Source organism: Serinus canaria, chromosome 19 (genome assembly GCF_022539315.1).
Source record: "Serinus canaria isolate serCan28SL12 chromosome 19, serCan2020, whole genome shotgun sequence".
Taxonomy (NCBI): Eukaryota; Metazoa; Chordata; class Aves; order Passeriformes; family Fringillidae; genus Serinus; species Serinus canaria.
In genome coordinates, this window is record NC_066332.1 from 2252331 (window position 1) to 2532495 (window position 280165).

The following is a 280165-nucleotide window of genomic DNA, read 5'->3' on the forward strand; positions in this document are numbered from 1 at the left end:
GCTCCTGTTCCTGCACAAAGCCCAGCCTGGACACAGGCTTGGAAATTGAATTCAGGTCCCTCCATTGGCTCAACTCCTTCTTGAGCTGGATTCTTGCAGGCAAAATCTTAATCCTAAGTGAAGCCTTTGCTGCACCTGATTTCTCACCAAGAATCCCCAGCCCAGCTCCCAGAGGTTGTATGAAATAGGGGGAATGTGCTTTGCAATGAAATTAAATACAGCTTGATTGGGTTGGAGGGAGGACAGCAGAAATGTTTCTGCTGAATAATTCAGTATTTAGAGATGGCCTCACATGCTTGTCCTGCTCAGCTCCTCAGAGCCTTGGGGCAGCCTGGCGTGCTGGGAGGTGCAATGAGGTGATCTTTGAGGTCCCTTCCAACCCAAACCCTTCTGGGATTTTGTGAAAGGAATGGTACAAAACCACACAGGAGCAGGAATGAGACTGAGCAGGCTCTGTGCTGTGAGAGTCCCACCTGCCAGGGGTGAGACCTGGGCAGGCTCCAAGTGTCCTTTGTCACTGCCTTGAGTGCAAGTGCACAGAAACCCTTCCTGCTTTGGCCTGCAATGAGCTCATGTGTTTCTTGAGGGTTTTGTGGATACTGGGATGGCAGGATCTGTCCAGAATATGTGTTAAAAATCAGCTTATCTTCCAAATCAACCCTCAAAAATTCCAGTATCTCCAAGATGTGCTTGGAAGTGATTAATTCTTTTTTACTCTTGGTGTTTCCCTGATGATTCTCAGCATTATTTTTAATGACACTGTGTTCCCAGAGATCACTTTTGGTGGATAACACAGTATTTATGGAGAAACCAACAGCTAAATCTGGTTATCATTGATGTTGCTTATAAAATACACATAGCAACCAAGACACTGACCATGGCAGTAAAGTGAAAATATATTGAAAACATAAAGCATTCTTCCCATTTATTAGTAATATAAAATATATATATATATATATTTGGGCAGGTTTTTTCCCCTTAGCCTTGATAAAAAGAAAGATATAAAAGCTGTTGTGAGGGAATCTGTGGTAGTGTTTGTCCAGAGGCTGGCAGGGTGAGAGGTGTGCTGGGGTTTGTGGGGTTTCAGAGAGCAAACAACCCACTCTGGACATGCCATGGGCAAAATTCCATTGCCCAAGGCCTTGTGGAGAAGGTTGTGCTGATCCCCCTGGTCCTGAGGGCTCCAGGGAGCAGCTTTAGGAGGGTTGGTGGCTTTGGAGTGGTGGCATTAAGGCAGGTGGCTGTCCCCTGCTGCATGCAGCCCCTGGTTCTCTGGAGGTCACCCCACTGGACTGCACAATTTGGGCACGTTGTGGAAGGGTTAACCCTGGCAACTGCTGGGTAAGTGTCAAAATATTAATAAGGCTGCTGCAGGTCGCCCTAAAATGGGAATTTATGGTGGCAGTCAAAGCTAATGTTTGGGATCAATGCAACATCCCTTCTGAGAATGAAAAAATAAATTAAACAGACCGTCATGCAGAGGGTATGTAACCAAATCAATCATGTTTATGGCATTTAATCAAAACTTGATTCAGTTAAATTTATTCCATATGATAGCCCTGTGCTCCCCAGGATGCACACCTTGTTGGGGAGGCTCAGCCCTGTGGCATTGCACATCCATGGGGTGAGGGACACTCATCTGTAGGGTGCTCTGAGCAGGGGCTGGGGGGTGTCTGTGCACCCAGAGAAATGATGACATGAAAATTAAATTGGGAAAATGAAAACCCACAGGGCTTTGCTGGGGATAAATAATGGGTGTTCAGTGGCAAATATCCCAGTGGGAAATATTCCTGCTGTCTGCTGGCTGTGTCTGGAGGGTGAGGTGGTGCACAGCCTCGTGGGCAGCTGTGGTGGGACAAAACCTGCCCCAAAGCCCAGGTGGGGCTGAGGGATGCAGCCCAGGCACTCTGGTTTCTGCCATGCTGAAATCACACTCGCTGAATCCACCCATCCATCCCTCAGGAAGGCTCCTGCCACCATCCCACAGGCTGCCTGCGCCACCAGGCACTGTGTGCCCACCCTGCAAGGAGGATTTGATCCCACAGAACTTCCTTCTCCTCCTGGAAGCTGAATATTAGAATTCTTCCTAGCTGCATATATAATTCACTACATTAATCTTCCCTTAAACCTGCTCCTTCCACAAAGCCCCTCTGTATTGATCCAACAAAGACAATTATATATTAAGGGGGGGATGGAGAAAGAGCTGAAATATTTGAGATTGGCCCTTCTGGGGGATTTATGACGTGTCTGAACTATAGTGTCTGCCTATTTTTTATTCTAAGCCTCCATGACAGGGGTCAAGTCTTCCTCCATACACTGTACAGGGCTGTGCACAGGGATGGGGCTCTGTGAAATGCTCAGGATGATTAATCACACCCTATCAACACACTTCTGGTGTGCCTGGAGTGTGCACACGTGTGTGCATCAGCAAACCCCAGCAACAGGTACTGCTGGTACCTGTCCAACCCCCCTGCAGGGTCCTGAGCAGCAGGGCCTGGCTGTGGGTGCCCCTTGGTGGGTGCAGGGTGTTCACCTGGAGATCTTTCTGAGCTGCATTTGTTCTGGTTCTCAGCCATTGGTTCTGTTTCTCCCAGCCCAGGTGGTTTCAGTGGTTTCCTGAGCAGGATGCAGACCTGGGACATGTCCCAAAGGTGATGCAGAGCACAGCTCTGGGGCATTTTCTGGAGACTCCCTGCATGGGAGCCCATCACCCTCTGGGCATGGAGATCCAGGCTGTGAGGACACAGGGGATGCCCTTTAGGACAGGGATTATATTCCCTCTCCATCCACACCCCAAAATCAGGAGGCAAAGCAGGCAAGCTGAGAACCTCGTGAGTCAGGGAATGAGAAAATAATGAATGAGCAGGATGGGCTGTTTGTAAATGTGTGTGAGATTAATGAGCAAAGGCTTCTCCATAGCACAGAAGGCATGAAATCAATCCCCACTCCCAGAATAATGAGGGAATCAATAGGATTACGAGGTTAAGGCTGGAGTAAACCTGAATGACAGATGCAAAATAAATTTTATTTGGAGGACGTGGCTGGGGTTAAATGAAATGTAATAAATAATGTAAAGCATTTAAGGGGTGGGGAAATGGCCCAGAGATGTAAGGAAGAACAGGAGGCCCTACAGTTGCTAAATTCTGCCCAGTTTATACCCACAGCACGTTTTTACAGGCCAGTGCTGAGTGTGACCCACACCCTGCAAGGTTGTGCCCTCTGCCCTCATTGTGCACGGCAGGGACAGGAGCAGAGGGGTGGCAGTGGTGCCACCAGGACCTGGGGCAGGGACACCAAAGCAGGACAGGGATGTGAGTGTGTGAGCTGCAGTCTGGGGTGCCTTTCGTGTCTGCCTTGTGTGAGCTGCAGGTTTGTGTGTCCCTTTTCCCAGCTCTAAAAAGCCAACACTGCCTCTGTCCCATTTCCCACAGATCCTGGGGCTGCTGCATGGCACAGAGAGTGCCCAAAGCAAGGCTCACACCCACCCCATGCCCAGATCCTCTGCTGTGTCACTGCAGGGATGCAAGAGCCTGAAGATTTCCCACTTTTGCCCCCGAGGTGTGAATGTCTCCTCCTGCTCCATGCTGCATCAGGCACTTGATGTCCTGCTGGCCTTGCCTTTGGGGATATAAACCTGTGCAGGTGGGTGCAGTGCTGTGATTTCAGGTGCTCACCACCTTCTCCTGGTGGATGCTTTGGAGCTTGACGCTTTTTGGGGATTGGTACCGAGCCTGCTGCTCCCTGAGGGCTCAGACACTTCAGTGCCTCAGTGAAAACTGAGCTGCCCTGAGCACCGGCCACAGGGGCGGGTGCCAAACCAGCGTGGAGCTGGAACTGCCTGCCCCGATTTCCCCAACATCATTAACTCCTGGTCCTGCTCCTCCCTGCTAGCTCCCAGGGATGGAGATTTGGGGTTCCTGGGATGTGCTCAGGGCTGCGGAGGCAGAGCCCAGCCCAGAGAGGTGTCAGCTGCCTCTGCCCCGGAGGGAACCGCATCCCACTGCAGCGGGAGCAGCTCCGAGTGGGGATGGACAGCAGAGATTGAATCACCACTTTAAACCCTTCTGCTTCCCTCTGGGGCTGCTTTTCCAGCCTCCCCAGGGCTGGTTCTCGGCTCGGGCGGTGCCTGTGAGGCTCAGCCCGCTGCTCACGGCTGCTCCAGGGCTTTTCCAGCCGCTCCGGGTGTGACTGGCATAGCTGTCCTGCAGAATGCACCTGGCAGCAGCCGCACAAAGGGAGGGATGGCAGAGAAATCGCTTCTGTTTGTCCCTGTGGAACATCCCTGCCGTGCTTGGGGGAGGCTGAGGAGCTGGACCTGCCTCCTGCCGCCTTCCCTGGAGCTCTGAGTGTCCGTCTGTCCATCCTGGGGCAGTCTGTGCAGCACGGGGTCACCCTGTGAGTCCTGACCATGTCACCGCTGGTGCCACCAGCACCAGAAGTGCCTGCCAGGCACAGGTGGGTCCCCAGCTGCCCTGTGTGTCCCTGCACTGTCCTGCAGCCCCACCTGCCTCCCACATGAGACCTTCTTTCAGCAGGATGCAGGAAAAAAGAAATAAAAGCCTTTGAGTTGCCTTTTAATAGCTCCTGTAAATCTTGTTTTATGCTAAAGACAAAGACACATTTATTGCTGTCAGAAAGGAGGAAGAGCTGGTGAATCCCTGACCGGCCCCAAAGCAGGTGACCTGGGAAGAGCAGAGGGAGAAGGTTGAGGGCCATGGTTATCCCTCATTATTTGGGGACACAGCAATGACACCAGGTAAAAACCATGGGATGCAGATCCCCGTGGCTGGGATGGGCTCAAGGATTCCTGCTGCAGCACCTGGAGCTTGGATCAGGCCCAGGAACCAGGCTGGGGATGTTCCTATCCAAGATCCCAGGTGCTCATTTTCCTCCAGCACCTTCCATGCCATAACAAACCATACAAGGTGTGTATATACTTTTTTTTTTTTTCATGTTTTTATTGAATATTTCTAAACCATTGCACAGGCAACCTCAATCCCAAATCCCAGCCCAGAGGTCAGTGGAGAATTGGCCCTGCACCTGCAACCTGAAACCAGCTCTGCCTGGCTGGAGAGCCTCACGCTGCGCCACTAATGAAGGGTTCAGGGGTTGTTTTTCTTTTCTATTTTATTTTGAGACTCTGTTTTGAAGCACACGGCCAAGAGTGGGAATTTCACAGGGTAAACAGAAAAGCTGCTCTGAAGTTATTTATTGGTTCTGTTTTCCAGCACGTGGACTAGTATTGATTTATTTTGCAGCGTCTCCAGAGGCTTCTTCAAGGTTAAAATGTAGACATTGCATGTTAGGCTGGACTAAATACTGGCAGGAAAACACATTTGGCTCTTTTAATTGGAAAAACATACTCCTTTTGTCACCCTGAGGCCAAGGCTCTGCCACAGCAGCACAAGGAGGGCAGGGGAATGCACACAAGTGTGAGATGCTCTGCTTCACACTTGCAGAGGGAGCACAAAGGTCCCCACAACCAGCTCTGGGGTCCCACCAGGCCCAGAAAGCAATTCCTCGAGGGAAGGTGGGGCCAGCAGCCATTCCAGGTGGGAATGCTGGGTCTGAGCCTCCTGCTGACTGAACTCAGGCTGTTCACAGGAGCCACCATGGCCAGGCTCCATCCCAACTTCAGTTTTGCCTCTTTGAGCTGCTCCCACACGGCACCAGGGGCTGAGCAGGCTGCCACAGCCCACTGGGGACAACGCTGGTCCCAGCAGCTGATGGCAGGGACTCATCCCAAGTGGAGATGCTCCACACCAAAAGCAGGAGAGACTCCCACATGCCAACCTCAGATCCCTGTTTTCTGTCCATACATTTACATCCATTATTCAGCTGGAAAATGAATTCTCCATCCCAAAGAAGTACTTACATCCTCAAAGTAATTTCCAGCCTCTGTGCTGCGTGTTCCCCTTTCTTTGGCAGGTTAAGGGCCACTGGAGGAGGCAGTGTCAGGGTGGCTGCTGCTGCCACAGGATCCCCCACCCCGTCACTCCCGGGCCGGTAGCAACTGCGTGCAGCCAGGATGGAGGTGGGGAGCTCTGCTGGGAAGGTACAAGCTGAGGTTTAGAAATCATGATGTGTGAATTGAAATGGGAAGCAACGGATCTCGGGAATCACCGCAACTGCTACAAGGTGTTCCTGAAGCTGTCAGCAAGCCATCTGCCCGCTCGCCCTGGGTAAACAGCGGCTCCAGCCAGCCCTCCCCGGCAAACCGGGAAGCACGGGGGTGCCATGGGGTGAAGCCCTGCAGGGCAGGGTGGCAGCGGGGGGAAAGGGAAAGGGGCTCCGGGGCTGCGGGAGGAGGGAGCGGCGCTGCCTCGCTGGCGCTGGGGCTCTGGAGCGGAGCCCTGGCCGCGCCGCTCGCTCCTCGTAACTCATCGCGGAGACACCGCCGTGGGGAGCCCGCCGAGGGCCCGGCCAGCAATTTATGGCTCCGGGGGAAACACGGCAGCCGCTCTGGGAGCGAGGAGGAGAGCGCCTGGGCTCAGGCGGCTGCCCCAGCATCTTTCGCTCCCGCCTTGCCTCCGCTCCCCGTGCGCGCAGGCGAGGGGCACGCGTGGAAAGCCTGCCGTGCTCCTGGCACAGCTCCTGGCACAGGTTGGGCAGCGGGGATGTCACCTCCTTCCCATGGGGACATCTAGGTGCCCGTGTGAGCTGGAACAGGGGCCACGTGGAAGCGGCCACGGGCTCCCAGCCCCGGCCCAGTGAGGCATGTGGCCCTGATTGGAACAAGCTGGGTGACCCGGGATGACACGGGTGCGTCAGTGCAGCACCAGAAACGCACCCGACGGGTCGGGACTGCAGCATCGCGACCAGCCCCGAGGGAGGGAGCAGGAGGAAGGGCCCGTGGCTGAGACAGACCATGGGAGAGGGTCTGAGGGGCTTCTCGTGGCTCCTCACGAGGTTGAAGTGCAGCTCTGGCCAGTGCTCCCAGCCCTGGGCTTGCTGCCTGCTCCAAAACTGTTAATCACACCGTGCCTCAGTTTCCCCTCTGTGCAGGGGACGGTGGTGCCCTTGTCCCCAGCTGCCCAGAGAAATGTGCTGAGCTTTAGTAAATTCTGGGGCTGAGTGAGCTAAAAAGAGCAAAATTTTTGCAAAACCAGCGCCAAGGTCCATCAGTGCCCTGCAGGGAGGAATGTGAAGGGTCCCAATTTCAGGGCTGAGCCCCCCTGTCAAGGATGCTTGGTCCATGTTAGCCTGTCTTCCTGCAGTGCCAGCCAGCACTCTCAGCCTTCCCCCTCACCCACAATTCAAAATAAATACAGAGAGTGAACATGACCTTGAATGTATAGTCTAAAGCTTTTAAAACTCTCCTCTAATTCTTTTAACTTCCCGCACATCTATCCTCTGCACCAGCCTCCTCATTTCTCTTTCTCTACAGTAAACTTATACCCTCTCTAAAGTGCCCAGAGAAGACGCTGCAGATGAAATGTTGCTTTAGCTTAATTTCCTATTCCTAACATCTGCTTTAATTAATGTCATTTGCTTTGATTTGCTGCCAGCATGCCAGTGCGGCACTTCCTTCGTTTCGCAACCTCGACCATAACCTTGTGGGAATGAGGATCAGGTGTTCCCGGCTGATCTCATCCGCTCCAGGGCATTTATCTCCAGCTCTGAGGCTTTTCTGCACTTTGTCGGTGGCACCAGCACAGGGGGCAAAACCGCAGAGTTCTCCTTGGCTGGAGGTGCTGAGAATGCACTCTAGATGAAGGATGCTGCTATGGAAAGCACTGACCAGCATTTCTTACCCAGATTTCTTACATCTCCTAGGTTCAACTCAGAGCAGGAACATGGCAAAGCAGGAGAGAGGGGATGGAGCCCTCCCCAGCTCCTGATTTCTGTGTCAGGACCATCCTGCTGCTGGCTCTGTGCCTGCTGTCCCCACAGTCCCTGAGGCTCTGTGGCCATTGCTGGACCCCACTGGCCAAGGTGCTTCCTCATGTTGATATTTCCAATCCAGGCAAGCATTTTCCAGCCATTTACCAGCATGGAAATGGATGAACATCATGTGGCAGAGGTGGGGAATGATCTTGAGGATGTCTCAAAGCAGCCAGGCCAGCCCCTTGGCCAGCTGGCAGACCTGCAGCAGCCTCATCACCTGGGGCAAGGTGAGAGATCCCAGCGTGGACCCCTCTTCTCTGGTGGTGGAGCAGGGGCTGGGGTTTGGGGCAGAGCCCATTTTGCTCTCTTGCCTGCCTGGCTGCCAGGTCAGAGCAGGGAATGGCAGGGGCAGAAGCACATGGACTCTCTGTAGCTGTGGCTGTGCTGAAGTTCAGTGGTGCAAACCTTCACCATGGGAACAGCTCCTGCTGTCCCCACTGCTCCTGCTTCTTCCCCAGTTTCACCCTGTTGGTTTATGACAGGTGCAGACTGAGCCTGAGGATCACGAAATCCCTTTTCCATCCCTCTCTCTGTTCCCACTGCATGGTGAGATGCTTATTCCCTTCCTCCAGCAGGAGCTCTTTGAGCCTCTCTGCACCACCAGGTCAGTGCTCTGAGCTGTTGTGTGAGAAAAAATTCCTAATTTGAGGGATCTTTTCCTTTCCCTTCTAATGGAGACATCAGAAAAACAGAACCCAAGCAGAAAAGCAGCAGCAAGTTCTCCACAACTTTCTGTAACTGCTTTGCTTGAGAGCAGCTCCTCACACAGCAGAGCCTGGAGGAAATTTTAGCAATTGTCTCTTCTGGCCCCAAATCACTGGCACTTGTATACAGCAGGCCTGAAATGGCCCCTTTCCCAGACAGCTCCTTAAGCAAGGTTTTCCTGTCTCTTTATTTAATGAATCTCAGCCATCCTTTCTCTCCTTGCTGGAGCCAGGGGCAGATGCTGCTCCAGTATTTCATCCCTCCCCTCTCGCCAGTTTTCCTCGTTCTACCTGCAGCAAATTTGGGGTCCCACAGCAAGTCATGTCCCAGGAGGAGGAAATTCCCAGCTTCTGGGCCCCATCCCAGTTGGCTGTCATTTCCCTTCCTGTTTGCTTCTGTTGAGAACCTTCCCCAGGAGTGGGAATTTGAGGCCTTTTTGCAGTTCTTGTCCCTTTACTGAGGGGGCAACAGCACCCCTAAGGTTGAGCCCTGTTTTCAGAGCAAACCCATTCCCTGGGCAGGGAGGAAAATCCCCAAAATGGAGAAGAACATTTGTCCCAGGCCTGGCCCTGCCCCACTGCAGCCCAAGGAATGTGTTTCACATCAGTGTCCCAGGAGTGGGACAGAGGCATGGCAGGGATGTGACAGAGCAGGGAGCAAGCTGCCACATCCCTCAGGCTGGCTGGTGATGTGTGCTGCCCTTGAAGCAAAACCCTTCCCCAGGGTGGCCCCTTTCCCCCAGCCTCCTGCTCCCCAGACCCCCATACTCCCTTCCTCTCTGCTCTCATCTGCCTCTCACCTCGCCTTCCTCCATCCCCTTGTGCCGCCCCCTCCCAGCAGCTCCACATCTGGATGAATGTTTGTGCCTCTGCTCCAGCCTCTACACTCCAGCTCCTGCTGCTCCCTGCTCCCCTCTGCCCTTTGAAATCCCGGCTGCCTTCCCATCTCTGAAAGCCTCACACCCCTGAACCTGCCCTGGGTGAATTAGCCAGGACTCAGGACAGGACTGATCCCTGGGAGGGTGATGCACAGCTCTCTGGCAAGGGTTTAATCCCCCAGGGCCCCTGTTTGCTCCTGCCTGAGTGTTTTCTGTTCCCTCCCCATAGCTGCAGTGCTGAGCCCTGTTTTGACTCCCTGCCATGCTGGGTCCAGCCCTGGATGAGGGAGAAAGAGGAAAGATTCCCCCTGGGCAGCTCCGTGGGGCAAAGGGAGCAGCAGGCTCTGGTGGCTGTGAGGGATTGCTGTGCTGCCTTGCTCAGGTTGGGGGTCAGGGGTTCTGGCCCCTGAGGGGGCTCTGATGTTTGACCAAGATTGTTTGGCCCCACTGGCCCTGGTTGCTCTGTCACTGTGCCACACTGGGGGCTTGGACAGCGTCTATGCCCAGCTCCAGGGCAGAGGCAGAGCTGGCAGCTGGCTGCCTTCATTCCTCAGGCTGGGAATTTCTCACCCAGACCAGCATTTCGCTCTGTTTACCCTGGAGGACAGCGATTTCCCAGAGCAATAACCTCTTCCTCATGCCCAGCACAAATGGAATAATCACTTTGGGCAGGACTCTGCTAGTCCCTCATCCTTCCACGGATGGATGGATGATGCCAAGGACTGTGCAGAACCACAGCATGTTGCTCTGCCAGTGCACTGGCCTGGATTTGCAATACCTAAAGGCAGTTTCTTGCTCTGATGCAGGGCTTAAGACAAGGCTCTCCTCTTTTCTTCCTGCCTGTGGCAAGTGACTCGCTGTGCTGTCCCTTGCTGGATTGCTGTGCCTCTCCTTTTTGCCCACAGCTCCAGAGCAGCTTCACCAGGAGGTTCCCCGTGTCCTCCTCCCACTGCACCAAGGTCCCTGCAGGACACTGAGCTGCCCTGGGACTGCTGCCCCCTCTCCATGCACACATCTGGCTGCCACCCTGACCCACAGCTGAGTCCCTTCTCTCCCAGGCTGCCCTCCAGGCCTGGGGATGGTGTGACCAGAGGCACTGACCTGCTCTAAGTGGCACAGCAGCAGTGGCAGCGCCTGCTTGGCCCCCATCCCGTGCCAATGGCAGGCCCTGCTCAGACCCCACCCCACAGCAGAGTTTGGTGGGTGCAGGAAGCAGAGCTGGGGCTGCTGTGGCACTGGAAGCCAGGTGCAGAGAAATCACCAGCTCTGAGCACTGGGCTTTGTTCTCCTTTTATTTTTTAAACCATCATTCCCATTCCAGCTCCATTTGCCTGCTCCCATCCTCCCATCCTCCAGAATGTTGTAGCTTTAGGGCTTTTTTCATTAAAATCAAAAAAGTTATTGCAAAATAGATGGAGCTTTTTAAATTTTTTTTTTAATGTATGTAAATCTTGAAGTTAAATCAGAGCTTTGGCTGGGAAATACCACTGGGGACTATCTCAGTCTGACGCTCAGCAGGGCAGTGATCTCTGGACTATTCATTCTTACAAAGACTTTGCCAAGCTCATGGTAAAATCTCTTCCTTCAAAAAATGTGCGATTGATTTGAAATGTTAGGTTTTTAGATGCTACTTCAAAAAATAGTGAGTATATTCAAAAATAAAAACATAGAGCATTTGGACAAAACTAAGGTTAGTTTTAAAAATTAAACCAATTCCACAATTGTTAGCTTTTATTTCTAAAATACTTAAGTTTTCAAAAAATATCTACATACAAGAATATTCGTTCATAGTTAATTATTTCTGGGTACAGGTTTAACATTTCCGGGCTGCATCTTGCAAAGCTTTGTTTGAAATTACGACGGGTGAGTACACTTGGTAGGCTGGGATAAAATTAACAAATACCCCCCCCAAAATATTTAAAAACAAATGGGAATATGGTTCTTCGTTTGATTTACCCGGTTCCAGCGGAGCTTGGTGCGAGACTGAGCAGCACATTCGTTTACAACGTTTTAAAACATTCGTTAAAATATTTATTTAACAGTTTAAAACAAAGCTTTAGAGCCTACAAACGTGCCCAGGTCAGGGAAATACATGTGGATAATTGGGCTGAACGATTTAGAAGCAGAGAATCACTCGCATTTCAAACCGTGCACATTTCCAATGCCCCCTTCGTGTATCTATTTTAGGCAGATGCTTAAGATTAAAGGGCTGCACGTCAGCCCATATCTTACCCACGCTTCCTTGTCATCGTTTCTTTGAGATTAAATTTTGTGTTTTCCTTTCAGCCTAGAAGTGTTTGGTACCAGTCTCTTGGCAAAAGAGCCTGAGGAATGGAAGGGTAAAGAAATATGACCCAGCTGCTATGCACAATGAGGTTTGTAAGTCCTTGTATGGTATAAATAAGCATATTACACAGTTATTAGAAATTTGGCACTGTCGCTGTTTAGAAGCAAGACTCTGATGCTCTGTAATTCCTCCCGAGTTCATGCATAACTCAGTATTAGCCTTCCATTCTTCCAGCCTTGTTACTGGCCAAATTCGGCAACTTTTTCTCAGTACTCATCCATTCAAACCCTTCTCAGCTGTGTAAACCGGTGAGTTTCCTCTCAAGTCAGTAAATCGATGCCAACCCACGCGGTCGAGGCTCGGTCCTAACTTTTCCCCCTCCTCGCACGGGCTCTGAGCCGCCGCCGTCGGGGCCGCGCTGTTCCGTCGGGTGCGGGCTCGGGGTTCGCTTCTCCACTCGTCTCCGTCCTGGCTGGCAGCTTTTCTTGGGGGAAGAGAAGTAGGTTATCTTCGGGGGACGAGGAGCCACTGAAAGGGGCAGCTGCTGGAAGAGCGTTGGAGCATCCCGCGGGACGGATCCCACTCGGGTTTCTCCGGCCCGCGGACTGAGTGTAACTTCGGAGAAAAGCGACAGTAAACTTTTATTAATCGCCGGTGTTTAGGGCCAAGGCATGAGCGAGCTCGGTGACAGCGATGAGTGGTTTGGAGCGCTGGTCCCTGAAAGCGGGGCTTATCCTCCCACTGCTCCCTTGGCTCGGCGTTGATGAGCCGTGAATAGGAGCCACCCTGCCGTCGGGGATCCGGCCGTTTATCTGCCGGGTGATGACAGTCGGGCTGGTTTCGCCTCGCCGTCAATTGCCGCAGCCTTCGGGAAGCGCACGGAGCTGCCGCAGCCGGGGGCTCCGTCCGACGAGGACGGTTCACCCCTCGGTGTCGGCCCCGTCCCCCTGCTCGGGGGATGAGGAAATCTGTGCAGTCCCGGAGGAACCGTGCCCGGAGCCCGCTACGGGCAGGTGCTGCCCGGGCTCAGGGCACGATGAGCCGAGAGCAGCCGGACTCAACCGGGGCCGCATGGCGGGGAATGGGCCCGACCCCTCCGCTCCTGCATCCCCGTACGCACCGACGGCGAAATCTCAGGCTGGAAGGAGGCCTGAGAGTCTTTGGATTTACTTTAATTACATTCTCCCCACCTGGGACTGCCCCTTCGCCCATTTTTTGTTGTTGTTCAAGGGGGGAAACACTGCGTTTAACGTCGGGAAGCTCAGGAAGCGGCCGGCATTTCCCCTTGCCGCGATTGCGGAGGAAGGGCTAAAGGGAGACCCATCCAGACAAAGCCGAGCCCTCGGTCCCGGCTGCAGAGTCACACCAAAATTCACCTTGCAGTGGAGCCGGCCCGGTCCCGCGGGTGGGAACCGGCGGCGGCACAGAGCGAGAGGCGGGCGCGGTGCCCGCGGGGCTGGGGCTCAGGCCGGGCCCGGAGCTCAGAGGCGGCTGAGGCCGCGGAACCGGCGGGGAACCGAGCGAGGCAGGTCAGAGGCGGCAGCGGCGCTCCCGGGAGCCCTGGCTGAGCCGGGCCTCTCGCTGCCGCCTCACCCTTCGCCCCCTCTCAGTCCCCGCTCGGTCCGTGCGGGGACGGGACAGTCGCGGATCCCTTCTCGCCCCGGCCCCGTCGGGGCCCGCCGCGGCCCGGTCTCACCTGCCCCATCCCGCTGGCTCCTGCCACTTCCGCTCGCCTCACATCTCCCGGCCCGCTCGGGTCCTTTCTTTTTTCCTTTCCTTTTTTCTTTTTTTTCTTTTTTTTTTTTCTTTTTTTTCTTTTTGGTAGGAGTGGGGGAAAGGTTCATTACGAGGTTGACCCCACTTTACTTTTTATTCTGCTCCTGTTCCCAATTTCGGCACCACGTGACGGTGGGAGTGAGTTTGGGTTTAAATTCACTTTCAAGAAAACCCCGATAAGACCCCTGCCCCTGCCGGCCCATGGCGGGGTCCCTGTGAGCCCGGCGCTGCGGGAGCGAGCGGCGCCTCGGCGCCCGCCCGGGACCCTCGGCTCGGGTAGGGGCGCGGAGGGGATGAGCAGGGACTCGGGGGACACGGTGAAGCGCAGAGCCTGGTGCTGTCGCGACATAGCGCGGGGCACAGAGATGGAGCTGTCGCGACAGGCCTGTGTGTACAGGGGGTAGCGCGCGGCGGCCTGGGCGCGGTTCGTGAGGGGCGGCTCGGCGCAGGGAGGGCAGCGCTGCGGGCCTCTGTGTGTGTGGGGCTTGGTAATCGCGACAGCCGAGCTGAAGTGGCCCTTTAAGTCGCGACAGCACTCGGGAGCTCTCCCGCAAGGGTTCTCTTCCTGATTTGGGGGTTTAGCGTGGCGGTGGGAGCCCCGAGCAGGCGCTGCCCGTGCCGCAGGGTGAGGGAGCTGCAGCGGGTGATGTGAGCGGCCTCTTCCCTTGCCGCCCTCACCTCGGGGCGACCCTGACGGCCTGGCCTGGCCCTCGCTTTGTTGTGGCCCCCAGGTCCAGCCTTCCTTGTGGAAGGGGATCTCTGTCGCGACATGGAGAGGAAGGGGAGCCCTGTCCTCGTCCCTGGGCTCGCAAAGGAGACCCGCAAACGAAGGCAGGCCGCAGGCCGGCGGAAATGGACGCTTTGGTTGCAGTGCAGGGTCAGGGAACCCCACGGGGGTTGTGGGCCCCTCCTGAGGCGGGACCCCTGCCCAGGAGTGATTTCGGCTCTTCCCCATCACCTCTCCCGGGCTATCCCGGCTCCCGCCGCCGGGTCCCGCCGAGCCGGGTGCCCTTCCAAGCGCGGCCTATGCCCTCCGCTGCAGCCCCGGCCTTGCCCGGCTCCACGGTGGGCAGTGGGGAGCCCCAGGACCGTCGGGGCTGTGAGGGGGCGGTAGTGCCGAGGATGTCCCCTCTCCCCGGACTCCTCCCGGAGCAACGAGCGGCTCCGCTCGCCGCCAGGCCCGGCGCAGCGCCGAGGCAGGCCGGGGAAGGCCGCGGCCGGGTCTGGTGTGCAGGAGCCGGGCGGCCGCTGCCCCCTCCGGTGCCCCCCGGTGCGGACCGTCGGGCGGGCGCGGGGCCGGGCCGGGCGGGCCGGGCCGGGCCGGGCGGAGCGGGCCAGAGTCGGTGTAAGGGGATGTGATTGACAGCGGCAACGTCAGCAACAGGAGGGGAAGGAAAAGGGAGGGGGGGGGAGACAAAGAGGGAGGGAGTCGAAAGGCCCCAAACTGGATCTTTATGGAACATTTTCCGCCGAGATCAAGGGAAAGTGAATCCGCGCAGCGGGGGATGCTCCGCACGCCGCTGCCATCGGGGGCCGCGGAGCCGCTCCCGGCCTGAGCACCCCGCGGATGCCCTTCATGCCGCAGCCGCCCCCAGGCCAAGCCCGGAGCCCCCCGCTGCGCCTCCTGTCCCTCGGCCGGCCGTGTGAGTTCCGGGGTGCGGGGGGAAGGACGGGAGGGAGCGGGGGATCCAAGGGTGCGGGGCTCCCCGCAGCCCGCCAAGCCCCGGCCTGGGGCGGGACACGGCCGCCAGCCTGCCCTGCTTCTCCCTGCTGCTCCCCACCAGCCAACCTGCTCCGTACCGGGAGCACCGGTCTCGGTCCGGGGCTGGAGCCTTGCCCTCGGGCTTCACCGCGAACACCTCCCTCCCACCTGTGCCCTCCCGGTCACCCGGCTCCGCTCTGCCGTTGGACAGCGGGAGACATCCGCGCCTTGGCTGGGGCCGTCCCGTTCCGACACCCCGAGCACCGGGCGGAGGGACCGGTGGAGTTCTCGGGGCATTGAGCCCCGTACCGTGCTCCCTCCTCGGTGCTCCCTGACCCCGGGATTGCTGCTGGTCGCTGGGGTATGTGTGTCCGCTCGCACACAGCCGGGCTGGCTGTCCGGCTCCTCGGCGGGACCTATCTCTGGAATTCTGGTGTGAATGGATTTGGGAGTCCCAGCCCCGCTCTCACCGAAGCTCTGCTGGAACTGGAGTTTGGGGTGCCAGTCCCGCTCTCCCTGGAGCTCTGCTGGAGCTGCAGTCTGGGGTCCCAGTCCCTCTCTTCCCCCTTCATAGCCGCTGTCCCGAAGAGCGGCTCGGCCTTTGCGGCTTCGGGCAGGGACCGGGGCTGCGGGCCGGTCTCAGGAGCGTTCCTTCGGGGGCCGCAGGTCCGCGGCCAGCACCGGTTCCGGTCCCCGGGACCGGCACCCCGCATCCCCTCGGAGCTGCTCCCCCTCCGCGCCGCCGCTGCCTGTCCGTCTGTCTGTCCGTCAAGCGGGGCGGGCGGCCGCGTCCCTCCGCGCTGTAAAAGTCGTAGTTGATGCGCGGCAGCCCCGGCGGAGCTGTCAGGCCTTATCTTTATTGGCTTTTCCCAGTCTCCGTCCAAGTTTAAGAGGGGCCCTTTTATCTCGGAGCCCAGCACTCCCCCTGTTTACACCGTCCGGCTCCGCCGCAGCGCTTCGTCGAGGAGTCCCCGCAGCCCCGACGGGACGGGGCAGAGAGACCAACCGGGCCGGGCTGCCCTCCCTGACGGGTACCGGAGGGGAGAAAGAATCGGGGCTGGGGGCCTGCGGCCGCATCAGACGTGAGCCGCCCTGGCCTCAAGCGGGAGCGCAGTCACGCGTGGGCAGCTCCCCCGCGGGGGCTGTGCCGGAGACAGCGGCTTCCCCCGGGGCCGACGGTGTCACATCCCAGTGTCGCTGAGTGCCGCCGCCCGAGGAGCGACCACGGGCCGGGCCGGGAGGGCCTGACCTCGCAGGTGGCTGTTCCCGGGGCTGGGCGAGGGGCACGGGTTGTTCGTGGCCCCCGGTGCCGCGAGCTAACATTGCGCCTCTCTCCCCCAAGGAAATGCTCCAGGAGAAAAGCCTGTCTGAAACCGAGGAAGGGTTTCCAACAGCCCCCGCACCCGGCCATGCGGACACCTCCGCTGGCTCCCCCGTCCTCGGCGTAGCCGGGGGGAGCAGCACGCCGCTCAGCAGCCCGCAGCTCCCCGACCCCGAGCAGGTACGCTCCGTCCGACCCCCCATCCTGCCCTGCTGTGCCTTCACCCCCGCCACCAGCCCGGCCCGCCGCCGAGCATCTACCCCGGCCACGACACGGGGAGGGATTGCGAAGAAAGCCCATTTATCTTCACTTTTGTTTGGTTTTATTTTTTATTGTTATAATTTTATTTTCCCTGTCCACACCAGGCCGCCCCCGGCCCGCCGTCGGTGCGTAAGTCGGTAAAGGGCGAATCCGAGCACCGAAAGCCACGGCCGGCAGGGCCCGACCCGTGGCGGAGCCGCCGCCGCTCTTCCCGGGGCTGCGGCCCGGCAGAAAATTCACTGGGGGTTTTCCATCCCCAAATAAAACGCGACTTCTGTGCCTTCGCTCCACGCACGGATGCGATGTCCCCAGCATCCCGCGGAACGCGCAAAACACGGCCCTGGACGAGGTTCCGTTGTCTCCGTGGCTGCTCCTGGCCCCGGTTTTTGGGAGGCTTAGGGAGAGTCTACCCCAACAGACTTTTTTTTTTTCCCTAGGAAAAAGAAAAAAAAAAAAAAGAAAAAAAAGAAAAAAATTTCCATTTAGCCGCAGTGTCCTGCCCGGTTGTGAAAGTCTACAATTAAAACCGGCCTCCGTTTGTTTCTTTTATTTTTGGCAAAGGACAGCGGAATTTTTGAGCCTCCATCCTCTTCCCGCACAGGCTGGTGGCTTTGCCCGGAGCCTCGGCTGCAGTGCGGGCCCCGAGTGTCCCCAGCCCCAGCCCTTCCCCGGCCCTTCCTGCCCCTCCTCACAGGTTTTCTCCATCGTTTCTTGCTGTTCTCATTATCTTAATTTTTTTTACAGACAATAGAAAATATCAAAGTCTATCTCCATGAGAAGGAGCTATGGAAGAAATTTCATGAAGCTGGCACGGAAATGATAATAACCAAAGCAGGCAGGTTAGTGAAAATTCCCTGCAAACATGTGTTGCTTCTGATCTCTATGAAATGTCCTGTTTGCCAAGACTGGGTTTTGCAGAGCTGGTACAATCAGTGGCATTTAAAAAATATTATTGTGATTGCAGATTTCAGTAAGATCATTTTTTTTCAGTGTAAATTGTATATATGTTTGAGTGTGGGAATTGGAATGTAGATGCAAGAAAATGTTGTGGAGTCGTTTGAAACATTTAGTCCTGATTCTCTCTGGTAATGTTTTTTTTTTAATTATTTTTTAATTAGGAAATTAGCATAATTATGGTGTTTTGGTTTTTTTTCCAAAACAAAGCAAACCCCCTTCTCTTTTCTGTGCTGTGCATTAAGACTTGTGCTGGGACACTCTGCACCAAAGTTTTAGCAGTACGAAGGTTCTTTTAATATCAAAACTGAAAGAGAAAAGACTGCCACTTCTAGGGAAAAAAAAAATCTGTTTTCACTTGGAAACAAATAATTATTTTTATCAAAACAAAGCCTCCTCAGTGTTCACACCCAGGAAGGGAGACCAGAGCTTCGCAGAGACTTCAGTTGCTCAGAGAACTCAGCCTTGCCTCTACTCAGGGCTCCTGTCCTGGCCGGGCTGTTCTGGTGCGAGATGGCAAAATAAATATCAGAAAATTAAGAATCAGAATTAAACCTCAGACCATCAGCAGCTCGGGAATCAGCTAATTCCCACGAAAATTAGCCGGGTGTCACTGTGGGCACCAAAGTATCTGCCCTTGGCTTCTGCGGCAGCGGCAGCGGGCTCACCTCGCTGCTGCTGCTGGGAGGGAGAAATTGAGGCATTAGCATTTAACTCCAGCACGGCTGAGTGCTTCTGCCGTGCCCTGACGTGCTAGCGAGCTGTGCAGCCAGACAGTCAAATAACGGGGAGAGAACAGAGAAACAAACCCCACAAATAATTTCTCTGCAGTATTTATTTCTCTGTGGTCTCTGATCCTTCGTGCAGAGCAGCCGTGGGTGCTCATGGAGTGTGTGTGTGACTTTTCTCCTTGTTTGCTGCTCCCACTGTGAGACCCAGAACCCAACCCTCGGCACTGGATTTTTGGGATTCATGAGTGCTTTCCCTCTGCTTTCCCCCTTCCCGGCAGTGCTGCTCTGTGTAGGGAATTTGGACTCTAATAAGCAAGAAATTCCCATTATTCCCCCTGGACAGGGGGTTTATGTGCCAGGAATCTTCCATTTATTTGCTATGTGGCTGTTTATGGAGTGATGGTGCAGGTAACTCTGTCCTTTTCACACCTTATTTTGGCGTTTAAAATCTCAGGGCTTGTTCTGCGGCGTCTGCTGATGGGAAGAGCCGGGTTCATTTGGATGGATCTGCTCCCTAAGTCAGCTCAGATGAGGGGATCAAGACCTCAGATATTTCACCCTTAATTTATAGTATCTGAGTGTGCCTGTGGGGATGTGTAATATCTGTACCAAATTCTAGACCCGAAGCATCCCAAACGTGCATGTTATCTCTCTGTAAGTCTGAACGTGGCTTGTTTAAACAGCTCCATATGGACAGGGCTCAGTCCCACATTCCTTGTCCGGTGGAGCTGGCAGTGCACCTTTCAGGAGGTGGGATGGGGGGGTAGACCACAAGATGTACAAAAATTTGGGTTTTTTACGTTATTGAGACAAACTTTCCATTAGCAAAATTCAGTGCAGCGCCACTGAACTAAAAGAATCTTACATTTTTTTATAAACAGTTTTGAATTAAAAAAAATAATGAAAGAAGTGCCTGAAATGCTGATGAATAACACGGAATAAAAGAACCTTTTTTTTCATTGGGTTCAGCTGCAAATGGTGTGAAAATACAGGACGAGGGCTTTTATCGGTGTTTTTAGCAGCGAGGCGCAGCCCCACAGCCCCAGCGCCGCCGGTGCCGGGACCCGGCTCGGTTCCACCGCCCGGGCTGGGCTCTGCCGCAGCACCGACAGCAAAAATACACAAAATAACGAGCGTGAAAAATCGAACAACCTAAATCCCGTGGTGCCTTGAGTCCCGCTTCATAGCGATGCCACGCGTGGCCGTGCTGAGGGCAGGGCAGCCCACGAGCTGCAATCTGCTGCTAATCCCCATGCAAAGGACAAAATGAAAATTATTACTTCATGCAGATTTTATTTTACCCAGGCTATTTAAATAGAGAGTCGCAATAATAAACCTCCTCTTGAGCCAATTAAAGAAACGATGGTTAATGGAGATTTGTGTGCACTTGCGTTTAGCATTGGGGGGGTGTGGAAAGAGGGAAAGCGGCTAATTGCAGGCACTAATCAGGACTCTAATCCCCCTCCCAGCAGGCACAGAGATGCCCCTGAATGCCGTTAGTTGAAATCACTTAAATGTAGGTCTGTCTGACCTCAAGGGGCACAAACGAAAAGAAATGGAAGCCTGATTTTTAAATTTCAAACAACAACAACAACAAAAAAGAGTGACTTTAATGACAAGTTCACTCAATGGAGAGGAAATGTAAAGCTCAGCGGAAGCGTTAATTCCATGGCAATGGTGTAAAATAGCTTTTTTTGTATAAACAAGGCAAATATTGATAACTTGGTTGGGGGGGAAAGGGGGAGTCATTTGTTTCGTTCTTTGTAGAGCTCCACAGAACAAGCCAACTATAAATTATCGAGAATTTAGGGCTGAGAATTACTTTAGGGGATTATTACTCCCTCTTAGGACTGATCTGTAGGAGATATTAGGAGAACACAGCAAGCTCAGCATCGAAATAGAAAATCATGTTGTTGCCAAGAAAGTTTGATTTATAAAGTGGAAACATCTTTAAAATGCACTCACTATCTTTTTAATGTCCGACTGCTTCATTGTGGGAGGGGAAAAAAAGAGATTATTTTATATTAAAAGGATCATCAAAAGATAAAAAGTTTATGTTAGGAAAGTTCCCTGAACTTTGGAGAGAAGTGCTCGGATCCCTCAGAGCGCCCGCGGCAGCGCCCGCAGGATGGGCGCCGGCTCCATCACTCAGAGCCTTCCTCTCCTTCCTCCTCTTGAGGTTTGCTCTCATTCCGGATTTCTCCTCTGGAAGATTATTCGGTGATGGTTTTAAAGGGCTGAATGTCCGCGGTGCAGAGATTGCCCCGTCCCCGGCGCTGCCCGGAGCGCTGGCTGCCCAAACCGGCGGGGAATGAGAGGAAAAGCGGCCACGGGTGATCCCTTCGGGCACTGCCCATCTCGCGGGGCGTTTTGCAGGGCAGGTTTTTCGGCAGGCAGAGGGAATCCCGTTGTTTGAGCAGCCCCGCTCCGCGGAGCCCCGGCGGGACGGCCGCTCCCGGTCCCCGCTCCCCGGTTCCCATCCCTGCTCACAGAGCGGCTGCGGCGCTTTCCAGGGATTGGGGGAATGAATCCAGCGCCCACAGCGAGCTGTGAGTGCTTGCTTTTGGAAATAATTGTTCACAAACCTTCCCGTGTGTATTTATATATGTGTCTGTGTGTGTTAAAACAAACAAAAACTGCTCCAAAACCAAACCAACCAACCAAAAAATGCCTTCCTCCAGAAAACATACTGAACCAAAAAATATCCTAAAATCCTCCACCGAAAAGTTCCAATCGGTGCGATCTATTAAATCAAATTAATCAAATCAATCTAGACACTAATAAATGGCACAGGGTGTATTAGAGGATGCAGATGCAGCTGCACATCTGGATTCCTCCCCTCTGGCCGCCCTGCTGTGGGGGCATCACTCTGTCCTAGCAGGGTGCACACCTTTCCTTCGGGATTTTAGGAATTCCACACTTGTGAAATTGTGAGAGGGGTGGGGAAAGCAGAAAGCAAATGAGGGACTACGTTATAAATCTGGCTTTCCAAATTTTTCCTCTCGCTTTTATGTGCTATTATTTGACTGAACAATTGTAGATTCTTTTGTAGCTCGTGGCAAACCATTCTTTGTGAAATCTCATCTTTCGGGCTTTATTTCTGCTGGAAGTTAATCTTTGCTTCCACAGCTTTCCTGACTCAGGATTTCTTCTTTCTGTTAGATTATTTATTGAGCTGTTCCCTAGGGCTTTTTCCCAAGGTGCCAGTTTTTGCAGCACTGTAATTTCTATCCAGGTATTGCCAAGGATAAACAATTTGATAAAGCTTTAGTTTCTTCAGTAAAAAATGCCAGTTCATAGGATGACTGGTCATATTTTTGTAAGCAGTTCCTGAAGAGAAAATAACGTGTCATTTCTCTGTGGTAGTAGAACTGCCCTGAGGCATAACAGGAGGCTCTAGATACTGAATTTGAGTTTTGGCTGGAGTGCAGGATGTGCACAGGTACAAAGCCAGCTTTGGTCTCCATGGTAGCAGGTTTTAAGAAGCATATGTAGGAAAAGGCTGCAGAGGAAAAAAATAGAATCGATAAAGCATCTTGCACGTGGGGAAAAGACACAAATCCCCTTTAGATGTTCGAGTTTCATTTTTAAAGTGGCTTGTTTCATTTTTTTTTTAAAAATCTGTTCCTAATCAACTTTAGTAAACCAAAATAAAACTAGTTTTTAGGACATCAAGGTCTGAAGAAGTATAAATGCTTTGGCTAAGCTGGTGCAGCTTTCCTGTGTGAATAATCCTTTAAAAGTTAAATTTTCCATGGCTCCATAGGGCATATGGATGCCCAGTTCTCATTACAATTAAAGGGAAATATTTGTCCAGAATCTTTTGAGGCAGTTACAAGAATTTCTGCTGATGGTTTTTGATCCAAAAGCAAACCTTAATATCCGAGATCAACGAAGGAATGTGAGCCGTCAATTTTAAACATAGAAATAAAATAGATATTCGAGGAATGTTTGATCTCCTTGCTCCTAAATTTGGGGTCCTGGAATTATCCTGTTCAGGCAAACTCCTGCTTTTAGAGAAAAAGCAGGAGTGAACTCCAATGGCTCTTGGCTGTGCTGCTAAAGTTGTCGACAGCTTTGGCAAGGGAGACAGAGCTTGTGCACGCCGAGGAGGGCAGGGATGGGAGTCTGGTTCCTGATACACTTCTCTCTTCAAGCAGCCATCCCTGCTTTTTAAAGACATGGGATGCTCACAGTTAAGGGTGTTCCCAAAGCTTTCCCTCCTTGTCCTGGTGCTGGAGCTGTGGCGAGGTGAGGGGGGGCTTTGGTCAAGCCCAGATCAGCTGGGGAAGGTTCCAACCATTGCTGGGCTCTGCTGCTGCCTCAAAGGCTCCTGGACACCGGGGCTGTGGCTCCAGCAGTGCCAAGGCTGCCTCGGCTCCTCCCTCAGCCCACTGCCAGGCAGCTGGGCTGGAGAGGGAGCAAACCTGCCCTGAAATGCTGTTGGTGACCATGCTCTTGCCCAGGTTCTCTCTGAGGCATCTTTGTGCTGTGCTGCTGGTGCTACTGGCACCACCTCTCCCATCCTCCTGCACGTTGGGACCTTCTCTGCTCAACTTCAGCTGCAGCAAAATAAAAGCCCAGAGAAGCAGCCCATGGCCAGGAGCCTGCCCATGCCTCGAGTCACCATGGGGCAAAGAAAGGAAATGTTTCTAGACCATGAAAGCAGCCATCCAGCTCACCAAGTTCTCAAGTATGTGAGAAACAATGTTTTATTTAAAAATTAGATGTGCTAGCCAGAAGGAAAAAATACAACCTCGCCATTCCAAAATATAAAAATTCCTTAACTGTCTGACCTTCTCATCACTAGGTCATGGTCCTGCCACCAGATAAATCTCTGCTATCTGCCCATAGACTGAGAGTTCAATGTTGCTTGTGTTAGTGACAGTGAATTTGGGGCTGAAAAATGAACTACTGATGAGAACTCCTGTTGAACCTGTATTGTTTGTTATTCTGAGGCAAGGATCTGGCATGGGCTAATCCAGCACTTCAAAGTTAACTGCTCTTACTTTGTATACAGAGCGTCATAACGGAGTGGCGTGGGTGATAAGAGAAATAAGGGACTGAGGGTTAGGATACACTGGGAAAATGGGACCCTGTTGAAAAACTCTTTGATCTCTTTAAAGTATTTTCTGAAAGCAAGAATCTATCAAAAAGGAAATGCCATTTAAAAGGCTAAAAGAAACAGCTGACATCCCCAAATTTGTTTTAATCTGCCCTGGAGAATATTATTTTTAAAGATGCTTTAAGTCAGTGGAAGAAATACTTGTCGAAAGAAGGGAAATTAAAAAAAAATGAAGAAAGGTCATCAGAATGGAGACGTAGTTCTTGGAGGCTCTGCACACCATTCTTTTCCTTCTAACAATGAAGACAAGGAGAAGCATCCTCAAGCAGCCATGGCCAAGTCTCAAGAAGAATTTGGGGCCACATTAGTTGTTATCAGGGATGCAGGTGTGTCACCTGCCTTGGTGTTCTGAAAGCATTGCTGGAGGCATCCCAGCATGCCCAGCAGGTTCTCAGGAGGTGTTTGCCCAGCCATGACATGGCTTGTTAGCCGAGATGTTGGGTGAGCAGCTGTCTTCTGATCCCTTCACAACCTGATCTGCCACAGGCAGCACCTTCCCAGGCAGCACAGCACGGGAGCTTCCAAAACTCCAGTCACTGCTTTACTTGACCATCCCAAAAGCAAGGATTGTAAAATCTCTGTCTGTCTTTTGAAATCTTTGTCTTGTTGTCTTAAAAAGTAGAATTTCAGCTGCTGAGCTGCTGAAATGCTTGAGGATGTTTTTACTCCCTTGAAAAGACAGAAGGAATCCCTCAGTAGTATCTGAAGGACCACTCACATCTCAGGGAAGTGCAGTGACTACCAATCCACATAAATCCATGGGCTTCAGGGGGCACTGGCAGCCTTTGGTGAGGGCATGGCTGGGGTTGCTCAGGTGTTCTGGTTCAGTTTTCTCTATGGAAATACTGTTTGAATTCCCTGCTTGCCCTGTGCTGGTCAGAGACATCCCCTCCCAGCTAATGCATCCACAGGGACACCAGGAATGGTGTTGGCATCTAAGTGAAGGTCAGATTCAGTCCTGGTGAGCAGGAGGGCAGTGAGGGTTTGTTGCTGATGTGCACAGCACAGTCATTGTTCAGATGAGTATCTGAGCTCCTCAATCAGCTCTGATTCTCTCCACTTCTCTGGTTTGCCATCCACAGCCCAAAAAATAAGATTTTGCTGGACATGGGAGCTTTGCAGCCACCCATCTCTCCAGGATCAACCAGACCTGCTCATCTGGGCATTAAAACACACGTGAGATGCCCACAGAGAGGCCAAGGCTGGAGAGCCTGAAAGGCTGGGAACTGCTGCCCCAAAGAAAAGCAAAGCTTTTTTCTTATCGCTCACTTCCAAATCCAACCAGCCAATTACACATCAATTAAACTTTGTTTGAACAATAATAGAAGCTTTGGCTCCATGTCAGCAACTGCTCCACAGTTAAGGGGATTGGATAGTAATAGTATAAATAAATAAACAAGAGATGCTTATTCTAACAGTTCATTTTAAAACAATTTGTGAATATCATGTAGAGATAAAATGTGCCTAGCATAAACTTAGCTAAGCAGTGACTGCTTCATTATCAGAACAAATAATTCACTAGCACATCATCTTTGAAGCTTGGGAGGCCTGTGGAATTGTGCTGCTTGTTTATTTTCCTGGCTTTTACTGTTTTTGCTACATTTCATCTGCAGGGAAGGGTTGAGCTGGGGCTGTGGCATTGTGGTGCCAAGCTCTGGTGATGCCGACCCTGCTCCCACTGCCCACGGTCCCCAGTGCCAGGCTCAGCCCCTCTGCCCTCCCCAGGGCATCACCCAGTGCCTGTGGGATTTTAATGCCACACAGGAGGCACCGTAGCCTTTTCCCCATGATTGCTTTCTTTGAGGGTGCCTTTCTTTTGTGAACATAAAATCTGATTGAAGTGTTGCCTTGTGAGGGGCAGTGGGAGCTGCTGCCATGGCACAGCAGCACTTTGTCCCTGCCAGTGCAGGGGTGGGACAGGAATGTGCCTGTCAGAGCACTTAACCCAGCAGAAAGCTTTGAGGGGCACATGAGACCCTCAGGACAAGGCTGAGGAGCCTGGATGGTGCCTTCTGCTCTGCCTGGAGCTGGAGGGAGGGAGAAATGGGTTTGAATGTGCCTCAAACTTGTGTCCTGTCAATTCTGGTGTTTTGCAGAAGAGGCTGTCGGGGCTGGTGCTCGGCTGCTTGTGCTGAGTCCCTTGTGCATGACACCGGTGCTCCCAGGGCTTGTGGCCGGTCCCTGGGTGGGCAGGGCAGCTGTGGGGCTGCTGGTGCCTGGTGGGCCCTGCTCCCTGAGTGGCCCTGCTGCCTCCACCCAAGGTGTGCTGCTGGGTTGGACACACACCTGGTGTGGCTTTCAAAAAAAGGAATGTAAATTGGAAGGAAATTGGTCCAGTGCTGGATATCCCCACTCCAGGGTTGGTGTTGTCATTGGCACATTCAGGGCATTTGCTGCAGCCCATGGACACTGTGTCCAAACAGATTTTGGGTCTGAACAAAAGGTGATGAGGCCAGGAATTGCTGCAATTAATCTCCTGAGTGCTGGTGGCTCAAACTTCACCAGAGACTTGAGTGTTGCTGTGCTGCACTTGTGCCCATCACTGAACCTCACCAAGCTGCCCCGTTTGCCCAGGCAGGGCTGCAGCTGCCCTTGGCACAGGAGGTGCCCTGAGGATCAGATGTCACCTGCTTGCACATACTCCCCAGGAGGCCCCAAATTCCCAGTTTTTGTCCCCAGTTTCTGTGCAGCAATGCTCTCCCCCGGTTTGGAGCCGTGTGGGAAGGAGGGTGGATAAAACAGGGCTCTTGCTTCAGACCTCCCACCAAAGCCAGGCTGAGCTTTCCCAGAGCTTGGCAAGACCTTGGCAAGTTTTATTGCAGCACTGGGTGATCCTTGTGCCTCTGCCGGTCCCCGAGCAATGGGTGATGAAGCAACCTATTGTCCAGGAGCTGGCCGAGCGGAGCATCCTCCGGGAGCCGCCCATCCGCCGGGCTCCTGCCTGCACCAGCCTGCCGAAGGGGCTGCTTGTGCAAAGCTGCTGCTGAGCTGCAGCTCCTCGTGCCTCTGAGTAGCTCCATTGACCTGTAGTAAATTTGGGGAAGCAGGCAGGTTTTTGGCCCCTTCCCAGGCCTGACAGGGAGCTCTATAGAGCCACTGTAGCACAGCCTCGCTCCCGGGCAGGGCTGGTGCAGCTCCACCGTGGCTTTCTGCTCCCTTCTTTCAAATGGGACATTTAATAAGGGCCAGGACATGATATTAGGTGCTGTCTCTTGCTTTTTTTTTCTTTTTAATTCAATCTCTATGACTGCATTTCCTTGGCCCCAGCTCTCGGGTTTGTCATGCCTTCCCATCAGAGATGCACAACCCATGTTTGTATCATATTGCAGAGATATTTACTAAACTAGCCTCTGCCAAGGGGTTGAGAAATATGTTTTCATTAAGAAAATTAAACTGACAAGTCCCTGGACAGCACATTAGTCGCATATTTTTTCTTTAAGGCCAAAATGCAGCAGCTAATAATAATGATGAAATGTCCATGCACAGCCAAATTACTAAAATCTACCCATGTTTTCCTGGAAAAGAATGTGGAGAGTTGGCAAACTTGGTTGTAGCTGGGTCTGTGGCCTGCTGAGTACAATGCTACCACTGCGAGATAGTGAGTGGTTTGCAAGTTAAGCAACACCTTCAATCAGATGTGAGTCCCCATTTGTTATCCTTAAAGAATTTCAGCTGTATATATTATAGTAGTACTTTGGCTCTTTGTATTTATTTTAGAGGGCTATACTAAAGAACATTATAAACTCAGGCATGTCCATGCTATATGAACTCCATATGCTGAAGCTTAATTTTAAATGCTATTAAAAAAGCACTTAACATTTACAATATATCAGTTCAGCTACTTTAGCAGCTTGGATGTTCTACAGTAAATGAAATGATTGAGGGAAAAAGAAATTCAGAAGCTCAATGTTATAAAAATCCCCAGTGCAGGTATGACACTGTCAAATTGTGTTAATTTCATTTACGTTTTTTAATATTTTATCCTCCTTTTTTAATTTTCTTTTTTTCCCTTTTTTGTTTCATTTTAAAATGCCATTTTAAGGCGCAATTAAAAGAAATCTTGGCATTTGGATTGGATTCCTTATACAATTTTTTTCAATGTGTGAATTGGGCTGTGTATTCACAAATTGAAATGTCCTACTGTATTTACCCAGGTGCTTACCTGTAGGAGGACAAGGTTAAGAGGAGTGCAGAGTTTATGAATGAAAATCAAAGAGGGACATTGCTAAACCACCCCTTTTTAGTCCAGACTAATTACATGGTAAACATCTGGAATTTATGCAGGGCAGTTAAAAGAGTCAATTGAAACGATTTTGAACAGGGCCCATTTTGTTGCCTTCTCCCCAAGCAGCGACAAAATGGTGCTGCAGACTTGGACCAGCTCAGGAAAAGAGGGATAAAGTGGGGGACAAAGTGGCCTTGATGTCTGATGGAGAAATGACATCAGGATTTGGGCCCATCTTTACTCACGGAATTCGAACGAGGCCAGGATGTGGCAATTCTCATCCTCCATCCCCTTGTGGAAGGAGAACTCTGTGTCCTGCCTGGAGGGCTGTGGTGAGCCAGTTTGCTCTATTGACTCGGGTGTTTTTACTGGATGAGGAGGAGGTGGGGAAGATGGAGCCAAGAAAATAGTTATTCTGAGGATGTGAAGTGCCTAATCCTGCAAATCCTGGCTGCTGCCGCGGCCTCCAGGGATTGGGAAGCCCATGGCAGTGTCAGTATCCATTAGGGCTCTCTCCTTTGGATTGCAGGGCTGGACTGTGAAGGAATCTGCTGTTTTCACAGCCACATAGCTTTGTAAAAAGGTATCATTTCATATCACAAACACTCCTTGGGCCTGTAGGGCCTGTAAATGTTCTCTGGTGAGGCACTGGTGTATGGGATGCTCTAGTTTGGTGTTGGCTGCTGGAGCCAGTGGGACAAGGCACATTTTGGTGGGAAGCTCTGCCATGCTCCAGGCTCCAGCAAGGTTTAAGGGGTGTGCTGTGGATTTGGGAAATCTGGGAAGGCCAGAAAAGCCTGTCTGCACTACAACAGGCTCTCCCAGGCTTTACTGATCCTCAGTTCTCAGTTTGTTGAAGGGAGGAGTGGTGGGAGCTGGTGGATATTGGGATTGTGTGGATGACAAAGCCTGTGCTCGGTTTCCTCTGAAATGTGGCCATGCCTCCAGACTTTTCAAAGACTTCCACAGCAGCAAGAGATCTGCAATTTTGGTCCTGCCATAAGCCAAGTAGAGCCTCCTGTAGAAGTGAGGGCTCCTTGTCCAGGCCTCCCACAAACAGGGGTGTGTTGACCCCCCTGTATCTCTCTCTGCACCCTGCTTTTACTGGCACTGGCCCAAAGCCCCTCTTCTTAAACCCTCATCAAAATTTGTGCCCACTTTTGCACTGGCACACGCTCTGGAAAGAGAGAGTTTAATTCAGGTATTAACAACAATGTCCTTGCATGAATCCCTCTGATGGTGGATCTGCTTTTTGGGCTGCTGCTCCAAGTTCCCATCAGTTCCCATGCTTCCACCCCTCACTAACGTGGTGACCCTCTGCTTTCCCTAAGGAGGATGTTTCCCAGTTACAAGGTCAAAGTGACTGGAATGAACCCCAAGACCAAGTACATTTTGTTGATCGACATCGTCCCGGCCGACGACCACCGCTACAAATTCTGTGACAACAAATGGTAAGACAGCACTTCTGTTTGCCTGCTTTTCCATAAGAAATTTGCAATTGGATCAACCATTTGTTGTGCAAACTTAGAAACCAACAGAAACACCTTCCCATGGGAGGGCTGCCAACATCCCAGAGCTCTCTTTGGAGCAGTGATGGACACAAGAGCCAGGGCTGGAAGTTTAAACCAGACAAATACAAAATGAAATACTATTAACAGGCTGGGTGGTTAACTGCTGGAAAAAAGTACTGCTGGGTGCTGGTGTTTTGTCCATCCAAAGGTGTTCTAGGCTGGGGAGTTTTCTTGGAGAAGATGCTTTAGGCCAAGCATGGGTTATATGGCCATGTGCAGTGTAGGAGGGTAAAGCCACAGCCTGCCTTGTACCAGAGGCTGGACAGGATGATCTAATGGTCCATTTTGGCCCTCAAAATTAGGTCTCTATGTGACTAAAGAAAAGTTTTAAATTCCTTTCTTCTATAGTAATATTTTGCTCTTAGGAGAGCAGCTATAAAACGAAATATGGGGTGGTTCACTCAGAGCCCTGATTCTCCCCTGTCATTCTTCCTTTCCCTGTGCCTTTCCCAGCAAAGTTACTTACCCAAGAGGCAGCTGGGATTTTTGCTCTCTGACAAAGGAAACGTGTTGTTTTCTCTTTTGATTTCCCCCCACAAAATGCCCAGCAGCCTCCCTCACTGCCACTATTCGCTGTGGTTTCCCCAAACCCTTCCCCTGGCTGCTGCCTGCTGAAAAGCAATGGAAAATTTCACAGGGAACAAGCCAGTGACATCCCAGAAAGCAGAAATTATTTACTTGCACATTAGAGCTGCTCCAGTTTAAAAAAAAAAAAAATCCCTTTTCCGTGTGCTTTTGTCCCGGAATGCCGCTGGGTAAGAGGAGTGGACTGAGGGTCTCTGCACCACGGTGGCCACTTTGTGTGTTTCAGACATTAAACACGAGATGATGGATGGTCCTTAACTCTGTTTAATTTAGTTTTTGCCAGCCCTAGAGCTGTTTCCCCTTTTCCTTTTATTGCTGCTGGAAAGTTTCTGTTGTTTTTGGTAATATTGCTTTTATTGGGGTTTTATAAGAGGAGAACAATGTGGAGTAATGAGGGCGTTGCCATTAAATGATGTCTCATGGCTGGGCCTTGTGTCCATGAGGGCTGCTGGTGGTGTGGGGCAAGGGGAGCTGCAGAAGGGTGTTGGGCCAGAGTGGGAAGCAGCCCCTTCCCACTGGGACAGGCTGTGGGAGCCCTGCCTGGCTGGGAGGGTGCAGCCACACCAGTTCTGCTCCTGCCCACAGGTACTTTCTGCTGTGCAGAGCCATCTCCCTTTGCAGAAGGCTCTTTGAAGATTTCCAAAATCCCAGACAAGTTTTTCTCCTTGCAAAGTGTCTTCACAATGCCCGTGTGAGGACACTGCCCCAAGGGAATCCCACGTGGGAGCAGGGATGGGGTTCCTCTGCCAGCCTGCAGTGCTGAAACAAGGCTCCCCAAACCCCCCGTGAGCAGCAGGAGCCTCCCTGAGTCCCCATGTCCCAGTGCACCCCCCCAGGGCTGGCAGGAGGGTTGCTGGGATGAGCCCAAGGATAAAAAGCTCTTCCATGCCCAGGCTGTGGCAGGGTGATGCTGTGTGTAAAGCCCCACTGCCACAACGTGTCCCCTCTGTTCTCAGGATGGTGGCCGGGAAGGCAGAGCCGGCCATGCCGGGCAGGCTGTACGTGCACCCCGACTCCCCGGCCACAGGAGCCCACTGGATGAGGCAGCTGGTGTCCTTCCAGAAGCTCAAACTCACCAACAACCACCTGGATCCCTTTGGACACGTAAGAGAGACATTCTGCAAGGGTTGGGTGGAGGTGGGCCCGTAGTGCTGGGTTTGTGTCTGGGATGCTGCATGGGGTATAACATTAATAATTGTTAATTTAATAATAAGGAACAACATTATTTTGTGCTTGGGGAGAGTGTTTAAAGCAAAGGGAGGGGATCTGTGTGCTTCCCCTACTCTTGGAAACACAGCCATGACTGGCTCAGTTGTGTCCTGCTAGATGCCACTGAGGTTTTCTTTTCTGCCCAGGATCTTTCCAGGCAGCACTGTGGGATTTTCAGCCTGGCACGTGGTACATGCAGCTCACAGAATCTGGTTGCATAAACTCCTGATTTTCCAAGCTGGCTTTGGCAGCCCTAAAAAAGATCAAGTGTTTTATTTGGAAAATTTTGATTCATGTGTATTGGGAATGCAGAGGTGGGGAGCACACAGTTATCTGCCCCAGTGCATTTAATAACTCAGACCAAGGGCCCTGGCAGCCTGTCAGGAGAGTGAGTGCTCAGATATTGCATATAAAAACACAGACCTGTCTGGTTTGCACAATTTGAGCTGAAAGTCATGTAAAAATAAACCATCCTTGGTGAGAGGAAGGGAAGAGAGAGTTTAAAATCCTTCTAGGTTTAGTGCCATCAGCTCCTCCTCGTACCAAAGGTAAGAGAATTTGATTTGTGTTATCAAATGTGGGTTTTAACCTGATGATGTTTTAAGCAGCAGCAGTTTGGAGAGCAAGGGAGGCTGTGAGAAAGGTGCAGAGTGGGAAGGGATGTATGTGTCTTGCTTAAAATGATTGTGCATCGAGCCTCTAAAGAGCAGCTTTTCACTTGGAGTCAGTGTCCCAATGCCTCCCAAAGCTGTCCAGAAAGTGTGATTCTGGCACAGCTAAATCAGCTGGAGGACCCCATCAGCTTAAACCACTGCTAAAAATCCAGATATTTTTGCCAGTGTTTGAAATTTTTTGCGGATTTTGAGCCTCCAAAAGCCGGGCCCTGTCAGGGACTCGGTGATAACCCAGCCCCGTGCTGGGCCCTGACCCCCTCCCCACCCTACTGACCCCACTGAGACATGTGTGAGCTTCAAAGGCTCCCCGGCACCCTTTAATGCTGCTGTTATTAATCACAGCCCCTCTGTGCTCCCCTGAAGGGGGGAAGCACCACGGAAATGAAATGAAACAACTGTGTCAGGGCTCTCTCAGTAACAGTGACACAGAGCCACCCCTGCCACCGTTTGGCTGCCACAGCCATCCTGAGCTGCTGGCTTTGCACGTGGCATTTTTTCACTCTGTGTTTTACTCTTGGTTAACTCTGCAGCTTAATATATGACTGTTTATGCTGTAAAATGTAAACCATAAAACATGCAGGATGTGCGATGTGGCCGTAAAACAAACAGGATGTGCCGTGTTGGTTTTGCAACTTTAAACGTTTGCTTTTCCTGACTTTGTCATTTTTTAACTGAGATTTTAGCACTGCATTTTAACAGGGAAGATCTTAACCCCCTCCTCCTTTCCAACGAACAGCCTGCTTGTCTTTTCCCTGGTGAGACAGTGGTTTGGGTTTTGGGGTAATATCCACCATGCTGTGGCTCCAGATGAGCCCTGCTCACTGCCCTTGGGCCATGTACCACAGCCCAGCACCTTCCCTCTCATATGAATGGGAAAATGCCTAAAATAATCTGTTTTAAAGTGCCTGGTTTGCTGCTCTGTTCAGGCACTGACAACCTGCCTGGCTAAATGGGACTGAACCCATCCTCAGCCAGCTCCTCGTTAGGCTTCTGAATTATTCCTCTGCTTTAGAGATGTTTCACTTTTTGTGGTGCACGTGGAGGAGAGCTGGGCTCTGCAGCAGGAGAGGGGCAAGGCTCCCACCAGCTCAGGCTGAGAGCAGTTCTGCTGTTGCAGGGCCTGTCCCACGAAGGCATTACGTTAGGAATAATAACAGCTTCTCATTTCTAGGAATTTGTTCCCAGTGACTGCAAACACTTTCTTAAAGCTCCCTAAAAAAACAAGTCAGAAAAGCCACAGGGTTTGTTTGCCTTCCCCGTGCGCCAGCAGAGCCTGCCTGCCTTTCCTTTTGTCTTTGATTTCCTCCAAACCTCAAATCCACGTGGAGTGAGGATTTCTGCAGCCTTGGCTGGGGCATTTTTGGGTGTGTGGGCAGCTGCCCAGGCAGAGCTGGGCTGTGTCACCCACCCTGGCACCCTCGGCCACTGCAGTGTCCCCATCCCTACACGGGGTGCAACTCCTCTGAGCCAGGGATCCCACCTGAAAGACAGGCAGCAGAAATTTCACAGGATTCCATCAACAAATGAACCCATTTATCCATCCATGTCTGGCTGTGCACTGAAATAGCTGCTTAATATCAGGGATGAGCAGCCCCTGGAGATTATAAGAAGTGGAGGCACATCTGAGGCTTAAAGTAAGATAAACATCTTAATTAATAAACTGTGGAGTTGAAGCCTTTGCTGCAATCCATGGAATTAGGCTGGAGATTATTTACCATGCTGGGGATGTGGGAAAGGCTCACTCTGACACCCAGCCCTCACAAACCTCACTCCTGCTTGCCCTGACCCGTTATCTGTTGAGGAAAATTGTTCCAGTCAGAGGCATGGGAGGCATTTGTCACTGCAGACATGTAAAACTGAGCAGGTTTTATATCAGAACAAATTCAGGGCTCTGTAATCTGCCTCAAACCCCTGTGGCTGAGCAGGTTTTGTGGCAGGTAAGCCCGTGCCCAGCTCACACAGCACAGCCTGAAAACGTGGGCTGTATATTTTGCTCCGGGGGGATTTTTCACCCATGAAAGGTTTCTTTCACACCAGGCTTAACAACTGAGGAACATTCATGTTGGAAATGGATTAAGAAATCAGCAGCCACTGTAATGTTTAGCTACAGTGAGGTCTATCTGATCCCAAAGAAAGCACTGTAAGCCACCTATGCTTAGAGTGAAATCTGAATTTATGTATTTTCAAAGCATTACAGGCAGAGATAACCAACCTGATAGAGGGTCTGATTTACGTGGGGCTGGTGAGTGATTCTGAGCACCAGGGATTCTGGCAGGGCTGGTGCTTTGCTCTCTGATGCCATGGGAGTAACAGGGCATTGGCAGAGGTGAAAATAATCTCGAAAGTGCCAGCAAGGGTGGCACATCCCTTCCCAGTGTATGCTGCCTGGGAAATGCCTGGCAGTGTTTTCCAGGTGGAAAATGGCAATGACTCCATCACTCCAGGTTATTTTGTGCTAATCTCAGCTGCAGAGGATGCACAAAAATCCCTCTCAGTTGGAAAGGGGAACACAACACCTGTATTTCTTTAGAAAACTGATTCAGGGCAATGTGGGGAAATCACAAGTGTGTGTCTGCACAGTGATAAATCCTCAGGAAGGGAATTCCACTTTCTCCAGAGGTTTAAAGTACATAAACAGTGGGGGGCAAGGTGCCCTGGTAGGTGAGGGGTGCTGAAGGACCATGAGGGGATGGCTCAGAGCTGCAGGGAGGACGTGGGGAGCCCTTTGGGCACTGGCCAGGGGTCTGACCACAGTGGTGGCTCCATGGCAGCTCAGGAGCCCAGGACCCTTCTCCTGAGGACTGAGGAGTGGGGTCTGCAGTGCCAGGAGAGTTAAGGATGAGCTGGATGGCAGCTGGGGCAAAACATTCCTCCCTTCCCTGGGTTTGAGCACTCAGAGTCACGTCAGGGCAGCGCTGGAAAATGGGAGAGGAGTGAGAGCATCCCAGGAGGGGTTTGTGCTGTTGTTGTGCTGCTGTTGTCAGTGACTCCACTGAAATTAAACCTCTCTGCCAGAGGACTCAGCTCCTGCAGCCAGGCCAGCTTGGAAAGGGTAGGAGCATCACATCAGCATTCTTGAGAGGTTCTGACTGGGACCAGATTGATTGGGAATGAAAAGAATGGGAACATAAAGAATATATAAATAGATTCTAGAATATATCAAGGTATTCCTGTAGGGAAACAAACAATTAACAAAGGAGGCAAGTAATAAATGGAGATTAGAAGTGGAGGTTGTGACAAACAAAAGTAGATATTTAATTTAATCCCCCCCAACACAGCATTGCTGAGCTTGGTTGAGTTAAAAACTCTGTACCTACCTCACTCCTGGGCTGCTGGTGGTGCCTTTTAATTGCCATAATTACTTTATCTGCTTTTAAAATAAAGCTTTTATTTTAGTTTCTGGGATGAAACCAAGTGAGGTTTAAAGCTACAGGATATTATAGATGGCCTGTCACTCGTGACAGCATTTGAAGTGAGATCCCTGTTTTTCTTGAAAATCTGCTGTTTACTGGCTTCACTCATTAATGCTGATGAGTTTGTTATTTCTCTTCAGATTTAATATTTGCACACTTGGTTTTATTTGATTATCACTGAAAGCCTTAATTTTCCCCCTAGTCCTGGGGTTTCCTTTTCATTTTTCTATTAATTAAATCAGCCTTTTTCTGCCTGTGCCCATCAGACGCACTCAGGCACTTTTAATTAGCTCCACGTCCTACTAATCTTGCAAAACCCTACTTTTGATTCATAATTTTTTTTTATTTGTTTGCTTTATGACTTGTGGCCAAGCAGTTTCCTCTTGGGTGCTGGTGGGAGGTTTCTGTGCTGCCTTGGAAGCAGCTTCCCCACCCCGGGCACTGAGGGAGGGGGGAAATCCTGCTTGGGGAAAAGGACACAGCCTCACCCCTCCTGTCCTGCTCAGAGCAATTTTCAGCTAAAAATTTCCTGTATTTTTTTATTCATAAGGATACTTATATTTATAAGAATATATATATATATATATAAAATCTCCTCCAATACCAAACCACCTTTTTTCCCAGTCCATTTCAACCTTGGCAAAACCCTTTTGTCCACCCCTAAATTTGCAAGCAATTTTTTCAGAGCATCCCTAAGCCTTCTGCTGAAAGAATATCCATGAAAAAATTATTTTCTTTTTGTTTTCTTTTTTTTTTTTTTTTTTTTTTTTTATACTCATTCATTTTAGAAGATCAGAGCAATAGTGGTGCCCAAATAAATTACAAAGTGAAGTTTTACATTGTTTGCTGGGGAAAGAAAAGGAGCAGAGCTGTGTGCCCCTGGGAATGGTGTGTGTTCCACAGGGAGGGATGGATCCAGGGTTTCCATTTCAGCCCTGGGCTAGAGGTGGCCAGTGGGCTTGGTGGTTGAAAAGAAGATTTCTTTCTCTCTGTTAAATCTTTTTGTTATTACATCACTGGTTTATGTGAGTCAAATGCAGCAGGTTTTGGTGAAGTTGAACTGGATTCAGATCCAGAAATGGTCAGGTTTGGAGTGGGAGCCAGCCTGGAGAGGGGCAGGGCAGGAGGTCACAGTCCAGAGGGCCAGGTGACAGCGTGGGGTCACACATGGGGTGTCCCAGGTGTCCCAGGGTGTCACACCTGGGGTCTACCCAGACCCTCCCGTGGCAGAGTGGAGGTGGAATCACCCCACAGCTGTGTCCCAGTGAATTCCAGCTGATGGGAAATGAAAAAGAACCGAGGGAGACCCAACCCAGACACCCCAACTTCGTCCATCTCGTAAGGAACGTCTGTCTGAGCTCACACTGAGCCTTTTCCCAGGATTTTCCAGCCTTTCTTTTATTCCCCTCTGTGCTGATTGCCAGGGCAGTGTGGGTTTGGGAGCTCCCCTGCAGCCCTGCAGGAGCAGCCTGGCTGCACTCGGGGCTGGCACTGGCTGGGAAGAGCCTGGTCTGTCCCTGCCTTGGGGCAGAGGGAGGGAATCCTCCCCTGGAAGGGAAGATTGGTACCATGGGATTCGGGAATTTCAGAGCTCATGGTTTAGAGGGGGAGAGGGTGTGGGTGTAGAATGTTTTATTTTGTTGAACTGGGTGATCTCGGGGGTCTTTCCCACTGTAAATGTTGGGGTGATTTTCATGCTGGCTTTGGGGTGAGGTGTCCCAGGGTGGGTGCAGGGAGAAGCGGGATCTGTGATCCCAAATCCCCTGGACACATCCTGGGCAGCACAGCTGGGTCAGCTCCAGAGCTGATGGAGCATCTCCAAACCATTCACTCTTAAAAAACCCTTCAGTCTGGGATGGTTTGTAGCACCAAATGCTCTAAATATGAACTGATGATTCTGCAGAGCCTCCTTGATTAAAGCACCATTTTTTCCATGCAGAAAACTGGATTGTCAGGGTTTTGTGCTGGGCCATCACGCTCCAGCTCTGAGTCCCAATGTGGGACCAGGGCCAGCCTCACTCAAAGACTTTTTCACTTTGAAAGAATAGAGGGAAGGAAGAAAGAAGCAGAAAATATATTAAAATGCAAGATTTTATATTAGTTATGTGATCCCCCGGGAGCAACCATAAAATTATGTGGCTTTTTCGTAGCCATTTACTATTCAATATAAAAAGGGGAGTTGCCATAGCAACCACTGCATCATCTGACATCTGATACCTTGGTGAAACAGGGAGCTCTTAAATCAACTCCCCAAATTTCATATGAAAGTAAATACATTTTACTGGTGATTTCAAGGCGAGTTTGCCTTGAGACAAGGAATGTGGCACCATTTCCCCAGCTCAGCTCGTGGCCTTTGGGTCCCATCCTGCAAATTCAGGCCCTGGAGCTGACATTACTCAGCAGTGTGAGAGATTAGAAGTTAGAGGAGTTTGTTTTCCTAAGTAAAATTAAATGAAAGGAGCAAATGACACCATTTCTTTTAAGATTTCTTGCTGACTGGGGAGTGCCAAAAAATGAAGTTGAGTTCTGTAACAGCTGAAGTTCCAGCTGCAAGTGTGTGAGCAGCACAAAGGAGGGAGACAGGGGGGTGAAAATAAAAATAAAATGAAATTAGAAGGATGTTTGTGTAAGCTCACATTGGGCTTTGGGGTTGGGCTGTCTCACAGTCTGCTCAGCACGTGTGACATGGAGGGGTGGCAGTGACATCACCCTGGGGATGCTCTGGCTCCTCTGCCAGCACCAAGGCAGTTCCAGGGGCAGGGGGAGCAGCCAAGAGGTGCAAAATATTCCCCAAAATATCCAGGAGCTCTTTGGGTTTCACCTGGTGCAGCCCAGGAGGGTCCCCACCACTGGGTCCCTGCCAAGCTGCCTACTTTTTGTACAAAAACAATTTAAAAATCTGTGACAGTGCCTGACCCTGAATTCATCTCCCCAGGAACAAGGGAAGTGCAGGCAAATACAAAGTTACTGTTTTAGCATCACCTTTGAGGCCAAGGGCTCCTACATCACTGCTCAGAGCTCTGTCCCATGAATTAAAATACTTCTCATTTTTGACACAATTCTTGAAGCTAATCTTTCCACTGATGTTCGTCACTGGAGTGGAATTTACATTTGTTTTGTGTATTTTTAGCTTTCCAAAGCAGCCTTGAAAACGATTTAGCCTGAATTGTTGGCATTTCCCTTTGCCCAGGCTCGGTGTTTTGTGGCTGAAGGTTGGTTTTGGGGTGGTTTGTAAGGATTTTGAATGCACAGGGATTACACCAAGCACAGGTGAGGAGGATTTGTGTGCAGACACAGCCTCTGGGCAGGAGTTCTTGTTCTTAAGTAAAATGCTGAGAGTGGTTGCTGACCCCCAAAAAGATGTGGGAAATCCCCTCTGCAGCTGGTGGGGAGCCACACACTCAAATTCCAACAAGAATTGCACTGAGACAGGTGAGCAAATATTCACTTTTTGTTCAAGGGACTGAAATGCCCAAACTTGTAAATGCAGTGGCAAAATTTGGCCATTTAGGGTTTTTTTCATGATGAACCTCCAGGCAGATCTGCATCTGTCAGAAATCCTTTCCTGAGTTCTTCTGTCAGACTCCAAGAAGTTCATTTGTTCATTTTGGAAATTATTGGAGCTCCTTGACTCTGAAGATGTTATTTAAAAATGCATTTATCTTTTTCAAGGGGTCATTACAGCCCAGTGGATCCTGCTTTGGAGGGGAAACACAGGCTATTCATGCAGGGTGTATCAAAACTTGGGCTCCTAATTTTCCCTTTGGAAATCTCAGTTTAAAGTTGTTTTCTGCATCCTGAAGCTGAGTTGCTCTGGCTCTGGGGAAAAGTCACCCGTGCTGGCCAGCGTGGGACAGACAGTGAGGAGAGCTCAGCAATCCCCAGCTTTTGCTCCAGACAGCCATTATTTATCAGCATGCCTCAGCTCTTAATTACTGAAAATTGAAATGTCCCTTCTTTTATGAAAGTCCTGTCCCTTGGGTGTTACTTTGTTTTATGAGTGCCTGATACATGAAAGCAGAGAAAAGGCTCCAGCCCAAAACCTGAGCCGACCCTCTCAGATCTACACCCTGCACATCAACAGCCACAAAGTGGTTCAGAGGCTTGATGCAAAGCTGATAAAATGCCAAAAATTCCTCATTCTCTCTCTTGGGGAGCAGGGAGGGTTGTCTGGAAAACATCAACAGTAAAAATTGCATTTAAGTGGTGCATAATGCAGCAGCTACTGTGGGCAGGGGGACCTGCAGCAGATGAGGGGGTTTGGAGAGCACAGGCTCCATGCACTGCCTCCCCTCCTGCCTGGAGCACCTGGAGCTGCTGCTCTGAGCTCTCCTGAACATGGCAGTCATGGAGAAGAAAGGGTTTCTGAACACACAGAGCAAAACCCTTCTGCTTCTTGGTGATTCTCATTTAAAACTGGCTAAAACCATAATTAGTGTGAGCTGGTGCTGCTGTGCTGCAGTGTGCACATCCATCCATCCATCCATCCATCCATCCATCCATCCATCCATCCATCCATCCATCCATCCATCCATCCATCCATCCATCCATCATCCATCCATCCATCCATCCATCCATCCATCCATCCATCCATCCATCCATCCATCCATCCATCCATCCATCCATCCATCCATCCATCCATCCATCCATCCATCCATCCATCCATCCATCCATCCATCCATCCATCCATCCATCCATCCCTCCATCCATCCATCCATCCATCCATCCCTCCATCACAGTGTCCCTGTCCTGGGCTTTGGGCACCCCAGGGGTGGCAGCCAGGCTGGAGTCCCTCTCCCCCAGGAGCAGCCAGGCTCAGTGAGCCCATTTGGGAGCAGAAGGAGGAGATTGGAAAGGATTATGCTGAGGAAACAAGCAACAATATTTCTTCTTTGCCCAGTAAAATGAATAAAGGCTTTTCTTAAAACCATCCCACTTCTTAAAAGAAATTCCATTTCTTGAAGCCATTTTCTTCTGCAGTGTCTGGGCACATCCCTGCTTTGTGGAATCTCAGTGCTGCAATGGGATGAGCCTGGACAGCCTCTCTCAGCCCAAAAAGCTCCACCAAAAAATCCCTTTACTGGAGCCAGGCTGTGATCCCTGCTGGACCTCAGCCCTTCCCCAGTTCCCCTGGCATCCTCCACAAAAAATCCCTTGGCTGGTGCTGGTCCTGCTTTTCACTGGCCAAGACTCGAGGAGGGGAGAGGTGCCTGGACCAGCCACCCACACTCAGCCACTCCACAAACAGCAGGAAAAACCAATCTGCTGCTTTGTAGTTTTTTGTTTTGTTTTGTTTTGTTTTGTTGGCTTTTTGGTTTGTTTTTTTTTTGTTTTTTTTTTTTACTAGCAGATAAAAGAAAAATAGCTTTCTAGCTTTTTTTCCCCCTGTGGTTTCTGTGTTGCTTTTTTCCCCTCTGCTAAACTGTGTATTTTTCAGCTCAGTAAAGCATTTATTAGGAATCTTTACAGGCCGGGCTGCTGGTGAATTATATATTGTACAGCTTTGGTGTGAGCTGGGGAAAAAAAAATTATGACATTTTTTCCACCCAGACTGATTCTATCCAATAGCAATGGAAAATGAGGGTTCACCAGGAAAGCTTTAAGTTCAGCTGTGCTTGCCAGAGCTGCAGATGCCTTTTGTGCCTTGGTCCATGTGCATTTCTAGAATGTAAATTTTCCTTTCTAGCTCACAAGCGAAGCTAAGGCTGAGCTCTGCCGGGCTTTGGGTCCTGCTGCAAAGTGTCCAACAGCCGTGGCTTGACTCTTTTCTTTTTTTTTGAATGGATTTCTCACTTTGGCATCAATTGTCTTTCAGATCATCCTTAATTCAATGCACAAATACCAGCCCCGGCTGCACATTGTGAAGGCAGACGAGAACAACGCCTTCGGCTCCAAGAACACGGCTTTCTGCACCCACGTCTTCCCAGAGACCTCCTTCATCTCTGTCACCTCCTACCAGAACCACAAGGTAGGCAGCTTTGGGGCTACAAATGCTTTCTTTCTGGCCAGAAGCTTTGTGAGAGGTTCTTCCTGTTGTGCTGGTTTAAAAGACAAGTTTCCATGCTGGCTTTGAGCAGGAGGGATGAGCCGGGGTGCAGCTCTGGAGGGGCAGGGATGCTGCTGGTAACAATATTTTGGCTCCCCTGACTCGCTGTGCTCCCAGAGCTGAGATGTCATTCAAACAGCAAAGCACATGGAATAATGTAATGACCAGTAAAGCTTGCTCATAAATCTGCAGTGAGCAGTAATTATAGAATGTGTGTTTAGTGAGACAGATGAGGAATGTAACCATAAAAACGGAACTCGGAGCTGCCTCTGCGGTTTGCACCTGGGGCAGGGGGACTTTGGGGGTACAGAGGGTCAGCTCTGTGCTCTGCCTGGGTCTCAGGGGCACCTCAGTGCTGCAGGGGCTGCTTTGTGGTGTGAGGGTGGTGTTACCTGGGCAGTGGGCAGAGTTCTGTCTGAGGGTTGGATCCCAGCAGTGGGACAGTAAATTGTTACCTCCCTGTGTCACCTCAGCAGGGAAGGGACAGGGGAGGATAACAGCAGGGGATGGAAAGGCTTCAGATTCCATCCTGCTACTGCTCTGCCTTTGCACAAGCTCCTGCTCCCCAATGGTCAAGTCCAATTGCTGTATGAGGAATAATTAATAATTTAATTGGAATTTTTAAAGGGCATCAAGAGTCATGACTAAAGGTGCAGGGTGAGGTAGCACTGCCAGAGCCCTCCTGTCCCCCTGAGTGTGAAATCTGCCATGTGTAACTGTACCAGTTCCTTTCCTGCACATTCATAGGAAAATCCTGCAGGAACAGGAACAAGTGTGAAATTCTTCCTCCCCAATAACCTGACCAGAGCTTTTCCTCCCAAGCAGGATGCCTGTGTGTCCTTTGATGCTGGAAGCATAGAGCCCTTGCAAAAATGTTGCAATTAGTGAGCTAGTTAAGAGAGCAGAAGCGTGGATGTGGTATGGTCAGGCTGGGTGGGGGAAAAGTGCCCATTAGGACACTGAAGGTAGAAAAGTTGTTGCTGTTGATGTAAAATGACCAATTGCCCAAACATGGTTAACCAAAAGAGCTTATATTTAATACATATTTAAAATGTCTGCTGTCAATGGTGCCTTTCATTCCTAAAGCTCCCAGAGTGCTCCATAAACTCCACACTTGCACTGTCACTGCTGTCCAGCTCTGCTGGGGGGGCAGCACAGGCTGGACCTGACAGATTTAGGGAAAATGTCCCAGATGAGCCCAAATTCTTTACTGAAGATCCTGTGAGGAGCCTCAGGGGTCTGCAGGCTGGGGGGGATGGACACTACCCTGAGCAGGGGACACAGGGACCTGCAGAAGGTGACAGCAGGCAGAAGGTCTCACCAGGACCTCAGTGTGGTCTGGAGAAAATCTCAGCCTCAGAGGAACACCTGAATGGTTTTATTTATTCTCTTAAGCATCAACAATGAAAAACCTGGTCTGGGTTTCTTTTAGAAGAAACAAACTGCTGAACTATAATTAGCTCAGAAATCTCCTGCTAGCAAGAAGTGTGGCTGTAAGTCATTGTATTCCTAAAGAAAAAAATGAGGAAGTTGAGGCTAGAGGTTACCTCTGAGCACAGGTCAGTGAGGAAGGTGTGTGCTCACCCCAAATCCCCTCCTGGGCTGTTTGAGGCCAGGGGAGGGTGACAAGGAGGGACTGAAGCCCTGATCCTGCTCACGTCAGAGGAAAACCACGATCGCTAAATAACAAAATGAAATTGAGATGTACAAACCTGCTGTCAGGCTGTGGCTTTGGAAGGGTCCTACTCTTCTTGTGGTTCATCAGCTGCTTGAGCTTCCCTGGAAGGGTTTGAGCCCTGGAGGCTGCTTAAATTCACATGTCACCACCTTCCCCTCCAGCACTGATAGCAGCCAGCTGTGTTCTCAGGAGTTTTTGGGGAAGGGATATTTTTCAACATTGCTAAAAGTGCATTTGTTAGTAACAGCAACGCTCTGCAAAACCATCCCAGAGCAGAACTGGCTGCTCTCCTCAGCACTAAAAGGGATGCAGAGCAGGGAGAGGGGCTGTGCAGGGATAAAGCAGTGTCTGAGTTGTGATTTTCACAGAGTTAAAATGCCTGAATGGTGGCCAGAAAGGTGTGTAAAATTCTTATGGGAATTAGAGAGAGCCACACCATGACAAGCAGGGTTCTCTAATGTGGAAACATAGGGAACATTTTAAATCAGACAAATAAATTCTCTCTATCAGGAGTCCAGAAAAACAACACAGGGCCTAGAATAAGACCAGACCCTGCATTTCACAGGGGTCATCAAGACTGAGACCCACCAGCTCAGCCCTGCTGCTGCTGCACTTTTGGTCTGTTTTGCTTTCAAACACTTCATTCCTGGTTTTGTTCTTTAAAGATAACCCAGCTGAAAATTGAGAACAACCCCTTTGCCAAGGGCTTCCGGGGCAGCGACGACAGCGACCTGCGCGTGGCTCGGCTCCAGAGGTACCTCCTCTTCCTCCCTCCTCTTCCTCCTCTTCCTCCTCAGCCTGCAGCTCTTGGGAGAAGCAGCTGAAAGGGCCAGAGTGTTTGCTGGTGCCTGAATGGCACTGATATCCCTCAGGAGCCCTTCCTGACACACTCTGTGCTGTCAGCCCTTCCCACACCCAGGGCAGCGCGATGAGTTCATCGTCTGAAGCAGAGGGGGGTGAAGTCACTGCCTGGAGATGCTCTGGGGGAGCCAAACCAGGATTTCCTCACTCTGCTGATGAAATTCTGATGATGCTGATCACAGCCTAACCAGCCTTAATTTTTCTCACCTCTTTTAGCAAAGAATATCCAGTAATTTCCAAGAGCATCATGAGGCAGAGGTTGGTGTCCAGCCATGGCCAGCTGTCAGCAAAGCCAGATGTGAACCCACTCCATGGGAATCACCAGAGCCTGCAGCATTATCAGTATGAGAATGGTGCTCACATGCAGTTTGCAGCTTCGGATACTCAAGATCTGCCACTCAACACCTTCACAGCACAGAGGGATTCAGGGCTCTTCTACCATTGTCTAAAAAGAAGAGGTAACTCGAGCTCACAGCTAGAAAAATATTATAGAAAATAAACCTGAGAGCATGAGTTTGTTTGGATTGGTCTCTTGGGCCTTGATCTTCAAAAATACTGCTGTGATTGGAGTGTTTTGGAGGTCAGGAGCTGCTGTTTGGAGCAAGTTTTAGTGGGTTTGTCCCATAGAAGGTAAATTCAGACTGAGACAGAGCTGAAACAATTAATTAGAATGTGTAATTCAAATGGCACAGAGCTTCAGAGGAAAATGATCCATTGTTAGGATCAGCTGAATTCAAAATTGTTTGCAGGAGGCCATTAGCATTACCCAAATTCTACACTTTCCAAGGCAAAGCCACGAGCAATTCCCTCAGTGTCTGCAGACCAGTGGGACTGTGGGAGCTTGGTATGAGCAGCCCTTTCCTCTCATCCACTAATTCTCAAATTTAAGTGAGCTGTGACTGCATTCTCTTCCTTTTAGTCCAGCATCAGATGAGATCATGGCATGTTTTAAGTTAAATGGAAAAATTTTGCACAGAAGAAAAAAATCCTCCTATTTGCATGTCTCACTGCCTGCTAATTTATTTAAGCTGGGAGAATCCTCTGATCATGGCTAAATGAAGAATCTAACAGCATCAGTAATGAGGGCTGCAAGGCAAATGTGTAATTTTAGCAGATGTTTAATGTGCAGATGAATTCACTAATCCATCCAGAGAATATTCCTAATAAGTAACAGAAAGCTGCTGGGGAGCAGGGCCATGGTCCTCACAGGAGGAGAGGGGCTGTGCAGAGCTGAGCAAGGGCTGCTCACTGGGGAAGGGCTCCTTTATCTGGAAATATTTCTGCAGCTTCTGACGTGAATATCTGGGAAATGTAGAGTCATTTTTGCAGTGACAGGAAGGCAGGCTGTGATAAGACCCTTAAAGAGACTTCTTGAGTTTGTCAGGAGGAACCGTGCAGGAGTGTCAGGGCCCTCCTTATCTGGATGAACGTGGAGTAATCCCTGATGTGAGAAGAGTCCCTCACTTAAGCTGACAAATGTCACCGGAGCGCTTTGAGGCCGGGGAGGATTAGCCTGACATTTGCAGCACAGTGTTTTTTTGATGTTGTACATTGTTTTCCCAAAGTAAGATGGTTTAACTGGATTAAGCTGAGAGAGGGCACCATTTTAGTGAAATAATCGCGGCCTCCAAGGGCACTCCCCAGCCCCGGCTCCCAGCAGAGCTGCTCCTGAGCGTGAATTTCTCTTGCAGAAAGCGCTCGGCACCTGGACCTGCCCTGCAAACGCTCCTACCTGGACGCCTCGTCCTCGGTGGGGGACGATCACTATTTCCGCTCGCCGCCGCCCTACGAGCAGCAGATGCTGAGCCCGTCCTACTGCGGCGAGGTGGCCCCCAGGGAGGCCTGCATGTACTCTGGCTCCGGCGCCGACATCGCCGCCGTCTCGGCCGTCGACGATTTACCGCCTCCGCCGCCGCCGCTGAGCTGCAACATGTGGACTTCAGTCGCACCTTACACCGGCTACAGCGTGCAGCCCATGGAGACTGTCCCCTACCAGCCCTTCCCGCCCCACTTCACCGCCGCCCCCATGATGCCGCGGCTCCCGGCCATGGCGGGCCAGGGCTCGCAGCCGCCGGGGAACGGCCCCTTCAGCGTCTACAACCAGCTGGGCCCGGCCCCGGGCCGGGAGCGCGGCCCCGCCGCGGCCTTCCCCAGGGAGCGGGGGCACCCGGCCGTGTGCGAGAGGAAAGCGCCCTCTCCGCACCTGAACGCGGCCAACGAGTTCCTGTACTCGCAGAGCTTCTCGCTCTCCAGGGAGTCGTCGCTGCAGTACCATTCAGGGATGGGGGCTGTGGAGAACTGGACCGACGGGTGACCCCCGAGGCCACAGCCACCTTACTGCTCCGGGACAGCTCAGGCAGTGTTGATACCTGTGGGTAACTTGCACTTCGGTGAGACACATGTGCATTTCCAGAGGGATTTGTGTGCGGGAAGAGCTCGTATCTTCAGGCACACAGAGAGTTCCATCTCCTGTCTCAGTGGGCTGGATTCATCAGGCTCTTAGTGACTCCCAAATAAATTCATTCTCGTGTCTTCATCCAGTAGAAACCATCTTCACGACTAACGAGTGACGTAGCTAGTCATGTTCTTTTGCTTGTAATGTTAAACATCCGTGAGCAAATTTTGGCTATTTGGGAAAAATACGAGCTTCGCTTTTACGGTCCTTGGCTCACAAAGCCAGAACCTCCCAAAGCTCCGAGAAAAAGCCCTTCGATCGCTTGAGTAGCTCAAGGACTGCCGTGGCAGCGCTTCTTTAGCCCTTTGGGCCCTGAGATTCCAAAGGAATTTGTTCCTCTGGAAGTGAGGGAGCGGCGGGGCCGCCCCGGCAGCGCGGGGGCCGTGCCGGAGAAGGCACCGATGCACAAATGTCTCTGCTCGCCCCCACACCGACACCGGGCGTGCCTGGGGGAAGCGAAGAAGTGAAGAGTTAAGTCCGAGGCCAAACAGCAAATTAATTGCAGCATTAGGAACAGACCCAGTGTCTTCAGACTCCCATCCCTTGATTGAATTACATTTGCTTAATTGCAATATATTTATGAAGTTTAAGCTTAAAAGTCGCTAATACCTTCCAGAACCCATTTCTGTATTTGCTGGTCCTTGATTTCTTTCATATTCAGCTGAAACGTGCCTTTTGTGCTATGTTCTTTTCTTTTGCAGCTAACTGGGAATTGCCTTCGGCCTGGAGGAGGCCTAGAGGAATATTTTCCTAGTGAGGGGTGAGGAGGGAAGAGCTCCATGCCCCGTCAGGCTTTGCAGTGTACAGATATTTGTAGGACAGGTAAAATCTGTAAGCAGTGCATCCATGGCTCCCTGTGCTCACGGGGGAAGGCCCGGGGTGACTCCTGGCCGTGCCCTCTGCGTGTCCCCGTGGGCTCCATCACAGGTGGGTTTGATGATCTCAGAGGCCCTTTCCAGCCTCAGTGGTTCTGGGAAGCAGAGAATTCCCTCTGGGACAGAGCTCCCCTGGTCCTCACCCACAAAGCTCCTGTCCCAGGGCAGTGTCCCTCCTGCTGAGCTCCCGGGCTGTGCCACCAGGTGACACAGAGGTGACGCTGGAGCTCGGTTCCCCTGAAGAGCACAAGGTCCAAGCTTTAGTCATTGCACAGTGGGGTTTGAGTTCATTGCTTCCCAGACAGGCAAAGGCAAAAAGCTGAAATGCAGGTTTGGAAGTGGGGAGGTGCTTCTGTGCTTTGGTGAATCCATCCCACGGAGGAGCCCCATGGATTGGGGGGGCTGTGACACAGCCCCGAGGTCACATTCCAACCAGGACAGTCCCCTGCAGCCACTCAGCAGAATTGCTCTGTGACTGGTGGGGATTTTGTAACCAGAGGTTGGAAATCACTACAATTTTTGCATGCTGAATAGCTATTTATATACATATATATTTTATATATATATATATATATAAAATTATATATATCACAAATGCAGGCCACGTGTCCAATTCAGCTTTGCTTTTAATGAATGAAATACTTAATAAAAATGAATGTTGCAAAGGGGTTTTTTTTTTTTTTTGGAAAGACATCTATTTAAAATTTTTTTTATTACACACCTTTGATGTAAAAACTAAGAATTGGTTAGACAAAAAAAAACATATATGCTACAGATAAATCTTTATTAGAAACCGCATTAGATACAGGTGGTATGGAATTTTTAAATGTTTGTTACATAGCATGGACATTTTATTTTACATATCAGAACATAAAGTCATTTTACTACTACTAGCTGTCTCTGGGTGCATTTCAATAATCAGTATAAAACTGTTCCATGGTGAATTAAGATGCCTTGTCTGTCTTCTGTCTCCTGCTGCCTGACTACACCACCCTCCACTTCCCAAGGTGCACACTTGGCCCTTTTTTCTCCATCTCAAAGCTCCACCATCAGGTTTGAGGTGCCCATGGGTTTATTTGGGATTTTTCAGGTGTTTCTTTGTTTTAGGGACACCTGAGTTGATCTGAGCACTGCTTTAAAGCAGCCTCTGGTCCCCAGAGCCCCAGACTGAGCTGCCAGTTCCAGGGACCTGACAAATGGAACCCAGAAATCAGTGGGGTCACAGCCCAGGCTGCAAAGGAAAACCTGCCTGGATCCTCTGCCTGTTTTAGAGGTGACCAACACAATCACAATATCATTTTTCATGCATAATCACTGCTGCTATTTTAGCCATTTTTCGTGCACCTTCTGCTCATCCATGCAATATTTCTTGATTGAAGGCAGTTTAAAAAGTAATTCCTGTAAGAATCAGCCCAGAACCTTTCAGTCAATGCAGGGAGGGGAGAGAAATCTTGACCATGGAATTACTGCAAGTTTGACCTGGCAGCCTTTGCAAAGGGCAGGGCCCAGGCTGTGTCCCACAGCAGCCACTGGAGCTGAGGAGAGCCCTGGGAACCCCTGTGCCAAACCATGAGCTCTTCCTTGTAAAAATAGCCCAGGGCATTTATGAGCACAGGACCTGATTGGGAAAGGCTGAGTTAGCAGAAAAATGTGCAAAATTTGGATATATGCTAATCTGGTCATCTGGGTTCCTTTTATAGTCACTGGAGAGAGATCAGACATTGAGATGAAATGGGATGAATCATTCTCCAGTGACAATCTTTTTCCACTCAGAGGAATCCACTTAGAGCAGATTTCCCTTTTCCAAATGGTTAAAAAAGTGATGTTAGTGGGATCCCCCTCCTGTGTGACTCTGACAAAAACATTGAGACATCATTGAATTATTACAAATCCCACTCAAGATGAGCACAGGCAAAAAAAAAAAAAACCAAAACCAACCAAACCAAACAAAAAACCCCCAAACCTGTTGGTATTAATTTATGGGATGGAAAGAGGTTGTTCTTTTTTAGTTCCCTTTATGTTTTCATTGCAAGGTTTCTAACCTGGCTGTGTGTCCAGGCCCAGGTGAGGCACCCAGGTTCCATTGGATTTCTCCTGCTTTTCCCACCTGGAGAGGCTTGGCAGGTGCTGCTCCTGCTGGAGATCCTGGCAGAGCAGGATCCTTCCTGGGGATGAAGCAGAGCACAGAAATCCTGAGTGTCCTGGAGGATTTGCTCTGTTTGTTTTTCAAATCAGAAACACTAAACTGGGGACATCACTAACAAAAAATCCCAACAACCTGCACAGCTTTAAAAGAGATCAAGTGTGCTTACCGTGTCCCACTTTGATTTAGTGCAGTTTAAACAGCTTTTAATTCTCAAGAATGTGGAGGTTCATGTGTGTGGAGGCTTTTCCAGCCTGCAGTCAGGAATGGCAATCCAAGCCCAGGGAAACCAGGCCCATTTCAAATCAGATTAAAGCAAAAATTAGCAAGTGAGAAAAACCTGAATCCACACGAGGACCCTTTTCCATTGATGTGCTCTAATCTGTGCTAAAAGGCCCAGGGAATTTTTAAATTCTGTTTTTCTTGAAGGTAGATGTCCAAATTTAATCTTGGCCCAAGCAGGCTCAGTTCCACTGAGCCCAGCAGGACTCGGTGCCAGACTGAGCTTGGACTTCCCTCGAAATAGAACAAATATTTGTATCAGCTTGCTGAGAATGTGAGTAATGGGAATATTTGCCAGAATTTAAACAAGCTAAACTTCAGTCCTGCCAAAAGCCCCACCATTCAATTTGGCATCACTGGCAGCTCACAGGCTCAAGAGGGGCCTAAGTCTGGAAGAGCTGGGGTGTTTTTGGCAAACATGAATTTATTTTTCTCTCTCTCTACATTTTGGAAAATTTGTGCCTCTCTGTATTAATTTATGATGTCATTAAATAATTCTTTTTGCAGCTTGTATAGAAAGAATGTTTCTTTTGAAGATGAGAACTCCCCTGAGGATGGTTCTAGTGAAAAATTCCAGCCAGAGGGGGGAAAAAAAAAAACCAAACCCTCCTCTCTCCTTGGCCACTCATGTTTCTGCAGTAGTGCTTAAACAGAAAAAAAAATCTACAATATTTTAATTTAAGGACCTGCTCCAGGGAGGTGCCATGCACTGGACTGTGACAAGAGGCAGCCTAAATTCAGTGTGACTGGAGGGGTTTTATTGCTGTGATATTCCACAGGCTGGAGGAGAAACCACGAGCCTGTGACTTGCAGGTAGAAAACATCTCATTTTGAGCTGATGTGCTCTCTGCAAAGAACAGGATCAGGATTAAAAATGAAAGAAAAGGAAATGTGGGGAGTGGCACAAGCAAAGCACAACATGAGCCTCATTTAATGTGCAAACCCTGCCACGAGAGAAGTGCCTGTAAATCAGTGTGCTGGTTCCATCCCAGGGCTCCCAGCCCTGGGCAGGACAGCCCAGCCTTGTCCTGCTTCAACCAGAATTCCATTTAAACCTGGCATGGGCTGCTCAGCCTCCCTGGGAGATGCCAGGGGAAGGGTTGTGCCCCTTGCTGGCTGGATGTGGCCTCCAAGCCCCCAGGTCCTTTCCCTGGCCATGACCAGCAAATGCTCCTGTCTGAGCCCCAGCCCACCTTTGGAACTGGGTCCTGAGAGAAAGAAATAAAAAGGAGATTAATTAGTGCAAAGAGCTAATAACACCAATTCCATTAAAATCAGGGTAATTGCAGGTTTTGTTAATTAGAAACTCATTTAATAAAAGGAAAGGAAAACCCACTGGAATGAAAAGAAGGAATAGCTGCAGCAGGTCACAAAGATCTTGTTCCACTGAAAAATACGATGGGGCAGAGCTTTGGAGGATTATTTGGCAAATGCCAACATTTTTCATTTGGGTTTTTTGGTTGTCATTCTCCTTAGTTCTCAGCAAACACAAATTTTTGGCTTTGAACCATTCATTGCTGCAGTTTTGAGGAACATTTTCAGTGGGGCTGTATTTACAAACGGGTGGAAATTTGACTTTTTAATAAGAAAAATGAGGTGGAATGTCAGCACTGTCTGCTTGGGCAGCAAGGCTTTGAACAGGCCTGAAAGCCAAAATTGACAAATGCATCTTCCAGCTGGGAGGTCCCAGTGATAACAGGACTGGGCCAGGTTTGTGTGCTCAGCCCTGGCAGCAGGGAGGACACTCCAGAACATTCCAGAACAGCACGGCCAGAGAGCAGCTCCTGACGTCAGGCACTGCCACAGGAACAGCCCCACTTTTGTCTTTGCCTGCCAGAATCCCAAGGCTCAGCCCTGCAAGTCAACAGGAAAACTTTTCTAGAGCAGCCCTGGGGTGTTCCCTGGGCCAGCCCCAGCCTGGGCTGTGAGCTCAGGAGTGAGCCCGGGGTGTCTGAGGTGCCACAGCCACACTGAAACTGCTGGGGGAGTTCACCCCTGCCCAGGGCACCTGAGCAGCTGCTCAGAGAATAACCCAACTCTGAATCTGAGCTTTAAATTATTCATTTCATAGTTCAGTATTTCATACTTAGTATTTAATAAAAGAAATATAAATATTATATCTAAAATTAAAAGAATATAATATTAAATAAATATGTATCTAAATATAATAAATTATATTTAAATATTCTATTTATAAATAGAAAAATATATTTATTAGAATATGATATTTATTAGAAATATGATATTTTGTATTTACAGTTATCAATTAAATATTTTAAATTATCATCTTAATACATTGATTTAAATTTATTTCAATTATAAAGTATCAATTTAATATTTATTACAATTAAATTTTAAATTATCAATTTAATATTTTAGTAGTGAATACGTAGTATTTAATATAATAAATATAGGTGCTATGTGACCCTTCCTGACAGTCAGATATAGCAATAATTCCTTCCCTGGAATTATTCCACCACCCCATTCAAAGGTTTGTTGGAAATCCTTTGTTCCTTTTGGTTGTTTCTCCCTGTGGGCTGAGATCCTGTGTGGGGCAGTGGTTCCTTGGATTGCTTTCCAGAGCTGAGCTCCTCTTGTGTCCTTCCCAGTTTTCCTTTCCACAGATCCTGCACTGCACCATTCCAATGAATCATGCTTTCTTCTCATAAAATATTATTTCAGTCTGATGCCAAAGGCCAGATTTCCATAAAAGAGATTCAGAATGAGTAATAAGTGCAACAAAAAGGATTTTTATTTTTCTGTTTTTCCCTCCCCAGTCTCATTTTTGGGGGTCAGAGACTCCTTAGAAGATCAGTGGCATTAGAACTGGTATTTCATATTTTCAGTTTTGTTTAAGAGCTGCCTTTTCTGCTGGTCCAGGTACTGAGACCTGGGCAGGGCCATCAAGAGCCAGCTCAGCTCTTGGGTCAACAAAAGATCTGGGATTCCTCTGCCCTTCCTCACCCCTAGAAGCTCCCAGAGCAGGAGGCAGAGGCAGCTGCCAGGCCCAGGACAGAGAACCCCCAGGGAAAAGACTTTTCCCCAAGGACAATCTCTGCTGATCCCTCGCCCCTGGCAGGGTGAGGAGCCAGCAGGGAAGTGCTGGGGCCAATTCTGGGCCCAGATCAATCAAGGCAGAGCCCAGCTGAGGCAGGGCTGGAGCCTGCAAGGAGGGATTTGGTTCCTGGCCCTGGAGAAGCACTGCCCAAACTGCAGGAGCACGAGAGGCACAGAGAGAGCAGCAACTCCAGCTTGTAAATCCACCCAGACTTACATCAGGGATACACAGAGGAGCTGCTGGGCAGGAGCCACAGCTCCTCTGCACTCTGGGGCTCCTCTGCTTGGGGTGTTTGTTGCTAACCTGGAAACATCTTCAGCTCTCCAAGGTATCACCAGTGCCCTTCATGTGCTGGTGCCATGCCCTGAGCAGGAACAAGGGGGAATTGCCAGTGTAAAGTGATAGTAAAGGCTGTCCTCACTTCTCTTTAATAGGGTACATTCCTTCTTGTAATATTGCTGAAAGTCCCTCAAATATAAAAGTGAAATAAAAACTGTTCTTTCACTCACTGCTAATAACAGCCAGCCATGCTGTCCTTGAGAGGCACATATAAAACCAGTCAAGAAATATTTTCAAATGGTAAAATACTGCACTATAAATGAGACTTCTGGAGATGTTACCTAAATTAGCCTCCTTCAAATGCCTTTGTGATATTTAATCAGAATCATAAAAGTCAGAGTGCTTTTGCCTTTCCATCAGAAACCAGCCTTGTGTGTTTTGCTAGTCCCAGCTCCACACTGGCTGGGTGTCGTGGTGTATAATTTCATAGACACAAAGACACTTCACTACCATAGCTCTCATTATTAAACAATATATTTTAATTGTCACCACCTTTCTCATATAGACATGGGCCAAATCTGCCCTTATTGGCTTCAAGTGAGCTCCACAAGGGATGAATTTGGCTCAATATATATAAAAATACAGCAAGTCGAGTAATAAAAAGAAATGTTTGGGTTTCTTTTTTTATAGCAGCTGGCTTTTTTTTTGCCATCTGAACACACATGCCTGGCCAGTAAAATCCCCTGATAAAGGACTGAAGTGTTTAAGGCTTCATATGCAGAGTAGCCCATGGTGTTTAATTACAATAGCAAGGATGCCATGCTGTAAAAGACTTTCTTACCTGGAGAAGGGATCCGTGCTCTGCAATGAAGCTTAATTACCCAGGACATGCTGAGCTCTCCCCTCTGGCAATAACCTCTCACACCAATAACTCCTCTGGTTCTTTTGACATCTGAATAGTTGAATATTGTTCATTTTTGCTCTAATTTCCTTGTTTGGGTTACAGCTTTCCAGTGGTTTGTTTCTGATGAAAGCATTGAGCATTAGAAGAGCTGAATTCCTGGGCCATGCCTCTTCTTTTCTTCCACTTTTCCCTTGGAATTTTGCTCTCTCAGCTGCTCTGGCACTCCTGCTCCCCCATCTCCTTCCCAGCAAACTTGGCTCCAGATGGAGATTTATGCATTTCCCCTCCTGTGATCCTTTCCTGCTCCACCAGCAAAGGTTTCAGCTCCATCCCAGGCCCAGAAGATGCAAATTTCTGCAGAATGAATTGACTTTAGACTTTAAAGGAAAAGCTTTACCTGGCTGCCAAGCCCTCCCCAGTCATTGCTTTCACAGCTCTCACACACAAACCCAGGGCACAGCACAGTAAAAACCCCCACCCAGCTGATGGTATTGTGGGGAGACTGAATCTTTGTTATTTATTGAGTTAGACCAGATTTACAGCTCACATTTCTGCTGAACTTTTATTGGTTCATAAAGAGAAGATTCCATTTTTACCTGGGAACTGCTGCTTTTTGTGAGGAGGGGAGGAAAGCTCTCCCTTGGAAAGCTCTGGGATCTCAGGCCATGATTTAGAACCATCACCTGCATGATCCTCCTCATCCTCACTCCTGCATCCTCAGCTTTTGATGGAGCCAATTTCCTGAGTGCATGTGCAAGCCTGTGGCTGCAGCCTGGAACAATCCTAGCTCAGTGCTTCCCTTCTGTTGTTGATCCTTTAATTTCCTCCAGCCGACTCCTGCAGGGGACTCTCAGTTTTATGCTGCTCCTTTGGACTAATCATTTACAACTGCCTTGAAAAAAAACAACCAAATCCTTCTCTGCTGCTACTGCTCCATGGAAGGGTCACTAATTGGGATGTACTTCCAGGCAAAAGGCAAGCCAGGCTTAACAGCAATTCACAGCAACCTGAAAAGTCTGCCCAAAGCTTTCTAACCAGGGCACTTCTGGGGAATTTTACTCCAAAAATTAGGGTTGCAATCCATAAAATTCCTCTGCAGTGCAGATTTTCACACTTTGAAAAGCCAGATAAAATTGATTAATGGCTGAAATCCCAGAGCCAAGATCTGTTCTGATTTGGGAATGTTACACACAGGGCTCTTATCATGGGCACAGCTCTGGCTGTGGAAATCCAGCCTTGAAAGGTGTCTGCAGTTGCAGATCTGGAAGAAAGGCACAAGCTGGATTGGAAGTTTTAAACCATGTGCCTTGGGGGGAACTGTTACCTAATGACAAAACAGGAAACAAGATGAAATACAGAGGGGACACACATTAATTCCTCTGAATTATTGATGTTTGGGGTCTGTAAAATGGAGATCAAACCAGTAATTTTATTATGTAAGAAAACCAATATTCATTTAAGGCCATTTTAGTAAAAAAATGTATTAAATTCCAACTTAAAGCTGAGGATCTAATGCCCAACTCTCAGGCAGCAGCCTTATTAATTTCTTTTGCCATGTTAATGATGCAATCCCAGATGCACATCCTTCCAAACCCATTTTTAATGGTGCAGCTTTTCTGAGCTGTGCTAATAACAACCATCACAACAGCTGTGACCTCAGCACACAGACAGGGGGGATCAATTCTTATAATTCTTTTTGTATTTCCACCCACTGCAGGTGATAAAATTGCTCTTGAAGAATTATTTTATTGCATGAAAGGATAAATGTATACAACAGTTTGATGCATTTTACACACCAGCAACCACTACAAACTATTGCTGAAGCCTTAAATGAGTACAAGCACGTTACCTGCAGGGAAAACAAACCCACAGCAGATTTTCAAGAGCAGAACTGGGGTTTGCTGCAATTTCTGGCTGGATCAGCCAGTCAGACTCACCCTGCAAATCAGCAAATTCAACCTTTGCCATGCTCATGATAAAAACCTGAGATTCAATTAAAAAAATGTACTGGCATCATAAACCAAGGGTACTCCAAGATACTTTAGGGATAGAAAGGAGACTTTAGGGGAAAAAAAGAAGATTTTAGGGGACAGAAGGGAGAGTTTAGGGGACAGAAAGGAGAATTTAGAGGACAGAAAAGGACTTTAGGGGACAGAAAGGAGACTTTAGGGGACAGTAAGGAGATTTTGGGGACAGAAAGGGGACTTTAAGGGACAAAAAGGAGATTTTAGGAGACAGAAGGGAGAATTTAGGGGACAGAAAAGGACTTTAGGGGACAGAATGGAAACTTTAGGGGAAGAAAGGGACTTCAAGGAGCAGAAATGAGATTTTAGAGGACAAAGGAGACTTTATGGTACAGAAGGGAAACTAGAGGACAGAAAGGAGACTTTATAGGACAGGAAAGAGACTTTAGGGGACAGAAAGGAAACTTTAGGGATACTCCTTCCCATCCCTCACCCCAAATCCTGTGCTGAACACCAGCTTGGTTGGGGTTGGCATGAAATAATTAAAGTCCTTTACTTATCTGTCTAATTAGTCCTGATGAATACATGGCCTGGGCCAGCAAAACTCTTCTAAGATAAAACAGAATTGAAATTTCCTGGATTCAGTTCTGGAGGGTTCTGGAGCAGCAAGCAATAATGGACAGAGGAGGGAAGCAGCCAGACCTACAAAAGAAATGGTGTTTTAAAAGGACTGGATTTAGGGGGGAAAAAAGGGTTTGCCTTTGTACATAAAGAGCTCCATTCATTAAAAGAAGTTTTTACAAAGGTGGTTATTTCAAATAGTCAAAAAGTGTGAAATGCACTTAAAATGAGTAAAATGTGTGGGTTTTCCTATGGGTTAAATATGTGCCATACTCATAAAGCTCTCCTCACACCTCTTCCTACCCCAGCCCTCGGCCTCACTCTGCTCCTGCTGGAGCTGAGGGATGCAGCATTCCCTGGAATGGCCCTGAGCCCTGCAGGGTCACAGCCTGAGCTGGACACAGAGCAGGGCCCAGGGGCCAGCCCAGCTCCCAGGGACAAATCCCAGCTCAGAGCGAGTGCCACAACCAGGGACAGCCAGCACCCCCAAACCTCCTGCCAGGCAGCCCCAGCAGGTCCCATTTCAAACCAAAACCTGCCTGAATTCTGTGTAGGTGCTCAGAGCTTGTGTCACTGCAGAGTCCAAGCACCTCTCAAGTGCACATAAATCTATATGTGTATACATATACACATACACAACATACATATTTAAAATAGACCTAATTAATATAGATAAAATATATATTTATTAACATATACTATATATAATTAATATATCATATTATATTTATATGTAATTATATAGATAACATTTATATAGACATACAATTAATATATATTAATTATATATTATTATATTATATGTAATGTTTATTCAATATATATTGTTATATATAGTGTCTGTCTATTAATTATAATAGATAATAATTAATAGAACATATTAATATCAGAGTAAGATATGAAGAGAATATATGAATATGATAGTATATAGAATATAGATAACACAGTTATGATAGAATTATATATAATATATATAATATAGTTAGTAGTATTATAGATATATATATATAACACATTATATATAATATATATTTATTATATATACTTATATATTTATTATTTATTATATTATTATATAACTATATATAATATTTATTATATTATTATATATTATATATAATATTATTTATTATATATATTATATATAACACATAGATAGATATAATAATACATAACATATTAAAATTTATTATATATAATATATATAACACATGTCTAGATATAATAATACATAACATATTAAAATATAAGTACATTTTCATGTTAATTCTACTACAATTCTATATATTAATAAATGCAATAAATACATATGTACACATATGTGTGGGGTCAGTGACCCAGAGACCCCAAGAGCAGGCACAGCTCCCTCCTGGCTCTGCTGTTTGAAGACAATGAGCTGCTTTCTGCAGGAGCCTCTCCCACATCCACTGCTCTCCTTCCCACCCCTACCTGGCCCTGGCACTGAATAAAAACCACATCCACAGCTTGTGCAGGAAAACCCATCCCTGCCCAGGACTGATGGAAGGTGCCCCTGGGATGCAGCTCAGCGTTCCTGGGTGACCCAGAGGAACCCAGCAGGAGCAGGGATTTCCATGGCAGCTCCTTCACCCAGGCTTTAGAAACTGAGGGAAATCCTCCAGGACTGATTTTCCAGTGTTTCACCCTCCCTCACTGCTGGAAGAAAGCTTCCAACAGCTTTGAAATGAAACAAAGGTGTTAAAATCTGATTATTCCTAAGTCCCCAATTTCCAAGTTTTGTCCTTGCAGTTTGCAGCCCCCAGTGATGTGCAGAAGGTGAGAGACCAGTGTTTAACACAAATGGTTAAATCCATTTCCAGCTGTGTAACTCTGCTGCTGTCAGTGACACACCTGAAATGTAACATGGCACCTCCAGGGTGGTTTAGGTCCAGGAAAATCAGACATTTTGGAAAGTATGGCTTAGACACAAAAATGAAAAGCTGAATCTCTGCTGCAGCAAAACCTCCTCAAATTTTCACAGCACTTGGTTTAATGCAGCAAGAAAATTATCAGTCCATTACTTAGTTCAGATGCACTGACCCAGGGAATTGTAATGATATTTTATAAAAGAATAGGGATAAACCCACAAATGTTCCAGCCACATGGCACTGTGACATCCTTCACTGAGGTACAGATTTCCTTTGCTTCATCCAGCAGGAGATGGAGAATTTAACACAGAATAATCTTCCTGAGCACAACAAATGAATACATTTTTATTTATTCTGTGTATTTATGTCAGGAGAGAGAATGGAGGGTAGAGCCACGTGTTTCCTGGACACAACTGTGCTGTTCAACAGAGTCCAGAGCAGGAATCCCAGAGCAGGAGTTGATGTCTTCTGCCACTCCCTGTGCCAAGGGAGCACAGAATTCCAGGAGAGCCACTTGGACATCAAACATCAAACATCAAACATCAAACATCACACCTGGTTTTGGGACAGTGCTGGGCTGAAGCTCCAGAGCTGCTCTCTGGGTGAAGCTGAGCCTGTGTCCCCCCATGAAACCCCAATTCCTGCCTTGCACATCCCTCAGCCCTGCCAGGCCTGGGCCAGCCCTCTCCAGAGGAACCACAGGGGACCCTCTCTGGGTTTGGGCACTGTCAGATGTTCCTTGAGCACAAGATTAATTTCTCTCCTCAGAACAGAACATTTTGTTGTGATAAGTTCCCATCCAGCCTGGAAGGTGTTTGGAGCATGGGGAGGTGAAAATGGGAGCAGTTACAAGAGGTTTTGTTCACCAACATTTTGGAAAACGTTAAATCCCACTGTGCCAGCCACTGAAATTGTTTCCTGCTCACCAAACTCATGCAGTGGTTTTACAATATTAACCAAGCCACAAAGAATCTGCCTGAAATAGCAGCAGTAATCCTTAAAAAAATCCTTCACCTGAGGGGCACTGCCTGGGAGCTGCCCAGGATGGTCCTTTTGTCAGTGGAGCCATTCCCTGGCTGCCTGTGTGCTCACAATTCATCCCCTTGCCTTGGAGCTGCTGTCAGGCTGAGGCTTGCAGGCTGTTCCAGCCTATTTGTGAAGCCATCAGCTCACACCTCAGTGTTGTACTTGGTACCCAGATACCATCTAGAGCTAATGGGATCCAGGCAGGCTGGAGCACAGCTCCTTCCCATCCTCACAAGGCTGCAGGTGCTGGGCCAAAAATCATTTTTAAAGCTGCAGTAGGCCCTGGCCTGCTCTGGAAGCTGTTCCCTCCCCTTTCTCCTGAACTTGGCTCTGCAGGAGCCACTCCAGCCACCACTTGACTTCAATCAGAGCTGGGAGTGAGGTCCAAAACTCGTTGAAAGCTCATTTATCCATCCCAGTCACTCCTGGATGCCCAGTAGCACTTTCTGACAGAGAGGTGCTGGGAATGGGCTGGTTTCCCTCAGAATCCATCTGTGGTACACCACTGTGTGCAGCCTCTGTGTTTATTGGATTGACAGAACTGATTCTTAACTGGGAAAAACGTCTGGGAATCCAAACAGTGCCCTGGAACTGGGATTGTGGCACAACCTCAGCCCTGCTCACACAAGTACCAGCAGTGATGGCACCTCTGAATTCAGCAGAGCCTTGGAGGCTCTGTGGATCCTGGAGGTATCTCCTGCACCTTTAGGACCTTATTGACCTCCAAGCTGCTGGATTTTCAGTTTCAATGAGTTGTGACAGCTGGAGCAAAGCCAGAGTATGTACACCCACTACAGCATCCCATGCTGCAGGGAGATCACCTGAAATCTTGCTGTAGCTCTGCATTGAAAGGAATTTAGAATTTGAATGGCTTAGTGCAAGAAAAAAATCAGCCCTCAAATCTATCAGCAAAAGTTTCTGCAAATGTTTGGCCCTTAAAATATGATTTGCACCAGTTTAACCTTTCCTTTGATACTGCCCCAGGCAGCTGCTCTAGTGGCTGCCTGCTGCACTGGGAAAATCTCCTCACTCCAAATCAGTTATCTGCAAATTCTATGCTTCATCTGAGCCACATAATTAAAGAAAATTTCCAGGGATTTCATTGGTAAGACAACACTTCCAGCTTGTATTACTCTGTTACCAGCCCTAATGATCTCCAAATCCTTCCATAGCCCATCCATCATCTGAGTTACAGCTCTTGCTCAGAGAGGATGGCTTTTCTAAATCAATTTCCCCCCTTTGGAAAGCCCTGTGTCTGCCAGCAGTCACTCTCCCTGCTTGAGCCCAATTTATTCTTTTTCAGCCCACCTTGTCCAATAAGTGCAGCCTGAGAAAAGAAACTTTATTCCATTTCTTTCCCAGACTCCAATATCCATTCAGAAAGTAAACTGACCAAATCTAGAGAAAAGCTTGAAGCTTTATCCTCATTCCTCTGGAGCTCAGCACTTTCAGCTTCATGTCCTCACATTCCCTGAAGTGATTGGAGAACATTCCCCAGCCATTTCTGAGGCTCTGTCCTGGCCAGCCTCAGAACAGCTTTTATGGCCAATTTTTTCATAAGTCTAATATTAAACTGAATTACTTCCTTTCTTTTCTTCCCAGCTGCCAATTTTCCTTGTTTCACAAATGAAGATTATCACTTCTGCTAATTGTACAGCAGGGCCAGGGATCAGATTAGGATTGTCCCTTTTCAGCATTCATTTCCCAAGCAGGACTGGAGTTACAGGTTTGGCTGCCAGGAGCTGCAGTTCCTGCTCACCTTTCCTTTCCAGCCATCCATCAGGGCTGGGGTTTGAAAGGACCAGACATGCTCCTCCTGAAGCCCATATGGACAGGGTTTGTTAGCTTGGAAGCTGATCTGAAATATCCCATCAGAATTATCCTTAAATTTCAAATTACAAGTTCGGTTTTGGTCCTAATTTCCCATCTCCCAGAGATCACTGGCTGACAATCCTTTGTTGCACTGTGGGCTTCAAATGTGACCTAAGATTCTTTGATTGGGTTCCCAAATGAATATTTTAGTTTATATCTTTATCTGCCCCAGACTTTCCTGCTTTTGCCATTTTCTGGGAAGCTCTGTGGGTGATGGCAGCCAGGCCTTGTCAGTTCAGCCTTGGGGGTCTGTATCCAGCCTTCCCACCTGGCCTGGCAATTCTCTAGATGTCCCCAGAACTTTCTTTCTTATCACAGCTCTCAGTCCTTCCAAAAAGGGCTTCCAAAAAGGGCTTCCAGATGTTGCAGATTCTTGTTGCAATTACATCTGGCCACCTTTGATTTCTGAGTGAGTCCTGCAGAAAACAAGGGACTTCAGGAAAAAAAAAAAAAAAAAGAGAAAAAAGAAGCAACAACTTCTCAGATACTGATGTTTAAAACCACTGTCTGGATGTTCTGAATTAATATTGTGTTAGAAGAAGCCAAATGGCTGCGTGCCAGGGCTCAACCCAAGGTGTATTTTTATGGCAAAGCAATAAACCCACAAAATAAGTGGTTTATAATGGAAATTCTGACACACTTTTAATATTAAGAGCAGAACTGTACTGCTTGTGGCAAGTGAGTATTTGACAGCTGCAGTGCTCACCTGCCAGCTGCAGTGCCTGAGCAGTCCCTCCTAAGGGAGGATTCCTCCTCATCTCCTCCTGCTCCAGCCACTCTCTGGGGGCAGATGGCTCCAGCCCTGGAGCCTCTCCAAGCCCTGTTCTGCCTGCTTACAGGGAGAAGCAGCTCTCTCTGGGCTTCCCAGAGCTCTGGGGGGTGCTGGAGCTCAGCAGCTGGAGGGTGGGAGGGTTCTGTGCCACTGCTCCTGCTGGGTGGCACTCACCTCAGGAGACAGAGCCAGGAGCAGCTGTGGGACTGAGCTGTCAGTGAAATCCAAAAATCAGCCCTGGAAACTTCATACCAGAGCTGTGCATCAGTCCTGGAGAAAGGAGGAACCTTGAGCAGTATTTAGGACACTCTATACAGGCAGAAAGATCATTGATGGGCTGGGACAATAATAGAAAATATTGGCAACAGTGAGAAAGGACTGAAATGAATTTCATAAGGATGAAATATCAAAATGAACACTACAGCTGAAGCAGTTAATTTGGGAAAAGACAAGGGACAGTTTATTCCCCCAGGGATGTCACAAGTGGTCACCTACACTGGCATCTCCCATCAATAAATCATTTCTAACACATAAATATATGAAGGGAAAGCAGGAGGGAGAATTGGATCTGTTCAACTGACAATATCCAATGCACTGGTGTGAGCTGGCTCTGCATCTGATCTGCTTCTCTGCCATTATTAAAGCTGAGATTTCCAAATATAATTTGGGGGGTTCTGGATGCTTTTGCCATGCCAAACATTTTGATTTGCAGTCACGTTTTTCAGGAAACCCCAGAAAGGAAGGAGTCAGTGTTTGGCTGCCAGAATGGAAGCAGAGACCTGTGCACACACACTTCTACACACAGCTTGAACTTATTTCATACTGCAGCCAGCAGTGGCAGAGAAAGGACTGTGAGGCAAAGAGAAGGAAACCTAAACAGCTGACAAATAAACACAGGGTGATGGATTCAACTCCCCAAGCAGCATGAATGCTTTCTATGCCATAAATTAACTTCTGCCCCTCCTAATGCACAGAGTAACTACAGCAGCAAAGAACAATGAAGAATTTAATTTTCAAAGTAAAATAAAATGAAGAGAAAATGAAAACCAAATCACACATGACTTAAAAATAATCTGTCTGGAGATGAATTAAACCATTTGTGACTCTGAAGCAGAATTCATACCTTTATTTCCAGCATCTTCCATTAACACCCCTAGGAAATTTAACAGAGTTAAATGAATGTTCTGGAGGGTGTGCTGGATCCAGGGAAGCAGAGCCTGGGCCACACCAACTGCCTCCAGTCTTTAGGAGAATCTAAGAACTAAAGCCATCAGCAGTCTTGACTTGCATCTTGAGGATATTACTCACAAGTGTGCACTGGCTTAGCTGGGTAGATTCTAAGGGCATTTATAGCATGCCTAGAAATGAAATCACAGCTAAAAAAACCCATTTGTTGTGGTCAAATCACAAGCAGCCTGCTGGGCTCAGATGGGAAATGATCTGTGGCTCTCCAAGGAGCTTCATGGGCAACCAAACACTGCTGTGAAGGAAGGCAGGACTGAAACACCATTTCAGGACTACAACACCAGTCCAGGAGTGAAACACCAGTCCAGGAGTGAAACACCAGTCCAGGGCCAAAACCACCACCCCAGGACTGAAACAAACTGGGGAACACAGGGCAAGAATGGGATGGAGATGGAGAGGCAGCACACAATTAATCTCAACAAAGATACCATGAGACACCTCAATAATTTGGCAATTGGAGGCTTTAAAAGCCTCTTATTTTTAATCTACAAAATCAGCTCTGATGCTCTGGTGAGCTGAGAATAGCATCAATGTATGTGGGACAAGAGCTGGAGAGTTTACTCTGATTTTTCTGAGATCAGGCTTTGCTTTCTGATTAGTTTCATGCATTTCTTGGTGATTCCTTAGGTTAATTTTTAAATATAAATTCATATTAGTTTGGATGCTATTGGAAAGGAGCCCCAGCGTGGGTGCAAGCCCAGCTGTGCCTTGCAGAGGAGGAAAAGGAAGGGGTTTGACAGCAGCTCTGGTTGCTCCCAGCCCAGCTCTGCAGATCTCCAGCAGCCCCAGTGCTTTCCTTGGACCAGCTCCCCTCCTTTTATTAGCTCCTAGCTGCTTTTCTGGGGAAGAAAATCAATGGAAACTGGATTTCTCAAAATATTTGTTTTGGTGTAAAACAAAGATAGCCCAAGAAAAGTACTTCAGGCAGAAATCTCATGACTGAAAAATTAGACTGGTAAGATTTTAAGACCAAGTTAAAAGTTATGGGTTTTCTTGGGTTTACTTTCTTTGGAAGCAACAGAAACCTACAAACTCTTTTTTGGTACAACAATGCTCAGGACCCTTGAGGGTGTCAGCCTCACCTTCTGGCATGGTTTAAATCAGGAGAATGTTCATAAATAATTTTAATCATTAGACTTCAATAATTGAGATTTCAAGACAGACACAGATCCACCCCTGAGCTGTAAAAGGTTTAACAACTCAGACCCCTAGAGCCAGGCAGCAGAGGAGCTCCAAGATTCCCTCCATGGCAGGAGAGCAGGATGTGGAAAGTTGGAAGGTCAGTGGGAAAACTCAGTGCCATAGGAACTCCATTTTGTTCCTGTGTGAAATCACCAGGGGGAAATAAAGGGATGGAAGCCACGAGCACAAACACAACCCTGGGCAGGGGGGCAGCACTCAGGGAGCTGCTGCAGCTCTGGGGCTGTGCTGGGGGTTTGGGGGTTTGGTGGTTTGGGAGTTTGGGATTTGGGAGTTTGGGAGTTTGGGATTATGGGAGTTTGGGAATTTGGGAGTTTGGGGATTTGGGGGTTTGGGATTATGGGAGTTTGGGAATTTGGGAGTTTGGGGATTTGGGATTTTGGGAATTTGGGAGTTTGGGGATTTGGGAGTTTGGGAATTTGGGGGTTTGGGGTTATGGGAGTTTGGGGATTTGGGAGTTTGGGAACTCTGCTTTGCCCACCCACAGCCCTGTGCAAACCCCATTTACCTGGGCATTGCACAGGGAGCAGATCCAGCACCTGGGACTGTGTCCCACAGGGCCTGGAGGGGGCTGGGAAGCCCTAAATCCCCTGGGACAGAGCTGGACGTGTCCCTTAGCCCTGCCTGGAGCTGGGGAGGGTTGGGAATGGGTCCCACAGGGCCTGGAGGGGGCTGGGAAGCCCTAAATCCCCTGGGACAGAGCTGGAAGTGTCCCTTAGCCCTGCCTGGAGCCAGGGAAGGGGTGGCCAGGGCTGGAGCTGAGGTGGCCCTGCAGGAGCAGCCTTGGCCCAAGGCCCAGCCCAGCCTGGGGGGACAAGGTCACCCTGCCAGAGGCAGGAACTGAGGCTCTGCTGAGCCCCTCATTCCCTGTCCCAGCCGAGGGGAGGAACCCCAACACTGCCACAGTGAGCTCTTGGCTTGCCCAGAACATGGGAGGTCCTTTCCTCAGAACAGAGAGGACAAGCCCAGGAATAATTGTGAAAATAAATACTTCAAAACTTGGCTCTCTTTCTTCACCTCCACAAAAAGGAGCAGTTAAATCCATAACCTGAGTTTCAGACTAACTTTTGTAAATTATTTCTCCTCTGCAAGAGTTAGGAAGCATTTCTTTGATCTTTGTGTATGAAATACTTCAATTTTCAGGGGAATCATAGGTAATGTCCCCTCTCATTTTAAAGTATAATTTGTGGCTTCAGTATTTACAATGTTATTTTGATGAAAGAGAAAAAAATATAATTCATTCAATATTGTTTATGTCTGGTTTGAAGTCCCAGATGTTACAAATTGAAGTCCAGATATTCAGATTTTTCCCATCTTTTGGAATTTTAAACTGTGCCTATAACTGACAAAATTTTTGCCTTCCCAGGGCTCCTTCCCTGACTGATCTCCTGTTGGTTTCTGCTTGATTTGGCTTCTACCTGACAGCAGAAGACAGAAATTGTTAAAAGTAAATTCTGTATCATAGAAAGGATTATTTTGCTTTCTCAGTAACATTATCCTGTAAGTCTGTACAGTATAAACTACATAGCAAAGGAATATTTATATTCATTATTTCCATACAAAAAGGAAGTGATTTTTCCTATCAGTGTAATATTATTGTACCACATTCATGGGGCTGCCTGAAAAGGTGAAACCTGGGGTACAAGGTGGGAGAAAGCACTTGGAGCATGGATGAATGGAAAGTAAAGAGCTGGAGGATGTTCATGGGCTCTAAAACAGAGCACAGCAACAATTTAAACCAGGATTAATACAAATAAAAGGCTATATTGACAGAAACAGTCCCTAATATAACACATGCCATTTTATAAGTAGCAATAATTAGAAAATAAGGATTGGGAAAGAATGAGAGCACCCATAACATTTTCATGTTTCCCTGCCTTATTTGAGATTGCTTTTATAAGATTGGATAAATTGCAGAACCTTTACTTCCCTTAGGAAGAGTATTTGAAATATCTGCAACACCCCTCTGCAAGGCAGGACTGGGCAAGGACAGAGCAGAGCCCTTTTTGGGAATGACTTCACTGCATCCCCTCCAAAATAAAACTGGCCTGAGAAAACAGAGAATTCCTTCAGGTACAAACCAGAGTTTGATTTGTAGCAGTATTTATCTCATCCACTTTGAGCAGCCACAAAAGCACAAGGACATCTCCAGAGGCCAGAAGGGAGAACAGCTCTGAGGCCACGTGAGCCTTTGGTCACCAGAGAATGAATTCTCCCAAGAGGCACCAACAAAATTAGAAATAGGTGGCAAAGATAAAGCCAATTAGATGCTTATAAAGGGAAGGATAGCCCCATGCACTATCTCTGCTCCTTGCCAGCAGCCATTCCCATCTGGAAGTGATTGTCAGGATGCTCCTCACAGGTCCAGCAGTGCCCGTTTCACGCCGGGAGGGGCCGCGAGCCCCGAGCCCGAGGATTTCCCAGGGATGCACTAATGTGTCAGACTTGTAAAATAGCTCTTAGAGCTGCAGCTCCACTTAGAGAAGGAGGAAACTCACTTTAAATACTTAAGGCTTTAATATCTAGTCCATTACTCTGCAGAAAGGTCTTGTAAAGAGTCAATTATGGGATACTTCTGATTCGATCCACATGCAAGGGAAATCCGCTCCTTTGCCTTTAAGGCTGGCCACTAAGTGTCCTGTTTAAATAATTAGTGACACTTTTTCTTTGATCAAATTGATTCACATTGTTATTCTTTTATGTTAATTTAAAGCTTAATCCATGTAAAATCCAAGACAGATCTTAATCCATCATTCAGAGGGCTTTTACAAAAAGGCACCGTGGTGACATTGTCCAGAAAACACGACAGGTTAAAGACAGTAGTGAACCAAATGGAAGTGAAATGCTAAAATGCCCTTTTTTCTGCTTTTTTTTTTACCTTCTAAAAACCTGTGAATGACCAACCCAGTTAATAGCAGTAGCAGGGCAACAATTTGGAAATAATTGTGAGTGGAGACACAAAGCTGGCAGCTGCTCTAGCACAAACCCCATTCCCCAGCATGTTTAATAATGAAGCCAAAATCTGGGCGTCTCCTGCTATTAAAAATGTGTTAATAATGGAAAATATTTTAAAATAAACTGCAGTTCCTTTTACTTATATTCTTGTTTTCTCCTCAAAGCTTAGTTGCCCAGGTTACAGGGAAGTTACCAGCAACAAAATTGGAATGGTTTTCAGACAGAGCTTGTTAAGGTGCTCAGCCAGTGGAGTGTAGGAGAAAAACCACTTTCAATATTTATCATTTCCATACTTTTGGTAGTATTTCTATAAATCTACAAATGAGAGGCTGATAATACACTTACCTCTAGAAGTGCATAAATATTTAAGTTTTGCCCAAGCCCATAAATTCGAGAGGCCTTGCCAACTCTTTACTTCTCTACACATTCAAATAATCCAAATTAGTATCTCAAAGCTGAGGTAAAAACTTGTTACAATCTTACTGGAAAGTCACCTGGTAATTTCTGGCTATCAGCTGCATTCTAACCACAACATTTTCAGATGTTTTTGTGTTTTCTGACAACAATTAAAGAGTTGTGTTTCTAGACAGCAGTGCTGCTGCTAAATGAGGCACAGATGAGGCACAAGAAATGCTTTGCTAAAATGCTGCTGAGAGGATTTAAACCCTCCAAATGTCTTCCTAAAATATTACTGCAGCACTGCAGAGGAAATAACAACAGCAAATATGCCACAATAATAATAATAATTTGAAAAATCAAGGCAAACAAGATGACTGTTTGTTTATCTCCATGACAAAATCCTTGAGCAAAATTATTTTCTAGAGTGACAAATCCAAGGTAATTGCTGCAAAATTCCCACTTGGGGATGAACAGCTGGGTCTGGAGGACCTCTGCTGTCCAGGGACTGCACAGGCACACACTGCCAGCCCCAGCCATGGGAACAGCCTTGCCTTGTCTCCAGCAATTCCTCTGGCTGTACCAGCACTGAGAAATTGCCAAAATTAGTTCATTTAGCTTAATGAGCTCAGGAATTCTGTAAAAGAGTGGCTCAGCTGTCTGTGGTTTATAAAGTTAGAGACTCTGAGCATTGCCATAGGAATATTTTGATTTACCTGGTTTAGTTTGTACACGGGTGATGAAACCTGGGGATTTGTGGATACTTTCCTTTCCCAATTTCAAAAAGAGTGAAAAGAAATTTCCAGGTGACACTGGGGACACCAAAGCACTGAAGATGCAGCAGATCCAGCGTGGTCCCACCAGACACAGCAGCTCCAGCCTGGAGAGAAAACCTTCCCAGGTTCCTTCTGCACAGAACAGCCTCCAGCTTCAGGGAGAAATCCAAATACCCAGGAGCTGGGACAATGGGCTGAGCCCCAGGGCAACTGGAATGGCTCAAAAGCCCTGGGATCCATCCCCCACTGACAATGGCACAGACACAAGTCCCTCTTATGTACAAAAGAAATATAAAAGTTATGGCTACAAATGTCAGTAAAAAAAGAAAGCCTTGCTATCAAAGCAATGAGGCATTGTAGGGAGCATGAGCAAGGTGAGGATTTCATTCTGCTCTTCAAGCTTTGGAGAGATTCCCCTGTCTGTACCATGCTGAGCCCTGGGCAGGCAGAGTTCATACACAATCAACAGACTTATAAAAGCAGCTGGGGTGCAGTCTAATCTTGGTTAAGCTACTAATTTTCCTTTATTAAGGAATAGATTTTATTTTTCAGAATGCTGTCCCAGCACTGCTGAGCTGGAGCTGCATTTCTCTCCACAGAAAAAAGCAAAGCACAACTTCCCAAGAATATTTCTAACATTCACATTCTCTGAACCTCAGAGGAAGAAAAAACAATTCTTATCTCATTCACTGCTCCTGTGTTGGTCACAAGGTATCCACAAATCCCCAAGTAACAAGTCAACGAGTAAAATCCATTGTAGAAGATTGTTTACCTGAAGAGAATTGGTAATTGGATTTTTAGTGTGTTTTAATGTGTGTGTATTGAAACTGTCAGCTGACAGACACGAAATTCAGAGCTGAGTGCTTAACAATTCAGTTTAAATGTAATGTAATATAGTGTAATATAAAATAATATAGTATAATAAAGTAATTAATTAACCTTTTAATATCAATAAAGTCAAATGCATCATTTCTCTGGCCTTCCTCAGCCTCACCCTGAGTGCCACGTGAGGGGAGGCTGCCCAAGGCTCTGCTCTGTCCCCTCCCTCCATGTCCTGCCCTTGACAAGTATTCTCCTTTTAGAGCTATTAGATCTTGGCAACATCCACTGCACTTCCCACTTAAGCTGAAGTAAGTACATGTACAGAAGGGCTCTGTCAACATATCTGGAAAGATGTTTGGATTAACTAACAAAACCTATTTCAAATCTCAGATAATAAAATGTCCTCCTAAATCCTAATTGCAACTTTCCTCTGGAGTCTTAGGGCGGGCAGCAGCTGATGTGCTGCTGCAGCTCAAGGTTTAGGTTGGTAAATGCGGCTTAGGGCTGGGTATTGCTGACTGCCAGAGTGGCTGAATAGGATCCAGCCCTCTCAAGGTGATTATCTGCCTAAAGAAGGAAGAAGATGAGCACAGGACAACCTTGTTTGTCATTTTGTGCACTTAATCAGACAAAGCTCATAATGCTAAGAGCTTCTCTATACCAGCAAAAATAAAACACAAGCAGCTTTCAAATAAATTACAGCACCATTTTGCAGAGGGGAGATCCACGAGCATGCATGGCAGAATTATCTTTAGTTGCTGTTTTCCAGCAGAAGAGCTTGGAACTGGAACAATAAATCATATTCCCAGAGAAGATGATTTTACTGTTTCTTGCACTGCTGAGGTTGCAGCCAAACCTCACTACACAGGACACAAAAAGCAGATTTTTTTGTTTTAAAGAAGATAAGCAGCTAGAATGACAGTTAGATAACAAGATCTGCCCTTTAGGTTAAATTGCTATCCAAAAGAAATAGAAATACAATGTCCTTTCCAGGAAAATACCCAGGGAAATTCTGTACTGACATAACACCAGGGGCATGTGGGCATTGCTTTGGCTTTCAGTCAATAATAAAATAATAAAAATAAAATTTTTTAATTTTTTTTTAAAAATTAAAATTAAAATTAAAATTAAAATTATTAATAATATTACTATTACTATTACTACTACTACTACTACTACTACTAATACTAATAATAATAATAATAATAATAATATTGCAAGAATAAAGCAATTCTAGTGTAACCTGGCAGAGTGGGTCATTGCTCACTTATGGATTTCATTTGCACAGCATTATGTTTAAAGCAGGTCAGTGAGCAGTGTTCTGTGACACCTTCCTTTCAGTTTGTTTTATATGACAAAGAAAAGAACAATTCATTTCCAAGAAGGTCTCTTGACTTTCAAAAGGGAAAATCTGAGAAAGGAAAAAGAAATTTACTCCTGGTTCTGCTTTAAGGTTAATACAAAATCCACAGCTCTGCCACCAATAATTTCTAGATGGTAAAACATCCCTGATATTTACTTCACAGTACTTTAACAAAGAAATTAAACCTTAATTAAATTGAGTTAAGGGCTACTCTAAATACAAATGTGGTATTAAAAGCAGACTTGTCCAAACTACATCCAAATAAACAGCATTGTCAGTGAGGAGTTCTCCACCATTTAAATGGCAAAACAAAAGCTCCAAACTGAAGAAGCAATAAAGGTGCCTGAGGAACACAACTTTAATACAAGTGTTTGAAAAAATGATAGGAATCCAAATCTCAATTGAACTGGGTTAAATGCAGAAAAAATTCTACATTTAGAATTGCCAATTACTTGTTGCTGGCACCTGATGGCAACTTCTGTTATTCTCAATTTTATCCCAGTGTAACAGCAATCCAATTCTTATTTTATATGGTAATGCAAAGCCTGCACTTGTGTACAGCAAATCTCTAGAATTATAAATAGACTTCATAGAGTAAATGTTTCAGCAGCCTGAATGCTGAAGGGCATCTTCTCTAAGGATGTGAGCAGGCTCAGTGACAGGAGCACTCCCACAGTGCCAGGCCCAGTGCTGACACTCAGAATTGCACTTTTTGAATCACAATGAACCCATTTCAGTTCCCAATCACAACATTTCCCACCAAATTATTTCCAGTATCACTTATTCCTAATCATTTCCCAGCTGAAAGGTTTGGATTCTCCACTCTGTCACTCCAAACAATTTCCAGGTGTCCTGGGCTCACATCTAAACCAGGATAAAGTTGTTATACTTGTATTGGTATTTGTCCTGCTCTGAAGGGTCCCAAACTGTTTTCTCTAATCCTTTAGGAAACCCCCTAATGAGGCTCATCTAATGCCTTGGACTAGTTAGGAAGGCAAACTCCAAGATTTAGCTCCTCAGTCTGTCTCTAAAGCTTCTAAGTGAAAGATGATTTACAGTTAAGCTATGAAAAATGTGAGCACTCTCAAGTCTGGAAAGTCTCAATCTGATTGCAGGAACTTCAATCCTGAGGAGAGATTGAGTCTCCCTGGCTGGAGACTGCCTGACTTAGGGAAGCAGCAGCTGGTGTGAAACATTCATTAACTTATAAAAGCTTTATAGACCTGTCTGAGCTTCTAGTAGGGACAAAATGGTCAGGTTTTGCACTGGAAGCACTGATCTGAAAGGTGAAGTTTACAGCTTCTGTGCTGGACAGCTGAACAAAATATTTCTCTGTCCCACTTTCAAAAATGTTATAAAATCAAATAAACCAGAAATCTTTATTGTGAGAAAAACCAGAGATATCTCAATGCATTAGGACAAACATGAGCAGAAATTCCAAGAGACAGTGGGGTGGTTCTTGTTATGATGAAGCCAAAATCCCCATTTGGGAACTGAATCCAAAGGGTCTGGAGAAGAAAAGGACAGGACTGACCTTAGGGAAGCCATAAAACATTTCTATAGACAAGAGTACATTTTGTCTAGGATTTAAAGCAAAGATTGAATAACTAATTTCACAGTGGGGTGAGAAGGGGAATGGGACCTCTGCAATTCAACTAGAATATAAATGTATTTGTAGCCAGCTTTTGAAGGCTGATGTTTATCTTGTCCTCCTGATATCAGAGCCACTCCAAGCTCCATCCCCTGTTAACTCAAGCTCTACTCAGCATTTCCAGCCAGGCTGCAATTTACAACACAGCTCTGCCCAGTTAAAACAGCACCAGATGATCCAAATTAATAAAACTCAAGTCTCCAATAAACCAGCAGAAGCTGTTTTGTTAAACTGAAATTTTCATTTCATAATTAACCCCTGTGCAGGGCAAAAAAAGACAAAAGTGAACCTGCAGCCAACTCAAAGGAGCAGAACTGAAGAGCTGAATTTAATATATCAAGGCCAATATTGACCAAAATATGTATTTAAAGAAATGGATTTGAAGTAAAACAGCCTAGGGAATATGCAAATGAGACCTCTGAAAGCAAATTTGGGGTTGATCCTAAAAACCACTCCTAATTAGAGTCCAAAAGGACTATTTCCTTGCAAAAATATTCTTCTGTCTTAAAGTTCTGTACACTGAGCAGGGATTTTATTACCAGTTTGATGGCTCAACAATAATCACCTTGGTGTAAGAGAACTCTGCTGAGGCTGACACCAGAATTTAAAGCTCTGCTCCCTCCTCATCCAGAATAATGAAATGGCTGGGAAGAAAAGCAGAGTTTTCAGTTTCCTTTTCAGAAAGGAAACTTGAAAATGGTTTAGAGTGGAGGTGAATGCACATTCATTGTATTTATTTGTAAAACTATTTGGAACAGCCACAAGGTCCTCGTATGGCAATGAAAATTAAAGAAAGATGACAGCATGCAAGTTCAGTGCCCACTTTGCCTTCCTCTAAGAACAAATTCCAACAGGAATCTGGGCCAGGAGCTGTTTCAAAGGGCTGTCCACAGGACCCAGCCTTGGGCAGTGCTGGGTGGGATCAGCTCATGGTCACCATTCTCCAGAGCTGGGTGGGATCAGCTCATGGTCACCATTCTCCAGAGCTGGGTGGGATCAGCTCATGGTCACCATTCTCCAGAGCTGGGTGGGATCAGCTCATGGTCACCATTCTCCAGAGCTGGGTGGGATCAGCTCATGGTCATCATTCTCCAGAGCTGGGTGGGATCAGCTCATGGTCACCATTCTCCAGAGCTGGGTGGGATCAGCTCATGGTCATCATTCTCCAGAGCTGGGTGGGTTCTGCTGGAGCAGCAGGACCAGCCCACCTGCTGAACCATCATTCTCCAGTCCATGTTTACCTGAGGAATGAGTTTGGGCTGCAGTTCCTTGCTGTACCACCACTGCAGAGGTGATCTGAGCAGGTTCTTTATTTCAGCAGCTCCTTTCCATGACCACCATCTGACTGTGGGGCTGCTCTGGGCTCTTGAATGTTCTGCTGTTATTTGTGAGCTGTTACTCAGAGGAGCTGTGAGAGGCTGAATTTAACTCAAGATGAAATGGAAGCATCTCCTGTGGCCCTGGGTGTGCCCCAGCACTGGCAGCTGGGCACTGTTTGGTGTCACTGCTTTAGCTCGTGGATGGGATCAGCTCTGGAGGAGAGCAGCACAGAAAAGCCCCTGCAGTGCCCAGGGGGGTCTCCAGCCCTGTTTGGATTGCTCTGAGTGCAGCTCTGACAGTCCCAGGCCAGGCTGATGGGTGACTCAGGCAGGGAAGCTGTGAATTGCTCATTTGTTCTGCAGAATATATTCAAAGTGTGTTTGAACTGCCCTGGGCTGGGAATGGTGACCAGGAAGAATGGGAGAAAGGGGAGAGAGAGCAAACAAATCCCATTTTCTGACTCCCAGCTCCATTGTCCTCAGTGGGGCTTTCCCCACCTTTGCTCTGGGAAGAACTCCAGATTTAAGGAGAATTTCCTTTATGCCATGAAAAGGTTTTTCATCCATGGTTTGATCTCATCACAGCATTGTCAGCTTACCCACAGCCCACATCAATAAGTAATGGGCATTATTTTATAACTAGTTCTGTAATATTTCAGATTTGTAGGGGGAAAAAGAATTCTGATAAAAGGTAGACACAGTATTATTGTTCTCAGTAACAACTCCAGTGAAAAAGAAGGTAAAATAATAAATACAGAAGCTGCCTATGTTTATCAGAAACTAATGTTTTTCATCTCCTATCTCTGATAATACAAATTATTCCCACAATCTTCAGGGAGAAGAAGGCAAACAATATCAAATATTCACTTATAGTTTGTATTATGGTGCCATTTACAATTTTTTTACTATGGTGCAAAATCGTACAGAATTCTGTCCAAATCTACCTGGCAGATCATCTGCTTGTATTTAAAGGTACAGTGCTAATCTTATTAATGGTTAATATTCTCTGCTCTGGCTTTCTGCACAGGATAGCAGTGATTTAGAGTGAAGTAAATAATTGTATTTCTGCAGGCATCAGAGTGAAAATCTCAGAACCCTGGCAGACCAGAATGCTCTGTAATATCAAAGAGAAAAATCAGTCCTATTTGAAAAAGAAATTTAAAAATATATATTTCTAGGTTGCAAATAGAAATTTTTTTTTTCAACAGCATGATCAGCTTTTATGTTATTAATTGGCTAAAAGTTGATTTAGAGACTGGGCTGGGTGGAAATAACACCAGTGTTCTGCTGCCACCTGCAGCTGAACCAAGAGGTCTCATTTCTCCAGCAGCAACCCAAGTGTGCCTGAAGTTATACATCAAAATCAACAATTATTATTATACATCCTGGGTTATTATCCCCAAATCTGGCAAATTTATTATCTTGCATGAGTGAAGAGAAAACTGGTGAGAAATTCAAAAGGCTGATGCACCCACTAGAGCAATTAAAGGGAATAAATGCATTAAAGCATTGAAGAGTAGGAATAAATGTCAATTAATGGAACAGTCAATACTTGCAGAAAGAATTTCAAACTGGTCTTTACTTAATATTTAAAGTATTTTCACATGCTGTAATGCTTCCTTTTGCTCTTCCCACATGGAAACCAGGACCAAATCAAAGAAAATATAAGAATGGATTGCTCTTCTGTGTGGGCCTGACAAAAAAGGTAACACAAAAATCAAATTCTGTTTCTTCAGAGCAAGCTATTAACAAAAAAAGGGTAAAGAAGTAAAGCCCAAATAAACATTCTGTGTTTTAAACCTGCAAATGTTCAAAAATCAATGTATTCACTATTTGTTATTCTTATCATTTCTACAAGCTTTGGATCTGCTTAACCTGTCATTAATAACACACTCCAAATACTTCTGGAGCCATCACAAACACACTTGTCACAACTCCTGGTGCTTTCCTTGTCACCACAATCTATATAAATAGTTTCCTGAGATTACAGGTCATTCCTCCAGGAATGAGGCAGCAGCAAAGATCTATTACAGCCTCCAACCACATCCTGATCCCTCTCTCTGGGTGTGTTATTTCTAAATATTTATTAACATCCAGAAGTCACCCAGCCCTGGATCTGAAGTGACAAGTAGGACTTTACACAGCCACAGAAATTGAATGAACAACCTCCCACTCATCTTTCAGCATTGTCTAAAACACTCCTAATTTCTCAAGCATTTTAAAAATAAACAAAGCCATTGCCAAGAAAGACTCTTAAAGCTGGAGATTAAACCAGAAACTTTCTGTAACAGATTTGAATGGTCAGTTCTGAATGGCTTAAATTCTTATGGAATTTATACAGAATGGAAGTCACTCATATTCACCTATCCATATAAAGATGTTCCCTAAAGCCATGATTGTCTGGATATCTCTGTGTGCACACACATTCACCTATTTTAAAAATAAAAGATATAAATGTATTGCCTAAAGCAATGGAAATCCAAGGTATGAACAGCCAAAAAATTAAACAGGTCATACCCTGCTAATTTATCAATTATTGCTTTGAGAAGATCTAGAAGTCAAATAAACAAACATCAATATTAAATCAGAGGAGTAGGTAAAAAAAGGCAAACAAAGCATAATCTTTTGAAAAAAATATTTTATTCCAGTAGCATGAGGCCAGAAATTGTGCCAGTTCCATTTCCTCAGAGGCAGGGAAGGGTGGCTGCCATGCTGGCAGTGACTGCCAGGGCCTGGATCCCTGCTGTCATTGCATCCCAGATCTCTGATGCCATTCCATCCCAGACCCCTGCTGCCATTCCATCCCAAATCTCTGCTCACTCCCTCCTGGATCCCTGCTGCCATTCCATCCCAGATCCCTGCTGCCATTCCATCCCAGATCCCTGCTGTCCTGCTCTCCTGGATCCCTGCTGTCATTCCATCCCAGATCTCTGCTGCCATTCCATCCCAGATCCCTGCTGTCATTGCCATGGCAGTCATGGCAAGCCCCTGGCACCCAGTGACAGTGACCAAGGCCAGCTGGTGCCAGCATCAGCCCAGCTCTGGCACAGTGGAACCAGCTCCTTGCTCTGTGTCCCCAAATGCAGGAATTGCAGTGGATCATGGGGAGCTGGGTGGGGTTGACAACACAATTCTCTAACAACAAAACCATCAGGCAGCATCTGCTGATGAAATTGCAGGAGGATGCCATGGCTGGTCCTGGCACTCTCTCCCCTAGCTGTTCCTATTGATTTTGCAGCTTTCCATTTTATGAAATAATGCATCTCCTCTCAGTGTGTGTGTGTGTGAAACTCATCACTTCTGGAAATGTCATCAGCCATGAATTACTGCTCTGCTACATGGAGACTTCTCTCAGAGTTTCTTTTGGCACTTCATGTGCTCACTTCCACTTTCTGTCTGAAGCATTGCAAGCTCATTAGCTAAATCTGGAATGCAATTGGAGAACATGCAGGCTGACAGAGGGATCTGAACCTTAGATTCCAGAGAGAAAAAGAACTTCTCAGGCAGATATCCTCATTGCTTGAAATATCTGGCACAGTGTTCCCTGGGAAACCACTCTGGCTGGAGGCCACAGCAACTCACATGAACTCACGCTGGGTTTACTGCAAATTCTTGATAGCAAAAAAATGCACACGTCTGCTAACAATCAGAGCAGGGCATGGCACCATCCTGCCAGGCAATCCTGGGCACCCCAAGAGGATCAAAATGTCCTGCCTTTACCCAGGTACCCTGCAAGAGCAATGGAGCTTTTCCCTCAGAAGGGCTTTGGTGTCCTGAGTGGTGCCCAGAGGCTGGCAGAGCAGCTCTGAGTGTTCTCTGAGTGACACACACCAAATCCAGGCAGGGTGAGTGTGCAGCTCCTCCTTGCTCTCGGTCATCCCTTTGGATTTCCTCCCATGGATCCTCTCCAGTGAGTGACCTGCAGAACAGGTCACAGAAGAGCTGCCAGTGCCAGATTTTCCCTGGTGTGACTCTCAATCCCAGCTGAGAAGTGCACAGCACACTCACATCACAGGCAGCACTGCCTGGGCCCTTCCTTAGGAGGTGCAGAGCTGTCACATTGCCCAGGCCTCCCTGGGGATGGACTGAAATGAATTATTCAGCAGAACATTGCCAAGCTGAATGGCTTCTTGATGGAAAACCAGGGAAAAAAAGATTGGAACTCTAGGAAACATCAAAAAGAAAGAAGAGCAAGGAAAAAAGAGCCTGAGCTGCCTCTGCTCTGTCATGCTTGGAGCAGGCACTGGCACTTCCTGGATGGTCACTTCAGGAACTAATTGGTTCATCATTTTTAAGATGAAATGCTCTGTGCCTGGACAAGTTTTGCTTTTGTACTTTTCTAATTCCTTCATCCTTTTAGTGGCTTTAATGCAATTCAGTGCTGACTCAGTCCATGCAGGAGAGATGCAGTTTTAGTTTGGATAGGAATTAAGAGGCTCTCCAGTAGCAGCAAGTTTTTCCTTCCTGCACAAAATGCTTTTTCCCTCTAGCATGCCATCCTTCCATTGTGCCTCTAATCAAATAAACTGATGAAAGTAAACATCTGTAATTCAGGAGGGGTTTGATCACTGCATTTGAAGCCAGGGGTTCTTTTACAAGTGAGCTGCCCTCTCCCAGGGTGGGACACGTGATTACCCAAGTGCTGTTGTTCCAACAGACATCCTTAAACCACCCATTGTGTGTTCTCTCCATAATTCTATTTGTGGTTTTGTTCTGTCCTGGCTCCTGCTCTGTGAGCTCCTGCCTCCCCTAATCCTCTTTAAATGAATGAGACACAGTTCTGAGGCCCAGAGATCTTGTTATCAACAATTACCAATTCCTGCCTTTTTGCAACACTTAAGGAATCAAAGGTACAAAGAGGATATTAAAGATCTTTCAAATACATGAATCAATAAGCCATATTGGATTAAAAGAATTTATCAGCAACCCTTTCATAAATCTGGAAGCATTAAAACTAAGAAATATTACAGTGACCCCAGGTTAAGTACAATAAGGAGCAGAGCTGATGAAACATGGCTAATGATGGTGTTTGGAATCCACACACAGGGCACTGCAGTTGGCCCCCACAGCATTATTTTCATTGTGCTGCCACATCATGAGTGTTCCCACCCACAGAACAAAAGAAAGCAAAAAACCCATTTTTTGTAACAGAAAGACTCAAGAAATGTGAGGGCCCAGCAAAGGCTGCTTCTAAAGCATTTTGGCCACTTTAAAATAGAATATTTCCTTGCTGCCAGCCCACACCAGCTCCATCTGTGTTATGGATGAGTTTTGAGAAATCCACATTTGCACACATTGTTTAGAGAAATACCTGGCAAGGGAAAGCAAAGCCCCCTCCCCAGCATGGGCAGACCTGCAGGGAGAAGGAGGAAAGGAACTTTATTAAAACTGAAGTAACTCTGTGGAACTCCCATAATTTTGATAACCCAGCAAGTTTTCTTTTGGTAATTCTGTAGCAAAACACAGGTTAAATCACAGGAGTGTTTTATAATCAAAATCAAAGTTGGGGGGAAAACCCTCTCTTCAAAAGTCAAATGTTTTTAATGCTTGATGGGAATTTGAAAAAGATCAGAATAATAAAAATTACATTGAATTTGGGACGCTACAAAAAGTATAAAAAATTCCTTTCCATTAGAAAGAGAGTTTTGGTTTTGTGTCAGTTATTTGATGTCCAGAAAGTCTCATACCTCACTAAAGCTGCCACCTCCACCTCTATTGATTGAATTTATTTAAACAAACCACTGCAGGATTACTGAAATATATATTTGCTCCATTTCAATGAACATCTAAGCACCACGTCCCTACAATAATCATATTCATTCCAGAGATAAATATTTTATAGCAAGACCTCAGTAGAAAGTTAATATACTAACTATATTCTTTACTCAAACTCAAGAGAGAAATTAATATCCACTCTGTGCTGATACCACACATAAAAGGTATTTAATTTAATTGGACTAGCTGGTAGAGTAAAAGGAAAAAATAAATATTAAAGGCTGCATTGGAATACTAACACCCTTTTACAGCCCTCAGTGTATTTATTTCCTTACTGCCTAACTCTGATGGGTTTATTTTCTTTTCTCTACATACAACCTTTACCTCTAAGTTGGATTTGAGAGATTAGAAAGTGGATGGAGATTTTTCATTGAAAGGGGCCAAATTCTGAAAGCCCTTTTAACTGAATATTAATAATAATAATTTAAAAGCATGGGCAGTATTGGACAGGCTCTGACAGTGCTTTAAGGTGCCAAGAATGGAAAGATTCAGGTACCCAGAAAATCAGGTTAATCAGCAGTTTAATCCATGCCCTGGCATGATTTGATTCAGAGTCACACCTGAGGTGACAGGGGTGACAAAATTGAGGTGTCCAGTTCTGGACTCCCAGTACCAAACTGGATAAACTGGGCCAGTTCAGCAGAGGGGCAGCAGAGGAGGGAGCCTGGGCTGGGCTCCTTGAGCCTGGCAAAGGGCTCCTGCCCAGGGGGCACCTGAGCAGCTCCCTGGCACCCCCAGGGCTCCTGAGCAGCTCCCTGGCACCCCCAGGGCTCCTGAGCAGCTCCCTGGCACCCCCAGGGCACCTGAACAGCTCCCTGGCACCCCCAGGGCTCCTGAGCAGCTCCCTGGCACCCCCAGGGCTCATGAGACCTTGGCACCCCCAGGAGGGAAATCTCCACCCTTCCTCCAAAGGTTTGGGGATTGCACAAATTCCCAAGCAAGCTGGTCTGGGGTAAATCCTGCTTGGAGCAGGGGGCTGGACTGTGGCTCTGCCAAGGTGAATAAAGCTGGTTTAGGTCAGGCTCAACATCCCCCTGAACCCACAAAACCATTCTTCAAAGAGTGGCCAGAAGTGACCAGGAAGAGAAAAAAATCAGGACAATTCTCATGACTCACAGCCCAGATTGCAGGTTCTGGATTTCCAGGGCTGGTGGGTGTTTATTCTCTATTAACATCTTGTTTTCACATCTTGGAATAAGGAAATCAATTCTTGTTGCAGAGCTTTCTTCCACGAGTTTTTCTAATTGCTTTTGGAATCCATTTAGCACAAGGCACATGTCCCAGCCTGCTCCAAGGAGTCACAATTCAATTCACAATGCAGGAAAAGTACCAGAGGCTTTCATGTACATCAAACACTTCTCATTCACTGCTGAGCTCATTCTTTTTTTCCTCATTAGAAACCTTTTTTGTTGTTGTTATTATTTTCAAACAAAGCAATCAAATGTAATCAAGCTTCCAATGATTCTTTTGGAACTGAGGCAGCAGTGATAAAAATGTCCTTTTCAGGACATTATCTCTGCCAGGTTTTTTCAGGTATTTCACCCCCACAAGGTTTGCTGTAACCAGGAGGCACCTCCAGCCAGAGGGGGCATTTTATCATTTCATTGCTGAGTGCCTCCAGGAGGTCAGGGGCTGGACACAGGAGCTCCTGCCTGCCCAGGATTTGATACCTGTGCAATTCTTATTTTGAATTTATTATTTCTCACTGTGACAGCTCCAGACAAGAGAGGTTAAGAACAACAAAGGGCTGCCCTCCCTTGTCTTTCAGCAGCTGTTTCTGCTCCTCTGAAGGTTTGCACTAAATTGAACTCTGCATTGTTACCAGAGCTGGCTCCTCCCAAACCTTTCAACACCTGTTTGATGATCCCTCACTGAGCAAGTGCTGCTCTGCTCTGCTGCAGGTACAGGAGAGAGCTGGGCTGGACCTGCACAAAGATCAGATTTTTGCTTCCAAACCACTCCATTCTCCTGCTCGTGCATCAGACTGGAAAGGCTGTAGACACCACAGGTACAGCAAATTCTAGACATGTCTAAACTTTTATGCAACTCCAATAGATCCCAGGGTTTTCCTTTTTAAAGATTACATCAGATTTTTCTCTTATTCTCCTTTTAAAAGTATCAAAATACACTCCATACATTTACCATTCAGGTAGAGACCAATACACACTAGAAAGACATAAGGTTTTGAAACCCAATTCCAGAAAAAATGGCATTTCCTGGGCTCCCTTATTCTACTTGCTGAAGTTTGTTTTAAATTATTATAACTTCTATATATTCTATCTATATACTGAATTTTCAAATGAGATCTCTTGGGAGAGTCACTTCTCCTATTTTATCTTTTTTAAGAGAGCAATGAAAAGATAAAATTTACAAAGTTTTCCCCAAACCAGAAGGGTTTGATTTGGAAAATGGGAAGATGATTCCAATTACATCTGTAGAAACTGCTTTAAACTGCTTAAGAAACCTTCATGAAATGGTCCTAATCATAATGAATACTTTTAGATGTATTTTTGGACAACCAACAGTTCTATCAAGGGGGCAAAATTGGGCATGTTAAGAACAAAATGATGAACTGAACTATGAAGTTCATTGATACTTTCAACAATGCACTCAATGTTACTATAACATATTTTTAATAGAATTCAAACCTATTTTTAATAGAATTTAAACTAAGCAGAACCCCCTGAACACCACATATAAACCTCCACTGGGAGAAATCCTCAATTACTTTCTGCATGCATAACACCCCTCCATAATAATCTTCAACTTCTGGAGGGAAGCAGTTGAAGTTTCTAAGCAGGGATTTGGTCACACCTCATCAGTATCATATTTACATGAGCTCAGGCAAACAGCAGTGAAAGTTTTACTGGCAACTTTCTTTGCATGTTGTGTTATTAATCCCCCCAAAGCCCCTTGAGGTGCTCCCCAAGGTGCAATCAGCTCTCCAGGCTTGGGAAGGGTGTTTCAACTCCAGCCTAAATGGATTTGCCAAGGGATGGAGTTTGTCCTATGGCAAGTTTTGAATGTGTAATGCAATTAAATCCATTCTGTAGGAGCAGCTCGAGAGATGACAGAGAAATGATGCAGAATGTGAAATATGGCAATGCTGTGCACCTGTGTGATTTGTACACATTTATAAATACATCATAAAACATAGAAATCCTACCTACAGACAAATCAGACAAGGCCTAATGGATTTAGACACCCTGTAGATAAAAGATACAACAGACTAGAGAAGAATTTGAGTCCATGTGCCCTTACAAGTGTTTCATGCACATTTCTATAGAGCCACAGCAATTTTTAGTTCTTTAACAATAATTGCTGTATATGGAATTATACACATATAATTGTGTAGATGGGAATTTAAGGTCCAAAAAGTGAGTGAGTATGAACTATTCCTGAAGTCAGTCACATAAAGCTGCACATTTTAAAGCCATAAACTTCCCAGTCTATTAGAAATAGAGCACATTTGTGTTTTAAGGGGTTTTCCAAGTGCAAGTGTGATTTACATTGTTCAGCCACTTCCAGTTATTATTCATTTCCATGAAGGAATGCCCAGGAGAACAGCTTGCAATGATTCATCTTGCACTGGTTCTGTACTTTCTGTTTACACCTGTGTCTGTGGCAGAGGTTTTGCTCAGGATTTTGTGGCTTTTTTTCCCCCAGAGCTATATTTTCCCTCTGAACCACCTCAACAAGCACCATACCCCTTATTTTACAAACACTGCCATCCTTAGAGACTATTTGAAATATTCTGTGTGTTAGCTCTAAAAAAAATCCATATAGTAGTCAGGAGCTATCAAGGTCATTTCCTTTAGATGAGTTATGTTTTGTCTGGATTTTTCAATTTTTTTCCTCTGGTAACATATGGCCAATCAGAATAAGAAAATCCCATCTGTTTGCAATTGGTTTCAGCTACCATGCTTTAGTCTGCTGGTAATATTTTGAATTCTAAGCTAAGTAGGTCTTAAGCTGAGTTGTTTTTTGTTGTTTTTTTTTTAACAGATCTCTACAAATGAGAAGATTTCAAACCAGGTTTAAATCAACAGCGATACTTTGAGGAATAATTTTGATTTTTCATTCTATATTATTATCAGAATAAAAGCTCTTTTTTTACAGCTCATTCCTAGAGCTGTAGTTCTTAAAGACAAAAGCCCAGGGGAAGTGAGAGCCCCACTTGGAGTGTTTTGAATGTTTATCCAGAGCCCAGCAGAGCATTATTGTGCTGATCCAGAATTGGGTGGCACCAGCTGATACCAAAGCCTGGCTGCTGCTGGCACTGGAACCACACTGGACTTGTCCAACCAGCTTGGAGTGAAGTTCCTCTCTCATCATCTCCTCCTGCTAAACAAACACCTGGGTGGGGAGAGCAGCTGATGAAGCAGGGCTGCAAGCCTGGGCTACATTTATTTTTGCTGGATTATTTCTAATCCCCACCATTCCTCCTTTCTAAAACCCTGCCATTGAGACAGCCTTGGAAGTGTTCACATCTCCACTTCCAAAGCAGCAAAAGTCCTTTTGAGAAACCCAGCCCAAATGGCCAAGAAATGATCGAGTGGGACACTGAATTGACAAAAAAAGAGGGCAATATTTCCTGTATTTCAGTGTTATTCTCTACAGGCTGCTGCACCAGATGCTATGAGAGGTGACTTAGGAGATTTTCCTACTTGCTAAGCAGCAACTAAACCAAGTTGCACATTGACAAGACAAGGAAATCTTTCAGATTAGTGTCTGATAAGGGAGTAAATAAACCCTACACCAACCAGGAGTAACAATCTCAGCATTTCAGTTATGAAACCTACTGTGCACCAAATCATCTCAGCAGTGCCTAGGAAGAAAACTCTGGAGAATAAACACCTGATAAATCACCCATGCAGAGACACAGTTAAATACAAACTCATACAACATCCACAAGCAAATGAAAATTTCAGGGCAGATTTATTAGCTTGTGGATGTTCCTAATTACTTGAAAAACTATAGGCTTAGTAGCAATGGTAATAGCAATCTGTAATAAGACCCTAAATCTTGGAAAAGAAAGAAGTTGCTTATTGAAGAAATGGTTTCATTTTCTCTCTCCTTTTATTCTTCCATCTTGGAACACCAAGCAAATATCTGCAGGGCCAGGGCAGTGGGCCCTGCAGCAGCTCTGGTATCCTGGCACTCCCAGCAAGGCTCCCTGGAAGTGTGCACTCAGAGATGCAAAGCAGAGGGCAGAGCAGGGCCTGATTTATTGCATTCAATTATTTTTGTTTAAAAGTTTCCTCTGGGGCACAAGCACATAATATATTGTGCTTTCCATTACCTGGTGCAAATGTAAAACATACCTGAAAACCACATTTCATGCTTCTAACATATTAAAGCAACAAGTGAGATGTCATGGCATGAGTTTGATAGATTAACTGCCACTTACTGATGTTGTACTATATTAGTTAACAGCAAATTAATATCATCAGGCATATTTCCTCTTTTATACCTAAAAAATATTAGTATGGAACCAGAGATTCCCATAAATTCTTATCACTCTGTTCCAGAAGAGGCCTTTTAATCTAATTTGGGACAAGATAAGCAGCAATTTCTCCATTTGTTTGCAAAGCTGTTACTCATTCAAACCCTTTTCTACCTCAGTTTCCTTTTGCTAATTTGAATTTTTTTATCCTAAAAGCCCAAAAACCTGCACAGGCATCCCCAAGGGTTTTGCACCATGATTCTGCCTGATGCCCACACACCCTCCTGGACTTGAGGAACAGCTCTTGAAGAGCATTTCAGCAATTTGGCCTTGCCATGGGATGTGATCAGGGCCTTGGGCACACACTGATCTACACCAGGGCTGGTTTAAGGCAATCTTTAAACCTCAGCCACCACAAGCTTTAAGAATTCTCTAAGTATGGCATAGAGAATGCTAAATCATTTCAAAAGAAATCATGAGTAGACCCAAAAGCCAGAGAACAGAGGTAGACTCAGGCTGTGTTTGGAATTTTTAGGTCTAAGAGGGTACTTATGGTTTAATATGGAGTGCACAGAGGGAAAAATTGTCTTTTAAATGCAACCTTGCAAGTTTTTTCTTTAGCATGTCATGAAGCATCAAAACAATTGGTTTTTGTGTGCTTGTGCAGTCAGAACATCCCTGCTTCCAGCTCCTCTCCAAAGCACCTTCACAGGGCTCTGCTGCAGATTAAGTTGTGACAATTTAAACCCAGCCCAGCTGAGATTTGTGTCACTGAAAGCCAGAGTCATGAAGGGAGAGTCAGCCTCCAGCCCAGTGATGACAAATGAGCTCTAAAGGCTGACATTCCCAGCTTCTGCCAAAAGGAAAAGCAAGAGCATCTTTAAAGAGGAGCAATCCAACCAAGAAGTGGTTGGGAGCCCTCTGGGAGAGGAGCAGGGCTGTGGGAAGGCAGTGAAACATCAGCTGTACAGCAGAGGAAGAGCTTGGCTGGTGCCCAGAGCCAGCTGGCACAACTGGAACTGCACAAAACAAAGCTTTGAAGGATCAGGATTCAGCTCATTCTAAAAATATTCATAAAAAGATGATCAATAGAGGAGAAGAGAAAAATTAGTGACATGATTTTGGGCTATAAACCCAAATGCTGAAGTAAGTAAACATGGATCTCTATGAAATCCTTATCTTCAGAATTTCCAGATCCAGCCCATAAGGAAGTACAGAGTGGAGGAAGTGGCTTCAACTAATTAAAAAAGAGGCACTGCAAGAGTGCAGCTGTTCCTGCTTAAGCACAGCTTCAGAAAACTTTGGGCAGTTTTGCAACCTTGATCTCCAGGCATTCCACCCCAGTTTCCTTCAGAAGAGGATGAAGACCTTGAATGATGCTGTAGAACACAGCTGACCTTTCATCCACAGCATCTTTTGTGGGTTTTGTTTTGTTTCAATTAGGAAGATGCTTTTGAAAAAGATTTTTTTAGGGGGAAAAATCCATGGTATATAATAAAACACAGAATTAGAAAGCAAAAGTGTTCTGGGAAAATTTTATTTAAATATTTTGGAGTGCTAAGCTAAAACAGGAATATAGATCATATTGCTTTGAGATTTTATTTTAGAGTATTTCAAACAATAAAAAAGAATGACTGGGCCTTGTTTATTTAGAATCTAAGGAGTGTTCTCAATGCAAAGGGGGAAGGAAGAAGTTCTGTGCTGGAATCCTAAACGAGCAAGTATCAAAAAACCAGTGAAATGTGCAGCCCAGTGAAAGGTCCAGCATCTAATGATAAAAGCACAGCAGTGGTTCAAAAGCAAACAAATCCTGCTGGAATGAAAAATCAATGAGCTTTGAGCAATGGTGACAATGAAAAGGTCCCTCTCCCTGTGAGATCCCAGGGAGAAGCCCCATTAGCAGAGCAGCCATCTGCCTTCTCCTGCTCCCCACACCCTGGACCACCACCCTGGCCACTTTCTCCTTCATCAACAGCAGCACATTGACAGTGGAGCAAACAGGCCCAAAATGTAGGGGAAAAAGGAAAAATGAATGATGTGGGGTGAGCCAGAAAGGTGCCAGAAATCAGCCCTTGAAGGTAAGCCCAAGGCAGGCCAGGCCAGGCTTTGGAGGGCAGGCAAAGGAACCCTTGGTGCACAAAATGCCCCCAGAGCCAGGGCAAGGGATGGATCCCTGAGCCAGAGAAAACTGATTATTCCCACCCACCCAGATTAAATATTGCAGAAATGCTTTTGCAAGGTTATCCCCCCCAGCAGTGGGCTAAAGGTTTATGGCAGCCAATGTCAAACAAATGCGATTTCCCTGAATGCAGCTGGGCAAACCTGGAGGTGAAGGACAAATGTGGGTATTGATAAGTGTCTCTGACTTGTCCCCTCTGATAAGTCTCCAGTGTCTTTCCAGCCAGGCTAAATATTTCTAAAATAATGGCTGCAATAGAAACTGTGAGGGAAGAAATTTTACAAGAGACACCACATAACAAAGTGCAGTAGATAACACAAGTTTAAAAGACAACAGGAGTAAAAATTCCACTCTCTTGAGGAGAAAATTGGCTCTGACTCATTCCCTGAAGGTGACATTCATAACAAAACCCAAAGCAACAAGTGGTTTATATTTGGGGTCTGTTTTATCAGCTGAGAGTTGAAATCTGACTGTGAGAAAAGCAACATTCTGCTTCTATTCATGGCAGCTCTCTCCTAGCTTTGCATGACTTTCAAAGCAACAAAATAGTTGGGAAATCAATTCAAAAAAAGTTCAAGAACTGCTCATTAACAGTCAGACATCTGCACTTCCCAAACCACCCAAAACAAAGCCTGGCTCTTCATCCCAGAGCATCATGTGGACAGCAGACTGTGGGGGAATGAATGCAAGGAGTGTTTTGGCTACAGCACTAATTCTTTGCAGTGAATAAATACATTTGCCTAAAAAGTAATGCAAAACACACATATCCCTGTGCAAACCCCCCAAGTGCCTCATCTTCCTCTCCCCATCCCTTCTGAGGGCTCCATCCAATGGACAAACGTTGCTCCAGCTCAGGCTAATGAAGAGGCTGTGCCAGCTCTGTACCCCTGGAGTCCAGGTCTGGTTCTCTTCAGCAAACTCTGCTCTTCTATAAAAGTTCTACTCACAGCAGAGTGACTTTGTACAATGGCTCTCCCATTCCTGACATGAGAAAATCATTTTCTCTATTACTATAAACTCTAATGATTCATTTGGAGCCAGTAAAACAGGGGGTTCAGCTGCCTTGATGAACTTCCACATCCACCCTGGATCCATCTTTTAAAAAGCATAAACAGCCCAATGCATCAGAAAAACCCAACCCAAATCATTCCCCAGCTCGTGGCTTTATGAGTTACAATAAAAACAACCTTTATTTATTTATTTTCCCACCCATAAATATCAGAGAATGTTCAAATTTGGCACGGAATCTCTCTGCATCTCAGTGCTGTGCACTGATAAAAGAGATGGCAATCCCTTCAGAGATAACAACACCTGCTTGTGCCCCAGGGGAATGAGGTGTAAGCTCTTGGTGGGGCGGTTCAAACAAAATAAAACTGACCCCAAAAGCCCCACCCCAAACTCCTCTGCAAACATTTTTCTTACTTTCAGAAAGAATGCACAGGACTATGGTGGATTACTGAGATTTCTCAGATGATTTCCAAATGTTTCATTACTACAGAGTATGGGATAGGATTTCTGATCCAGATGCTTAAAAAGAACAAATCTAACAGAGAAACTTAATCTGAGCTACACTTGGCAAATTTTCTTTAAAAAAAAAAAAAAAGAAAGAAAAAAAAGATGTTTTGGAAGCTGCTCAAACAAAAGCCAAAATGGAAATATGCCTCTTTCAACCATACCCTGGGCTGCTGTTAAATATAAGAGGGACACTTAGAATTTCCACAAGTGTGAACTGCAGCTGAGGTTTATAAAATAGAAAAGTTTGATGTCAAAACTGCCCAAGAACAGTTCTTTACTTTTATCTTAAGCTACAGCCTCCATTCTCTACACTGTGTTAAAAAAAAAAAAAAAAAAAAAGAGAGGTCTTGCATATACATGGAAGATTCTAGATCAATTAGAAGGAAAACATCAATTTAAAAAATTATTATGCTTTAAAAACAACAGAAGCATGTAGATGGCAGAGGAGTGACACAGTCCCCTGCTCAGAAATAATGCAGATTATTTAAACTTTAACCTGACCATTTCAGAGCACCTAATGAGCACAGGCTAAACTTACAGAGGTTTTTGGGTTTTTTTACCTCCAAACTGCAGGACAGAGAGCTCCAATCTGCTCAGAGTCACGTAGGATTTATGGGAATTCAAATGTGCTGAGGTATTGCTTTATCTGATAGCCTTGTTCCTCCCCTGAAGAAAGACAAGGCTAAATCTTTGTACAGCCACACATCTCTCTATAAACACCAGGAAAATTTCAAATCTTAGCCAATTCTTTTTTATTATTATTATTTCAAGCCATTCAGAGAGGAGAAAGAACCAAATTTATGTTTGGCTTCACTTACTTCTGGGAAAGAATTTGGCCAAATGTTTGTATTCCATCAAGAGGAAGAAACTATGAACTTCAACAATAAAAATAACCAATACCATACACAAATTACATATGGAAGACTGGTGGTAATTGTCTGTCCTTTCACCCCCCCTGCCTTATATTATTGCTGTATGGTTGCAATTTAAGAAGTAGAAAAGCTCTTGAAGCAGAATTCCTACAGTGAGCAAGCCAGACAGAACTACTACAGGGAGCAGCCCTGCACCCACAGCCTGTGTGGAGTTTAATTATGTAAATCTAGAACACCACATTCACGTTACATAAATCAATTTTAGTCTAATTTCCTAGCAAGGAGGAAAGGCTTACAGAACCCAGAGGTATCAGAGGTAGAAAACATCTGCAACAAATCTAATTCTTTTCTTCTGCTCCAGCCACTTGGCTCCCAAAGTGTGAAAAATGGCTATCACTTAGTAAAGCTGCTGTCCAACTACTTGAAAGCACACTCACTTTGAGACTAAAAGTTAAATTACAAATGGTCTTCCCTTGATTGGAGATTTACATTTTATAATAGCACAGAAATTTATAGGAAGGGAGAGTTCAGTCTATTAAATTTATGATGAGTTTAGATACTTAAACTTCACCTCGATTTTAATTACGTAACAAGATACCAAAGTACAATTTAAAAAAAGACCTGAATGCAATCATTAATATAGACATTTAGACTCCTGTCAGTGAATTGTGGAGCTTTTAATTTCCCTGTGCATGACTGCAGTGCTGGTTTGAATTCAGCCCCACAATGGCCAAGACATTTCCCAGAGTGATAACAAAGAGGGGTTTTGTTAGGGCCGCTGGAGGGGTCAGTGGCAGCTGCACCCTGGGCCTGCCATAATCACTATAAAATCCTGGCCTGCAACAATGGCTGCTCATTGGAATATAAAACAATTGGAATGTTGAAGCTGGAATTTCAGCAGCTGCTACTGGCCATTTTCCATAGCTTTGAAGCATCAGCTATCAGTGAGCTCATTTGCTGTGTCTTCGCATCCCAGATCTCATTTTAGTGATAAAAAACATTTGTGGGATTGTACCACGAGTCAGATGCCTGATATAAACCAGTATAAAAATAATCCCACAGAAATGGCAATGTTCTTAATCCAAACCATGCCAGAGATGCATTGGGCAAGGCAGTTTCTCCAGGAGCTGCCCTGGTGGAGCAGAGGAAGAGCCTGAAGCTCAGGGAGGGAGAAGGGAAAGGGCAGAACCTTCCCAGCTCACCTTTCCTCCAGACCAGTCTCATCTGTACCTGAGCTTAGCTAAGCCAAACTTGATTTTAGCACCAGGAAGCAAATAAAAGGATTGCATTTTGCCCCTCACAGCTTCAGTGAGCACTGGCCTTGCCTGATGAAAGATCACTTGATTATCGGCACCAGGCAGACAATAAATCACAGAGCTGTGTCTCAGCACTCTGTTATTCATACCCACTGCACCAGCCCAACACCAGGTTTGTCCCTGTATTTTTAAATCTCTCTCTCCTTAAAGAATATTTAAAGAAATTATTACATATTTCAAAGCAAATTTCAACAGAGTGGAATTCAAAGAATTCTGCTAATTAAGATTTCAGGATTTTTCTGGGAGGCATGAGCAGGGAGGAGCACTGGTAACTGCAGGACAGGATTCAGAGGTTGACATCTATTTCTCACTCAACAGGATTTAGTTTCACTTAGATACAGCCCTCAAGGAGTGAAAGAATAAAATATTCAGTCCCTGACACCTTAGAGCTCTGAGCCTTCCCAGTGAACAGTGTAAGCATAGAGACATTTACTGAAACACTGCTCAGCTTCTTCCCAGAGTTATAAATCCTTTTTTTCTTCTTTAATAAAGCTTCAGCAAACAATATTCCCAGAGAGTTGAAAACAGCTCTGATCCCAGGGAGGATCTACTGACTGAGACAGGAGGAACAAACAAAAACATTTTGGCTGAGTGAAAAGAAATATATTCAGTGGCAAGCACAAGGAAAGCAATGCAGACAGATAATTCCTGGGAGACAAATGATTCTGGCAGCAGCAGAAAGAAGCAACATGAAAAACCTTTTCCAAGGTCATCTCTGCATGCACACCATCAGAAGGGGAAAGCCAGACTCATGGAAAATATTTCATCCATTGACACAAACTCAGGTGAGTTCCAGTATTCCCTGGCCATCAGAACATTATTTCTTGGAAATTCTCAAAAGCAAGTGCTCAAGAGCTGATGTGTGGGTCATAGCCTTCCATGTGAAATACAATCACACACTGAAAAAAAGAGTTCTATTTAAATTCATTAAAGTTGGTAACCAAACAGGTCAGTTAAAGTAGCAGGGAAAGACAGAGCAGAAAAAGAACAGGAAAACACAAATTGTGAAGGAAAAGGAAAATTGTCCAAAGGAAATGTGGACATGAGTCCTCTGTAGCCTGCTCTGACAATTGGCTGCAATTACAAACATCAGTGTGCAACAGCATCACTGAAAATTCAGAAAGAAAATGATGATCATGGCTGCAGAACCTCTACATTAATAGCAATGTATTCATTTGAAATAATGCAAGTAAATACTTATTCCTGCAACTATTTTCAATTTTTGTCTGTCAAGTGATTTATCAAGTCAATATCCATGCTCCCAATGCTGAACAGGGCAGTAAAGAAAATTTGGTTTCCACAGAACAATTTAGTTTTGATTTTTTGGAAGTGTAATATAGGTCTGTGCTACAGAAATAGTCAGCAATGATCTGTGGGAAACATTTAAATTATATTTACAGCTCATATGCTCCATTTATTTTATTTAAATTGTATGAAGCCACCACCACATGTAACTGGTGGTATCAGCACAAGCAACTATGCAGCATGGACCCCATGCAGTCAGACACTGCAATTATTAAATGTGAGCACTGTCAGATGAATGTTCTTTTCCTCCTAACCCACCTGGTTCAGTGCTCATATAGAATAAAGAACTGTGAAATAGCCACTCTCCCATTTAGTTCAGATTGTCAACAAGAGCCACGTTAGGAAAAGCCAAGCTGATGTCGTGCTTTTCGTGGCATCTTTTCGACAACAAAGCCTGGACCCAAGATCTGACCACTCACAATTTCTAAACCAGCTTATAAAGCTAAATCCATGCAAACCCTTAATGGATCAGGATTTTATTTCCAGCGCTGCAAAAACTTTGGCTGTGGCCAAGTCTTATCAGCTCCAGTGGCAGGCAGATTACAGGAGCTGTGCCATGGATCAGGGGGAGGCACTCCCAGCTTAAACCAATTACACACTTAGCACCAAGTTGTCAAACTGCAGAGCCATGCCAAAGCCTGACATGTAATTTCTGCAATGCTTACAAATTTTAAGGAGAATTACACTGAATGGGGAGCCTGGGAAAATGACTGGTGGAAGGAGCAGTGTTGGAAATCCAGATTTTAGTGGTGTGTAAGTGAGGGATCCACACCAAGTCAAGCTTTGCCATTGCAGAATCTACTGGATCTTTACCAACGGCCCACAGTTCAAACTCCCCTGCATCCATTCATGGGCAGACAGATCTATTAAATTATTTGCCAGCTGGGAGTCATTTCTTTTACAATAAGCAGAGGAGTGAGAGGTAACTGCAGAGCAATCCAGAGCTGTCCTAATTACTCCTTCCAGGCAGGAAAACGTGTGATAAAATGCACGTTTTGTGATTCCCTTCCCCTTTAGTGGCTTCAGCACTGTAACCTGTAGCTTCTGATGGCCCTCCCCAGTGCTCTTAAACCTGGTGGAAAACCCCCAGACAGACAATCACTGTACAATTTAAGGCACATAATTAGCAATTATTTCATGCACACTTCACAATAATAATCTGTTACGTACTAAGGGGAAAGAAACATTAATGAGCTACTTCTGGTGCCTCTCTGTGTACTGTGTTTGCATAATAATGAGGCCCAATCTGCTGGAAAACACAGAAAGGACAAATTAATAAGGTGGTCATTTTTGTCTAATGATGCTTAATACAGTTGGAGCAATCTGCTCGAGACAAAAGACGGGCACTCAGACATAGCCGATTATGCATTCGCGTGGCAGCTGAAATCTTTATTAAACAGAATGATGAATCTGATTAACATGTGATAACAAATATACAGTCTGGGCCAGGGCCCTGGCACCTCCCGCCAGCTCTGCTCCAGCCCCTCTTTACCGAGGCTTTACTGAGATTGAGGTCACACTGCAATTCCCCATAGGCGCATTAAGATAAAAGTTTGCCAAATGTGGTAACGTGCTGAACAAAACAATATCCTGTTATATAAAAGCTACTGTCTCAACAGCTGACTGTCTAATCAGTGAGAGCAACAACTCCTTAATAAGTTTAAAATTTTAATTGTGGGTTTCGGTCGCCTTTTAAGATATGAAGGATGATTTAGTACATCAGCTAAGCTACGTCTTAAAGCACCCCTACATTTGTGCTACCAAAATCTTCTAATTCCAAAGTACTGCCTTCTACTCCATTTCAAAACACAATTCGATTCCCAAAAAGGAATATGCAATTATTTTAGGGGACTAAAAAATACAATCACTCCTACAATTACATTATATACAATTACAAAATTTTAATTGTGGGTTTTGGTTGCCTTTTAACATAAGAAGGATGATTTAGTTCATCAGCTGAGCCACATCTTCAAGCTTGTGCTACCAAAATATTCTCTCTTATTCCAAAGAACTGCCTTCTATTCCAATTCACAATACAATTCTAGTCCCAAAAACAACTGTACAATTATTTAGGGGACTAAGAAATACAATTTAGGGACTAAAAAATACAACTACTCTTTAATTGTGGGTTTCAGTCACCTTTTAATATATGAAGGATGATTTAGTTCATGAGCTAAGCTACATCTTCAAGCTTGTGCTACCAAAATATTCTCTCTAATTCCAAAGCACTGACTTCTCTTTCATCTCACAACACAATTCTATTCCAAAAAAGGAATATACAATTATTTAGGGGACTAAAAAATGCAATTACTTAGGGTGTATACAATTACTTAGGGCGTTGTAAGCAGTATAAAAAATAATAATAATTTATATGCCACTGTTTTGGTGCTAATGGAGGTTTCTAGATCAATGGGGAACACAGGATGTGATTGAATTTAGCAGTAGAAATGTAGCAGTAAATTTCAAAATCTAATTTTCAGTAGAAATAATTGATATAAAAGGAGGTTTAAAAATGTACAAGATGCAATTTGTTAATCCCACCTTAAATTTAAGCCATGAAAATACAGCGTGGCCTCTTTAAAGAGTGACCACATCTAGGAGTAAATCACAGCTCTTAAATGCAGGGGTTTTATTTGGAGCTTGCTTTGCTGGAGCAATGTGATTTCTATTAAATGAACAATTCCTTGCTTGCAGAACCAACTGTACTTGATTTCCAGTCAGCCCATGACATGAAGCAATTTGGGATGACACAGATACCTCCTGACAATGAACATGATTTACCACAGGGTGGGCAGCAGCACAAACTGTAATGTGGATTTTATCTCCACAAATATATTGCTCAGCACCAGCAGGAGCTGGGATACAAGAGTTTAGAACTGGGAGCTAAGATTGACTGAATCACAGCTCCTTCACTTGAATGCATCTGTGTTTGCTCTGGTAACTGATAGCACATCATAAATCATCATTTTCAGCTCCTTGGACTCGTTCTGTGTGCCTTCATTGACATCAATATATTCCCAATGACAAGACACCAACAGCCACTGGATTTAAAGCCAGGAGGTGACAAAATGAAAGCTGTATTTACCTCTAGCATCACTCATCCCCAGTCCAGCCTACCTTTGTAAATAAATATCATTATTTTCACACACAAAATAAATAAAATAAAATTTTAAAAATAGTGGTTTCCTTCCTCAGCCCCTCAATCCCACATTCAAGTCACCTGGCACATGAATGGTCAGACCCAGAGCAGAGAGGGCTGCCCAGCCCTGTGGATGATGATGGGATGTTTTCCCTGAAACAAAGCCAGGCATGAAGAGATGAGATGTGTCTCTCCCAAAGCCATGAGCTCTCACAGTGACTCCCCAGAGCCAGAGCTGGGGGGGTTCAGTCTCCTGCAGGCCCACAAGGTTCTGAGCTTTCTTTTCAGTGGGGACAGAAAGAACAGGGAAGAATGGGAAGGGAAGAGACTCATCCAGAAAATCTGCTGGAGTTAACAGAGTATTTTTAGCTAGAAACCCCAGAAGTTCAATCTACAGGTGGGCTGAGAAGAAAACACTGCTTTGTTTTACATTTTTGAGCTAAACCCAGCTGATCCCATGTTTACACTTGGTGGGATGGAAGAGGCACAAAAAGACAGTTGAGAAGCTAAAACGAAAACTCAACTCGTTCTACCTCAGAGCATCCCTGTAGTTCACATTCTGCCAGGATCAGTTCCCTCAGGGTGACATTTCATTATGTTTGATACAAAATGAATGCTGGAAATGCCATGAAAACTTCGTGGTCGTGTTTGAAATCCCAAAATTCATGGCAAAGAATGCTTCCCAAACCCTGGCCATCAGCACACTGCCATACTCTGCATTTCAACCAGCTTGGACAGCTGATAATGACACACACAGGCAAAACATCAGGATCATATTCAGCTTTTGGCAAAGATTCAGTCTCAAAAATCTCTCATTAAACTCACCTGTCTCTATTTCCATGGAGTGAATGAAGGGGAGGGCAGAGGTGTCCTGGCCTTACCTGCACAGATCCCTCAGGATGGAGCCTCACCCTTCACTTTAAGAGAAAAATCCAGAATTTTCACATCTATATTTCAAAGGATCCTATTGAGAATTCAGTTTGCTCTCAGTGAAATACAATACCCAGAAATAAATTCTTCCTGTTGACTCCATTAAACCGTGTCCATGTTCATCCTTCAGGGGCTGATTAACTTCTTCTTTTTTAGTGCCAAAACTAACATAAAATTACATGTCTGAGAATTCAAGTCTACAGCACTTGTGTAAATATGTTTTGTTCTGGTTTTCCTTTCATGAAAGACATGGATGGCTGCTATTTTCCCATCCCTTTTCAGATGTAATATTACAGACACTGCAACAAATTAGGTACAGACAAATATATTCAGTGACCTGAACTCAGTTATAACAATCATTTCAAATCTCTGTGGTAGAAGTCAGATAAATGATATAATATTATCTGGGTAAATATTCATTCTACCTTTTATAAAAGTAGTATTTTAGTATTTCCTGTACAATCATTCCATTCTAATTTTATTATACAAAATAAACTGATCTGACTTACCCATGAGTGCACTTTATTACTGAAAAGAGTAACCTCAGCTCCTATCAAAGGACTTGGAGAAATGGACTGAAGGACACAGCTCCTGCACTGCAAGTAACTTGTCAGAGAAGATTCCTTCTCATTCCAAACAGCATTTAAAGATAAACTGCCATTCAGGTCTTTCAAAAAGAAAGAAAAAGTGGTTTATACAGGAATCCAGAGAGGTTTTTGAAAGAGATAAAAGTTATTTTATCAGTTGCATTTCACACATTTCAAAATGTCAGAAAGATTGGTAAAGAAAGCTCAGTCCTGGTGGCAAAATCACCTCTCATGCAGTGAGCCAGCCTAACACCCCTGGATGGGCAGCACAAGTGCCCACACATAAATAAATCATTTACAGAAATAAAATCATTTCTGTAGCTCTCTGTCACCTGAAGACCCAAAGGGCAGCACAAGGCACAGGCTGGGAGCTGGAGGGATTTCTGTCAAACTCAGCACTTGGGTTTGACCACAGCTCCATGTGGCCAGTTCAGGGATTTAACTGGCAAGAACTGGAAAGGATTCTGTTCCCATTAGCATTTTCTTTTATTCTTCATCAGGATTTCTGAGAGGACCCAACAAATCTGGGAGTGCAGGGGACACTGGAGCTCCTTTTCAGTGTTTGTTAAATGTGCAGAGCTCTGAGGAGGGAAAATCACACCATGAGCTTCCCAAAAGGTCCAGGGGAGGGTGGCAAATTGTTGGTATTTAATTGAATTTAAAGCAAAAGGGCTTGATAAATGTTAGCTGGAATTTATCAGTGAGAACTTACCTTTCACTGGCATCTGATAAACCTTCAAAGTCTCTTTAAGGTGACCAAGACTTGCAGCATCTGAGATGACCAACATCACATTATCATCTTCTGAAATGGCCTCTAGTTTACACTTACAATTATTAATGGATTCTTTGCTCCTTATATTGGCATTTCTGAAGAGTTTCCAGATTATTTGCAGCTCACTATTACTGTGGCAAGCTTTTCTCAAAATTCCTATAATTTAAAAAGTGGGGTGTAAGACTTACATACACACATGGTTTTGAATACAGTACTGTTCAACCATGCTGCAAACTTTCCACATTTACAAGATGGGAATTTAGGCCCTGATCCAATACCCACTGCAGGCACTGAAAAGACTTCTATTGCTGTAAATGGCCCTTGGAAAAAGGCCTTCTTTAAAATGTTTAATGTGCCCAAAATTTACTTTTCAACAGATAATTTTCCCCTTGTTATTACTCCCAAATCGAGCTTGAATCCACTTTGAATAAAGCCATTTATTTTTAATTTTCAGATTTTTTTAACTTTCCTCAATCAACTGGCATCTGAGATTCAGTTTAAACAACACAAAACCCCTTGCTGACAACAGCCACCCTGGGGGGTGCAGACATTCTGTAGCCCAGGGGTTCCATCTCAGGTTTGCACCAGAGATTTGATGATATTGATAAATTCAGGGAGGGAATTAAAGGTTCCTGAGGAGATCACCTAAATCTTAAAGGTTCTTTTGGGAAAACAGGGAGGCAAGGAGGGAGCTGGGCCTGCCCACTGTGGGCTTTGCTACCTGGCCTGGGTTTAATAAGTGCAGAATATGGAAAATCTCCCACTGTCCCTCAGGCACAGGTTTGGTTTGCTGAAGAGTTTTGTCCTTTCTTGGTTTCATCAGCATGAAGCATCTCTCATTTGCATGTAACTGATGAGAATATCTTGTAATTAGGTCATTAGCACAATGGCCCAATGGCCTGAAGATGAAGCTTATTTTTAAAACAACAGAATTGCTGTTACTTTTCTCAGCCTTTAGACATTCCCAAATCAAAGTGTCTCCCAAAACCATAAAGAATTCCCAAAAGCAGCTCATCCCCACTTTGTACAAGGTGTCAGAACAGAATAAAACCAAACCAATACAAGGCAGGTCACAGACTGAAGAAGAGCAGTGCCATTATTTCAGTCACTTTTGATAGCTCCATGCACTGGATTCACTGAGTTACTGTGCCAAGGAATTTCCAAACTTCTCCCACAAACTGGGAGCAAATGAACCCCTAATCCTGGGCAGGAGCAAACCCCAGGGAATGGCCACTGTGCCATTCCTTCAGTAATTCCTTCAGCCCAGAATGGCAGCAGAAGTTGCCTTCAGTTAACTCTCAAATATCAGATTTAAGCTCAAGTCAGGTCAGTGTGGCAGGACCCTGAATCAAGAGAACTGCCAGAAAAAATGACTTCTTTGAAATAATTGTTCTGGTCACAACTCCCTTCTGTCCCCTCAAAGGCTTCCTGCAGGGCTCATTCCTCCAAATCCAGTGGAGAAATGAACCAATTGTTCTAAAATGTCCCTCCAACATCCAAACCTGGGAAAGCAAAAGGGTGGATGAGACATCCCATCCTTGCCAAAACCACTGCTGATCTTACCCTGAGCTCTGGGCAGGATTTCAGCTCCACACACAACACAGTGAAGTCCTTTCCTGCAAGGCTGCTTGTGTGCTTCCTTCTAACAAGGCAATGCACAAGTGCATGTAAATACTGGTTTGCATACATGAAGCATTTAAATAAATTATAATATGAATAAATTAAATCTATCCAAACTGCTCCAGAGAAATCCAGTACTTGAAATACTCAAAGGTTATCATTTATATTAGTTAATAATTCAATATACACCAGGCTAAAAGTTTTTAACCTTACTTAAACAGAAAAATCTCCTATAAAATATGAGGGATTTTATGGGCTATAACACTGCAGGCTATCAAAGTGTTGGGAATTTTGAAAGGAGCCTGGCATGGTTGGTGCCTTTGTGTTTCCATCTATTGAGTGTGTAAAGCAGAGCTCTGCAGATCAGGAAGAAACTATTCCACTGTGTTATTTCACTTGAAAACTGATAGAATCCATTATTCTGGATTCCCTTGCAGCCCAGCACTCAGAACAGTGTTTAACCATGGATGTGGTACCTTTCTCTCTCGGGAGGAGCCACTTGGCCTAAGGGCAGCTTTCCTTCTGCTGCTTCTCCTCTGAACTTTCAATCCTTGAATAAATTCAAGATTTTGTTAGTATTTTAGGCAATAGAGATTATGCTGAGCTATTATATCAAAGTAGGAAAAGCATTCTCAATATTTAGCCTTGACAGATGTGATAAATCCAAATAAATCATTCTAGAAAATTCAGTATATTGACTTCACTTCCCTTCTATCTGCAGGCTGGGCAGCATTTAATTCTGAGAACTACCATAAATATCTTACCTCTAACATATCAAACAGCACAGCAATTAAATGGAAAGACAAATTCAGAATGAATTTACAGCAAAAGAAAGACTCCACCCCTTACCTTCCAAACCCAGCAGAACACAAAGGGCTTTTATCCACCTGTGGATTTGAGATTTTAGAGGACAGAATTGTTTTCCAGAAATCACAGTAACAAGTGCTGATGTTTCAAGACATATTTCAGAACTAATGGTTAATTTGATCTAAAGTTTAAATGATGGGTGTGATTTGACACAGAGCAGGCCCTGCCTTAGAGGATTTCTGATCAAAGGAAGAGGCACCACAGCTCAAGAAAGGAACAATCTGCTCCAGATAAGGAAAAAGAGATGGATTTTCTCCTTTTTTTTTTGAATGTTATGGATTTAAAGACAGACAAATCTCCTGAAGGACAAATAAGAGGCTGTGGGCCCCTGGATGAGCAGACAAGTCACAAAGCTTAAGTGATTTCTGTTATCTGTCCAGACACACAAAAATGCACCAAGGGTTTGGAGCAGGAGATTTGCTTTAGGAAAACTGAGGATCAAGCCCAAGGCCAGCTCTAGAGGCCAGGAACCAACAGGAACTTCAGCATTAATTCAATAGAAATGAAGAATATTTCTCTTTAGATGTGCCAGAGGTTTTCAATACTGGAATTTCTGCCCTATCAACTAAAGCAAACCTGTCAGTGAAATCCAGGACACCTTGGTCACCAGTATTGCACAACTTGAAGCAAAAGCCTTGTGCCAAATACTGCCAGCTGAAGAAATTCTAATGTTCTTCCCATCCTTGCAAACAGTGTCCAATTTCAGAAAGATGAATTTATTTTACAAAGAAAGGGCACAATTTAAATCCTGTTGATATGAGCATGTTCACAGCTCTGTAGGGATGGACTCAAAATGTTCTTTAGATGAGCTGCTATGGAAAATGACCAGTTCATAATTTCATTGCTACTCTCAAACAAAAATTATCAACACACATGAACAATCTTTGGATGGCAAAAATAAATCCTGCATCTTCATCTGAGTGTAGGATGGCAATGAAGAATCTTCTCTTAAAAAGTCAGTATGTTTTATTACAGAAAAATCCTGGCTCTTTTCATTGCAGAAAATGAAAGAAACATTAAAATACTTCAAAAAGAATGGAAAAAAAAAACTAGACTGGGCAAGATTCAAAGACCTTTGTGTACAATTTACATTTTATATGTTACATGTAAAAAGTGCTTGTAGGACATACAAATGAGAAGAGGTTTTGACATGAATAAACACAGAATCCAAGCAACAGAAATCAGATCCTCTCACAAAAGGAAAACTTAAAGAAATCTCAAATAAATCTCAAAGCTTCTCATCTTCATCAAATATCAAAATGTGCACAGCTCCTGTTGGGCATTTTGATGTAAGAAATTGGAAGGAACCAAGTACTGGAAAATAAACCTGTTTTAGTATTTAGGCTCAATCTTTCTATGACTTGATCTGCAAAGAGGCTGTTCTATATGTTTTATTAAAAAAACCCAATCGAATAAATGCAGAAAACCTAATTTGGTTATATGGATGTTTGGCTTTCTGAGGAAAACCCCAATGATTTGACTGTATTGAATGGTGGATTAATTAAATCTGTCATGGACAAACCAATAATTCCAGGTCAGATCCTACTTGGGTTTCTATTCAGAATTTCCAGACATGATGTCCTTCAGCTATGAAGTCAGGATGAAGAATTTTCATTCCATCTCTAGAAAACTGCACATGGCAAAACCCCAAAGATAAAATGAGAAATGGAGCCTGAGGGAAGCTTTGGTTCCATGAGGACAAGGAAGGTGCAGCTGCCCCGTGGTGGTTTCAGGGCTGCTCAGCACAATTCCCACAGGAGCTGTCACCAGGTGCCACTATTGGCCAGCAGAGAGGATGACACACCTTTATTTCGGGATCTGGAGAGGCTGATTTTCCTTTTAGGGGTTTCCATCTCCTGAGCTCCTCCCTGCTCTGCTCCTGCTGCAGCTGCCACTCCTCCAGCCCCAAGTGCCCTGTGCCTGCTCCTCACATCTTCCAGGATCCCATGGGGGCTCCTGCCAGCCTCAGCTGTTGCAGTCCCATTCTGTGCTCCTGAGGTGCTGGTGGCAGAAGGATCAGCAGGGACTCTGGAGTTCCCACATTCCACCCAAATCCCAGGGCTGGAACAGGCTGGAACTGGGGGCTCAGTTCTCTTCTCCTCTGGGTCTGCATCATCATAGAGTTCTGGGGTGAAGTAAATGCTTTCATCCTCATCCTCCTCCTCATCTAATGCTGAAGGCTCAGCTCTCCCTGCTGCTGAAGGGAACTCCCTGCAGGGCTCAGCTGGAAGCTGGAGCTCACCAGGATGTCCTTCAGCACCTGGGGCCTCAGCACTCTGAACTGAAGAATGAGTTGTTTCCAAACATGATTCTGGTCCACTTGGTGGATGCTCTGCCATGAATGATGATTGGCACTGATTGAAGTGATCAATAATGTCCCTGGGCCCATTCACATGCTCCTGGCTGCTGCTCTCTGTGGCCCTGCAGTTCTGGGCCACAGGAGTTGAAGTCAGTGGCTCAGAGCAGCATTTCTCTCCATCAGCATTGCTCCAACCATTCATTTCTTCTCTCTCTACTTTGATTGCTGCCATTTTGGGGGAGCAGTCCATGTGTTTCCTTCTCTGTTTCACATGGTGAGAGTGGCTCTCTACATCAGCTTTCTGGTCACCTGTGACAAATCACAAAACATGAATGAATTGCATCTGATTTACAGCATGTTTAGCACTTCAGAACTACCACTGTTTTAGAAGGTTTACAGTGATTTTACAACATTCATTAAAAACAATAATACAAACAAAAGCCCAGATGTTATAACCATCTTTGCACATGAATTGTCTTAATTAAATGAATAGATTAACGAGACATAAAGGTAGAATACGACTGGATTTGAAATTTGTCATCTTTGTTATTGTGCTCTTCCTTGATTGAAATGAAATCAGAGCCTTTCCTAATATTTAGGGATGGATTTTACTTGTGAAGCTGGGGCCAGAGGAGATCACATGGAAGGTGTCTCACAGCAATGCCTAAACAACAGATGTAGCTTGAACCAGGGCTCAACTTGCAATAATGCTAATCTTGATGTGTTTCAAATATATTTTAAATTATCTTCATAGTACTCAATGGAAAAAGAAATTAAAATGAAACCATTTTTGATTGTACTATAAACTTATCAAAGATTACTCTTTCAAGACAACCAGATGGAAGGAGAATTAATTTCAGTCTGTTGAGCACAGCTCCTCCACATTTGTGAATAATTATCATTTTTCCACGATAGCACTTCTGTAATTTTAAAAAACATTTGTTCCTCCAAAAAGGATTCAGCTCCCCATTAGAAACTGCCAGTGGAAATGAACATACTTTGTTTCACTGCTGCTGTGCTGTCACTTGGCTGAGTCCATGCTGTGGGATGAGCTGAGCTGATGGCTGCAGTAAAATGAACTTCTGAGTCCAAATTCCGCTCCTGACTTTGAGCAGGAACATCAGGGGACAGAGGAGAGGTGTTGTCCTGGGAGAGGTGCCTGGGCTGTGCAGGGAGCTCAGAGCTGGGCTCTGAGGAAGGCTCCTCACCCCGCTGGTTGCGGAGGGCGAAGGCGCGCAGGGACTGCAGGGCGCTGCCGAAGGAGCCGTGGTGCTGCACCTGCTGCCGGATCCACTTGGACAGGCCTGGGGGGAAAACACCTTTACTCCAGAATAACAACACCTTTACTCCAAAATAACAACACCTTTACTCCAAAATAACAGCACCTTTACTCCAAAATAACACCTTCACTCCAGAATAACAACACCTTTACTCCAGAATAACAACACCTTTACTCCAAAATAACAACACCTTTACTCCAAAATAACAACACCTTTACTCCAGAATAACAACTCCTTCACTCCAGAATAACAACACCTTCACTCCAAAATAACAACACCTTTACTCCAGAATAACAACACCTTTACTCCAGAATACCAGCACCCTGCACTGGCATTTCCCAGCACCCTAATGTGGAGCAGCTCTCTGGCCCTAGAGACAAACCCAACTCTCCCAGGAATCCTGCTGGGGAAGGCTGGGAGAAGATCAGAGGAAAGAATGAGAAACAATTCTTATCTGAACCTGCTGCTAACACCTGTGCTGTGGAGATTTGTTCATCAAAGGGTGGTTCATTAATTAGCAATGGTGATGTGTTTGAAGCAAAGGACCAATGAGGTCCATGGGTACCTAAGGGTCTATAAAAGAACAGTGGGTTTCTTAATAAAGAATTATTGATCAGCCTTCATACATGGACTCCATGCTAATTATTGATCAACCTTCTGTAATACAGGGACTCCATGCTAATTATTGATCAGCCTTCTGTAATACAGGGAGTCCATGCTAATTATTGATCAGCCTTCTGTAATACAGGGAGTCCATGCTAATTATTGATCAACCTTCTGTAATACAGGGAGTCCATGCTAATTATTGATCAACCTTCATACATGGAGTCTCTGATAATTATTACCTGGCCAGGGGCCTGTTACAATGACACCCTGAGAGTGTACCTACACAGAAATATTTGCAGTCTCAAAGAAATCAAGAATTTGCTCATAATGCTACAACAATTCCTCCTTTCCAAGGCTGGGAACTTGATTTATTCAATGGCAAACTAAAAACAACCTTCTTTTTCTATTAAAAGCCTTTCCCTTTTTCACCAGTCTTCTTTTAGGTTCAAACTGCTGCCTTGCATAAACATCATTTTATTTCTTTGCCTGGCTGTTCATTCTGCTTGTTATCATGAATTATTTAAAAGTGGCTTACAGAGAGTACAGCTATTTATTATCATTTTAACAGGGTCTAATAAAAATTTGAATAAAATGAAGCTTTTTACAACTTTGTGTCAGATAAAGTAACAGTAACTCAAAGAATCACAACTGTTATACAACCACAGGTTTTATAATAACTTGCTCCTATCAAAATAATCAAAATATTAAATATCAGATGTCTTGATCATAACAGTTTTTTAGATGAATCTGGAGCACACAGGGGTCAAGTAAAATCTGACTGCCTCAATTTTAGAAAGTGTTTTTGAACCCATTTAAATATTCTTTGTATATCAATTAAAAACCAAAACAAAATAAATCAAATAAAACCGAACCCACAACAACAGAGAACTTCACTCTTCTGTGAAGTTTTACTTTTTACAGAAAGAAATCTTACCAAGCCTTGAACATATGGATTATTTGTGCTCCTATATGGATTTCTAGTGTTTCCTCAATAATTTCAATGTATTTTTAGTACATCAAGAAGGAGCTGGACTCAACTGCAGCAGCTGAGCTCCACCTGCTGACTGAGCCCAGCATGGACTGGTGAGCTCAGCTCTGCCCAGCAAAAAGGGCAGGAACAAAGGTGAAAACACATTCCTAAGCAGTTTATTTTCCACTTTTTACAGTCAAAGGTTGTGTGCAGGATCTGTTTTATTTCACCTGCATTTATTTCCACCCAGTACAAAAGTACAAACAGGAACCCCTTGTTGTATATTGAATATTCAGCAGTTCAATCTCTGTTCCATGGTTGGGGCACATTCTGACCCTTCCTACTCACCTGTACTTGCACAGCCACATTTCTGTAATTCAGAGTTTTCAGTGTTTTTCTATGTTAGGAGTTTCCCCAGAAGATTTTTACCTCTTACCAGTTATGTATTTATTGGGGTTCTTCCTGAAGCGGTCGTCAACTAAAATAAGAGCCCCCCAGTCATTCCTGTGCCTTATACACCTAAAAGTGAGGGGAAAAAAGAGTATTTCTGTAATTAGAGGGCACACAGCAAAAACCTGTGGGAATTGGGAAACAGGGATTGCTCTGAGTCAGCTGGAATATGCAAAATTATACAGGAGGTGCTCTTCTACTGCATGCACCAAAAATTGTTATGGGTGTCATGGAAGCTTCATTTTCCCTCAGTTGAATGGACATGAAACAGCTAAATGAAAAATAAAGCACACAAATATTCAATCCAGCCAATCAAACCACATCATTCATTTTCCCCTCTTAACTGGCAGTGTAAATATTGCAGGGCTCCCTGCCAGCTTGGTGGAATGCTCTGGTTTTATCAAAATCCTTCCCCACAGCTTAGCAAGGGCTTTGGCTCGTGGTTTGATAAGGAATTTGTACCTTTATGTCAGAATGGAAACCTATTTTCTCCATTTTAGACCACCCAAATAATAAATCAGTCACTAAAACTTGATTTCAGTTCAAGCTGATTGATTTCACTACTGGTAGTCCACAACTGAGAGCTTCCTTTACCTATTTTAATTAATGCTCTTTGATTCCAAAGAGGAATTTAAGAAATCAGGCCTGTAACAACAAGAATCCACAATGAGATTTCCTAATGTTACAATTTCTCTCAATTTTCTCTCTAAGCCTTCATTTATGTCATCACATTTGCATTAGGACTAATTCAAATCAGAAGAGTTTTCCAGCTGATGTTTCTGTGGCTCTGTAGCCATGACAGATGCACAGCACCTACAATAGATATGGATGACAGCTCTAATCTTTATTTATATGATACATTTTGTTCAAGGATGAATTAATTCTACCTTGTTAATAACATTTGGGGGATTTTTTCCATCTAGGAAATGGAAGCTATACCACTTCTTCTAAATCTGGGAAGAGATCAGTGAGCACAATAATTGAATTGACCTTTTGCAAAGGTCTGAAAAACCCCACTGCTATTTCTCCCTTTCAAAAATACTTGTAGGCTAAATATCAAACAACTGTTCTGAGCCCACTGAGGGCGAGAACAATTAGTGCATTGGAGAAGTCCTGAAGATCTTCATTTGCTTTAAAGCTCAAGATCTATTTGTCTCTGCTTGAGCTTTTATTTTCCTGTATATCTTGACTATGAGCAATAAAACTTCAACTCAATTGAAGTGGGTTCTGAATGTAAAATAAAATCTCTGAATTATAACAATGCACAACAGGTTGAAAAGCAGAGAATTGTCAGCACAGAGCAGCTCAAGAGACAAAATTTGCAATACGAGAGGTTTGGCCTTACTTACCCCATTTTGCTAAAAGTGGGGAATAAATCCTTAAAGATCTCCCAAAAAAAAAGTTCTACAAACTTCTCTAGTTTTAGTTGTGTTTATCTCACCTTCCCAGGGCTTGGTTGAGAGCTCTGTAAGCTTGAATTTCATACCACTGACTCCCTGATAAAAGGCCTCTTGTACTTTTGTGCTGGTCATTGTACTTCCTCTTTAATTCAACCTAAGAAGGAAACCATGAAATATTTGGTTTATTAATGCTGTTGAAAAGGAGATATTCTAAAAAGGGAAAACAAGCAAACATTGGTTAAATAAGGGAATATATAAATTGTGTTTCAGTGTTTCAACTCTGTGTTTTGTACACTAACCAAGTCTGGCTTCTGAAACTGCCCTTAGCTGTGATCTGTTGCAATAATTTCAATGTATTGGCATGAGCAGCACACACTCATCCAAAGCTCTGTGCCAGTGAGAGGAGGATAAACTGTTCAGACAGGTGAAAAAAGCCCAAACCAGGTACAGGCAGATGGACTCCAAACCCCAGCTCGATTGGCTCTTCCAAAAGGCAATGCCCCACTGGAGCTCTCCTTGATCACCAAAGCCACTCCTCACCCCAGCTGGGACCAGACCCTGCTTTCCCCAGGGAGGGTTCAGCAAATTCAACTTTTCCTCCTGACAGGAGCTGCAAAAGAGCTTTGGAGACAGAGGGGCCTCTGCCAAGGAGCAGGAGTCAGTGACACCAAGCCAAATTCCCAGCTTGGCATCACCTCCTGAGGTCTGGAAGTGTTTCACTGCAGAGCATGGGGAGATCAGGCAGGGGAAAACATGTTCCCCTTTTTAAAAACACATCCCTGAATGAGCTGCCCAAGGAATCCCCTTGCCAATCAGGATAACCATACACAGTGCCTGGTCTGAATTGGAACAATTTGCATTAGAACATTATTTATATCAAAAGGTTTTATTATTATTATTATTATTGTTATTCAGCCAGGGGAACTGAATTATTTTTTTAAACAAGCATAAAACTACACCAAAAAGGGTCTTTCTGTTGCTCTTTTGTACAGTATTAACCTTTCTAAACTGACAAGTGAAAGGACACGCTTCAGGAGAGAAAACAGCAGACTTCTAACCTCTTCTGACAGGTAACTTTCAAGTTGCATTTGGATAAGAAATTTTATTTTATGTACTTATGCCCTTTAAATTGCCTGTCAAATTTACAAATTCAATCTTTACAGCCAGAAAGTAAATTCAGTTTGATTTCACAGATTTAATATTTGTTCCAGTCACTCAGAATTTACTGACTGGCATGTGAGGTTTCCTTTTTCATTTTCCAAACGGAAGATGATTTCTTCTGAATGCTCTATGAACATTAAACCATTCCTTAAAAAGGAGCTTGGCTTTATCTGTGCATTTCTACAAACTGAAATACTACCTGGAGAAAGAAAAGGGTACTGCTCACCTCTGGAAATGAGGAATGATGATGGAAAAGTTCACTGAAGCCTTTAAAACATCACCATTGACAATATTCTCCTGTGTGTGTTTTGCACTTGTCTTCTAGTCCTGGGCAGTTTTATACCAATTTCTTTTTTTGGAAGAATGGTGTTACCAGTAAGATTATGGCCATTTGGAACCAGGGGAGGTTTACCAGCCCCTCACTTTGCCAGCAGACTGTGCAAACAGTGTTGGAATAACTGCTCCTGGGTCTGATGCTGGAAATGACATTATTTTTAAACACCTGCATAAACTCACTGAAGTAGCAATGAAACGCAAACCAGTCAGATAATCTAAATAAAATACAATATTTCCACATTCTTCTGATACATGTCAGTGCTATCAAGCCTACTCCTTGTATGCACAGCACCAACGCCATCTCATTGCTCAAATGATACAAACCCCAATTTTTAATATAAAACCCCATGAGTCTGGGGGGGTTTAACCCCAATCCCTTGCTCTAAGGGTCTAACATATCTCTACAACTTCCTTCTACTAATTTTCAAAGAGTTCCCAGAAAGAAGCATTCTGTTTTCTCCCTGCTGTGCTCCTGCCTGGCAGAGATGGAGCTGAGTGTGCAGGGGGAGGCTGTGCAGGTAAAAGGCCAGGGCCTGTCATTCTAATGCAATCAGAATCTATTTCATTGTGGACCTGCTGCATTCCCCCCCATCAATTCCAGGCCAGATTCAAGCTGACATGTTACATATGTGAAAAAGGCAGTGCCTCCTGCTAGCAAATATCCACAACGTGCAGGAAAGCACAGGCTAGAAGGGATTAGTTAAAATGTCAAAAGACAGCCTTTTACTTTTACCTGTTCATCCTTAAAAACATCCTCCCAGCTCTGGGGCAGGATTTGCAGACAAAGAGCTGCACAAGGCCCCTGGCAAGCTCTGCCATCCTGTAGCTGTCACCCAGATTAGGCTTTGATCTGTCTGGGAGGTCACGGGCACAGCCAGGCTCACTGCGAGCTCCCCACGTTCCACCTGCAAACCTCTCCTGCCTCTCATGCTTAATTACTCTGACATCTTGCACTCTGCAACGTTAACTGGGAAACAGCAGCGAAAAAAGATAAATGCCATGAACAATTTCATTTTTTTTAAAGGATTGGAAAGCTACTTGGAGGCAGTTTGTGCTACAGCTCAAGTGTATTTTTCAAAGAGAATTAGCAACGGAGGTTTTTCTCCAGTGACAACAACATTAAATGACATTTGTTACATTAGATTTTAAAATAAGTCACCTGTGGTGATGTTCCTTCATGTGAAGAAACTCAGACTTATTCAGGATATAAATGGATTCATACTGTGGTGACCATGGATTGTATGAGTTAGCTCAGCACAAGGCTGAGAAGAGGAACTCAAGAACTACAGCTTGGTTTTGACCCCCAAAATAACCTGAGAATTCACACACAGAACCTGCAGCCTTGTAGCAACACACCAGGCTGAAAGCAGGGTTATCCAGAATACACAACCAGTATCTAAAGCAAGGTATGCAAATATCAATCTATGGACTAATTATTTCTAAAGAAAAATCAATCAGGATACTGTGAACTGATTTATCAGTGCCAGTACCACCACATGAAGGTGGAATGGGCTAAGCCCATTTGTTTATTTTGTGCAATTTAAATCAGCAAAATGAACTCTGTTTGCTTTATTTCATCTGGCAGAGTTTTGAGGGGTGTCTTTAATGCATTACTTCACTGAACCACAGTCAAACTTTGCTTTTTAAGAACAAATATAAGTAACAGTTTACAATTGTTTTTTGTTTAACAAGTCAGGCCTGTTCTTTGATAGGACATCACCTCACCAACATCTCCAGCTGCCTCCTATCTGCTCTGGTAGGTTAAAGGAAGAGAACAGAGCTGGGAAAGGCCAAGAAAGCTGGGCCTGTGTCCCTGCATGGGCAGGTGGAGGTGGCACAGCCACACCTGGACCAGCTCGTGCCCTTCCCTCCCCAGCACTCTCCTCCGTGGAAAGAAAAAGCAGAAAATGGATAGAAGCATTTTCTGCCATTCCACTAACTTGTTTCTCTGGTTTTATGAGAGGAAAAATAGTAATGAAAACAAAGACATGGCTCACATCATCCAAAAAAAATTTTTAAAGTTACGTTCATGTTTAACATCTACTAATTCCCCACGTCTTAAAAACAAACAAGCAGAGCAAACACCAGGTGGTCACTCCCTGCTTCCATCCCAAAAAAGACATAAAAATGTTTTTTAAGCAAATCTCCCGTCCTAAAAATCTCATGTGTCCACTTAGAGTCTCTCTTGCAGCTGAACTAGCAATAATTAGAATTGCTCAGGAACACACTTGCCATCTACTTTCCTCCTGACGAATGCCAAGGAACCATAAAAGTTTGTGAGTGCAGGAAAGTTAAGACATGAAAACTCATTGCTTTTCTTTTACAGCTGAAAATTCTTCAATAGAAGCAGCACTGAACAGTGCAGCATTTCACTCACTTGAAAAGCAGCACCGAGGGCTGGGGTTTAACACAAAGAATGCAGATGTAAAGGCCTGGGTGAGTCCCAGACCAGCTTCAAACATCCTCACCCTCCCAGAGCCACTCACTGCCATGCCTGAACACAATATTCCCATTTTTGAGCCCACAGGAAAAAGATATTATGGCAGGATTTAATCTTTGAATGCCCCAAGCATTCCTAGGGCAGTGTTAATACAGAAATAATATGGAATATCAAATGCTTGTTAGTTAATTTTACCAAACTAGATCCTGTCAAGTACAATACTTAAGGTCATTCTAATGAGTTCATAGAACTAAATAAGGTCACTAGGCACAAATATAACACTTTTATTTTCATTTATATTTTATAGAAACACTGCATTTCCTCAGAAAGCAGCAGCACCCCCCAAAGTGCCAAGAGACAAGATCAATATTGGTACTGCTCAGTTCTCAGCAGGATGCTGCTGCTCAGAAATTGCCCAGGTGACCTTTTCTGCCTGAAAATTTCTAGGTGCACTTCTCAAAATTACCTTCCTTGGATAACACTGAATAAAAAAAGGAATAATTCCAGATCTCACACTTGCTCTGTCTCACAGGGGACATGGAAATATATTGGGATTAACAGTGCAGTGTGAATGGGGATATAATCAAAACTAGAGAGTTGCTGAGACAGAAAAAATGGCACAATAATACAGGGCAAGGGATGGTTCCCAACTCTGGTTAAGAATAATAATAATTTAAATTAAATGTTAAAATAACAATAATTTTCTTAGAAATCTTGCTTTTCCTAGAAGATGGTAAATAAGAAATGAATTTTTCCAGCAATCATTACATAGCACAAGATTCTTTCTCCTTTCAAGGGACACAAAACATAAAGGTTCAAAAACTGCCACAAGGACTAGAAATTCAATCTTGAAACACATCATCATTCTGAAATGACAGAAATATCTCAATTTGTTGAGACAGGAGAAGTGTCAACTTCAGCCAAAGAGCTGCAAAATGTTTGTATCCTAAAGTTACATAAAGCCCAGAAAATTGTGATTGAAGTGATGATTTCCTTGGTGTCAGAAGAGAGGAGATATTCCCCCTGGCAGCCAGGGGAAATAATTCCCATTCAAGGCAGACTCCAGCAGAGCCACTGCTCCCAGCTCCCAGCCCCAGTCAGTTTATTGGCCTCTGCTGATGGCAGAGTTGGACTTTCTGCATTTTCTGCTGTGTTTTGGTCAAGTCCTGCTGGCTGCTCCAGGATGAATTCCCTCTCCTGGAGCAGGATCAAAAGCATCTGCAGAGGTGGAAGTGCAGAAAAGCTCTCTGGGCAGGGGGCTCAGTGCCTGCACCTCAGAGCTGCCCATTCTCAACATTTCTCTTTCTTTTCAGCTCCCCAAGGTAAGAACACTAAATTATGACTTGAACTAAACAAGTCACACTTGGCTCCAAAATCAGATTTTCCTACCTCTACTTTCAGGTCCCAGAGGTAGGCAGAGGAAATCCTGGTCACAGCCAAAGAAGTCATTTTTGGCTCTGAAATAAATTTTCCTGCTTTACTGGAGCCAAACTCTACCATTGAGAGCACCAGAGCTTTGAGCAATCCTTGAACATTTTCTTTTATATTATTTTGTTTTAGCAACCTGATTCTTCAGCAATGTGAAACCCTTTGCAATAACACAGAATTAGGGCTTGGCCTCTTTCTTCAAGCAGTTTTGTTTATAATCAGGTCTGAGCCTGAATCATTTCTTTCTCCCTAACCCTGACAAAGTGTTTTAGACTCTTCTCTTTGTCAAAAGCACTGAACCTAAGATACAATATGCCTAAAAATGTTGAAGTGAAACTAAATTATTACCTTTAAAGCCTCCACAGAAATTACTGTAACTTATAAAAGCACAGGGTTACTTAAGGAATTCCAATGTTTGCCATTTAATACCAGGATTTGTGGCATACACTTAGCACAAACATATGGAAAAACTAAAATTGGATATTATTCATCACGCTTGACAATGAGTCTCTTGCCCAAGATTGATGTCTGGATCCAAAATGCTGCACTTCAAAATATCTAAGAGAAGTTAATTAACAGTATGTTAGCATCAGATAACACATCTGTGGGATTATCCATCTCTGGCTGTCCCATTATTTATGTGCCCTAATATTACAGCTCAATCAAGTTACAAATCATAAAACATATTTAGAAAGCAGGTTGATCACAGACAAGTCATATTAGTGGAGATGAGCCAACATCAAACTGCCAACATAAAATATTGCTCTCCAAAGGGCCAATCCCACAAAGCCTGCTGCCTGTGTCAGTCCTGGGAGCCTTACAGGGATTACTCACACAAGTAACAGCTCTGTGCAGGAGTAAGGGGTTATGGAATTGAGGCTTAAGAGGACTTTTATGAACCCAAAAAGCAGACATTCAAGGGTTTTTCATGTAGAAGCCCAGAACTTTTTAGTGATTTAAACCAATCCCAGCAGCATATCATTCATGGCTGTTCCAAGGGAATTGTTAATCACTTGCATTTCCTATTTTTAAAGGAATGTCATTATCAATCATCTTATCAGTTTCCTCCTCTGGAACCTCTGCTGAGCACCTATTGCTGTGGGAGAGCCACAGAGGCACAATTTTCTGTCCAAGGCCAACCTGGCCTGTGCCACTGTGGTTTGAATTTTCTGTCTGCTGAAAACTCAAGATCCTCCCCACAAGTTCAAAGCTTTACCCAGTTTTTTGCTTCACCCACAAAATCCAAAGAAACACCAACCAAATGTGTGCAACTATTCTCTAAGTGTTTCATTTGGGAATTCCAACTCCTTTCCCGAGCTGAAAAAGATGTTTAATCTTCCATATTTCTTTTCTATTTCTACAAAGATACTAATAACCTTCTTCAGAGTGACCATCCTTCTTCACTCCATCCTTCTTGCAACTCAGCTGGTAAAAAAATGAGCATTAATCCAGAATTGCTGTGGGTCTGATCACCCTAAAGTGTGAGCAAGACAAAACCCTGTTCAATATAAAGGCAGGTAAAATAAAAGCCATTTCCTGCAGCATCCTGAAGGAGCTCTGCCATGCAGCAGCTCTGCAGAGCTCATGCTGAGACTGGGGCCTGCCCTGCTCTCATCCAGAATTGATCACTGCAGAGCTTTGGGCATTCCCATCTCTAAACAGACCTTGAGCTGTTTGCAATTTGGCAGCTACTGTTTCCAGCCCTACTGAAAAATTTAGGGGTTTTCTTCAGTCTAATTTTTAAAAATAGTTCAACAGAACACTGATTTTTAAAATACAGTTATCAGAAATGGGCTGTAGTACCTGTGATCCTGATATTTGAAATATTTGGTTGACCTCAAGGTAAAATCAAACCACAATCCACTGTGAAGATAATTCAGCCAGAACACATATTTTTAAACCTAATTTTGTACCATTTAGAACCCAAACCCACTGATTTTCAGGAAATCATTTGGCATTAATTGCCAGCCACACAACAAAGGATTTCCACAATCCCTTGTCAGCACATGCCCCCAAACCCAGCATTTCTAACTCCAGAAAGAGACTGAGCACTCTTGAAATGTGAATTTTTACACTACAGAGGAGTGCATTATATTTCAGAAGGACAAAGAATGTTGTGGCTGAGTGAGTGCTCCAAGGAATTCTGCAAACATTGGAGGAACTGCACTCACCCAGCCTCCCTGGCCCTTGTAGGATGTGGTTTTTCCCAGCAAGGCTGGAATTAGGCACATGCTGCAGACAACAAAGAAGCCTTTGCTTGTTCACTTAAGCTCAGAACACATCTCTCAAACCAAAGCTGAGTCTGTTTGGCCTTTCAAGTGCAAACCTATGATTTTCTTGTTTGATTTGGCATTAGTGAGAACCAGAATCCAGCTGCTGCTGGTATTTATTTATCCTGTGATCCTTCACTTTGTTTCTTGGCCTCACAGAGCAGTCCCAAGAAGGAGCACACAGGACAGGCCAGTGACAGTGACTGGCAGCTCCTCAGTGGCACAGACCCCTAGAAAGAAGTGGTGTTACCCAATAATAAACCTCTTTTTCAGTGAGCAGAAAGCCTAGAAAAATACTTTTCTATATTTATTGCCTTTCTTTTCCTTTCAGCTCTGCAGTGCCTGCTCTAATGGAACATCATCTCTGTCAGACAAGCCCTGCTCAAGTCAAAAGGAAGGAAGTGTTGAGGTGGGCAATTACACAGCAGTGCAACAGGATGCTGCTTTCAGCACCTCCTGAAAAACACAAACAGTTTCAGATTTATTTAACTGCAGCCATTTCCAAATGCTGTTTTTACATGGGGCTTACAAGTTCTTGCCTAAAGTTACGAAGCTCGAATATTCCAAACAGTGCTGTCCTCAGTATCCAGGAAGAGTTTATGTTGTGTCATAAATTCATGTTCAAAACTACAAGCTAATAAAGCAGCACAAGCTTGGAAAAAGTTTCCAGTTCCACTCTGTGCTGAAGTGGGACAAATAATGACACTGAAGAAGGCAATGGGATCAGAAAGGTGAGACATACACAGTTATACTGGAAAATAATAACATCATTAAACAATCCTTATCTTTCCACCTGTTTTCTGCAATAAGCTGCCTTATTTAAAGCAGTATTAAATGGTTTTATTTTCTGCAATAACCTGCCTTATTTAAAGCAGTGCTCCACCTCTTACCTGTGCAAGGTCACTCAAAGAATTCAAATGGGATGGAGAGAAGTTCAAAGGTAAAAGATATTTTGTGCATAGTGTTTTGAAGATGACATAAAAATCTGTTTTATACATATTTATTTAGTTTTGAAAATAACATAAAAATCTGTTTTGTGGATATTTAGTGTTTTTAAGATGACACAAAAATCGTTGTGGATATTCGTGTTGAGATGCACAAAATCTATTTGGTCATAACGTTTGAAGATGCCATAAACATCTGTTTTGTGGATATTCAGTGTTTTGAAGATGCCATGAAATCCAGGCCAGCCCTGAAGTGATGTCCTACCTGCAGGTCCTTGACGTTTGGGAAGGGGATCCCGATGGTCACCACGGCCCTGGCGTTCTCATCACAGAAATCCAGCCCCTCACTGACCTTCCCTCTGCACACAGCTATCAGCAGAGCCCCATCTGCAAGAGCACAGAACACTCAGCATGCCAGGAGCAGCTGGGGAACAGGAGAAACTTGCACCAAAACCTTTTAAAAATGGAATAATGCACTGGCTGGAAAGGGGGAGTGGCTGTAAAATAGAGACTCGTTAGAGGGATGAGATGAACTCCACTTTGATCAATAATATTCTGATTTTGACCATCAAACAGCAAAATAATTTTGGACTATATAATAGAGGAGTAATTAATTATTTTAGAACAATGTGTATCTATAAGAAAATGTTCAATGATAAACCTTGAATTTTACTTGAAGAGTCTGCATCAACCATTCTGAATGGCTGAAAAATGTACCTTTTTCTCCTTTACATTTGATTGCATCATAGTAGATTTTCAGCAGCTCATCAAAGTCACTCTTGGCCCCTCCCTGGGGCTCTGCAATGACTGTTTTAACATCCTCCAGGTTCCTCCACAAGCCAGTGTGCATCCAACGGTCCTTTAACTTGTCCAGCATCTGAAAACCAACAGGAAAATCCATGTCAGCCACTTGAACTGCTCAAAGAAAGCACACAAAGACTTTTCTCTCAGTGAAGTTATATTATTATCCAGTTTTGTATTTGTAAATGCAACATTTCCTACCATGCATGGAACCTCAGCTGTGCAGCAATTGGGAAACAGTGGGAGCACTTATTTTGTTAATTAGAAATAATGCAGATGCTTGATTTGTCAAAGCCAAATCTATGACAGTGGCCATTAAAAAGCATCCTGTGTTACTGCTCAAATAGAGGAATGTTATCCCAAAAAAAATGGAAGTTATCTGTTTTGTGATCACTAAGTAAGATCAGAAACAAATTCTAAATCAATTTGAAACAAGCCTCTGTATCTTAAATTTCCAGAACTTTTCAACACTTGAAAATTTACATAGAGAAGTTGGGGAAGGGAATATTGATGTAGGATTTTTCAGCCTCCTGTGCTTCTTGAAGAGCCCCTCAGCTTTGTTACACCTCCCAAATTCTGAGCTGTGCACATTTCACTCCAAGTCAGAACACGTTCAAATAAACTTGTCCCACTTTTAATGCAAACACTGACAATGCTGCATTACAGAAATCAGAGATTAAAATTAGCACAGAACCTGAAGTCAGCTGGGTGTGGGTCATTTAGCAAAGGCATCAACTTCTACATGGAATTTTATCAAGTCAGGGAGCAAAAAAGTCCCTGCTTGAGCTGCCCTGGAGAGAAGGGCAAGGCAAGCAGCACATTCAGGGTGAGCCAAGGAGCTCTGGCTCAATGGACAGAATTCAATCCTTTATTCCACCCTTCTGCTGCTCAGTGATCTTTAGTGGGTTACTGACTCTGTGCACTTCATATATGAGATTTAAACTCAGATTCTGCAGGAAGGGCTGTGCTCTCACTGGGTCTGCACCTCCCTCCACTCCCCTCCTGAAGACTTTTCCATACTTTGCTCCAGGCTACACAAACTGCTCCATCTGGAAGCTGCACTTGCCCTGCTTCATTCCTCCAAAAGCCACAGCATCCCCTCACTGCAGCCCACTTGTTTCCAGTGCACTCCAGCCAAGATCCCAGGACCTTGAATGGGTGATTGTTACAAAAATAATCTGTCCCCTGTCCAAATCCACAGTCTGAGTGCTACACTGAAGCAGAACTAATGACAACTAATTGTTGTCACACTGGAGAATTTATAGGAACTGGTTACAAGGCCCTTTGCATTTTTCATGTCCTCAGCATTAAAGACCTGAACTCATTCTCTGACATGAAGAATTTGGATGGGTTCCTCACAAGTGGGGACAAATGCTGTAATTTCACATTTTCCCTGGTTTGTCCCAGCCTCTGCTCAGGGAATTACTCTTGCTTTACTACTGATGTGCCACCATTAGCAAGCAAGCACAGAGAGAGTAAGTGATGAGTAGTAGGGACAGTTTCCCCTCACACAGCTGTAGCTGCAGACTAAATCATCCCTGCTAAATGTGTCTGTCCTCCTGTCTGTCCCCTTCCCTCCCAGCTCTGTCATTTCCTGGCAGCATCCTGTCTGTAATCTCTTTTTCTATCCAGGCTGTAATCCTGTGACTGAGCAATGAGTGTCCATCTTGCCATCCCAGCCTGCCACTGTGGCCTCAGCTCTTGGATGTGATGTGGAGATAATTCTGGGAAAGCAAAGAATCAAACACATTACAGCTCCAAGCACATCCATTTGGGATCTGCCAGGGGCTGGAACACCATTATCTTCCCAGCTCTCATTGCTGCTCTGTGCAGCTGGGGGCTGCTGGGCCCCACTCAGCAATCCCTGCTGAGCTGGCTCCTGGCACTGCCAGCCATGCCAGGGCAGCCCAGGGAGAGAGCACAGCAGACTCTTGGGTAGAGCTCAATTTCACTTTTCCATTCATGAAACCATCCAGCCTTTATCTGCCAGGGTCACTCACCCCTGATTGTCTCCTCTCCTCCCACCCATGGACCCATGGGATTTCTCACCAACACACCCCTAGGAAGTGCTCTTGCCAGAAGGGCAAGACTCCTCACAAAAATTCCTTAATCCCTCAATTCCACCCTATTTCTCTCATATTTGAAAGAAGTAAAATTTATATTCAGGACTGCAAGGATGGCAGGAGAAAACCTTTATCCAAATTCTTAAGAAAAGATCTTTGCTCCTTGTGGGTTCCCCAGCCCCTCCAGGCAAGTCTCCCTTGGACCAAGCTTCAGCTTTCTTGTTCCATGGACAGCAACCATCACAACAAAAATCTGTGATTGTGATGGAAATAGGGGAATTATTTATGAAATCTTTGGCAAGAATGGAACAATTCATTTAATTCACACAACAGCTATTACCTCTTCCATTAATGGAGTTTGCTAGATAGGGAAACTTTCCTTGTATCCACAAAAGCACAGGACCCATGGCCTGGACAGCCACTAAAACAACAAGAATTATGGAGCTGACTGAATACAGATAAATAAAATATAGAACACACACATGCCTCAGAAGAGCCAGGAACCAAATGTGGGTTTCTCATAAAAAATTATTTCACTTTGGGTTGGAAAAGTGCAAATGGGAGCAAGATCTAATGCCAGGAATCACAGAAGGAACCATTAATGCCCCCAGTCAGTCACTCCTCCCACCCAAGGGAATAATAGTTCCTGCACTGGAAGGCAGCCTGTGTATATTTTATTAAATCCCTTAAAAATGGATTCTCAAATGGTTTATTAACAAATGGTCTTCCTCCAAGAGAGCAGAAAATCTTGTTAGAAAGAATCTGTCATCTTCCCATGCACTGAGGGATGTTTACTGGGCTAGCTTTCCCTTTTATTCCTTTCTGCAATTTAAAGACACCTGTCAGCTATGATCCATAAAAACCTGGGGCTCAGGGTGTAGCTCTACCATCCATCTCTGCCAACATTCCCTTCTGAGCAGTTTTTGGAATATTCTGGAAGTCTGGGGTGGGGGGAGCTGTTTACTCCTTCCATTATGCTGCACTCCAAGGCCAAACCCTGCAGTGTGTGCCCACAAAGGAGCAGCTTTGCCCTTCTCCATTTGCTGCTTTGTTTCATACAGTGCCAAAAATCACATTAGGGGGCTGCCAGGTCATGAAGCAGACCCAGAGATTTGTTTAATGCATTTCACCCTAAGGCAAGCTGATTGTAATTTCCACCATTGGATCAAACTTGGAGTTAACTTCAGGTGCTGGGGCTCAGCTTTTCCTGCAGGATCCATCACCTCCTGACAGGGATTTGTGGAGAAGAAAATAGCTGAGAAAAGAAGAGGTCTAACAGGAAAAATCTGGCTTATTTAACTCTTTTCCTGCTAATTTCTTTACATTAAATATTTCTTAAATATTTTAGCATTGATTCATGTCATAAATTAGTCACACCTTGTCAGCAGATAAAAAAAGGTATCACAGAAATAATCCAAAGTGCTTGGGGAAGCAACACCCAAAAATATCCAAGGATCCTCCAGAGCAGTACAGGACAAAAAGGAAAATGACCTAAGAAGCACCTGCCAGCAGAGTAAAACAGCTCTGACTTTACTGGGCAGTTTACCAACTCTTAACTATTTTAAAATAATTATCATTGCAATTGCATTGTGTCCTTGTGCACCTGTAAAACTACAGGCTGTCTCATTTCCCCACATTTATACAATAACTGGAGAAAAGTTATTTCAAGGTGAACAGAACTTACACAAATATCTTGTAACCCTTCTTAAAAATCTGCCATTATACCCTAAAATAACCCCACTCCTTCAAACTTTGCTTTTTTTTGATCTTGCCTCTATGTAATGATATGAAGTTGCACTTTTCATTGTTATTCAAATATTCAGGTAGTTGGAGGAGAGAAAGGGAAGAGCCATTAGGTTTTTCTTAATAAAATCACAGTATTGGCAGCACTGCTAGTGCAAAAAGTCTGAGCTCCCCGAGGGAGCAGCATTGATCTAAAAGCCTTTTCCCTGTGCTTGCTCCCAGGATTTTCTTGGTGAATAAGCACTGCTTCAAATCCAAGTGTGTCTCCAGTGGGCTGGAAACGTGTTTGAAGGGTCAAACACAAGTTCTACAAGCAGGCAGGCAGCACAAAACTCCAGAGATACCAACAGGAGCCGGGCACCAGGAGAACTTCTGGGAGAACAAGGGGGATCTGGTCAGCTGGGAATGAAAGGGGGGGCTGGCACTGAGGGGGGACTGGCACTGAGGGGGGGGGACTGGCACTGAGAGGGGGGGACTGGCACTGAGAGGGGGGGGACTGGCACTAAACTGGGTTCTCATCCCCCCACCAACACAGAGAGTGCCCCAGAGACCCCCAGTGCTGTTCTGCAGTGTTTGTATCTGACCAGAAAAATACCAGCTATCACAAAAGGTACCTTTGGTGGCACAACCTAACAAAAAGGATTTTTGGCTTTTTTTTAACTCTGAAAACTCTTAAATTCAGAGAGACTATCAAGAACTGCACTTCCCTTTGCTTTGCTACAAAATGTTTCCCCCATTTGGGCTGCCTGCAAAAAAACCAACCCCAGGTTGTTTTGGATCACGGAAGAACCCAGGCTCCACCTGCATCAGTGAAAATAAATAGTAAAATGTAAAGGAACCCCATCCACTGTGACAGGTCCTTCTGCAGCCTGAGGCCATCCCATTTTCCACTGCAGCAATCCTCTGCTGGTCCCAGGCCCAGGTGGTTTTCTCATGGCTGATTCCAGAGGAACTGAATTCCCTTCCAAACCTTCCAGCAGCACATCTGCTGAGTCAGTGCCTTCCTCCAGCTGGAAGTTTTTGTTCCAATCCCTCTGGTCCCAGGAGAATCACCTGGATCAATGTTCCACTGCCATTATGAAAGGATGTCACTGTCCCTATATTAGTGATAATCCTAAAACATATTCAGACATTAAATCAAGGCACTCCTTAAACAAAGTGGCCTCAAATTCCTGTTATTTCAAAGGAACTTGGAGAGTGGATCTGGCCAGACCTCACCCACTTTTTTTTGGTAACACAGGTTCCCATTAAATTAATTTCTTCCATGATTAAGATGGTTTGGAAAAGTAGAGAATTAGCAGAAGTTATTTGAGAGTTCTTGAACTAAGAACTTTGCCAAAACTTGGTACTAAATGGCCCAGAATCCTACAGGCAACTGAGCTCCAGGAACATTGGAACTCTTCACTTTGGGGGAAAAAGAAGAATTTACAAAGAATTTACCCATGTGGGGTCACAGGATCACTAATTTATTCCATTTTCACCTTCAGTTAAAAAACAAACAAACCAACCCCAAAACAAAACCAACACAGCAACAGCAAAAAGGGCCCTTGAGGTTAAAAGTGAACAGAAAGGAAACAACAGAGGGAAGAAAGGAAACAGGAATGAAAAGGGAATAAAAGATTGACGGGACAAGAACAAACTGCCTGGAAGGATGGATGTGAAAGGAAAATTGAGTTTCCTTCCAAAAATAGGAGGGAAAATATTTGGGCTAACTATCCAACAAACTCTAATGTCCATTATCCCAGCCTGAAACCACTTTGGAGCAGCACCCTGGAACCATCCAAAACAGCACCATCAAAAGCACAATGTCCCTCCACAGGAGCAAAAGGGATGAAAAGCAAGCAAAGAAATCAATCACATTTATCAAAATCACCAAAATTATTCCACACTTCATGAAGAACTAAAAGAATATTCATTCACCTCAGTCATTTACCCAACTGGCAGAAATCATTTACATTTCACCTTTTCTTCCTCTTAATCACCCCACATCCTTTTTTAAAAGGTTATTTTAATCATATTTTTCACCAAAAAAAAAAAGAAAAAAGCCTCAATTTTGCTCAACACCCAGACATTTGCTCTGCTCTGGGCTGGGACTCCACCAGCCAAGAATAACTGAGGCCATTGAATTATTGAAAGCAGTTGTTTGCACTCAATTAGATTTTCATGAAAGGTTAAGCAAGAAACTGATTCACAGCCCCTCCCCGTGTTTATGGGAGGGTTTGAACCCAGGAAAAGTCATTGGAATGACTGAGCCAATGCAAAATAGAAACTTTTTTTTCCACTATTTTAAACTTCAAATTTCATTTTCTCAGCTTCCAATTCTAACAGATTTAATTTCAAGAGAATGTGAAAATATCTGTGCCAAAATATTTCATTTTTGAAGTAAAATTTACTTTTAAAATAGAGTTTTAAATTCCCACTGTTAATAGGGAATTGGAGAGAAATACTAAAAATCCATATAAATACACAGGCACAGGGTAATCTTGTCTTTATGGAGCAAAAATAAATGGATTTAATGGAGAATTTAATGGAAACAGGCCACACAAGGGTGTTACTCCGATCAAGGAGAGGCTCCACCTGCTCTCTCCTGCACATTTCCCATTCATTGCATCAGGGGCAGCACCCAGAGTTCTGAGTCCAAATCCCAGGTGAACTCCTGCCTGATTTCCCTTCCCAAAGAGCCTCTGGAATGAAATGTTCCGAAGAGCAAAACAGAAAATACTAAAAAAATTTCAGTTATGAATCCAAGGGGCTGTGCAGGGATCTGGAGCCATGGCAGCCATTTATTCTGATATTCTCCATTTCTCCCAGAGTTCTGAAGGAAGATCACAGAGACTCTGAGCTGTCCTAAATGGTGGTCAGGGAGTCTGTCTGTCCTCAGCACTTCTGGGAAAAAGCTGCCCTGGACTGAAATCTGTGCTATTGCACTGAGATTTGTCTAATAGCACTGTGCTATTGCAGGAGATTCGTCTAATCTCTATTCCTTCACAGCAGAAAATGAGTTTGAAGGATAAAACCTGAAACCACAGAGGTGAGATTTTCAAGCCTTTCCCTGGAAAAGGTGTATTTTCAAATGGAGAACCATCATACTTATTTTCTCCAGGAGAATTTTAAATAAACATGAAATCAACCCAAATACTTAGGACCAAGAATGGTGTTGAGATCCCCACAGATGGTGGGAAATGTGGGGTAAAATCTGTGCAGGGGAAATAAAAAATAGGAGGAAAAAATTAAAGAGACAAAGCTACTGTGCAACTCAACTAAACCCTGACCAAGGTGAAAAACTCTGTCTTATGAACAAGGTTCTGATCACCATGTGCACACTCCAGCACAATAAAAGGTGAATAATTCATCATCATTTTCCAAGGCAAAGTATGCATCACTCAGCTCGGGGGCAGCACGGGGGATTTCACTGGCAGGATTTTTCTTTGGGGACAATGACAAAGTGGTGCTCAGCAGCAGGAAGCTGAAGCACTGAAGTGTGTTCCATGTGCCATAAATCACCACTGCAGCCACAGGATGTCTCTCTGGTCCCAACATACCATCAATTTTTCAATAACCCCCTTAAATAATGGAAAACGTGAACGGTGACAACAGTAATGAAAAATGAAATGTTTGGCACGCCAAAGCCTTCAGAAAAACACTGCTAATATGTTGCTTCTGCAGCTAAAGAAGCTTTTTTACAGAAATCTTCTCCCCAAAAACCCAACATGTTTGCCCCCCAAACAAGCTGGAGAGTTTTTGTTCAGTCTTTGAGCTCTGTGGAACTGGTTAGGAACAACCTGCTTCAAAGCAGGGTTTCTTTTGTGGTTTTAAAATTAACCAAGACAACGAGTTCTGTGTTCCAGGAACTGCTTGTACATCCACCCTAGGCTATCATTACACCTTCCCATCCCAGGGAGGGAAAATCCTTCATGCAAGGAGAGCTCTCCAGAAAAAAACTGATTTTTAAAAGGATGGTTTAAATCCTGATCTGGAATAAAAAGGAAAATGATGAACTGGGCATGGATGAAGTCAGATCTCCACTGCTGCCCTCCCCCAGCCAGAAGCCAAGCTCAGTCATCCCTGACCTCTGTGCTTTTTCAGAATAAAGGGAAAAAAATAATCCAAGGTTGTGTTAGTGGCACATGAGCAATGAGGCCCAGAAGCCCTGGGAGAAGAGAGCTGAGGGAGGGGCACAGGGCCAGGCTGGGCCAGCCCCTGGCACTGGGACCTGCCCAGCCTGGCAGGGTGACAGCTCTGAGCTGCCTCTGCTGCCCTCCCCAAGCCCCTCAGGAAATGCTTCATGTGCCTCCAGCAGGTTCATTAGACAATTCTAAACAAAGCAATAAATACATAAATAAACCAAGTTTTTCTTCCAAGTTCCCAACTCAATCCCTTCTCCCTCCTTCCCTTCTGTCCCCCTAAAATAAAATTACAAAGAAAGAAATAACAGACTTTTCTGATTCTTAGGAAAATCATTTCTCACCTAATGATCCCAAATTGGAAGTAAAAGCTGAAAATGAAGATTTTACTGTAGCACATTGCAAGTTTTTTTATTTTGAAATATTTTTGCTAAAAATTAGCCAATTACTGAGCTGTAAAATGAACCAAAGTGCAATGAACACTCTTTAGAATACAGCACTCACTAATTAAATGCTCTCACACAGGAGCTTGCTTACCCTATCAGAAGGTAAAACTGAGGCATGATTTTTCTCATTTTCTAAGACCCAAGTTGTTGGCTCCCAACCCTCCCAGTGATGTCAAATTTCTCTGAATTTAAAACAGCCCAAGTACTCCTTTCAATGCATTTAATATTCTGCTTCTTGTATGAGCTGTTACACTGCTGATGCAGAACATGCTCCCTAAATCCATCCTTTCCAGTTATTTTCTCTCAAATCTGGTGTTTCTCACACATGAAGTCACATCAGGCACTGAATCTTCCCCAAACATGGCAAAGGGACCAGGAGCTCTGCAGGTTGTAAAGGTTTAGAACATTAATGCCAAAATAACCTGGGCAGGATACACCTTCCTAAGAATGATGTTGCTTATGGATATTATTCCCTGCTCCCAACTGCTTCCCTTCCCTTTTATTAAAAGCTCCTGAGGAAAAAGACACGTTCACTCTGTTATTTACAGTCAGGACTCCATCACTCACAGAGTGCAAACTTCTTGACTGGGAAAACTCATTTTCAATGCAGTTCCTACATAAATAGGAGGAAAAATATGCAAGCAGCAAGTGTTAATTACAAGGGAAATTGGAGCATGTGTTAACGAGCTACAACAATTCAGCTTGCAGCACTTTGACAAGTCAGAGCTCGGAAGTGAGAAACAATAATAGATTTTTGTTTATTTTCCCGATGCTGTCTGCTCAGGGTATTTAAATTAACAGTGCAATAAAATATTAAACTGCCCAACTCTCAGGGTGTGAAATTCACAGGCCAAACACTCATCTGCCAGCATGGCAGATAATTTTTTTAGACATAATATCCAATAATCTGCCATGACTGTCGCTCCGGATTGGGCTTCATGTGACGAGCAGCACCAGCAGCAAGGAGCTGCTCTGTGTAAAAATCAAGTGCCACAGGGCACCTGAATTATTGCACAGCCCTGGCTGGTCAGCACAGCAGCTCAGCCAGTCAGGAGCAGGGTGTTGGTGCATTCTTTGCAGCTGCAATTCAAAGAGAGCATGTGGGAGCCAAGGCACACGTGGGGGTTTCCCCTGGGCTGAGGAGGAGGTTCCAGCACAAGGAGGAACAGAGGGAAGGGCTCAGGGCAGGGACAGCACAGAGCTCCAAGCCCAGACAGCAGCAGGAGCCACAACAGGGCATTCCTTTCATGTCACCTCACTCACATTTCCAGTCACCCAGAATATTCACCTGAGTGCCTCTCCAGCTACTTGGTTAATTCACAGTCACACAGAGCCAGTTAAGGATGCTGCAAACTCTCACCAACAGCTTCACAACATCAGCCACAGTGAAAAAAATCAGGATTTCCAAAGGAGGATCTTTATAGATTCTCCAATTACAATCAACCACTGGAAAACATATTAAAAAAAAACCCCAGAAACAAGAAAATGTTTCATCCCTAAGACTGAAAACAAAAAGGGATAATCTTGGAACGTGCAACATCATTTCTTCCCTTGAGCTGTCTCTGACACTTCTCTGACCTCCTGAAGAGCCAGCACAGTTCACAAAGCCATCTGGAAACCAACTAGGAAAAAAATGAATAAAAAGGATCAAAACTTTTCCTTTGCTCAGGAGATGCACAGAGCAGCACAAGCACAGTCACAGGGAAGGGGGAAGAACCTGCTCATCCAGCCACAGGCTCCCAGATCAGCTCCTCCAAGGTCTCAAAGCATCTCTAACATTTGGATTGTCTCTAATTGCCCAGAAATCAGGAAAATCACCCATAACTGGGCTGTACATCCATGATCCTGACATACTATTTAAGCAGGAAAACACGTTTTGCAATTATCCAGACTGTCAGTTATCATCTCCAAAGAGAAAATTTTATCTTGGCCTGCTGTTGGTAACCAAGCAGTGGGGAAAAAACAACCAGCAAAAATAACAAAACTCAGACAACTCAAAAACTTCTAAATGAAAACCTTCTAATGAATCATTAGAGCTGAGGAGAACTTGAACTAGCCAACAGCTCAGTTATTCCTCTGCAGAGCCCAGCACTACTCTGGCTGTGAGTTTGCTGCAGCCTCTGCAGTTGCACAAGAAATGATCCTGCCAGGGTGTGAACTGCTCCATCTGCAAATTTCATTTGAACTGATGACATTAAAGATAAATATTAAATACCTGGTGATACAAAAACTCTCACTGCAATTATTTCTGTATGGAGTTTATCATTCCTTCTGCTCCTGTGTTTTTTTATTTGAAGCAATTTCACAACAGTGCCCAAAGTAGAGCAAAGGGTTGTGAGGGAATGGTTAAAATCTCCCCTCTCCCACAGGGATTTTTACAGACATTTCTATGCCCAAGTCAATGGGAAAAGCAAACTGGAGACTTCAGGAATCACATGAAGATTTACAGAGCTCTTGGAGCTCTCAGATAATTGTATTTTTGGATGACTGTGAGAGCCTCAATAGCTAGACAGTTTATATGACTGATATTGAAATGATGGAAAATAGAGAATTAAACTGAAAGTAGATACTGTATATGATTAATGGGAACAAAAAAACCCATAAAACATAAAGAAGCTGAGATAAAGTTCAAAAAGAAAACTGCCACTGCAGGGGAAGAGCAAAAAAAAACAAGCAAAGAAGAAATAATATGGACAAGTAAAATGAAATTCTATCTGCATTTATTAGGTGCAAATGTTGAAATGAATAATTTGGGAGCCATTAGAATTCAGCTTTTTTTAGAGCTCATATTCCCCAAACCATGGCCCAGCAGACAGAAATCACTTCCCCAAGATTTCCAGCAGAGGAAGGACAAAGGACACTGGCAAGGAGCCTTTCCTCCCAAAGAGAAAGAACAGCCCAGAGGGTGACTGTGGAGCCAGAGCCCCAGAACAGCTCCTGGCACTTGCAGGGCACTGCTGAGCCCAGAGTGCCAGCACAAGCCCAGGGGCCCTCAGGGGGTGCTCAGTGACTCCTCCCTCACCCTGCTCTCCTTTGGGCTGCAGTTGGAGGCAGAAGGCTGCCAGGACCTGTCCCTAAAGCCCCCCCAGCTTTGGGCTCTCTCTCTGTCACAGCTCCCCTGCAGCAGTGTGGCTCAAACAAATGAGGCTTCTGGAGAAAGAGAAAACCTCTCCCTTGGGAGCAGAAAGCAAATGCTGGGCAGAAAGTGAGCATCATTATTAATTTACAATTATTTTGTAACTCACTCCTGAAATGCCAAACCTGTTCAAAGGCAGCTTCCTTTCCATGCCAGGGATGCTGGGCTGCAGCTGCAGTCCAAACATCTCAAACTGGATGACACCTTGGAGCATTCTTGTTTCCTGTAGCATTTTAAGGCTGTAACTGTGTCAATTACATTCTCTAACACTAAAATTATGCAGAAAGTTAATGCTGATGTAACTTGAAAGAAGAAATTTCTGTCGTGAATGACACAAACAGATCCTTACACCCTGCAAATATTTACACACAGGAGTAAATCTCTTCTTCAAAGCCCTCCTACAGCTGTCAACAGGAACATCAAGGAGATTATTACTCCTGATGAAGCATTTGTCCCTGCATACAACACAGAAATACACCCAGCAGAAAAAGCTCAGCATTTTTATGGAACTTAGTAGATAATTCCTCAGAGCCCCATCTGTGGTGCAAAGAACTATTTTCCTATTTAATTGAAAGTTCACCTTTTAACTGCACGAGCCTAATGGTTCCCAATTATTCCTCTGTACATAATACAAGCAAAAAGAGGCTGTGGAATGTTTCTCTCTTATCTGGATATTGTCATTTTACTGTCTCAAACTTCTAAAAACAAGCTTTTGGCTGGGGAGGAAATCAGCCAGCATCAGACCTAGTGGGGAAACCCTGCACTTGCTCAATGTCTGTGGCTCTTACATAGTTCCAGATGTTCAGAACATTAATAATGCACTAACTCAAAACCTCTTTTTGAAACTTTAGAATGTGCAAATTGCATTAAAACCTCTTTGCCCTCATTAATGGTATTGTTACAATCCCAGTACTCTGGAAAATGTTTTTTGGCATTTGTTTAACTTTGTGATATTGCCATTTACTCATTTTAACAGCCAGTGTTCAAATCTTAATGCTTTTAATAGGCTGGGCTAAACAGACTACTATCCTTTGGAAATTTATTGAGGTAATTTATTAAATAAGTAAAAGTTGTCTGAAAGCAGCACTGCTTTGTTTTATTGATGGCAGGAAAAATGGGTTTCTTATAATTTATTTACAAACCCACGTTTCAGGAAAGTTTTAGAAATGCAAATATTGTCTTTGCAGAGTTCTGTTCATTACTGAAACACTTCTTGAAAACAAGAATTCCTACCAATCTCATGTATCTCAATAAGAAAAGGCTCTGTGTGAAATGAAGAAGAGCCAGACACTGAGAATTAATCAGGAAATGATATCCCTCCCTCAGCCTGCCATACCTGAGGGTGCCAGGTTTAAATCCATGTGGACACAGCCAGGGGTTAAGCTGAGCTCCCTCCTGTTGATTCCAAATCATTGCCCTGAACCTGAACATGCTCAGTCTGCTGACAGCAGCTCCACGCTGCTCAGAGTTAATTAATATTGTTAATTCCTGCCAGTCTGGAGCTGTGGGAGGGTGCCAAGAGTGGTTTGTCAGCACAAGGGCAAACAACACCTGCCTGAGACTCCTGGGCAGGTTTGGTGGATACCTGACACAGGGAGAGGGAGCCAAGCAGCAAGGAGAGGAGCTCCAGCCCAAAGGGATTTGCTGTCACCCAATCCTGGCTGCTCCCACTCCAGAAAGCATCAGCAGCCCAGAGAGCAGGAAAATGGGATGAGACTGACAGAGCTTCAGCTCTAGGAGCAGCTCCTGAAGTCATGAGACAAATAAAAACTCAGCTGAGAAATTCAGCATGTATTTTTGCAAGTGGCAAAAGTTGCTGCGTGTCATCACTCTAACCTTACCTCAAAATTCTCAAGGAAAACAGCCAGTGCAATGCAGCATGAATCATTTATATGCTAATTTATGCTAATTGTGCCACTATTTCATGATCATGGAGTAGTTTGGGTTGCAAGGAACCTTTAAATGGGATCCAGTCCAACCTCCCTGCAAGCTCAGATTTTCAAGCAGAGAATTCTTATCAGTTCCTAAGTTTTCCTGTTGAAAACACTCATTCAAACCCTTTCCAACTACAACTGCAAAAATCCTGCTTGCACATGATGACTCCTCAATTAGCAGATCCAAATTAACCAACAATGCCTCAGAGAACACAACAAACCAAAGCAACATTAACATCATTGTCCAAAGCTGCTTTTGCTAAAAAAAAAAAAAAAAAAAAAAAAAAGCTACTAAGAAAGGTCAGTTAATTCATCATGATGGATTAGCACTAAAATTTATAAGCATTAGCATTTTTCTCCTTGCTGGCTAGCCTGACTTTGATATGACACATATTGAATGAATCATCCAAGATGCAGGCACCAGGCAAGATATATCTTAATGCAGACAGGTTGGCAACATGAGCCCTAATGGGCCTTATCTTAATCTTGTTTAAAAGCATCTTAGATTGCTGGGCAATCTTTGCACCTTCTGATATTCTCTTTTATAGAGTGTTTTTTGCTGGAGTTGCTACTGATTTTCACATAAATGCATTTTTGCTGCATGGTATCACCAGTTTTAGGAGCCTTAAAAATGATGGAGCTTTGGAATTTAGTGCATGTTAAGATCAAGCTGATTTTTTTTTTAGAAGTCAGTGTGCCACAACTCCAACAATGACATTAAAAATTTCCATGTTGTTTGTGGATTCCCCCACATGAACCATCACAGCTGTTCATAACAGACACCCATCAAATGTGGGCATGTACAGCTGAGGGGCTGTTTGCCCAGCCATATATTTTCCTCCACTGCATCAAGTCCATATATTTGTTATACATATATTTTAAACAGCCACTCTTCAATTAAAAATATATTTACTCAAATACCTGAGGAAGATAAAGGGAAATTTCTCTACTATTGCTTTTTCCCCATTCACATTGCAGGTAGTGATTCCAAACTGAAATCCAATGTACATAGCCAACTAAATTCCAGCTCCATCAAATTATCTGCATAGAAAGTACTTAAAATTCAAAGCATTGTCCTCAGCCTTCCAGACAGGAAAAAAAAAAAACCCTTTATTTGTCACTTATTCCAAAGTTGAAGCTTCAATTCATAAAACAGATTGAGCCATCCAAAAATCTGCTTAAATCATAATAGTGAGGTCCATGACCATGTGTATTAATCAGATCTTGACAGCCTTGAAAAATTCCTTTGAAGGCTGCAGCTTTTTTAAGAGAGGCAGCAATTTCCTGTGACAAATCACTTTTGAAATGCAAATATTCTTTATGATGATGAAAGAATACTTTGTTTTCCCTGTATTAATGTGCTTACATTATTCTGTATTTTCAACATATTAATCTCAGAATTAAAGGCAACCCAATCCCGAATAAAAGTAGGGGGAAGAAAAAGGGCATCCATAGAAAAATATTGGCAATGTGATTTTAAAATATCATCCTTCAATTGTCTGCAATTTCTATTTATCAATACTTTGCTGGGCTCAGGGAGTGTTCCTACAAAGAACAGAACACTCGGCGTGTGCAGGGTGACCTTTCAGGGAGGCAGAAGGGCAGGGGGGGGAAGGTTCCAGAGCTGGCCAGCAATTGTTTTCCTCCTTTATTAAATGTCATTACAAAGTCTCTCTGTACTTGCAACTCACATTGCTATTCTCATAAAAACTTCCATAAATATTTGTCAGGTCTGGATATGGAAGATCAACTCTCCAACATGACACACTTGGAAAGACAACGCTGGAAACTGAAAGGTGCTGCAGTTCAATTCTTAAATAAATTGGAGATTTCTTGTAAGATCATTTCCTTTGCATGGAAGTGCAGGGTTTTGTGAGGTTAAATAAATTTATGGTCAGTAATCTGCTTTTTTCAGGGGCTTCCATTACCTGGTCTGATGTGGTCACCTAATGGTTACTGTCAGGAACTGCACTGTGAAAGACACCCAGGCAAGAAACAGCCCTCCCTTTGCAGCCTGCCAGTTAAATAATAAAGGATGAAGGGATTGTAAAAAAAGAAGAAATAGTTTTTATTTCATTTTGTAAAATATTCTCTGTTTATGAACCTTAGAGATGAGTGGAAAGGTCTGAAATTCTATTTCCATCATGTTGGTGTTTTTAATCATTTGGTAGGATTTTTTTAGAGGTCTTTGTGTTTGGCCTGTTAAGATGATTTTTAAAAATCATAAATAATCATTTAAAATTTTAAAACTCACACCCTTGCAAGCAGTAAAGGAAAAATAAGTATGAGTTACAGAATTATCTTGCAGGTTTATATTGCTGTTCCTGACCATAAACAACAGTAACAACAAATAGAGAAGAAAGCAGAACTACTGGGAGATCCAGATTAACCATAATTAGATAAGTGTTGTCAGTGAAATTAGATATTACATAGTTTGAAATGGAGAAATTTGATTCCTTTCAGCCAATGTCAGTGAGCAATTCCCCTGACTAAAGAAAAATACACTCCAATCTCCAATGCAGTGAAATGGAACAAGAAGCAAGGGAAGGAGAAATTACCTGGATGAATTCTGCATTCTGATAGCACAGAAAGAACATGCAAAGACATTCTTGCTGCTGAGTTAAACAGAAAGTATCATTTCATGGGGTGATTTTTAATTTTTTTCTTAATAAACAATTTCTAAACCATCAGGGAAACAACATAAGGAAAATTTATGGATCTGGCTGGTTTTATGGCAATGCTAATTGAAATGATTGTCTGTGTTAATAAGTGAATCTGTTGAGAAATACCAAAGATGCTTGCTCATGAAAACAAACCTGAATGCCAAGAACTAAACAATACAATCCCCCTGTGTTATTACAATCCATGGATTTGGTAAACACGGCTGTATATTGATGTATAAAGCAGAAAATCCCACAGTGCATTTTCAAAGGTGTTTGGTTTGAGAGGGAGAACAGCAATTCACCTTTCCTTACCTTATAGGATGGCAAAAAGCACAAAATTCCTTGGGCAAGTGTCTGACAGACTGCCAGCAGCAGGGCTCCCACCTCATCCTGGAACTCGAAGGTCTCGGTGTGCTGGAAGGTGGCGCACAGCTCCCGCCCGCTGGGGCCAGCGCCCACCGTGCCCACCCAAACCTGGGGGGCACAGGGACAAGGTTAGCTCTGAGCCACGCTGCAGAAATCACAGCAGGCTCAATCATGACATTTTAAGTGTGAAAGAAATGTTGAGGTATTTGTTCAATTCATTTCGGTACTTGAAGCACAGTAATTGATATGATATAGCACGAGCAACTTCTCCAAGGAAATGTGTCTAAAAATTGCCTCTTAATTCATTTAAAAATGTCATTTTCCATTGCATTAAGCCAAGCAACAGTCTGGACCTTTCTTTTAACTGTCAGAATGGGTTTGCCATCACTTTTATTTGGTTTTTGTACCATGGGCAGCATTGGAGCTCAGGAGAGGGAACAGCCAAGCACAGTTTACCTGGGAATTCCGGATAACGTGATTCGCCTCCAGCTGAATGGAAAACTTCACACCAAGCTCTGAGGAAAAGGAATCCATGGGAGAGAGTGTGCCTGATGTCAGAACTATTGTTCTAACTTCATTTAAGTCAGAAAAAGCCTAGGTGGGAGAAAGAAAAGCAGGAATTTAGAAAATCAATGCAATCCCTTTCAGATCTGATGTGTATTTGTTATCACTCAGATTATTTCATTTTTTCTTCCCACTCAGCTCACCACAGCAGGGTTCAAGCACCAAAAATTCAGCATGTGGACAAGGGTTTTCTGCCTTGAGCTCTTTTTGTGCTTGGGCCTCGGGAAGAAGGAACTTGTATCTGCATCATCACGTTGGTCTTCAGTCATCCAGGTGTAAGTTTGTTGTAGAGCAACCCTGTAATCATCTGCAAACCTACACAGAGAGAGAAATATCAGTAAAAACTACAATTAAGCAATCAAATTGTGAGCATTCAGCTGATAAACGTTAGACCTGACCTGCTGTTCTCTTTGAAGAGACAGGAAAGGACCATGAACAGGCCTTTGAGCATGATCTGTGCTGCAGGGCTCACAACTGGCACCTCAATAATTTCCTCTCTCCCATGCATAGATACTTTTTCTTCTTTTTCCAGGACAGCAACAAGATGTTTCTGCAAGAGGCAAATTCCATATCAACAACATTCTAAGTGTCTTCTCAACTTCAAAATTAATAGAGATACAAAACTGTCAGCTCACTGCTATAAAAGTTCATTTAAAACACCTCTAAAGTCAGAGGGAAAGGGGCAAAGAAGGGCCAAGGGAAAGGGAACAATACTTTCCATTTTCAACAATGCTTTAAACATAACTGGCTTCCACAGAAAGGAGGGATAAGCTTGAAAATAGGGTAAAAACATTTCAACACTCAATAAAAGTACAGCTGGATAGAACAGGCAAAAATATCACTGGCTCAATGGTTCAATTCAAGTAATTGTATGTGAGCAATTGTATCCTTCAAAACATTGATCCTCCACAAATTCCAGAAGCTCGAGTGGATTACTCCTGGTTTTCATCAGGAATCATTTTCAGACAACTTTTCAGTACTGCAGTAAATGAAAAGACCTGTTTCCATTTAACTTCTGTGCATTTTAAGATGTTTAACACCACCAGTATTATGCACGGTGATGCTCATTTATACAGTAAACAATATTACCTGTAAAATGGGAAAAGTAATCCCAGTTATTCCCATTTTGTACAAAAAGTTGAGCATTTCTTTGCCACTCCACACCTTACAGGCACTTTCATAGGCTCTCTCCACCAGCTGCTCAGAGCTCTCCTGCAGCCAGCTGAAAGAGAAAAGGCAGAAATCATTTCAGCATTGATTTTAAAGATTTAGAGACACTTTGCACGTACAAAGCAAACCTCAAAAACTGCACCAGACTTCGAAGATGATGATAAATGTCTTACTACATGTAAGGAGAGAGGTTCTGGTTTTCCTTTATGCCTGTTTTTCACTGTTGAACTCCCATGGAGCTGCTTTGGATGCAGCTCATTGAAATGAGAAGAAAATTTCTCCTCACATGTTTATACTTCATATAATAGATAATAAAGAAAAGGAATTAAAATGTAATTTCCTCTTATGATATGTCAGACTCATTCAAGCAAGACTTCTGCTGCATACCTAAAGCCACTCATCACTACTCCAATTGCTGCAGGTTGCTTTATCATCCCTGTCAGCTGCTGACTTTCCAATTAAGAACAAATCCTGAGGCATGAAATGAACACTTTTCATATTTACACATGGAAGGGAAAGTGGGGCAATCAAGAGTGCCCATTTAAACCTACCCACAGGTATTGGCAACTGCTGCAACTTGAAACAGAATTATAATTGTAATACAATGCAAAATGTGATTGATTGCTAAAAGCATGAGCTAAACGTGGAGACCATCTCATTTGTGGCAGAGCTGGAATTTTCTCTGAGTGAGCATGTCCTCCTTCATCCCTGCAGTAGCACAAGCCCTTGTCTCTGGCTAGAAAAGCAGACAGCTCCCTCTCTCCCTCCCAGGAAAGGCTGGAGCTGTCTGCTCCATCAAAAGGCAGGAGGCATCAAAAGGACAGCTGTCAGTGCTGCAAGAGCTCAAAATATTTACCTGCAAAACCAGTTCATCATTAGCAACTCGAGAGCAAGGCTCTGGGACTGTTTCAGTTCTAGATTTCCTGCCCTGTCAGCACAAATAATCTGATCCATGGAACAATTAAAATATAACTTCCCATCTGCCAGGTTAAATGCAAACAAAGCCCACCAATACTGCCACAACAATCACTTCTTTGGCTATCATTTGCTTGCTCTCATTAAGGAATGGTGATCACTAAGACTAAGGCCCCAATTCCTCAAATGTAACATCAAAAAGACCTGGGATTGAAATTAGGACAAGGGCCCTGTGACAGGAATTAAACAGATTTACAATGGGTAAAACACTTCAGGAAATGTAAAATCTTTCCCTGTTATGAACTTCAAACATCATCACATACTTTTGAAATAATAAATGCAAATACAAACACAATGGCCAAATATCACCAAAAAACACCCTAAATTCTTAAAAAAAATCCATCTAAGATTAAAGCATTTACTTGCAAAGGCTGTTAAATTATTTTTAGAGCTAAGCAGGAAGCATAAATAAAATTAGCTTGATTCCCAGAAAGGTTATCTCTGGTTTTGAAGTGAAAATTGCTGTATGCAGTATTTCCAGGAAAAGAATGAATGGATGTTGCACACACGCCTTCAATTCCAGGAAGAGTATTTGCTGCTTCCCTCACTACCAGAAAATTCCCCTGTTGACACAGCATATTGCACTGAACAAAGTGATCAGTGCTGCTAAATGTGCAGCTCAGCAGCAGAGCCTGCCAGGCACCTCCACTGGCCCAGCTGCAAATTCCTCACAGAGGTCACTGCAGCACCCTGTGGCACTAAGCCCATCCTTAAGTGCTTTCTGGAATGAGGGCCCAGGATCTTTAGAAGTGAAATAAGATTTTATTTTCTAGCTCCCCATGCATTTGGCAAAGCCATGTCCCTGTGCAGGTGCATTTTACCTATTCCTGGCTATTTACACCCAGTCTTCTGCTCTCCAGCAACTGCTTTTCATGCTGCTGGCAGATTTGCCAAGACAATCAACCTTAGTTTTCCTGATAAGGTTAAAAAGCTTGAGGCAATCAACTCTTCAGCCATGCTGTTGTTATCTTTTACTGAAGTTTAACATTTGAAATATCCAAGGTAGGAGAACTGGCTTCTGCCAAGCAGAAAAAGTCCCTTGTCTCTGTGTGACACAAACACTGACTCTGAGTTGAGAGTGAGCATGGCAGAGTGAACTCCTCCTGTGCTCTGCTGCACAGTCTAGTGCAGCAAAGTGAAGATTCTGCACAGGCTGGAGCAAAACTCAGTTAACTGCAAAGCCACTTGTAGCACTTTTTTCTGCTGACTTTGATACTTCTACTTCACCCAAAAGACTTTGCCCTGGACCTCTTGTTTCCTCCTGGGCTTCTGTCCATTGGCTTTTGTTACATCCCCTCTCATGATTTTCAACTTATGCTCAGCTCTTCCCCTTCCAGGAAGTTGTTTCCCAGGGAAAACAAAGGGCATGACTGACAAATTCACTTTCAACGAGGAAGAACTCAGTTGATTCCAATCTGATTCCAAGAACAAATTCCAAACACTTTCTGTCCAAGGCTCTGAAAGCATTCTATAAACATGAACTAATTAATTCTTTGACAAAATAATGCTATTATTATTTGCCAAATAAGCAAATGTGTGACATACCAAAATTTATCTTATGAAAATTTTCATACTGAGATTTATAAACCAGGAGTCCAAAGAAGCCCCATAGAGAGCAGCACATCATTGAAGAGCACAAGACTTTTCAAAAGAGAACTTCAATGTTTCCATATGAGACCAGTAATTTTTTTAATAGTTCAAACCCTGCGGATTCCTCAAATGAACATAAATCAAACAACTGCACAGTTGTAAGTGTGCCTTTGTTGCATTTCATCTGATGTGACAGAGTAACTTATACCATCAAAGGCAATCTAAAGGTTATTTTAAAACACATTAATTGATATAAAGCAATGAGAAGTTGCCTTACTTGATCAAGGAGCAGCACACAGCTCGGAGGGGCTCATGGTGCTTCTGCCTGATGCTGTTGCTGACCATGAAATCGAGCTCCTCCCGGGCAGCTCGCAGCTGCCTCTCGCTAACCCCGTAGCTCACGGACTCCCGAGCACAGTCCTCAATGTTGTGGGCTTCATCCAAAATGACTACTTGGTCTTTTAGGTTAATGTCCATCTGAGAAAGGAAAATGATTGTCTAGTGAAACAGAGTGAAAGACATGAGAAACAGCAACTAGCAGCAGGCTGTTAAAAAATGCATATTCTGCAGCACAGTGCAAATGAAGCTTTTCAGGTTTTGAATCAATTTTCATAACCCAGAAAATATCCAAGGGGAAAAAACCCCAGGAGTTATTTTATAGATATTATTCTGGACATGAATGGGATCTCAGCTGACCACAGAAACAAAACACTCAGTGGGTAATTTTTTGTAACTTCAGTTCTTGTCACTTCTCCCCAATATACTCACACTGTCCCGGATCTGTGGGTCCAGGAGATAATTGTAGGGACAGAACACAATGTCTGCCCCCACCATGAGCTCCCTGGCTGCAAAATAGGGACAGGCACGAAGCTTCCTGCCCAGCCTCACCAGGTCCTCAATGTCCCAAGCCTGGTACAGCCCAGTTGCAGGCTGCAGGGCATGGTGCTCACTGAGCTTGTGAACACCGTGGTAATAAGAGCAGGACTTGCCCTGAAAGCAAAGAAGTGAAGAGATTTTGTGGGTACAAGAAATAACAAAAACCAAGCAGGCTAAAGTCTCCCAAAGTTCCATGCATTTGGCTATTTCTTGGAAACATTTCTAACAGCTGCTCTTTATGCCAGACAATAACACCTCATGTCATGTAAATCCATGTTTCTAAAATGTACATCAATAAAGGACACATCTTTCTTCTTCATTTATAAACCCAGAGATAATTTAAGCCTTATTATTAACCTGGCAGTCATAAATCTTATTCCTGCCATCATGGGTTTTTACAGTGTATCAACATTTTCTAACAATTAATATTTAATTTTAATACCACAGGTGGTATTTAACCAATATAATATAAAGAAGTAAAAAATGTTACTCATTCCAGTTGTTAAATCTGACTTTGTTTAACGAACGTTCATTTTCTCAAATAAATTACTCACATGTTTTCCTTCCAGCAATTCTACACACATTTCATTCCTGTTACTGCTGTTGGACACCACAGGATGAATGCAGGTGTAATCCCTGCTGGAAAGGATTGTCATGGGGACACAGGAGTATGCTGTCCTCTTCAGCTCCCTGCTGATCTGCGTGATTTGCTTGTGTGTTCGTGTCCCAAAAAAAATTTTGGGAACACACAAGCGATCCCCATTCTCTTTCTTCTTTGTGTGACTGGGATCTTTATCAGGTTTTTTCCCAGAAGCACAGGAACACTCAGTGCAAGGGCCAGGAGGCTGCAAACCAAGATATAAAAATGATGCACAAAAGCCCACTGTGAGATGAATGTGCCAAATCTGCTGATGGTCTGGGAAGGGCCCTCTGGGAGAGCTGGCTCAGTCACCAGGGCTGCCCATCAAGCTGCAACAAGTTCTAAAAGGTTAAAGCACCACATCCTTGTGCCAGGAAATTTCTTAAAAAAAACCTTACAGCAATCACAGTTTTATCATAACCCAGTCAGAAAGAATTATTAACCCAGTGGAATATTTACACACGTGAATAATGCAAATAAAGATTCTCACATTGAAGCTTCAGCTCAGGACACTCCTGTTACAGAGCAAGAGTCCAAAACCTTCAATGAAGAAAACTTGGAACAGACACTCAAATTCAAATAATTTTTTTCCTTAAAGCAAGCAGAACTGCAGAGTTCAGGAACTCTGTGTGCAGATAAAACAGACTGCACCACACACTCTCCATTAGAAACATGTTTGCTGTGCCATTCTGCCAAAGGCCATTGAGTAACCAGGAGAATAAAAGAAAGACAGGGGATAATTCTAAACAGAACCTAATCCTGCAAAATATTTGTTAAAAGCCATTTTTGTTCTTCCTGAGAAGCACCACTGTCAGAACATTAAATACTGGAACAACTGACATGAAATTATCATCCTGAATTTGAAGAGCCACCGAGGAAACAAGGAACTCAAGTGTAACCATGTCCAAACACACCCCCCATGAAAAACAGAGAGTTCTTCCAGAGTCAGACAGTTTGGATCTGGGATCCAGGTGGTGGTGCAGGTAACAACATGCAGCTGCCCACTGCAGTACTCCTCCCTCCCTTCAATTGTATCAGTAAGATTATCCATGATAAACAAATGCTAAGTCACACTGTGTGTTCCACCACAATTGTGGGGATCAAGCTGTCTTCAGCTTCCACTCCAAGGAAAAGCAAGTTGGTGTTCCCCTCAGCCCCACTCGGCCTTGTCTGCCATTAAATATTACAATACATGCTAGAAAGCATGTAAATGTAACCCTCAGGAGCTGCCACTCACTGGGATAAAAGGTTCACTGATGTGCCAAATAAACAGGCCTCAAAGCAGATAAAGTTACACCCATGCTGGAATTGTTACATTCCCCTCTCAGGTTGCCAGGAACAGCAGATTTCATTACTCTGTGCTGCCACATTAAATAGCCAGTTCCAAATATCCTGCCTTCTATATTGAATAATTACTTATTCACTGCAAGGATAAAAAGAAGAGTTATGAATGGGGCTCTTGTCACCAGGCAGGCAGGAAACAGCTGACATATGGTATATGTTACATATGTGCAGTGCCCAGCTCTGGGCTCCCACTGAAAGCTCCAGTGCTACCTTGATATTTCTATCACTTCGATTTGCTTTGCTCCTGGAAATAATGAAAACCACATTACCAAGCTAAAAATTAATTTAACTGAAGCAGTGACTGTGAAGGACCTTGAAGAATACATTTATCTTTTAATTTTAATCCAAGTCAGATTGTGTTTTCAGAGGGAAGAACAACACACAGGACACCAAGATGAGACTTTATCACTAATATTTCACTGCTGTGCTGAGCCAAATAAAAATAATAGAAAAATATTAGGAGCCATCAGGCAGCTGTTTTGCCAGAGTTCTTAGAACAACAAGGAAAATGCAGCTCAAATTAATATATAAAATCATGAACAGAAGGTTCTCCTATGATGGGCTTAAAATACCAGATATTATTCTTTGCATAAAAAAGAAATAAAGTGTTCTTATGTGTGAGGCTTATAAATTACCATATTTTACAGGTGGGCTTAAAAGTTTGGTTTAAGAGGTTTGGAATTGGTATAATAGTGGCATTAAGAAGCACTTTAGCCATTATTCCAGTACTAAAATGTTACCTTAACTTTGAAAAAAGTTTTATGTTCAAAAAACACTCAAACCCACAATACTGAGAAAGCTGTAAACTCAGGCTGATTTTATAGTAAGTAGTTAAGAAATAAAACTGCCTGCAGTAGTCACAGCATTTCTGAAAGCCACAGCCACCATTAGCCCTAAATACTTTAATAAATAAAACCTTTTTAGGAGATCCTTCATAATGAAGAAAAACTTTAGAAAATTGGTTAAAACACAGTTTAAAAGCTGAGTTCTCCATATTCTTTCCACATTACACCAGTGAGTCAATTTGCATTTGAATCCTTAAAATACATCTTTAATAAAGGCAAACTATTTCAACTCTGTATTTCTCTAAGAACCAGCTGTGGATATCATAGCACCCCCTAAAGTGGTGTCCCTCTCCCATTCCTACAGCAGAAAGAAAGAAAACTCTCCCTGAACGAGGGGTTTCCTTGGCAGTGTTGTCTCAAAGCACAAATTTTTACACTCATACCACAGGATACACCACAGTTAAGATGTAACAAAATTAGAAAATGCTTCAATCTATCTATGAAGGAATTAGGGGAGGGCTGATTAGAAATAATTCATACTGAGACAACAGAATTGCTTTTCATAATACCCTCTGGCTTCAGAACTAAACCTGTTTTCAGCTGTTGGAACCTGAAAGAGGGATTTTCATTTGGAAGAGGGCAAAAAAGATCCTCCTGCACTTTCTGCAGTATTTAATCAGAAACACCCAGGAACAGATGCCATTAGTGATCAGATATCAGCCTATATGGACCTTAGGCTAATGCTGCTTGTTTGTACTTCTGTCAGGGCTAGATAAACCAGCCTATCACATCAATATTTATATGGCAAAAACGTGGAAGTCCGATTAAAAAAGGAATAATCAAGTCCACCACCCTGTACTGTGTGTAAAATAGAGCTAAACAAACACTGGGGCTGTGATCTTTGAAACACAAAGAGGTAAGAGGAGTTCTTCATATCTCCATCTACATTTCCCAGTTACAAAGGCACCTGAATGCTGCAGCAGTGAATGTCTCTTGTGTGAAATATCACACAAGCACAATCTAGGGAGATATCAGCAGTGACATTAGCAGAGCTTTTCAACTGCTCCTTTGGAAGCTCTCAGAAAGCCCAGTATTCTGCTGCTGCTGCAGCCTCTTGTTTAAAGCACACAAAGCAGCTGTTTATCCTCCCCCAGTCACCAGCAGGTGAACCCAGTTCAATATTTATCACAGGCTTTCACAGATCACTGCTAACCAAGCAAACGTTTTAATTAAGCTGGAACTTGCTTCAAAGAGCTCATTCAAAACGTCAATCAGCAGGAAAAGGATCAGATACGGTGTCAGGTGAGAGCATGTAATACAAATCCACAAGTTTCTTCATCCCATCGTGGTAAATTAGCCCATTCTGGAGTCCAGACCCTGATTGTAACAGGCTGCCAGTCCCCTGGAATGTGTAACAGAAGTCACTCAAACCCCATTGTGCAGGTTGTAAGCAATATGTTAAACTGCAATGGGCTAGCACATTAAGACAGATTCTTTTCACAGTTGTTTTTTGATACCCCAAGTGTTTGTTACACTACTCTCCATTTACTGTTTACTTTCTTTCCCTGCTGGAGATGGGGATTCCTTAACCCAGCTGCCCCAGTTTCTCAGGCCATATGCTCTGACAGAAGCAATCAAGAGAGTACCCTGAGGTTATAATTTCCCCTTTAAACTCACACTGGAACTGCCCTCCCTTGCAGCAGTTAATACAGAGGGCCAGAGCTGGATTCCCAGGCTTGGAGTGAGAGCAGCTGAGAACAGGTTTGGGTGCTCAGCCACACATCTGCAGGTGCTGTGATGCAGCACCTCTCATGCTCTTACAGCAACCAACCCATTCTCCCTCTTGCAGTATAAACAGGACTTGGTAAGAAACCAAATCTGCTTTAAGCAGAGAACTGACCACTGTAAAACACAGGATATTCAAAGGCAGGCTTGCCTCAGAGAACAAGACAATGCTGTTATCACACCATGGTATCACCCTAAACACACAGTCCATTGGGTGAGTGCTGAACAGAAGCTCTGTTGATTTCATTTCCAAACCCACACTAGAAAAGCATTTTTATACCTAACAGCCTGTGCTGTGATGCTCTGCCTGTTGTAAACTAAATGCAGTTAAGGCTCAGAACTACTAATGACAAATAAGGCTTTACTTTCTGTAATTTTCTTGATACCAGACAAGTTCTCAGTCTGCTGAAGGAAAAGCTCATCACAGCAAAATAATACCTTATTCTTTCATCCTTACAAAGAAACTCAAACAGAAATGACCCCCTTTCTTTCTTCTTAGGTTACTTCTTTCTAAAGAGGTAGCAAACAGTAGACTGTTTAGTTTTCAATTTTCTTTTAGACAAGAAATTTCTACAAGTTGTAAATCAAATTTTTCATGTACCCACATCAAAGTACAAAAGGAAATTTTACTAATCAGGAAGGATGAGAGTTCTTATTATTTGAAAATGAACAGCACACTCTGGTGGCCTTTGGGTTTCCAACTGCCAACTGAAGTTCAGTGGCACAGAGCATTTCAAATCTTACTCAAAAATCTACAGAGCTCTCCAAAACTAATAAAAACTGCATCCTATCAAATGGCCTACAACACAGATTCACTTTTGTTAAGAAAATATTTAGCTCCCAGTATCTTACAGTAATCCTATAGCTTTTGGTTTCCACTGGGGTTACTACATCACAACTTGGCCTCTCACACTCAGCCTTTACTGCCTCACATTCCCTCTTCTACTGCTTTTGCCCCTACAAACATTTATATAAAACCTATTTTCAAACAGTAAGAAATGCACAAAATGCCTAACAAAGCTGCAGAAACAAGTGCAATCTGTATCTTAACTTCTGACGTGACACTGCTGCTACAGAAAGTGGAAATAAAAACCAAAGCACTGAGGAACCTTTGCATAAGCTACAATGGCTCAAACTTCATTAAGCTGCATTTCATGCATAACCCCTTCACATAAAATATTGTTTAAAATTGTTCTTGAACTAACACTCCTGGTGTAAAAGATATTAGTGATTTACTCACTGTTTGGGGAGAAAAAGTAGCAGTTTTCATGCTTTTTTCAGAGTGAACAATCAGCTCTCCATTTTTCCTCTGATGATAAACTTCCAGAGCATCAACAAACTGCACTCCTTTTGCAAAGCAGTGACGTTTTCTGACCTGCTGGGGAAAGGAACAGTGGGAAAACGCACTGGGCAGAGGGATGTGCTCACACTGGCTGTTCTGGTCTTGTTTCAGCTGAGTCTGGTTTGGTAACCGGGCATCAACAGTTTAACCAAGTCTAAGCCACACAAAAGTCATTAAGGAAAGCTATAAAGTTTTAATGATAAAAGAATCTGCAGTTATTGCTGAGCTTTTCTGCTTTGCTTTCCCACTGTTACAAAATCTACAGAAATCATAACACCATCAGCTGGAAATAAATGTATTTGGGGGATATTACTTGTTTAGATGTGAAAGATTTTACAGTGAACAATTTATTGCAACAATGGACTCCTTTGTAACAAGTAACAATAAAAATGAACAAAACGCTGTCACAAAACTGTGACTGTGATGTGATTCATTTATTTCCCACACCCTCCTCTGTAACATTAACTGGATTTGAGAGTTTGGTTGATTATTTCACTGCTCACCTGCTGCTCTGTTTCTAAAGGACGAATCCTCTTCCTGTCTACCTGGAAATCATCATTCTCACTGTCACGAAGAGATAACTTCTTTTTGGCACACAGCTTTGAAGCTAATGTTTCATTTTCCTTACACTCTGTAATTAACAAGATAAAATAGATGTCCATTACTAGGGAGGCATTAAATAAGGGCAACATTTTAAAATGTAACTACTATAGAAGAGTAACTGCTAGAATTACTATAAATGATATGGTGTAGGAAACAGTGGTAGCCATTTCTAGACACATTAACCACCACAGAGACTTCATGCAGGACAGAACCCTGGCTGCTGCCATGATGGTATAAAAACCATCCCTGGCCTAAAAGCAGCTGAATTTTGCTGCCTACAGATGAAGTTACCTGTGTTTGGCAGTGGGCTTCCAGGTTTTCTGGAAGTTCCTGGGTCAGGATAATTGGCAGAACAAGGAGCACTGGCAGTCCCACTGGTGGCAGCCTCGCTGCTCTTGGGCTGGGAGTGACACTTGCAGTGACAGGGTGGGGATGGCTCTGCCTTCCTGTCCTCCTTGTCACACGACGAGGTTGGCACTGATTTCTCTGGGGGACAAAGACATTTGTCTGTCATTAAAACCACTCCAGACTCGACACAAGAGCCAGAGGTGCACACCAGTGAAGATGACAGCTCAAACTGAACAAGCTGTGGTCACCCCCTGCAGAACTGCAGTGCACAAGAAGGAAAACACCTCCCTCCTCCCTTTCAATCCACACAACCCATGAGGATTTTCTCCCAAAGTTCCACCAGCCACATTCCCACATTCTGGCATCTAAGCCCAACTCAGCATTAATGCTTTATGCTGCCATTCAGGCAAGGTGTCCAGTGGTGGACCCAGACCTGAAACCAAATGTTTAAGGGCTGATGGAAACCATTTAATGATTTTCTATTTTGTAATAAAAGTTGGGCAGACACTAAGAGACTCACCATACAGAGCCTGTTGCCATGATAACGCAGAACAAAGTAACGCCAAGCTTTTGCCACTTCCTGTGGGGCTCTCCAGCAAACAGTGCTGCCTGGTATTCAAGCCTTTAACAATCTTCAAGGAGAATAAAAGAAACAGAATTAACAGAAAACAAAGCAGATGTGTTTAGCTAATCTTAGCAATAATGGCCTAATGTGCAGCCTAAACTCTCCCTGGCACACGTTAATGCTGTGCCCTCTTGTCCTGCCACTGGTGAAAACTTTTTAAAAATGTTCAAATATAAATGCAAAAACTTATTTAGAGAAGTTCGCCAAAAAAATGAAAACTTCTTGAAATATTACTACACATAATTCTTCTGTTTAGACAATGGGGTTTACTAAATCATTCCCCACCCTATAAACCTGAATATTTGTATACAACTGTAATTACAGCATACCTGGATAAACAACCACATCCTTACATCAGGAGGAACTTGTTTCTGGGCATAAATGCTCCCAAATCCAAAATGCACCTCACCATTCCCTCATCATGGCCCAGAGAACACTGAGGGGTTACCACGGAACTTCTCAAGATACTGCAAGCTCTGAATTTGATGTGTGAGCTTTCTGAATGCTGGCAGAGATTTTGGAATTCCAAATACTGGCAAACACAAGCTCTTAGTGTGGCAAACCCCAGGATAAACTCTACTCACAGCGTTCATCATGGCGAGCTGGGAGGGGTAAGCCTTGCAGGGGAAGAGGATCTTCACCCCCCCAATTGTATATTCTGCCCCCTCAGAAGGCATTGCCAGCTTTTCTCCTGTTTGCTTCAGGCTTAAAACTGCAATTAAAATACAGCATTAGTAACTCAATGCTAACAAACAAAAAAACAATAAAAACACCGTGAGCTGCACACAGCAGCTCAGATTCCATTAGTCAGACTGGAGACAGAACCCAAATCCATGCAGGAAAAGTATTTTAGAATATTAAGTAACTAAAACCAGCCAGGTTTTAACTCTAGAGGTCCATCAGCTTGAACTGTAAGATGTCATAAACTACAAACACACAACAGCTTGTACATTTTATAACAATCAAAAATAAAACAGGACAGTGACTTTAAAAATGAGATGCTTAAAAACATTTCTCTTACACAAATAATTAGGGGAAAAGGAGTACCCTTCAATTTACTAGTCTGTGTTTATTATCTTGAATATCTCTGGATAATAAAAGACAATTTGTGTTAAAAAGGTGAAATAATTGAATTAAAAATACTAAAGAGGCATAAATGGCTTTAAGAGACAATATTTTTGAACAACGCAGGGTTTTTTTTCCTCATATTTTTTCAACACTGATAAAGACAGCAAATTTAAACTGGCAGATTCTCTGGGATAAATTAACTCATCTGACTTATAATAATTAAACACATACATTAAAAAAAAGCACCAATTCATGGCACGATTCAGCTTCATCATCGAGCTTCCCTATAGGAAAAAGCAATTCTAGCCAAAGACGATGCCTGGCATGAGTTTAAATCCAACCCCTCCTTCCAGAGGGATAGGCCACCTCACTCCAAGGCTTTTTCCCAACCCATTCTGGGAGAGGGACTCGCTTAAACGAGCACAACTCCGAATTCAATTGCCCTGAGGAGGAGGGAGGGCCCGAAACACCGCAGGGACCCTTCGTGGTGTGACCAGAGCTACCAGGCGCTCCCCCAGGGACACCTCGACCCGGGCAGAGCCGCTTTGTCGCCCAAGCGCTCAGGAAGCAGTGGGGCCGCCCCAGCCCAGCCCACAGAGCAGCACCTGGGCCTTCGCTTCCTTTGTGTGCTCGGCGAGGCGGAGGCGCCGGCAGCCGCTTCCCCCGCGCCCCTCACGGCCCCGCACCTGCGGCGCCTCAGCGCCTCCGTCCTTCCCGCCTCCGCCCCAGCCAATCAGCTGACAGGAAAGGGCCGCGCGCCGCCAATCAGCACAGCGCACACTGGGAAGCTCCCGCCTTCACCTCTCCTCGCCGAGAGCCAATCACAGGGCGCCTCGTTGGCTTCCGGGTTGTAGGCGTTGCTAGGCAACCGCGCTTTTGTGGAATAATCAAATACTTGTTATTTGTTATTGGCCTTTATCATTAGTATTATCATTAGTATAGTGAATAATATATTCATTATTCTATTATTTAGTTTTTAGATTTATTGTTTTATATTTTATAAGCATTGAATATAATTATTTGGTATAATTATAGTATCACATTACTATTATTATTATTATTATTGTTATTGTTGTTGTTATTATTATTGTCGTTGGTGTTGCTGCTGCTGTGGTTGTTAATGTTATTATTGTTATTATCAAATATTTATTCTTTTATATTTACAGTTATTATTATTATTATTCTCTTTGTTCGAAGCAGAGTGCATAGAAAACACCACGGAAAAATTAATAGTTTTTGGAAAGTCAGTGTCTTTTCATTAGTGCCACATACAGCTCCTGTTCTTGTCAGGTGTCTGTGCTCCCAGGTGTTTCCCTCAGGTGAAATTTGGGATGAACCTGGAAAACTTAAAATGAAAACAGAACAGCCCCTTTGAACTTCAGTCATACTGTTGTTTTTTGCTTTTTTTTTTTATTTAAATACCACTACAGGATATAAAATTACACTTGGAACCGAGGAGAAAAAAATACATACATTTAGATTATTTACATAATTTACATAAGGATGACAAAAATCCACTGGGTAGGCAGATGGTGATGGGGGTGTCACAGCAGGAATCCTGGAGCACAAACCCACGGGGCTTTCCCACATTTCCATGTGGGAATTCCAGCCTTGCACACAAAAAAACAACCAACCCCACAGTGGAGCAGAAAGGATTTGGCCCTGGAATTGCTTTGGCACTGCTGGCACCTGTCCCTCCTGTCCCTGTCCCTGGGCACAGCCACCCCCAGCACTCATTTCTCTTCTCCATCTCCTCATGACAGCTCAAGATCCCTCTGCACTCATTTCCTCAAGTCTTTTTCATCTCTTTTTTTAAGTTAAAAACCACAAAACCATCTGAGTTGTATTCTTTAAAAATCCCATTTCTACAGCTCATCTTTACTATCAGCACTTTTTTTCTTTAAAATGAACTTTTAGACCAGTTTCAAACTCTCTGTGAAGCCTGGTTGATCTTTCAATTAAGCTCCTGATTTCATCAACTGAAGTTCTTAGCAATGCTTTGACACAGAAATAAATTTTCTCATTTTCTGAGAACTGGGTGTGAAGGTGCAGGTTTTTGACAGCACTTTTTCAAGTATTCCTTGGAGCACTTTATTCCAGCTTGCTCTGCAAGGCCCTGCAGCAGCAGCAGCTCCTTCACCTCCTCTCCAATTTTTCTCACCCACCATTTTGCTGTTTGCCCAACAAAAGAAATGTTTCAGTGTTCTAAAACCCTCCCAAGGTGTGTTGCTGTGCCACTTCAGGAGCTGAGCAAGCCTGGAAATCGCTGTTTCCCTGGAAATTATTCCCTGATCCCTTCAGCCTCAGAAGTTCTCACAAAATCCTGTGGAAGGGATTTTCTCCTCAGCCGTGACTCAATCGATGAATGCAAAACGTGGACTTTGCTCCAGCTCCTCAGTCCATTTTCACAGCTTTTTCCAAATTTAGGCACCATAAAGAGAGGGAAAAGCTACAGGACAACTTGCCTGGAGTTTTTTTTTCTAAATGCCACTGACACTCATGTTGATGATTTCGATGATGGTGTTCTCCACACACTGGCACAGCTGAACATCAGGGTCCAGGCTTGCAGTGTCCCTGGAGCAGCTTTTGCTGGAGGAATCTTTACAGAGCCCTGAGAAATCGTGTGGCTTCTCCTTCAGCTGCTGGAGACCTGGAAAAAGCAACAGGAAAAGCAAAATAAATCTTGAGAATTGTTCTTTCCAGCCATGACACAAAGAGGAGATTGCAAAGCTGAGCCAAGGTGAAATATAGAGAACTCTTAGAACTTCAGGCTTGTAAGCTAAAGTTTAGAATCAAACCCAAGATTTGATCTGAAACTTTAGAAAAAGCTTCCAAACTTAAGTACTAGAAGCAAGAATGTGAATTTATAGCTTACAGCAAAAACACGTTAAACTAAGTAAAAATAAGTTCAGAGTTTTAAAGTTTAAAATATAGAAAAAACAGAAGTAGTTACAAAAGTAAACAAGAAGTTTAAAATGCAGTACTGTAAGTTTATGTATCATAACATAATTAGCTAAAAAACCTTACACTACGAGTCTATAAGATGAAATATTTAAAGATTGAGTCAAAACCATAAATATCCTTATTAACAATACTTTGTTAATCAATAAGTCCTCAAAAAGTCTTGTAGCTAAAGGTCTTTTGACCTTCTAAACCATACTACAACCATGAAAACCTGTATAAAAGATGAAAAAAATAAACCACACCATCAAAACCAATTCACAAATCCCATCTTGAATTCCTTCCAGAACTCCCCACAAGTAAATTATCACAACACCACAGCATTTAAGTAAATAATTAAGTAAGTAATTAAGTCAATTATGACAGCAGCACAACATTTCTGGTCCATCTCCCTGTGCCTGGCCCCTCTGGGGGGCTGTCCCAAGTCCTTGACTTACGGGTGATGATGGGGTCAAAGTCTCGAGTCTGTGTGGCAACATCAGAGGCACAAACTTGTCCAATCTGGATCAGCAGGGACATGATGTCCTCATAGAGGGGAGGAAAGGCCTGGCAGAAGGACACCAGGCAGGGCAGGGTGGGCATGAAGAAGGTGTAACGCTTGGACTGGGTCAGGACTGCCAAGGACGAGGAAATGCAGGAGAAAAACAAATATTTTAAAATCCCATCAAGATGTGTTACTTTTATAATAGCAGTTAGACAGAGAGAACTGCACTCAGCCCAGAGAAACCCTGCTGGCTCCCCCAGAGGTGGATTTGGGGGTGGTACCTGTCAGCAGGGTCCCCATCACGTTGATGGCCAAGCGAGCCACGCTGAGGGATTTGGGCAGGGCGTACTGGATGCACAGGTAGGAGAGCAGCTGGATGGCAAAGATCTGCCAGAAGAGAGAAAAGCAATCAAATTACAGGATGCTTTACAACTTCTAGCTAAAGCTCTCCACCACACTTAACAATAAGTAAATATTCCCTCTTTTACCATGAAGGAAATGGAAGCCAAAGGAGCCTTAACAATAGTTATTGTGATTATTTTTCTGCTGGTGTGAAGAAAAATAACCCACACATATTTAACATGAATCAAAGTGTTTCAAAATCTCCCTCAGACACTAGTGCCCCAACATTAATGATGAGAAATGAACACACAATGTGCAACACAACCCTTGCAGAAGATATTCAGGTCTGATACATTCCAGTTTTAACCTTAGTTGATCAGCAGAAACTCAATACTAGAAAGGATTAAATAAGAGTAACTACAGAGTTGGTTTGATACAGAAATGGAATCTTTAGCCCAACAAATTTCAGTTGCCCTCAATGCCAGGCCTTTAAATTAATGTAAAAGTGTTCCAAATATTCCCTGAGTATCCCAGGCAAGTCAGAACAGGATGGTTTTAGTGACTGCTTTATCCTCCCCCTAGCCAGTATTCCACCAGGGTGAGTCCCCACAGTGATTCCAGTACCTGCTTTTCCAGTTCAGGCTGGGCAATGAGCTCAGGGATGAAATCCAGGCAGATGTGCATGGATGGGATCCCAGCCACTGTCAGTGCCAGAAGCTCACATGGATAACCCTGGGGATCAAGAGAAGAGATGTGTCAATGTGTCACAGGTGTGTTCCAGAAATTCTGCTTCAAGTCAGATTTTAAATCACACCTGTGTTAATGCTTTGTTTCAAAGTGAATACATCTATAACTCCCTTTTGTCCAGAGTCTGCAGCAGGCCTGTCATGCCAAGGCAACAAGAGGCAGACTGGGCACAAACCCAGGGTCTGGATCAATTCTTTATCACCAATATTCAATGATTTACTTGCATGGAAGCTCCCCCTCCAGTCCCCAGAGGAAAGCAGACTGCAGTGACCTTTTCCTTTTGTGTCTTTCCTGTGCTCCAAATTTCACCATCAGGCCCAACCTGCTCATTTCACAACTGCCCCATAATGACTTTTTTATCACTTAATCAGTTCCAGGTCAAGGCAAATTAACTCCTTGTAAAGAGTCTGCCATCCGGCAAGGAGCAATTTAATATGCATTAAAAACACATCTGTATTTTAGAAATTACTGATCTTCCCTCTCTTCTATTTTTTTTAAGGTATTCAGCTGCTTTTGCAGGGCCAGCCTTTCTCCTTCCACTCTAAAGAGATAAACTGTGCCCAAACAAAAAGGAAAGATAAGGAGATGTTTACATTTGAAGCCAAAATAGTTTTGAATAATGGGAATATTAGTTTTAAAACAAAGCCAGAAAAAAAGTAACCCACAAAAGATGTGGAACAAGTAATTCCAAGGTGATTAGGGCAGTTTTCCTTGGCCTAGATGGACAAACTGAAAGGGACAGAGACAGAAAGGAGGGGAGCAGGCAGAGTTTGGGCGCTGCCTTCTCACTAAACCAAGCACTGGAACAGGGAGGAAGTGTGAGCTCTGCAGATGGGGGCAGACAGAAGGACAGAAGAGGATTGTTCTCATCTCTGAGGAACATCCAGCAGCCCCTGAGCTCTCCCTTGGCTCCCAGAGGAGGGCTGGGGCAGTGCAGGGCACACCTGGAAATGCACCAGTTTGACGATGTTGGGGTCAGCAATGTACATCTGGTGCAGCAGGCAGCAGATGAGGCACTGCACCTCCCGCAGGTTGCACAGCAAGCTCTGCTCCTCCTCCTCCTCCTCCTCTTCCTCCTCAGCCTCAGGGCCCTGTGGGCTCAGGGGGCTCTGCACATCCCTCAGCAAACCCTGGGCACTGCTGCTCTGGCCCTTCTCCTCTTCTGTAGGCAAGCAGATCTCCAGAAGGATCTGCACAGCAGCACTGTCCTGGGGAGAAAAGCCACAGAAAATGCTTTAAAAAGTGAAATAAAAACAAATCAAATACAAAATTAGGATAATTTAAGAAATGGAAGATTGTCATGTACTTGGGATTTCTACCTATGGATTTTTTTAAGTACAGAATGAAAATGACTCAGCTCAAGAGTCACAAATCCTGTAGAACATTTTAAAAACTTCAACACGTTATCTCAATCAAGATGCAAAGAAAAAGAAGGCTAAATCTAACAAAATATCATAATCACAGATGAAAAGAGTAAATTCAGAGGAATCTCATGTTGCTTCAAAATAAATATCCAGGGGTCCCTTAAAACATCCAGGGCAGACAAAAACATGCACAGAGCCATGGAATTCACAGTATTCATCACCCTGCTCATTTAAATATAAAACTTCCTATTAACTCAAAAATCATATTATAATGGAACTCCCTATGTGACATTTTTCCAGGGATGAGGAGATGTCTGTGGAACAGGATTACTGCAGAATTTCCACTTATTGCTGTTTTACTGCTCCTAATCCAACCACAGCCACAGCCTCTGGGTCACACGAGCATCAAGGCAAAAGGGTTGGTGAGCAGAACTTGTGTGTTCTGACAGAACAACCACTACCAAGGCAGTAAATCAGCACAATGCTTCAGACTAGAAAAAGAAAATATTGAACCATCTGAATACAGAGGCTGTTTTCTTTTCCATGGTAAAAAAAGTTGGTAAAAAAAAAATTAAAAGGCCTTATTTTTAAATTTCCTGTTTCTGCATTTCTCTTTCATCGCTGTTTTTCCTCACATCATGGAATTATCCATCTCTTCCCTCTTACCTGAGCAGCAAGCAAAGCATTTTTTAACTCTTCCCTTGTAACTTCTGGGGCCTCTGGACCCATTGCATTGTTTTGGGATGGCCTAATGTCCTGCTCTGCTGTTTCCTTCAGGTGAGCATTAAGGTAAGCTTTGGAAGCAAGAAGATATCCATTCAACATGTGCAAAATGATATCCATCAGAGGAGGGCTCCTGAGATGGGAACACAGCAAAACAAAGACTTTTCAGTACCATGAACAAACTAAAAGCACTCCCACAGGCTTGCAGCTCCTCCTCTGGCATCACTGACATCTGGGGGAACAACCTCCAAGTACTGCAAAGACTCTCTTGGGCAATGAAGCAAATGAAGCAAATCACATCCACAGCAGCACCCACTGGCAGCAGAAACTGTTGCCCAAAAGGATGGAATAACCCACAGGCACAAGAGCTGGAAGGATGTTACAGCTAAACCTCAGGCACCACCACGTGGCAGCAGCCATTTCCAACACTCTGCAAAGCCTGTTCACCACAAATTCACACACCCAAATCCAAATATGGATGAGCCATGTGCAAATCCCAAAGTTCTGAAAACACAGCTGGAAAGGATGAAATGCTGGAACAGCAGGCCCAGCTCCACAGTCCTCAAGCCAAGCTTAAAGCAACACAGATGATTAGTTTGTGATTAGTTTGAAAAGATGTTTTGAAGTGCTGAAAGCTTTCAGGAGTCTCCTGTTGGACACCTTTAAGTTAAGCAGTCCCTGTGCAGCAGCACAGACTCACCTGTGCACTCTCTGGTCACACCTGAGCACAATCAGGGGGTCAATCATCAGATCATTCTGGGTGTACTTCTGCTGCCTCACGAGTTTTGCTGAAGGTTGCAGGGCATTAACAGTCATCACCCACAACCTAAAATGAGAATATCTTTATCATTTTTTCTTTTAAATAGGAAATATGCAAGAGAGAAGAGGTTCCCTAAACACTTGGTCACTCAGCCATGCCTTTCTAGGTCTATCAAGTTGCAAAAACTCCATTTGCAGCCCTTGACGTTAAGCAAGGTGCAGTTAACTTACACTCCCTGGACTTAGAGCAGTTTTCACTGCAGTAGAGTATCCACTTCATTAAAAAAGGCATTTTCTTACCAAAGTGAGTTCCTGTTCCATCAGGAATTCAGCACAAACAATGAACACTATAAAACCATACTCCTGTATTTTAAACTGAAGACTTCCTTTCCCCCTGAGAAGAAGAACCACCTTCCTTTTAAATGCAAAGGTCCAAAATGTCAACAAACTAAAAAAGAAATGCAGCTTCAACACATTCTATTCAGTCACAACCTCCCAGCTAAAGGCACTGTGTTATTATTTTTAAAAGAAAAAGTTTTAGTCCCACTATGTGCACCAAGAAACCAAAGAGTATTTGAGCCTTGATACCTTCTGGGCATGACAGTGTTCAGAACCATCCAGAGTTTATTGACAGCCTGCAGAATCCCCCGGGGGACTCCAGCTTCCAGCAAAAGGTTCATGTTTGAGGTCAACACCTCTGCATAGGGGATCAATTCTCCAGCTGAGAGAAGGGTCAAATGTTCCAGGATCTGCATCAGCTGGGTGTGATTTCCAGGCAGCATGGAAAAGGCTGGAAAACACCAACAACAGGATCTGGGTAAAACCAGACTTCTGCCATTTGAAGCACTGAAGTATTTTGGTTACACAAATGCAGTTTAATCACACACTTCCAAATCAACTATATTCCAATCCATTTGGAAAGAATTTACTTGGAATGAAGCTCCTTACCTTCTTGGAGCTGTCTGGGAGAGTGGTTCTTGGCCATGTTGGTGAGGAGCATCCTCCTGAGCAGGGCGTCGGTGCCGGTGATCTGCTCCTCACAGATCCAGTCGTCCACGATGCACAGGTGGGGGTAGTTGGTGGCCAGGAGCCTCAGCAGGGCAGAGTGCAACCCTTGGGGACATTAGGGACATTCACAGCTCAGATTTGAGCACCTGAACACATCTGTGCCTTTCATTTCAACCCCTGCACTGAATGGCTGGCCAGCAGCTCAGTGAGGTGCATGTTCACAGCCTGATACTCCAACAGAGAGGAGAAGGTGCCCTTTGGAAAGTAACTCCTAAACTCAGCCTGGAATATTCATCATTCTCAGGTAATTCCTACCCTAAAACCTGCCCTAGGGAGGTAAGATCTGCACTAAAAGGAACTGCTTCCCTCACACTTTCACTGTGACTCTTCAAACATCTCTGCAATCTCAGCAGCTACTCCTGACAGATTTTAAAAGCAAGAAAAAGGAAAACAAGCTATGAAAAAAGCAACAGCCACTGAGCTGAGAACACTCAGCCTTCCTTCTCATGCACTTCAGGCCTTCAGACATGTTTTTACCTCCCAGCTCCTGCTGCAGCCCCTGGGCCTGCCGGATGAGGTATTTGATTGGAATCTGATCCATCAATGCTGAGGAGTAGGACTTGGGTTTTCTCTGCATTGCAGCTACAAGGGAACAGGACAAGAAACCACATGTTACAGCTAAAAACAAGTATTTCCCCAACTGGGTCAATAAGGAAAATGTAAAGCATTTGTCTCTGTATTATCCAGGTAAAACTGAGAAAAAGCAAATAACTGAAATCGATTTTATGGTATTTAAGACTTCCTTGATTAACATGAAGAAAAAAGACTGAAGAATGCAGCAAGTGTTGCACCTTAAAAAGGGCTGGTAAAAACACACACCAGATAGAAACACTGAATTTTCATTGAAGTTCAATTTCACTAATAAAATACACAACAGCCTTTTAGAAGTGATTTAAAGTCTTCATTGCAAGGGTAAAAATGGGATCATTAAGTATTACCAACTATAAAACTGCCCACTCAAAGAAAAGTGTGTGCAAGTTTGATGACATGAGAATTAATTAAGATCTCAAATAATTATGAACTCTTTGTTAATTGTTACTGTGCTCCTTAGATGCTCATAAACATTTCTAGTAACTCAGCTTGGACCACTTTTAATGTGTAAAACAAATTACTCCACTAGAGAGTTCCAGCAGGAACTTTACATCCTGAATCTATACAGCAATTTCCTGTGTTTATTTGTGTTCTTTTTATGCTGTGCTCGAATCTGACAGCAGCATGAATTTCTCCCCTCTTTGCCCCTAATGTTCAGGCAATCTGTTTCCCCCTGATGCTCTCACATTTACCTAGAATCTTAGTGTTGGCCAGCAGTGCCTCCTCATAGGACAGGACGTAGTAGAGGACGAGCAGCTGTGTGGTGATGCTGAAGCGCTGGGTGGAACGAGTATTTTCTCCCTGCACATAAACCACACACAAAGGAGAGGTTGCATTCCTGATTCTTGGGATGAAAATTTTGGATTTACCCACAAATTTGATGAAAATCTGAGTAACAAGATTCACTTCAAAACACATGACTGTGCTGGTAGCAGGAGGGAGTTTACAGGCAGTGAAAGCAAAAAGTGAAGCAACTTAACAGAAATCCAAAATCCTGAACCACGTCCCCATAAAGTACAAGAAAGATCCAAACAAGAAGATTACCCCAGAGAGTCCTTGGAAAACATTCAGGATCTCCTGCTCTGTGACAGGCTGGTTGGTGGCCTCTGGGTTGGATTTAGATGCAGGAGTGAGGATGGAGTTGATGTAGACATCAATGAGGGGCAGCAGCTGAGGGTGCAGGGGGGTGGTGGTTTCACAGAGCTGCCGGTAGATCCAGTCCTGCCAGAGAACAGCCCATGACACGAGCAGAGCCTTTGACTTTGGAAAAGGCAACACCAGTTCTGCATTGGTCACAAACTCTGCATCCTGGACCCTGACTCACAAATAGAACTTGCTGGAAAATCCTGCTGACTGCAATTAGGCACAGATGGGGGAGAGACACTTACTGCTTTCAACTTCATTAAGCAGTGGTCTCTGGATTGCAGAGCTAAAAATGGGTTTATTCTTGAATTACGTGGTAGGAAAGCACAAGACTCATCAAGAATTCTGCTCCTCTAAGTCAACCAGCCTGCACAACCTCACCAGCATTCAGAATGATGAACAGAAACACAACAAAGGTGGTACCTTGATGGACACTTTGTGCTTGGTGAAGGAACGGCTCTTTAAGAGCTGGTAAATGCAGTGAATAGGTAAAAAGCCAGTGATGTTGGCACTGAGGTTTCCTGTCACAGGCACACGGACAGCATGGGCTGTAACCACCTGCAGGAAAGAGACAGTGAACAGAAAAACCACTCAGAACAAGGTGTCCAAGTCACCCAGCCCTGACTGCCATCTCCTTATTTTTGGGGACTACCCCAAAGGGAAAGGAAAGGGCAAAGGGGGGAAAAAAAATCCTCAGGTTGAAAATACCTGTTCAGTGAAAATCTCCTGTGTGAAGATTGTCTTCATTCTGCTCAGTGAGCTGGGCTTAATAACAATCTGAAATTCAGAGGAAGTACTCAGAACTGCAAGTTCTATCTTTCTTATAACTAAGGACTGCAAGTTTATTTTATGCACTATTAAGTTTTAGCCTTTTAAAACTTGGTTTTCCTGGTATCCCAGTTAATTCACATCTGTATCAAAAGTCAAACAGAAATATTTTCCAATGTCACAACTTAATCACGCAATGTCTTCCTTGTCCTAAAGTCTCCCCCCCCCAGCTTTTACAATCTGGTGAGACAGTGTTTCACAATAGAGAATTGTTGGCAAATCTTTGGTAATTTACTGAAATTAATTTTTCCATGTATAGATATTTCTTTTAGCTATTTAAAATAAAAACTTTGCAGCTCAATTTGGAAAATACTTCAGTTAGTCTTCTAAAAAGTTCATTTCTCAGAAAAAATGATTTCAACAAGGTATCACTTTTTGAAGATTCTTTTATCACCACACTCCTCTGTATCAAGATCTATGCACATTTGAATGTTCTTCCAGGGTAATTATTACTCATTTTTCAGGCTATATTTACTTTAGGTATATTAGCAAAACCAAAGCTCTTTTATCAAAAGTAAAGTAAATACAAAAGTACCAAAACCCAGTAAAAAATCTGATTTTAACAGACAAATGTATAGGTTAGAAATAGTTTAGGATTTACCTTCATTCCCAAGGTGGAGCAGACCAAATCAATGATGGCACTGAGCTGGTTGCTGTGGAAATACATGGCTACCAAGAGGAGCATCTCTCCAAAGGAAGCAGACACACCAGAAATGCTGATGATAACAAGAAAGAAATACAGGACATAAGTAAACAGGACATAAAGAAATGTGAGAATACTGGAATCACTAAAAGAAATCCAGCCTGCTCTCACCTTTCAAAGTAGGCTTCCTCCTTTATCATCCAACTGAGCCACATCACCATCAGTTGCTCCTGTTCTGGGGTGCTGCACAAAGAAAAACCATAACAGATCCTTTTTCCAGTGCTGGTTTTACCACCACTTACAGAAAGCCACTATTTGAGGAACCTTACACCAGGAGACTTTTTGTCACTTTCACTTTAGCATCCAACTGCTGATAAGAAGTGATATTTGGCACGAAGGTCAGTCCAACTGTCAGGCAACTTCCTCTCTGGAATGCACCCAACAGAAAGCTACACCCTGAATTATCTGCACTGCATCTCTCTAAGGAACTTAGCCATGAAACTGTGAACAGGTCAGGCCTACTTCAGCCTTCAAAAAACCACCCAGACTAAGCTCTTGTAATGCTCACCTCTCAAAAGACTTGGTATCAAACAAGAGTGAAATGTCCATTCACTAACCACAGGGTGAGACAAATCCCTTCCATCAACGTATGGAGGTTTTATAAAGCATTAAGGGGAAATAAAAGTGCAGCTCTGGGAAGGGCATTGCCTTAATGGTGCTAAACCAGTCAGATCTTCCAAAGCTCCTCCTGTACTGAGAGTACCTGACCAGAGTGGAGAAGGCCAGGAGCATGCAGAAGGACAGGGACACGAAGCGGACACCGGCCGGGGTTGCGGGAGGGCGGCTCGTCATCAGCTGCAGGAGCTGCTCAGCTTCCTCATCCGTGGGCCTGAGCAGGACACAGAACAAAACAAAACTGGGATTGAACAGGGAAGAGATTTCCAGTCTCTCACAATGGCTAAAGATCCAATTTTCACTGTTATTCAATCTGTCAAGTTGGTCATTTGCTCTGAACTTAACAGAGATAAACGTCTCTGTTAAGAGACAAGAGTGAGAGAAGCTCCCCAGGATACAATCTTGCCTTAAGTAGTACAAACTACTGAATTTTAAACTAACAATGCATAAAGATGCTACATTAAAAAGTTTCAAAAAGTCATTTCCAAAAAGCGAAAGCAAAGGAACAGAAATTCAAAATCCATACAATGTATGTTGCTAGAAGACAAAATAGCTGATAACTCTACACACTGCTCCAGCCATGTAGGTTTAGAGTTCTCTTAACAAGCCTGAAGAAGTCATTTTGCAGCAACAGAGGAATGAAACTGGTGAGTGCTGCTCAAGTTCTGAGGACACAGCAGCATTACGACAGAAAGCCCAAAGCCCTCCCAGGCACGAACAAAACCCCAGAGCATGCCAAGGCTCCTTACTTGAGGCCAGCAATGCCCATGAGGGCACAGTAGAGGCGCAGAAGGGCGCTGGCCTTCACCACGTGCTCCTCCTTGAGCCCCGAGTACACGGACACGTTGGGCTCCGTGTCAGCGTCCGCCTCCTCCACGATGTGCGTGCTGCGCACCGTGGGCAGGATCCCCATGAGCTCCAGCAGCAGCTGCCTCCTCATCTGCCACAGCACAGAGCTGATGTTATCTCTTTTTCTCTGTGGAAGAGGTTAAGAGATGAGAAGTGTCAAATTCAGCCCAACAAACGATGTATTGTATAAAAGTTTTCATAGTCAAAGGAAGAGGGTTATTTTTTTTAAATATAGTTTTCAGTTCCAAGCTTTAACTGTCACCGGAGCATCTTTCCACTGTGAACACTGAGAATGAATGTTTTTACCAGGCAAATAGTACAAACATACAACTCCCTGGTTTCCATGCCTAAAAACTTCTCAGGGGAACAACCAAATAGCTGCTGCCTTCAGAGATATTATTTATAGAGAGCCCCATAAGAGGATGTTGCCTTGTAAAGGTTCCTCCAAGATGTTCAACAGGATTTCTGTGCATTCAGACAAAGCTGCAACACACATCCAAAAGAGTTACATCAAGTTGTAAGAATATTTCTTTAAAAGTGGAATACTTGAAGATTTTCTTACCTGTTGTCCATTTCGGATGAAAGTTCCAAACCACGTCCGAACCTTCGCGTTTGTTCCGAGCAGCAAACCACTCACAAAACACACTAGGTCACTCACTCCATCATCTGAGGATTCGTTCTTGGTGTGATCCAAGGTCAAAGCCACACCAAGACCTGGCAGGTGACACTCCTCCACCTGGATAAAACACTCAGGCTCAGTCATCTTTGCTGAGTTTGAAGCTTCAGGAAGGTTCTTATCTCACGAGAGACTCACCACCATGCCCCGGACCCTGAGGGCTTGGGAAGGGTTCATCTTGCACAGGTGCCGCAGAGCCTCCGTCCTGCGCCGGCCGCCGACGCTCTCCTCGTCCTGCCGCTCGCCGTTCTTAATCAAACCCCTGCACACTAAAGAGCCAAGAGCACCTCTGAGGGAATCTGCCCTTCCCAATTCAAATTATCACCTGTCTCAGTTCATCTAAATCCCTGTTAGCAGGGCTAGAGGAGGTTCTTAGCCCCTGCCCAATCAACCTTTGTAACAGTGACCTACAGATGAGAAGCTGTGACACACAGAGTGAGCCTGGCCTGCAAAAAATGGGGCTCAACATGCCCAGGTGGCAGCACGCAGCAGTTCAAACCTGTACAACTCATGGTTTAGCTCAGAATTAACCACACTGGTAGAAATCATTCCAAAAGCTGCAGAAGAAGCTGTTACCCACCCTCGTTGAAGCTGTCAGGGACATTGGCCACCAGCAGGCAAAGGAACCAGGCTCCGTTCTTAACATGCAGCAGAGCTTCGGCCACATCCACTATCGGCAACAGTGATGGCAGCTCTGCAAGGAAAGAGGGTGCTGAAAGTCACAATGTTTCACTGGGAAGTAAAAACCCTGTTTCCAAGAGCTGCACAGCTTAGATTAACCTTACATCTACCACAACAGCTCCCAAAGTTGCTTTGTTACATTTGTGAGAGATCAGAAAACAGCATAAATACAGAAAACACACCTGCTTGCAAAATGCAGAGAACATCTGCTGCTTCCTCCAGGTAAACAGGACTCTCAAAGAGCTCAGAAGATTTGAGGAAAAACTCACCATTTGATTCTGACACCTGCAAGACAGCATTTATCATCAGTGAACACGTTTTCTGGAGCAATTTGTCCAAATCTGTTTTAAATTCAGCATGTTTAATAGATTAAAAACTGCCAAAAACATAAAGCTATCAACACAGAGCAAGCGGGAAAAGTTTGTAGAATAAGAAATATTTACTATTGGAAATACTTCAACACAGATGGTATCATTGCTTCTTTTCAGAAGAAAGAAAAATAGCCCACTGACATTCTAAGTTTACACAAGGAAAACAAAATGTTTGGTGAGGAAGGAAGTGGGGGAAGAGAAATATGACGGCTAATACCACACTGCAGTAGGAGCTAAGAATGGGCTGGAGAAAAGTCATCACTTCATTTCCAAATTATTTCTGCACTGACAGATCACCAAATCACATGTTTGAGTACAGCACATTACAGAGTCTCTATAAACACAAGCCACTGTTCAATCAGACTGAGACTTTGAGTCTTGATAAAGATGGTAAGGACAGGAGAAGAGTGCTCACACCACCAGCAGCACCAGAAACACAACCAGTTCAGAGGGCAACTAAAAGTCACAAAAATCCACCTAAGGGGAAGTTCACCTTGTTCATAATGGCCAGCAACTCGCTGAGCACCAGCCGGAGCCGCCGAGGAGAGTCACTGTGCTCAAATTCCAGCGTCAGCCCGTGCTGCAGCTGTGACACCAAGATGCTTTCTCCACTGCCACCTCCCAGCTTGTGCCTGGCACATAATTCAAAACAACAAGTGTTAAACGGTTCTGCAAAGACAGAAATGCTTCCGGTTAAAGGAAGGCAGCAGCTCCCTAGGGATCTCTTCTATCCTTTAAAGACTGTTGTAATTGCAGCACGAGAAAACTTATTCAGTACATTATCAAAATTTCAAGTGCTTGTATTCCCCAGCAGCACGAAGAGTCAGGGAAGCGCACCCACCTGAGCTGTCCCTTCATCCCAGAGGCATCCCAGCCCTTCCCTGTCGGGGCAGCTCCCCCAGTGCACCCCACACCCTCCGCTGAGCATGGCTGGGAACAGACCCCAGCACACAAACCAAACCCCAGGGCTTTCCTAGGAGAGTATGGAGGGACAGGAATGGCCGGGTCCGTCCGGCGCTTCAACAGCTGGAAAAGCCACAGAGCGGTTCCGCCACAGCTCCCCGCTCTCAGCGTTACCGGAGCTGCTGCTCCTTGCTGGCGTCCTGCTCCAGCGCGTGGAAGTCCACGGACAGCAGCGCCACGATGGAATTGACTGCCTCGACCCCCGAGAGCAGCCGCAGGATCAGCTTCTTGTCCTGCGCCCAGCTCTGGCTCTGGTCGGCGGGCGCGCACAGCGCCATGCGCACGAGGCAGGGCAGCAGCAGCCGCAGCTCGGGGTCGCTCAGCGCGGCCAGGCGCACCACGTCCACCTTCTGCATCGCCTCGAAGGCGTAGGGGCTGACGAACTGCAGCGCCGAGCACTCGGACATGGCGACGGCAGCGGCTCCCTCAAGGCCCCCGCGCCCACCCGCCGCCGCCGCCGCCGCCGCCGCCACTACCGGGGGAAGCGGGAAGTGACGTCACGGCGGGAGGGCCATGGGGCGGGAACGGCTGAGGGGCGGAAAGGGAGAGGCGGGAAAGGCTGAGGGGCACCGCCCTCCCCGCCCCCTCAATAAATCCACATCACAATCAAGGCTTCATGAATAATTTATTCCATTTGAATTTTTTTGTTTTTTTAAAAAGTATAAACCTTTTTTTTTTCTTCATTTCCTCGATCACAATTTGTACAACTCAGTGTTTATGGCATTCGGCAGAAATAGTGTTTGTTCCTTAAATCGCTTTTTTGTTTCTGTGTTTTGTCACGATGAATGCGGCGGCGGATGGGCCGAGGGCACATGGCGGCGGCTGTGCGAGGCTCCCCGGTACATCCAGCCGTGCCTGAGGGCTGCGGGAGCGGCTCCCTGACCTGTCCAACCACGCCAGAGCGGCGTTGAAGCAGCTCCCGGACCTGTCCAGCGAGGTGTTGGAGCAGCTCCCCGGTGTGTCCAGCTGCGGTGTTGGGATTGCCCGTGTGTCCAGCCATGGCAGCGGGGTGGCGGAGCGGCTCCCCGGTGTGTCCAGCCGTGCCCTCACGGCGCGGCAGCGGCTCCCCGGTGTCCGGCCGTGCCCAGGGGCGCCATGTCCATCACAAGGCCGCGGGCTGCGGCGGCCCAAGGCAGCGCTCCGCAAGGTCCTCACGTCCAGTTGACTCGGAAAAACCTAAAGCTCGATGAGTAGCATCCTGAAAAAGTGACCCTGAGGATTGTGGTAGGTCCCAAATCCAGTTTTACTGTAAATTAAGCTTTACTCCACTGAAAATAAAAAGTACACCCACAAATAATAGTAAAAAACCCCTTTAAGTACGAAGCATAGTCCTGGGCCCTTTACTTAAAAAAAAAAAAAAAAAAAAAGGAAAAAAATAATAAACAAACAAAATCACCTTCCCAGCTGGAGGTTGCGAGACAGTAACGTTGTACAATGTCACCCCATTAATGAATTCTCCAATGAAACCCAGATGAAAACAAGGTTGATGCAGCATTACTATCCCAACAGACTGATATGCGGTGCCATACTGTTGTGCAGCAAATTATATGGTGCAATAGCATTTTTTTAAAATGTTTTACTCTTATTCTTGAAAGCTTTAAAATAATGCAACATAATATTTTGATATTACAGTATTAACAAATAGTGCTTGATTAAAGACATCGGCAAGTCTTCATAGCAACACACAAAGTTAAAATTACCATCAGAGGTAAATATAGAAATACAATAATCTGCGCCATAACTGACAGCTAAGTAAGAACATAGCTGAGGATTTAAATATAAATCCATTTATCTTTAATTATTTCAGAGAATGTTAGAAAGATCTAAATGTTACAGCTCCTTTTAAAATGTGAGGGTTGTTACAAGTACCGCTGTTGGCCTTGCTGGTCTTAGCAACAGGGTTTTCAGAAACCAAATCCAAATAGTAGTGAGTCAAATGTGACTAAACGGCTTAAATGCAGTAATATCTGGGTTAAAATATGTATTTTTAATTGGAATGGAAGGATCTCAGCTTCTTCTTTCCTTGAAAGAGATAAACCACCACAGCTACTTAAGCACTGACAGGAACAAGATTTTCTTGCAAGGCCGTTTTGAAAATCTGTAGCTGAAATTTTCAACTACTTAAGCTTGTACTTGCTAAACAACCTCGACTTATTGGATTCTGACAATTTTATTTATAAACCAGCTATTATGTGCACTTAAAATAGTTAAATGAAAGTAGCTAACAAAAAAAGTATGCCCAATATAATAGTTGGCTCCATGGTGCTGGCAGGTTTGATATGTACATTGCCAGCTGTGACTATCACTCCAGAAATGGCCCTTCTAGTCTTTTATAGTGGTTATAATATTATAATTTACTTTAATTGCATTTGATGGGGGGGAGGAGTGGGAGACTGGCAGCTTTCACAGTAGGAGTTTCACAGGGAAGGCTGGTCCAGGTAACAGAATACAGTTACACCAATGTTCAGGCAGCTGATTCACTTACCTTTAGGAATACAAGTTCAGGTTGAACACAAAACAAAGCCACACCAAAACCCAGCCCTTGGAACTTGGTTAACTGAGCCAGGGTTAGAAATGACCACTTAGCGACAAAGCTCAAAAAAAAAAAAAAAAAAGGACATACACTTTGAAAATTCCAGTTTTAGGAGCACTTTTCCACGTCAAAAATGCCAACCAAATGAGAAAACCCTCTGTAAGACAATAATGTGCCATTTAATCTGCGGTGCATTACCGAGATAAAGTCATGGACAGACCCAGTTTTTTACTCTATTTATCAAAATATGCTAACTTCTGATTGCACTCATGTTGTTCTGAAGAAATGACTGAAAATTCTCATCACCAATTGTACAACTTCTTTATACAAAACCAAAAAAGTTGCTAATATTGTATGTACACGATTCAGTGAGACTGTTCATACGAAAAAAAAAATCACCTCAGGCAGGTCTTTTGCATTTACGAAACGAGATTTTCATGAACACAGTAGGTTTGGTAAATGCAAGCAAATTCTTCCTTGTAGAGGGGTTAACAGCAGGTGCACAAATGGATCTTAAAACTTGCTCCTTTACAGGTTTAAACCAGCGGGACAGACAATATTAAGACCCAGGACTTGGGTTATCGTGACAGGCTCCCAGGAGCGCTGCAGGAGTTCAGTTTTTCATCTGGCAGTCAGATAAGGAACCCACAAAAAGCATCTGCAGCTGCTCTTCAGCACCCGTAGGGGCTATTTTAGAGCAGCCACAGACATTTGGCATGTGCTAGGAAAAAAGGAAGGAAACTACTGAGAAAAAATGGTGACTGTAGATAGAGGGGGACGTTTAGGAAAGCCTTGTGGTTTGTCAGTCCCTTCCTTGGGGAGGGCAAAGCCTCCTTGGCACATGCCCCAGCCAGAGCCTGAAAATGGGATACGGGGAAGGCCATACACTGATACTTGGGACCTTCACCACAGTGCCAAAAATACATGGAAAAGGAAAATGTTCAGGGTTTCGTGCTGTTTTTTTACTAGTGGAATAAAATCTGAATACCAGAATTCACTGAGAATCTATATACACCACATTTTAGTTAAACACACACCAATCTTAAAGTCAAGATTGACTATTTTTGCATTTGTAAAATGGCTAGAGCTGGGCTAAATTTCAGCCTGCCAGGAGACTTTGGATAAGGTCAGAGTTTTCTGTGTGTTCCGCCTCAGATCCGCATTTTATCACAAAAGTGGAAGCAAACAATGCAGTGAGCACAGTGCCAAGAATATCCAGGGAGCAACAATGCACAAGAGATGTTCTTGTGATATTAAAACTCGTGTCCTGGAAGTGGATCTGAGAATCTAGCCACAGCCCTGAACCATAACACAAACTTCAATTGAAGAGTTTATTCATGTTATTCTCACTACAAGTTAAACCACCTACAATATCACTTATATATTGCCATTGTTACTCTGTAAAGGTGTGATATAAAATGCTGTAAGACCCGGTACCTTTTCAATTTATATAAACACAGTGAACTTCATTACTGTACATGTACTCTGCAACTACAGCTTAGCTGTAAATCCCCCACACACAATGGTATGGACATTAACCCCTCTATCCCCATTAAACTGTACATCAAGACAATACAAATTTACTGTCCCCACCCACCCCTTACAAAAAAATAATACTCTAAAAGCAACCTACTGCAACTTTTAATTAAGACGATTACATATATTTTAGACCAATTGCTTTAAAGCAAGAAGGCAGTATAAACCTTCTAGGAAAATTTTTATAAAAGAGGTTAAGAAATATAAGACAATTTATACATTTAAAAACTTACAATAAATAAGAGATGCAGGCATTTTTGAATACTAAGTACTATAATCCAATACAAGAACATCTTGATGTTCTGAAGCCATAGGTTGAAACTTAATTGTTCCTCGTGTTTCTTCTCATCTCCATGCTTTTAAAATTCATTAACCATGACTGGGTACTATGGCTCATTACTCTTCACAAATACTGTGGCTGGGGAAAAATGGTTAATTTTGCTACTAAAAACGTTATAATACACTTTCTGATCATCATTCTGAAGCGTCCCCCATAGTCAGTGACTCAAAGACAGCAGGGCGATGGGTGCCCCTCTCACAAGTCAGAACAATATTTGCTGGAAGTAACAAGATTCATACCCCATCACAAACAACTTGCACTGAGAAGAATTATAACTTAGTCCTGCAGTGAAATATCCCTTTTCCTCATTTTTGTCTTGCAAAATTCAGATGAAGATCACAGCATATTCATGATAAAGTTATACAACTGATTCAGCACCACAAAATGAATTGGGAGACATGACCGTCTGTCCTGGGTTGCAGGATCACAGGTTAGCCAGGAGAGTGCATTGTACTGTTCCAGAACAAACCTGAAAAACAAACAGCCTTCTGTCAGGCCAGCACATTTTCTCACCAGGATTTTACAGCCCTCATTTACTATAATCCAGCTTCTTTGGCATCAGAAACATAAAATAGGTTTGCCAACATTCAGAAATAACATGTCTTCCAAATTATTACAGCAGTTCAGAGCTAAAGTTGCTTTTGGTGGAAAAGTGTCATTGTAATTGCCTATTCTTAATTCATACCAAGAGGTTCACTTGTAAAAAAAACAGAAAAGGAAAAATAATCTGAAAAATTATCTGCTCATTTTCTCAATGAGCATCCCATGTTTACATGGGTCTGGGCTCCTGTCCTTCAGCACTTCACATTTTCCACAAGATTGCTGTGCAATATTCTGGCTTAACTATTTCTGTCTTTTCTGCTAGGCTCAAACTCTCTTCTAGTTTGAGGAATTTGTTGTTTTTCAAACATTTTCAAAGACTGCTTAGTTAAAGAAGGGCTTAGAGATGTTTGGTTTTTATTCCACTGTTCTGTGACAATCACCTAAAGCACAGCAATTTATCTGCACTAAGGATATCAGCTGCACAAAGGAAAAAAAATTAACAGCAGGAAAAGCAAACATGCAGCTTCACTGCAGCAGCATTAAAAATTAAATGCACAATATTTTTGCAAGTGTTCAATGATAAATACCTGAGCACATCAGAAGTTTGATTAGAATCAAGTGGATGGGAGTGTTTACTGTGGAGTAGCTCGTCTGATTGCACTGAAGGCACGTGGAGGTGCAAAGAGGCCTGAGGAAGGAAGAAGGAAGCCAGAAGTTACTGCCTGATCAACTACACCATATTTCCTTTCCCCATATTGTTGTAGCTTGCAGGCACCTTCTCTGACACACAAGCCAAAACAAATCTTATCCTCAAGCCATCAACAAGTTCAGGAATTCTCAGAATATTTCTATTCTCTCACACAGATCTCTGCTAAAAGCACAGTGCTAGTAGTGAAATGTATTTATGGGAGTTTTTTAATCCCTTTTCTACATTAAGTGATTATTAAAAACTCAACTCAAGTGGCCCAAGATGTTTAATAACATACAGAGTTGGAAGTTCAGCTGCTTTCTATAGGCCTGGTCTATTTATATTTCATATCTAGAGCTGCTGAGCGTAACTAATAAATCCTCTCTTCAAAATAATATCCTATACCAAAGCCACAGCTGAGCTTAGGCCAAGAGGAACTGCTAATCCAGACACAAGCAAGGCTGCAGAAGATCTATCTGGATCATTAGAAAACAAAGCACAGTATTAGAGATGCTGATTTGTTCATAGAGAAAGTTTCTCTGTATCCCAATGTAGGGCCTTAAATGTGCCAAGTGTGTCTTGATTGTGCCATAAGGAGATAAGGGGCTCAGACAACACCCAGACAGATGATACAATGCAAAGCTAACACAAACCAGCTTTTATGCTTTGTGCAATCCAGAAAGATTCATTTATTCCTTATTTTACCCAGGGCAACTGAGTTATTTTACTGCACTTATGTACCTCCCTCTCTACCAGCAGTCCCCACAGGAGTGCAGCCTCAGCCAGAGCTCTGTCCAGGAACTCCACCTGTTCTTACAAAATCCTGGAGCATAAAGCCAGGGGGAAAAAAAGAGTCCAGACTACCAGGAAGAAACCATGAGCAAGGCAGAACCTTCCAAACAGCCAGCTCTCCAAAACTGAATACACCTGGCCTCTCCTGAAGCAAAGGCAGAGCTGTCCCCAGAGACATGCACTGACTTTAACCAGAACAGTTTTCACCCCCAGACCCCTCAGGCTGCAAAGGTCTCTGCCAGGACAGTACCTTAAGAAACAAGGGACACTGATTTTGTGCTTGAGGACACGCTGACCAAAACCAGTCAGGCAATGGACCTGCTTTGGCAGTTGACACAAAATAACCGAGGGCCAGTGGCTGCTGCAGTATATTGGTTACTTCATCGTGAGATTCTGTGGAAAGCAATCGATCTGTGCCTTGACCCTGGAACACAACAGGCAATGGGTTCAGATTAGGAGAGCACAAATTTAATAGAAATTATCTGTCGCTTCTGAAACACAAAGCATTTGGAAATATCCAAGCATGACAAGACAATCCAATATCCAGGTAATCAAAACCATTCATTCCACAAAAGTAAATTAACAGATAGAGAAAAGACAACCAAAACACACACACACAAAACTGTATTTACTCCAGTAGTTACCTTGCCCATATCACCTCCGTGGGGGTAGTGGGACCCTGGAGAATGCACAGGGGATCCACCAGGAGATGCAGGAAGAATATTTATAATATCAGGATCAAGATCATCTCCAGTGTCTAACAAGTCAAAGATTCCCATTCCATCTGCTCCATCTTGAAAACAAAAAAAACAAGACCAGTGAATTCCTACAATTTCACAATGTGCAGGATATGACAATACATTCAGAAAGAAAGGGATTTTCCATAGAATTGGTTCCTTAGAATGAACAGTTTTTTCTTCTGATAGGGAGAGTGATGAGGGGATCTTTAGAAGGCAAGAACAAATGCAAGTACAAACCATTGTTCGTGTTAAAGGCCAGATCCAGGTTCTCAGTGGTGTAGGTGGATGATGCCACCTGCACGGAGGCAGAGGTGGGGAACACCAGGATGTGAGTGCAGGACGTGTCCTGGGGCGTGTTCAGCTGAGACGTTTGCATGTTCAGAGTGGTGCTGCGCCCGAACACAGAGCCCGTGGACACGGAATCTTTGGGAGAGAAACCAAACACTTCCTCAGTTTAACAAAGCCTGAACTGATAGTTCTCGTGCCAAAAATAGAGACAGCTTCCCAAATACCTGGCATAATAATGAAGGATCCCTGGGGTTCCATGGCCACCAAGCAAGCACTGAGAATGCTGGGGGAGTCTGCAGCAGAGATCCCACACATCCTGCACATGTCCTTCAGCCTCTTGCTCAGGGACTGCAGGTTCCGGCGGCTCAGCAAACAGCTCCAGTCTGAGGGAGGAAATCTCACTAGTGAGGTTCTCTTCCAGAAACAGGGATGGACACATTTGATATTACTGAAAAATTAAAGCTTTAAATCAAACTTTAGACTCTAAAAAAAATGCTGCTGATACCTTTTAATTCCCCATGTCCTATTCTTCCCAAGCGGCCTATGACAACTCTCCATGGCAAAGAGCTCATCTGCACAAGTCCCAGGCACCATTCCCAGAGTTTCTGGAGACCAAGTCTGCGGGCAGAACCCTTTTTCCTGCGAGCTCTAGAAGAAAGAAAGAAGGGAAAACAAAGTTAAAACTGCAACAAGTTTTTAATGCCATGTTCAGAACATTTTTGTATTAACCTGAACATTCACCCAAGCCAAGAGTTGGTATTGCAGTCCATCAGCTGCAGCTTCAGGGGGTTTGGAATTTTTAAATTAATCACATTCTAAAACTGACATTAACAGCCAGTGAGATGGGGAAGTATGAACACACACAGAGTAACACTCAAGAACACATGAAACTAAATTATGCTTTTCTAGAAATTTAACTCAAAATAATATCCACATAATAGAGAAAATATTCATCTGCTTTAGCCACTTTTGCAACACAGCAAGTCTACAAAAGTCAGTTATTCTTACAGCACCAAACCCAATGTAATTCTTCAGGGGAATGAAAGAAAATACACTTGCTAAAAATGAATTAAAGTTTGGTTCTTACCTGTTTGGTACATCAATATTAATTATGCAAGTTTCTAACTGCTCTCCATAGAGGTCTGTACAGGATGCAAGCAGCCACCTCTGATCATGAGACAAACAGTAGCCCACAAAAAGCACATTATACTTCTGGCCAGCTTCTCCAAAGGTTTCTCCCAGCTCTGTTTGCTTGTCCTTCACTGGAGCCAGTATAAAAGGAGGGGTGTAGAGTCGAATACACTCAGGTCTCTAGAAGGATGACAGAACAAACAATGAACTTTGGGATACCATTATTCCCAATATAAAACATGGTTGGTTGATAAGCAGGGACCTTCCTCTGATCTGGATAATTCCAAAATCTCATTAACAATACTCACATCAGGGCTCCTAAGAGCAGTTTCCATGGCTAACCCTGGGCCAAAGCCAGTTAAGGTTTTCACGTTGGTGGAAGTTGGGAGAGGTCTCCGACACTGAGTGAAAGCTGAAAATGCCAAAGATTTTAAATGCTGAGTGTAAATCTGCCGGTCCTCGTGTTTCACAGGCTGCAGCAGGTACTGACATGGGACAATCTGGAACAGAGGAGAGGAGAAAAGAAATAAATCATTATTTTATCAGTAGATCAGATGGCTTCTGACACAGTAGTTGGTACATTGCTTTTTGAATTTTACTTTGCAGTCAAATTTCTTCCAATTCTTCCAAAACCCTGTGGGACTTCAAGAAATTATCCCCATTGAAATTTTCTTCAGAGGAAAAAATAATTTGTTTAGAAGAGAAACTTAATGATTCCTCCAAAAATCTTCATGATTCCTCCTGCCCTGTGTTAAATGGTCCTGCAGCTGGAAGGAGCTCTGCCTACAGCCCAGCGAGGCCAGGCTGCAGATTCCAGTACAGGACCAGCAGCTTTCCCATACTTCACTCATCACTGGAGTGGGCACTACATTTCCTCAGAGATAAAACTGATGAGTTTGGAATGTACAACAGGATTCAGTTAATAGCACCCAAACTGCTCTAAAAGCTATAACCTAATGATTTAACAGTTGGAGAACTGTAAGTAATGTCTGTGAATTCACCTTGAGGGTGTTGCTGCCCCCAAAGACAGCCAAAGCTAAGGATATCCTGTTTGTTTCTGTTGGCTCACCTGCACAGAAATGATGTTCTTGATGTGGGGAGGAAGAACCTGAACCATCTCCAGAAAGCAGCGCAGAAGTCCAAGTGTCCACAAACTGGATGAGCTGCTGTTCTCATCCTTTTTTTCATATGTGAAAGGATCAATTATGTAAACTACAATTGCAGGTGGATAGGTGATAGCATGTGAATCTCCATCTGTGGGGACTCCGACTTTATCACGATCCATAGTGCTGGAAATGAAATTTTGAAACCAGTTACAAACAGCTGAGTTTTGTAAAGATTAGATTTTACTTCAAAACTAGATCAAACTGTCAATTATTAATCTGAAAGATCTTTGAGTCAACTGTGGTGTAAGAAACAGTCTTTTTATGTCATTTTTGTATAGGAGCTTATCAGTAACTCTGAATCCCTTTTCTTTCCTTTAGCCTTCTTTATTACAGCAGCTCAACAGCTCAACTATTGCTTAACTGGGGAACAAGAATATCTACAGTAAGAGCTGTCTTCACCACTCTAACTTTGATTACAGAAAATAGAACTCTAAGATGGTGCCAATTATCTATCTCCCCCTCCTTCCCCAGCCCTTTAAAATATTGAAGTGAGTAGTTTAGTGAATTTCCTGTCTTTAGAGAGAGAAGAAAAAAAGGAAGTTTATTTTTGTACCAGAGCAGACACTGAGATGTAATTAGAACTGCAGCTACAACTGGAACCAAAAGGTTCAGCTCCACCACAACTGAACTCTCAATCTCCCTCAAATCAGCTTGGTGAAAATAAATACAGGGGTTTTATTGAAGGGGTAAAAGTTCTCGTTAGTTGAACTCATTTTCAGCTGAAGGTGTGACTGCAGTTCCCTACCTTTCAGAAACCTCTGGATGGGGCTGTGCAGGCGCTGCAGCCGTGTCTCCAGACATCCCTGCTGTTTGCAGTGTTGGCTGTTGCTGCTGCCCCCCACTTTGCCCGTTTGGGACTGGCGCAGCCTGGGCGGGCAGGGAGGCAGGAGTGGTATTGTTCATATTGCTGAAAGGTGGGAATGAGGAAGGCTTGCTCGTTGGAATGCCACTGCCCAGGCTGGCAGAGGAGGAGGATGGGGCAGTGGTGGTCAGGGTGGAGTTGGCTGTAGTGGCTGCAGAGGACATGGCACTGCTGGAGGTCACTGTGATGGTGCTGCTGGTGGGAGCTGCGGGAGCCGACGACGGAGTGTTGGGATTGGCAGCAGGGGCTGTCACTGGGGGCAGAGCAGAGGCTGCCTGGCTGGAGGGAGGGACCAGGTTGGTTTGGGAAAGCAGAGAATTGTCCAAAGGCTGAGAAGCAAGATAAGGACCTAAAACCAGGGGGGAAAAAAAGCATAAATTTTATAATGCAGCTGTTTTGATGCTTATGTTACCTATGGAAGTCTACAGTTGTAACAAAACAGAGCAAACCTCAAGCATACATTTTACTTCTCAAATTAAAATACCTGTATTAAATTTTCAAAGTCTAATATTTTCATAAGAGCCTTTCAGAAATATCAAGAAATCTGTTTTTAATATAACTTTTTTCCAGATGTGTTGAATTGCTGGAAATCACTGCTACAGAATCCAAGTCACCAGTACAAGAAGACGACTGAAGTCCCTGTCAGGCAGCCCCACTGCCATTCCCTAAAGGCACTGCTGGATGGTAAGAGGCCATTTTAGCATATTCAAATACAGTTTAAAACCAGAAAACTGCCTTAATCAATACAGCAATAAGCCATGATTCCTTCTTCTCTATTGCAAAGGAGTAAGTGACAATTGTATGAAATAAGGAACATTAAAAAAAGGTCATACCCAGCTCATATCTGCAAACTTGAGCGTAGAGTTTGAGTTTGGAGAACGCATCATTGTTGGCATTGGCTGTCTGTGAGAACCACTCTGTGACCAACTTCTCTGACAGCTTCTTGGAGGCTGTAGGGCCAACCCTCATAATCCCATCAGGTAGTAACTTACAGATAGGTCTGTGCTGACCAAGCCTGCAGGACTGCAAAGAAGGTAGGGAAAAAAACCCTTAAAAGCTGCTAAATACCCCAGAAATGATATATCATAGAAAGGCAGAGAACTCTCAGTTTATTTACAATATTCTAACCTAACAATTTAACTCTAGAATTCCATCATAGGAAATGTTGAATGTTGATTTTATGGGTTACTGTCAGCGTTTTCCTAAATGCAAGAAAAGCAGGTTGATAATAACCGACTCTAATCTTCATTCAATCCAAGCATGTAATAAATTAATTAATTACATGGAGGTAACACTATGAACGTGGCAATGCAGAGCTTTGCCACCGGGTGGCGTTTATCGGATGGGAACGGCGAATACGGGAAGGAACGGGGAGCAGCAGAACAGCCCTTATCTTCCAAGTGCCCATTCCTAAAATCCCTCCGAGCAGCTTTCCCAGATAGCATTCTGAGCGGGCGTCGCTATCAGCCCCGACAAGCCTGATAAGACCTTATGAGCACGTATTAGAAACAGCCTTTCCCAAATCCATTTCACTGCAAACTGCCACAAATCCTGTACCTCGTATATTGCAGTCAGATCCCTAAAGAAGCTTTTGGCTCCGTTGAGCAGAGCCTCGTTCTCCGGGCACACCACGACGTAAGCAACGTCTCGCTGAGACCCGTAGGGCTCCAGCATCAGCCTCTCCCAGTAGGGCAATGCAAACGGAGACAGCACCAGGAAATCGTAATCGTATCCCAACAAAAATGTTGGGATTGGCAGTGGTTCTGGGGACTCATCGGTTCCTGGAAAAGCAAGGCATGTTTTTAAGCAGAAAGCTTAAAATTAACTTCAAGGAAACATGAATAGAACGGCCTCTGGTGTTCCCAGCATCTCACAGGAAGGAGCATTGGCTATCAGTGGAATAGTTGTCATTTTACAGATCCAAAGTACAGGATCCAACCCTCTGCAAAAAACCCATCAGCTGACTGGTTTTATTTGAAATATCTCAGGGCCTCAGGAAGAAGTTCCACAGTGTTTTATATTTCCATCAGCACACAGGCAATCAGGAACAGTTCTGCACTGTCCAGGAAGCCTTTTCCCACAGAGCCAAAGCAATCAGGGACCAAAGACAAGGGAAAAAATGTAAATATTCTAAGCAAATGGGTAAAGGGCCAGAGAAGGAAACAAACTTAAGAACATGTAAATGTATAATTGCCATGTTCTAAATATAGCTACAAAAGATCTGCTGGTGAAAGGTCACTCGTAGCACAGTGGTAAATCAATCTCATATGCTAATGAAGTCATTAAATCGTGAGTGCACAAAATTCACCTTCTATCTGTAAATGCATCACATGTTGGCCACTCCAAACATTTATCAGAGACAAGACACTGAGTAACCCTAGATCTTGAGCACAGTTCTGACAGTACTGAGCAATAAAGCACACTGTCTCAAGCATTTTTCAGTATTTTTAACTCCCTATGTTTAGAGTAATTAAAATGGGGTGAATGGAAAAATTTTGAGTATAAAACCTGAGCAGTTAACTCTGTTTTTAACACTAAACCCATCTTTGCAATTTCAGTCCCTCACTGGGTGAAGTGTCAGGTGTACACAAACAGTGCAACTGAAGCTGTAAATTTTAAATGCACATCTTTAATTCATTGCCCGTTTTAAGGAATATAAATATTTTCTCTTTTCTGAAGAAAAGAATTCTCCTCTGTCTAATAAGCCCTCGTTAGTTTAAAGAAAGGTCAAGTGCTGTTCAGAATTCCAACAGGCTGAGCAGCACCAGCCCCCGAGCTTGTGTGGATGGAGCAGGGGAAGGAAGTTGCAGGGAGCAGGATTCCATGGAGCCCTTACCGTAGGAGCCTCTCCCAGCCATTTTGTGGAACTGCTGCCAGGTGAGGGGTCCCTGCACGCCCCAGGACCGCACCGTCCGCTTCTTCTGGATGGCGTCCTGCAGCACGGGCTGCAGCGAGAGCAGCATGCGCAGGATGTCCTGGGAGCACTGCATGCTCACATCCACCACTGCGGGGACACAAACGGGGTCAGGGCAGCTGCACAACAGCCAGCAGCCCAAACCACCTCCACTGCCAGCACTCTCTTCTAAAAAACACCTGCAGGCCACCCAGAGCCTGGGATACATAAAGTGGAGCACAAGAAGATTTACAGTTCCCCCTCTTCCCCTGACAAAAATACACAGATGGGTTCTTTTCTTAATTTTGGTTAGTCCTCTAGAATTTTTCCCATTATAAGTTCAACTAAGGGAAAATACCCTAAAATAAAAACAAAACAAACAAAAACAACCCAAAAATCCCCAAACAAGTTGTAGAAACCCGAAACTACTGGATTGCCCCTCCCAAAAAAGGCGGATTTGCAGGCTGCCACCCAGTGCTCATTTCAGAGAAGTCAAGGGAAGCCTCGAGCAGACTCAGCCCATTTCATCCAGAGCCACCACTGGGCCATTTCAGGTACAAGGATTTAGAATGAAAAGCTGACACAAAATTTGGCATGGCTATTATTTCCAAGTCCTTTCTTTTAAAGTATCTTTACATCTTTTTATCCCAAACATCAGTCACAGTAACACAGAGTCTTCCCCTGTGTGCCTGAAAACATCAATTTATTTGCAGTCTGGGCTTTCCAAGTTAATCCCCAGCAAGGCACAGGAACCTGGCTGTGTTCTCCCAGGATTCCTCCTCATCTTCACTTACAGCTATGAACTGCAGCCACCTGTAATTCATAACTTTATCTTTCACCCTAACCCTGTTAAGAATTGCCACTTGAAAATTCTATTAGAGAACAGTAAGCAAATACACACAATGAAGGTATTCCAGGAGACACTGCATCATTAGTCAGGCCCTCGAAGGAAAAATCCAAGGATTTCTGACAGACTCAACACACAGTGAAGGCTATAATAATGCTTTTTTTTGCCACATGTACCATTAACCTAGTGCCCCCCTCTCCTCTTTAAAGAAGGGGGGAAGGCAACTGAATCAGAGCTGTTGTTTAATTCTGCCAGAGTGGCCTTGACAATACGGTCACCACTCAAACCCTTCCTACAGGCATCAATCATTCCAGAGCCTCTGGAGAGCCACTCACCAAAAGCTCTTTAAAGGATAAACCCGGTGAAGTGTTGTGGACACTGACAGTGGTCTCATGCTACACTTCAGATATATATTGGGAATTTACAACTGAGAGCAGCCAAGGCCTTCCTCTGCTTGGTGATCAGCACAGGAGCTGGAAGAGCTGGCTGTTCTGAACACCATCAACCAGAAGTCTGTACGAGCACACAGGTGGCAAAAACAGCATTGAAAATCCACAAGGGAAAACCACAAAAAAAGACCCTTCAAAAACAAAACCCCAGACAGGTGGACAAGTAGAAAATAAACTGTTTTCAATATTTACCATTTCTTTTTGACCAGTGGTGCAAGCAAGTAGTTTTCACAAGTGCTTCATCAACTTTCCCTCCTGACATATTGTCCATGAACTGCCGTCCATGTTCCAAGGCTAAGTAGCAGTCATTGCAACAATCCCTTTCTTCTACACGTACCAGGTTGCTGACAGCACCAACTTTGGCCATGGAGTCTTGGTCTGCTGCTCCAAAGGGTGAGAACAGGTTGGTGCATTGATCCTGCAGCAACAGTATCAAGTCATCGGGCAGTTTCTCGGGCTCTTTCAGCCCTCCACTGCCGTGTTCAATGGAAGTAGCTCTGAGAGCTTCGAAGCGTTTTTCTGCTTCTTTGCCGCACTCCGTGTTTCGCCCCAGAATATCCAACTCATCTTCAAGAAACAGCCCGGAACTGTTGCCAAATTTTCTATTCATAACAGCACTGAAACCACAGGTACACCTATACTGGGCCTCTTGTGTTGGATCAGGAATGTAAACTCCAACGTCAGCACCTTTGATGTTCATATTGCAAACACAAATGCAGCAGCTGTCGAAGTTGCAGTCTTTGAAGAGGTTCATGACGGACTCGGAGAGGATGAGGTTGACGTACAGGCTGTGTGCCTCGGGGATGGAAGGCACCGTCGCGGGCTCCACCGAGTTCAGCGGCCGGCACGTGGAGGGGGTGGAAGCCGGCGAGTACAAATCCGAGTTCTCGTATTTGACCGAGCCCTGGGCGCTCGCGGGCCCGCCGGCTCCGCGGGGCGTGCGGGGAGTCCTTGGTGTCCTGGGAGTCGGGAAGCGAGGGGTGGAGGGAGAGGGGAGGATCCCAGCGCCGCCGTTGCTGGGAGGGGCGCTGCTCGGGGGCATCCCAAACGGAGTGTGGGTCTGGGGCGTGTAGGCAGGGCCGTACTCCTGGTCCATGGCGCTCCCATCTCTGACGGCGGCCGCAAGAGAAGGAAAGGCTTTAAGTACACAACATCATACTGGGTTTGAAGTTTAAGACTCAGATTTCTAAAGAAGGACCTTCCTAATTAATATTTGCTTTTTTTAAGCTAGTCTTTCATAATCCACAGTAAGATTTTCATTCCCTAAGGAACTTCAAGAGCGTTTGTTCTAAATGACTTTGCAGGACTCCCACTGACAGCACCATTAAAAAATCTCTCCCTGCCTCCTTTCGTCTTTTCCTTTGCACAAAGCTCCCAGGAAACAAGTGTGGTCAGAATAAATTATAAATTCTGTGGTTGTATGGAGTCTAAAGGACACCTTTTTCATTCATGTTTTATTTACATGTTGTGTTGACACACACTAAGAAAATAGACCAGGTCTATTGACAGCAGATTCAGCTGAATCCATGAGGAAAGTACCACCTAGAAAGGTTTAACATTTACTTTCCTAAGCACCTGAGTATCTCCAAAAACTTGTAAGGCTAACGAGACCTGGAAACATATTGCTAATGAGGAACAGAAGCAACATCAGTATTTAATCCAAGATTTAATATTCATATAATCTTATCAAGAAATACATAACACCTCCTTGCTGCCTAATCCATTTTTACCAGCTACTAATGCAGAAGAGAAAAAGAAAGAAATCTTTTCCTTGAGAAGAGCTGGCAGCAAGACCATCCCTACCAAATGCAGGGTACAGAAATGTCCCCTGCAGTTCTGCTGTGACCAGGCCTAGTCACACAGCACAGGAAATGTTTTCCTACTCCCAGCACAGCTGAGTTTACTGCTACTTAAGAAAATAATTTAAGAAACAGCAGCACCACCTACTAAGCCCTTCCAGCACTGACTACACCACCACAAAAACAAAGTCCCAAGTTTACATTTATCTTGATTGTTACCATCTTCATTACTTATTAAACCTGGACTTGCACCATTAAGCTTCCCCAAGAAACCTTTAAAGGAGACTACAAATAAAATGTATGTACAGTTAAGAAGCTCTTTGAGAAGAGCCTCCTGCAGTAGGTTTAGCCAGAAGGACGTTTTTACAGGCTCTTGTCAGTTGTATAAACACAGAGCATATACAAATATTCCTACTACTGATTGACAAAATAAATATTTAGGAGTGGCAAAGTGAGCACATCACTGTGCTGAACCCCCTCAGGGTCGTACCCATCTTTGATGAAAGGCATGGCAGGGCCTGGAGGAAGCAGATCCAGCTTTCCCACAGTCCAGCTCTGGCGGTAAATGCATTCCTCGGGCAGTTTGATGGGAGGAAGACACTGGCTGGGAAGAGTCTTCAGTGGTGCAAACATGGAACATCCCACTAAAGCTTGACAGTTCTCAGGTTTATAAACATAAGAATAATCCTGGAAGTCAGACATGGGAAAGCATTAGTGTGTAAATTAAATCACTGCAGCAATTAAATGATTCTCCAAAAAACAAGCACCGAGTTCAAGCAGCAGTTCCTTAACCCAAAATCCTGACACAGCTGCAAGAGAAAGCTGAGATGTGTACACACAATATTCACAATACACCAAAACAAGCCTCAGTGAACTGCAGTGACTGAAGGGCATTTCTGCAGCTCACTAATGCCCACCCAGGTATCACTATCTCTTAAGTGGTAAAAGACTACATACTTACTACAAAGAATATTACCTCACCCAAAATAACGCAGGACAAGTTACAAATTGTACTTCATCTCCCCCAATTCCTATTCAGATTTAATTAATGAACTGGTCAATAATCAGCACAAGCATTGATCAGGGCTGTCAGCACCACCTACCTTGATTTCAGCAGGTTTGGGGCTGCAGAAACCCTCATCTACTTCGATTCTGAACTGAGCTCCCACAGTAGAGCTATTCCCTTCCAGCACTGTTCCTCCAAGCGTAGTGTCCATGCTGCCATACTCCTTATTGTTCATGTTCATTGGAGAAAACCCCATAATATGTTGTTCCAGTGAAGGGGGAGTTGGATACATTTTATGGAGATCTGCAGTGCCTAATTTCAGATCAGAAGCAGACTTTAGAGCATGAAAACTTCATGAAGTGTTTTCCCGAGTCTCAAAATTTTGCAAAGGCAAATGAAGGGTACATTTCCAAATGGCCACAACATATTAGAGTCAAATGTTTACAGCTAGCATTCTCTTTAGGCAAAAAGAAAACACAAATAAATCTTACTTATGCATGACAGTGGGTCTAGATTTCCTGTTTTTGCCTCTTTGCAGTTGGATTTGTCATCAGTGCCGTTCACTGTTCGTTTAGATCCAGGCTAAGAAAGAAGTATTTCAGACATAAACACATGTTCATGTTTCCTGCTAACAGGAAATCTCACCTGCACATACAAAGCTGAGACACTGTATAATATTTAGAAAAATTAAAATAGCTCAGAAGCCTAAGGTTGGGCTTACACTTGTTCTTAATTCTTGGAATCCAGAGAACCTCTCCCAACAGGTCACAATGTTATTGAAGTGAAAAACCAGTTACAAAATAACCCTCATCCTGTTAGCAGACAGTAAGAGAAGCTAAATTAGGGCTGCCCACAGTCTACCAGAACAAACCACAACACTCCCAGAGCCATATTAACATCACTGGTGCTACCACAGGAACAGAAAAGACAAACACAAATCCTGCAACAAGAAATACAGGAAAGAAAAGCTGTCAAAACTAAAAGAAGAAGAGATCTTTTACCATCTTTAAACAGTTCAGAACAGTCTACAGAATGTAAGTGTTCATGTTTAAGAGCAAACACACTTCCTTTACATACTGATGACCTCTGATGGCTGTTGAGACCCTTCAGCCCTTACTCAGCTCCAGCTCCCATTAAAGCTGATGGGCATTTTGTCTGGGTAAGGGGATTTAGGATTAAACATGGAGCAATGTACAGTTCAGAAAAGACAACTGATTACAAACAGTATTGAAATAGAAACTAGAAAGATAATGGATTCAGAGCCATCAGACTGCAAGAGAAACTGTTCCAAGATAATAGCTGCTGCAGACAAGCAGCTTATTTGGCAGAATGTCCAGTGTTTAAATGCCTTTTCTCTTTCAGAAGTTGCTGTTTTGTTTCAATATTACCTTCATGAAGCAGTTAACCAGAGCCCAGACCACAGGAAAAGAACACACTAGGACCTGCTGAATCTGTACAACTCAGACTAAAGGTATGTTCAGGCAGCACACACTGTGGGGATTGTAAGGAAGTAAGATCAAAAGGTTGTTTGCATCAAAAATCTGCCTGCATGAGTCAAGCAGAGCAGTCCGTTTGCCACTGAGGGGCCACAGCTCTTGGTGGTGTGAATGTTTTGCAACCTCTCCTACAAACACCACCAAAAAAATCAAGCCCCAAACCACAGAAGGACAAGGGTTGTTCCTTGCTGGTTTTTTAGCTGGCACCTGCCAGGACTTTTTGCCCATCACTTACTGTGAGTTCATCTTCATCAGAATTGAAGAGATTGTCCAGGTCAGTGTAGGACACCACCAGGTCTGTCTCGTGGAACAGGCTGGTGGAGGCCGTGCGGGCGTGGGCAGCCAAGCGCTGGGCATCTGTGGAGAGACCAACAGCACAACTCTGCCACTGCCTCTGCAGGAAAAACTTCTCTGAAGAGCTCTGCCCACAGCTGGGGGGAAGGAAACCAAGGGGGGCAGATGGCCTTGCTTCATCTCGTCCATCTTACACGGAGGTGAGGGCCCTTCCAGTTTAGATTTTATAGCCAACATTTGTTTGCAAAGTGCAACAAAGAAATGTCCCAAGCAGACTGAAGGGAAATACAAACCCTAAACCACAAAACTTAGCAGCCTGTTAGAATCTATTGACTATTCAAGACACCATAAATATAACACAAGACAGAGAGGATAAAAAGCCTCTTTACCTTGCTTGACAGAAGGACTAAACAGAGACATTGCATCCTCCCCTTCGTGGGATAGAACTGTAACACTGGATGTCCCATCCTCAGCCTGTTGAAAAAGGAGAGAAAGTTTGCTTAAATTAATGGGTGGGGTGGGAGGTATTTGATGTCCCTGTGAGGATTCTGTCGCTGGAGAAGGATCAGGTTCTCATTACCCTGTGAGCTCAGCAGGGGCAGGCTGGGGGCTGCTGCTGGCTCAGGGGGAGCAGAGCTTGGGCTGCCAACACAGGGCTTGTCTTGGGGATAAATTTACAAAGCAAATTGTGGATTCTTGCTACAACATCTTTTAAGGAAAAACCATTGCTATCAGATGCTATACATTAACTGTACCAGTTCCTGAAAGGAATGCATCCACACATAACTAATTCTAATAAGCAAATTTATTTCATAGACAAGCCCCCAGTGCAGTTGTATTTTCTCCTTTTCTGTAGGTGCCCTTTTGCTTTAAGTACAAGTCTCGTGTAGCTGCACTAAAGCACAAAAAAAAAGAATAAAAATTGCAATTCACTGGCCAGGGAACGAGTCAGGGCTCACCTCACCTACCCCCAGACCTTTCCACTCCTGAACAAAGCACTGGCCGTGTTCCTCCTCTCTCCCCAGGCACCTGCCAGCACCTATTTCCACAGGGAGGCCACTGAGCCAGACTGATCCAGCAGCTTTTTCCTCACAAGCCCTGATGCAATGGCACCACCAGTGTGCCAAAAAAAAAAATTTAGGTGTTGTTTGAGACATGCTGCTTAATTTCATTGATCATTTCTGCTGGAATAGAATTTGTTTTTTAATTTGCTTCTAAATACATGAAGAAGGGTTTAAATTCTATCCCATGCCTAAGGCAATTTGTTTTAATCTCATCACTGATTTGTAGCCTCACTCCTTTACTCACCTTGTGTTTCTTCCCCACTTCCCTCTCAATGTTCTGCCTGTCCTTTTTACTGTCAGGAAATAGGAATTCCACATCTCCATCCACAAAGGCATAAGGATCAATTTCAGGTTCCTGGTCAGCTTCCGTTGCTACAGCTGTTAAATATTGGTTTTTACTCTGATACTGTTGCACCAGTTCATCTGAAACCTTCAAAGGTTTCCTACATTGCACCATTAATCTGAACAGAAGAAAAATAAAAATCACAAAATCATTTATTTAGCATTTATAACTTGGAATTATTCCTGCTATCATACTGCCTTAACAAGAACAACCTCATCTTTCCACTTCCTTCCTTCACAGCCCAGCTTCAGAAAACTTTTGGGGATGAAGACTAAATCATTACTCATTTAATATCACCTCCTTCCACACATCAGATCCAGCTGTGTGATTCATCCTGCCCCTCTCTCCTCAAGCACTGTCAATTCACATAAAGATTAGTAATTTATCCCAGGTCATGGCTGTCATTTGTTATAAGGCACAAATGGATTCAACTCTCCACATCCACTAAAAGAAACTCACCAGGCTAAAGAATTACTCACTGCATTCCCCAAAAAAGCCCAAGCAGTAATGCCAAGTAAAGCACACAAATGCCACTGTGCTCAGGAGCCACTTCTATCACTCAGATCAATACAAATGAAGCTTGCAGCACACCAGTAACTAATTTACTAATCAGAAAATTCTAACCACATTTGCCTTTATCAGCATTTTTCTTTTGTTAACATTCTGAGCCAAAAGCTGGAGCTGGTAAGTACACAGAAATTAAGGTTTTCTCTCAGGAGTATTGGTTTCACAAATGTGGCATTGCACCAGGAAAAAAAAAGACATTGGCAAGGAAAAAACTCTTCTGATTCTGAGCTGTAGATGTGCCCCTGAACCAGCTTCATTTTCTGTACCCCAACATCCAGAAGGCACCAGGTGAGGAAGGTGCTCCTTCAGACAAGATGAGAAGCTCCTGCACATTCCTCTCAACTATAAATGTTTGACTTTGTCAGACACTTCCTAGAAACAAACTGTCTCAAAAAACATCTCACAGCCAACAACAATGCCAAATCCATCCATGCTGCTCTTCCATGCTCAATAAACCAGTTTCTGAACCCAGCAAAAATTGCCATCAGGAAAGGAAAAATAAAAAGGCAGAAAAAGAGATGGAAACAACTTTCTAGGAATGGGGAATTCAACATCTCTGCTGTATTTTTGACCAGCAGAGAGGAAGAGAAGTTAACAGCCAGATATCCCAGGGGGAAAAGACTGTTTTTGGTAAGTTGTCAAATCAAACTAGGAAAGACCATGTCTTGAAGAGAAAAAAGGAAACATCTTTCCTCATCTACCTGGCTGAAGTGAATTCAAGGCAAAGAAAAAAAGCACTAAAAAAATCCTATACATGCACATCTTGAAAGAGCCTCTTAAACAGTGACCACAAAGAATGCCCAGAGCTGTGTGTGAGCACAGAGCAACAGCTACACCACATTTACTCCTTCTCCCAGCTTTCCCACACAGCCATTCCAGTGCTGCCACCAGTGCCTTCCCACTGCCAGCAAAGGGACAAAAACCAACTCCAGGCTTCTGTCTTGTGAGTAGCTGCTCTTCCAAATTCAGCACCTCAGCTCCTAAAATGAAACCCAAAGCTCTCAACTATTTGATACTGATCACAGGAAGAATCTCCTTTTACCTAAATAAGAAAATCTAGACCCAAAATAATGGACAGAAGTGCCTGGATAGAGGCAGCTCAGGGTGCAGTGCTCAATTGCTCGATGCCAGCCCTGAGCCCAGGTTTGTCACCTCTCCTGCACACCCCAGCCCTGCTAAGCTGTGCCTGCTGTTAACAGCCCTGTCAGCACCTGCTGCTCCCAGGGCTGTCCCTTTCCAGCAGTGTGTCCTCACAGGGAGGTGTTGTGAAACAGGGATGACAGGGACAATTCCCTGCTCAGCCAGCAGCACAGGGACACAGCCCAAGGGTTCTGGTTCTGGGCTTTTGTTCTTGTGGTTTGGGGATTTGGTGGTGGTGATCTTCATTGGGGAGTTTAACTGGTAAAGCAAATTCATCTTGGTTCATTCTGCAGTAAAGCAGAGCCCAAAGTTTTAACACTAAAACCACCAGAGTTTGCTTTCCTCCAGCGGTCCTAAGCTCCAGAATTTACTCAAACTTCAAACAGTATCCAAAGTGACCAGTTCTTTTATCCAAATGGAAATAAGCAGCAGAGCAGAATGTTTTACAAGCTGGGGCCTGTAACATCAGCTCTTCTAAGTGAAGACAGGAGCAGAAATGAGAGAAGAAAGTTTAACAGGATCTCTGCAGCTGAGACCATCCATATTCAAATAATGAAGAAATCAAATACTGAAGTGCAAAAGTTATTTCTTTTTTCTGAGAGAGGAGAGGGGAAGGAAGGAACTTAAGTCTCTAATAGGCATCATTTGGCTGCAGATTAATTTTATAGTATAAAAATAAATATCATTGCTGTCAGCTAAATCAGAACTAAAACGAGAAAAAGCTGGAAAGTCTTGCTACAGATCCAACTGTGCTTTGTCCTCCCATTTCACAAGGATTAACTTCTTGTACCCAGAGTTGGGCTCACACCCTCAGCATTTCTGCTCCTTCTACAGAGAAACTCCTGCCTTTGGCTTTCCTGTTCCCTCACTCCTCGTGCTGTTCCCCCAGGATCAAGCACCACTTACTCTGTAACTGATGTTACATTTTCCTGTCCAGCAGGTATTACTGGATCATCTCTCAACTTATCATTTGGAAGCTGGGGCGGTAAGAACTCCACATCCTTTTTCTTTGGAACTTTATAATACTTCCAAGTGGTGTCAGCTTCGTCCTCCTCCAGGTTGACGGCAGTGCCCACGTACACGGTGGGCTCTATGACCTCGGGGAAGGCGGCCGGGAAAGGCTGGGACAAGCCATCGAGCCTGTCTTCCATCGCTTTCGTGGGCACCAAGGGCTCTGGCGTTGGCATCTGGTAGAAATGTTGACTCTGGGGCGTGGAGGGGGCTTTGGGCACCCCCTCGTCGGCGCCGTCGCAGGGGTGGGGGCTGAGCGGCGGCGGCTGCGGCGAGCCGGGCAGCTCGGCCCCGTGCAGCTGCGGGGGCTTCGCGCCCTCGGCACTTCGGATGGTGGCAAACCTCACTTGGCTGTCTGGTGCAGCCATCACCAGCCTCTGACTCGCTGAATCTGCCTCCATGGCAACATCATCGCTGATAGATACACGATGATGAAAAGGAGTCAAAGGGCGTTTCTGTGGCTTATCCCCTTTGTCTTGCTTCTCATTTGTCTTGTGCTTCGGAGCCGCCGGCTGCTGGGGGCCCACAGGTGGGGCCTGCCCCTGTTGACCTGAATTTCTTGGTTTGAGATTTTTGTGCCTGCAGAATTAATACAGGGGAAAAGACTCCACATTAATCTTTCAAATATGTCTGTGGTGTTCTCTTTCACTAGATAAGAACCTGCTTCTAGGCCGTTAAACAGCCTGCGAGAGACGTCTGGAACCGAAACTGTTCCAAAGTGAAGCTGCCCTTTCTTTCAGAGCAGAATTTCAGTGACTTGAACAGCACTGTACAATTTTAGAATACTGTTTTTAAAATTGTTACATGTCTCCTATGAGCCAAACACACAAATAACCCTCAGAATTAAGACAGTATTTTATAACTGCTTTAGCAGAAATAGATTGTCACATGAATACCTCATCATTTTTAACTTGTGCCAGCACTGATGAATCAGTAGAACAACGTAAGAATTAGTGAATGGCTTCTGGAATTCAAACACTGATCCCAGCCAAGAGAGCTGCCCAAGCCTCACTGGGTTAAGGACTGCAGAATTAACACCAAGAACCAAGAAGCCAAGCTCACTCCTACTAAAGCTATTTCCAAGCTATTACAAGGCTTCTGTAGCTGCTTACTTACAAATTTAGCAAGTGTGGGGAAAAAGAAAAACACAGTGAGTGTCTCAACTGCATTCATACAGCTGGGCCTGTTCAGTGTAACTGCACTTGAGCTTAAACATTTCATCTGCAAGTTCAAGATGCCAACTTTCAGGATCATCTGACAGAATGAGGCACATGAAATGCTGAAGTGTAGAATGAAATGTTTATGATTAAGCCATTGAACTGCAGGTACATGCTCAGTGCCTGGGAGTTCTTTGCCACTCTTCCATTAGCAAAGTTAAGAAGCACTTGTATTGAAAAAACAGGATTAGGCAGGGATAAAAGGTAAGAGGTATCAAAATCTATTTTTACTTTAAACTCTTACACACATCCGCATGTTTTTCTCCACTTAGAATTCAAAACACGTGGAATAATAAGGGGGTTTAGGTCTTTGCAATTTCTCTTTAGGCAATTGCATATTTCTAATACACACCTCACATAGTTAATTGACTGGTTTGCTCTTAACTAGTGCTATCATAGCTAAATTCTCCTTGAAAAGAACATTTAATCCTCCTCCACACCCCAGCTCTTCTCAGGACACAAGTATTTCCACAGAACTTTAACCAACCATTTCAATAAGGGAGTTAAAAAATGCATTTCTCTCAAAATGCTCCATCCTCCAGACAGTAATTTTTTCCTAAGATACCAATATTCCCTGCAAGGTAATCAGTGTAACATTTAAATCAGAAAAAGTGTTTAAACCTATTGCAACACTTCAGTCACCTAAAGATGAATATTCTGCCATAAGTACAGAAATTGAGAATTCAATGAAATTAATGTTTCCATTTATTTTAAATACCTGTATTAACAGTCTGTGGCATTACAGCCTCAAAAAAGGCTGTATTATATACATCTATTTCTATATATTTAATCTTAGACTTTTTGCCCTTTGTTTTGATCCCTTTTTTCCCAGCTAATATAAAAACCACACACTGGCATCCACTCCCAGAGGAGCAGTTCTCCACACAGCCACCCATGGAATGCCACCCTTCCCAGAGAGCAGGTCTGGGGCTTTTATTCCTGTAACAGCTTTCTCCCTTCAAGGCTAATGCCACAGCCCTCTGAAGAGGTCCTTGAATCCTAAATAAATAACATTTCCTTCCCATTCCTGAGATGGTGACTGCCCACATCCACACGGAGCTCCAGCACTCAGGAATTGTCCCTGCACTGGCAGCAGCTCCCCCCAGCCAATTCACTCCACTCCAACCTCTGCAGCAACTCCTTGGGCAGAATTTCAAGACCTCCAATGACATTTAGGAGAGGAGATACAAATTTTGTTCCAGCTTTCCTCCAAGCAGCTACTGCTTAATTACTCCTGCAGGAGAGATCAGGAGCCTCTCCTGAGCACTGGAGCCCGGTGAACACGGCTGGGCTGTGCCTCTGCCAAGTGCTGTACCTTGAACAATTGCAATTTGTCCTCTGCGTGGCTTCAACAAAATCCCAGGATGCCACCTTGTCAGCTGTCTCCTCCTCACACAAGCCATTTGATGTAGCAGAATACTTCCTCCTAGGATTCAATACCAGGAGAGTTATTTGGGAGCAACATATGTTCTTCTCTTATCTTCTGGCAAAGCTCAAGAGCAGTTTGGTGACAAGGGATTTGGCAAAGAAAGGATAAATAGCCTTTTCCTGACATATTAAACTGAGAACTAAGTAAATCATTCCTAAATAGTTAGGGAAAAAATGAACTTCTTTAGAAATGGTTTATTAGAAGAGTAAAGTGCATTCCACCAGCAGTCACAGCACCCTTAACAGAACTAATTGCTCCAAGCAACACACAAAATATTGGTATTTTTGGCTTCAGAGGATAAGTACTTACTTGTTCTGTGCTCTGTTCATGTTGCACTCTTGCCAGACTCTGTCCACCACTTGGTTGGCCAGTTTTCTGGGGATTTTGCCACCGTGATGGCTGGTACTGTCCGAGATAAATCCATCTGAAACTGAGGAAAACTTCACCCATTTCTGGGCAGACTGAGCATCAACTGAAAGGCAGCACCAGAGGAAACAGATTCAGGCAGTGAGACAGTGCAGTGTCTACCAGTGCTGTTCAAGCACCAGAGGAAGAAAAGGGACTTCTTGACTCAGTGTTAGGAAATAAAAACACACAGAAAATTTAGGAAGAGCAGCAGATTATTAAAATTATTATTATTATTATTTTAAATAACATCAAATATAAGTGGGCTGGATATTCTTTATCTTTGATGAAAGTGACCTGAAATAAAAAACAACTTGAGCAAAGTCAAGATTATGGTTAAAAAACAGGGCCAAGCTTGGGTAACAGAAGATCATGGAAGGAAAAAAGAAACAAAACCTCTTTTGCACAATAAAACTTATGTAAATGTCACCTGAAACTATCAGTGAGTCTCACCTGCTGTGACCTAAATCAGCTCCCCATAAGGCCTGCTCACACCCAGGGCAGAGGGCACACAGCCTTACTGGAAACTCAACTACAGCCAAGCTTCCTGGACTGGGAGAAAACATCACCTTGCACTGATGACTGAGGACACAACAGGGGTTGTGGAGCTGTGTCAGAACACAGGCATGCCCACAGAGGGCAAAAACCCCAAAAACCTCCCCAGAGCAATCCAAAATACTGGTAAGCAGCTCTAGTTTCAGCAGCTTAAAGAAGAGTTGGAGTTCATTTTGCTCACAGCTGGTGCCATCAGTTTTACTACAACAAACTTAGGGCTACAGAAATGTGATTTCCCAGGGAAGGCAGCTGCACACAGAGCACCTGAGTCCCCTGTGAACACTGCTGTGTTAGCAGAAGCCATGGAAACAATTCCCTCGTGCAGAAAGCAATTCCTTCCCACCTGTCTGAACCTCCTCTGGGGACGTGGGTGGCGTCAGGGTGACCGAGGACATGGCAGGGTCTCTGGTGGAAGCAGGCACTTGGTGGACCCCCAGGCAGGCAGTGGAGCAGTGGGGAGCCCCCACGGAGCTGGGAGCAGGGATGTCTGTCTGAGGGACCAGCACGAAGCACGCTGGGTACACCATCCTCACACCAGCTGCAAGAGAGGGCAGTGCCCAGTCAGTCACACTCACAGGCACCAAATGCATCATTTCAGCAGCAGCTCCTGAGCTGACAGACCCTTTCTACCCACTGAAGCATCTCCTTGGACAAAAACCATCTGTTGTCACCTCCATCATTACCTGATTTGCTTCACACAGAAGATTTGGGTGAATGAATAAAAAGGGCTTTGTACAGGCAGAGACATCCACATGCTGCTACCTGCTTCTGTCAGTTTGCTTTATAAAAGGCTGGAAAAATCCTTTTAAGCATCATGTAGCACTGCCAACATCCCCAGCAGCACGAGGGTCTCCAGCCATCACTGCACTACGAGCTCCTCACAGAGAAGGGATTGCATTTGTTGGCAAATCAAAGGTCCCCAGCCCACAGAACAATCCACTGCATCCAGGGGCTGGGATTTTGGGAAAAGCAGCAGATAAAGGCAGTGCCTGAGTACATCAGGTTCTCCAGGATTGTGGTTTTGAAGACATCCCTAAAAGGCAAGTCTGCTCTGTTTGAATTTGCAGGGACTCTGAAACAGCACAACCTGCTTTTGATTCAGCTCAGATGTCAACAGTGATCATCCAGGGCTTTTTTTACTCTCTTAATTTTATTTTTTTAAAATCTTCCCTCTCAGGCACATTAGAACAAGACCTCCTACTAATAGGTCTGCAAAATCCACTTTGAGCAGCAACCCATCATAGAGAGTCCTGAGCATCAAACAGGAAAACCAAACCCAACCACCATTGTTGCAGAGGAATCAAATGGGGTCACTTCTGCATTCAGAATTTTGCAGGTTTATCCAGCTAGTTTATTTCAGTAATTAAAGGTAATCAGGCTCACCAACAAGGACTTCAACAGCAGCTAAAGAATCATCCTCCCAATCCATTTCTTCTTGTTTCTCCTCAGATCCCTCCTTCAAGTTGGATGTGACAGGGTAGAATTGCTTCCACTCCCCAATCAGCTTTTTTGTGGATGAATCAGAAAGCTTGAAGGACTGCCCTGTGAGTGTGCCATTCAACCCAAAGGGGCTCAGGATAACTAAAACAGAAATAAAAATCCATTGGAGATGATATTCATCCCAAATTCCCTCTTCCTCTCTGCAGCAGCAGCACTCTTATTTCAGCCACACCAAATTTACCACTGGTAAGTCAAAATGCAGCCTAATCATGATTTACACTACTCAAGCTTTTGGCAATAGGTTCCCATTGTTAAATTCAGAGGTACTGTAAGAATTGAGGAACCACAATAAAAACTACAAATTAATCCATTCAAACAAGCAACAGGCAAGTTTCCATCTAGGATTGCAAAGAGTCTCAGATACAGGTGGGATAAAGAAGCACTTCCAGGTCCTGGCAGAGTTTAGGTGTTTTCTCATCCTTTCATTCAGCTGGTTACAACAACAGGGAATACATAGGGAATCATCTGCTTCATGTTTAGTCTTGTCCATAGGAGGGAAGCACAGCTGCTGTTAAGTTGCATTCAGGTAAAAAAGCCATTTTGGACACTGAGCACTACTGAAGGTGTGTGGCCATGCAGGGGAGGTGGCTCTGCAGGGAGGGATCACACAGCCCCACTGACCAGACTCAGGCCCCAGCACTCCTCTGTCTTCCAGAGCACAGCCTGCATCTGCTGGGGGAACCACAGGGATTTACAGGCAAGGAAGAGCCAAGGGAAAAGGGTGGGAATAGGTTAAATCCACTGAGGAACAGGTTAAAGCCAGAACTGGATTTCTCACAGGGGGTTGGTGAAGGTATCTGGGGGTTATAAGGTTGAAACAACACAATATTTAAGTCACCAAAATGACAGTACTTGGAAAGGTGTCATGAGGACAAATGATTCAATTACATGCCAGGAGATGAATATGCAAATGCTCCACCTGCAGATGCAGCAGGGCCAGGACACAGCACCGGGCACAGCTGGGCACAGCTGGGCACAGCTGGGCAGCTCTGCCCCCATTGCCCAAAGCCTCAGGGAGCACCAGAGGAGGAATGCAGGTGCCAGAGGCAGCAATCCCACCTTGGAAGGGGCTGTTGGACTGCTGGGCCAGGGTGAGGTGCTCCTCACTGAGCAGGTACACGGGCTGGTGCTGGCTGATCTCCACGCTGGTGCACACGTTGCTGTCCCCATGCAGGAAGAAGGTGAACGAGCAGGACAAGTGCTCACTGCAAAGGCAACAGCAGAAAAGAAGTCTGAAGCACAGAATTTCTGTGAGTTGGTCTCCTTTTCAGTAGTTTTCAGGCATTTCCTCACAATATATTCATTAATGGAAGTAAGCAAAACACCATTCTTTGTAAATAGCAAGAAAATGCTGAATGTATGTTCCCTTTACAAACCCAAGGAAAAATCAGTTGGAAAACAACAGACACCAAGTTTTCAATTTCTTCAGTCTGACACTTTATATTTTGCTATCTTGAGGAAATTTAAACCATAATTTTTTGCAAGACAAAAACTTGTAATTTAATATTTTTATACCTTATGCATTTATTTAAAATCTCTTGAAATATTTCTGAACATATTTTCTTTTTAATGAGGTCATATCTAGGTTGTCCTGTCCCAGCCTCACTAAGCAGAATTTAATATCAGCCAACAAGTCACTTATTTAAGAGCAAGAAGAATGGCAACAGCTTTGAGAAGTGGTTTTGTTTTGTTATTTAAATTGAATCTTATCTTCGTGTTCTTGAAGCCAATCAAGTAACTAAAAATGAAATCCCATACCTACACACAAAAGGGAAGAGACAATCAATTTAAAAAACTGACGCTCAAGATATTCTTAATTAAAGTCATTAAGGCAAGTGTCAATGTTTAACAGCAGATGCTTCACTGACAGCTTCTCTCATGGTCCTGAGTTTTAGGGGGGAAAAAAACCCAACAGGTTTGAACAGCACAAAACTCCCCAACAAAGAACATTTCTCCTTCCTACACCTCTGATTTAAATGCTGTTTCCCAGTGCTGTGCACAGTTATTAGTGAGCAACTGCACAAAACCTTTCACTCCACAAGATCAGCCTGCACAGAATTTCTCATTTTTGGGGCCTGGCTCTGTGTTGTTGGCACAAAACCACAGCTGACCCCTGCAAGGACAACCAGGAGAACATTTCATCTGCATCCACATCAACTCCATGATTTATATGAAATATATTTCACCAATTTTAATTAAAGGGCAGCAAGAAAAGAAGGCAAAACCAAGCAGATCCCTGCTAGAAGTGGCACATCCTCACACCCACCTGGAAAACTCTTTATTTCCCCCTTTTAAAGAAGCTGTACAGGCACAACATTCCTCAGTTAGAGTGGCTACAAGTTATCCCAAGTGGCTGCCAGACTGATGCACTCCAGCAGGAAGAGCGCAGATGTTTAAAAGCAGAGGATGCTGCTCACTTGGACATTAAATTAGGTCCAACATCATGGCCAGAGAAGGACCAAGGTCAAGGAGAAGCTGAGAAGAACTTCATAAAGTGCTGGTGAGAAAATAAATCTTGCTTTGTAAGGAGGCAGCAGCAAAACCCTGCTCAGTCTCAGGGAAAAAGGGCTGAGGTCACAGGAAACACTGATTTTAGTCAGTCAGAACAGCAGATTCTGGAGAGCATTTCTGCATAACCCAATGGAAAAGACACTCCATGAATTCCTGCAGCCTGGAAAGGAATGCAACACCTCTGTGCCCCAAAAGCACAACCTGACCCCAGCAGCCAGAGCCCAGGGTGGCAATGGAGACTCTGGGACATTCCTGTTCCTTAGGCTAAAACCAGTCTGGCATTCCTGGGAAAGGCACAAACAGCCCCAGGGCAGGGAGAGCCCCAAGGCACCAGAACAACCCCCCTAGAACACAACCTCCAGAGCTGCAGGTGCTGGGAACATTTCCAGGGCCATTTCCAAGGGGTTTCTTTCCCAGAGGGATATGATGGGATGGGGAACAGCAAGGGGAATGAAAAGTCTCTGGAACTGGCACAATCCATTCACTCCATGGAAATGGAAATGGAAATGGAAATGGAAATGGAAATGGAAATGGAAATGGAAATGGAAATGGAAATGGAAATGGATTGTTCACCCTCACCACCGAGCCTCAGAGTCAAGGAGGAGAAAGGTGGAACAGTGATAAAAACAAAGCAGATTTAAAATTGAGGACCAAAACCATCCCAAAAGGATGAGAGAAGCCTCAGAGTGCTCGTGGAGGAGCAGGAAGAACAGCACATTTTTACTCCAGCACCTTAAAGCTGGAGTTGCAGTGACCCCACTGAGAGCTGCTCTGAGGGAGAACAGTTCTCCAGCTTTGCTCATCTGCTCTTCAGGTTTAATTGTGTTTTAAGGGCAAAAAAGGCAAGATCTGGATGAATTATGAACTGCTTTGTACCAGCTGAAACCCACACTGCTCAGGAATGCCAGGAAAGTTACATTTAAAAATGCAGTGAGGATGGAGCTGAGCATCTTGTTGATGCCTTCAAGTGTAACAGAAGTCACGAGGCCAGGACACACCACTGAACTCCAGTATGGAAATCTGATTAAACTGTAATCCTTATGCAAATGGTGGAAGACTCATTTTCCAACTGAATTTTATTTCCCAAACCATATTGGATGTTTTAGGGTGAAGGAGGTGGCAGTGCCTTGGTTCCCTGTGACAGACACGATTCAGAAGCTCAGCATGAGCAAGATAAAACTTCAAAATAAAAGCACATATTCCCTATATACACTTTAAATGCAATTAAGCTTCACCTCTTGTAAACAGCCCATTGTTAGCCAGATAAAGGGCAAACAATCACGGCATAATCTGATGGAATTCAGATAAACCAAGACAAAGGGAGGCATCAGCATGATAACAGAAGCATTTCAATTCATCTCAGCAAAAGCAGTCCTAAGGAGGAGCAAGGAAAACTCAAGGTCACCATGCAAAAGCCAAATCCAAAATTACAAACAAGAAAAAAGGAGCCCAAATCAGATTTCTTTTCTCCCCCAGCTCAGCAGGGAAGAGGTTTCCATCAAAATAATCAGGGAGTGAGCACCCAGTGCTGCCACTGCTATTGTTGCCAGCTCTGCCTCCATGGCACGGAGAGAGGATCCACTGCCACAATTCATCCTGGGAAACCCAAATTCCACCCAATTTCCCCTAATCCTGGCTATAAATATAAGTGTGAAAAGCAGAACAAAGCCCAGCACCGGGGGGTTTCTTTTAGAGGTGCAGCAGAGTTCTGGCCAGGAGGATAAAATGTTTCACAGGAGAAATACAGAGTAAAAAAAGGAGTCTGGAAACTCGGGATAAGGAAACAGATCCCACCCGGGACACAAAGTATCCCCTGGAAGCACCAGCGGGCTTTGAAACCAAGCTTAACCTGAAAGACAAAATTAACACTTCATGGGCTCAAATGCAGTTTGTTTCCTCGGAGCCAGTCTGCTCAGAAACTGCTTCCCCACATTGAAATTATTTCAGGTTACAGAACTTAAGAAACAGCAATGCATGTGGAAATAATCACAAGAAATACAAATAAAGAATCCTAATTAAAACAGAAAAAAACAAATCAAAACCACAGGGAAGCTCTTTGGAGGGAGTGGAGAAAAGGAGGAAGGAACATGAAGAACCAGAGCCCTACAGTACTGGATGCCCCCACACAAATTATTGTATGGGCTTAGCCAGAAACTCTCCAAACATGCAGGCTTTTTATTATTGTTTTGTTTCAATTAATACATTTGAACATCCTCCAATTCTTTAAGTTTCTAGAGCCTGGCTGGCAGTGCACAAACTCAGCTTGGGAGGAATATTCCAAACTTCACCATAATCTGATTTAAAGAAAAGGAAAAAGGGGGGGGGGGGTAATTTTTTTTCCCCCACCATTTCTTTAAGTCCTCCTCTAATCCTCTCCATAACTCACCTCACAGCCAGAAATCCTAATCAAGCAAAAAGTCTGCCACGTAGCACTTTGGGGTAAATAGGCAAATTATCTTTACAATTCAGTCAAGGACACAGTAACAGAATCAGGCTGGTGGTTTCCTGCCTGCTAACGGAGAGTTCATCCTATTTTTATTTGCAGACTATTTTAGGTAGCTCAGAAGATCACTGGTAATTTGTGCAGAGCATCTCACCACTGAAATATGAAAAAAAAATCTCTACACCTCAACACTTTGAAATTTTATTCTGCATGAAGAGAGAATCAGTGACATCCTTAAGGTCAGATATGGAATAAAAAAATCTGAGACTAAAGTCAGCATTGATAACCTCTCTTTTTTGTACTTCCACCATTACCATCATGTATTGCTGAATATACTTTTATTCAGAAAGCTCTGAAAACAAAATCCTAAAAAAACCTTTTTGTTTTATTCTGAACATCAAGTTGCTCCGTTAATATTTCTAATTAATTTCATTAAAGTTCCAGTCACAGAATTTAGGTATCAATAATCCAGTTTTCAAGTGATTTCTGAGTAGAGATATGAAGTGCCATCAGAACAAGGATTCTTTATGACTTTTGATCTGAACACACAGAATTCAATTAGCTTGAGGTCCAATCCTGAAAGCAACTTTAAAAACAAATAAAAATTAAAATAAGAGACTCCTTGGGAATAATGCTATTTGAAGCAACCTTCAGTCCTCATCTACACTCCATTAAAATACATTTGTGCAAAACCATCTGATTCCCCCATGCTCCCTCTTCACTCTAATCACACAAAACAAAGATGTTTTCATTTCAGAGACAAAGGATTATGATTTTATGGGGGAAAAAAACAGAAGCTGCTGTGGATAAATCCAATACAATTTCTACTTCTACCTTTTTAAGAATAACGAAGGGTAGGAGGGGAGACCACACTAAAATCCACATCTACAGGAGGTTTCCATTAGCAAATCTGAAAATATCTCCTTGATAAAAAGGTAATTAGGCCTGGTTTTGTCTCCACATTAGGACTTCTGTAGAGCTTTAGATCTTCAAAGTGCTTCCCAAACATTGGCTGCATTAGGACCCCACTAATCCACACTCAGATCGCTCCCCATGGCAGCACCAGCACAAGGAAGGCTCCAACTAAAAGCACATTTTAATAGCAAATTAAAAAAAAAAATCCAAATGTTTCAGCTGAAAGAGAAAATGTTTGGTTTATGTAATTACTATCTCCTGTTTTCCTAGCTTGTCTTTGTGAATTACTTCTGAGTTGAAGTGGGAGCACCTTCTGCTGCCAAAGCTCTGCTAACCCAACCAAAATATTTACAGAGTCCTCAGGGAGTGCAGCCCAGCCCCTCCTGCACAGGAGCAGGCACTGCAGGGATGGAAATGCCCTGGCCTAGCAGCACAAGCACAGTTAGCCAAGGCCCCAGTTCATTCATTACCTGCACCATTATTAGGGTGCTATAACCTGATGGCAGAGGGTGGCACGTCTTGGCCAGTGTGGGGCATTTTCCCCAGGGACCCATCCCTGCCAGGAATGGGGAGTTCCCAACCTCAGGCACCCAAGGAAGCTTCTCCCAAGAGCTGTCCTTCACCACTGGCTGCCACTGAAATCCATTCAGAGCATCCTCTTGAAAATCTGACAGTTCCCTTCCACAATAAATCCCTGGGATGGAGAACACAACCTTACAATTAAATAGGTTCTTTTGGAAATAAAAAATTATAAGGAAAAAAGGTTTAAGGTGACACACAACCCCCATGGATCCCTGAGTCTCTTCCCTTCCTGTTTGTTTTTTATTTTCTTTTCCTTTTAACCCAGCTGGGACACAACAGAACAGTTCTTTGGGACACTTCCAGCTGCAGCTGGAACACCACAGGTACTGAGGAAAAGTTTCTTCTCCACCTCCCTCCCACCTTTGCTGCTCCAAAAGCCCATCCTATTTCTAATGTGACATCCTCAATTCCCACTCCCCATCCACAACCCTGAACTGCCAAACTCCCCAGTCTTAATTCTGACTGCAAAGGAGCAGGAAATTCAGTGTGCTTGTGCTGTGATCAGCAAAACAGGAAAGAAGGAAAGCACTAAAAGCAGTGCAGTGACCCTCAGCAAATGCACAGCTCCATTTTCCAGGGAGCTGCAGGTTCTGTACCAGAAATGAAGGATCCAGAGCTGGGATTCCTGCTGCTTCTCTCACTCTGGACAAAGCCAAGGAGCAGAGATGTTCTTCCAAGCATCCCTGAGTGACTCCCCATGGCCAGGCAGGGAAATAAGCTGAAAGCTGATTTTGATGATAACACAAAGCAGAAAAACATAGCTAATAGCAAAGTAGAAAAAACCCTTCCAGTTCAAAGCACATCACTAATGACTCCTGTCAAAAGGCTCTCCAAAGCATTCTTTGTGGCTGAGGATGTTTTGATTTGACTTAGACCTGAGAGTTAAAAATATTTATTTATTCCATAACTGAGTTATGTGCACTAAAACAAACACAAATGTAACAAGCAATCTGTATTCCAGAATCAGCCTCAGCTGCCTTAGACTGCCACATTTTAAATTAACTTCATTATTAACGGCCTTAGCTTCATCCCAATAAAACCAAGTTTAGTTTTATACACACTAAAACTCCAGCATGGTATTTAAAAGGAAGCAAACTGATTTTTTCAGGAGGCAGCAAGGAGTTTATATATACACACAAAGGTATATATTTTCCAGATACAATTACAAACAATACTAGAAAGAGTTTGTTCACGTTCTTGTATTTCAGAACTTAAATGAGACTGATAAAGCTGCCACCTTGTACTTTAGCATCCTTTAATTTGAGGCTGCAAATCTCAATTACCTGAACTTGAGTTTTCACAGGGAAATATAGATGTGCTCTACAGAATAAAGATCCAGAACTTCTTTGGGAAAAGGATAACAGCTCTAAACACCCCTGTGTTCCAAAGCCAGGGGAACAGCTTTCCCTCTATTGCTCTTTCCCATCCTGAAACATTTACAAACATCTTCTTAAGCCAGATTTTTTCAGAGTACAAAACAAAAATACATTATAAAAATGTCATTTAACAAAATCTGAAGTATCTGTATGGTTTTTGTATTGACTTATTGTTCAGTGAACAAAAAGAGCAGATTTATACTTGAAAGCTAAAAACCCAGAGCCATTTCATTTTTTTCCCTTTTTCCTGATGAACCAACTACCAGTGTAATTTAAGCTAAATAAGAGAAAACTGCTTTGTGATGTAAAGTGCTAAATTTGTCTGCTTGTAGTCTCTGTAGCAACCCAATATTCCAAAGAGACAATCATGTGATCAATGCTCTCAGCTCCTGCTGTTTATCCTGCACTGTCCTACTTACAGCAGCTCTCAATTCCAGCTGTCTACAGCAAAAGGAAAAACATCACCTGCTCTCCTGCCGGGACATGATGCCAGAACAGCCTCATTAGAGCTGCTGCAAAAAAATGTTGACATTGTTTGATTTAAAGATTAACATAGGGAGGAAATTTACACTGCAAAGTGTTGAGCAGCCTTAATAGAAAATATTCCAGCACTATCATTTGGTTGCAGACTCAATAGACAGAAATAAACCCAAAACCTGTGAGTGAACCTTCTTTGGGTAATTAACTCTCTCAAGTAGGAAGGAATTTTTTGAGATTTTGCACCCAGAAATCTTGCTCTGTTCCTTAATGATAATAATTCCCAACAGCATCCCAGGGGATCAAGAAGTAAAATTCCCTGTTCCTGTGAGAAGATGACCACGGGAACTGGAGAAGGGAGGTAAAGAGGCAGAACTGGGGGTTCAAAGCAGCATTCCCTTTGTCTTGAGGGCAGTGAAGAGAGCCAGGCAGGAGCTGTTCATGCCAATGCAGACATTTCTGATGGCACACCAGGACCATTCCCAGGGCCACATTTAAAAAATTCCCCCCAAACTCACATTGCAGCCATGGCCATGCCAATTCCAGCCTGCAGGAATCACACCCACAGTGCCACCTCTTCCTCATGGCAAGATGAGGTAGAGAAAAATAAAATCCCTCTCCAGAACTATGATAAGCACACCTTCAAAACAAGATAACTACATGTACAAAGGTTTAAAATAAAGCCAAATTGGTATCTGGAATGTTCTTCAGCATCATGAAGTTATACACTTATTATTTTCTATTTCTGTGAGAAATAAAAGAGAATGGTGGCCTGGCATTCTAAAATCTGAACCCAGACTTGTGGTAAACAGAATTCCCCTGAAACCTGTGCAGCAAGTTATGATAACCTTATCACTTATGAATTTTCAAGTGGCTTCTGGGGTGGTTTTTGTATTTTTTGGTTTGGGTGTGTGGTGTTTTTCTCTGGTGTTTCTTCACCATTTTTAAGTGAACTCGTCAGACACAAGTTCTGCTTTGCCACCCACTGCAATGGCTGCATTATTTCCCAATTACAAGGAAAAAAAAAAGCAACCATACAAGTAATATAGCAGCTTTTAGCATTCTAGACTTTTAGCTGTCTATCAGATCCACCCACCAATTCAGGATTACTCAATTGTTTGCTTACTGCTATTTCAATTGTGTTAAAGTTTAGCAAGTTGTAATTATTACCAAAAACTCCAAGAGATGCCCCTCACATAAACACTTGGTACTTCATTAGGAGTGTCATATTTGATTTCTTTAATTTGTATCTAAAATAGTATTTAATCTGACAGCTTTCCTAATCATATTTATTGCAGGTATACCCCAGTAATGAGTGAGAGGAGCAGACTCATCCAAAGGCATTTATTGAAGCAATCCAACCAGCACAGTGGGATGGGACAGATCAGTCTCCATCTCCCATGGATGAGGGGATTCTGGAATAAGACAGTAAGACATACACAACCACATCCCTGAAAGCAGCAACAAAACTACTGCTTGGAAAGGAGAAAAGAGAATTACATTCCTATTTGTCAAATTTTAATTTCATGTGTAGCCATTTCAACCCCATCAACGAGCTTCAGCTTCTTTAGTCTCCAAGTGTCCAAAACAGGTTGTGACAGATACAGAGACAATGATTAACTTTATTTTTTTTTTGGTTGGTTGGTTGCAGCAAACATCTTCAGCAGAATCCTCTCTGTGGTTTTTTATTCATCTGGAAAACTGAAATCACCCACTTAAAAATGGGCAGCAAGACCCCAGCACACACAGCCTGCTTCAGGGAGCTGCTCCATCCCTGCCCTGTCTGGAAACAGGAGTGGAACCAGCAGACTTGAAACCCTCAGAGAGTTTCCCCAGGCAGGGGAATGGTGAACTATAACACAACTTCTCTTCTTTTAAGTTTCATACTAAATCATCCATCTCTCATCCAGCTACACTTCCTCCACCTTCACACTTTCAGTACCCAGATCCAAACTCCTAATCCTATCTGTAACTACTTTCAAATCTTTGTAAAAAATATTTACTATATTCAAAGAATCTATCCTAAAAAAAAAACTTTAAAAAAATTCAATTACTAAATAGTTTAATTAATCTTTAACCCTAAAGTTTTTACTCATAACTGCTCTTCTTAAGAACCTTATTTAAAAATGTGTTTAAAAAAAATCCACCAATTAAAATTTAAACTATAACCAAACTCTAACTCTACCCAAATAAGATAGTTCCAAGTTGATGAACTGGTTCTCAGAGCTCAGATTCCAGCCCATCCATGAGTCTCCCTTTGCTCAGTGCTGTTGGAGCTGGGAGCAGCAGGGAGGGAGGGAAGGGCAGGTCAGGGCTGTTACCTGGCAGCACGTGACTGCACAATGCACAGCTGAGGGGTTACTGCTCCCACAGAAGTTTTAACAGATCTCATATAACAGAGGTTAGTTGGATGAGATTATTTGTTTAGGAGTCACCTATTACAGTATCTCACTCTGACCTCCCTGCTCACCTGCTCACGGCCACACCACAGTCAATGATGAACCTCCAGGACTTTCCTTTTAAAATGAAAGTCTACAATGACACGGACTCTTTATTTTAATATAACCTTACACAAGGAGAAAAAACCCCACCAGAGCAAGAGCCAGGAAGGCAGGGCTGCTGGAGGAGCTGTTCTCACAGCCCAACACCTACTGGAAATCACAGCCTCCCTCCTGGCTGCTGCGCCACCACCGCCGGCTATTGTTGGGAGAGCAAGCACAGAAAATCTCTCTTCTGGAAGCACAGGCTTTCAAAGAGAACTGGGAAAAATCCAGATGGGATCAGCTTGACATGAAAGAAACAGCTCTATTTGCACATCCTTCAAAGGGACAGGCAGGGACAGAGAGGGGCTGAGGTCCTGCAGCTCGCTCAGCCACAGCCCCGGGAAGCCCAGGGAAGGAGTCACCTCCACACCAAGGGCACTGCCTGCTCCATTTCCAGCCAAATTCCTTGAAACTAAAGATTTCCAGCAAGAACAACCGACCTGATTGAAATCTGCAGCTGTAAAACACAGGGAACGAGTCTCTAGAGTGGCTGGCCAAGCCTCAAAGAGCAGGCTGAGATAAATTATGATCCAAAGCACACTGGTAGCAAACTTCACATCCCCAGGATACCAAATTACCTCAAATTACACAGGCACAGGAATTCCTTCCCAGGGTTTCTGACCTTAATGCAAAGAACAGTCCCAAAGACAGCAGAGTAATGTGGGATGATAGACAAAAATACAGCTTCAAAACTGATTCTTAAGATCTGTGCATCAATATTCACAAACACAAGAGGGGTTGCTGGGGGTTTAGTTTGGTTTTTAATTAAATCAGCCACATCTACAAAAAATTATAAACTTGGTATAGGTTTGGCTGATTAAATGGATCCTAAGGAATGAAAAATATGCAGAAGTTGTATTAAGGTTTAGTTTCTGTTAATTTTAGAGCAGCTGTCTGGTAGGAATTGTATCAGCACCCCAGGTGCAGCATTCAGAGCCTTCTCCAGGCTTGCTGCAAGTCCCTGGGTGTGGGGTTTGCTGCAGTGTCACGTTTAACTTTGGCCATGAGAGAAACATTCCTTTCACTCAAGAGTGCTCCAGGCTTTGGAGCTGAGAGGTGGCACCACACAGCACCCATGGCAGTGCTTGGTTTTCTCCCACAAGCTTGAACTGAGCCCTCTGAAGAGCCCAACTCTCCTGAGAGCAGAGATGATCCCAATTCTGGATATTCCTAGGAGGGATGAGCCAAATTTGCCACGAGAGCACACATCTGTTCACCATTCCCCCACTTCATTCCATAGAAGCCAGCTCAATGCCATGTGATGCTCTGAGCACTATCTGGTAGGAAATACTGACATTTCTCAACAATAAAATATTTTACACAGATCTGTCAAAGCTATTCACATATTTCTCCAGTAGTTCTGGGCTACATATGATGAAATTGTGTGAGTAAGCACACAATTCCTTCAGTTATTTTCATCAAGCATGCTGACATTCTGACCTTCTTCAAAAAAAAATCAGAGCTTCCAAATTAAACAAACACTGCTATTTTATTTTAAAAGCTTTCAGCAGCTTTTCCAGCTGCTCTAGAGAGCTTTATAGAATTACTCCAAGAGAATCCAGGACATAACTAATGCTAGTTTCAAATGGCAATTTGGTCAACCAGTTCCTCAAAGGAGGAAAGCCCAGATTGTGCCAACACAATATTGACCTAAATAGTTAAAAGTAAACTCTTTGCTCTTGATTTATAGCAGAAAAAAATGGATGGACAAGGACACCCCAGAGAGGAAACATTTGCCCTGACCAGGGTGGAGAAAGAAATGCCTGGAACTAAAGGACAAGTTTATACATAAATTAAAAGCAGCAGTTCACAACTACTAATAGAAACACACACAAACATGTGCTTCTGCTTCTTTTGCTCCAAAACAGCTTCTAAATTTCTTTCAAGTTTAAATTTATTGCAGAAGATGCCAACAATGGCCAACTCCACACCCAACAAGCAAAGCCACTGATCTCAAAATTTCCTGCATGCAAGACTTAACACATACATAGACACACACACACAAAAAAAAGCCACACAAAAAAATCCCATCATCTAAGCTTTAAATTACTTTGGATTTTAAAAGCTGATTTGGGAACAGCGATTAAACTTGTTCCAGCTAACCTAGTTTTATTCATTTCATTATTTATTGCTAGGCAACATAGACCGTGTCAAACCACGTTAGAACCATGAGAAGAAGTCCTTCCAATTTAGATCAAAAATTCTCTCCTCCCCCCCAGCATGGAGGCCCACATGGATTCTTTTAACAGCAGCATTCCCAGACACCATCCTTGCTCTGACCAGGAGCTGACATTCCAAACTCTCAGCATCTCCCGTGGGATGCAATTTATCCAAAGCTCAGGTGGGAACTCTCCATGATGAGTCTTTCTTGGTGGTAGCAAGCAGAACTAGCTCCTGTCACCTGCAGGTCCAGGGCAGGTGGACCTTTATAAAGTCCTTCATTCAGAGGATGAAGATACCTTCACTCGGGACCTTAAAGATGAGATACCTTCACTCGGGACCTTAAAGATGAGATACCTTCACTCGGGACCTTAAAGATGAGATACCTTCACTCGGGACCTTAAAGATGAGATACCTTCACTCGGGACCTTAAAGATGAGATACCTTCACTCGGGACCTTAAAGATGAGATACCTTCACTCGGGACCTTAAGATGAGATACCTTCACTCAGGACCTTAAGATGAGATACCTTCACTCAGGACTTAAAGATGAGATACCTTCACTCAGGACCTTAAAGATGAGATACCTTCACTCGGGACCTTAAAGAGGAGATACCTTCACTCGGGACCTTAAAGATGAGATACCTTCACTCGGGACCTTAAAGATGAGATACCTTCACTCAGGACCTTAAAAAAGGCACCTTCATTCCGGTATCTTTTTCTTCCTTTCTGGAAGACTCTACCTTCTTTCCCAACACCCATGGTCTGGACACAGGTACCAACACAGAAGAGATTGTTTACCATGCTTAGCATTACTTATTTTCATCATAAGACAGTTTTGAAGAGCTCCAAAAAAGCCGCAAAATAAGAAAGAGCAGAGACCCAGGCTCCAGAAATAAATCATCCACAGGAGTCTCTTAAGCACAAAGAATAAACCCTCAAGTTCTTCAGGAGAGCAAAGTAAAGGCTCCTACCTCTTGTTGATGGGTTTCTCATCCTTCTCGTAGGGCTTGACGAACCACCTGCCGATGCGCACGAAGTTCCTGTTCATCAGGCAGCGCTCCAGCAGGTTGTGAACAGCCTTGAACAGCAGAGTGCGGCACTCGTAGGACAGCCCGTTCTCCCAGACCCCATCTTCCTCTTCTGCAAGGCACAGGGGAAGCAGAAATCACCTTTCTATCCCATGCTCTCACTGCATGTATATCACAATACCCCCTTCTCTCCCACGAGCTTTTAAGAGATACTCACAGCATAACACACAACCAAAGCCAGCCTGCAATGTTCAGATAACTCTGCTTGCTTTATGGTGGAACTGCTAAAAGTGATCAGCTGTAAAAATATCTCATCCCCCAGAGGGAAAGAAGATTCAACAGTTATTTGTGCACAAAAGGAAACAAGGAGCAGCAGTGTGTTATGTATTGCAGCCTGCAAGAGCACTGTGTGATCTGTCTGTGAGGTGGCTCCTGTTTTGGTGAGTCTGGGTTACTCATCCTGCACAATTGGTGACAATTAGGCTTAAAAATAAGTTTACCAAAGCCAGACTTAATATATCCTGGTGAGTTTAAGTAGCATTGACTGAAGAAAGCCAGGAACAAAAGTCAGCAATCAACTGACCCTCAATGATCAACAATTTGCCAGAGATGATGAAAAATGCTCAGATTCAGAATACTGGTAAGAGCAACATGATTCTCTCCAGAAGACTCAAAACTGTCATTTTTCTTTTTAATTCAACATTAAAAATGAAGATATTTAAGCAGCCTAGCCCTGCTTTCTGATGCACACAGAGAGAAAAATCAGCAAGACAATGCCCAGTTGCTACAGATGGGATTCTGAAGTCAAACACTGACATCTTCTGTGCCCACAAATCAAACACAGGCATGGAATCCAACTTGCACAAGCCAAGTTGATTTGCCAAATGGAAAAGCAAGGTTTATGACAAGGAGCTGCAACTTCTTCCACAACCCTGGCTCCTGCTCAGTGTTTGAACAGGGTCTAGAGGCCCTCAAGGCACGAGCACTGGTCCAAAGAGCTGCACTGGCACTCCAATTCCCTTACCCAGGTAAAACAAGGGACATCTGGAGGTTCCTGGGTGTCTCCCAGAATATATCTGATATCGTTCATCCTCAGCAACACCAACAGGAGGATAATAATATAATAAAGCTTGAGATACTGCCCTTAAATCAGTGGCAATCAGATCTTACCTTTATGGCTCTAATTCCTGGTATTTTATGGTTTCCATCTATCCCTCAGGATGTGCTCCTGGTCTGCTTGGACTAAGCTGGCAGAGTCACTCTCCAAGTGCCATTGCTTTTGTACTCCAGGTACAAAAGCAGAGAGGAGAAGCTTGTCTGACATAGATAAGGAGACATTTTTACTCCAGTCTCTGGGTAGCCATGGAATAATTTAGGTCAGAGGGGACCTGTGGAGGTCGTTGCTCCAAGCTCACACAGAGCCCAGGTGAGAACAGGCTGCTCCTCAGTCCCAGCCCCTGTCCCTGCACAGCTCCAGGGGCTGAGTCCAGCTCTGGCTCAGCAGCACAGCTCTGACAGCAGTGTCCTCCCTGCTCCCCTCTGCCTCACAGAGCATTTTAGTTCCCCTGCTTTGATCTATGGTCAGAAAACCTCAGCAACACAACCAAATCCTTGCATTTTAAATCCCCCTTGGAAATAAGCCCCTTCACCTTTCTCTGGAAGCCACTTACAAGCTTAAAAGGTTGCAATATTATTAACTAAAGTCTTGATATCCTTAAATTAGAGAGCATCTAGAAAACCAGACACCTAAGAGTTTTAGTTAGGAAAAAACTCTACAGATTACTCCAATAAACAATATTTAAGACAGATGACAGAGAAGGGAATTTCAATACTACTGGAACCAAAACATGGTGACCATGTTTGTATTTTGCTATATTCCACACAAGGCCAGTATTGTGAGGAAAAGAAAGTTACTCCCGGGAACTCTGAGGGACAGAATAAGAGTAAACAGACCTGCCCCATCATTTATAAAAGAGGAGGTGTGCATCATTACAGATGAATCATTCCATGAAATAATTTTCTGGGAAAGACAAGGAAAAACAAGGAGCAGCGTTTCCCAAAGCAGAGACCTCACCACAAGTTTCCCACCCCACCACCCTACTGCAGGGCTGGAGTGGAGCTAAAACTTGTTTTTAAAAACTGTAAAGCTACAAGATAACACAGTAATTCACTAAGGCAACATCACACACCGCTCTTGTAACAAAAAGCAACAAAAGTCCAAAGTCAAAGTGTGTGAAGTGCCCGTGCCAAGCGCTGAGGTTGCTCCCCAGCTCTGCCCTGGTGGATGCCCAGGCACAGCCCTGTCCCAGGGGCAGCAGCTCAGCTCCAGAGCAGGACCAGAAGCAGCTCAGCAGAGCAAACATTAACTCCTGAGCTGGCTGGTATTGGACTTTAGCTGCACAATAAACTCCTCACCATTTCAAAGGTTACACACTTTGGTTGGTACACAGCTCTTGTCATATCAAGCAATCATTCCAAGCACATCCACTGCATCCAGGACCTTCTAGAAGACTGAATGGAAGGAGCTAATTCCAGTTTTTATGCCTAATTTTGTTTTGGCATATTACAGATTTCACAGAATTCAGGAAATCACTGGGTTGGAAGAGACCTTTAAGATCACTGACTCCAGCCCAGCCCCAACCCCTCACCTGGCCCCCAGTGCCACATCCAGGCTTTGTTAAACACACCCAGGGATGGGGACTCCCCCACCTCCATGGGCAGAACATTCCAGAACTTTATCACCCTTTCTGTAAAAAACTTTTTCCCCATATCCAACCTAAATTTCCCTTGGTGCAGCTTGAGGCTGTGTGCTCTGGTTCTGTCAGTGCTGCCTGCTGCAGCAGTGCCATGGAAGGTGCTGAAATTGCAGGGACACTGAAGTAACACAAATCTTGTGTTTGGATGGTCACACAAAGGACAGGTTTCCATTCTCTGTGGTCAGGTGCTCCATTTAGGATGGATGAAGCTTCATTCAGGACCACCAAGTTATGAGCAAGTTTCCATGCAAGGACTTGCCCCAGGATGTAATTCTTGAAAGCTTTCCTCCCTCAGCTTACTGCAGAACCAGAGAGCTCTTAGCTGTGTTATGTGGAGAAAGTGTAAGGTCTGAGATGGAAATCACAATTAAAACTCCAATTTTTGCTCACCAGACCACCTGCTCTGAGTGAGGTGCACCTTGTCACAGAAAGGGAAGGTAAAAGAAGCTGTCAGTTCAAGAAACCCTTATCTCAGAACATTATTCAAATTCATGCAAAAAAACCAGCAGTAAGTGTTCTCTGACTTTCTGAAGTCTATTTAGTCACTCCCCTCCCCCCCATTTTAGTGGTGGAGAGAAGCAAACATGACATCTGCTCACATCTGCCAACTATTTTTCTTCTTAATTCAAATTGTTGTTTCTCGACATGAGAAAACCCCTCCCACTTAATAGAAAATTGTACACAGCAAACCATTCATTAAAGGAGGGGAATGAGAGAGGAAGAGGCACTTCTGTCCACTAATCTTTCTTAAACAATAAATTCAAATGTTCAATCTGATAATGCTAACAAACCCAAAGAAGTTGCTGACTCATTTTTCAAAAGGTGCTAAGCCACAATTTCACTTTGGACAAGTGTTATCCACAGAAGTGCTCTGGCAGCCTGAAGGTTACAAGTACTTTATTTCTGATGAGTTCTCTCAGCTGTCCAAAGCACTCAGCTCTTCCCCAGCACACTTATTTTTATGTCAATCCATTAAACAATTTATACTCATATCCCACTGCTCCCTCTCTCTTTACATCACATATTAGACAGAGTTTTCCTCAAATGAAGCTAAAAATGATCAGGGAATAAAGAATTCATGGGAACAATAGCCAGGAAAAAGCAATCTGCATACTGCACATAAACAAATTTTTCAGTCAGCACCTTCTCAAAATTACCAATTTTCCTGGAGGCCTTCAGAACTTTTATGCTCTCCTTTCCATTCTTCCCACAGTTCACCTGAGCCAGTAAAGTTCATATTTACTGATGATGCCCTTCTGTCTGTGTGGTGCTCTTGGAGGAGTAAAGAAAAAATGTGGAGCAGCCTTCAGATATAAAACTCTTGCAATTTGTAGTGAATTCTGAATAAGGAGTATCTTTAAATATTAAAATATAATTCATGTCAGGTTTTTAAAGCATATTGTTATTCACAGATATTTAGCTAAATTTATTAACCAAGGATTTCTAAGAAGTAATACATATATGGAGATAAATCTATATTGCAACAGATAAATATACAGGCTTGAAAATGACATTTTTGACAAGACTTTAGAACATGAATTTCCCTCCCTTAACACCCCAGTAAACACCAGTTCTTCCACAGGCTGAGTGTTTATCACACCATTAAAAATATCTCCCTAATGCTCAATGAACCTCTAAAATAAACTATGCAAAGGAACAAAGTCTCCACTTTGGACTACAATTCCTCCCAGTTACTTCAATTGCACTGGGGAAAAATCCATTCTTTCATATCAGGAGTGAGATTTGTCTTTTGGAAGCATTTCTTACCTCACAGGTTCCCTTTTTGCCTTTATATGACTGTGCCAGTTATCAAAACATTGACACAAACCTGATTTATACAATTAAACTTTCTATATAAACCTCAGATTCCAATGGAAGTAAATAAACAGAGTAATGTGAAACTGCTGCTCTACACAATAATGAGATGACAGAAACACTCGGAGTAGAAGTTTTCTATTTAAAACCCCAGATTTTTGAATTAAAATACTTTAAACTGCTCAAAGCAAGAATTACCCAGCAAAGCTACTGAAATACTGTTTTAAGGGCCTGAAACAAGTGAGAAGCAACAGACTTTGCAGGGAAAAAAAGGAAAACAACACAATTTGAAAACACCAATATAGGAATCTGAGTGAGACAGCTGAAGTTTGTTGCTGTTAGAGTGGTGTCTGTTATCTGCACTCACTGAACAGAATCTGAACCCAAGCCTCTGGACACCCAAGCTGTCCAAAATCCCACAGTGAAAACACTCAGCACCATTCCAGGGTAGTTTTTGTGCTGCTTGGCCTCTACCAGTATCACACAGAGATGTTTGATGCCTCTCCCCAGCAGAATCTTTTCTAAATCCTGACAATTTCAAAGCAGAACTTTTCTGTAAGAGTGTAGCCATGGCAGTTTGCAAAGATAACAAGGTAACTGCTCTCCCTCTCCGTTTGTTGGGTCTAAGTTTGGCTACAAAGCCACAAGAAAAGCTGAATAACTTCCCAGCTAAATGATCCAACATCCTCCACCACACCGAGTAATTCCATATTCAGGTGGATGTGGCAGTGTAAGTGAAATATTTCACTGCTCTGATGTATCCAGGTCATTTTGCACGTGACATTGTACACATAACCAACATGACACCGTGCCAAACCCTCACTGCCTGTGACAAAGCATTTTTCACCTGACTCCACAGATATTTCACCTGCATGTTGGTCAAGGAAAAAAATGGGGGGGAAAGTTAAATCTTTGTCACCTTTGAGCTCACAGCAAGTCACAGAAGTTTGATCAAACTGCCTCAGTAATTTTTGCATAATGCTTATCAGCAGTTTTGCTTAAGTGGCTACATCTCTAACATGGAGGACTGAAGAAATGCTGAAGCATCAATGCAGCAAGAACACTTGGAATGCCTCTCCTGCCTGCCTCAGAACACACAGATCCTTCCCAGACAAGGGGCTGCAGCTCACCGTGCTCACATCAGGTGCACAATGGTTTAAAAAGCCTCCTTTCCCTTTTTTGTTGTTTTTTGGGGATTTTTTTGTAGGAGTTAAACGATCTTAGGGAGCAATTGTTATTTTAAAAAGGCATCACTGGCTGAACTCTTTTCCAAGCTGCCTTTGCCAGCTCCTTGCAACTGGCAGGGTTTGCAGCCCCTTGGAATGATAACTGGCTCATCCTCTGGTTTCCATTGTCCTGGAGTAATGAGACACTCAGTGCTGACATCAGCACAATCTCACTGAATTTTTGGGGACAGGGATTTGATCTATAATGCACATGCATAGCAAACTACACAACACATTTTAGTCTTTGCTGCCATGACTGTTTTTACCAGACAGACAAACATCAGGATTCTCCCAAGCTCTCCTCCAAGCAGCATTATTTTTATACATCTCCCCCTCACAGAAGCATGAGCAAGATTGTTCAGCAAACAAAAACTGATTATCTTGATATATGACAGACAACTCTTTAATTTTTAAAGTAAATTAACCAAATTTAATAGACACCAGAATGAAAAAGATACATCTTGCAGCTCACCATTTAAAAGATGCAATTTGAAGGTCAAAGCCATATAGCAGCATTCCCCTACCCCAGCATTAATCAAATTGTAACCATTTCCTTGGGACTATGTCTTGTACATAATTCATACCCGACCGTTCTCAGGTTTAAAATCATCTACTGCCAATTTAAAAGAAAATAATCCAAGAGTAGAAGTAGCCACATGAAAATAAGAAAGAACCTTTCTAATAAAATAACTGCTGATCAGAGCTGTGAGAGACCATTGCCTGCTGAAATTGGAAGAGATGTCCTACTTTAAGGTTTGAGTTGCAAGAATTACTATAATCAAGCCTCACTGTCAGAACAAAAACATAACCTTTGAGGTTGTTAGAGGCTAAAATAACATTTCACTAACTTCTGTCTGCCTCTAGCTACGTTGGATAGAAACAGACCTCTGGTTTTTTGGCTGTGTGTACAGTAAGTAGGTTCCTAGGGAAGGGAAAAAAATAAATGATTGAGTGAAGTCAATATTCCTGATCAATCAGCATCTCTGAACAAGTCTCCTTTTGACATGCCCCCAGGCAACAACAATCCCTGACCATCAACAAGACACTTATCCAAGGCTTGCAGTGAGAACTCTGACACAGCCACGAGCAGGATTCAAACGTGACTCCAGGGCAGAGAGAGAACTTCTAGAATGTACAGCTGAACACAGAGATAGCATTTATTTCTTCAATCTGATATGCATAGATGTACATTCACAACCTCTGCATCCCCTGGTGAAGGCATCTTGGGAAGGGGACAAAAGGGTTCTGAAGGCTGACATATTTCAAATCCCCCAGGGCTGATAACCAAGATGTGTTCCAGCCACTGAACACCCATTGTTCACTGAAACTACATATCACCAAAAAAGTCAGAAACTGTCAAAATACCAACCTCTCCTGGACAGGCCGAGTTTCAGACCAAGGGGAGCCAGAATCAAGAGTTATGAACGTGGCTCTGGCAGATTTCTAACCAGGGCTCTCTCAAGGGCCACTTCCCCAGGAGAAATCTGTCCAAAGGCACTAAGGGACAAACTGCTCCCAGAATCCTCCCTCTCCCCATCCTCCAGGACAATCCTTCACCTATCCAGCAGCAAACTTCTAAATGAGGCAGCACCTCAACCTCCAGCAGCAAACAATTTCCAATCAATTTTGCAGGTAACAAGCCCGTGCTAAGAAGTCATTTATCATTCCCATTGAAAATGTAACAAGCAGTCATTGGGAGAACAAGGCAGTGTGAATTACCAGGAGAAATTGTCCACCGATGAAAAAATCCATTAGGCTACGACAAAGGTCAGATAACATTGTTTGGGTTCAGCCATAATTCTCTCTTCTATGAGATCCACGTGAAGATTTTGTGTAACAGCAAAGAGAAAAAGTGCAGCTGTGGGCACCCCTCAGCCAGCTCCTCTGGGATGCAGAGGAGGATCTGTACCAACTCCTGGCACAAGAGCCTCACACACAAATTCCCTTTTTCATTCAAGGAGGACAAAAGCTCTGCAGAGCCCAAGGTGTCGGACACAGCTCCAGGCAGAGCCAGGTGACAGCCTCAGGAGTAGCAGCACTGCACAGAACATGTGTGGAACAGCTCTGGGGAAGCACAGGCACCCACAGGTGACCTGAACCAAGAAAATACCCAAAGACATGGCTGGGAGACTCTAATCCTCCACTATCTCTCCCTTATTCCCTAAGAGAGGTTAAGAGTTGGTAAGTCTCTGGGATGATACCTGCTTATCTACCTGTGCAAAAGGGTAATTCTGGACAAGCACAAACAAGGGGCTGAGCTGGAACTCCAGCTGCAAACCACTGCTGTTTCCAAAAGTCCCTCTGTGATAAATCACCAGCAGACAGATTCAAGAGGTGGCAAAGAAAGTTGCTCAAACAAATAATTTTAGTGGTTAGGCAGCACAAAATTGCACTTTCCAAATGGCTTAAATTTCACTGGCTTTCCCATTCTAAATGTGTTTGTCTGGATTTAATCCCACAGCCAGGAGCACACAAAATTCACACAGGTCCTTCCACACAAGTGCTGGTCTTGGCTCAGGGCAGGCCCAGGCCAAAACCACCCAGCACTGGGTCTAAGTTACAGCTCAGCCACACAAAGGATGTTCCCTGCAGGTCAAAACTGAGCTTATTTATAGGTCATAATAAGGAAGCCTTAAATGCACTAAAATATCTAGCAAACTCCAGTGTAAGTGCCATTTAAAATGCAAAGTTTGTAGTTCCAGGACAGACAGGAATAGGAGCAACAGCCCAATCTTTGAAGTCAACTATTCAAAGAAATAAACATCATTTCAGTGCGTCAATTGTTTCTCAGATCACAGTATTTTTGTATGAAAATTCCACACATTATTAAATTGTTTCAAGTCAACTTCCTCAGTGGCACTTTAAACTCCTGTTTGTTCTCCAGCTTATCCACACACACACACAGAGAGGCAGCATTAACAATTTCTGGTTACCAGGTCACCAAACCTTGGTCTCATTTTACACTTCAGTAATCTGAATACTGTACATTATTTGAAAGGAAATTGGAGTGATGTGTTTGTTGGGGTTTTTTTTTCCCTCAAATTAGTTGAGTGTCACCTTTAGACTCACCCCATTTAAATATCTAACTTCGTCACCTTGCTGATAAGCAGCTGGAACCATCTACGTGGGGAATTGAGCTCAACAAGCAAACATTTCCAAAGGAAGGTGCCAAATTTGAAGCACAACATTATTGAGAAATACAAATATTGTCAGTCTTTCAAAAGGCTGGGTTTGAAAGCAGGTTCAGGGCACTAGGAAAAGGGTGGGGGGAGAGGAATCATAAAAACTGAAGGTTACAGATGTGGCATGGAAACAGCTGGTTATTTCCTGGTGCCTCTTCTGAGGGCTTCTCACTGATGGTGTGAATTCCAATAACTCCAAACGGCTCAAGAGCTGCCCAGATCTCTACACTTCTTATTACATAATAAAATGAGCTTTACTATTTGAATTTGAAAATTCTAATTGCCCAACAAAAGGGATCTTATCAAAACATGTTTAAGACATCACTTGTGAATCACAGGCACAGCTTTCAGCACAGCTTTCTCATGAAGAAGCTGCCAAAACTCATAGGCTTGTGTTTTGTTTCTTTCAAGGGAACAAGTGGGGAGCAAAACCCTTGTTTCTCAAAAACCCAGCAGTCCAAAAAGGGGAGAGCAGATGGCTGATCACTGCTGTAATAATTTGGTGAGGGCTACAGCAACAAATCCACCTTTTCTGGAGACAACCCTCCACCTGGCGCAGGTGTCAGAAACCAGCCCTGAGTACCAGTGACCAAAGGACGCACAGATCCTTCCAGCGACCAAAGGAAGGTGCCAGCAAGCTCCTACCTGAGAGATCATGATGGATCAGGTCAGCAAAGTTGGGGTCATCCCCCCACCAGAATATCCAGAGCTCCCTGCGCCCGGGCCTCTGGTCGCGGCGCCAGACGCTGAGCACGTCGGCCTTGAGGCAGCGGCTGAAGCTGCTCAGGATGGGATCCTCCTCCGTCACCGGGAACAGGATGGGGGCAGACGTTGGGCCCTGCCACACGTAACGCTTCCATTTAATCCCAGTGAGATCAGCCTGCGGGGAGAAAAGAGCTGTCAGCTTGCAGGCACCTCCAGCAAGCACATCCAGCCGGGAGAAAGGGATCCCCCAGGATTTAGGGGGAACCGTGGTGGCTGGTTTGGTGTGCTTTAGGAGATAAACCAGGATCCCTGGCTGTTCCCGGTTTAATAGCTCGTTAAATAACTGCAGTAAAGCAAGAGCTGTTTGTTTTCACTGCAGCTTTAAGGTTACACAGAGAAAAAGCAGATTTGATTTAAAGTAAAAGAGTGAAAGACAAGTGAGTAATGTTATTATTCACAGACTGACACAGTCCAATCTCCTAAACACTTGCCTTAGCAAAGAACATCTTTCTTTTTGCTTACTTATGCATACACTGCCTTTTCCATCCAAGATTACTCCATGGAAATAGGTGATACAGTAAATCACACATTCTTCCAGCCATCTACCACTTGGGAAAATTTCACAAGTTTCTCCATGGTAAAAAATTCTGTCTCTCCCCCAGGAAATCTCTCGTCCTCACTGATTTTACCAAGAGCTATCATACTTTTCATTCCTCACCCCACATTTCAATGATTTAAATCCTCGTTTTATCATTCAATTATATGTTAGACCTGCAACCACGTTGATAATGATCCACTAAACCCCTTCCTAGGCAAAAATTAATTTGACTTTACACAGGGAAAGAGCTACTACTCAGTGTAACGGGAAGCAGACAATTCCTGGATTATCTCCACCACAACACCAAGTTTTAGCACTCGGTTTTTTCACTCCAGCACAGGCACCTTAAGGCAGGTAGGGGAGGCATTGCCCCGGGTTCTCTTTGGGAAGGCAGAGCCAGGCAGGCTGGCATTTGCTAAGAAGTTACTATTTTTTGTCTTCCCAATATGACAACACACAAAAGATTACTGCAACATTTAAACCTAACATGGCAGCCTCCCTACCTTCAGCAGGAGAGCAATTTAGATCAAAGCTTGTCTGCAACAGTTGCTACTTTAGAAAGACTTTCAGATTTAAAATTGTCCTATTAATCTGGAGCTGCAGGCCTGATGCAGGCTGCAGACACAGTCAGGCTGTCCAGATTCCCCTCCATCCAAAAATATGAGTGCCACAGATTGGCACAGGATTGTTGTAACAATCTCTAGGATCATAAATATCAGGCAGACAGCTAAGATTAGCTCATTTGCATCAAAAGCTGATGAAACAGCTCAGCACAGACACCAAAAAATTGCATCACAGTCCAGTTATATCGAATTTACTCTTGGAGCTACCAAAATTCAACAATACGAACGATTTGATATTTGGGTTAAAAAGACTACAAAATGGTGCACATCAAAACACAAGACAGGCAGGGCATCACCAAGAGCAGCCCATCCAGAATAAAAACAAGCAAGGAAAGGGATCCGTTTAAAAGCGAGGAAGAAGGGAGGATTTGCCTGGGATGTCACGAGCAAGGAAGGAAAAGAGAAAGTTCCCCGAGATGTGGGGCCGGGAGCAGCAGCAGCAGCTCCCTTCCCCTGCGAGAAATACCACGCTCAGAGGCAGGGAAAGGGGAGAAAGGAGGAAAAGTTGGAAGGCACGGAAAGGGAAGGAAAAGGCGAGTTGCGGGGAGGCTACTATCCAGGAAGAAAGCGGAGGGAGGGGCGAGGCGAGACAGACAGCGATGGAGGGGAACCAGAGGGGCATGGGAGAGTTGGCTGCTCCAGGCAGGGCCTACTCCGAGGGCTCATCCAGCAGAAGCTCTGCTAAAAATGGCTGCTTTGCTTCCACTGCCCCTTCCCCCTCCCCCAGAGCTCCGAGCCCTTCCCTCGGTGGCCCCGGGCGTGTGTGCGCCGGGGGCCGACACTCACCAGGCAGAAGAGGTTGGAATGGCAATCCTCCAGGCTGGCCCCGTTCGGCACGAAGCAGGAACTCATCCTCACAGCCACAACCCACACGCCATTATCCCACAGCCTCCGACAAGAAAGAAAGAGACAGACAGAGAGAGAGAGAGAGAGAGGGAGAGGGAGAGAGGGAGAGACAGACAGCGAGAGGGAAAGGGGGAGGGGGGCTCTGCACACGCACAAATAATAATACAATTAAATAAGGGATTTACAGACACACGCACGCGAAATAGTGGCAGGGGGAATAACCCGCGAGGAGAGACAGAGAGGTATGGGAGAGGGGGGTAAAAATATTTTTTAAAAAAATAAAATAAAATAAAAAATTTAAGAGGAACTCAGAACGTTTTCTCGTCTTCTGGAGCTCAATCGGGGGTGTAAAGCCGCCGTGGAAGGGGAGAACAGAAAGAGGGAGGTGGTAAGTAATCCAACGACGGGAGATTAAGATCAAAATCCTCCCTGTTCCTCTTGTCTTCTCGTTCGCATAAGGAGGGGAGGGAGAGGAGGTAAGGTGAAGGGGTAATTGATCCAACAAGAGAATAAAAATGGGGTAATTAATCCAGGGGGCTAGGGGTAAAAATCAGTTGACATCCCTCCTTCCTCTCTTCTCAGATGCCAAGCAAGAGAAGCAGAAAAAAATAAATAATCCAGCGGGGGCAATTAATCCAGAACCCCCCCTCCTCTTCCTCCTGTTCCTTTAGTCATCAGATGAGAAAGGGGCAAATTGTGGAATGACTGGGAAGGATTGGCCGTGGGAGAGAGAAAAATCCAGGCTCGTCTCTTCGGAGTCCGAGGGCAACAGGGTGTGGGGGGGTCAGATTCTTCTCCCCTGCTCCAAAAATATTCCAAATAAATTAAAATTTAAAATCATAAAAACAAACTTCAGGGGCCAGAAGCAAGGCCAGTCTGAAGAATTCGTAAAGGCAGAGCAAGAAAAATTTCCTGGGGTGTACCCCAAAAAAACATCTGCGGGGGCAGGGGAGGGGGGAAGGTATTCCTTGAGAGAGAAAGGCCGCAAAAGTCTCCTTAGCAGCCCAGCGGGGGATTAAATTCCCGTGTAGGGAAACCCCCCCTCCCCAAAACGAAATACTCTTCGCAGCGAGGGCGAAACCAAAATATCCTCCGTTGGATAAAAATTCCTTCCGTGGGGAAAGGAGGGAGGGGGAGAAGGGTGGAAGGAGGAAATTGCGGGTGACCCTCGAAGTCTCTTCGGGGAAGGATGGAGGAGTCTCCGGGAGGCCGATCCCCAGCCTTTTCGGGGGAGGAGGAGGAGGCGGTAAATCGCAGAGTGTCTTCGGGGAGCCTGGTCCTCCCCAGCTGTCCTCGGGGGCCGGGGGACCCCGCAAAGTCTCTTCAGGGGAGCGCGGAGCCCGCCGAGTCACCGCGGGCAGGGGGACGCGACCCCCGCCAGAGCCCGGGGCGCGGGGGGGCGGCGAGGCGGGGAGGGACCAGCTCAGCTGCGAGGCCGGTCCTTTAAAAATAAAGGGGGAAAAAAAACCCCAAAAAACAAAAAACCCCCGGCAAAACAGGGGAAGGAAAAAAAAAAAGCGCGAGGGGGGAGGGGGGGAATATAAAAAACGATCGTCTTCGGCCGGAGCGGTCTGTGCTGGGGGGGCGGGGGAGCCCCGAGACCGCTCGCTCTCCTCAGGTGCGGGTCCCCGCGGGGGCGGTGGGCGGAGGGCCCCCTCCCCGAGGCTCCTGGGCAGGGCGGGGAGGCGGCGGCCGAGCCCCGGGCTCTGCTCAGCCCGAAGGGGTCGGAGCCCCGCAATTCCCGGCGCCGCCGACACACAGGGACGCGGCGGCCGCCGCCGCTGCTGCCGCTGGCGGAGTCGGTGCCGCGAAGCCCCCGCCGGCGCGTCGCCTCCCCTCAGCGGTGCCTCTGTCGGCGGCTGCCCGGCCGCGGCATCCTGTGGCGGCGGGAGCCTCAACGCGGGTCCCCCATGGCCGGAGCGGGAGCGGATCCGGCTCCCGGGTAATTCCGAGACCCTTTTTCTTTAATGGCGGCCACAGGGACGGCGGTCGGGGCCCCCCTGCCGCGCTCCCATTGGCCGCCGCGCCGTCACGTGGGCGCGCACCGCCATGGCCGCCGGCGCCGCTGGGGGAAGGCGGGTGCGGCGGCGGCGCGCGGCCGCCAGGAGCGTCCGGGGCGCTGCGGAGCCCCCGCCTTGCTCGTTGGGGTGGCGCCATCTAGCGGCTGCGGCCGGAGGCTGAGCGGCGGCGGGGCCGCGGGTTCGAGTCCCGCCCCGGCCGGGCCCGCGGGCCCCGAGATGGTGGGATGGGTCCGGGTGGAAGGAGCGCATTGGGACAGCCCGGAGCACAGGATCGTGTCTGAGATAAAGCCACGAGGGAGGCTCCTCAACCTCTCTGGGTTACGTGCGCCAGTGCCACTTGGACAAGTTCTTCCCCACGTTCAGGTGGAGCTCCCTGGGCATCAGTTCTTGCCCGTTGTGCCATGTCCTGGGGGTTGGCAGCACGCAGCAGAGCCTGGTGCGTCTTTTTGCAGCCCCATTTCGAGTTTTACACACGGACTCACCCTTCCCTTATCCCTGCCGGGGCTCCTGTCCATTCCGGGGCTGACCCCGGTGTGGGCCAGAAGGGCTGGACTGAGAAGTCCTTGTGGAAATCGCGGGATTCTGTGCCTAGCCCAGGGCACCTCCGGTCAGCCTGGGCCAAAGTCCGGGCACAGAGTGTCCCCCAGCACAGGGAACACTCGCCTTGGCTCCCCTGCCACAGCTTCCACCTCTTGGCAGAGCATTCCCGAGATTTGCACCGGTGCTTTGCACCACGGAGCAAATTCCAGAATGAGGATCTCGGAGCCTTTTTGAAAAGATAGGCAAGAATTGTGAAAGCTGACTTTAATATTTAATGCAAGCGTTAATGCTCTCACTAGTCCCACAGAGCTCAATTCCAAAACCCATTTTTTTCCATGCCCAGATCCATATTGTGCAGTTCAAGAGGATGAAGTAGGTGGCTTCTCTGTTACTACATGCACAGATTTGCAGAAGGACTGTGAGATTATTCAGAATTAAGATGCTACAGTGACAGTGAAAGCTATTTTTAAGAGATGTTTGGAAAGTGTATGCATCTTACTAATCCTCTCATATTACACATTAATTTTCTAGGCAATGCCTTGCATGTAAAATGGAAAATTTTAAATTACTATATGCAGAATTTTTACTGCAGCGTTCAAATGAAAACACAAACCAGTGTAAAGCACCTAAAGTAAAGAAAGCCCTGAATGTCTCAGCTAACCTGACATTCACATTAAAATATGATATGTTCATGCAACAGCAGCACGTTGATCACAACTATGCAACACGATGATGTTTCAAAGGCCCTGCAAATTATTTCAGGACTCCTGAACAAGACGAGCGACAACCTTCTGCAAATGTCTTGATAGAGTAGGAGGAAAGAAGGACACTCTATAAATAAACTTATATGATAAGTTAAAAAAAAGAAGTGAGGCTAGATATATTCACCAAGAGAAACTTTGAAGATTTACTCACACTGAGCCTATTTTTGTATGCCAGTGTAGGCAAGCAAGATTCTTCTTTTCATCTAAATAGAAGCAGAGTATTTTTAAACGCAGGAGATTCATTCCCTCAGTGCTCATCGAAACACGGCAGCTGGGGCCGGAGCCGGGATGCGGGGGGAGGGCTCCGGGGGAAGCAAACCCCTTTCCAAGGGGAACAGATGGTTTTCCCTGGGCTGGCTGCAGCCCAGGGCTGTCAGGAGCATTCCTGGGTGCCCAGGGCCAGCCCCAGCCCCTCGGAAGTCCCAGCGCCACCGTGATATCCCTGTGGGAGAGGTTCTCAAGTCACTCCTCCCCACGGAGAAATCCAGGGATGTGAGGGACATCAGGGAAAGCAGAATTCGGCATTAAGCACAGGAGAGCTGCTATGGGTTTGTCACTAAGAGGAAAGAGAGCCCTTTGGTAAAAGGGATTTGGTAGATTTGGATGTCCAGGACAATGGTTCTCACAAATCTGAATTGATTTCAGGATAATTTTCCCATTTCTTTTCCCTCAAACAGCACAGCTCAGTGTCTGGAAGAGAGGATTAGTGTCTAACACTGGGTTTGGTGTGGTTGCACCTCCCAGGTTTGAGGACCTCAGCTCACTTCCCTACACAATGCATTTTGGGATCTGGTTCATCCGTCCTGACACATCCATCACAAGAAATCCTTCTGCAGGATCCAGCACAAGTGCAGAACATCATTTGTCCAGTAAACCTAAACCCAGGATAAGGAGCTGATAAAATATCCACAAAAGAGGGAAGAAAACTAACATATCAACCATGGAACTTTGAACTTAAAATTCTCCCTGGCTCAGAACCTCAAAGCTTTCCCAAATCCATGTACAGCACCTCAGAGGAGCAAGACACAATGGAGAGCAATCACATCCATGGCTGGTGAATTCTGCACCTGAGACACTGCTTGCCCTTTGTACTCTTTGGGAAATGAAGCCTCCTGGAAAACAGAGAGGAGGCAGATTAAAAAAGAATGGAGGAAAAAATGCTGTTGAAAATGTGCTTTGTTTTGTAGATAGGTTCTTATAGAGTTCTCATCTCTGCAACTTCCAGAAGTGCATTAAGCTGCATAATTAGCATCTGTCACATGAAGCTTTTTCCTTCCCTCTTCCTCTCCCTAGAGGGAACCTGCATAAAGAAATTTTAATATAAATTTTAGTATCTACTCTGCGCAGTGCAATCATATTAGGAAAGCTACAGGCAAGTCAGTTTGTGCTCAGTCTAAGGCTTATCTTTGTGTAATAGAAACTTTACCACTTTTTTTTAAATGTTGCTGATCCAATTTAAAAATTAACCAGTCTCTTGGAAAGACACCGGGGTGGGGGAGAGATGGTCCCCATTGCATCAGATTTAAGCCAGTGGAATTGTCAGGAACTGGGCAGTTAAAGCCAGCCCTGGTATTAAATCCCTACAGTCTCACATGGAAACATCCAGCCAAAGGGAGTAAGGGATGGGTGATTTCCTCTTCTACTCAAAAGCATTTCTTTTGAAAGGAATATTTATATTTTTAAAACATCTAAACAAAGTAGGAGTTCATGTTGCTTTTTCCCTCACATCAAGAGATACTCTACTGCTGAATATAAAAGTCAAGGGATTACAGCATCTCCTGGTGAATCTCTGCAGGCAAAAGAAGATGCTGCCTTTTAGAAATGAAGATTAAATAGAGATAAATGCAGCTGAACAATAGCAACATGACAAACAACTCTATTATTCAGCCTCTGATTTCCAGTCAGCCTCTCTCCTAATTTTTTGAAGTATTTATTTTCTACTTAATTATTCCAAGAAAATTGAGATTATAGGATTGAACATACTGCCAACAACCTGAGGTATGGAGTGCAGAGTGAGTGCTTAAACTTCAGCTACAGAGGTGGTAATTATTGTAATTGGTGCATGTGAAGCAAATATATCAAGTAGTGCAGAGTTCAAACTCGTGCCAGTCAGTCTCCAGTTGGCACCAACATTTCTGTCAGGAGGATACAGAGGTCTCAGCAGGACTTATTACTGGCAACTGTTCAACAGTTCTCTTCTCCAAATGGTTTCAAGGGGATTTGGGTGGGAAGAAAGATAATTTTTAACAAATTAAACTACCTCAAAATGGCGAGCTGCCCAGAGCCACCTAGTCTGCCTTAGTCACTACTACCAAACCATTTTAAAAAAGAAGATTAAAAATATCACTGCTGGCAAAATTGCCTACCTGGCTTTAACAACTTAATCAGATCCCTGCAAAATTACCCAAACATGTGCAGTACACCATGCTACAAGTGTGTGTAAAATATGTCCAGAGCAAAAGGCAGAGCAGAATCTTCACTCAGTGTGTGTTTCTCAGAAAACAACCTCGAGTTACCAGAATCCAAATATCCCTATAAGAACATATCCTATAGTTAAAGAAAAAAAAATGAAAATCAGTTTTTAATTGAAATTTAGAAACATTAGGAGGAATGGTTATTTCCCATTAGTATTTATCTCACAGCATTTGGAAGGTGTAAACCAGAGCTCAGCTTTGCACTCTGAGCTTGCACAGGAGCCTCTGCCCTGTGCCAGATTGATGTCCAGCTGCTTTGTTTAGACCTTGCTAAAATGTCTTTTTCAAATGGTGGATTTGTCATTTCTAGCAGAGGTCTCCAAGAGAAGATTTGAGTTTAATGCACAGCAATAAAAAGAGGAATATGAGGATTCTTGCTCTCTTTAGTGTCAGCTTTGGTTAAGACATATGAATGCACATGAATAGTCTTGTCAGAATCTCTGGGGCTACTGACATTCAAGATCTAACATATTATTACTTCTGACCAGAACATTAGCTGCTGTGCAGGAAGGAGAAGGGAAAGAGAAGAAAGGGATAAAGATAGGACCACTCCCTAATCAGACAGAAACTGTTATGGATTTCTCTGGCTGGAAATCTCTGAACAGAACTTTTCTGCTGTGAAAATACAATGCTCACGTTCTCCAACCTGATTGTACAGCCTCTTTAAAATCTGCAGCAGGAAAAACAAAAACCAGCATCTTTTAATGCCTGATCTTGCTCATTTTACTCATGGAAAGAATCCTAATTAACCTATAAATTATGACTGTACCACCAATATTACATCCTTGTAAAGGACATGTGCTAAGGAAAGCTTGAGCATTTTAAGCTGCTGACTCTATTTTTTACCATTCCTTTGAATCACTGTTTTCAGATACAAATAAGCTAATTAATTTGGTTAAAATAAGGTAATTTTCATTCCAATCTCAGCATATATCAAATCTGGATACCATGACAATGGAAAGATTTGTTCAGCAGATGCAAAAATCTTCCAATGTCCTTCTGGCTGAATGAAAACATATTTCAGATATTATCAGTTGTTATTGTTCATAATTCATTTCTAAAGAAACTGAAAATATTCAGAAATTGGTTTAATCAGTATATTTGTGCTCTGAAATTTGAGCTGAAGGAGTAGAACCAAAGGGAATGCCCTGCTCTGTGTGACTGAAACCACCTTTAGAATCCATTCAGGAGCTCCAGCACATCAGACAAAGGCCTGGGTTTGTTTGGAGCAATAAATGATAGAGACCTTTACATATTTGAAGTGCAACAGATGGTCCTCCAAGGAGAACATAATGACTGGCAGACAGCACTTCGTTAGAGTGGCTTGGAATGCCTTCAGCAATTACACAGGCAGTGTTTTGGGGGGAAGCCCTGTCATCTCTGTGATTCTTCCCATGGAAATTGCTGTGATTTCCTTGTTGAGATGCTAAAAAATGGTATCTCCTAAAATCCAGGCAGGGAACTGGAAAAGGAAGCACCTTTGGCCCTCCCAAGGCTGCTCGAGATGAGGCTCCACCTGAGAAGAGAGATGGGAGTAGAAAAAAAATTACATCAGCATGAACAGGAAAGAACTTTGGGCACATAACTGTAAAACTGTTAATCCATGGCCAAGTATTCCATGGAAGTGTAATTCAGGAAAAAAGCCAAGGTTTAGCACAAGGTGCAGCAGACTATTAGAAACTGGGAAGTCTATAGGTACAGCAGGCAGAATATCAAGGAGAAAACATCCAAAAGACCTGAATTACTGAATAATAACCTCCTTCCTTTGGGAATCTGGTGATTTTTGAGGAGTCCTCCTCCACATGAAACACTGTGGCTGCAGTTCTTCTGGGCAGGGGAAAGGGAGTTCCTTGAGGCTGTCCATTCTTTCCATTTTCACAGACAAGCTATTTCAGAAGCCAGCAATTAATAGCTACAATTTCAAAGGAAGACCAACAAAATGCTGATTTTCTACTGTATTTGTAGCTTAGAACAATTTAACTTCCATCTCCCCCATCCCTGTAATTCCAGGATTAATCTGTTCTGTGCTAAAACCCTCCCCACCAAATCCACTTGGAGTAAAATTTTATGTGGCAACACAACCACAACAAAAAACGTGTCCTTTCCCAATGTAACTTAAATGTTGATGGAATCATAACTGCATTACTCCCTCTCCAATTAGCAGCAGCATTCTTTCTGTTTGCTTACCAAGCGTGAACCGTTCGCTTGTCACTACAAAGACCTTCTGTGGAGGACTTAAAACTACAGCCCCAGCAATTAAAATGACAACAACAGAGGTGGATTGGTCACATCATGACACAAAATATCCAGCTGTTTCTTTCCAGCAGAAGGACATGAAATATTATCAGCAAATTTTGACAGGCTACCTAACGCTGCTGCATATTCTGGAGGAAATATGGATTTCCAAGAAAGGAGGAGACTAATGTGGAACTATGTCTAAGCTCACAGATTGATTTTTTCCACATGATCAGGATTGTCATTCATGCTTTTTTATCTGTACAAATTTCCCTTTTTTTCTTTGCTGGAACTAGGGATAACCTATTCTGTGAGAAATTCTCTAAAACTCAGAAAAATTTGTGGGGAGTGTCCTCAAAAATAAGGTAAAAAGTGATCTGATAGGGTTAGATCTAGAAAATCAGATTTTAAACTTACTTGATTTGGTTGTGTTAAAACATTCTAAGAGTTTATCAAGACCATAAGTCTCATTATAACAAACAGAACATCTTTTATAATCACATCTGTCTGCTGCTGGTTCCTGCCTATTCTGTTTCCCAATCAGATGGGAAGTTATTTGTAATACATGTGGGTAATTTTAAAACTAATTTAGAATATATATTTAAATAATAAGAAAAGGCTGAAAATGAAATGTTTCAGGTTAGTTCTTCCTAGTTAACATTATAGGAGATAGATATAGAGATATAAATATAGATATATTTATCCTGAAGTGATAAGGTAGCTTTGATTTCTAATGCAGCAAGAGAAAATAAATGACACACACAGAACCAGCCACTCAAGGAGAGGAAAAATACCCAAACACTGTCTATAGAATCCACCTACAGATATGTCCTTGGAGAAAAACTGATGAGAAAATTATCAGGCAGATTTTTCCTTGCTGTTTCCTTCCTGGAAGTTTTTGCCTCTCATAACAGCACAGCCATGGCAAGTGATATGTATCAGAATTCATCCATGCAGTTTATTTTGCACATCAAATTGATTATCCATGACTCCTTAGGCAAACACAGGAATGCAGAAAACATGTCAGCTGTTATAGATAGAATATATGGGCCCTGCTCTCCTTACTTTACATTTAGAAAGAGCAGCAGATAATGAGCTCAACCATTACCTTGAGAATAAATTGCATTTCCAGGCTCAGGAGTATCTCTGGATTCTCATCTGTTTTGTGAACCAGAACTTACAGGTAGCTCATAACATTTGTCTTCTGAGCTGTGTTTGTCTCCAGAGTAATTGTCATAAGTGGGCAAAGGCTTTGATGTCCTCATCTTCATGTCTTCAACCATGATGACCTTACAGACTCAAAGCAATCACTGCAAAATACAGAAGACAAGGAAAAAATTTAAGAAATAAAAGCCCTGTCTTTTTCCTTCCTTGAATTCCCAGAATTCATCCTCAGATTCATGCCTGTAGCAAAAAAAAAAAATTAAAAAAAAATTCAGACTAAAATATTACCCTTCTGCATGTTTCATCTGAAGTAATTGCTTGGCAACAAACATCCCTTGCTCTGCAAATACTCTGCAGTGAATTTATTCACATCAGGAAAAACACATCAGAAAGGTGTCTAGTTTGAAAGTTTCCAAATCAGACACCAGGCACAAAAAGCCAGAGCGACAGAACAGGCAAGACACAACCTGGAACCATTCTGGGGACACACACAGACCATCTTTTCATCAGCAGCCACAAGAAATCTAAGACAAACAGAAGTTTGGAGATCAGCAGGTTTTGAAAACCAGTAACTAATCCTGAGCTGTAATAATAATAATGTGTGTTTGAGCAATATGGCATAAATGTAATTAATCTTTGCAGATGTTTGCTATTCATTACAATGGAAACTGTTCCATTTTACTCTGTGGTAACACAGTGGTATCAGACACCAATTTTATTAAGACACCAAGCACAAGATGTTCAATCTCAGAAGGTGAATTCCTAGATATTGGGCTGATAAAGCCATTTGAGATTCTGTAAAATATATATCATACAATAATTACATTTCATTATGTGGTTTACAAAAATCTATTCATTAAACTACAGAAGCTTGTCAGGCATTCTTTATTCCCAAAGAATAACATTCATCCATGAAAACAGTCTGATTTAAATAACTGTGAGTGCTGGCAGATGAAAATTACTGGATAAAGCAAATAATAACTTATTGAAAATCAAAGCTACAAGTTTGAGTCACTCTTACTACTGAGATACTCACACCTGACCAGGCTTTAGGTACTGGAAATGCCATCTGTTCTCAGACACATTGGCCTTGCTGTTGGCAGAATTCTTGCAGGATTTTGCAGTGAAATCAAAACAAGTCAAAGTCTGGAAGACTTGAAACCTTGGCCCCTGAATGACTGCAAAATGCAAGTAAAACATGGAGCTGCAATCACAATACAGGAGTGGAGATGGAGTTGCAGCTGGAAGTTCAATCAAACCCCTTTGTATGAAGTGAGTGACCATTACTCAGTTTTGTATTTGGCATCAGACATCAGAACCTGTGGAGCAGAAAACCAGGGAGAAAGCAAAACTTGTGCTGGAAAGATCTGAAAGATTCAGGGAGGAAATTGGTGGGAAGTGCCCTTCCTCTCCTGCAGACACTGCACAGCCCCAGCAATTGCAGTGAACAAATAAAAGGCAAGAGAACACAGCATATGGATCCTAAACCCACAAACTACAAGGGAGAATCAACCCCCCTCCTGTCAGGTAGAGCAGAGCCTGTGTCAACAAGAATCACACACTCCCACTGTTGCTCAACAGATGTACTTGAACCAGAGATAAGGCACTTCAAAACTCCAGGGAAGTTATGTGCAAAAGGTGTTGCCTCTTTCCATGCAGGGAAGGGAACACCAGGCAGGATTCAGGCACCTAATTCTGCAGTAAGGGAGGAAAAATAAGCACAAGAATTCTTGTCAATACAAATTATCCAGAGTAGAAGATAGGGGACAACCTCATAAAGCAAAAGCACAGAGTCAATACATTTATAAATCAGAATACAGCAAGTACACTTACCACTGGAGAAAACTGTGAGTAAATCTCTCCTGAAGAAGGCTTTAAGCCCATTTTCCCTTCAAACCTACATCACCAGTGAAGTCCCATAAATGAAAATTCTCTTGCAGATAAAGTGGTTGTCTTCACCTTTTGGCAGCTGCAGTAAAAACAAAACATATCCTGCAAGGAGGTTTTACTCCTGAGAGTAATCTCCTCAAAGAGTGAGGAGAAAGCAAGAGCTAAAATCACTTGCACAATCATGTTTCATAACTGTTCCTGGTCTGGTGGTATTGGTCTTTCCTGAGTACAAAAAATGCACAAACTTTTCTCCCTCTTCTACTAAGAGGAAAAAAAAAAATCTGCTTATCTTTGGATACACAGAGACTTTGGAGGAGCTCCAAACAATGGAGCACTGTGTGCCCCACTCATCACACAGACACTGAAGAAAGAGTGTGGCAAAGAATGCACCAAGTATGTAATTACTGTTTCACAAGATAATTCCATTATTAATACATCCCCAAAGATAGCATGCACAGCGCTGCAGTTTAATTAGATGGTAACTGGAGGGGGTTTGAATTTATGAGGTAATAAATATATTTTGGACTAATAAACTCCAAGGCTGAAGTGTTTATTAATCTAGAATATAAAGATTACATAGTTGATAGGAGACAACCTCAGGTTGTGCTGAGATGCCTGTTGTTTATACACTTCAAAATTAATATTTTCCTCTTTTGGGAGCAAGATTAGAAAGCCAAGATTGCTGTGGATGGTGCTGAAAAATACAGAAACTGCCCAACAGTTCTGTGTTCTCAAAGGCAAAGGCTATTTGAGTCTCAGCAGATTGGTGTGGTTTTAAGGTTTCACCTTTTGATCAATTTATCACCTCCTAAACTATTCAGTACTGCAAATAAACTCCCTTCTGACACTGTCAGTGCCTCATTCTGATGGTAAAAACCACAGATTCCCTTGTAGGATAACCAGAGCCTTTACAAGACTATCAGATGTCTCCTCTGTCCCCCCAGACACTCAATTCCATCTTCATTCTCCTGCTCTTGGATTCACCTGCAAGACCACATGAACAATTTTGGTTGAATTTTTTTCTCTCCTGAACATGGTTGTAGAAACTTTTTGCCTAGTGCAGCACATTAAGGATTTGGAAACCAACTGTTGTGAGGATTTATATCCCAACCAGCTGTGCCAGGAAGTCAGAGGAATCAAATGGTCTCATCTATTAACTTGTCCTCAGGTAGTTACAACTAGAGCTTTATAAATTACCACACACTTCAGTCCATTTAAACCACATTTCTCTGCTCTTTTGCAAGTGCCAATGCCTCACTCAGGCAGGACAGAAGACCAGGTTTGGTCCAGGAAAAAACGGGCATGATTGAAGTCAAAGACCAGTTTTGCTTAAGCCAAAGCTAAATTTAGGGCTGAGGGAATTGCAGAGAAAGAAAAAGGAAGAAACACGAGGAGGAACAACTTGTGGGATCTTGCAGGTGAGTCAAGACTGACAAGTGCAAAGGAACTGCTCCCATACCTGGCTGAGTGATGGATGCTGGACAAAACCAGGGGAATGAATCCTGGGTGTGCCAAAGGAACTGTGGGGCAGGAAAAGAGGAGAGACACACCACAGCTTGGATTTATTGGTGAGGGAAAACCCTGCTTCTCTGAGCCAGCCTCAGGTGGGTGCCAGCAGGAAGAAAGTATCATTACCAAGGGCTCTAAAGATTTAAAGATATTTAAGAAAATGTGTATTAAGGAGCTTAGGTGATCCAAATAGATTTGGCTGTGTGTTCAGACAGATTCCAGGGTGTTCCACAGGTTCAGGGCAAAGACTTCAACACTAATTCTCAAGAAGACCCTACAGATAAATCATGGATGATGACAAAGAACCATTTCCAAAGCTCCTGCTTCTTCATTCCCAGGCTTATATCCTCTCACCAACTGAAGCAAGTCACAGAACCAACTTTCCAATATTAAATCTCCAGGCAGTGTGTTATTCATACAGCTTATGGAGATGTCTTTACCCTCTGGAAAAACAAAGTTTAAGAAAAATGGCTCCATCTTTGGGGAACAGTTTAAGTCTCAGGATAACTACATTAGGAAATCTAACTCTATTACTTTCTATCTTACATTTTATTACAAGATTGGTAATAGGAAATTACCAAATAAAATTGGTATTTTACTTGGTAATTTTTTTCCATGGGCCTCGTCTAATATGAAAGATGGTGATCATCAAATTTATTCAAGTTTTCCTGTCAACAACATCATTAACCAAATCCCTCAATTTCAAAGTAAATAAAAGCATCTGGGCTTCTTGCACAGCAAGACTGACTTGCATATTTAAGCCTCATATATAGATGAATCTGCACTGGACCAAATTTGCATATTAATGAAGGACTAATTGCTCTTTGCAGTCAATTTTATGCAGATGAATTTACTCCTCTCAGTACAATTTTCATAATGTTCGGAAAGAACCAAAAAATGTAAAACTTTGTAAAAGTACACAAATGTTAGACAATCAAGGAAGAAATGTCCTAATGGCTTCCAACAGCTTTACATTAAATTGTGTATAATTCATCTTTTATACTGTTGCTTTATTTTAACAGCCTCCCACAAAGAACAGAACAATCCATGGAATAACTTCAGCCTATTCCCCCTCCTCGGTCTCAAATTTTAACAGCTTGTAATAACCCATTATATGATCCAGTTTCCAGCTGGAAGGATGAAGCCTGGATTTTTAGGAGAAGTTAAATTTGCTAAACAGGAATTTATTTGCTCCCAGATATCCTCATGCCACAGGACAGATAGGACAGAGTTTGTCCCACACATTTTTAAGGTGATTTCTATCCAGTTTTGCACTATTAAGGAAAAAAAGGCCCAATTCCTTGTCGAGTCTCCCCTGAGGTAAAGTGCAAAATGTCAAAAGAAGAACAGGAAAATTCATAGGAAAGAAAAACAGTAAAAAATGCTGAGGAGAAAATTATAATAGTGGGGGGAAAGGGGAAAAGATATGGGAGTAGAAGAGGAAGGGAAGTGGAAAGGCAAGGAGAGAAAAATGATGCTTCAATGTGTTTATTCATGTCTGGCTGAAAAGAAAAGAAGGATTTAGGAGAAAGTTCAAGGCAAAGTAAACAAATAAAAGAAAAAAATGCAGCCACAAATGTAGCCACAAAAAGGAAAAAAGAACAGGAAAGATAATGAAATAAGAAATAAGTGAGAATCAGAGAGCACACGATACATAAAGAAACAAATAAAAGAAAACACAAACCCCACAGTTTTTCCGCGTTCTGCCAGAACAGAAGGGCAGAGTTAGTGGGAATGCTTCAGGAATCTGAATTTGCATGTATAGCCTTCCTCCTGCCAAAGAAAAAAGCCTTATTTTAACTGTGAAGACTGATAACCATAATATTTATATGTATCATAAAATCACTTACAGAAGACCATTTTAATCAGAAAAGGAATTGCATAAAAGAAAGTTACAGCTTTCAATGACTTGGAGGCCTTTTGTAGAAGGAACATGGGAACACAGTTCACCTTCCCCACATCTGCCATACCTTTGATGGCATTTTCTGTCCTTCTCTATAGGTTTTGCTGTTTTAACATCTCCTTTTTGAAGCAGAGAATATTCACACAGATATGTGATGGGTTTATATTGGCACCAAGGAATCTTTTCTGGTTTTACTCTATTTCTTCTCTAATTTCCTACTATGCCTCTTCCTGGACCATGCTGAGCTTACAGATCTCCTATGATCCCCCAATTTGGCTCCAGAGAAGCAAGAGTTCACAAAAAAATATTCATGATCAAAATAAAATAATCCTCAGAATGAACATCTTTTGACTGAGCTGTCGAGTTCTTCCAAAGAAGAACCAGAAAATCAGCCAGGAAGTCACTTAGGCATCTCTCTTTCCCAACTTGATGACTGAAGAATTTTTCTGGGGTAAAATCACTCCTCCATGAGCAATAAAGGCCAAAGTTTTATAGAGGTAAGATCCCATTGCATGGAGAAAAAGGGGGAAAAAGGCTTTAGGGCAGAGGAGTTGGCAGAAAATATGAAACCAAGGGGAAGGACAGGGAAAATGACAAGAGGCTTTCACTAGCACTCAAAAAAAGACCAGACCACAGAACAAAGACAAATAGAGTTACAAAATAATAACAGTAATAATTGGAAAAGAATGACAAATACTCCACCAGGAAAATATTGGAATGCTACTGCTGAAGAATTCTCAGTGAGGAAGCAGGACTCAGTTCAGCTGGGCCTGGAGCTCTGGCTTTTAAAAGTTATTTGACAACAAATTACAGCTCTTTGTGAATACTTGGAATTCTGGATTATTAATTCAAACTGTTTCCCTGTTTTGCTCATAGAAGAGAAGGAAGGGAAATGTTTCTCCCCTATAATTTCTGTACATTTGGAAACCTGCTCTGGGCACTGCCCCTCTTTCCCCAAAAATGTCTGGTTCAAAGGAGTAATGCTGTGTGAATGTAAACAAAGATAATTCTTCAAACAAGAACAAGATGTTCCACCCAAAATGATTTGCTTTCCAGTGGCTGAGATGCCTACTTCTAATCATCAACAAAGGTTAACCTGACCAGATTTAATTAACCACTTAATACAATAATAAAGATGCATAAATAATGGGGAAGGCAGCTCAGAGAGGCAACAGAAATCCAAATAAATCTCTCCAGCAAGCACAAAGTCTGGGCTGTTATCACCTGATGACACTGATGTAAGAATTCCCAAGTTTTCAGATCAACTAGGCACAGTTTTGAACTTGTCTATGTGGAACTTGATTAATAGATAGTTTTAATTATTATTAAACAATCAGAAAAAAAAAAAAAATAAAAAAAAACCAACAAAGGTAAGAAACCACACCCCTAAAATTCAATGATAAAGTGAACCCAGTGATATTTCTTAGTACTGTGCTTCAAGTTCATAGATGAAGTCAAATGGTTGGACAGATTATTTGAGGAGGACAGGAAAATAAATCACTATTTCCTCATATATAAATATATATATATGGAGATATCAGACAGACATTCTCAAGACAGAGTTACAATTTTCAGTGAAAAAATTAGTCATGTTCTGGAATATTCCCTAGTAATGAAACAAAAGCTTTCTATTACAACAATAAAGTAATTTGCAAGTATTAAATGCCATAAATTGGGAATACTGCAAAATATTTTACATTTCAAAGAATGTTAGGAAATATTATTGGCCCTGGATCTCTGGATAATGTGTGCAGCACTTGCTGGATAGTCAGGCTGTACTCAGAGTTATCAAATATTGAGTATTGAAGAGGAGGACTGGGCATCAGCCCTTCCATTTTCTCTCAGTACAGTTTAAACATCCCTTAAAATAAACAATTCAGTGCAAACCAACAGATCTGCTATTGATTCATTCTGTTCATAAAAAGTAACAACATCGTGGTAAATTCAATCTAGTCAATGAGAAGTTTATGAGCCTAAATATATCAAAAGGGCAATGAAAGCTAATATCTAGTGATTAAATAACAATCTGTGAGGAAAAGACACCCCACTTTCAATTCCAGGGCACTGGAATCATCTCCTGATGAAAAATAGGGTTTGAATTGTTTCAGAGGACACTGCAGCCATTTGCCCTTTTTAACAGCCTGAAAGTTCACAAGGCAAGATTAACTTATAATTTAACTGAAGTGGATCTCAAATAAAATTTTTTGATTAAAATCTCCATTTCTGTGCCTCCTGGCAGTGCCAATATTGCTGGAACAGGACATCAGCTGCAACACCAGCAACTCTGGAATGCACTGCCATAAACTGCAAATCAGCTTTGTCCTACTTTAATATTGGTTTAACAATAAAAAAAGAACTTGGATGTTTAATATTTAAGTAGTACAATTATCCCTTTAGAACTGATCCAGGAGGATCCTTCATGGGTACACAGTGTGGGAATGTGGGTTTGCTCCACGAGGAGGCTTTGATCTGCAGGACCCAGCAGAAAGGTGGATTTGTGTGTGCTGAGGGGATGCCCCAGGGACTCTGGAGCAGGGAAATCTCTCCCACAGTGCCATGGACAAAACTGAACAGAGCTCAGAGCAGGGAGCTGTGAACGACATCCCTGACAGGGATTGTCCCCAGCTGGCCAGGCTGGTGCCTTGGTTTGGAAGCCCAGACACAAGGGTGGCTTTGTCCAGCATTGTTTTGGAAGCCAAGGTTAGAGCAAGTCAAGCCTCCCTTTCCATCTTCCTCTCCTTCCTCGCTTTTGTCACTTCAGGCTGAGCGAACACAGAAAAATGTCAAGTTTTGGGAGGAACATTTCAAACATGAGCTAAGTATTGTCCCTGAACAGAGAAGCAGGAATGTTCAGATGCCAATTTTTCTGTTTTGGGGGAAGGTCAGAGAGGAAGTCCTGCACCTGCACTGCACTGCAGGGTGATCCTGAGTGCAAGTGCCCATTTCTGCCAACCTTGAGGACTCTGCTGTGCCCAGCCAGGGCATGGCCAGTTTGCCTGGAGAGGAGGAGCTGTGGGTGCCATGGATGACATGGCTGGAGCACACATGTGCAGGAACTTGGAGGAACAAAAGCACAGAGCTATTTACTACCTCACACAGATGGGCAAGTCCACTCTGGAGATCTCTGCACACTTGTGAAATCAGGATGACGTGTCTGGAATTCTTCCTCTCCTCTCCACTGCTGAAGTAACTCAGGCAAATGCAAGTTGGCAGCTCCTTTAAAGACTCCAATTTACCCATTTTCCATAATAACTTTCAGCTGCATTAAACACAAACACACACACAAAAAAAAAAACAGGTAGCACCAACAGTGAAATCTAAATTTGGATTACTCGCAGAGAAAACACACAAAGTGAATGATTTTGCAATTAAATCAGAAGCAAACTGAACTACTTTTTACACTAAGCTGGATTGTCCATGGGACACATCAGTCTGCACCCAGAGGGAAGTTGTAGGAGCAAAGCTCTGCACTTCCTGAGGCAGCTGAGCAATGGCAAATACATCCACACACCTCTAGAGCTACTGGTTCCTCCCAAATCCAGCAAAATCCAGTCCCCTGGGGCATCATAAACCCCTTCTCAGAACAGGCCTGCCAAAAGCAAAGTGCTGATTTCCCTATTAAAGGATCCCCTTATTCCATAGCTCCTGCTGAGTGCATTGCTGTCCCACCCCTTGGATATTCATTTATTTGTTGCTGGCCATAAGAAAACCTGAAATCATATCTCTCAGATCAGATTCATTGGGTATTTCAATTTCCAATCTAAATTTTAATTAACTCTTTTACTTCAGCATTGCATTTTATCATGATGAATTACTTGGAGGAATACACAATACAGAAGCTCTATGGAGTAACTGAATGTAAAAATATTTACTTAGAAACCTCCATTTATTTTTCTCCAAACTGTTAAAATAGAATGTACAGACACAGTAACAGAAATATGAGGTGACAGAAGAGAATGGGCCAGATCCTTGTGAATCCACTCCATTTTACAGGCACATAAAACTAAACTGGCCTCAGCTTGATGTAACTGATACATCTCAAAAATGAATGATAGACATGAAATGGCAAAAAGGCTGGTGAGCCAAATTTATCTTACTGGTTTGGGGTTTATTTTCTATTATTCCCTTTCTATATTTTCAAAACATTCCTTAATGCTCTTTCCTCTCAGAAGGAAATGTAAGTCTATCAAAATAATATTTACAAGCTCAGCTGCAACATCCTCCATGGTAATTCAGTCTGGCTGTTTGTTGCTCTTTGTGAGGAATAGTTCTGCTTGAGCTCTCCACAGAGAAGAAAACAACTCTGTTTTCCTGATATACTTCAGATTCAAATTATTGAAGTACAGGATGGAGAAATGAATTAGATAAAGGCAAGGGAAATGCGGAATTCATACCTGGCTGCTGTGATGAGCTTGCTGGTAACTGATAAAGCTGTGAGTGTTAAAAGAACTTTAATGAGAAATGATATTGACCCCAGTGCCAGTGTTATCAGCACTACTGTATTTAAAATAAATGAAATTTAAAAATATTTAACTTGCACTTCTTCAGCAGTGTCCACTGACAAATATTTTAGTTAAATATCTACCTCTGACTTCCATTAAAATACCTTTAGATGAGACTATCAAAAGCAATTTCCATCTCAGTTTCCTACAGTCCCACAACTTTTTATGCCCTTATAATTAAAACCAATTCCAACTTCTTTCCTCTGTGTAACAAATTCAATGACAGATGTAACACACATTTTTTGCTACCTCCTCTCTAAATTGACAACATTGTTTCTTTGCAGCCTTTCAGAAAGTTTCCAGCTGCAAACAACAGTGCCCAGAGCAGAGGGGCTGCTGTTCCTGGTCATTGCTGGAAAAAAATCTCAAACTCAAAGTAACTCTCATGATTAGGATGAACTATCAACAATCATCTATTTTTAAGTGCAGCATCCTATAAATCCTCCTAATTAGTAAACTAGATGTCTTCTTTTAAGCAAACAATCCCCAGCCTCCCTCCTTATTTATTTGCCTGAATTCAATTGTGTTTGCACCTGCTGGCCCAATCACCTAAATGACAGATTCTGGATGGAAGGGAGAAGCTGGGCCATAAACAGTAATTTCATTATCGTTCAATTTAAAGGATTTGCCTGCACCTATTTTCTCTGCTTTATGAAGAATGTTGATGCTGTTTCCTCCTCTGTGGCTCTGATGCAACAGCACCAACAAGAATTTCCCACTGCTCCCAACCCATCCTTCACTGCTGCCTCCACTGGAATCCAAGCTGAGTCTCCTGGAGGGGAAGGACCATCAGGATAAAGAGGGAAGGAATTATTTCCAAGTCTGGGCTGAAAAACTGATAAAAGTCAAAAAAATTAGTTGGTTGCTAAAAAGGACTCTTTGTAAAATAAAGGTTAGGAAGTATTTCTTTAGAATACAAAAATAACAGAACTACTTCTGCCATGAAAAGCCATGGAGGAGGAGGAGGTATTCCTGATGGTATTTACCTAAATCTTACTCTAAAATCCATCTACTCCCTAAATCAAATTAGTTACTTTCCCAAAAACCTTCCTGAATGAAATTCAGTCTCTGGATGAAAAATCCTGAAAATTTGGGGATGGAATCTAAGCCATTCTCTACCTTGAAGGATTAAACAAGAGACAGATGGATCCCAAACTATGGATGTTGAAACTCAACAACATCTGAACCATCTCAGCTCTACAGCTCAGGTCTTCAAAGAAACCCACATTTCCTCCCCTCACCTGAAACACAACATAACTTCAAAATATGTTCTGAAGCTGTCACACCTTGAATGTTAAGCCAATATTGGCAGAATTATCAATTTACCATATCAATTTACAATGAACAGTAATTTGGTTGAGTGTGTAAAACTGGATTGTGTGTAAATGAAAACAGTAACCAAAGGGGAGGCAAACAGGCAGCTGAAGCCCTGAGAGAGGAGCTTTGGAGAGAGGAACTGCACAGCATTTTTATGTAACACGTGGGGAAACTGTGCAGCATGGGAGTTTTGGATGTTAATTCTGCAGCTGTACTAAATCCAGTGTGTCAGACTCTGTCTGCAAGCAAGCCAGATTTAAGGAAGCACATTTTTACTGCAGCATTGGAGGCTGAAAAGTGGTTAACTTGGTTCAGTTCACCAGGGGGAAGTTTATCTAGGAGTCTAAGATAAATTCCAGTATTCCTTCAGCACTGTTTCACTTCAGAGGTAGCTCTTACTTAAATAGTTAAGTACTTTCCTAAGTATTCTTTCATTAATTCTTCCCATTAATGAAGAAAAGCATGGCATGAGTTAGAACTCTTCAATTAAGATAGTCATTATCATAAACAGATGTTTTGTTTGACAGTTTGAAGGATATGGGTGTGCTGTGATTTATTTCAGAGATTTTAGTTCAACTGAAGACTTCCATTAAACAGCCTCACCCTCATCTCTAATTGTATCAGTCACAAAATCACCATTCTGAGGGACAGAACTGGAGGTGTTTGGGTCTTTTTTTTTTTTGTGACAGAAATGTAAACAAGCTGCTGAGGACCGGGGTTAAGCACAGCAGGCAGGAGCAGGGTACATGGCAGTGAGATAACACACGTGGCTTAACAAGCACCCCGTTATCTCCTTGGAGCAGACGCAGGAGCTGGGCCTGGCCCTCACCCACGGGCTGCAGACAAAGGCTGGAGCAGGTTGAAAGCCGTGGAGCAGCTTCTAACACACCTCAAGCCTGGAAACAGCACACAGCCAGCTGGGATGTAAATATGAAATGCACAGGGGGAAGTTCTTCCGTGGAAATGAACTTGTACTTTAAACATGGTCTTGTCAGCTGGAAGGATCTAAAATTCATCTCTGCATTTCCTCCCAAACCACACAAGCCTGGCCACTGTGCTTTGACTTATCCAAAACAAATGGTTAAATTAGTGCCTGCTTTCCAAGTCAAACATAATTTTCAGAGTAAGGAGTACTTCAGTTTCACTTCATTCTAAATTAGTGTCTTAAATTTTACATTTTAATTTTACAGACACAAGCAATTACTTTTAAATTTGGTAAGACATTTGGTCAATTTCAAGCAAAAAAAATCCTTTTCATACTTGTAAAGTGTTATAGGCATAATCTGGATAATCTTATTAGGTGACAAACATGGTCTGATTCACGGATAACATCTCCTAATAAACTAACACACCTTTGTTAAAACAAAATCTTTTGTTGGAAAAGAAGTAGAAGACCCCCAATATCCTTAAGAGAATTTAAAATATTGTCACCAAGCTAAAATCAGCAAGTAAATATTAACTCTGTGAAGTGCAAAACAAGTTTTATTGACCCGTGAGGTAAATATTGACTGAAATGAAGCAAATATTTATGTGCTGATGTTAAGGGGACGAATCCCCTTCACCACAGCAAACAAGATTTTGCCTACTACATTTCTGGGTTTGTATTTATTCCAAAAGGTCTGAAAGGAGATATTTCCTTTTCCAGACATCTGCTTTTTAAAAACAAAACTGTCTTTCCTCAGTGACTAAATTGGATGTGCACCCAGAGGGCTGGAATATTGTACAACACACAGGTTTGACAAATTGCTTTCAGACAGAAAACTCACTTGACTAAAAACTGACCAGACAACAACATCCAGGACCCCTCTTTGATCCCTGAAAAGGTAAACAGAAAGTCAAATTCCATGTTATGAGTTATGTTAGAAGTTTAATTTGGGTTTGGAACATAAAATGCATTGCTGTTTATCACACACATGGTGGGATTGGCAGGGCTGTCCTGTGCAGGGCCAGGAGTGGGACTTGGATGATCCCAGTGGGTCCCTTCCAACTCAGGATGTTCTTTGATTTAACAAGGAAAATACAGAATAATTAAAGATATAACTACTAGCAGGTACTACAAATGGAATATAAATTAACAAACCCATCTACTCCTTCCTGGTAATCCCCTCATGTTTACACACGAGAGACTTCACTGTTCAGTTAAACCATTCACATGGGGATTCACACGTTCAGATGAGCAAAAGAGATGAGAAGAACCCCTAATTTTGAGAAACTTCAAAGATCCTATTGAAAATTCTGGCACCTTTAAGGACACCCATTAGAGAATACACACGTCATGATCATTACATCTTTTGACCTAAATACCTCCGTAATGGTCTAACAGCAGCAATTAACACACACCTCCCGAAATTCCTGAACATCTGAATAATTTCTGAGTCACTGGATTTAACAGATCCTCCCGTGTCACTAAAAACAGCCCGGTTCAAGAAACAGCTTCTCCACTTGGTCCTGATGACCACGGGAGTCACTCCTTCCTGCAGATAAAGACAGAGACTGAGCACCCTCCTGTGCAGGGAGCAAAAACTACAGCTGCCCTTTGTGGCTCTGCTGGCTGATTCTCATTCAAAGCTTTATCTTTGCCTAAAAAAAAAATAAACCAAGACTCCGGGATCTAATTCAGCAGCTTTGGAACAATTACATGACAGCACTGCAGCGGAATTACTCTCGGTTTAGAATGACTTCACAGGAATGAACAGGCTGCTGTACACAGAGGGCTTGTAAGATTTCTGGAAACCTCAGGGAACGGGGTGATGTCATTGCAATACAAAAATATCTGCTTCGAATTCCTCACGAGTCTCCTTGACAAAGCTTAGAGGAGCAGAGTTCAGCAGTGAAACTCAGCCATCACCTCAGGGGTGTTTTCAGAGCAGGGCTTTATTCTTCACTGTCTCAGATACAGGAGCTGTTTTCTTGTGCTCGAAATACAAACTGAAGTCAGGGGTTGTAGAGTTGCAGGAGATAGTTTTTAAAAGATGGAGCACTCAAAGCTCAGGAAACATTCGAATTTTAAAGGTTATTTGAGCCTCTTGGCAGGACTTTCAAATCCTTCAAACAGTTTAAACTAAACTCTCTTAATTTTGGAGAAGTCTTCCATGCTCAACCAGCATTTTGGGTAAAATGAAGACAAACCTATAAAGCCTTTGAATATTCAGGACATTCTGCTATCCTACAGACTCTTACTATTTTTTTATCATATCATTAACTAAAATTGTTTTCCCTGTATCTGAGATCAGCTCCTTTAAATTCCACCACAGATGATGCTGCACACCTCATTTTAAAGCACCAGTTCCTTCTGATGAAAAAAAGGTGATACAAAAGGTGAAGATTGTAATCCCTCAACCTGCTCAGGTTTCTGCAGAGCTCCTTTAGGACACAAAATGTATTCTTCCAATAAATCTGCCCATAAAACAAGCTCTCAGCAACTTCTAGGAGGGAGTAACTGTTGCTGCAGAGGTAAATACTGGGCTGCCAGGGCATCCCAGGCAGTTCCACAAGGATCAGAGTTTGTTCCAATGTTTTCATGCAGTGAACAACCCCAGGAAGAGCAGGTACACACTGATAGAAAGTGTTAATTGCACCAATTAAGGAGGTACCACCTGTTCCTGGGAGGATGAGAAAGTCTGGGATACTTCTGGGTGTATAAACACCTGAAAATGTGCCTGGGCACTCCGTGAAATTTATTGGCATCCTGGGAGTAGAATCCAAAAACAGATTGGTAAATTTACCACCAGGTATTCCATGACCTAATGTGTCCAATGCCCATGGGAAAAGACTTCCAATTTTCTGTGAATAATCTCCCAAATCTCACTTGTGTCAGGAGTTACTAAATCCAGAGGTCATTAATGGGACTAGGAAAACATACCTGTTAAATAACAACATCTCTGAGGAGTTACACACCTTCTAATGAGCTGTGAATTGGAGATAAATCAGCAAGTGACCTGCATGAGCAAACACCATTGATTAATAAACTGCCACGAATTATTATGAATTTCATATTTTCAGTGCATGTGGCAATGAGAAACAGTTTGAGAACAACGTGGATTTAAAGCTACATTTGTACTTTTATGCATTTTATAATTACAGAAAAGAAACAGCTGAACAAATCTTTTATATTTATACTCTTCCAAGCGATGTACAGAAGGCATGCATAATTTCCAATCATAAAACACTATTTAAAAATAAAAGATTTATAATTGCTTTCCCTGATTTGAGAAGCAAATTAAGATTTTTTCTTCACATTGTCCTTCATAATCCAAACACGATGTGAGTGAGTGACTGAGCAAAGAGTGGGAGAATGAACAATATGGCACAGCAGAAGCCAAACACAACAGGTTTGTGTTATCCTTGGAAGGATGGGGACATGGCCACAACATTTTTTGAATGTTTCCTGCCAGGCATCTGAAATCTGCATCCGTGCTGCTACTGAGCAGTATTGAGATAATTAGACAGAAAAATTATATGAATGAGAAAGGTCTTCTGAGTTCAGAGGGCCCATAGGAACAGGAGGCCTGTGGGTATGTTTAATACTTAAGTATATCTGTAATAACCAGCCCAGGTTCCTTCCAGTCCCTCAGCCACAGCCTGAGCAAAAAGCAGAGGATATGTGACCTGAACTTTCCAGTCGGGAAATTCTAGGCACAGTTTCCAAAAACATCATAAAAGTAGACCAAATTGCCTCCTCAAAACCTACCTCCAAGAGACACAGAGATGCAGCCAGCCAGCGTTTTCAGCTACTTGAAAAGAAAAGAGAAGCTTTGTTGTTAGATGGTGTCACTGAACACCAGGCCACTTAACTCTTCCAAACACTTAGTTTTTCCACTTCATAACATCTACATCTAAGGGCCCATCCTTTCCCTCTCCAGGGGTTACTGACCCCACAGCATTGCTGTATTCAAACTTTGGAATTAAACCAGCATTTCTCTTCTAACTCAAAACAACACAGCACCGATCTTCAAAGCTGCTTAGATATTAGTCCCACTTTCCGTGTGAGCTGCATACCTAAACACTTTTTCTAGAAAAATATCTGAGCCAGGGAAAACAGATGCCATTTCTGGACGCAAACTAATTTATTCAAGAGCATATTTCAAAAGAAAACCTGTATCTATTTCATTCCAAGCCTCTCCCAAGAGCTACAGCAGCATTAACTAGGGCAGCGCTTTCCTCGGGTTTCCTGGGAGGCAAAGCCAATTTCCAGACAGCAGGACTCCCTTAATCGCCACAGACAAGTAATGACACCGCAGTACACATATACTTTTATATCCATCCCTTCATTTCCTTCCTTATTATTGCCCTCCCAGATTAATTTTAATTGAGGCTTTCAATAAAAAGCAGCAGGACCCTCCCCCTCGTTTTGGCGGGGTCGAGGCTGAGGGGAGGCGCACCCTCCTCACGACCCGCGGCGGGGCGAAGGCCGCGACGTTGCCAGAGCAACGCCCAGCTCGAGCCTTCCTCCTCCTCACTCCTCTCCTTCCTCCTTCTCCTCCCCTCACGGCTCCTCCTCTTCCTCCCTCCCACCCCCTCGGCCCCGGCGATGGCGGCGGGCGGCGGGCAGGAGGCGCCGGGCGCCCCATGAGGTACCGTGAGGGGAAGGGCGGGAAAGGGGCCGCCCGCCGCGTCCCCTCACGGCGCAGGGCACGGAGGGGGACACGGGGACGCGGCTCCGGGGTCACCCTTTCCTTCCCTGTGCGGGGCTCCCGGCGGTTCAAACCCACCCGAGGGGTTCCCGGGACGAGCCCTCCTGAGGAGCTCCAGGCGGTTCGAACCCTCCCGGGGGTCCCGGTGAGGTGCGGGGGCAGCTCCCGCAGCGCGGGGGGAGCGGCGGCCCCCGGAGAGACGGGCAGTGCGCCGAGGGGCCTTTCTCAAGAGCTTTATTTTAGTTAATTTTTCGGGGGGGGGGGCGAACAAAATCTGGATGCGTGCGGGAGTCTTCTCTGCAATCCCATTTAATAACGCGGTGATTTGAAAGTTTGCTCGGGGCAGTGCCAGGGGCGGTGCGATCCTCCAGCTCCGGCTTTTTGAGCACCGAGCTGTCAGTCCTTACAGAACCCGGCCCCAAAACACCGACTGCAGGGCAAATGAGGTGTCTTTTTTATTCCTTTCTGTAAAAGCATCGCTCAGTAACACTGTTCACGCTAGTCATTACCATCTCCATTTCATCGGTTTTATTCGTGTGCAAAAAAATATAGAAGGAGAATTTAGGTTGTTTTGAAGTATGATGTCATCCTTGGCCAACAAAAAAAATAGTAGTAGGAGGAGCAGCACTTGTAAATATTAGTAAGTGCTCATATTCATGTGTTAAAGTGGTTCTATTCTTTAATGTCAGATTCTTATTAAAGGCTAAAGAATTTGAGGTTTGTGCAAATGCTTCCGGAACTTGCTGTGCAAAACCAGTTTTGCTTTGTTTCTGTATCCCCAGTGAACCTAACTGTGAAAAAAATATTTTCAAAAGAGGAATCTGTAAGAGTTTGAACAGTAGGAAGAGGATTATATAAAAATTCTCTGTGTTTCAATATTACTCCATAGTGACAAGTATTGTGTCAAATTCAGCTTCTAGGCATTCTCCAAAATCATTACTCTGATGTCACACCAGTCCAGAGAAGTTGATTTAACTCTATTTGATCCAAGCAATGACTCACAGAGAAGTGTAAAAGTGCCCAAAAGACAACCAAAATATGCCAATGGAAAGATCAATCAGTCCTCATTTGGCTGCATTTCATTTTTCACTCTTTTAAATGCTTTAGAAAATGGGCTAACCTGGTTCTGCTCCCTTCCCCAGACAGGATAATCTCATTAATCTCATAATGGCCCTCAGTTTTGAGCATGCACTGGCTTTTGACTGGACGTGTCTGAGCCAGTGCTCACCAATTAATGGATGCATGGACATGTACTCCCTGCTTCCTTCCCATCAGTGTTTGCTCCTTTTCTGGCCCACTGCTGTTGCTATTTTTTGTGAAATTATGCAGCACTTCCAAGATCTCTCCTGTACAAGCCAGTGCTGGTCTCCTGTCCAGCAGCTTTTGCTGTTCTGATTTGCACTTTCAGCTGTTCCTAAGGCAGCCGGGACAATCTGCACAGGGAGGGAAGGAAATAATTTTAATTTGGGACAAAGAAGGCTGTGCTGTGGAGAGGGGGTGTGACCCACACTACAAACTTGGGCAGATCTCAGCAAATCTTGCAGTCACTCAGTACAACCTATTGGATTTGAATTTATTTTTATTTTATTTAAACTGTTTATATCCCACTCTAGGAGACACAAATTAGAAAAAGCCCCAGGAGCAACCCCCACCATGCACCCCGACTGTGCCCATCTGCACAGCATCCAGGGCAGCGGCGGTGACTCCTCCTGCTCCTCCTCGGCCAGGCTGGCGGCAGAGGGCTCCTGCCCCGGGGATGTTCGCATCCAGCTGGGACCGGCGGAATCCAGGGAGAGCGCGGCCCCCCGGGCGGGCTCCCAGAGCCGCCCCCACGGGGAGGCAGCAGGGCCCGAGGATGCGGCTGCGGAGCCGGAGGAGCAGGGCGGCAGCTCCCTGTCCGAGCTGCGGTGCCTCCTGCAGTGGCTGCACAAGAGCCTGCCCTACCTCCTGATCCTCAGCGTCAAACTCCTCATGCAGCACATGACAGGTAGAGTAGAACAAAACCGGCTCGGAGGGAACAGACCCTCCTCCCCTCCCCCTAATAACCGCGCCTGATATGTAATTCAATGTATTTTTAGCTTTATTTTTATTTGCTTTATTCATCAGAAAGAGAGATTTACTAAACTACATTTCAGTGGCTTCTGTTTCCTTTGCTGGCATATGTACAATTTGCTTAATTATCCTGGCTTGAGAGTTTGAGCTATTAATTCTAATTACAAAGACATATTAGAAGTGGCTGCTTTTTAACCCAGTTCAGTGATTTATTTTTTTTTCCTTTTCATGTTTATAACTGATCCTATTTTCCTAATAGGCATTTCTCTTGGAATTGGGCTGCTAACAACTTACGCATATGCAAACAAAAGCATAGTAAATCAGGTTTTTCTCAGAGTAAGTATCACTCTATGCAATAAAATTCTTTAAGTTAAGCAAGACTTTAACAAGTTAATCCATTTTTGAAAGAATGTCAATAGACATGTTGTTTTATTTACTTAATAATGTGAGGTATCAAGATAGGAGTAAAGTCTTAATGCTTCTCTACAGGAGAACAAGGTTTGCAAAATTCAAGGGGGTGGTTTTTTCCCCTCTGACTTTGACTATTGAAATCACTTTTTTGTAAGCTCTGGATTACCTTCTTAACTGTATTTGTGGGATGAAATAGGAGATGACAGTTTAAATCTTCAGCTCTGTGTTCACTCCCAAAGGAAAACTTGCTGTTTCTTCAGAGTGGGGTGGGTTTTGGTTGTTTTTAGAAAAAACCTTGGTACACCTAGAAATTGGTAGGTTGAAAATACTAAAATTGAAAGTAGTAAAATTATTGCTTTACCTTTCCATCGAGATCTCCTATTTTAAGGGGTCTAAACTCCCTAGGATCAAGTCCTCTGGTAGAGCAGGTGTTTGGGATGGATTTCAGCACTGTTCTGAGGCAAGGACTGCAATGTGTCTTTACAACCCCCTTGCAGGAACGGTGCTCCAAGTTGCAGTGCACTTGGTTACTGCTCTACCTGAGTGGATCATCTCTCCTCTTGTATTACACCTTCCACTCTCAGTCCCTGTACCACAGGTAAGTGTAGAAACACCTCTACCCCACCATAAATTACCCAGACGTTAGCTGGGGACACTTTATCTGCTGGTTTTCTTTATTTGTGCCATTGGTTTGTCTTTCACTTTAATCTCCATTCCTCCCCTTCTGCCAAATTTAACAGGTGCTGAACTTAAAAACAGTATGCTGGAATTTCCTAGACTCCATACTTGATGTAATGGCATGAGTGTACCACAGAGAACATTCCTGGCTTTGATTGCCAGCTCTGACCCTTGGGAATACCAAATGTGGCATCCTGGGGCTCTGTGCAGTTCAGGACTCCAATTGATTTCCCCCCTTGACCATTCTGTAGCTGCAGCCTTGGCTGGAAATCAAAGGCTAAGTGCCAAAACGAGACAGCAAACTGAGCTCTGGAGGATGGGGGCTGTGATGAAGATCCAGCAAAGGAGGTTCCAGGATGGAAAACTTGTCAGAGATCCTCAGTGATCCATTTCCAATGAGCAGTGCATTTTCCTAGCAAATGTTCTCCCTTGGTGTAAACCAGGTTTCCTTTTTTAATTAAACCTGCTGTGATAATCTCAGGTTACAGTTTCCTCTAAATAGGGTGCTCCAGTAACTTCTGATACTTCTTTTTGTAGCTTAATCTTCTTAAGCCCCACTGTGGATTTTATGAACTTTTGGGAGGTGCTTTGGACTGTGGGAGTCACAGACTTTATTCTGAAATTCCTCTTCATGGGCTTGAAGTGCTTTATTCTCCTGGTGCCTTCTTTTATTATGTCCTTTAAATCCAAGGTAAGGAAACAAGCTGCAGTTCTGATTTCTTGTGAAGATTCTCTTATGGTAAAAGTAACTAATTATTAAATTCTACCCATAGAAAAATCTTTAATTAAATGTCTGTGTATAATCCACCACTACACCGTGGGCAAGAAAACCCTGTGGATTTCATGTTCTTCTCTGCTTGGTGCTAAAAAAGGTTTTCAGTCTGATCAGAAACAATTACTTGTATTATACCATTGGATAAATGGGTTTATTTCTGTCTCCAAGTTGGGGGTTGAAGCAAACCTTTGATTTTCTGCTCTGTAGGAATGTGTACACAGGCAGTTGGCCTGGAGCAGCTGGAGCACAGCAAATTTTGCACATGCTCAACAAGAACTGTCAAGATTTTAAGATCTGCACATGCATACAGCTGGGTTTTTTTGTCTCTTCAAAAATAATCCTGAATTTTCTTTGTTGTTAATAAACTTAAGGAATATTTGTGTCAGATCAAGGAATTTGATGCCTAGCTTAATTTCTCAAATCAGTGAGGTTTAATAATTTTCTCAGAAGCTTACACTCACTGGTGGTGTATTTATTTTTATCTGCTTCCCGAGGTGAGGCAGGCAAAACCAATTACATTTTATCTTAAAATTGCAATTACTAGTGCTGGTTCAGAAAAAATAAATTAGCAAGTACAGTTTGATGTGGTAGCATTTGAACAGGGTGTTTTGGGACGTTTTTATCTCTTATAATGTACCAGAACAAGTTCTTCTGAGGTACAACTGCCTTCTCTAAAGGCTGATTTATAATCAAGATCTCTATTTTTTTTTCTAGTGATGTAACATGCAAAAAATGTACTGAAAATTCCATTACACCAACTATGGCTAAATTAAAGAAGGAATCTGGTCAATTGTGGCAAATTGTGGCATTATCCATGTACATTATAGAAAGAGTTATAAATACAATTTTAAGAAAAACTTACTTTATTTCCTTAAAAGCTAAGCTAAATATTTATTATACATGTGCACACACAGAGTACATGTAATGAGCCTTATTCTCACTTTTTAACCCTGAGTGCAGGACACAACTCTGGCTCATGACAAGCTGATTCTTGTGACCAAATTTGTGTTATTCTCCTTTTTCATGTAACTTTACTTTTTTTAATGCTTATGAAATTAAGTCTGACAGCCTTGTTAAGTAGGTAGGCATCTGCCAAGCCATCCCAATTCAGCCTATAATTTGATTTTCTGCAGTCCAGCAATCAATTCTCTTACTGTTACTCGGACAGTTGTGAGACTCATCCTCTGCTCTTTTTTTCTGTGCTTCACATTTAATTGTTTCATAAAGAGAAGAAGCTGCTCCAAAGAATAACAATGCATCTTTTCTGTGTATTTTGCAAATCCTTGGAGTTTTAAATCTTGAGCTATTCCTTTGCATGTCTTGCTTAGGGCTACTGGTACATGCTGTTAGAAGAACTCTGCCAGTATTACCGTATGTTTGTCCCCATACCAGTTTGGTTCCGTTACCTCATGGCCCATGGGGAGCTGGACACTGCACTGGGATGGACCCTGGGCATTCTGCTGGGCCTTCTCTACCTCATCCTCAAGGTATGCAAGCTTTGTACTCTTCTCAGGTTTTCTGTAGAGTTCTCCAGTGGTTTTCTGCAGGAATAATCAGTGGAGGGTTACAGACACAACACATTTCTGAATCACTGCCAAGGCACTCCAGTTGGACTGCTGCAGCCTTCCAGGAGAGCTGGCTCAGGACTGAAAATCATCTTTATCTAGCAATGGATTGGAACTGCAAAGCAAAGGACACAGCTACCATGGGTCTGCTCACATCAAACACAGGACTTGCAAAAATAAAGATAAAATTACAGTTAAAAGAATCACCATTTTCCAGGAAACTAAATTTTCTCTGCTGGAGTGTCCTGTGTGATGCTACACAAGTTAACCATCTTCCTTCTGGCTCTCTGCCTCTCTCCAAAGAGCTCATCTGCCCCAAATGTAACCAGTTTGGCTTTAAAAATGACCAACCTTTCCTCATGCTCTGGTACCTTAATTCCAGGACTAAAGACCATTGGAAGTCTGATCCATTTGCACTCCATTGCTTCATTTCAGAACCTCAACACTCTTCAAAACCAGACCCCTACTAGGAAAAACTTCAGCCTAAATTCTTCATTTGGTTACATTTCAAACATTTAAAATAGGGTCAGCCTGAACTATTGCTGTGCTTATGTGATTCCAAATCCAACCAGCAGTGAGACTTCCAGTGCTGGAATCAAAAGCTTGGGAGCTTTTTAATTCACAGTGAAAAAATACTAAGCATAACTCAAGTTTTCTTTCCCATTTCAGCTTTTGAGCTTTTTTGGACAATGGAAAAGCTTCAGGCAGGTCTTACGGATATTTTTTACACGCCCAGTGAGTACTGAATTCTCTTATGACAAAACCATAACTCCAATTCACATGAAAACCCTTCTGGAAAATTCCTCATTCCCATTCCTTTGGATTGTTTTAGCAATAAACAAATGTATTTTTAAATGAACCCCTGTACACTCATTCTCCCATTTCACAGTCTGAGTTCCTTGACTGAATGATGGTGATGTCACTTGAACAACAACAAAATCACCCACAAAAAAAATCTGCACATCCCTTCAGCTAAAAGGATGTGAAATAATCCTTTTTCTCCTGCTTCTACTTTAAAAATTAGCAATGTTCCTTTAGATGAGGGATTTAAGTTTCCCTGACATAGCAACCCTTTTCCAAATTCCTTTCTGTCCTGGTATTTGGGTGTGGCTTTTTCATCCACCTCAGAATTAATATTTGCTGCAAATCCTTTGTTTCCAGCACTATGGGGTGCCAGCCAGCAAGAGACAGTGCTCTGAATCTGATGATATTTGTTCCATTTGCCAAGCTGAATTTCAGAAGCCTATTCTGCTGATCTGTCAGGTAATACTCATAATCCCAATTATTTTTTATTTTTAAAGAACATTTTAAAATACTGTTACACAAGACAACATAAAATTAGATGAGTGTATGTTTGATGATGATTTTTAGAAATCTGACTGTGCAAATAATAGAAATGGAAGATCTTAGAAGCTCTAAGCTGTCATTCTTTTCATTCCAGCACACATTTTGTGAAGAATGCATCTCTTTATGGTTTAATAGAGAAAAAACCTGTCCACTCTGCAGAACTGTTATTTCAGACCATGTTAACAAGTGGAAGGATGGAGCCACATCTATGCATCTCCAGATTTTCTAAAGCTTGTCAAACAACTTGGGTTCCAGTTTGTTTGTTTGTTCACACTAAGATTTTTCAGTTTCCTGCAGATTAAACTGTAGGTGGCACAAGGAAGGAGTTTCCAAATTCCACATACCATGTATTTAAAACAGTGCAGAAAATGGCAACTTGACCTTTTCTAAGTAGAGAAAACTTTTAGAATGAATGCAGAAAAAGCCAGCACTGCTTCTCTTGTGATTCTCATAGGAAACAGTCAAATCCTTGAAATGTGCTGCATTACTTCTTAATTCGACATTTTCTGTTAGAAGTTCACTAAACAGTTCCAGACTGTACTAAACTGTATTTATCCTTCTAACCCAACTCAAGCCAAAAGGTCAACCTGCTGATTTTATTAAGATTATGAGCAAATTTTATACTCTGGACTGCAGTGAGAATTAGAGCTGCTTGTCACTCTTGGCATTAAAGATCTTTAATGCTTGCCCAGTAAATGAGAGAAATGAGCTTTTTAATGCACCTGGAACAGCAGCTATTTCTCACTGCAGCTGTAGATAAGCACAAGAATAAGATATTTCCCCTTTAGGTTCTTGTAGGCTTCTAATGGATCCTTGGCTTAATCTTTTGGTTTGAAACCAACCACTGATGTTAGTTTTTTACTTAGCATTTTATAAAGCTGGTATTTTTAAAAGAAATCTTTAATACTATATTTTTGTCATAATAGGAGCCAGATTTTCTTACAGGGGAGAATCTATTTTATACTCGATTTGCAATTTGCAGTTTGCATAAAAATCAGAGAGAATAAATGCATTTGAATCTATTTGTTTGGTGCATGTTGAATAAAAGAAGATTCCTTATTGTTTTGGTATTAACTCATGGAAGCACATAACAGCTGCTCACTGCCAGGTTTATTTTTCTGGTTGAAGAAAACAAAACCCTTTAAATGTTGCAATTTATTGCTGATTTTTTAATGTTATTTCTAGCACTAACTTCAGTGTAACCTCACTTTCTTCCCTGATTTTCTTTTTTCACTTTGCTATTCAGATCAGACTGAAAACATAACTCAAATGATTCTGTTCCAGGAAAGTTACACTAAGTTACCATTAACTCCAGCTTCTCTTGCCTGAAGACATTTAGGAACCTTGCAAATTCAGGGAAAACAATTCAAGAGTGACACACACACTTGAATACCCTAAAGGTACAGCTCCAAGGGCAGAATCCAGTATTCAGAATAAAAATCTACTGAGATGGTAGATTCAGGCTAAGAAATATCATTACATCTGGCCTGTAAAGCTCACCAAGATTATTTGATGGAGCACAACAAAGTGTTGGTGCTTTCAATCAACCCTGATCCTTTGGTCTTTGTCTACAACATGCAGTAACTGCAGTGAGTGTGGAGACAGGTCACAAACAGGGACAAGGGAACAATTTCCCTTCTTTCTCTCTTTCTGTTGGTTTTTCTATGCAAACCCAGTAATATTAACATGTTTTATTAAAAAAACAAGAATAAAAAAATAAGTTTGGTCAACTGGTTTAGATTTACACTTCATCAGTCAAACAAGTTATTCTCATCTTAATTAGAGACAGGGAAAAAAGTGAGTACCTGCCATCCAGGAATGGCATCCTCTGTGATCCAGGAACTCCTCCTGAGCCAGGCCAGCAGCTCTGAGTCTGCAGGGACACACAAGGTGACAAATGACAACCAACAGCCACTTTTTAAGAGCCCAAGAACCCAGGGGAAAGTAGCAGAAGGAACCTCTCTTGGGCCTTTATTTCTGAGGGAATTCCTGCTCCATTTCCCATCAGAGCTCTCAGGAAAGACAGTGATTTACATTTCCTGTTCTACTGAGGGCCTACCTACTTCCTAAAATAAAAACAAATAGGTCACTTGGATTAACATAGGTTTAAATTTGCATTTAGTTGCTATTCACATTCACCTTATTCAGCTCTTGAGGATGTTTAGCTGCAGTAAACTGTGAGAGATGAAAGCCAGGGCAGGGATTACCTTTGTTTCTGCTAAGACAGCTCAAGGGTGTTCTTGCAGGCAGCTACAGATGCATTTAGCCTGGAAAAGAGCAACTGGAGAAGTTCATATATGGAACCTGCACACAAGGATTTGCAGGAAAAATATTCAAGTAATTTGCTTTGTTCTCAAGGATTTCTCCTTTGGATAAACTGAACTGGGAAAATGAAACAGCAACGAGCCTGCTGTAGAGACAGAATTTAAATAAACCAACCAAACCCCAAACATCTGCCCTAAACCTCAACAGCCTCCTCAATGTTTGATGCACTTTTTGATTAACACTGGGAGCAGGATGGGAGTTAATACTGAAAAGAGAACAGACCCAAAATAAACTTCAACTGGACACTTTGACACCACAAAGAGTGGACTCAAATATGAAATGTTCTCCAGCAGTTCAGCTTTTAAACAGCACAGAAAAAAAAAAAAAAAGGGATATTCAAAAGAACAATTGACTCGTTGATTTTTATCTTTTATTATGAGCTAATACCAGGATGACATTCAAATGTCAGATGGCACAATTAAGACAGTCTTGGTAGGAATTATTCCAGCATTCCCAAAATTACAATTTAGTACACAAATGGCGTCAAATGTATGCATCACTCCCACAGAGAAAAATGATGGAATTCTGAGTATCTTCTACCAGAACAGTTTCTGCATCAAATGGGAAAAAGGAAAACTGCTGGTAACACAGCTGACCTAGAAACCTTTTCTGGTAATGACCTGCAGAACAAAATATTTCCCTATTTAACATCTAGTAAAAAAAAATATGACTTTTGTTCAAGTTTAAGATTTAATACTTTTATATGGTTAGCCACAACAGGTATTAACCTCAGTTTTACTATATTTTTGTAATGCTACAAAAATCCTATAAAATCAAATTATAGTGAATTTTTCAGTGATTATAATTAAAAAAGCGCAGCTTGTACAAAATAAAAAAAATAAGATTCTATACTCTAATGAAAAATTTAAGACATTTTTAAATGAACAAAAGAAAGCACTTGTTAAGCTCTCCAATATTCAATGCATTCTGCACTTATCTGAAATAGCCAGACAGGAGCTAGAACTCCACTCCCCTTAGTTCACAACTAGTAATTTTGACACTATTATATATATATATAGAGGATCTATGTCTGATATTTTTACAAATAAATACAGGATAAACCATATTGCATAGTGTGTGCTTGCTGTCTGAGTCACACTCCCAAAGTTTCACAGTTATGGTAGGGAATTCAACTTACAATCCAGGGGCTGAACCATTGACAGTACATGGAATTTCCTTGGAGAACCAATGGGTTGGGTTTGTGATTGATCAGTGAACTCAGACAAACAACTCTTGCCATTCTTGCCAGCCATTAAACCAATTCCACTGGACAACTCTATCCAGCCAAGCAAAAAGCAATGTTAGCTGTAACTAGGACCAAGAGAGATCTGCCTCTAAAAAGTTCTTTTTTTTGTTTTTAAACCAAGTTCTTTTATCCTCAGTGAAAGTCAGGAATGTCCAGGTGCTGTGTGTTTGCAGGCAGGCCCTGTGCAAACACTCCTGGATTTTGGTTCCACCAAATCACCCGTGGCCACGTCACCAACTGAACAATGGCAATCTTCCAGTATGTCACTGTAAGGTAACTTGATTTTCCTGCTAAAACTAAAAAAAAAAATTATATTTTTCAACAAAAGGCTTATCAGGAAGTAAAAAAAAATCCAAAAACCTAATTTTTTCTCAATCATAACCATTTTTATGTGTTGGTTCTTTGATAGCATCAAGGTATCGCTGAATCCTTCTGCCTTGCCAATTTCAGCAAAGAGCACTAGGACTGGATTCAATGCTTACAGAGAGTTTTATGGCTTGGATCCTATGGCTCAAAAAGATTCAGTATCCACAGAGTAAGCAGAATCTAGAATAAAAAAATCCCTACTGTTGTGAAACACCAGAAGTAGACTTTGCACAGTTTGACTAAAAGATAATGCAACGTGTGGCAGGCAAAAAGTGACAGGACTTGTATGCAGCTGCATGATCATCTCCACACACACGCACACACCATCCACACTCTAACTCTAGGGTAAAGCTCTGCAGATATTAACCCTTTCACCAGCTATGTTCATGGAAATGCTTTCTCTTTAAGGCAGGAAGTATTTAAAGTAAGGTAAAGTTTTACCTTTATTTTATTCTTTGTACCTGTAAGTCAGTTGTACAGATTGTGACAATTTTAAAAACATAAATAGTGTCCTTAAGAACATGTTTGCTAAATTAAAGTTCTTGCTAAAGTTCTGACCCACTGTGGAAGACATTCACTGAAAGGCCATTGAACACTTTTCTCATACAATCAGCAAATTTATTGCCCCAGCATAGGAAAAAAATGTTGATAAATTTAGAAATGTATAATGGCAGGAAACTACCATAAGCAAAATTTCATTAATAATAATAATTTTAAAAATCCTCAAATTCTTACCCACTGGTTACAAAAATATTTGATTTCCTCATACTCTGGAGGATTTGTCTGTGTTTCCTGTGGTACTTCCTAGAGGTTTCTACTGACCTTTGTGTTCTGCTCACTGTTGGTCTCTCTGTGGGTAAGAATCTGAGCTGCCAAGCTGTGCCCAGCTGTACAAAAGTGATGTTTCCCAGTGAAATGTCTGCTGAGGACAGGCATGAAATAAGCAGGACGTGTGTGAGCCCATGGCTTCCAGTTAAGCCTAGAACATAGCAGCACTGCTGTTTGATTAGATTCATTTGTCTTTGCAGGAACAAACAGGGATTTCAGCTGGGGAAGCAGGGAAACAGTTCTCTCCCACCCCACACTGCCAGGCTGGTCAGTGAGTGATTCATTTATTGATTGGTTGGTTCATGAGGAGGAGAATCAGAACTAGAGCCTTGAACTTTCTTCACAGCAACCAATTAAGTTTGCCTTTTTCATTTTGGGATACTTTCCATAATGAGCTGAATCAAAAAATCTATTTGAAAAATATATATTTATATATATATATATATATATAAAAAAAACCTCATTATGTTTTGAATGTGAAACACCAATTAAGTTTAGCTTTCCTCTTTGATTCCACCCCATTGTAGGAAACCGCTTAACGAAGCTTGCATGCTAATTACCCCTCAGCTGCAAGCCTGCAGGCATTCCAAACCCTGCCTAGTGAAAGGGCCAACCCTCCTCGACACATTCACGACTACACCAGTGATTCTGAAGCAACATCCTGCCCCTTAATACTGTCAGTTTCGAGCTCTCAAGCTGAACGATCCTTGATAAGGTGAGAAGATGTCACTGGAATCAGTAAGATGATGTGCCTAGAGTTCTGCAATACCATTTGCTAAAGTTTGTTTGTTTATGCACCATTGATTGACAGGAAAAAAAAAATCCGTTTTTCTTTGCTTTCCGAGTCTCTCTGTGCAATGACCGATTCTTTGATACTGTCACTTTTTAAAAGTAAACCAAACAAGCCCTCAAATTTCAGCTTCAAGGGGGCTCCTGTCCATTCTCGGTTCTGCACCCTGCAAGGCTCCCAGCGTGGTGGTGTCATAGATTCATGCGCAGGTGCTCCGGCCGTTTGGAAATCATGGGAAAAGCCTGTTTTTTGTAGGGCCCAGAGTTTGGTTGTCGGATTGGAAGTGGTGCTGAAGCCTCTCCACAGACTGTCACATCCATTTGTTCTATTCCACTGGTCTCCATCGGGTATTCCACAGGTGCCTGGGTGGTGGATGCGCCGGCAGAAGCACCTCTTCCCCAGAACTCCCCAGGGGAAAACTTTACAGGGCTTTAAAACAAAAAACACAGAAATTCAGAGACACATACACAGCACCAAGGTGTTCCCCTACTCTGCAGGGAGCTGCACTCAAATGCCTATGGAGAAGCAATTCTAATTCTTCCTTTCAATTCCAGGAGTTTGAGGAATTTCCATGTCTGGCTTTCACCACAGCCTCTTGTAAAATTCTCTCATTTCGAGGTGATAGCAGAAGGGTTTTTCTGTACTAACACAGTTCTTTAGTGCTTAGGATGTTCTGAAACAGTTTTAGCTGCATCAAAGTCACCACTGAGGCTGTATCAGCACTGAAAAGCAACAATTTAGAACTTCATGTGCTGCCCAACACCACAGATTTGTCTTTAATAATGTGGTTTATAAAACAGAATCACTTCTAATGGAAGTGCTGGGCTTACTCAGAAGCAAGGCTGTATTTTGTATTTCTACAAAATTTCTGTATTTCTGCTTCAATTACTTATCAAAAAGTGAACTACAAAAAAAAAAAAGAAAAAGAAGGTAAAGTACCTGACTGGTGTCCTAGGGCTACCTATGAATCTGCGAGGTGATCGAATTTTTGGTTCAAACGAAAATTTCTCTTTTACGCTTTCAAGTACAGATGGAGCCACATACGTAAAACCCTGCAAAACAGGAGAAAGGCACTGCAACTCACAGGCAAGGATGCATTCAGGATCACTTATGCACTTCTGAAAATCTGATTAGTACAGGAAAATTATATAAAAAAAGAGTCAGTGTAGAGAGATGAACCCTTACTCACTCCTTGAAGCAAACAGTGGGACTTCAGGGAGTTGCTACACCCCAGCTATTTCTCCTCAGATCAGATTCCCACAGGCACACTCAGTTTAATGAATTTTGCTCTCTGGACTGGCCATTGTTGTCTCTGCATGGCTGTGAAAGCAATGCCATGTGCAGGGTTCACAGTGCAACTCTGAATCAGAATGCTGACATTCCACAAGGGCAGCACTGTTTGTTGGCTGCTGGATAAAGACAACGTCAGCAATAACCAAAGTATTTTCAAAGCCTCCAAACGTTTCAAACCTGTTACAGGATTTGGGTTTAGTTATGAGAGTTTGCTTCAAGGTGTTAGGAGTCATTAGAATGAATTTAGCTGAAATGCCCCCATTTCCAGCAGCAAACCTCCCTCTCCAGAGTCACTCCTCACTCACCAGAAAGACCTGGTTGGCACTTTCACTGAGAGTTGAGTCATCTGGGCTATCAACAGGTGTCTGACGTGTAAACTTTGAATCAAACTGGCTCACATCCTCTTCAGATTGCTTTGCAAAAACAAAATGATTAAGGGTTTATATTACAGATATCAACCAAATGGCTCAGCGGTGAGCAGTGCAGCCTCTGGATGGAGTTCATTCCATGGGTTTTTGGCAGAGCTCTGCTGGAGGAAAACCCTGGAGTGGTGTCGGAATCCTGTCGCTGCCAGTGGGAGGTCACTATGGGCACTGACACTGAGAAATAAAGGCAAGGGGGAGGGGCAAAAATTATGGATCAAAAAAGAACATGAATTAAAAAGATGCCTTTAAAAAAAAAAATCTAAAATTACAAATAAAAACTTTTAGAAATACAATGCCAGTTTCTTGCAAGTTTAGCCCTTGTCACAACCAGTATAGAACAGTTGCAACTATTAAGTTTTTGGAGGCCTCTCCAGATAGTTTTGTCCCATTTTTGCAGATGCAGAAGTGTTTATAGTCTGAGGGACAGAGGACAGCTCTGGACTAAGTGATTATGAGGAATAATGTTTCATTTGCTGAAAGAATAGCAGTAATTCCAAAATCCCTTCTTTATTCCCACGTGTCACTGGAAAGGCAGCAGGCATTCACTTGTGCAGGCCTTCATGCAATCATGACACAAGTTGAAAAACCATCTGGTTTATACAAGAAACTTCCATAAAATTGCTACTAACAGAAAAACCCAAAACCACCTTCAGATAAATAGTTGGAAATATCAGTCTTGAGTCTTGGGAGGGGAGAAAGGTCAGGGGTCCCCATGCTGTAGAATGCTTGACATTAGTGATGTTTAAGCCAGTTTCAGGTCAGAATTTTAATAGCTGGGAACTACGGAGGTGGCAACACCCACAGCTGCTGGAGCTGATTGTACCCAGAGGGAAAAACAGGCACCATCCAAATATAAGATGGGATAATAAAAACTTCATCACATCACTGGTTTGAGGTAAACTCTAACTACTGCTCATAATGCACAAGATGCATTGTAAAGATTAATAAGCAAACACAGAAAATGCTTAATAGGGTGATTTCATTTACTCTCGCTTAGCAACTCTAGCTAGTTGAAACTAAGTACTGACTTACTGTAGAGGGTTTAGAAGCTGATCTCAGAGTGAACTGCACTTGCAGGTGTGTTTAACCTATGGGTCAGAAGCAGGAGGAATTCAGACTGAAGCAGATCAGATCTGCCAGCTTTAATTGAGGGTGAATCTGTCCCCTGAGCTGACAGAACTCAAGTACCAGGAATCAGTGGCACTCCAGTTTGTAAAGTGAACGTTTCTCAGTTTTATTAAGAGCTTTGCTAAAGGCACACAGGGCACATCTCTCTCCCAGTATTCCCAGTACATACCAATAAGGGTTTAAAAGGAGGTTCCACCTTGCGTGCCAGCAGCTCGTCCCAGTTGATGTGTCTGAAGAAGGCGTGAGCCTGCAGGAGGGACAACAGCACAGTCAGCTCCTGCCCCAGGGCACAGAGCCCACAGCTTCAGCACTGACATCCTCTAGCCAGACCCTTGCTCTGGGGTGTTTCTTGCCAAAATCACATTTGGTCTAGTGTAGAATATTCTGCAGCACTACCTCGGAGAAGCTGGAAGTGCTGAGGATTGAGATCACACCTCCAAGTCAGACAACATGTCCCCATTTCCTTGGAAGTGTCAGAAAAAGCCAGCTGACATGCAAAATACCTCTGCATTTTCCAACTTCAGAGGTTAAACCATGACAAAACACTGCATTAATGACAAATTATCAGAACTCTGAAATATGGAGGACTCTCTAATACTTGTCAATATCACCACAAAAACAAAGTCAAGCTGGAATGTCACTCTGTTCCCTTCAGGGAGCTGCACTAATACAGGGTTGGCAAGGTTTTCATGTGACTGCTGAGAGTATCCTCACCCTCCCAGGGCTGCACAATTAGCATTGTGCAACTACTAGAGAAGATGCACTGCAAGACAGAGCTGAAGAATAGAAGTCATTTTCCAAATCTCAAATTATCAAATAGCCAGACAGCTGCTTTTGTTAAGCTTTAAAGACTTCAGGTTTTGATGAGTTGTTTGTCACATGTGGCTGCCTTTCTGCTCATTACCCTTCAAGACAGACACACTCCTTCCCTGAGGTACCATCAAAGCTGTTTTATTTTCAATGAGGTCATTTAAGAAGTCTCAAGTTAAGTTCCAGTTACCTGAACTTCTCCAGCATCTCCAGGACCAGCTCCTAGACGTGAGGCAGCATTTCTTTTTAGCAGCTTGATGAGAAATAACACCCAAAAAAGCAGAATTAGTTATGCTCTTATAACCAGACTGGCTCTGCCATGAATCATCACTTCAGTGAGTACTGTGCAGAATGAATACAGAACAATCAGGAAAATCTGCATTCACTTGAAAACAGTTGTATTTTCAAGGGAAATCACTTTCTGTACCACTCAGCAAAAAAGTGACTTAATCAGTAACAAATCCAGCTTGAACTGAACAGCCACAGTGGTATCATTATATTTCTATTTTCTACGTAGGTGTGGAGTACTGACAATCATTAAAATTTTACCTTTTTAAGCAGATCTCTGGCTTCTTGTGTGAGGTAGGGAGGCAAGTTGAGTTTACACTTGAGAATCTTGTCAATTGTTTTCTTTCTGTTCTCCCCAGTGAAAGGAGGCTGGAAAGCACCATTGAAAAAGGAGGAAAAACAGGACTTGTTCAGATCTTTAATTTGTGTACACAGAACTCACTTCAGTCATTTACAAAGCAGGTAAAATTACTGCAAATAGGCACTGTTTGGATAAAAGCTGCTCATGTCTATAGTCAAACTTGAGAGCTGGATTTTGGTTCTTTCTTACTTGCAGTGTGTATATATACAATATTTCTATTTATACATGCAGCTGAGTTAGGGTACAGGGGAGCAGAAAAGCTACAGAGGGAAAACCATGCAATTATAACTGTGCACCTACTGCTCCAGTCAGCATGTCATACATTAATGCCCCCAAACTCCACCAGTCCACAGCACGGTTATGCCCACTCCTCATCAAGATTTCAGGGGCCCTATAAGCAGAAAAATCAAAAATATGAAAATGTTTTAATGAGATTAATACTAATTGTGACTGCTAGTTTTCAAACAAAAGCCCATTTATCAAGTAAAGTTGTCCTAAGTGACTGAACATATGAACCACCAGTTAAAAAAGGCAAACCACAGGCATTACCCCCAGAGCAGAGCAATATTTTGTATTTCATGGTGCAGCTCACATGTATTCAATTGTTCCACAGAATGTGTGTGTGACTGTTCCATCGTGAATGGATTCTTTACATAACCCGAAGTCAGTCAGTTTTACATGACCTGAAATTAAATAGATCAGATTTAAGACTTGTCAGAATTCTGCCATTTGTAGAAGTAACATTGAGAAAAATTAGGAATTTTTAACATGGATATGGAATTACTCTGAATTACTTCCACATATGGTCTGACAAAGCAATGCAGCTATAAAACAGAACAAGGTAATCACACTTACAGAGAAAACCAAGTGCTGCAACTTGACAAACTACCAGAACTTCTTCAAATACAGACAAATGTATTTACACATAAAGACTGTAGAGCATCATTTAGCTAAAAAAGTAGGTTACTGGATTTTATTGCCTGCTTCAAAATTCACAGAACCATCTCCAACAAACTGTAAAGTGCCCTGAATAATTCAGTACAAAGACTCAAACTAAGTAAATATGTTGTTTAGGAGAACATGAAAGTTCTGGGTGCTACAGATTGCCAGACTAATCAGTGTCACAGTCACTGGAGCAGAGCAACCAGGAACTGAACCTGCTGTCAGTGGGAAGTGTCAGCTGCTGGCTAAATCATTTCGGCCACAGATGATCTGGCATCCTACCCAAAGTGCCTTTCCTACCATCAGTCATCCCCATTGACTAAAATGTCACAGGTTCTGCTTCACAGTGATCCAGCAGAAAAAAAACATCCAGAGGTGCAGAAATGGCAGATGAACCACTCAAAACATGCCTGGGTCCATGGAACTGGAGCTTGCTGTGGCCTGTTAAACCAGGGAAGCTGTGGTTGAGGGCAGTTAGCTCTGGCAGCTCTTCACTTATCCCAGGAGTGATCCAACCCTGCCACTGTTCTAAGGAGATTCACCTAAAAGTGAGGTGCTGTGACCTTTGGGAGAATTGTTTTCAAAGGACTGGCAGCCTGACTCATGGCTAGAGTTCTACCTTGGTGATTGAGCATGATATTCTCTGGCTTCAGATCCCGGTAGATGATTCCTTTTTGATGCAAGTGCCCCAGTGCCATGGAGATTTCTGCCAGGTAAAAGCTGGAAGGGAACAAAATCAGACATATTCAATCATGCAGAGCATCTTAAGCAAGTCTTTCACAGTTTTCAACCCCCAAACCTTGATCACAGCCCCATGGACAGAGCCTCACTGAGCAGCCAGCAGTGGACCCTCCTCTGTTGTAAGGCTGGAGTTCCACCAGCACAAACTGCTGAGGGCAGCACATGTACACCCTCCCCAAACCCACTGAACTGCTCTGTCACTACCCTCTAAAATGAATGAGGAGTTAAATATAGTTTAAGCACTTGGAAAAAAACCCAAACTATTAATTTACAAAAATAGCTTCACTTACCAGGCTGTGTCTTCCATAAATATCCCTTCTCTCTCTAACTGCATAAATAGTTCTCCTCCTGTCATGAGAAAAAATAGATTGTACTCAATTAAAAGTATCATTTTAAGTCAGTCAAAAGTCTATTTTCTAGGAAAACTATAAGCAACAGGTATTTTTGCCTGCTGCACAACAGGCTCTTTCACAAAAAAAACAACTGAGCCACTGTTCTGTTACCCTCAGGATTCCAGCAACCTGAAGGAATCAGCATTTTAAAAACAAGAGCATTTCTGTCCTGTTTTTTGTAGTTACAGCTTGAAAAAATTGCTTCTAATCTGTGTCTGTTTCCCTAACCATGAAATAAAGGTAACACTTCTTCTGTCACAAAGAACTTGTGAGGACTAAACCCTCAGGATTGCACAGAACACCAAAAATCACAAATCTAGTGGGAGGAAAATCTTAAAACCCCTTCTCTCCCGTACTGTCATGAAAAACAATTGGTTTATGTTTGATTCCTCTTCATTGTATGGAATTAGAAAGTTTATTCTTGTTCTTCTATGTATTTTTAATACCAGCCTGTTTCAGTTTAAGACACCAAGGCATCATTAATTGGCCTTTTACCTGTAGGGTAAGAACCCCAAAGTCTTGATTGTGCAAGACCCCAAGAAGGAGGTAAATAATGTCATATACTGACCACTGAGATACTCAAGGATGAGGTAGAGTTTTCCACCGGTCTGAAAGGCATAAATTAAGTCTACAATGAAGGGATGTTTCACTTCCTCCAGTATATTCCTCTCTGCTTTTGTGTGAGCTGTATCCTTGGCATTCCTTACAATCATTGCCTGTAAAAAGCAGGGATAGGTGAGCACAGAACATGCTAAACGAGGCAGACTTTTATCCTGAGTTCAATTCTGAGTTTATTAAATTACAACACTACATAGGAGCTAGCAACAGCATTAAAAAATTACATTTCACCATAGCATCTCCATAAGAGGTTTCTTACAGAAGTTTAAGTCTTTATTTCATAGAATCACACATTAATTTGGCTTGGAAAGGACCTCCTGACCTATTTAAATGAACTGCTGAGAACTACCCAGACAGAAAAATTCAAAGTTTAATTTTAATTCCAACTGTATCTGAGCAAAAACTGTATATATCCTAGAATTTATTTTTAGGTTTATTAAATCATTAAATAATTCTAAAATGGAGGGGGGGATATTTTTTTAGAATCAGAGAGTATTGAAATTCAGATTACCTTTTTAAGAACCTTCATGGCAAATATTTTCCCGGTGTTTGCTCCGGTTACTTTTCGTACTTGAAACACCTAAACAACACCAACACAATGGCAATCACATATTTCACCTGCATGAACTGCTACAGGCTAAAGTTGTGCAAGAGAGAAAGAGAGAGATCACCCACAAACTACAAGGCAAGAGGCAGAGAGAGGAATCACCCACAAACCATGAGGCAGAGAGAGGGGAGATCACCCACAAACTACAAGGCAAGAGGCAGAGAGAGGGGAGATCACCCACAAACTGAGGCAGAGAGAGGGGAGATCACCCACAAACTGAGGCAAGAGGCAGAGAGAGGGGAGATCACCCACAAACTGCGAGCCAAGAGGCAGAGAGAGGATGCAGAATGAGTCTGGGACATTCCCTGCTGCTCCCAGTGCTGAGGCTCTGCCAGGGACCTCAGTGCAGCTGGGGTGGTTCTGCCCCATTCCAGCTCTGGCAGAATGGACCTTTCAGAGAGGGGGAATGAGAGCAAAGCAAGGGAGCAGTGAGGGTGGGAGGACTCAGTGCCGAGGGCTCCTGACCTTGCCGTAGCCGCCCTTGCCCAGCACGCGCAGCAGCTCGAAGCACTCCGGGCGGATCTTCTCGGGGCCTCTGTTCACGCTGGTCTCTGAAATCTCAAACTTTTCACAATGTTCCATCCCACTGCAGAAAAGCAGAACAAGGCTGTGAGTCTGTCTGTGCTGAGAAGGGAGCAAATGAAAGCAGTGACTCCCTGGAAAGTGTCTGAGGAACAGTGACAGAGATCCAGAGGGCTCCCAGCCCCAGGAATTATTGTTTATTGTGTGCAAAGCTGCACCCTGCACTGAGAAGGCTGCCTGCAGGTTTTGGGGATTTATAATAGCAAGATTTCCTTCAAACCCCTTCAATTTAATGCATAATACATCTCTGCATTACACCAAAATTAAGTTTAGAGGATGAAAACCTCAAACTGATTCAGGTATTTCTTTATATCGTTATATCCATATTACAAATATTTTTCAAAGGCAAGAGATTTGTTAGGAGAAACAAGGATCAAAAGACAAAGAGCAGCTTTCACCAGAATTCTTTTTATTATTATTATTTTATTTCAAGATACAATTGACAAATTTTAATGTGAGGAAATAGTGAAACATCTAAAAACGACTCAAAATGGAACCAGAATGAGAACATTTTCTATTTACCTTAACATTGTAACAAAATTAGAAGTTATTTGTGGTGGGCATGAATGATACAGAATATTTTCTAGCAGCAACTTACAGGTCATATTGGCCAACTCCTCCATGGTCCATGCTCTCACTTAATTGACCCTGGGGATGAGAAGTGTACAAGAAAGATGAATTAGAAAAAGGAAAGCATTACAAATAAATGCACTGATGTGGTTGACAGCTTTTTAAGTTTGAAAAGACAAAAATCTCTATATAATTAAATAGGTCAGGAATAAAAATTATCAGCAGAAGATAAAAAAAATCTACTAAATTCTGTGCCAGATTTGCAGTACAAACAGTGACACTGGGAACCCCTGTCCTACATGGCTGTATTGTTATTCAATCACTCAAATATCAGAGGTACAATTTCACAGCCCCAAGTGAACTTGAAAAACCTTAAAGTACTGCAATTTTCTTTAAAATTCCTCCAACACAGAAATTTTCACGTCCTGTTGCAGCAAATGCAAATCAGATCAATAATAAAGGTTATGTGAAGAGATGAACTGGGACTCCTCTGCACAAAAAATCTACTGAGAAAGTTTTATTATTTTACATTGGTAAGTCCAATCCCAGTAGTGATGAAGAATTCAGCTTCACTCTGATGTTAAACACATTTTCTGACCAATAATTAGTACTGAAGAAGTTCCTGCCCTTCAGCACCAGAACCAGTCACCATTAAGGAATGAGGTGGAATTCTGAAGAGATATTTTCCTCAAAGAATTTTGAACCTGATCCCTTCCCTCTAACTGTGGCTCTGCATGGCAAAGAAGTGCAAAGGCAGCAGACAGCTGGAATGAATGCAAATAGAATGTCAGGGGCAGGCTTCTGGTGAGCTGCAGCCTGCACTGTCACATTCTTATTTGTACAAGTATGGACACTAAATAACAACTGTGAGTTCGTGGTGAACTGCCTGGGACTTACAGACTGAATATAAATACATTGAGTGACTTGGAAATTCAGAGTAGAAGAAAAAGAAAACCACTGAGATCTGCAAAAATCAGCCCAAGCCAAAGAGTGCATTTTAAAATATTATCCAAGTGAAAACACTAACCAAAGAAAACTTGAAACTTTCAACAGCTTCCACACCATTTCAATGTTAAAGTTTACAAAGGCTGGTTTATTTTGGGTGATCTAAGGGGGAATTTAACTCTTGGATCCACCTACAACCACCACAGGCAATTAAGGAGTCCAAAAGATCAGGTGTGTTTCCAGCTCAGAGAGCTGCCAGCTCATGTCCTCCTGTTGACATTTATTGGAGAAATGCAGCTTATTGACATGTTTCACAACAAAAGCCACTAGAGCTGCCCTTGACCCTACTCTTAGATGCCAACAAATGAATTTTTAAAAATTCAACCCAGAGAATAAACACCCCTCAGTTCCCAGAGCAACTCCTCCTGTTACCCAATGGCTCTGGCAGAGTTTACGCGTGCTGCTTTTCCTCCTGTGAACTTTGGGTTCCATTCGCAGTATTAATTTAACCAAAAGTCACTTCAGATCCCACTCTGGTATTTTTTCAGGGTTCCTTCTCATTTCACAACACCAAGAAAGGCACTGGAAGCCACCAGCCCTTCAGTCCATACATTGTTTCATTTATTATAAACACCTAAATTAAGGCTGAGGCTTTTTTCACCATAATAATTAGTGCAAACAACCACATGGCTTTTCAGGAAACTCCTTTTAAACAAGGCTTCAGATTTTCCAGGATAACTGTGCCTGCTCAAACCCACAACTGAGCTCCCTGGGCTCCTCCTGGACTCACAGGTTTTGGGAGACACCAGGGACCAATGGCAGAAATTTGACAGCACAGCCCTGAGTGTCCCCCTTGCTCCCTCCTTCATCTGCACTGCTCTGGCTGCATCCTCTCTCTGATCCTAGCAGGACACACACCCTGTGGAGATAACTCCACTGGAATGCTGTCCCCTCACACATTCCTGATGGTCCACTCCTTCCCTGCTTTTGGGTTGTTTTCATCCCAAGCCCATTCTCACCCTCCTTTATCTGTTTGCCAAAAGGCACCTGAGACCAATCAAGGCTGCCAAAGTCCATAGAGATGTCAGTCATGGCAAGGTTTTAAAATCCACAATGGTTTCATTGTTCCCTGAGACTGAGCTACAGGAACACAGGAGAGAACAAACTCAACTTTCTGGCCACCTCGATCAGAACCTGTTCTTGGCAGCATTAACAGGGTGATGCAAGAAACATTTTCTAAAGCCAAGTGTTTTATTGATTATTGAGGTGACAGAGAGAGCTTCTCCTCCTGCAGGCTGAGAAGCTTTCAAGCCTTCAGCTGTCAAAACAATGTCTCTGCAGGTTCCACAGAGTGAGGGTAACAGAATATCTGCTTATCTCCCCAAGGGAAGTACCTGGAGGAATCTACAGCAAACATGGAAGGGATTTTTAACAAGAGCAGGGAGGTTTAGATTAGATATTAGGGGGAAATTCTGCCTTGGGAGGGTGGGGAGACCCTGGCACAGGGAGCCCAGAGAAGCTGTGGTTGCCCCATCCCTGGAAGTGTCCAAGGACAGGGCTTGGAGCCACCTGGGATAGGGGAAGGTGTCCCTGGCCATGGCCTCAGATGGTCTTTAAGGTCCATTCCAACCCAAATAGTTCCACGATTCCATGAGCTCAAAGACTCCAAGACTGTCATTAGTATTTAAAGAGCAGAAAATAAACGCACTGGCAGTTTGAGCAACAGCAAAGGGTTAATATGCAAAACAACATCAAAAACAACACAAGATCCAGAAAAACATAAACAGAGATGATGCAATAGATTTCCCCTAAGGCTTTGACAGGATGCAGATGAGCATCACGAGCTGCAAAGTGCACATTATTGTCAGGTGCGCTGCTCGGCGAGCACGGGATGCGCGCAGCGCTGACCCGCCTAACGCAGCGTTTCGAACCTCGCCTTTTAATTTTGGCGCGAGAGCAGCGACTTTACACGGCTCCAGAAAGATCGGCATTCCCGCACTGACGTTCGGACATGTGACAATACAGAAATAATTAAAAAAACCCCGCTGCGGCGCTTGTGCCGCGATCCCGACGCCGAACTTCCGCGGGGAGAGCTGCGGCTCTGCCCGCAGCCCCGGCGCGCTCCGGCCGCGGATGTCCCGGGGCGGCGCGGGCGGCTCGGGCTCTGCCCGGGCACAGCCGCGGCCTCGCCGCGCTCCCGCCGCCGCCCCAGCGCGGCCCCCGCCCGGCCCCGCGGCGCCTCCCGCGCCCTCCCTCCCTCAGGCCCCGCGGCCTCCCCCGCTCCTTCCCGGCCCGGCTGCCGCTCTCACCCCCTCCTCCAGCTCCTCGTCCGAGCCCGCGTCCTCGGGCTGGTCTAGGTCGATGTCGAACACTCCCGCCATGGCGCCGCCGCCCCTCGCTGGCTCCGCCGGGTGCCCGGGGCCTGCGCCGCCTCATGGGCCCGCGCCCCGCAGCGCCGCCGCGGCCGCCATCACCGGCTGCGCGGCCGCAGCGCGCCTGCGCCCCCGCCCCGCCCGCGCCCGTCGCGCACGCGCAGCGCGCGTCCCGGCCCCGCCGAGCCTGCGCGGTGAGCGCGCCGCGCGCCCGCCCGCCCCCGGGAGCGGAACGGCACCTGCGCAGAGGCCGCGGTGAAGCCGCGCGGGCGGCGCGTGCGCGCAGAGCGCCTTGAAGCCACCGCGGGCGGGAGCGGCCGGGCCGCCTGCCCGGAGCGCGCTGTGCGCATGCGCCAGGCGGGCGGTTCGAAGGCGCGGCGGGAGAAGGCGGGGATGAGGTGAGTCCTGAGGGAGCGCCGGGTACTGACCAGGGAACCGCACCGGCATCGGGACCCCGCGACGGGCTGTTCGGGAGAAAGGCTCGGGAATAAGCCTCGGGACCGAGGGGCGTGAGGGCAGGCAGCGCCGGGAACATGGCGGTGTTCCCTGAGGGGCAGACCGGGCCTGAGGGGGGTTCTGTGGGAATCGGGCACGGGAGGGTCGGTGTCGAACGCTTTGGACATGAGCCTTTCCTGACAATAATTCAGATATTTATTTATTTCCTGCGTGAGGGGTGACTCGGTCTCCCAGTGACATCCGGCTGGAATCGGCCGGGAATGGCAGCGAGCTCGTACCTGCCTGCAGAACGCCTCACAGGCACGGCTGGGATGGCAGCGAGGAACAGCAGCCCAGAATAAGTTTTTTAGAAAATTACCTTTTTTAAGTGAAGGAATAGAAAAGTGAGAAAGCAGGGCTGCTGTCAAATGCTGAGTGGGGAAAAATGTCAAACCATACCAGGATGGAGTCAAACAGTTTTCTCTGTGTGGTGGAAACAAGGGGAATTCTGCAGGGAATCCTTTTGTCACCTCAGCAGACTGTGGCATCAGGCCTGGTGCAGTTCTCAACTGGAAAATAGCTACATTTTTGAACTGGCTTAAGTTTTCCAATTTTGCATCCTAGTCCTGTAACTCGTGAGTTATAATTACTTGTACCCATCCTGCTTTACCAAGCAAAAGTGAGAAAAATAATTTTATTTTTCAGGCTTAAATACCAAGTGAATAAGGATGTCAATTGTCACAGTGCAGCTTGGGCAGTGTGGGAACCAAATTGGGCACGAGGTGTTCAGTGCTCTCTGCAGTGACATCCGTGGCACCCACGGGCTGTGCTCCAAAAATGAGAACCAATCCTACCAAGATTCCTGCAAGGAACGGTTCTTCTGTGAGGAGGAATCTGCAGGTACAGCTTTAAAGGGCTTTTTTTCCCCTCTCAGGGTCTGATTTCATCCCACAGAAACATCAAATGGTTTATTTCATGAAAGATCTGTGCTCTCTGGTTTTGGCACAATAAAAGGTTCAGCAGAAATCAGGGCATGGCCTGATCCTGTCTACTATTAAGAGTGGTAGGAATCCCCTTGGGACACTGTACCCATCCAAGCCCATCCATCCCACCTGGATAATCAGCACATTTCCCCAATTCTGTTCTCCTCCCTGTGCAGTGCCTGTTGCCCGGGCTGTGCTTGTTGACATGGAGCCCAAAGTGATCAGCCAGGCCTTATCCATGGCTGCCAGCTCTGGCCACTGGAGGTACAGCAGCCACTCACACTTCTGCCAGAAGCAAGGATCTGGGAACAACTGGGCCAACGGGTAGGAACAGCTGCCTCAGGCTTCCCTGGGGGAGTTCTGGAGGCTGATGAGCTGCTTGGACTCCCCAGGATGGTGATGCAGCAGCTGTGGCATTTACAGTAAAATTTGCTTTATGAATAACTTCACCTTTCTGCTTTTATTTTGATGCCCTGTCTTGCTGTTTTGTGTTACCCCGCAGTTACTGTGTTCATGGGCCCAGACACAAAGAAGCAATCATGAACCTGGTGCAGAAGGAAGCAGAGAGATGTGACAGACTGGGGGGATTTTTCACCATCATGAGCATGGCTGGGGGCACAGGATCAGGCCTGGGAGCATTTGTGACCCAGTGTTTGAGAGATGCTTTTCCTACCTCCTTCATACTCAACCATGTCATCTGGCCCTATGGCACTGGGGAGGTGAATGTCATGTTGCCTTTTAATACATAATAACAGTTTACATAGAATTTATAGGTTTATAATCCCTGGTTACTTTTAAACAAAATATCTACAGCAGAAATAAACCAAAAAATGGGTCTATTTTACACTGAAAAAGTTCAAGTGACCCAGTATGACAGCTAAAGAATTTTTACCAAAAATTTCCTCTTGATAATTTAATTGCTGAAGTGCTGCAGATTCACAAGAAGCCAACTAGAAATCTCCTGATCTGCTCTTATCTCAGCATTGTAATCAGTTCCCAGGCAGATCTGGTTCCAGCATGTTTGTATGGAGAGAGATGGATAACCTGATTTTCACAGGTCTTGCCCTCTTTCCATGAAAAGGCTGTGACCTCATTCTGCACTCTGGCAAAGAAAATGAATCACTTCCTAAATCATAACTGAGGAAACAGCAGGAGCCAGGGGATTACAAACTAAAAGGAGATTAAATTGTTTGATTCTTCTTTGTGTGTGTTGTTTTGTTTGCTTCCAGGTCATTGTTCAAAACTACAACTCTGTTTTGACTCTGTCACATCTGTACCACTCATCAGATGCCCTTCTTGTCCATGAGAATGATGTCATCCACAAGATCTGTGCCCAGCTGATGAACATCAAACAGATTTCCTTCAGGGATGTCAATCAAGTCATTGCTCACCAGCTGGGCAGCGTTTTCCAGCCCACTCACCCAGCAGGAGGGGGCTCAGGCTACAGCAGAAACCCATTAGGTACCAAAGGCAGCAGCCACACACCTCTCTGGGCTCAGCTCAGCTGGGAACTGAAGTGCTCCACTCTCCTTGCTCAAGTGTTTGGATACATCCCAAGTTTTAGGACAGGAAAAGAAGTTCAGTCCCAATGTTGTAGCAGAGTCAAAAATAGATCCTCAACTTCTAGTTTAATTCTTTACCAAAAAACCCGTTTCTCCTTTTTCAAGTGATCACAGACACCCATGTTTACATTTCAGAGGAAATTTGCTTAGGGCAGTAATTCTAGACTGAGTTTCACATTTCACTTTGGGTTATAAGTTTGTATGAGCTGAAATAAACTGAGAGTTTTGAGTTTTGCTCAGGCAGAAGAGGTGAGCAGACAACTGGGTAGCAACATGCAGCAGAATGATCTTTGTACCTTGAAAGAATTAGAGAAAGTTGCCCATATTGCTTGTAAAATTAAACTTCCACATCCACCTGGAGTGCAGAGAGAGTCCTGGAGATTTTGACCTAAACTGTAAAATAAAAACTACTAACTAAAAGCTACAGAACTCAGTAACACACAGCAAGTTTGCATGGCTTTGAAATTGCTAAATCTCTGAGCATTCCTCACTCTCCTCCCATTTTAGCTGCCCTGTGCAATGTCTTTGTCAAGCATGAGCAGCTGTTGATTTCTCCTTCCAGGAGATCTAATGGAGACGTTGGTCCCACACCCCGAGTTCAGGATGCTGGGCCTGAGGAACATCCCCCAGATGCCTGAGAGCTCCCTGCCTTACAGCACCTTCAGCTGGCCCGGCCTCCTCAAACACCTCAGGCAGATGCTCATTGCTAATGCTCAAATGGAGGAAGGTAAGCAATCCCCAGTCCTTCCCTCTCCATCACTCTCTAATCGCTCAGTAGTGCAGGTGCAATAAAGCTGGGTGTTTTGTAGAGTTCAGAAAGAAGCTGCTGCCCTCAGCAGGAATTTGCCCCCACAAAAGCAGCTGCTTCTTTCACCATTCCCTCAGCTGCCACAGCAGCTCCCAGATTGCTCCTGCTCTGCTTCCAGACATCTCAGTTAATTATAACTATTGGAAATATACAAACCAAACTGACAGTCTCAATTTACATAACTCATTTGGAACATTCCTTGGATGATGAGCTCTGCTTTTTCTTTTTACACCTTCTATGCATAAAAATCAGGCTCAGCTCTCCCATGTAATTTACATGGAGAATTCATTACAGCTTCCAGTTATGCAAGGAACGGGCTGGAGGCTTGCTAAGTATAGAAACAGGTATCCATTTTCTTTGGCAGAGTCACTGCCAGGCAAACCCTGCTGGATTAGCAGTGTTCTCTGGGAACTGTGTGATTGCTGCTTCATCTCTGGGAATTGTGTGATTGCTGCTTCATTCACGTGCAGCAGCTACAAACTCCAGTGTGGCCTCAGTTTGGGGCACAGTGACAGTTCCCATCTGCATCTCCACAAAACATTAACTTGCTTTTCCATCTCTTTTTCCCAAATCCCAAAGGCATTGATTGGCAAGTACGACCACCACAGCCAGGCTCCTCCATCCCCTCCACAAACAAACCCCTGCACTTCAACACTTCCATTGCCAACCTGCTGATCCTGAGAGGAAAAGATGTGCACAGCGTGGACGTGGGTAAGGGAGGAGCACAGCACCTCGGGGTCTGGTTTCACATCTCACTGCTGGCTTTGCAACCAGACCTGATGAAGTGGAAACATCCCAAGACCACACATTTGACTTCTAAAGTTGATATTCTCTCTAGAAACATTTTGCTGTCTCATTGCTTAGGGCTGTTGTGTTTTACTTCTGAGTTTCCTGAAGCACTTTAGGAAAAGAGGAAGAGACTCAAGTCTGTATATCTGGAATTCTTGGCTATAATATCTGAAAATAAATGTAGCTGTTTCTGGAGTGGTGAGCATTGCTGGCAGCTGAAGTATCCACACCAGTTTGCTTCTAGATAATCTAAGGAATCTGTTTAAAAGTTGTATTTTCAGCAGGCTGCCCACTCTGCAGATATTTTCCCAGGCCTGAACTGATCTGACAGCATTGATTAGGCCATGCAGGGATCAGGTGTGGGCTTTGTCCAAAGGGCTGTCCTGTTTCTGCTGCAGGAAGTTTCCAAGATCCCTCATTATACACATCGTGGCTGAACCCTCAGGATGCTTTCAATGCATGGAAAACTCCCAGAGCATTTAACAAGTATGAAAAGTCTGCTGCTTTGGTCAGCAACAGCCAGTTCCTGCTGAAACCTCTTGACAGCATCGTAGGAAAAGCTTGGAATATGTTTGCTTCCAAGTAAGTGAAAATAATCATGCTGATGTTTCACTAATAATTACCAATATCTTCACTGATTTCTAAAGTCTGACCCATTCTTCAACACACAGAGCTTACCTTCACCAGTACACAAAGTTTGGAATCCAAGAGGAAGATTTCCTGGACTGCTTCACAACCCTGGAACAAGTTATCTCCAGTTACACCAATCTGTGATTCATTTCCTTGTTATGAGGGTCTGATATAGAGATTTTCTGAAAGAACCAAGCTGGAAAACCTTCCATTAACTCCCTGAAGTATGTAAATTATTGACTGGGGTTATTTTTCAGTCTTAGGAGCAAAATGTGTGTGTGTGTGTGAATAGCAAGAACTGAATATAATCATATGATTCTTATTTAATATATCTAATAAATACCAATTTTTCAATACATTTGCTATACACTAGCTCTATCCTTATCCGACCATTTCACTAAGCAAAACTACAACTCCTGTTTTTCTCCAAGTTATAAGTTAATTAACTTGTTAATTATTTAAACATATTTGCAATGGGGATGACAAGTAGATTACAGATAGAAGAACTTATAATTTGACATCATAAATACATTTTCTCATTTCCAAAGCTAATTTAAGGACTTGGCTCCTTTTTGCACAAGTTTTACCACGACCACAGGGTGGTGCCCTGGGAAGCTGCAGCTCCCTCCTGGCAGGAGAAGGGATGGAATGACTTGGGAAGGCACCCACTGAATTAAATTAATAAAAGAGTGCAGTAGAATTAAAGATTACCTTGTAACACTGAGCTCTCTTCTGCCTCAGTCAGCTCTTTATTAATGGTAGGGAGAGCTTTGGGAATTCTTGCCAATCCCCCCCTGTTCTCCCACAGAAAGAACCCCACAGGCCAAAAATTCAAAGAGTTCAATCAGTTTCAAGGAGTTTTTCCTTGACAAATGGACAAATTTCACAGTGCACCTTCAGGTTCTAGTGCCATTTCATTCAAAAGATGGCAGCTCACAGCTGGGGCCTGCTCTGGTCAAAGGGGATTTTCTGCTGTTTCTGCCACTTTCAACCATTGTCTAATTTGGGTATTTTCACAGAAGAAACTGCAGGAAAGATTGCACAAGAAGGTCAGACAAACAGCACAGGCAATTGGAGTTTGCAGGAACAAAGGGTCAGGAAAGGAGACCATGGTGAGCTTCTCCCTCCTCCAAAAGGCACAGGATGTTCAGCAACACAGAAATAAACTCCCCTGGTGCTTTCACCAGATCACAAACAGAATTTCCAGAATGAGAATAGGTAACTCCATGAAAAACTGGCCAAGTCCCAGGAATCCTTTTCCTTCTCACTTCACAGAACAGGTAAAAGAGTTTTTCAAAAGGCTAAGGACAGTAAGTGCCCTGAGAAACAAGGAAGAGAGCAGTGGGTCACTGTAGTGCTGTAGCAATAAATAACTTTATTGCAGAAATAACCTCATGTTATCTCTGTGTTCATAATCTGAGCATGAGGCAAGCACAGCAGGTGCTCAGTGAACCTGTGAATGATACAGAACCATATTTGTTATTTATTTATGGCACTTCAGGCTAATGGAGGAGGATATTTGGTCTTTATTGTTTGTTTGATGGCAGAATTTGTGCCACGTCAGGAAACGGCACACGGGTAAAATGTCTGACTCCAAAGCAAAAATTCAAATTTTAGCTGCTGTAACCCCTCACTGCTCTGGAGCAGGGGCTGACAGGAATTGTTTTAGGCTTCTCTAAGCTTCTTCCTGTGAATGTTTTTCAGTTCTGAAATTCTCACACCCTTTCCCAAACTCAGCCTTCACTTTTTTTTGATCTATGATGGGATTCCTTTATTTTTTCCCCAGGATGTGGAGAGGGTCAGAGTGACAGGAAGTGAACAGCCACTATCAAACAGTCATCACCTGCAATGACATTAAACAGTGGAGGAGTAATTCTCTATGTAATTAATAAAATTAATTATGTAAATAGAGCCTGAAGAAGGCCCTTATTTCATTAACAATTGCAATTAAGAGGTAGATCAAAGGGCAGCACAAGCCAATGGCTCAGAGCCAGGAACAGCAGAATCAGTGGCCTTGACCCTGCTCGCTGTAGGCAGAGTCCCCACAGGATGTCCATAAACCCAGAACAATGCTCCAAACCTCACTATTGTTTGTTGGAACGGACAGGTGCAGCTCACTTGGAAGTTGATTCAAGAACTCCAACTATAGCAGACGGTTCATGAACAGGAGAACATTTATTTGACCACAAAAAACCCCCAAAAACAAAAAAACAAACAAACCCAAAACAAACCCTACCCCCCAAAAAACAACCCACAAACAAAGCAAAATAAAACCCACCAAAATCAAAAATAACCTTTAAAAATCTAAAATGTTTTAAACACAGTAAGTGTTTGGCAATGTAGTTAGAAATTATTTCTTTGGGCATAATATTGGTGTTTTTAAGGTTAGACTCAGTACCAGCACAGGAAGGATGGAAATATGGAAGAGAAAAAAATCTGTGGTTCCCACAGCAACCAGGGTTTAATACATGAAAAGAGGAAATTATATTCAAATTACCAGCTGAAACACTAAGGTACAAAAGAATGAATAATTCACTTCTTTCTGCATTTGCTAATAAATTTAGTATGGATAAATATTATTAAATGAGAGCCCAAACATCTTAAAGGAAAGAGGACTGAGTGTACTTTAAAGAAATCTGCTTTTTGCTGGACTCCACTTTAAAAACTGCCCAAGAGGAATCAGGAAAGTGATTCACGGGTCCGATATAGCACAAAAAACTTCCAAAAGGAACCGAGCTGCTGCCTTTCCTCAAGGGCAGCCCAGACAGAGCTTTTCCAAAACAGCAAATTCCAGCGGAGCTTCCTGCTCCAGCCCTGCCCGCGCACCCGGGCGGGTTCCACGGCCTGGAAGTGGAGCTGATAATCCCCAGTTTGAACCGTGGGGCCTTTCCGGCCCTTCAGCCCAAGCGGGGCTCACAATGGTCCCTCCTGAGCCCCGCGGTGGGAAGGAATCCTGGCCCTGCAGGCCGGGCCACTTCCCTCGCCCGGCTGGGGCAGGACTCAGCCCCCGCCCGGCACAGCACAACCCTGCTTAACCCTTTCCAGCAGCTGCGAGAGAGAAATTCCTGCCAGCCACAGGGAAAAGGTGGAAACGGCCCCGGAGAAGAGACTGGAGAAGCTGCTCATCAGGAAATCAAGGAATTTCTAGAGTAAAGGTGTTCCATGATAAAGAGCATGGAAGAAATGTAAATTTTAACCCCATGTTCATACAAGCCTGAGATATCAAACAGTGGCTCCTAAGAGAGTCACACTTATCTGTGTGAATTAGGTGCTAGAAACCTTCTTGTCTTAAAACCAAACTTAAAAATCTCAAATGTTACACTGTAAGATAGAAAAATTAGTAAACTGAGGGTGTTCTCTAGGCCAAAACTCATTTTTTAAAAGTAAAACATTAAGTGGAGAAACTAAAATAAGCCACTGGTTAACCAAAAAAAAAAAAAAAAAAAAAAAGACATAAAATATTTCTTGAGCTTTTGTTTCACGGTTGTGTGAGGAGAAATGAGCCCCGTGCTGGATTTGCACTGAAATGGGTACATTCTGCTAAAATGATTATTGTACATATTTGGTTACATGGACACTGTCATGTTTATTTAAGGCTCACAAAAATGCACTTCAGTTGCCTGAGATGGTGTAAGTGTGGGCAGGATTGGATTTGAGCTTGTGCCCAGCAGTGCCCGAGATGTACCAGATAATTATGTACCAGATAATTTACAGGATCACGGATGGGAAGTGGCCCCGACCCACTGAAGGTGGAATCAAATCCTGCCTGGTCTGGGCTGGCAAGGGCAGCTGTGGCTGCTCCCTCAACCTCCTCAGTGAGGCTGCTGGGAGCTGGGCTCATTCCCAGCTCCTGCTTCCCACATGGCCTGGAACCATCCTGAGTTCAAGGATCCATCTTTCCAAGGAGGGGCTTGCTGCTGCTGGCCTGTCCTGCTGCCACTTGCAAAGAAAACTCTGGGAAGTTCCCTCCCCACCCCACTTTGGGCAATTCCAGCCTGTGTAAGCTGACTGGGGGTCACTGGAGTCAGGAATTGTGTTTATGGAGTGATTTGGAGTTGTGAATCTTTCCTTTACAGGCTGAATTTTGGTGAAGAAACCAAATGCAACTGATAAAACAATCAAAACCATAAATATGGCAATGAAAGACCAAAAATCCAATTAATACTCTGCTCCCAAGAAGAAAGCTTCCATTACGCCCCACCAGCCACTAGCTCAGAGTTTCACTATTTTCCTCTCTAACGATTTAGTCAGGCTCCCCCTCAAACCCAGTATTTTCACATAAGAAACAGACACAAACCTGATGTGTGCTGTGGAAGGAGAGCTCACACTTCAGTGACAGCAGGAAGGAAACCTCAGCACGTGGGCTCCTGTTCCAGCTGAACAAACCTGCAGGGAACAGGCTTGAACTTGGCCCAAAATGGCTCCACACAGGGCAGAGAGGGCTCCCAGGCCCGAGGGAGGGGACAGCAGTGACACTTTCAAGCAAGGGCTCTCAGGCTCTGCCAAACAACACTTCAGCCTTTCCTTTCTCACTGAACTGGAAGGATCTCTCAGTCGCAGCTGGAATCTATTGCCAGAGATTGCCTCACTTCCCCACAAACACCTGGCTCCTCCTGGGCAGCCACGAGGCTCCAGGGCTGCCCTGGGCTCTGCCACAGGCAGAGGAGGGAGAGACACTTTGTACAGGAGTTAAAAGGAGGCAACAGATTTAAAATCACCACTTGCAGTAGCAAAATACTGCTTTGCAAATGGTTTTGGCATCCATTAGTTGGAAGTGAAGTAAATACAGGCTTCAGGCATCTTAAAAGTTTCTTCCTTACTGCTCCCCACCTCGAGCCTTACACAACAGCCAGGAATGCACTCGTGTGTCACAAGAGGTCAGCTGGGCTGAGGAGAGGGCTACAAATCCAGGAATCTGAGAAATGAACCGTTATGAAAATATCCTAAATATTAAGAGCTCTCCAGAAAGCAGCTGCAGCAAACCAGGCTCTGGGAGCAGTGAGGTTTCCAGCCAGCCCAGAGAGGTTTTGTGACCACAGTGGGATTTGCACGAGGTTGTAAATCTGAATGTTTTCTCTCTGAGACAGAGAAATGCTGAGCACAGAAACTTGTGTTAAACCATTAAAGGGTGGAAAAATCCTAATAACCTTTCTGAGGAAAGCCACAGTCCCTCAAAGTGTGAGCCTTGAACAAGGTATTGATGCTTTAATCAGCAGCAGCTCCTGCAAGAGAACTGCCAAGTTCTTTCCTGACAGCACAAAGAGGCACCACAAGGTCATTTCCTGATGCAAGAAACTTTGGGAAACGCATTGCTCTGGTAAGAGCTTCTTCCAGGTGATACCAGAGTCCCCAGCCAGTGCTGGCGGCCCAGAAGAGCCGTTTGCAGGAGCCGGGTGTGGCTGTTATCAGAGCAGGAACAATGCCCCGAGCTGCCACCGCTCCCTCTCGCCTTTCAGCAGGAAGGAGCCGCCGGTTTCCTCATTGCCACTGCCCGGGCAGCGCCGGGAACAGCCGAACAATGACCCGGGAGCCACTGCCCGGGGACACGGAAGATTCCACGAGCTCAGAGCTCCTCAAAGCAGCTCTGCTGAAAGGTGACCTTCGGTTTAATGCTAATGGAGTCGGCGCTCTTTGACTCAATTCAGGGACAATAATAATAATAAATTAATAAAACCTCAGCACAACAAAGGGCAGTGCTAAAGCAAATTAACCCCAAGCTGGGCTCATTTCCATTTGCACCTTTGTTCCACCACACCTGGACACCACCAGCACTGAAGGGCTGAGTGGCCTCCACAGCCTCTTCACTCATAATTCAAACACGGTAATAATCACCTTTTTTTGACCAAAATATCAGGTTTTTTCCTGATTTTTTTAACACATTCCAAGCAGTCACAGATTGCATGGCTCTCCCAGTTTGGAGAGGTGACATAACAGTGGTGAGTTTCTGCTTGAGCTCCTTCCCCTCCTGTGACAGCTGACCCAGGTTGTTCCAGCCTCTCCCTCTGCCAGAACAATGTTCTGCTGCCTTTCATGAGAGCTGAGTGGATGCATCAATAAACAAGTGAAATGTATGAAGAAATTCAGGCCAGCATCTCATGCCCTCCATTAGGCACTTGAAGTAGCAAAGCCACAGCAGGCTCAGAGTTTTTCCCCATAATCCTTCTAAAAATGACTTTGCAAGAGCACATGCCAACATGCACCTCCTGTCTGAATGCACCAGAGGGGTTCACAGGGGAGGGGACAGCTCCACTCCCTGTCCTGGGGTCACAGTGATCCAGCACTGATCCCTCACCTGCCCAGCAGGAGCTCCCACTCCACCAGCTGCTGCAGTCTGCTGAGAGCTGGGTGAGGTACTCACTGTTTTCTTACTGCTTTTCCTTCTACTCCAAAAAATCAACCAAATTTACAGTAAAAAAAAAAAAGCAGAATTTTTAATCTCAGAAGGGTCATTTCAATTACCTTATCTAGACTACATTCAGCCTTTTAACTGCTGATTACAAAGAATTTTTTAACCATGTGCTTCAAAGAAAACCAATTATTTTTACCTCCAAAGAACACACCCAAGCCCCACTATTCTTTACACTTGCCATTAGTTTTGTTCACTAATATTTATATTTCTGCTTAACAATCAGGGAAGCATCCAGAGTGTCTGCACTTAGCAGTGCCTGCAGTGAGAGGGAGGCAGATTCTAACAAATGAAACAATGAAGCCCAACAGCACAGCAGGGAAGGACTTTCTGGAACAGCACCAAGCCCCTGTCAAGGGTTAGTGACAAGGATCTTTCAGCAGGAACAGGCAGCTGGGGGAGCTGCCTGAACAGAACCAGGGTGACACTGGCAGGGCAGGGCTGAGGACAGGGAGCAGCAGCTTTCTGACTGCTCTGATGGATGGGAGGCTGCAACTGCACAGATCGACCTGACCTGGCTCGCTGTGACCTGAGCTCTGCCATCTCTCAGAGGGGGGGGGAGGCACAATCCTCAGGAAAACAGAGAGAGAACCCAGAGGAGGAGGAGCTGCAGCCCCACCTGACCTCGTTTCACAGATAATGAGACCAAAAAGAAAAATCTGTCCCATCAAAGTCATTAGTTGCTCTTACAGGGCTGTTACTTCAGTGTGATTTTCAGTCATTCCCAGAAAAAAAAGCAAGATACTTTATTTAGTGTCTGCCTGCACAAAACAGCAGCTAAAAATAGGGATTTGTGCCAAGATTGTTCCTCTTGCAAGAGCTCCCTTTGGATTTGTCCAACACACTGAACTGACTGCTTCCAATGTGGGATGAAGAGATGTACAACAAGAGGAAACTTTGGGTTAAGGAAGCAGAATCCATGTTTTCAGGTCAAATGCTAAAGGCTGATTCTCTCTGAAGGCACAAAATGCAACTGCTGAGTTATCTCCTGTGCTCACACTGGAGAACGTCTGGGACAGCAAATGTCACAGTGTTACCAAGAGTTCAATGCAGAGAATGGAAACAATCCAGCTGAAATAAACACTGGGAAACGTTATTTCTTTGTTTATTTAAGCAAACATAAAACTATCCATTGCAAATCTCATCAGGTTTGTGTCACTTTTCTTTCTATTATTATGGGGTTTTTTACCTTTTACCAAGTCT

General features: G+C 43.9%; 7 protein-coding genes and 2 long non-coding RNA genes across 64 annotated transcripts; 3 read left to right on the top strand and 6 right to left on the bottom strand.

Annotated features, from left to right (window-relative positions):
- The first annotated feature begins 14959 nt into the window (after nt 1–14959).
- TBX4 (T-box transcription factor 4) lies at nt 14960–48166 on the top strand. The gene is made up of 9 exons (XM_030233789.2): nt 14960–15175; nt 16577–16735; nt 17561–17655; nt 29183–29302; nt 30964–31111; nt 41119–41271; nt 43693–43781; nt 44105–44346; nt 45580–48166. Exons 2-9 carry the CDS (start codon nt 16580–16582, stop codon nt 46200–46202), a joined length of 1626 nt encoding a protein of 541 aa, XP_030089649.2. The 5' UTR covers nt 14960–15175; nt 16577–16579; the 3' UTR covers nt 46203–48166.
- Nucleotides 47988–56317, bottom strand: LOC127060278 (uncharacterized). Its single transcript, XR_007779159.1, has 2 exons — nt 53822–56317; nt 47988–49383 (listed from the first exon to the last, which is right to left on the bottom strand). It is a non-coding gene; the product is annotated as an uncharacterized LOC127060278 (long non-coding RNA).
- Nucleotides 56318–100354: 44037 nt separating this feature from the next.
- Nucleotides 100355–147392, bottom strand: BRIP1 (BRCA1 interacting helicase 1). 50 transcript variants are annotated; one of them, XR_007779129.1, is made up of 21 exons: nt 147256–147392; nt 146167–146294; nt 145478–145589; nt 144901–145095; nt 144510–144637; nt 143905–144039; nt 138665–138955; nt 138003–138224; nt 137512–137711; nt 134589–134721; nt 133898–134049; nt 133643–133814; nt 133392–133529; nt 132882–133043; nt 116377–116536; nt 115925–116046; nt 107122–107234; nt 103933–105749; nt 103867–103888; nt 103801–103822; nt 103605–103759 (listed from the first exon to the last, which is right to left on the bottom strand). XR_007779129.1 is itself a non-coding variant. In XM_050981791.1 (20 exons), the coding sequence occupies exons 2-20, from the start codon at nt 146257–146259 to the stop codon at nt 101839–101841; spliced, it is 3762 nt and encodes a 1253-aa protein (XP_050837748.1). In that variant the 5' UTR covers nt 146260–146294; nt 147256–147392; the 3' UTR covers nt 100355–101838. The 50 variants fall into 50 exon arrangements, 1 of the variants encoding a protein (XP_050837748.1); XR_007779127.1 differs by having other exon boundaries at nt 103610–103737; nt 103779–103822; XM_050981791.1 differs by lacking the exons at nt 103801–103822; nt 103867–103888 and adding an exon at nt 100355–102683 and having other exon boundaries at nt 103373–103678; nt 105667–105749.
- Nucleotides 147393–148027: 635 nt separating this feature from the next.
- On the bottom strand, nt 148028–162998 carry INTS2 (integrator complex subunit 2). 2 transcript variants are annotated; one of them, XM_018919495.3, is made up of 24 exons: nt 162633–162998; nt 162049–162187; nt 161367–161469; nt 161084–161197; nt 160642–160772; nt 160390–160563; nt 159728–159918; nt 159067–159192; nt 158475–158546; nt 158262–158376; nt 157541–157609; nt 157256–157390; nt 156734–156910; nt 156382–156490; nt 155576–155680; nt 154979–155143; nt 154619–154820; nt 153972–154097; nt 153215–153404; nt 152129–152392; nt 151062–151169; nt 150377–150482; nt 150049–150225; nt 148028–149300 (listed from the first exon to the last, which is right to left on the bottom strand). In XM_018919495.3, exons 1-24 carry the CDS (start codon nt 162923–162925, stop codon nt 149131–149133), a joined length of 3561 nt encoding a protein of 1186 aa, XP_018775040.3. In that variant the 5' UTR covers nt 162926–162998; the 3' UTR covers nt 148028–149130. The 2 variants fall into 2 exon arrangements, with proteins under 2 accessions (XP_018775040.3, XP_009093066.3); XM_009094818.4 differs by having other exon boundaries at nt 159728–159954; nt 162633–162997.
- Nucleotides 162999–163124: 126 nt separating this feature from the next.
- On the bottom strand, nt 163125–217913 carry MED13 (mediator complex subunit 13). Its single transcript, XM_009094817.4, has 30 exons — nt 216881–217913; nt 214814–215048; nt 205133–205301; nt 192212–192357; nt 191036–191233; nt 189996–190190; nt 189002–189164; nt 188579–188689; nt 185942–186625; nt 183230–183446; nt 182311–182395; nt 181863–181984; nt 180623–180713; nt 180229–180443; nt 179616–179812; nt 177519–178435; nt 175974–176141; nt 174695–174918; nt 173971–174160; nt 173021–173486; nt 172179–172398; nt 171418–171609; nt 171066–171289; nt 170484–170626; nt 170203–170361; nt 169928–170113; nt 169595–169743; nt 169201–169374; nt 168058–168158; nt 163125–167396 (listed from the first exon to the last, which is right to left on the bottom strand). The coding sequence occupies exons 1-30, from the start codon at nt 216944–216946 to the stop codon at nt 167264–167266; spliced, it is 6540 nt and encodes a 2179-aa protein (XP_009093065.1). The 5' UTR covers nt 216947–217913; the 3' UTR covers nt 163125–167263.
- Nucleotides 217914–239059: 21146 nt separating this feature from the next.
- LOC127060266 (uncharacterized) lies at nt 239060–242751 on the bottom strand. The gene is made up of 4 exons (XR_007779079.1): nt 242641–242751; nt 241950–241989; nt 241122–241197; nt 239060–239733 (listed from the first exon to the last, which is right to left on the bottom strand). It is a non-coding gene; the product is annotated as an uncharacterized LOC127060266 (long non-coding RNA).
- On the top strand, nt 242729–252296 carry RNFT1 (ring finger protein, transmembrane 1). 2 transcript variants are annotated; one of them, XM_050981636.1, is made up of 9 exons: nt 242729–242832; nt 244506–244879; nt 245204–245280; nt 245853–245953; nt 246571–246724; nt 248137–248295; nt 249043–249108; nt 249535–249636; nt 251967–252296. In XM_050981636.1, exons 1-9 carry the CDS (start codon nt 242828–242830, stop codon nt 252099–252101), a joined length of 1173 nt encoding a protein of 390 aa, XP_050837593.1. In that variant the 5' UTR covers nt 242729–242827; the 3' UTR covers nt 252102–252296. The 2 variants fall into 2 exon arrangements, with proteins under 2 accessions (XP_050837593.1, XP_009093064.1); XM_009094816.4 differs by lacking the exon at nt 251967–252296 and adding an exon at nt 249815–250780.
- Nucleotides 252297–252401: 105 nt separating this feature from the next.
- RPS6KB1 (ribosomal protein S6 kinase B1) lies at nt 252402–267470 on the bottom strand. 3 transcript variants are annotated; one of them, XM_030230736.2, is made up of 15 exons: nt 267287–267469; nt 264061–264110; nt 263346–263466; nt 262785–262853; nt 262224–262371; nt 261554–261611; nt 261142–261242; nt 260173–260263; nt 259881–259971; nt 259481–259588; nt 259122–259184; nt 258291–258368; nt 256874–256981; nt 256215–256327; nt 252402–255704 (listed from the first exon to the last, which is right to left on the bottom strand). In XM_030230736.2, the coding sequence occupies exons 1-15, from the start codon at nt 267356–267358 to the stop codon at nt 255467–255469; spliced, it is 1509 nt and encodes a 502-aa protein (XP_030086596.1). In that variant the 5' UTR covers nt 267359–267469; the 3' UTR covers nt 252402–255466. The 3 variants fall into 3 exon arrangements, 1 of the variants encoding a protein (XP_030086596.1); XR_007779078.1 differs by lacking the exon at nt 252402–255704 and having other exon boundaries at nt 256287–256327; nt 256874–257167; nt 267287–267470; XR_003945086.2 differs by lacking the exons at nt 252402–255704; nt 256215–256327; nt 256874–256981 and having other exon boundaries at nt 259877–259971; nt 267287–267470.
- A 199-nt stretch (nt 267471–267669) lies between these two features.
- TUBD1 (tubulin delta 1) lies at nt 267670–272914 on the top strand. 3 transcript variants are annotated; one of them, XM_009094809.4, is made up of 9 exons: nt 267670–267747; nt 268490–268684; nt 268944–269091; nt 269270–269486; nt 269997–270228; nt 270892–271056; nt 271717–271848; nt 272325–272508; nt 272598–272914. In XM_009094809.4, the coding sequence occupies exons 2-9, from the start codon at nt 268513–268515 to the stop codon at nt 272698–272700; spliced, it is 1353 nt and encodes a 450-aa protein (XP_009093057.1). In that variant the 5' UTR covers nt 267670–267747; nt 268490–268512; the 3' UTR covers nt 272701–272914. The 3 variants fall into 3 exon arrangements, with proteins under 3 accessions (XP_009093057.1, XP_050837900.1, XP_018775030.1); XM_050981943.1 differs by lacking the exons at nt 268944–269091; nt 269270–269486; XM_018919485.3 differs by lacking the exons at nt 267670–267747; nt 268944–269091 and having other exon boundaries at nt 268553–268684.
- Nucleotides 272915–280165: the final 7251 nt, after the last annotated feature.

Coding starts and splice junctions, on each gene's coding strand:
- TBX4 (XM_030233789.2), top strand. CDS start 16,580: ATGCTCCAGGAGAAAAGCCTGTCTGAAACCGAGGAAGGGTTTCCAACA. Junction 16,736..17,560: donor AGCTCCCCGACCCCGAGCAG/GTACGCTCCGTC, acceptor TTTTTTTTACAG/ACAATAGAAAATATCAAAGT. Junction 43,782..44,104: donor CGCGTGGCTCGGCTCCAGAG/GTACCTCCTCTT, acceptor CACCTCTTTTAG/CAAAGAATATCCAGTAATTT.
- BRIP1 (XM_050981791.1), bottom strand. CDS start 146,259: ATGCCTTCTGAGGGGGCAGAATATACAATTGGGGGGGTGAAGATCCTC. Junction 107,235..115,924: donor CAAACGTCAAGGACCTGCAG/GTAGGACATCAC, acceptor TTTCCTTCTTAG/GTTGAATTAAAGAGGAAGTA. Junction 102,684..103,372: donor CACAGCAGCAGTGAAACAAA/GTATGTTCATTT, acceptor GATTTGTCACAG/GTGACCAGAAAGCTGATGTA.
- INTS2 (XM_009094818.4), bottom strand. CDS start 162,925: ATGTCCGAGTGCTCGGCGCTGCAGTTCGTCAGCCCCTACGCCTTCGAG. Junction 162,188..162,632: donor AGCAAGGAGCAGCAGCTCCG/GTAACGCTGAGA, acceptor ATTATGTGCCAG/GCACAAGCTGGGAGGTGGCA. Junction 151,170..152,128: donor TCAAACTGGTGCATTTCCAG/GTGTGCCCTGCA, acceptor CTTGATCCCCAG/GGTTATCCATGTGAGCTTCT.
- MED13 (XM_009094817.4), bottom strand. CDS start 216,946: ATGAGTTCCTGCTTCGTGCCGAACGGGGCCAGCCTGGAGGATTGCCAT. Junction 176,142..177,518: donor CCACTGGTCAAAAAGAAATG/GTAAATATTGAA, acceptor GTGTCCCCGCAG/TGGTGGATGTGAGCATGCAG. Junction 170,627..171,065: donor AATATTGATGTACCAAACAG/GTAAGAACCAAA, acceptor TCTTTCTTCTAG/AGCTCGCAGGAAAAAGGGTT.
- RNFT1 (XM_050981636.1), top strand. Junction 245,281..245,852: donor TAAATCAGGTTTTTCTCAGA/GTAAGTATCACT, acceptor ACCCCCTTGCAG/GAACGGTGCTCCAAGTTGCA. Junction 248,296..249,042: donor TTCTCTACCTCATCCTCAAG/GTATGCAAGCTT, acceptor TTCCCATTTCAG/CTTTTGAGCTTTTTTGGACA.
- RPS6KB1 (XM_030230736.2), bottom strand. CDS start 267,358: ATGGCGGGAGTGTTCGACATCGACCTAGACCAGCCCGAGGACGCGGGC. Junction 261,612..262,223: donor CATCCTTGAGTATCTCAGTG/GTCAGTATATGA, acceptor TTCTCATGACAG/GAGGAGAACTATTTATGCAG. Junction 259,589..259,880: donor ATGACATGCTGACTGGAGCA/GTAGGTGCACAG, acceptor GGTGCTTTCCAG/CCTCCTTTCACTGGGGAGAA.
- TUBD1 (XM_009094809.4), top strand. CDS start 268,513: ATGTCAATTGTCACAGTGCAGCTTGGGCAGTGTGGGAACCAAATTGGG. Junction 268,685..268,943: donor CTGTGAGGAGGAATCTGCAG/GTACAGCTTTAA, acceptor CTCCCTGTGCAG/TGCCTGTTGCCCGGGCTGTG. Junction 272,509..272,597: donor TGGAATATGTTTGCTTCCAA/GTAAGTGAAAAT, acceptor TTCAACACACAG/AGCTTACCTTCACCAGTACA.